The sequence below is a fragment of the Mugil cephalus genome, chromosome 3 (genome assembly GCF_022458985.1).
Source record: "Mugil cephalus isolate CIBA_MC_2020 chromosome 3, CIBA_Mcephalus_1.1, whole genome shotgun sequence".
Lineage (NCBI taxonomy): Eukaryota > Metazoa > Chordata > Actinopteri > Mugiliformes > Mugilidae > Mugil > Mugil cephalus.
Genome location: NC_061772.1, coordinates 24448913 through 24737270, shown reverse-complemented (window position 1 = coordinate 24737270; position 288358 = coordinate 24448913). Strand labels below are relative to the sequence as shown.

General features: G+C 40.7%; 1 protein-coding gene across 5 annotated transcripts; it reads right to left on the bottom strand.

Annotated features, from left to right (window-relative positions):
* Nucleotides 1-55618: 55618 nt before the first annotated feature.
* On the bottom strand, nucleotides 55619-260592 carry LOC125005035 (protocadherin-9). Of its 5 annotated transcripts, none has more exons than XM_047579959.1 (5): nucleotides 259002-260591; nucleotides 255368-258513; nucleotides 205384-205485; nucleotides 118780-118981; nucleotides 55619-57759 (listed from the first exon to the last, which is right to left on the bottom strand). In XM_047579959.1, the coding sequence occupies exons 2-5, from the start codon at nucleotides 258401-258403 to the stop codon at nucleotides 57389-57391; spliced, it is 3711 nt and encodes a 1236-aa protein (XP_047435915.1). In that variant the 5' UTR covers nucleotides 258404-258513; nucleotides 259002-260591; the 3' UTR covers nucleotides 55619-57388. The 5 variants fall into 5 exon arrangements, with proteins under 5 accessions (XP_047435915.1, XP_047435917.1, XP_047435916.1 ...); XM_047579961.1 differs by having other exon boundaries at nucleotides 118780-118855; XM_047579960.1 differs by lacking the exon at nucleotides 205384-205485 and having other exon boundaries at nucleotides 259002-260592.
* Between the last annotated feature and the right edge of the window lie 27766 nt (nucleotides 260593-288358).

Below are 288358 nucleotides of genomic sequence, written 5' to 3'. Positions count from 1 at the left end.
TTTGGTTGGTATTTCTGTGAATAATAGCTCCTGCATGCATGCTAGTACTTCACACCTAGGGGGTAAAAACATTATTTGCTGTGCTAAACACACACACGGTGGACATGGGTTCTTGATTCACTCCCAGCTGAGCATCAGCAGAGCGGCGACACTGCTGGGATTTAAAGAAGAAAAAATATGTCCCTAGGAATGCTAAATTAATGATGAAAATAATTAATCTATCCCCGTTTGCAAACAACGTGCACGTCTCTCTGTGGATTACAGCATACAGTGTGACAATAACAACCCTACTGGGCTGGCTGAGAAGTACAAATAGAAGGAAATTCACAGGGATTTCTACTTGAATGTGTTTAATGACTGTGAGATGAAACATCTGAGCAATACAATAGAGGGAATTCAAGACAAACAATTTATGGCTTTGTCTATTTTTGGGATCCTCACAACTCCATATTGAAAGAAGGGTCTCGAGACTTTGTATCTTTAGTGCATCAAAATAAATGTTTTAAATGATACGACAACACCATATTGGATGTTTATTCACAAAAATAAAATATTGTTTAGAGTAGATTAGAAAGAAATTGTCCGTACAGTTATGTTGTAATGGAAAAAATCATGAAGCAGTGCTAAACATTCAAGATTCCAAGAGTTTATTGTCATGTGAAAAGTATAGAAACATGTTTCCCTACAAAATGAAATTCTTCCATTACTGTTCAACCAAATGGCTAACCATGTAAAATCTTAGAATTAGACTAGAAAAATACATACATAAAACAAAATATAGAATAACTAGTGCAAATGTTCATGTGCAAATGAGAGTGTAAACAATGAACTGAAAAAGTGAACAATATATGACAAGAATGATATGATCATCTACTCCTGCCAGCTGTTTAAGAGTCTGCTGGCAATGTATCCACCTTTTTCCTGAATTCTGAACGTTACCCATGATTCATAGCGGAAGCCGGTTCTGCTCTTCCGGTAGCGCTACGCTTCCATGCTTTCAGCAGCTGTCAACATCGCGGTAAATGTTCGATTTTAGCTATACGTGTGCACAGAAATAGACAAACTCTGCGGTGGATACATTATACGGATGTTTTAAAATGTTGTAGAGATAGTTCTGCGACAGTGACTCATCCGTCATTTCTCACGGACAGGTAAGATGACTTGAAGCTACATTGACTTTATAGAGTAGGCTACACTATTTGCCTTTGAGAGGTAGTGGACCAGAAGTAGAAAGTATAAAAAAAAAAAAAAATAGTAAATACAGTAAAACTGTCATTTATGGTATTAATGTCCATCCATTTGGGTGAATTTTATACTTATTTATTTATTTATTTATTTATTTTATTTTAGTTTATTTCGAACATGTAAAGAAAAAACAAAAAACAAACACCATGAACAGGAATGGACACAATAAACAGAAATCACAGTAAATTAAATAAATAAATAATAAAGTAACATAAACTAAATAATCCATCCTCTACATTTCTGAAAAGGAGCTGGAGAAAGTGTAAACTTATTTAATCCCACCCCTTCTTAATAGATCAATAATATATGTATTTTTTCGCTTCCTGTCAGTGTAATTATAGTAATAATAATGACAACCTTTATATATACATATACACACACATACATATAACATACACACATTACCAAAGATAACACAAAATGCAAGAATAAACAACAACAAAAAAAAATAGTTTTAAAAGATTTATGTGAGATTAAGACCTGGAACAAATCATTTTGATGTGAATTCTCTGGATCAGGGTGCAGTTCTGTCAGATGTTTATTGATGAAGTGATACATGCACTTTCTTTGGAGGATATTTTAGTTTTAAAGCCACAAGCCACACTGGCATCTGTTCCTCGTTCCTCGGCATGGAGTGCAGGGCATTAAGCTGCAGGACATTCCCGTTGTAGTTGTTGGTGCTAAAAATAAACGGTACATGTATTTTATAGATTTGCAATGAGAAATGAAAAGCTTTGTCATCAACGGCCCTTAGCATTTTGCTTTTTGGACCCATTCATCCACCGACCCTCTCCCTACACAGACATCATGGACTCTCTAACAATGACTGACTATGTCCTTTCCTGTCATGACCACTCCATTGGCCCCTAGAGGACTTTGCCACTTCAATAAACATGTTGTTGTGGTGCATATGCTGAAACAACTTCTCTTTCAGACAACCACTAGAGCTTGCATAATAATCAGAGCGGCCATTGGTCATAATAATCTGCTGCTTGTACAAAAAACCTACAGGGTTCGTTTAATTGGAGAACAGTGTAGGGGTTGAAAACATTGTTGATTGAGAACAACTGTGCCTCTAAAAATTATTAATAGTGACGCCACGGTGTCTTAACAAGAGACATGTGGAAGTTATCCCTGCTAGTGTATGCATACCTGCTGCTGGTTTATTGCAAATCCCAGCGTGTTTTTTTTTTCACAGCTTTTATCTTTGTGTGGGTGGTTATGCATACTGTGAAGATAATAGAGCATTCTTATTCCACCCAGGACAAGCACACCTTTTGATTGCCCTTTCGGTAAAATTATGAAAACACCAACAGCTCTAAAGTCAGAGAAACTGATGTTGCTAATCATATTGCATGTAACTCTGGAATAAACTGAATTAGAGTGCGACAGCCACAACTCGATTAAGTTCGTAATAGATTTTAAGTAAAGAAAAGCATCGCATTAAATTTTTTGGATTCAAAGGCTGGCTTTTAATCTGTGCATAACTGGCAAAAAGTGTCAACCCCAAGCTATGTAAAATGCTATATATCATTTCCTTTTAAAAGTCCTCACCAATGGTAGACATCTTACTACTACTTTAATAAGGAGAGATCAAGAAGGTGAAGAATATACATTTATTAAGAAGATGTGAACATGAACATGCGAGGTAATAGTATGCCGGTTTGACTCCCAGAGTGACGGTGTCGTTGATCTGAATCTTTGATGACAGATAGGGACAGGACCCCGTGGAGTCGGGATGCTTTTGGTGGTGGAGAAGAAGAAGTTGAAGAAGGAGGATGAAAGGGAGCTCTGATGAAGAGTTCTCAGAGATCACGGAGAGGTGGAGACGGGGAGGAGGAGCAGCAAATAGCATTTGAACGGGGGGAAAGAATGACAGTGACTTTAAAGTAAAGAGACGAGAGAATTATTGGCTGGGAGAAGGTGGCCAAGTAGTTAATTGGATGGAAGGAGTGACGTGACGTTTGCGTATGGATTGATTTTGACAGCATGGGAAAATGGAATAGATGAGGAAATACAGTGACAGGCGGCCCACATATTGTAAGAGGATAGTTGTACCTTAGGGAACATTCGCCTAAGCTTTATTTAAAGTTAGCAGCTAGGTTTACATGGTAACGTTTTTCTCTTTCCTGATTCCAATTGGAGGTTTCAGGTTAACTGTTTACATGTGAGGTGATCAATTCCAATCTGATGTTTACATGGACCTCTAATTTTAATCGGAACAGCCATTTTATAGTGTGACACGCGCAGACTGATGAAAACATCACATGACTTATCAAAGATGGAGGTCACTCGTCTAATCAGCATAGTCGTGGCTATTGTTTTTACACTTTTATTATTAAAGCAATACCTTGATTGGGGAAAATGTGTGGGTTCAAATCCACTTTTTCCTGTTATGTTAGACTTATAGTAGCTGGTCTTTGAGGTTTTCCTGCAGTTGTTCCACACTTTGGTGCATACTGTAGGCCAGGTGCGCCTGCACTTTTTTATCAACATATTGGCACCCCTGCTGTAGGCTGTTTATCTCTACCCTGTGCAGTGGTCATAATAGATGGTTACCATGGTTACAATAATAAACAAGATATGGAACGACTGAAATTGTAGTTTGCTTGAGGAGGTGCTGTTTCCTGTTTCAAAGTGTGACGTTTTTGTCAACCCCTCCATCCACCTAGACCTCTCATGTCACTTCACTTTCTTGCGTGCTGGAGTCAAAATTACTATGAACACTAGAGGGCTTTGTCAATAAAACATCACGATGGGTCGCAATAAGCTGCCTGCACAGATAACCTACAGGGTCATTATTTTATGGCAGAACTGTTTCTACCAAGCTAACACAGCTGTCACTTCTTCGGTTTAATTCCTTCAAGGGACAGTAAAGCTGTCTTTGGTGATGTGTGATTATGTCTTTCATTGTCACAGTGGGTTAGTGTGCTGCGTCTATTGTTTTATTGCCCTTTTTTGAGCACCAGTTTTCGATGACCGTCGTTATTTGTCTTGCATATCGTTGCGTCATTTGTCTGTCTAGAGCCTAAGTGTTTTTGTTCTTTTAAAATTTTATTTATTTTAATTTGTCTCATCTTGCTTTGTTCCTTACTGATCTATGTTCTTTTATGCTTGTTGTTCTTCTTTCGTACTTGCTGTTCCCTAATCGTTTATATTTGGCTCTGTTTGACTAGGTATTAGTCTGTATATGTTGATACAGTTATGTATATGTTACCTATTTAAGAACTGGTCAGACATAACCTATAGTAATAACTCCATTTATTCTGTTCATCTTTTCTGCTGATGAATGACCACCGTCCCTGTCAGCTAAAATGGATGAATTAAATTAAATAAATAGAAGGGAGACGTTTGGGCGGACACATATTTTATTCAAGGGACAGTCCTCAGTAAAATTGTTGACTGACCCCAAATTGTCCCTGTGATGTGCTTTTTGCCTGATCTACATCTGCCAGGCTGTCACCATCCTTCTCTTCCTCCTCGTCTTCCTCCTCTCACATGGGCGCCGTTGCCTCGTCAGCAGTGATGCTGAGCATAGCCATCATAGTGATGAGTGCACAGAACTTTGATGGAAGGAAGTGAAGGTCTTAACTGGACTTTTATGTCAGTGTCATCCCGCCCTTTCGGCTTGTCCTTATTTGTCAGTGCGCCCTTGAGTCTAGTAAACAAGATATTTTTTTCCTTCTACTCTCTCTTATAAGCCTCTCTAATCTGGCAAAAGTATCATTTTCTTTGACTATTTGTTTTTAGTTTCCCAGAAATTCCTGTCAGATTTTAGGGATGCTAAGAAAATAAAATCTGCATCCTTTTTGAAATATGCAATATGTTAAGTGGTGTTTGTGGTGGTGGGGGGCTTGGTCAAGACTTAAGGCTTAACATATTAAACATTTAAACACAAACACAAAGCAAGAAAATATGGTGTTAAAAAAACTGACAACGGACAAAAGTATGTAGCTGCTGCTGCTAATCCTGAACAATGCTTTTGCATCTGAAGCTTCTGCAGCACAACTGGCGCCAATGTTTACCATGCACAAACAGTAGTACAACAGAAAAACTATCCAGCGACTAAACTTCACAACGAATTGATGAATAAGCTAAGAGTTCTCAGCTTGGGCCTGCAGGGACTACGCCTCCAGTCCTACGCATTGGCTGAATCGGGATGATGTCGCCAGGGGACGCCACGGGGCCCGTGCTCTGAGAACATATACGAGTACCTGCTGTCCCATTTATTCTACTCTCAAAGGCTCACTTGCCAAGAGTTTCAGCCATTGTTGCGTTTATTGTTTTGTTCGTAGACAGCCTGTCTTTTAGCATGATTGACGTCTGACTTGTGGATTATACATTATACTGTAACAGTATGACTTTGGACCTCAGGACATAGGCCATCTTGTGACAATTCAGTGTTCTGCTGGGAAACTTTTGGACCTGGCTTTCATGTTGACATTCTTTCATCTTAAATACACCAGGTGAAGACATAAGACAACTCCACTCAGTGGCCAGTGGGTTCTTAGTGCTTCAGCCATGGTCGTAGTTGGGTGTATTTGTTAATGTCTATGTTAGGCAGAGCTAATTTCTTTATTGTTGTTGTTATTGTTTTGTATCATTTGATCTACACTGCTCAGTTGCAATATTGTGACGACCGACAGGAGAAGTAAATAACATTGACTATCTTGTGATAATTCAGTGTTCTGCTGAGACAATTTTGGAGCTGGCATTCATGTGGATGCTACTTACACAGGCACCCCACCCCATAGTAATGACACTCTTTGATGGCAGCAGCCATCCTCAGCAGGATGCAGCACACACATTAAAAGTTTAGGACTAACTCAAAAAACATGAAGAACAGCACATGGTTTTGACCTGGCCTCCAAACTCTCTGGATCCCAAACTGATCAAGTGTCTGTGGGATGATCAACACTGGACCTTAGTGTATAATGTTATACCTGATATTGTTATTTTTACCATACATGCCATTTACAGGGTAGATAACAGAAAATATTGTAACAAAGGTGTTTTGTTTTGTGAAAAAAACACCAAATATGTTTGACTGTAATGTGTTGCTGGAAAAAAAAAACAAATTAAAACTGAACAAAGAGGGTACATTTTCAGTTGGATCAAGGTAGATCCAACGTGGCGTCTTCCACAAATGGACTTTTCGTGTCTCTTTAAGTGACCCCTCATTATTTTTCAGAGAGGCAGGCAAAAGCAAAATGTTCAAGGAAAAAGTGTTGAAAGATTTGTGGCATATTCATCTGTTGCCTTGGTGACAAGTTTATGGAATTTACCACAAAAATTTATACCATCAACTCACCCATTTGTGCCCTTGCAGTTATTTGATATGGGCCCACCGACTAGTAATTTCAAGTTACTGCAGCTGCAGCGGTAGGTGGAGGTTACTGAGTAACTCATTGTACAAGAGATAGTCAACCACACAGCATTTAGAAGTAATCACTGGAACATTTGGTGCTCCAAGATTTGATTGGATTGTTGTAATGTTTGCGGTTCTATTTTAACCATAGTCACCGTATGGCCAACACTGCTGATGAACAAAGCCAGTGACGACGTTGAGTTCTTCATTCACAGGGGGGTAGACCGATCAGCCACAACATTATGACCACTGACAGAAGAGGAAAGTAAGCATCAACATTGACCATCTCGTGATAATACAATGTTCTGCTAGGAAAATTTAAGATCTGTCATTTGTTGGGGTGTTACTTAGACATGTAGCACCCACCTAGACCAGATCAGGTACCCCCATCCCATAGCAATGACACTCCTTGATGGCAGCGGGCGTCCATGATAGGATGCAGCCTGACACAGACACACACACACAAAAGATTCAGGAACAAATTCAAAAAACATGAAGAACAGCGGGTGTTGACCTGGCATTCAAAGTCACAAGATCCCAAACTGATTATCTATGGAATGATCCACAGAGGCCCTTCCCTCAATTCAGAATTTCATTGGGCTTACCGGATATTCACTGAGGCACCCTAATTCATTAAATTTCCCTTTGAGTTACACTTCTTGCTACTGTTCAGTAAAATGTATTACTGCTTCTCTCTATGATTCTATGATTTTTGAAACTTACTCCAGGGACACAGTGATGGTTTTAAATACATCAGGTTGTGTTTGACATCTCTAAAGTGTCCACAGTTAGCATTTTTTTTTACAACACAGTGTTAACTTACAATAATGTGGCGTGTGTGTGAGCATTTTTCTTTTATCTTATAAGCCATTCATTAGCATGACTGTATGCGACTATTTGTGATCCACTCAGTGTGAATGATTAGACTATGAATGCAAAGCACCGTTTTGCATTAATACACTCTGAACTTCACTTGCGCAGTTACTTATTTTAACAGACTGAATTAAGAAAAATAAATAATGGTCGTGGCAGATTATGAGTAGATTACAAATGATTTCTTCCACTGCGCCGTGATCTTAAGTGGACAGAGAGGGATGGTCGACCTTATGAATCTGCTCAGTTTTAATTCTCTTCAGAAAACTTCTGGTCAACTCTCTTCAACCTTTAGGTTTGCAATTACACTGGTGCTCATGCCCACCATACACGAGATACCCTTGGAGCCTCAAGGAGAATAATATAGCTCTCTAATGATACTGATCTCTGTGTAACCATAAAATCGTAATCATCTTTCATGTATTCTTTCAAGGGTAAATTCTTTCATCACTGATCATTTCGGTAACATAAAAAAGCGTGTCCTTCCTGCGGTTTGTGATTGTATCGTTCTCCCAACCTGACACGCTTTCTTACACAGTGCGTCACTGTTTAAATCAGAGTCACTTGAGGGCAGAGGGTTCTTACATTACAGCAGGTGGAGTGGAGAAGCACAAATTAGGGTCTTCTTTTCAATAAACGCTCCTAGATCAATATGTTTCATGTCACCTTATAAATAGCGTTCACATTTTGCTCCAGACTTGCACATCTCATCCTCGAGTTGACAGCAGCTAATCTCAGAGCTTTGTTTTTCAGCGTGATCCAGTGCTTATTTGAAGCGTCTGTGTATTGAATCTATCAACCTTTAAAAGTTAACAAGTTGTCTGGGGAAATGCCATTTGTACCAGTTCAATAGGAAATGTCAGACTCCGATAAAATGGTGAAGTCTTATACACATGTCAGTTGTATTTGTGGTGTCAGTTGTACTTGAGGATTGAGTCGAAAGGGCTTTGTGCCTTTGTGGCTTAGATAGTTGTCTTCCAAATTTTCATTTCGATACTAAAAGAAATGGAGAAGGAAAGTAACATTTATAAAAAAACAACACAAAATTGTCTCATGTAGCTCCAAATATGTCATCCTACTGATAATTTAAAGCACTTCCTGATTGAAACTATCTCTCAGTGCTGTCTGTGCTAATGAGAAAGGGATTGTTGTGATCACAGTATTCAATGATTTAAAGCCCCAGATTCCATTTGTCATCTGTAGTTGAAGTGAGGAGCAGAAAGAGCAGCACAGCTTTCCTGCACAGAAGCTGATACAAACACTCACAGATCGACGAGTAGTGCGTTACAACGCCCTGTGCCGACGTTTTTGACCGTGATTATTCAATACGAAGGAACAGACAACAGTGTCTTATTGTATTCCACCAGAATTTGAAAATGCTTTCTACTTTTACAGTCACGGAAACAACAACTTATTTCAGCCTGTTCTTTGTATCACAGGATATAATACGCATATATGTAAAGTAAAGCTGAGTTCACTTGCTTTTTGAAACACAACAAAATTGGAACTGTTTAATGGTACACAGTGCCAAATCGGTAAAATGGTGTTAAGAGCTACAGCACAATGACACGTCATGTAAACAGAGTGACTCCAAGATATCTCAGGAGGAGTTCACTCAAGGTTCTGACACACCTTTCCTTTTTTGTGCCTGACACACTGTCTTATGTTATGTCACTTGTGAATGCTGCTATATTTATTTACAGTAGCTAATCACACACTAGCTACCTAAGTGACAGAAGCTCATTGTTTTCCTTTCCATTTGAGGCACTGCTGGGAAACACATATAAGCAGAATTATGGTAATGAGCACCTGTTGTGGCAAGATTACAAAAACAAGGAAAAATGTTCTGATAAATTACCCAGAACCATCGAATTCTGCTTGTTGCTCCCTTGAATACAACAGCTGTGAATGTTTCATTAATTCATTATCCATATTTCAATATGGCTATTCCATCCATGCACATATACATTTACAAGCAACAATTCCAGGAGGCCAGTGATAGACATGAACAGAGGCATTTTGACTCTAATTAGACTAAGGACGTCTGTTGAGATTCGCCTCGCTTCTTGTTTGTGCCTCCGCTGTAAGTTTAGTAACAGTGGTGGTGGTCTGTTCACTAGGTGCTATGCAACATTCATTACCCCGCTGTGTTGTGACCTTTTCTCTTGTGTTACGATATTAATGGACAACTGCAGACACATGATGCCTTTTCCCACAATGTGGCAAAATGAATGAGTGAATTAATGAATCAAGGATACATTACCTTGCTTTCCTGGAAATGCGGACCACCATGTTTCCCCTCCACGAGATCTAGAAATGTACTAGTCTAGTTAGTCTATGTGCAGAGGTTTATCCGCAACAATAGCAATTTTAATCTTCTGACAAAACAATGTAATACTTAAAAATATAATTATATTGGTACATTATTAATATTAGTATTAGTAATAGTAGTATATTCTGTAGCAATTAGAACAGTTAGAAAACCAAGCTGGCCTAATCATACTGATAGCACTGGAGTTATATAATACAGTATGTATAGAAAATTCAAAATTGTTAGGTTTAATTTTCTATGTAAACATTCTCTTTAATAACACATTGCTTTGGTTCTGTAGTTTGTAAAATAATTGAATCACCGTTGGAAGAGAGTAACTTAAAAAACAAATTTCAACAATTTGCACAACCAACCAGAGGGCTGCTACCCATATTGCTATGGTACTGTTGCTAGGTTAGACAAATAATGACAATGGGGGGGAGGAGGTAGTTGGCATTGAAACCGTTAATTCTTCAAAACCCTACTGTCAACAAATGTGCCAACGGTGGAGGAGAAGACAAGGATTTTTTCCAATGTCTGCCAACCATAGACTGTAAATGCAGACACAGGGAGAACATGCAAACTCCACCCAGAACTCCACTCAAACGTGGACTTTCTCACTGGGAGGCATCAGCGCTAACCACCAAGCCCTCAAAAATGAAGCCCAAAGCAGATGGAGCCTGCAGTCACCATGTGGCAAGAGCTTTTCTCCATCCGCACACTCTTTTGTTCATCTAACCCAACAATGGTAACATAGTAAATCAGGACTGACTTACTTAGCTCTCTGGCTGGTGGTCAGTAGATCAATCCAAAGGGACAGGGTCAGTCTCTTATAAGAGAGTTAATTACTGCAGACAATACCTGTATGTTGTACAACATGATACTCCTTAAAAAGGTTAGGATCAAAAATCTCATCCAACATTTATTGGTTTTTAACATAGTCTGCACACCTTTCCTCTCATCTCCCTGTTTAATTTCTAGTCTGTACAGATGGAGGGGGGAGGAGTGGATCCAGGAATTACCAAACTATATGTGTCACACACACTAACTTACGTCCTATTTCCTTTCCTCACACTCCTCGTCTTCTCTCCTGACCTTGATCCATTGGCTCTGCAGGTCACCTAGCCCACAGGTCACCATGACAGAATCCCAGATGAGAAGATTTGTTACCATTCTGTGGTCGGATCACTGTTTTCCAATGGGATCTGGTTTGGAAGTTGATATGCAACTGGGACTATTGAGGATCTCTGGCTCCATGCCATGTCCCTGACTGTCCTTTTCTCCTCTCACACATAAGACTTTAGTTTTTCTCTCTTCTTCAATAAAGTCCCTTAGTTCACTTCGTTGCCCCGCCAAAGACTTACAATTCACTGTTGTGCGTTTTATAAATAAGTAAATAAAAAATAATAGAACCAAACACAAAAGCTGATTTTCTTTTACTCCCCCAGCTAGAATCTTCTTAACAGAAACCCACAGAATTGTCAACACATTTCCAGTTCTTTTTTTTCTTTTTTTTTTAAGTTGCCATTCAACACAACAGATAAGCTCTACAACTTTAGAGAATATTTGAAAACTGAAAAAGTTACAAAGGTCTTTTATCCTATAATACGCCCATAAACCAAAAACGTCAAACACAAATGAAGAATGTCAGTCTATCCTCTGCAGGAGAGACATATTCATTTACATAAGTTCATAAGAGGCTTACTGTGTGAGCTCCGAAGTCTTTATTCTCTCCGTTAATTATGTCCCCTTGTTCACTTTTCATTGAGATATGCCTATCTTGATTATTTTTGTTAGTTTCAGTCGTTTCATAGTCTTACAATGGCAGTGTCTTGCTAATTTATGACATTTTCAAGCTGTTGCAAACAGCTGATATGAATGACTGTTGGTTTCACCATCTGCCTCTGACATCTGATATCAGCCTCCGACAGTCAGCGGAAAAGATTTTACTCTGCACGTGTCACTGTGAGGTTTCAAAAATAATATAAGGCACAGTGACGGTAAGCTTTGATGGGAAAGCTCTGCGTTGCCAAACTGATATGATGCCAATAATTTGGTTAAGCACTGCCATGTTATTATGCATGTGGGTAGCTGGGTATTTGGAAAAAACAAAAACAAAAAAAACGACAAATAATAATAATAATAAAATAAATAAAAATCCAAATTGGTGACTGTCTCCAAGAAGGCAGATGCATATAGGTCAAAAAGAAATTTAGGACTGTGTCATGCTGGCTTATATTGCATTTTTTTAAGGTGCCGCCTTAGACAACGACAGTGGCTCCTGCATAAAGGAGCGACTGCTCCACTAAGTCTCATTAATCAGTTATAGCGTAACTTAATTGTGTAACCATATTTGGTCACTGAGATGAATGTTTAAATGACAAATTTCTTGTCTTTTAAAATTTTCATGAGAGCATTAAATCTAGTGTTTAAACGCAAAGTACCATTTGATTGAATTTATCATAAAGAACTATATTTGAATCAGAGGAAGACAGCGCTGCCTCGGAAAATAAATTATCTCTAATTGACGAATTACATTGCCTCAATTAGTCTGCTCTGGAATTCGTCTTTGTAATGTGTAGCTTTCTACATATAAATGTTCCTTTCCCTGCTATTTTCAGCCCTATTTTAACTCTCTCACAGAACATGGACGTTTTAATATTCATGTATTAATGGGAGGCATTACAACTCACATGGCTCATAACAAGGCCGAATCACAGAGATCAAATTAGATCAGACACCGGGCTGCCAATGAACTTAAGTCTGGCTGATTTGCATTTCTCAGGTCCATTAAATGTAATTGTCATTTTGATGTGTTTGCTATAAATCCATTTAACATTTAAGAATGTTGTATTTTACTTGACTCCAGAGAAATAATATTCTGATTCTGATGTGGCAAGACTTAATCAGATGTATACGTTTGGTAACACGCCATTGGGATTCTATTATTGTGTGTGTGTGTGGAGTCAGACAGTGCTAGGATCCCTCAGAGCATTAACACCCGTCCAGACAATTTGATTGGCCAGGCAGATCTGCTGGGGGCATGAGTGCTTCCAGACTCCCCCCTTTAAACATTTTCTAGGGGAAGCTGGGCCTGGCTTCCAGGGTAAAGAAATATATAATTACTTGGAAAATCACCAAATGTTGCTCCGTGTGGCAACGTTTCTACCCATAAAACTTGATTCTAGGCTGTTTTTCTTCAGTTGCCTTATTACACAACATCAATAAAATGAATAGCTTATTGTCCACCTCTTTGTAGATAGTGGACATTACAGGCTCTGTTTGCTGTTTCCCATGGTTTCTCATGTTCTGCAACACATATGGGCCACTTTTACTGCCCAGAGGGCTGTGCTTGTCTGTTGGATTTTTGCATCAGTGCATGAGATTAACCTCCTGTCTATTTATGCCAATGGACCTATGCGACTTCCTGTTTTGGACTGACGCTCTCTGCTGGCTTCTTGGCTCCTCCCCTGATCACCCATGGGTCAGAACAGCCCCCTAAATACATCTGCTAAAGTGTCTTTTTATCATTTCTTAATTTTCTCTTTAACGCGCAATTAACATGCGCACATTCTGAGGTCTGACCCTTTGGGAAATCAGGAGGTGACGCAAAAGGAGCACAATGGACGGCAAGTAGAAACAAACCCAACCCCGAGCAGAAACAGACAAACAAACTGGTCCCCAGAATGGCAAGCTCACCCCCAAAGCCCCGCCAGATGGCCCTCCTGATAAAACCAAAACCACCTGCATTCACTGTTAACGTGAAGCCAGCCACCATCGGAGTAGGACAAGTCCCAAATAACACCATCTAGTGCACAGAGCATGCCGTGAGTCCACCACTCCCTCGCAAAGGTCGACCACCCGAGCATGCAGTACCTTTGAGGTTATTCTGGACAGGATCCTAATTGCTTGTTAACCATACAATTAATTGTGATTAATATTTAAACTGATTGTCAGCCCTAATTTCCAACAGAGATGTTTTCTTTTGCAACAAACCACAGAATCAAAATCGTTCTCTCCATAAGAGTAGTTTTCTGAATCGCCTTTATATTACTTTTTCTTATCAGTCTCTCTTATGCCTTTTTATCTGGAGTGAACCAGCTCACTTTGACTGAAGCGGAGTGTAATGACGTTCCAAACACGAGATCAAACACCTAACGTCGGTCACAACTCTGAGATCAGGTGAATCGGATGATCTGCAGGTCGACACACGCCTGAAGGCCTTGGACTTGACCTGAGGCTAGAATGGGAGCAGAAGAAATCTGAAATGTGCGAAACAGGCTTTTAACCTCACACATCCATTCACCTCTTAAACGTGGTTTATTGATTTTGCCAATAACTGCAAGTTCTCCTCTTACACGAGTGCGTCATTTATTACTATGAGAAATATAAAATAAAATTATTACTTAGAGCAACATCAACGCTCTGCTAACCATAAATACTAAAAAACAAATTGAGAACTGGTTCACTCATTGTTACACAATACCTGATTTATCCTAAAAAAAAAAAACTGTAGACTAATGCAAAACTATATACAGACACCACGTGAGTAACTCAATTCACAAAGAACGCTAACAATTAATGTGGCTACACATCATGCATGTGCCTGTGGAAGCTCGTATGTAGACCAGTGACTAAAAGATATTAAAATGTTCAGTTTGTTTTAGGTGAGGCCACATCCTAGCCTGACACTTTGACATCAGCTACGTTAGCTAGCCAATTCATTCACCATTCATCCGCCTGCTTAAGAGAGCAGCTGCGCGCACGCCGTTTGAATCAGGTTGTGGGGTTGATAGGTTGCAGTGACAGATGGGTTGACAATGTGTAGCGTGTGGATTGTGTGCATGTGTGTGTAGGTGGTGCTGCATAGACCTAAAGATTGCATTGCCTAACCTGACTATGAACACAAAATCCAATGTGTATTTGTAAGTTGTTAACAAGCACATTTTTGACACCAGCCTACGCTGGGTGACACGCATACCATGTAGCTTCCACCTGGTCAGCAGGGGTTATGCGGGGCACTTCAAGTTGTAGTCTTTAGCTCTGATTTGCACTCCGTGATTTGTTAGTTCCATCAGTTTTACTAACAAAAATCACTTTTTCTCGACACAGAAACACGTGGAAGAATTTTCTCTTTTCCGTGAACCCTGCCAGCCTTGGGTCCTGCAGTCGTTTCTCACAGTAATGCAGCTGTAACCCCTGAAACAAAAATGGAATACTGAAAAGAAAAGAAAAAAAAAATGTCTAAAAAATATTAGGTTATATTATGTTAAAAGAAAAGTTTCTTTCATGAATTCATTAATTTTTAACATGAATTACATTCACATGAATGAAAAAAATATGAATAATGAAATTTAAATGTAATCCAGGCGAGTTTCAATAAATTTCATAATGATACTGGGACGCAGCTCCATTGTTGTATTTGTTCACACATTGTTCACCACAAAACAGCCTATGAAAATCACAAAGCTCACATTGTACACATAGTACAATAGCTCTATTTATCTGACAAGCTATTGTTATTGGTATAGCATATGGGAACGATTTACCTTTCACTGCAAATGTTTCCATTCTTTTTTTTTCTTTTTTTTTTTTGGAAGGCAGCTGCTTGTTCTAATCAAACGTACATGTTTCGACTTGATTATGCAATTGTTTGCTGCGACGCTCAATTAAGGTGCGAGCTTTCAGTAAGTTAACCGGTGGTGCTTTTGTCTTTTCTGTCTTTGTTGGATTACGAGATTGACTGTATTTCCTATTCAGAGTAACAGCTGTTGCGCATTCATCGATCTTCATAATAAACTTCATGGATCTAATTACTGAAATGGAGTAATTTGATTTGACAACAGATTCTTTAACTAATATCCGTGAGGTTACAGTTACAGTGGAGCCTCTTTTTTTTAATTTATTTTTTTTTAACTTAAGCTCATTAATGGTAGATCAGTCGGTTGCAGATCGTTACAACAAAGCAGATAAAAAAAAGACGTGTTTTCCTGTGCCAAGCTCCAGATTGGTGTTTATTTAGGTTTTTTTATGATGCACATTAATGTAAATGTATGGTGCAGTTTACAAGCATTGTCTTGAGATTAAAATGAAACCTACACACTCAACAAAAACATATAGTAATTAATGTGATTTTCAAATTAGTAAAGGCTACTGACCATATACTTAAAGTAACCAGTGTATAATTTTTCTTTTTTTGAGTTTAGCTTCAACTGAATAATTAGAAGATCCTCTGGACAATGAAACAGCTTTAATCTCTTTTTTCTTTTCTTTCTTTTTTTAATCCAAAAGCTCCAAACGACACAATAAGACAGGCGTTCTTATCAGAATGGACAATATGTGTTTTAGACGTTGCTTTCTTTTTTTCTACAAAAACTTCCGTGGAGACTAAATGAATACTTTTGCATTGCAAACACTTCAGCGCTTGTTTATCAAGGGACCTCTCTGTCTCATATCAAAGGGCCCCCTGTGGGATCTTGATCCCAAGGTTAGGGGAGCTTGAGATAGGGGTTTAGAGGAGAAATAAAATGGTACTGCAGATTTCCAAAGGCGAACTAAGCAGTTCCCCTCCATGTGCACGCGCACCCTCTGTCCTCTGAATGTGAAAGGGGGCTGCAGAGCAGCTGAGATGCGAAGATGGTAGAATTGCCCACAGCAAGTAGCTGCATCAACTCTCCCTTCAAAACTTGAAAGGCCTGCTGGTCCTCTCTCATGTCTCCTGTCATCACAGTAGTCCACACTGGCAGGGGGTCCCCTCTACGTCCATGTCATTAGCTCAGCCCTCAGCACGATGCTTTTCAACTCTTGACTCTCCTTTTTCTTTTTTCCGTTTCTCTTTGACCAGCAGTACATACGGAAAGTAGGGAGGGGGTTGAAAGATAGTGGCGACTCCATTTTTATACTCCCGCGGCAGTGTTTAACTGTTAATAGGCCAACTTTAATTTGTTTTCAGTAAGCCTGATTTCCTTCAGACGAAGACAATAGGTCTGTTCTGAATATTGCTTCTTGTTGCAGACCTGGACATCTTTTAATTGCAACAACAAGTCATTTTGTTTTGATATGTGTTTTTTTTGTCGACCGTTTTACTGTACTGAACTTCATACCACACTTAAGCAGATGTGTGAAAATATTGGGATTTTATGCATGCGTTGGTTTTCGTCTCTTTAGGCTGCCACTGGTTCCTATTTTTAGTATTAATGTTGACCTGAAAAAAAAAAAAACCTCAGGTTTCTGCAGATACTCTAATGATAAGTCATTACAGTCAACACACTCACAGTAGCAAGGTCACAACGCTTCACATCACATGCCTATGCGGCACATGCCTAATTCAACAGTGGGAACAAGCGTAATGTTCACTGGAGTGGGTTTCTCATCAGTAATTCAAAGGGCTATATACCGATCAGCCACAACATTAAAACCACTCACAGGAGAAGTAAGTAACATTGAGCATCTTGTGATAATTCAATGTTCTTCTGGGAAACCTTTAGACCCGGATGCAGCCTGACACAGACACATGCACAAACAAAAACAATTTAGGGACAACTAAAAAAAACAAGAAAAGGAGATCGCGAACTGATGAAGTACCTTTGGGATGATCCACAGGGGCCCCTCCCTTCAACCCATGGGACCCAAAGGCCCCCACTAACAACATCCTGTTGCCAGACACCACAGGTCTTCCTCAGAAGGTCCATGTCCATTCTGTCATGAGTCACAACTGTTTTGGAGGCACAAGAGAGACCTACACAATATTAGGAAGAGTCATAGGTGGTCATAATGTTATGCTGGATCGGTGCAGTTAACTTTCTTTGTAAACTTTGATTAATCCATTCTATTAATCTATGTTCTATTCTATTCTATTAATCTGAAAGTTTTGCTATAACAATTACAGATCACACGGTGTACAAGCAGCATTTATTTTGCAAAGAAAGTGGAGCTTAAAGCTTAAACATTAGCACTAATCATTTAGTTATAAAAGAAGGAATTAAAAAAACAAAAAAAAGAGTTAGAATAGATGAAAATGATATCCGGACATTAATGACCTTTACTAAAATTACAGTTTTAATTAAGGCTGCACTCAAAATAGAGTGCAGTGTAGTGGCTAAAATATAAAATATTAATTGGTTCATCAGGAAGTAGAGAATTACTACAAGAAAACGTTGATTTAAAATAAGATTTGAGTGAACAACAAAAGTGTCATACTAATTAGGATAAGTAGTAGCCACCGGTGCCCAGTGCTCATTGTGTCCACTTCACCTTATGACTGGAATGAACTACAAAAATAACATCATTTAACTTGTTAATTTAAGTAGTTTCATCCGAAATGGCCTCCATTTTAGAACCAGGACTGTAAGGGTGAACCTTTCCTCACATCACACGTCAACAATCTCCTTTTCTCCAGCTCTCACCTCCATCATTGTCTCGTTCCTGTCAACACTCTTAAAAGACAACCGCGGAGCAAGTCAAAGAGGTAAGAATAGTTATCTAATGTGGCATCGTACAAGGATTTGTCGCAGCTGACTGAGGACAAGACTCTCTGTTCTTTCTTTCAACATTAGCATAATCTCCCGAGATCCATCTGACCCGGCGCGGTGCCCTCTCATCTATGGAACAGTTATGAGAAATGACTGTGCGCTTTGACGGTTCAGATTATTGAGCATGTCAATTGGTATTCTTCTCGCTCTAATGTATGGTAGATGTAGTGTTTTAAATTAGTTTTTTTTTTTTTTTTTAAAAACCCCGAGAATAATGGAGACATTCGCACGGAGCCCATTGATCCAACCTGCTATCCCCGCTCTCTCTCTGCTTCCCTGTGATTGTGAAGCAAAAAATGTCAAGATTTTGATAATATTTGACCTCATTTACATATGGTGTACCCTGATACCAGACACACGCTGCCTTTCCAGCATTTAAATTTCTTAAGTGTACTGGGTGGCACCAGACCTCTGCAAGCTGCTTTGTCTTCCCACCATATGGCATCTTGACAGTGTTTTCCTCACTAATTAGTCTTTAACACATATGCCAAGTCCAAATGACTGTAATGTCAGGCTGCACTGAAGATCCTTGTTGCATCAGAAATTAGTTTCCTCGTAGGGAAACATCACGCCCTAGTTGAGGTATTGCACAAATATAAGTAAGTTTAAGTTATTTTGGAAGCAATTCTTCAGTCCCATATCACAACATTGCCACGGTCTAAAATCTTATTAGATTCTTAATATTCCAAGAATAACACGTACGACATGTGTTAACGCAAAATTTTGCGAGAGCCGTCAGTGCACGCAAAGCAACAGCGGCGGCTAATGTGATGACCCTGCGGGAGCTGAGATCAGGAAGTCTGTGGTTTGATCATCTGCACCCCCTGCCCTCGTGTCAGGATGTCCAAGTGTAAGACGCTGATCCGCACATTGCTCCCAAAGGACGGACTGGTGTCTTGCATGCCAGCGCGTGTGTGTCTATGTGTGAACGAGAGGCAAATTCTAAATTACTTTGTCTGCGAAGGTGGAAGAGAACAATCCATTGTTCATTTATCATCCGCGCGCAGGGTGACACTTACCTCGTGAGCCATCTGGTTTCTCGTGAGATTTGTGACGTCATGTGATCACGGAACCATCCATCTTGCCAGGCTTCAAGCTATGTGCATGTAACTCAGTGTTGTCAGATGAGAAAATGAAGAAATATGGTAATGTCGCTTCAAAATGATCGTATTTTGACCAGAACTATCGTAGGGTTTAAAACAACTTGAAAAATCACAGGCTAGGAGAGTGCACTTAAAAACAAAGCTATTCTATGCGCATGGAACTGCAGTAACCTGAAGAATAAACACAGATGCTCAAACAACTTCTTTATTCATGGTCACACTTAAAACACGCCCGTCCATCCAGTCAACTACACACTGCGCATGCACACTTGCTGCAATTAAAGCTTAAGCGGCCATGCATTACTACATTTCCTCCTTTTTCCCGTGAGTTAATTTCTTCTGTATTCTCGAGATCTTGAGTTGTTTATCTCATTATATGTTATCTAGCAAACATTAACACTAACACACTAACACAAACATTAACACTGGACTAATCAACGGTGGAACATCTTCTCTAAAGTGAAGCCAAAGCAAGCAGAGCTCCCCCTGGTGAGTGGCTGCAGTATAGGTCATAAGCTCTGTGTTAGTGGATGGGACTTGGGCTAAACTAAAACATTTAAATAGGCTAAATGTCCAATACATTTTTTTAAAGGATGGTTTCTGTTATTTTAGGTAGTTAGTATAATATTAATGCATGTTCAATGGTCAATGTATTTTAGTTTCTTTTAGTTTGTTTTTTTTAGTTGATTATTTGATGCTATAGAAATAGGATGTGACATAATGGCGACCACCAGTTAAAAAAAAAATAAAAAAAAAATAAGTAGAGTGCATAACATCACACAACATTTCCTTGTCACTGGTATAAGTACAGCAGAGTGCGGTGTTAATCAAACGGAATTGGTTTCAAACTCTCAAGATGGCATATCCCCATGTCCCTGGGAAAATATCGTCAGTTTGGCCAATGCAAGGAAGTGGCGACACGTTGTGCATGTTTATACAGGCTATGATCCAGACCGCTGATGAATTAATGGCAGATGTGGGTCCGATTTAGTTGTAAAAGAGAGTTAAACAGTAAAATAATTGCAACAGAAACCAAAACCATTTTTTTGTACAAGGCTGAATCAGGTTTATTGAGTCGATTTCGGAGCAAGCGTCAACTGGCCGTTTGAGCAATGTCAGTTTTTGCCACGTCCATCTCTCACTGAGCTGAAACTTGTTTTATAAGCGCTGTATATCTGATGCTTTATTTGGCCTGGTTAGTCATCAACTACAACCTCCTCTGTACAGCTAATAATAACATCACCCCACCTTATACAGTTGATACACGTTGTACGAACATGCATTTTCCTTTGAGGAATGTTGTGTTAATAGGGACCACTGAGTCGTTCTCTGGTTCCAGTGGATTTATAACATTAATGAATGAATCTCAAATTTGTCATGTTTACACAGAATGCAAACTGTTCATTTTGTGCATCTCCTTTCAGTGTCTGGGATCAAGACAAGGTCTACGACAACCACACAGACATGGGAACATTCTGAAAGAGGTAAAAAAAAGACAGTTGAAGGCTATGCCCTTGAACAGAGTGTTAATACGAGTTAAATACAGGAGAATTTTGAGACAAATTCATCTTTCTTTGAAAAAAAAAAAAATCTTCACAAAACAGTGCTCGCTTCTCACTTCGAGTCTGGAGTCTTTTCTCTGCATCACACTGTGCAGCTTCATCTTATTGTTCTCTGTGTTGCACTTTCCGGTACTTGGAAATTGTCTGAGCACTCACATGCTCAGCAACAAATTGCTCAAATGGAGATCTTCTTCCTGTCAAAAGCAGTCTCTCACAGCAAACCCTTTAGAATAAAATTAACATAATGGTCATGTTAGGGGGGGCAGGGGAGGGGGGGTAGACCAGACTCGTGTCTCACTCGTGTCACAGTTACAGAACATCCAGTGTTAAGTTCGGTTGGAGTGAGATAAGAGGAAAAATGTTGCGGGCTGACTGACCTGGATTAGACGGCTTTCAATAAAGATGCCTCCTCTTGGCACTGGAAAAATCCCACATTTGAGATATTACTATCTGTTAAACCTCAGCAAATCTCACACTAAATTGAAGCGTATTATTTTGGTTTTCAGACCATATGTTATAGTCTGTTATGTGTTATGACTAAATACTAATTGCTGGTATTGCTAGCCTTGTCAGGGAAACCAAAGTAATAAGGTTGGGAAACTACAAAATTGGGAACACCTTTCTATTAATGTCTCTCGATCTGACATTATTAATTATTCTTCTGCTCTGGTGTTAAGTTATTCATAAATAATTTTAAGTGTGCATGCAATTTTAAATATTTCTATCAAAATAAAAAGTGAGAAAAGGAGGGTTAACAGGTTTTGATATGTTTTGATATTAGCTGGAAATGTCTGCTACACAGGAACCTGATATTTGCCAAAGAGTAAAGATGGGATCTTACAAAGACTGCCTCATTTTGACATCTATTTATTTTTTAAGATGCCAGCATGGGGGTAACTAATTAGTTTTAACTTTATTTCCCTTTCATTGAAGATGATACAAAATATACAATGTAGTGCTTATAGGGACATGATAACAAGTATGACACAACAAAGGCAATGGAGACAGAAACATAATGACAGAAAGAAACCATAAAACAGAATGAGATAATAGAATAAAAATAAATCAATAAACAAATAAATACCAGATTAACAACATAGATTAGATTCTTTCTGTATGGGTTCCTCACTATAACAGTGTACCCATGGTAGGGCTCCACCTTCCAGTGAGGTGTATCTAATTTTATCCAGAAAATAATCACTGAGAGGAGTGATTAGGTAAAATCTGGATCAGAATAATCCACCTGTATTGGTGGGCTCTATCTCTGTTTGAGTTATTGGGTCTAGATACTTACTTTACCCTGTGGGAAATTGGGTACAGATTTTTGCATTGACTGGGAATTGAACCCATGTCAACTGCTTGGAAGGCAGCTACGCTCAGGAGCAAATGAGGAGCTGTGTGTGCATCTACAGCAAAAAAAAAAACAAACAAACAGTCAAATGTTTGGACACTAGAGGCGGGCGATACTGGGACTTCTGGTATCAATCCGATATCAAATAAATTCAGGGCTAGTATAGCCAACCTTTTATTTGAAATGTCATGATTATTTAATAATGTTGTAATTTTTCCCTCTCTCTGCCTCCCTGTTTCCTGTCTTCTCTACATTTTACTGTCCACTAAAGGCTTAAAATGTCCTCCCAAAAAATATATTAAACTATATTACATGTGGATCCGAAGTGTCTCAGTGAGCGGTTATATAACGTGTCTTGTGTGCCGATGTGCAACAGACAGTGCAATCAGCCGAGCCATTAACCATTAGGCCGCTTACAGTTAGCGTTGTGTATTCTGATGGCCGTGGGGATGAATGACCTCCTGAAGCGCTCCGTACTGCAGCTCAGTGACAGGAGCCGTTGACTGTGGCTGCTTTCCTGTCCAGCCAGGGTGGGGTAAAGGGGGTGACTGTCACAGTCCAGGATGCTCTGTACCTTCCTCATGTAGCACCTTTCCGTGACAGTCCCCACAGGGTCCAGACTCCTCCCCAGAGCCGAGCCAGACCTGCGAATTAGCTTGTCCAGATGCCAACGACAGACTTGTAAAACATGTACAGCATTTCACTACACACATCAAACGATTTTTAACCTGCGCAGAAAGTGGAAGCGACTCCGTCCCTTGTTAAACAAGGCATCACAGTTCTTTGACCAGTCCAGTTTGTCATTGACGTGGACACCCAGGTCCAAACCACCTCCATCAAGGAAATGGTTCTTGATCTTGGTGGTGCTCAAATGCAGGTGTTTCCTGGAATCACTTGCATCCACCTGTACTGTACCTGTACTCGTTATCCCCCTCACTCCGAATACAAGCCACAATGGCGGTGTCAACTTGACTTCTTCTGGACATGGCATTTCCTGGAGTGGTACTGGAAGTCATACGTGCACAGGGTGAAGAGGAATGGTGCCAGCACGGCCCCTTGGGGGGCCCCTGTGCTGCTCATGACTGTCTCAGATACCGAGTTCTGCAACCTGACAAACTGCGGCCGTTCCTTTAGTCCATAATCCAGGCGGGAAGGAGGTGATCCACCCCCTTCCCATCCAATTTGGTCCCCAAGATATCAGGTCTAATTGTGTTAAAAGCACTAGAGAAGCCAAAGAACATCACTCTAACAAAACCCCCGGGCTCGTCCAGGTGAGAGTGGGCCCTGTGGAGCATGTAGAGCACTGCGTCTTCAAACCCAATGTGCTCCTGATAAGCAAACTGAAGAGGGTCCTGGGCATGTTCCACCTGAGGCCTCAGGTGGCAAAGAATCAGTCAACCAAAGCAATTTAACAGTATAAAAATTAAACGATTCCCCTTTTACTACACACAGTTGTTAAATGAAAAATAGTCATTAGTGCAAAATAAGAAATAAAAAAAGAAAAATCATCAATGTTATAATAAATATAAAAATTGCTCAGAGAGAGAAACGTTGGCTCATTCATTTTCCATCAGAGAAGTGGGTCTGTGTCCTGCGTAATTGTCTTCTCTTCTAAGTACCGAGGCATTTCATTAACAGCATCAGGGCCAGCTGTGTGATGCTGCTGTGATGCTAGGATTTGACTGTAAAACTCTGTCCACATCCTACCTTTTACTACAGGTGAGGATGGAGAAGCTCCTGACATGCACAGACTTGGAGCGACGGTGCGTTCACGTGATGAACACGATGATGAGTAATTTACTGTATAGAAGAGAAACTGTAACAAAAGTATCGATCTAGTAGTAGTCTCACACTGGTATGGGTTTGATGCCGATACTAGCCATGGTATCGATACTATCGATAATTAGATCGATACGCCCAGCCCTATTGGACACAATTGAATAGGAAGATTTGTCCAAATTTTAGACTGTTAGTGTATATGTCCCTTTATAATGTAAGTCAAGCATGAACAAGCGAATAAAGATTATTCTGAATGTTTTAGTTGAAGAACTGCTGCGTGGATCTGTGCAGTAATCTTAACGTGAACCATATTTAATGTATATATTTCTGTGATTAAATGCTGCCACTGGTCCTACAGTTACAGTATATTAATGAGTAATTGAATTTGGGTTAATTATTTACACCCGGGGCCATTTCACCTGTAATCCACTCTCTTCGTCTTTACATTTAATTCCTTGACTTTATGACCACGTTACCCTTGGTTCAGAAGGGAGGCGGAAGCGCAGTTATACGTCTGTTCTGGTGCGGGCTGTTCGCAGCGCCGTTCAACAAGCCACTCTGCTCCTCTGCTCTACGTAGAGCATGAATATAAATCATACACAGAGACAAAACAAGTCACCAGGAGTACAGCATGGAGGGAAGTCTAAAAGGATCTCACGAGAAAAAGGCATTTTGTATCATTTATTATATCAGATCATTTACATCAGGGGTCTTCAACGTTTTTCAGGCCAAGGACTCCTAAACTGATGGAGAGATTAAGTAGAGTATGGACCCCCTACCTACTATATGTGTTTTATATTAAACTCAGCGTAGTACAAATTATGATTATACATTATTATTATCATTCTGAATTCAATATTAAGCTATTCAAATAATACACAGGTTCAAATATTCATTTTTGTTTTTTATTTATATTCCCCGCCTCCATTTATCCCTTTACTAAAATATGTTGGGCTCATGTTAATGTGTATTTAGAGAAATTTAAATTTGTGGGGAAAAATTAAAAATTCATAGAAAAATGTCTAATCAACCAAACATTTTATTACCCCCTGTTGAAGACCTATGACTTACATAATTTATAATATTATCTTATATTGTAATATTTGCTTGCATTGCAGAAAAAAGAGACCACAGTTAGTCCCTAAAGACGAGAGATAGAGCTGCGGCATGTGTGGTTTAAGTGAAGCCTAATTGGTTACCATACCAAATACTCTTTTTGGCGTCTTGTTTGTGTGCCAGCTAAATCGGTATACAGTATTTACTCTCGCTTGTTGTTACTCATTTCCACCTCACCAACAGCAGTGACTTCAATTGGACTCCATTGTCTTTCTTACATAAATTACCCTCCACCTCAACTGCAAATAAATTATATTGCAAGTAATTTACTAAAAAGAAATTATGCCTGAGCTGTTGTTGAATGCTGTGTGCGTGCATGCGTGTGTGTGTATGATGCATTTGACGAAGAGTTTAAGATTTGTCTGGGAGTAGCCTCAAGGAAAAATTGGAAACAAACAGATCCGGTAAACGATTTGAAAATAATAACAAGCCCGTGTGAAGACTGTTTGGTAGATGTGGCCTTCCTGGCTGAACTTCAGCAATAAAATCCCATTATTGTTGGCCACTGAGCAGATAAATTAGAAATGCACACTGGGTACACATGCAACATATCACTTTGGAATAACAAATCTGTCTTTGGTGACTTGGCTAGATTAATCTATGTTCCTGACAACAACACAGTCTCGTGTGTGGCTTTTACTTTTCAATTCGTCTTGAGACCAGATAGCTGTAGGTACTCTGACCGAGCACAGAGAAGGAAAACAGTAACCTTCCGGTAATATTTTCAGCACATTTCAGGAATGCAGTAAATGAATAAATGTCTGCTTTCTTTGCATTTCAGCGAGCACGCTGTCACGTATAACTGAACAAGTGGTAGGAAAGTGCACAATTTAACCAATGGACCACACTGCTGCTGTTTTGACCGTTACTCATGCGGACAGTGATGCCCGGAAGGGGCTTACAGGCTTAAAGAAGAGACAATAGTCAGGAGAAAACAGAAGAAAAAGAAAAGATATTGAAGTAGCACGACCGTGTCTGCCAACGGTTCGGCTTTACTCACACGCCATGTTTAACAACACTGGTTTCCAGATTGTACTGTGCAGTCGTCAAAATCTCACTTTGAAGAGAAGAAGTTGAAAAGGTTGGATGACATTAAGTTAGCGTAAGGTTTAAATGTAATGAAGAGAAAAAGAGATGAAAAGAATTTTAAAGAAGGAGTCTCAATCATCTTTCATTGCCTTAAACACTAATCAGCCACAACATTACGACCACTGACAGGAGAAGTAAGAATAACATTGACCATCTTGTGGCAACACAATGTTCTGCCGGGAAACTTTTGGACCTGACATTCATGTGTTACTTAGACACGTACCAGACACCCCCACCCCATAGCAACGGCACTCGTTGGTGGTGTCCACGAGGTGTTGACCTGGCCTCCAAGTTTGCTAGATCCCAAACTGATCAAGTATCTGTGGGATGCACTGGAACAACCTGATCCCTGCCCTGAACCCATAGGACTCAAAGACCCCCCCTAACAGCATTCTGCTGCCACAGGACACCCTGAGAAGGCTCACGCCTTCAGTCACAACTGTTTTGGAGACCTACACAATATTAGGCAGGTGGTCATAATGTTATGCCTGATCAGTGTACAAACGAGAGGTCATGCCATTATGCTGTACATAGAACTAACATCAAATAATATGTATTCTGGAGCTGAGCTGTGTGACCTTTCTCCATACTGAAACGGCTTAACCAGCAAAAACATTAATTTGCTACTCAAAATTACTTTATGATATAAAAAGCCCCAAACAAGCAGAACTAATGGAAACAGTTTTCAAAAAAAAAAAAAAAAAGGTTACATAACATGGAGCTCTTCCAAGACAGCATGACCAGCAGGTCATCCAAAATGTGTAATAACAATAGCGAGGATTATGTGATTAAGTGGCATGTTATCATACAGTTAAGCCTGAAGTACACGGTTCCATTCAGGCTTCGTAAATCCCATTAGACTAGCATAACTACAATAACAAAACAGAAAAATAAACACTGATTGATTGGACCACGTTCAGTGATCTCATACTGAAGCCACGTGACCGCGACCGAGATAATAAAAAAAGTCAAACAATACAGGTTAATGTTGCAAATTTTAGATGCGTTTCCATGAGGGAGACATCTGACTGCTCCTGCGTTCACCCTGCAGCATGACAAAGTCCTCACACATGCAGCAAGAGCCGAAAAGAACAATCCTTAGCAACAAGAAGACGAACAGCGTGGAGCCGTGATCTTACCATTATCAAGTAAGTTTAAATGCGCCTTAATGTTCCGCTCCTCCAGTAGTGTGCAAGACTGGAGAATAGATGCATGACTCCAATAATTTTAGCTGCTATGGAGGAATACAACTACTTTCAAACATGAACAAGTTCTCCAGGACACTAGGAACAACCTCCCTGTCAAGTACCTGGAAACGGAGCAAGGGAGTGTAAATATTGATATGATTTATTTAATTTGTTTAGTACATGCTGCATTTAGTTATTAATTAATTGATAAATTAAAATAAAATCCAGGTTTTAAATTTGAAAGCAACCTAACTTTTCTTTTCCTATCTTAGATCATTGCATGCTGTGTGTGGAAACAACTCTTACGTGAATGTATCTCCCTTATACACTGTAAGTAACTGCATTAAAGCATGTGATCACATTAGGAAGTATAACTCTCCCGAGCAATTACAGTTTTAAAATCGAACAAACAAATAAAAACTGTTTCAGCTCAAGGAACAATATTGCACATATGGATCAGCCCGTAAATATGCTAGAGCGTAGTCTTTAGGATATTGCCATCCTGAATCTGTAATTTGTCCCCTAACACTTCTGCCAAGGTTGTGTCCATGTGGTCAGGTGTGCAGGGGCTTGACCGGTCGATGTTGAGCTTCCTTGCACACTAAGGAGTCTGGCACTCAGGTCAATGGTAATGGCCAGAGCCAGATGGTACCTATCCACTGGGGACGGAGGACACAGACATGCTGGTCACAGTTTAACTTTGGAGGCTGCATATTCTAGCATTATTTAATGCTTGATTACATGCATCATTTATCACAATTATGTCTTGATAAAAGTTTGATGCAAAACACAGCAGAGGCATGCTGAATATTCAAACTTTGCCCTCTCCTGTCTAATCAACCCCGAAGAGGGAAGCGAAGAAGAGGAAGCAGAAAGACAAAAAAAATAATAATAATAATAAAATTAGGAGCAAGCAAAGAAGACTTTGAAGAAATGATCACGGTGTCTTTTTTAACGAAGACCAAGGTTAAGTACACACTGAAAATAAAACAAGTCAAAAGGTGAAGATTACAAAGATTTTTCGAAAACAAAAAACATCTTAATAACCCTTAGTAAAGACGTGTCTTCCACAAATAAATCATTGCTGTTTATTTTTTGATTGCAAGGGAATGGCATTGCTCTGCTGTCAGACTAGGACAAGACTGGTCTGCATTAAAAATAAACTATATGAGTGATATTGTCATTTAAGCACGAACATGACCGTGGCTCAGGCAGTTGTTTTTTTATTTAAATTTTAAATAAAACGTACATCATTACTATAATGATGTTCATGTCTGAATCTAAAGTAAAATGTAATAAATAATGACCAGGCGTAACACTATGACTACCTTCCTATATATATGGGTGAACCTTGGGTGGAGGGGAGGGGCCTCTGTGGATCATTCCACAGATTCTTGATCAGTTTGATTGATGTTGGGTGTAACATGTGTCAAAGGTTTCCTTTTGAACACAAACAGAAAACATTAGGATTTAAATGGTATGCGTCTGAAACCTTTACCTGCTGAACCTGTACATCAGCCTGACTATAAATTAAACATCACGATACGAAAGTGACAACTCATGAAAGGATGGCACCGAGGATTCAGGGCTCCTAAGCCATCGGCGCCTCATTTGAGAATTAGACATCCGCGTTATTTTCAAACACGCGAGCCTGGGAGATCACTTTGCCTGTCCTCTGTAGTGTACTGTGTGCACAATCAGTAAAGTGCTCTTTAGATTTCCTCATGCCTGTTGGAGAGCAGGTGCAAATTAGCAGTGGTGCATTAAAAGCTGCTGGTCTGAAGAGTAATTTATCTGATTCCTAGAGACCCTGTGATAGCAGACAAAGAGACACTCAACAAAAAGGCACCAGGAATCTTCAGTGAATTATTTCCAAAGCAAACCATAAAAAAAGAGGAAGAGAAGAGAAACTGGCAACGTTGCCTAAAATATATTACAAAATTTGAAACAAACCAAAGGCGTAATGATTAAATGTTGATTTCATTCTCTTAATGAATCTTTTAAATCCATGCATCAGACTGTGCATCTCTTGAGATTTTATTCAGCTGCATTAATGACTAACCGCAGTGTGCTTGTCTATTCTAATATGAACCGGTGAATGTGAACTGTTGGGATAAAGCCTACAACCGGGCAAGTATTTCATGAGGCATTTCTCCACTCTCCCTCTCCACTGTCACTCTTTTTGAAATCCCTTTTGTCACGGTAAACAACAACAGCAACCTCCGAGATAGCTGCTAACACGCTGAAAGGTTTCTATTAAGATCTGGATCGCTCAGTGAGGGAAGCCTTATTGGGTCTTGTTGCTTACTGTTTTTTTTTTGTTTTTCTTTTTTCTCCATCAAGAGAAATTCCTTTTATGTGTCACGTACTGAGCAATAAAATAAATTCTGGATTGTAATGTTGATATTTCTGTGAATGGTTGTGAGGAAACCAGAGACCGGTTTGCAGCTAGCAATCATCCAGAGTCCAGTGAGCTAGAGACGGGATTTACAGCTCTCTCAAGGGAGCCTGATCTTATGGATCTGTTCTTTTCAAAGAGACGTTCAAAAGACTGGCTCATTTTGATATTTAAGCCAGCATTTTATCCCTGGGAGGAATGACAGGGTTAGATTTGGATCAGAATCATTCTAACTCAGACACCAGTTTATATATATTCTATTGTCGAGATAACCGAGTTCGAATTATTCTGAAATATTGACTCTATTGGGTGAAGACCTTTGTGTTGACTGGGAGTCAAATGCAGGTCAGCTGCTTGTAACGCTATAATGTTCTGGCAAATGTTGCACTTTTGTCACCACAAGAGATCTTATTTTCTACTCACAGTCAGATTAAACGTGTCTTCACCCTTCATGAGAGAAACACCACTCGGTTCCCATCATTTATTTTAAATTCGGTTTGTTCGCCAACGTCACAACTCTGCGGTGATATCCTCCTGAAAGTCATGTGATAGTAAGGAACTGAGTGTGTGCCCATGTGCACAATCTGTACAGTTTTCACCACTGGTTACAGAGCTTGGTATGTGAATGTTACCCCAGTTTAAGTCATTAATTTGTTTCATAGCTCCTAAATTATATATTTTCAGTCAGCTCGGTCTGCTTCATTAGTGTGTCTTTCCAAGCTGTCAGCGCGTGTTTACCTCATTAATTAGGAGAACAATTTCAGAATCTCGATGTTTAGATTTTACTTTAAGGCCTCAGCGTGTTTGGAACTCTGTAAAATTAAAGCTTCAGAAAGTGCACTTTTGTAGCGTGATTAGTAAGCAGCACCTGACACTGGCACGTAAATTAGCCTAGCATTAGCATAGAATGTTAATTTGAATGCATATTTAAACACCGAATGCATGAAACATGCAGTGCAAGCTGCACAGCGCCTTTCATGTACTGTAAGGAAAATGTGGCTCGGTGTTATTGCGCCGCGACTTCAGTATAACAGCGGTGGTTAAGCTTCACATTAACGCTGCATATTTGACAGTCACCTTTTTTTTTTTTGTGTGTGGGGGGGTGTAAATTATAAACGAAAGTCATGGTGATATCCCCTATTAAACATGTCCAGAGTGAACCTCTCCGCATCACTTTAATGCAGAACGCTGAATATAGACCCAATAGATGTCAAACTTTAAGAATACCAGATTTAACTTTGCGAGCACCAGGGGATTGATGTGTTTGAGGATGCATTCACATTTTTGATTGGATTATGTAAAAATAAAAATTGAATTCTAAATCCATTTGACTGAGACTCTGTGGAAGGCTATCCAGGGACGGAGACATCATTATGAATATTAATTGTTAATAATTATCCTTCTCCTCAGGGTAACTCATTTTTCAGGACAGTGGAAGTTAATTTAGAGAGAGGGGGAAAAAAAAGAATGATGGAGGTGGAGAGACAGAGAGGGAGAGAGAGCTGAGAAAATAAGCGAGGGGGAAGAAGTGCATCAGTATCTGTCGGCTGCAGATTTTCTTTAACTTGTCATGAAAACTCTCTGTTGTGTGCATTGCTTAGTTACTTGAGGCATTAACATGGAATCCAGATTAGCGTCAGACCATCTGCTTTTGAATATTTGTAACCCCTCAGAGGATTTCATTTAATACCGACGCTGTAAAGAGATGTGCCACATTTTGTAGTCAATGCTGTCTGTTCTGAAATTCTACAGACGCATAAGTTCTTCACATCATTGATTTCATTTTCTGAAAGGTTGGTGCCTTAGTTACCTCAGTTAGAGACTGTTGTGTTATTGTGCAGTAGGGATGTGCAATACCACTACTTTTCCTTTTGATCTGATACTCAGTAGCACCAAGGCTAATATCCTGACACTGATATTGATACTTTTCAGGCATTTGTATATGGAAATGATGACTTTTGCAGTGAACATTTGTGAATGTAATTATGAATTTGTATTTTATACCTCTGTATAAGAATGAAACATGAAACATACTGACTTCTCATTAATCAGGGCAGTTAAATACAATCTGTGCAAAGCAACAAGTCAACTGAAAATCTGAGCAAATCACATTTAAAAAGAAAAAAAAAATGAAAATAAGATCAGTGGCTCTGACTTCAATATGATTCTTTTTGGACCAGACAGAGTGGTCTTCAGGTTACAACTTGACAGAACTTGAACTTTGACAACAAAAGTCTCATTCAAATTCTCTATCATTTCCCATTTATATATTTCTGTTAAGAAAGAATGGGATGTTGACAGGTCTACGTGTATGTGCCTGTGATGGGCACTGTGATGTATTTTCACTACATACCTGGATGTTGAAGGGCTTCCATCATAGAGGTCCGTCTGATGTGTGGGGACATTTCCCTGCACTCCTTCTTTACATTTTTAGAATCTATTACAGATTTGGTGTCATGAACGTATTACTTTTTCTAGTGAAAGCAGACTTGGCATCGATATTTTGATCTGAAGTATTGATATATCTGGATTGATACTCACATACCTATTGTTCAGCTGTGTCTTATAGAATTTAACTGTATACATAAATTACTTTCCTTCATCTAAACATCTAAACCTTAAACTGAAAATGGAAAAAAGAAAAGAAAAAAGAACAAAAACTGGGGCTGCACCTGCCAGTGTACGCTCATCAACTCAGAGTGGTGTTCTTTCAGTTTCACAATATTCCAGTAGTGAGGAAACTTGAACAATCAACCTCATTTCCGGCTGAACATCACTGTAATGGAGTCAATAATTGCAAGCAGGCGATGCCTAACAAGGCGCCACGGCATTCTGCAAATCAGAGGATTTTCACTTGACTGTTTCCAGGAAATTGTTCCCTGCATCGTCTTCAATCATCAGTGCTGATGACCACTATCAAGGAATGCGCTGACAGGCATCCACAGTGGATGGCAGCTCTCCGAGATCTCATTGTGGACTACAAAACAGGCTCAATAACTTAATCTGAACAGCACTTTGGCATTAATGGGCAGAGTTTCTGACGTCAATCACTTTTTGATTTCCTGATTCTGACAACTTTGGAATTTTTTTTTTCTTTGCATACTTTCCTGCCTCTTATTTTTCACTTATCCCTTCATGCATATTACTGTGTGTACATCAGTGAACCTGGGATTTCTGTCACACTAAAGGAGGAAAAGGCCACATTTCACGAATATATTACCCGTGAGGGCGGTTGGGGCCCGACCCGCTCAACCATAAATATATGAAACAGCCTCAATTATGATCAAAGATTAAGTTCTCCACACTACCATAATGACTTGATATGACTCCTATAGGTTAGCGGTGCCTGCTTAATCTTGCTTTTGAATAGCTGAGGGTAGACTAAAAATATTGACCTTGAAGGTGTTTCTTTTTATATTTTGCAAATATTGCCCTGAGAATTTTCATATAAATTTTGTGTGAAAGTGAAAGAGCCTAAGGAGCAAGTTGAAAAGGTCGAAATTAAATGCTAAAAAGTAAGAATTAGTCCCTGAATTTAATTTACTTACAGTTATATGTGATGGCATGAATCCAGGAAGCAGTCTCATTGACTGGAAAATAATACATTTCTAAAAATAATTATAATAATCTGGAAATATTTTTGCTGAGTTGTGTGAATTACAGGTTAGGGAAGTTAAAAAACCAAATGAACACCACGAGACCATGTCCTTCTTCAGAGTAAAAGAGCATTTTAACCTTTTGCCGTTGCTTAATTATTCATAAAAGCTATATATTAGGAGAACTCTTACAAGCTGTCAGCCAAGAAACACCACATACATAATGTAAAGCCCCTTGCTTATCTCGTCTGTTGCCAAACAGCAGAACTGCAAAACATATCAGCCGCGAACATCTTGCTGTCATAGTGCGCAGGCAATGAAGAGGTTAGCTGGTCCAGTGGGTATTTTACACTTCACCCAGTTTTAAATGAAAATGGCCTACTGCTACACTGATGCGCCAATGCAGAAGCGTTACGTATTTTCAGTGGCTTTCCGCAGAATTCAAGAACGGAGGAACTGATCGCAGCATGTGCAGGAAAAGTCAGCGTTCAAAGCGAAAGCAGAAAAAAGAAGTTGATTCATGTGTTTCATCGGTTTTGGTTACATCCGAGAGCTGACGCGATCCAACGTCTCGAAAGCTTAGTTGCTCAACAAGCATGATTGCTTATTGTTCAAATGAATTTTCTGATATATGGCTGTTCTACATTGTCGCTTTTATGCATTTAAACATTAAACATGCACTGCTGAGCAGAAGTATTACAGGGTGGAGAGTTCTTGTTGGGTGGAGTGTGCTAGTCTGCATTTGTTCCTCAGGCCGAGGAGGGAGGAGAGGGGAAGAGCAATAGAGGCTAAACCTCTGTTTCTTTCCGGGGTGTTTTTTATTCTATTTTATAGACCAACTTATCTATCTATCTATCCAAAGCAGAAATTTGGCACTAATGATTTTTTTCTGATCTTAACTGACAGGAGTTTAATTTGTCTTAACAAAATTCTCTTTGGAAAGAGATCAGAAAACACTCATATCGATCTTTTATGGAACATTTATGTGGGATTAGACAGCAGATGCTAAACAGTATGTAATATACGGACTTATTAACCTTTTCACCGCATCAAATGCATTTTCATTTCGGTATCTGCGCTCCACCTAAAGCTCCAGAAATTGAAACTGAGAGAAAATAATTTTGCTCTTGAGGTTTGAAAATATTAAGGAAGACACAGGTGAAAAAGGTGTCAATTCTAAACATACCATTCAAAGGTAAGAGTCATCCCCGCTGTGCAAGTGTGAATTGGACTGCCTCTAACATCACAGCCACATAAGACTCACCCGTAATGGGCCACTAGTCATTTCACCATATTCCCCACTGCCTTTCTGACAGCCCTTTTTCAACGCCTTCCAGGGACTCCCTCCAGTGCCGAGAGATTTCATTCACCCCCACAGGGGACGGGATGTTCTCCCCAATAGCAAATTATTAGACCACAACCTCCATCATGGTGTGTGAAGAGCAGAATGGAGAATGGAGGGAAAGTGACTATTTTTGATCAAAGAGGATCTTACTGAAACCAGCTCTTGATGTGCTCTTGTCTTGGTCCCTTTTCTCTCTCAGTAATTTGTTTGTTTGTTGTTTCTTGGTGTGTTCCTAAGTACTGATTTTGTGATTAATCCAGAGTGGCATGAGAACCTCTCTGGTGTATGAATTATTCATATTATCATCAGCTTATTAATTTCATGATATTTGGACCTTGTCTTTCATAAAAATTGGAGTGGAAATTTGGTTCTGGCTCCCAAAAGGTTTGCGAAATAGCAAGATGAGCCTGGAGCAGGTTGTAGGTGCGGAGAAATGGAGGCTTAAGTGCTGCATTCATTTAGAGAACTGTCCCCTGGTGTTAAGAAAAAAGGCGTATTTAATATGCCTATAGTCCACACTCAAAGCATCGTCTAGTAAGAGACTGAAGATTCCTCACAGCAGCAGCAACCTCAATTAAAATAAAGCTGCATCACAATCCTCTGAATATGTCGCGTATTTAATGGGCCGCTCTCCATTCAAAAGGTTTGCCCAACAAGATACTAATGTGGGAAAAAAAACAAACAGTAAGGATTTGTTTTTTTCCTCCCACTGGTGTGACATTTTAGCACCAAATTACAAGTCAGAGTTTCACAAACTTACACAAAGAGTTTTGTACTTCCTTCTCCGTATCTGTGTCAAATGAGTGGGGGCATACCAAAAAAAAAAAAAAAAAAAAAGACCTTGGGAAAATTACAGACTACAGTAATTAGACCATGTTTTTTTTTCCTTTGGAGGATCTTCCACCACCCATGCACCTCACCTCCACAGTATTTCAGTTTTGACCTTGAACTAAAAACTGTCTGTAGAAGAGACACTTCCCCAGAAATTGGGTGTTAAATCAATACATGTAAACTTGTAACCTCTTTACCTAATTATCTCTTACGCCATCTCTCCGAGGCTGTGCATCACATGTTGAATGGTTTTAATTACAGAGGCCATACTTTACGAGTTAATGTGCGTACAATTATGAAGAGGGAGGTTTAATATAAACTGCTTTGTTACAAACTCAGAGAGATCGCTTGTCATCAAGTGTCACATAATCGGCGCTTTAACTGTGTCACAGCTCATTCCTTTCACCTGCTCTGGCTTGTATGTCAAAATGCTTTTAAACTGCCAGTGCATAGCATGTGTATATATGGACCATTAATATTTTATTATAAACCACTTATTATTTTATTCATGTTACATCACCTGTAGCCGTGACTGTTAACTCAGTCTCTATGCAGATGATACCTAGCTCTCTGTTACAGTGCACCTCCCTCTTCTCTAATCAACTGCTCCATAAGCCGCATGTCTATCATGTTTTACTGTACATTTACAGTATATTTAAATAAATGCATTAGAGAAGAACATGGTTTGTGGGTTTGTATGGTTGCTTCATGGGTGGGTAAACGCATTTGCCTGAGTAACTTTTCACCAAATACTTAACTGCTTAACTCATTTTTGTCTTACTTGAGTACTAATTGGCCCTGTGATAGGCTGGATTGAAGTGCTGACTGAAAGAGAACGTCTTTTGCCTCCATTTATCCCATTACTAGGTTTAATACGTTGTATTAATGTTAATGTGTATTTAAAGAAATTTAAATTTGTGGGGGAAAATTTAAAAAATATCTATGAAAATGTCTAATCAACCAAAGATTTTGTGACCCCCTGCAGTACATCCACGGACACACATACTAAAACAACTTGGGGAAAAAAAAAAAACACACAGTATTCTATCCAGCTGTATAACAGGTCATATTTTTGTGACAATTAAGCTACTATGATCACTTAATTTCCCTTGTGGATCATTAAAGTCATCTAAATCTAAAAAGTCTAAAATCAAATGTATTCTATGTGCATGAAACTGCAATAACCCAGGAATAAACAACTGAAATGAAGAAACTGTTTCATTCATTGTCAGCCTAATGGCAAACTATTGGATATTTTCCCTTTTATATCATATTGGCCCAAAAACGATCATATAAATACGATACGATATCGTATATCTGGCAAAACTGATTACAATCATTGTATTTCTTTCTCTTTGTCTCCAGACAACAAATATGACCAATACAAGCAGACATGATAGAATTACAACATGGCCAACTAAAGAACAGCACTAAAGCGCTCTCCCTTTTTCTCTTTCTTAGTAGAAGTTGAGGAGTAGCAGAGTTATTGTTCACCTAATTCAGATTTTTACCTTTGAAAAGTAAGCTCCATCTACATTTCCATTTTTCAGTTCTATTAAAACCCAACTATTCAGCAAACACACTGCATTTGCTTTGGAACTGAACCTTGACATCTGATATTGTGTCACTGAAACAAAATACCTCGCTTAAGGCTCCCAATCCTTGCCGCTCGTAACTTCTCTGTGCTGTCCCACATGCTTTGAATCACTTATTCAGAGCTTCTTGTTTAAACACGTCGTTCGTTTAGTCCCTTCGCAAAGACACACATCCACCCACCCACTTGGGACTGCGCTGTGTTCATTTGGCCCAATTTCTTTTCGCTTATTTCTTTGGTGGTGGATTTTCTCACCTTATGATATTTTTATTTGCTTTATTTGTTGGTCATTGATAGGCTTGCCTCTTGTCTCTCTTTGTCTAGGTGTCGTTAATCTTTTAAAAAACTGACAAATCTCGAGATGCACAAACGAACGCTGGTCCTTTTGAAGAGTAACAGTAGAAATCTTCAAACGCATGCAAAACGGCAAAATTCAATCACTCGAGCACAGAGAAGCAGGAGGATGTGAAAGCTTTTATTAGTCTGGTGGCCTGTTGAAGACCATTACACACAATTTTCCCAAAGAATAGACACAGATAGGAAATATTTAACCTGCACAATAAAAACTTAATGTTTAGCTGTGAATTTAGGAAGTAGAATGCTACAATAGTGGACTGCTGGTTAGCTGTGACACATCACAGCAAGAACCTTCTGGGTTTCAATCCAGTAGCTGACTGGTATTTTTCTGTGTGGAGTTTGCATGTTCTCCCTGCGTCTGCATGGGTTCACTCCTCCCACCATCCAAAGACATGCTCGTTAGGTTAATTGGTGATTCTAAATTGGCCATAGGTGTGAGTGTGTGTCTGTCTCTATGTGTTAACCCTCTGACAGACTGGCAACCTGTCCAGGGCGCACCTTGCATCTCACCCCGTGACAGGTGGGATAGGCTCCAGCACCCCAGCGGTTACAGAAAATGAATGAATGCTGCAAAGCATCCGTATGCGCTGCAAACTGCTTGCATGCACAACAGGTTTCAAGAGAAAATAAGTCATCTCCAATCTCCCACCTGTTCATCCAATTGTGAATCTGCTCTGAAATGAACGTGTGACTTATTTGAAACCCTCACTGACGCAAAGTTCAAACTTTTTCCGGATACAACAAACAACGCACGTAACCAATAAAGACTTATCGAAACTCCCCACACTTATTCTCCTTTGTGTGAGTGCCTAAAACTTTGCTCTCTTTTTCCACTTGTTTGAATAATTAATAGCTTGCTATTTGCAGAATTACAAATATCCCCACAGTCATTGGGATTCTTGCAGAGCAAACACGACGTTATTCATCCAGTCGCTGATCTGTCTGGAATGTAACTCTGTCTCAGAGATGTATGCAAAAGCTGACACCCTTGGGTTGCGAAGCTAATAGAAGTGTTTGAACCTGCTACTCGTTAGCATTCTCGAGAGAAGTGTAAACAGCAAATTAAATAGCATTTTAAAATACTAATTTCGCGGATCTATCTAGCAACGAGCTGATAAGTTCCTTGGTCCTTTACCAGTGTAAATAGCACCATAGGCTAGACAGTTTGCACATTTTTTATCAGCACTACCAGAGAGATGTAAGAGACTGACTTTTAATTATTTAACTTTCAATGCCTCAAGTTGCCACGCGATACTATAATAAATCAATAGCATTTCCATGAATACTAATTGTGGTTGCAGGGATAGCTGGTGCAGCTGGTAGGTGGGAATTTGATCAGGTTTCGCAAAAACCAGCCGGCCGAGGCCTCTTTGCCTCGGCTGCCATGCCCCACAGAGGCTGACTGCTGCTTCTCCCTTTGAAGTTGAGGTGCAAAATCAATTGAACACGTCTGGGAGTAAATGAACTTGTTTGGAGCTTAATTTCCAGCAGCTGAAGGCGTTCCACCAAGATTTTTTATGAGAACAGGTGGGCTTTTCTCTTTCCTCCTCATGTGTGTTTCCACGCCCGCGCCTCGGATAAATCCCTCGACCTCTGTAAAATCATGAAATCTTAAAAAATTAAGAAGTAAATGTATTATTCAGGGGAGAAATGCCGTGCTTTGACAGGGAATCAAACAATACGGTCAAAATAGAAGTACTATTCTAAGGAGCAGCCATTTTAGAAGCAAAACAAGTCTCCTTTCTTCCTTCCATTTGTTTGTGCTCCAGGAAAGACTCTACTCACCTCCTTTGGCTTCCCTTGTATTTGTATTTACACTGAGTACCTTAAACATTTAATCAGTTATTACATACAAGAATCCTCAGTTATTTTTCTTTTTGGAATAGTGTATTGTGTATTATTTCGCACAATTGTGTTCCTGTGGGCCACAAAGTTAAAAAAATATCCTAGCAGGTAGACTGTATGTTTTCCTCTTAATTCACTAAAATGTATTCCTATGGTGTCAGTATGTTTATTTTTCTAATTTCGATACAGATGTGATACTCACTGTAAATACGACATTGGTTCTTGTCGTATTGTGCCGTACCTCCTACTAAAAATCTTAAAGAAAAAAGATTTTACCCACCTTAACCGATGTCCTAATTGGACGCCGCGTTTATGCTAATGCATTTTTTCCCTTTGCATCACCTCAGGTTTAATCCCATCATTATTTTTTTGCAGCTGTGTCTTGTGGAATGTCAATTTACAGTATGAGATAAAAAAAAAAAAACTTTCAGGGTTGCATGTCAATTAAGCAAAGTACTCTGGACATATTCTAAAGTAAGTACAGACTCAACAGCAAGCACATCCAAAATTGCGTTGAATACTCTCCGCTCTCAACAAGCCAGTATCGAGGTTTGTTCTGTCATCGGTGCTTGTTTCAACCCCGATATGGTTTTTGATCAAAGCCAAATGTCTACTGGACTGCTGCCCTTCAGCGCCCACAGAGAATTCTCTTTTTAAATGTTAATACTGGGATATCAAGTACTTTAAAAAAAAAAAAAATGAAAATTGAGTGTAGTTCTCAGAGAAGATTAAAAAAGCCCACGGTGTTTTTATTAAAATTAAAATACATGCCATGCAATACAATTTAATGAGAATAAGTCAAAGTACTGGTTATCCGTTTAGAGCAAATAACAATATTTAAAATGATTACACTTTGCAGTACATTGCCATGTTTTTTTTTGTTTTACAACAAGAAGTCTATTAACCATGTTTAACTCAGCAGGTATCATTAAGATTTCTTAAAAAACTGCAAATAAATAAAAATTACAAACCTGCAATTGCTTCCATTCCTCCAGCCTTCTCTCTGTAATATTAGACCTTGTACATTTCCCTCATACAAAGCCAAAAGAAATGATAACGGGCTGCTCCTCTGTTGCCAAAAAAAAATAAAAAGAGGGCAAAGGAAACAGCACCAAGGCAAAAGAGAAATAAAAAAAAGTAACTTGATTAAGGGAAAAAGGAATCAGTAAGACGGAAGAAAGTCTAAGCTCTTTAACCGGTGCTCCTTTGCATATAAATGAGAGATTAGGCAGAAACTATATCTTACTGCCTGTTAGAATACATATGCTTAATTACAATATATTCATAAAGTGAGAGTGTAATTTCCACAAAGGAGATTACAAACGAAGCACAAGGTCAGGAAAAGCCCTTTCTGTTCCACGCATACCATTAGGATCATGATGCTGATGCCGCACGGAAAATGACTCATGCTCATTGGTTCTCCTCGGAGATTATGTTTTTAAGACTAAGTATAAAGATGGGATAAACGGAGGAAGAGTAAGTACTAATGAGTTGTGCGTTAATAATGTTAATGAAAACACGAAAGTAAGGCCGGGGTTCGTGTGAACTTTGTGAACCTATTCCTGTTTGAGCAGCAGCTGCTGGCTAACCTTGACACGTGTGAATTATAATGATCTACCCATAAAAATCAACATTCTTTGACTCTTCGAGTACTTTAAAAACACTCCTACATGAAACCTTGAAAACTGTATACAGAAAAAAGAAAATCTCGTCAAGGTTGTCTGTATGTTTAATAAAAACATACAGAGGTGGGAAATGCTGTTGCACGGTTTAATTTTCTGGCCTGTGTCTCACCCACATAATATATTTCTGGTGAGCGCATTCTTTCAAGCTAAGCGCCTGCATCTTCCACCTTCCTACTGTCTGTGCACGAACGGCTAAAAGCAGGAGATCCACCAGAGATTTACGGTCCAAAGCACTGGCTTTAAGGCGTGGGTTGTGACCCATCAGTGAGTTTAGGGAGACTTCGAATGGGTCACTTAATGGTCACCAATAAAATCACGGCCGGCTATAGAACATCCGCGAGGAAAATAGTTCCCCGCGATCTCCCCTTGTTGCCCTTAGATGCGGGGGTTGTTCGGATTCCTCGTAACTCATCAAGCTCTACCGATCTACAAATCTATAGGATCTACTGCTGCCCTATAGTGTGGGGAAGCATCTACAGATGCTGCTTCTTATGGAAAGATGTGAAATCTAAAAATTAAACGCAAAACGTGTTCTTTTAACACCGTTCACTAAGACAAAGTACCTCTGTGTGCGCGATGAGAAATGAAGAAACAACATGCTGTAGCCATCATATTTTGACCCATACTATGTTCTAAAACAACCTGGAAAAAAAACATTCATTCATTCAGTATATTGCAGGGCTAACACAAAGAGAAAAACAGCCATTCATGCTCACATGTGCACCTACGGCCAATTTAGAATCACCAATTAACCTAACGAGCACATCTTTGGATGGTGGGAGGAATGCCGGAGAGAGCCCACGCGGACACAGGGAGAACATGCACACAGTAGGACAGTGCATTTCAAATCAAAGCTATTCTATGTGAGAATGCAGTAATCTAAGGAATAAACCCGGAGGCTTGGCCATTTGAATGAAACAACTGCTTTATTCATTCCTAGTCAATGAATGGCAAACTATATATCCCATAATTCTCTTAAACTCTTCTTGTCACGTGAGACTTCACTTTCCAGTCAAGATGGACTTCAAACAAACTGGTCACATGACCCCCTGCCTCATCTCTGGTGGCTGGAAATTGTGAAAAAAGCATTTCCATTGAACTTTTGTGATCTATTTTTCTATCAATACATTTGAAAAGGGGTGGCACAGCAGCTCGAGCCTTTCTGGGTGGAGTTTGCATGTTCTCCCTGTGTCTGGGTGGGCTTTCTCCCACCGTGCAAAGACATGCCCGTTAGGTTAACTGGTGACCCTAAACTGACCCTAGGTGTTAGTGTGAGTGCTTGTCTCTGTGTTAGCCCTGCCATAGACTGGCGACCTGTCCAGGGTGTACCCCGCCTCTCACCCGATGACAGCTGGGACAGGCTCCAGCAACCCCCGCAACCCTACTGAGGATAAGCGTTAGTAGAATATGAGATGAAGATGAGACATCTGAAAAACCACCTCATGAGAACGTATTCGAGAGGTTTTTCAAAATGTAGGTATTTCCATTACCAGTTTTTTTATTGCGATATTTAGTTTTACGCATTTCTAGGGGTGTTGGAAACGTAGCAACTGACGGTCAGTGAGGTTCAGGGTGCTTCTCTTTTTACTGCTGATATTTTAACCGTTAACTGAACTGAATACCTTCTTCTGAATGTTTTGTGGTGAGCTATAAGGGTGACGTATAAGACATGTGTGCGAGATGAAATTCTGGTGTCGTGGCTTTGAATTTTAAATATTTTCCGTGACCCTGTTTGGTTTTTCCTTGTGTTTCCAGCTTGATTGCTGGATTGACTTCTCCTTGTGTGCTCCCACTCTTAGCGTCACCTGTGACTCGTTAACCCCTCTGCCCAGGTGTATATATATGGTCCTGCCTTTCTCTTTGTTCTGTTTATATGTTCTGCTACCTCTGTCAAGTTATTTCATACACTTTTGTGTCCTTCTGTTTGATTCCTACCTCAAAACTGAGATTGTGACATCTTGTACAAGTTTTCCAGCTTTGCACGCATGAAAGTCTGATTGTCCTTAATGTTAGAGGACACATTCAAATTGAGGACAAACATGTGCAGTTGAGGGAAAATTCTGGGATGTGGCTCTGCAATGAAGGCAATAATTACATGCAGAACAAACTACTCAGGGAAGATTGTGTTTCACATGTAGTTTCATCTGATAAAAGAAGAACATTTGCTTTATTTAGCTTATCGGGGGGTTAATGAATATTTTATTTACATTAGGTTAATACTGAAGAGCCTAAAACAGCATGGCAAGACTATATTTGTATTTGACGCAAACGTACACTTGCACACGCTATCAGTGCAACAGTGTGCACATACAGTTAACACTGAATGAATATTTTACAGTAATCCATCCCGTGGTTTGAGGTCGTGGCTTCCACATGTCTTGCATCTTAATTTATCAATCTCCTCCAAATCAAATGTCACAGAGGAAGTCGCCAAAAATTCCTTGTCCAATTATTAGCAAGTGAATGACTAAAAGCTCTTATTTCTGGTAATGCTCATCCGCAGTCTTTTCATTTGAATTTTAATGGAAATCGCTTATCTTGGTCCTGTCTTTCAGGTGTTCAAAAGACCTTACATTAAGGTAAAATAATCCCCAAAGCCGACACAATTACAGCTAATTCCATTTTAATTCAGCCAAAAGGTGACAGGACAGGCGGCATTTCAAATGTCGGGTAGGTGGTTTAAAAAAAAAAAAAAAAAAAAAAAAAAATGAAATTTAGCTTTCAATTACGAGGCCTGAGTGAGGAAATCTTTAATCTTGTAACTGTACATCCTCAGACTTTGTAAGCTAATGAAATATCAGATACTTCTTAAAGTCAGAGAACACAAATTGTAGGTTGCTCTCTGTACGTGCTGTACGGTATGGGATTGCTGTTATTCTTATCTCAATTTATTTCTGCTAACCACAACAATACATGCAAAAGTTATGCATGTTTTATTTATTTCATTGATCTTTCTTCACACACGGGTCACTTTTAAATCGATTGATTACAATTTCATGAATGTCGTGACCCAAGACCAAGTTAAGAAGATACTTCATTGTCCTATTCTACACACGATATCTGTTCTCTGCATTTGACTCATCTATTTGCATTATAGACTGTAAACAAAGATGAACAAGGATCAGCTCCTCTAAATTGAAGCCAAAGCAAGCAGAGCTCCCCCTGGTGACTGGCTGCAGTATAGGCCACAAGCTCCACCTCCTCCATATTAGTGGATGGAGTGGATGGGACATGTTTTTTTTATTTTTGTTTGTTTGTTTTCCCAAGGATGGTTTTGTCATTTTAGTAAAATGTATAATCCAATACCTCTTTGTTACTGGTGGGAGTAGAGTAGACGGAGTATTAATTAACAAAATGCAACTGAGTCTGGCGGGACATCAATTATAGTGTCAGTTTGGCTAATGCTGGGAAGTGGGGATGCACTGTCCACATTTATATAAAGTCTATCATTTGTACACACAAAAACACACAATATAGGGGGCACAGTTGAAGCAGTTCTTCACTCCAACCTCCCACATTTCTTCCTATCATTTTGATAAATATAGAAATTAAACAAAAAGTAAGGGTTTTTTTTCTTTAAAAAGAAAAAGAAGCGGAGAAGATGTTATCTGTACAATTGCTATTGCACGTTTCTAAATCTGTATTATATTGTATGATTCTCTTTAAGCTCTGAGCTAGCAAGTGGTCCCTTTCAACTGGAAATAACTCCATCAGTGTGATTATTATTCATTAAAAATTGATGGAAATTAGTTGGGGACAATTAAAACTGCTAATAAACAAATTGAATCCTTATACTACTACTTGGTTAGAACTTTGTTGGCTGCAGCCATCACGATATATTTTGCAGATTAAACGCTGTCAATGGTATATTTCCAGATGTGTCACACCTCCACAACGCATGCTGTATCCATAGGTTTTAAAGTGACATATGTTGAAACAAACTGGCAGCAGAAATTAAGTTATCACCTCATAAGTATGCGCATAGGTTGAATAAAACCAGTGTTTAAAATTGGTAGATAACATATTGTTATTGGCACACTTTCACATGCAAAAGTTTGATTACTAAAATACCTTCACTGGGCCTCACGTTGAAATGACACATAGTAGACATACATGACAGGTGAATTTATTTTTTGTTATTATAAAAGCTATCTAGTATCAACAAAACCAAAATAATCAAATTTGAAATTGGGCAATTAAAAATTCTTCAAAAACGTATCAATCCGTAGCTTTTTTTTTTTTTTTTTTTGACTGATTAACTCAACCCGATTCTTCGTCACTGTTTCAAAGTGCTGAGAGCAAGGTCTTGGTCATTATCCCAGAGAAGGCAATAACAGCTGAGAAACAAAGTGGTCGACAGCCTATTCCAACACATTGTATGACAGCTGGTGTTGACATGAATCCTTTTGAAAATTGCCGTGGTGGACATGTATGAGTCTCCTTTCTTGTGTACAGATTTACTACGGAGTACAGAGGTTAATAACAATCCCTCACTGCTTTCTCTTTCATCTCAGCCCTCTGTTGAGAGCTCAGGCCTCATCTGGAGGGAATATTGGCAGAGTGTTTGCTCCTTGATTGGCTTTGCGGGAGCAATCCATACAGATGTGTCTGTTGGGCCCATGTGGATCAGATTTCTGGAAGGGCCAAGACAGACTGAAGCCATCAGATCTCTCTGTAAATGGCCTTTGGGGCGAGGGAATGGCTCACCCACAATGTGGAGCGCACATTGATCCCCACTAAGGCATTAACTCTTGATAAAACAGTCAGGGCTTTCTATCAACGATTTGTCCAGTTTTAATATTTTTCTTTCTACAGGCGTAGCAATGGAAGCAATAATCTTAACAACAATTTCCGTTTGAAAGTCTAAGTATAAATCACCAACTGTGTACTGTGTATAGGCTACTGTGAACAGTGTGCCATAAAACAATTTACTACGTCTGAAAGTAGACAAAGAGAACCAGGTAAAAAAAAAAAAAAAGAAAATTCTGTATTTCGTGGCCGTTTATTCAAGGAAATGAATCATTCGTACATATCTGGTTGGTGCAAAAATAAGTGAACCTTTGTTTTCAGTATCTGCTGTGACCCCCTTGTGCAGCAATAACGGCAACTAAACGTTACCGGTAACTGCTGATCCCTCATTCATCTGCAAAAACTTGCAGGAAATTTAGCCATGGATTCCATGGGTTCTCTCACATGAACCTGTTTGCTTCAGATCCTGAAATAACATATCTGTTGGACTAGGACTTTGACTTAGCCATTCCAAAACAACAATTCTTCTTGTATCATTTATCACTTTCATAATACGACACGTGTTCTTGCTGTATGATGCAGCCTCTCTTAAGATTCAGCTCACAGGCAGAAACCCTGGCATTTTCCTTTAGAATTTGATATAATACAGAATTTATTGGTCCATCAGTAGCTGTGTTTCCATGACACCTAGATGTGCACAGTACCCAAATATCGCAATAAAAAAAAACACCTGTATTTCACAATATTGCTCAAACACTTTTACACTCTCATGAGGTGTTTTTTTAGACAAATTGATATAAAAGTTTATCGCAAAATGAAAAATGGAAACGCAGTTACTGAGAGCAAACCATTTTCCCCCAATTGGCTTGTGGCTTGTCTTGTGGCCCACATGATGTTACTGCCTACTGGCAGGAATGTTCTTTTTGGAGAGCACTGCCATAACCAGCATGGTTGTTTGGTGTTCTCCTGATGGTGGATTCATGCTCATTAATATGAGCCTATGTGAGAGGGGCCTTTAATTGGTTAGAAGTTTCCATGTGTCCCTTTGTGATCTCTTGGTCTATGCGTCTTGCTTTTGGAGTGATTTTAGTTGGACAGCCACTCTTCTGGAGGGTAATAGTCATCCTCCATTTGTTCACAGACTTTCTGACTGTGGGCTTAAAACTCTTAAGGGATGGTTGTGCAACATTTTCCAGCCTGATGAGCAACCATTTAAAGCTCAATTTTCATGCCATCATGTGCTAGCACAAATATGTTGTGAAGATCAGACTGTTACACATCCCAGATTTTTTATTTTTATTTTTTTAAACAAAACAGGGCACTGAACAACACTACGCTGATTGGAAACACTTATGAACAGATGGATTTGAATTTGGCCTTGAAATTAATCCTAGTGGTGCACTTACTTTTGCACCTCACAGATATGTTCTATTGTCTCTTTTTTTCTGAATAAACAGACACAAAGGCACAATATTTCAGGAGACATACTTATATCTCCTTTTATGACAAATTGGAAATGAGCCATAGAAACGTGGCTGATGGAAGAAAACAAAGCATTGCAGTAATCAAGGCGTGACAACACAAGAGCATGAATAATGTCGTCTTTGCCTTGAAATGACAAAACAGGCTTCATTTTGTTTCTCAACTGGGTGCAAATCATTACATCCGTAAGTAAACTAATGGCCTAATCAATCATTTGGCCAAATTAATTTCCCGGTCACGGTACAGGTGGACTGATGATGATGATGATGATGATGATGATGACGATTATGAAATTTAAATAAAAACATATTAAGTTTTGTGAATCTCCAATCAGGGACAGGTGCCTGGGCCGCATGGATCCCAGTGGTGTTGGTCAGTTAAAGTTAAAACGTTCCTAAAAATACATTAAGTAATTAAAGCCTGCAAATGCAGAAGAAGCTAGTGTAAATTCTGATTGCCAAATACTGAAACATAGTTTTTCTGTTTTGCCCCTTTCATGTGTCACATGGCAGAAACAGATCAGTGAATTTCTAACACATATAACGCAAGAGCCGATGCAATATATTTTCAGAAAGCATTAATTGGAGCCAACATCTAATGTAAACATAATAATGATCATTGTAGAGTCACTAATTAGTCTTATATGTATGTTTGAAATGTGGGAGGGCGGCATGTGGAGAAAACCCCAGGACTCCAGTCTTGGAAGCAGATGCTCGAGACGATTTTATGAGAAGGAATCGGTCTTTCAGAGGAAAAATTAAAAATCAGGACTCTGTCAGAGGCTCAGCTTCAGGAATCCATGGACTGGTGTCGGCAAAGTAACATCGCCAATCAAAGAGCCGACAATGACAAAGCAACTAATGGGATTTAAGCTGCAGCTATTAAAGCTATGGCTTATTAAGTTGTCTAGTTTAATATGACACACAAATTCTGTCAATAGTAACGAACTATAACTTCACTAATTGGGAAGTACTGGATTGAAGACATTGGGAATTCATCATTTGTAATTCTGCTTTTGCACAGCCATGTTCAGACATGAAAATTAATGGTTTTATATTGTTACATATTGGTAACTTTATCATAATATTGACTGAAATAATCCCCAGGTCCACACATGAGGACATTTCTTTCCAAAAACTACTTCCTGTTCAAAGATGATGTTTAGTTTTTATAGTTCCTAGATCCTATTAATGCCATATACTTTTCAGGACATCTTGTTCTTGTAGTGGTACTGGGAGCAACTGGGGGTTCTACATGGTGTAGCTATCAGTGACACTGGGTTAAATTCCATTGACATTGTCCATCAAACATGGTTTTATTGACTGCGTAAGCTCCATAGATATTTCAGCCCTTCTCTCCTACAACCTGTGTACAGTCTGAGATCCTCTGACAAGAGCCTGCCAGTCGTTCCTGTGTCTAGACTTAAGACCTGAGGGAATTGTGCCTTTTTGCTCCGAGGGCACCTAAGCCCTGCAATCATCTCAGTGAGGAGCTCAGGCTAACCACATCATTATGTTCTTTTGAACCCTGTCTTAAAACTCCTTTTTTTTATCAGTTGAATAGATTTATCATTATCGTATTTTTTTTGTGTGTGTGTGTGCCCACAGCACTAGGCAGAGGTAGGCCAGTGCCGCTGAAGATAAAAGACAAAAGCACAAGAGTATTTTTATTTATTTGTTACAGATCTGTTAGTCATAAAGAATAATTTTACCTATTTGATTCACATGTATAGTTTAATTGGTACACTGAAATGTGAAAGTGTGTGCAATCTGAGCACACAAAAATCCAAGGATTTTTTTTCTTTGTTTTGTTTTTAACGTTAACCATAGTTGGCATAACCTAAAACTAAACCATAATCTTTTTGTAATGGTGCCAGTTTGGCAAGGTATAAATGGAAAACCCAGAGAGCAAATACAAACGGCATATTTTGCCATATAATATGAACGAATATAGTTTGTGCACTGCATTTTATCTGTGAACTTATACTGAATTTCTATGGAAAGTTTTTAGCAATGGAAACGGTAGGGCTCTGGGGCAGTTGTTATATCCACCACTTTAGACCCAGCTAAAATATATCTCAATTATTAGACTGTACACTTACTTGCCACTTTATTAGGTACAATTCAATGACTTGTCAACACAAATAGCTAATCAGCCAATCACATGGCTGCAATTCAATGCATGTATTCATGTAGAGGTGATCAAGACAACTTGCTGAAGTCCAAACCAAGCATCAGAATGGGGAAAAGGGGTGACTTTGATAGTGGTTGGTGCCAGACTGGCTGGTCTGAGTATTTCAGAAACTGTTGATCTACTGGGATTTTCCCACAAAACCATCTCTAGGCTTTACAGAGAATGGTTCGAAAAAGAGAAAATACCTGGTGAGCGGCAGTTGTGTGGATGAAAATGCCTTGTTGATGTGAGACGTCAGAAGAGAATGGGCAGACTGGTTAGAGATGATAGAAAGGCAACAGTAACTCAAATAACCACTCGTTACAACCAAGGAATGCAGAATGCCATCTCTGAACACACAACACGTCACACCTTGAAGAAGATGGGCAGCCACCAGATCTCAATCCAATAGAGCACCTTTGGGATGTGGTGGAACAGGAGATTTGCATTGTAGATGTGCAGCTGACAAATCTGCAGCAACTGCGTGATGCTGTCATGTCAATATGGACCAAAATCTCTGAGGAATGTTTCTTTACGTGTACCTAATGAAATGGCCAGAAATTGTATATTATATTTATATTGTCAAGTCTCCACTGACCTTTTGAAACCATTGATTTGGCATTATTGACTTTTAATCAAATGCCTCAACAACTATTGGATGGACAAGCATGAATCTACCACAGATGTGTTTGGTGCAGAGTAGGAAATGTTAGCACTCATAATGCATGTAATCTGGTGCATGATAAGACAACATAATGACATTTGTAGTTGCAGAAATTAGTGAAGTGAAGTTTCTCAGCTGAAAAGTATTTAAGAGCAGATGAGATGTTTTGATGCTCCTCCATTATGTTGGGCTCATATTGGCCGTTGTCCCTCAGTTTTTCTATTTCTTCATCTTTCTTGTTCATGGTCCTCTTGTTTGTTCATCAGGGCGTGGCGTGCATTCTCTTCTTACTCATATATCTGCCTCATCTGTTCACCTGCAATAGATACAGTATGTTGTCCAGCGCATTGTGTTCTCTGCCCAATTGTTCAACTCATCAGCATGGTACTTAGGTCCGAGCTTGTGTTTACTCTGCGAATCCTCATGTTCCCTTTCTCTTTCAGTTACCTTTTTGTCCCTCTGTGCCTCCAGGCTCTGTTACCATGTGCAAGAGTCTTCTGCTAGCCCAGGCAGCCACGCTTCTCACCCCAAGTCTGCATAAAATCTGAAAGCTGCCTGACTTGCTTTCAGCTTTAACCCCCAGGCCTCATCTCCAGGTTTGCCAGCATTACACAATACTGAATAAAACTTGTTACTTTTCACAAGTCAGCCCCTGAGTGCTGCTTTTTGGTTCACTGGGAAGCTACTACAACTACACATGTTCGTGCCAAAGGACCACATCATTTCAATATATCTATAAACGCTGTCAGTACATTTCTTGTTGCATATTAAATCAACCCAAAGTAATGTGCGATTTTTTTAAAAACTTTTTTTGCATAATATTTGAAATACTTTATGTGATCCTTTTCTAACGATTTAACTATTAACAAAAGCCTCACAGAGCTGCTTCCATGGCCGTATTTACTCGTTTGCATTCTTCGAAACAGACAGTAGACGCTGAAGCGTTTCTTGAGAAGCTTTGGTATTCAGCTCCAACCTACAGTATTTCACAGTGACCTCTGTAAATGTAATGATTCACATTTGTGGTATAAGGTCAAAGTAAGTGGCACCGTACAAGGCACAATTTCTCCTGACGCACTCTTAATCTGTCACAGTTATTGCAGTGGCTGTTGCATGACAGTTCGTGTTCTATCATCGTCTTCCCCGCTGACCTTCATGTTTCATTTGGTCAGTCTCCTCTTCTTCTTGGGCATATAAAATTAATTTACTGTCTTGCTGTTTATTTAAATGGAGACCGTTAAGGTTAGAGTTCTGGACTAGATGCATGGGACACAGTCTTTGCGGAGGCACTCACGGACATTTCTAAAGGTTGTGCTGTCAGGTTCATACAAGAAAACGTATCTAAAGAACATTACTGCAACTCTCACTTTCTATTTATGAACTGCTTTCTGTGGTGCTGTGTATTCATTTGGTGATAAAGGCCAGAACAAATCAGTCCTGTTTTCTGACCTTCTGAAACGGCTATGAATGTTTTATCCAGATCTGTAACTCCATCTGCAACACAAATCATCCTAAACATTGTCATAAAACTACACTCACCAGGGACAGCCAGATATTAAAAGTGTTGTTCATACACTTTTGCCACTTTTACATTTTCTGTATAATTTTGTTTTCACGTCTTTAATTTCATTTTTTCTTTTATTGCTGAGTTGACCCATTTTTTCATTGTACTGTTGCCGTCGCTGTGTAGCTATGAAGAACAAAACTGAACTTGTATCTAATTATATAAGGTAATTTAAAGCAAGGTGTACTATGTATCAGTACATATAAAATGTGACTGAATCTAGAGTAGAGTTTGGCTGGTAACATGGGCATAGATAGTCTTGTGAAAAGCAGATAAGATCCTGTTTTGTACCGTTGGCTAAATCTTGTGCGTTTACCTTGGATGACTTCAAACGATGGCAGTGAGTGAAAAGAGGAACTACCTGGTCAGAGTATAGAGCTCGGGTTACACAGCTTGAGGGCCGTTCAGCTCTTGCCTTCATTTGACTGCGATCTACAGAGAAACTCTGTGCTTTTAAAGCTCCACTGTAACTGGTTTTAGATCTTGGCTTCCCACAGAGCTCCTCGTCCAGTGAGCCAAAGAGGAATCCCTCCTGGCTCAAGATATACAGGCTCACCAGGCCACAGGGTCTGTTAGTCTGGTTTGGATCCAGACTGAATTCTCCCACATTCATTAGATGAAATGAAACTAACCAAAGTGTCAGAGCAGACCAACATTAATTTGGGCTCCTTATTATCTTCAAATAAGGTCTTCAAAATATGTAGATGGTGCTGCTGCTGCCTAGTGTATCTTTGTGGAGAGTTCTCTTCTTCTGTCTGATGTGCATGCCTTCTGTGTAACCGATTCCTCCCGCTGAACATTCACCCTGTTCCACTTTGTGCACAGAGGCTTCCCTGTCTGGAAGAAAAAAAAAAATTCTCAAAGCTTTATAAAAAGCAAAAGTGATTGGGAACCTTTTTTTTTTTCCTTGGTTGTGGTGTGACACTAATTTACTTTCCCTCACACTTCCAAGGCAATTAGCTCTGAAGCTTCTCTGAAACTATTCTTGCACAAGTCAATAGCTAGCATGACAAGTAAAAATTTAAACAGGTCCATTGGGCGACGGTTGATAAATATATCAAACGAGGTTACAGTGGGAAAGGAAAACCTAAGAGAATGAAGGCAAATATAATTACTTCACTTGTTAAACTGGGTGCTAGGACCTTCATTACTGGCCAGTGGTAGCATGCAAATGTATATGTAGTTGCCTGTGGCTGGATAATGCTGCAGTAGTATCCAAGCAGTTATGGGAAATGATGCAGAGAACCTTAGAGAACTTTTCAGAGGAAAACATGTGATCGTATATTCACTTTGCTATATAAAGAACATTTTTGGCATGTGGGAATGGCCCCAAAAGACGATGCAGGGTGCCAGAACAAATAAAAAATACATCAATTTAAAGGCTGTGGAAGTGTGTGTACTTAATCAACTCCTCATTTGTGGGATTTCTAAATGAGTACGCCATTTAGAGGATTTAGAAATTTGAGATATGCGTGGCTTTTTGTTTGATCAGTTTTCCATGACAATAACCCAGCAACACCCAAAGCGCCTCCACTCGGCCCTGACAAAAGTGACTTTTGAGTTTAATGGTGGTAAGTGGTGCACACACGAGAAGAATATAGCACTGATGTGGCGACCATGGAATTTTAATGAAGTTCAGCAAGTTGTAGCGGTGGTGAAAGGTGGCCACAAGGTTTTTACAAATCTCAACTTTGAAGCCACGCAAATGGTGACAAATGACAAGGTGACAACCAAGCAACCAGCGACCGATACAGTGGGTTGACATATGACACAAACACAGAGTTCTTCAAACATTTAAGCTTCTACCTGAGGTCCTACCACAGTAGACAGCGTGCATGGAGCATTGGGTGAACCCAGATGGAGCAGTGGCGTCTTTAATGATATTTTCGTTTAATATAAAGAGACTACTGACTGCAAAAACATATAGTTATTGTTAATGTTATAATTATTAATTTATGTGTTGCTTGTTTCACTATGATACAGCTACGTTAAGGTTAGGGTGGGCAAATACACAAGAGGGTTACCTTGGCAACTGGAGGCCAATGGTGACCAACTGTCAGCTACAAAGTGATATGAGAAGAGTAAATTGTTTTGTGCACCAATCAGGCATAACATTATTTGTGTGTAGGTCTCCCTTGTGCCTCCAAAACAGTTGTGACTCTTCAGAAAATAGACATGGGTCTTCTGAGGGTGTCCTGTGATGTCTGTCAACACAATGTTGTTAGCGGAGCCCTTTGGGTCCTATGGGTTGTGGGGAGGGCCAGGAAGTTGAGGTTTAAATAGAAAAACTCAGTGGGTACAGCTCATCAGAAACTTGCTTGGCTTGTTTCTGGTGCCACTAATTTCCATAAAGGCTGGATACTTGCCTGTTATTAACAAGGAGGACCATGTGCCTCGGCTACTTACCCTATGAATGGTGCTCTAACGAAGTCATTGTCAGTAGGAGGCTCCAGTTTGAAAGTAGGAATGGCGTTGAAGCTTCCACCCTCCACTGTTAAGAGAAGGTTTCTCCAATTTGACATAGATGGCTTCAACACCATGTGCACCTTGAGACTGGAGGCTCCCACTGACAATGGCTTCGTTAGAGTCTCTCAGAACTGAAGAAGCTAGTCGGACAAGGCAAAATGTCTTCAAGGGAAGCAGGAAGTAGAAACTGAAATTAATTTGGCCTGACTGGCCAAAAAAAACAAAAGATACAGCACACAAGTATAAATGGCTCGCACCTTCGTATGCTATGTGCTTAAATTGCCGTGTCTGTATCCCGCAGAGGTATAAACTGCGCTTAACAGCAACATAGTCATGCACATAATTCAAATTTGCATACAACAAAATGCAAATGATTGAAGATGACCCTTAAAAATGGAATATGTTGCTGGTGGCACATATGGGTAAGCGCAATTTGGATGACCCAATTTGGTTTCTGAAAGCTGACATCTTATAATTACGGAAATTTCACTTGTGCCTCTATTACACCCTTTAAAATTTGGTATTTTTTTTCCCACATTTACTGCATATTTTAAAAGTTCCAGGTATTCTGGAAAGAATTGGCAAAAGCACTTACTCACAGGATATTTTATGATCTTTTAATCATCATCAAAGCCAAAAAGAAGTAAAATCCAGGCGGTCATTTTGAAGTATAGCGAACTTGTTTTATCTCTTGACTTTGTCACAGTTTTACAACTAATGAGAGAAATGTGAACGCGCCTAATTAATCAGCTTAAATTCAGTTGTCTGTCATTTCTTCAGTCCAAACCAATACAATAAGTGGTGTATTTAATGTCGACAGTATACTGTGAAAGAAAGAAAACTCAACAGTTTACTGTGAGGTTTTGTTTGGCTCTAAAGAGGTTGGATTTTCATGGCAGCCTCCTTCCAGAAATGTCCCCTTCTTTGTACGCCACAGTGACCCGCGAGTAATGTTTTTAGTGAGCGTTTATGATGAGGATACAAGATGCAAAGTAGAACAACGGCCAGAGATCTATTTATCATGAGGACACGGTCTAATGGAGGGAGTTTTAACACATCAGTGTCTTCTTGGTTCTTGTAGTCACGCTGTCATCCTTTTCAAGGTTAATTATGTTAAGTACAGTAAATGCTATCAGATAATGGGAGGGATTTTGCTGTCCTACAAGAAGGAAAATTACTCTGAAAATTATGAAAAAGTCAATTGTGCCTGATGAATGTGCTGTGCTCTCAAAATAAATTACGGGCTTATTTAAGTTTTTGTACCAAATTATTATGGGAAATGGGCTCATGTGGGCAGACACAACACAGACACGGATCCCCTGAGGCGATCACCCTGCACACAGAGAAAGCATACACATAATCAAAACATTTATTGCAGTAGCTGTATACCTGTAGAGTAGTAACAAGGATTAATTGTTTCAGTATCTGTGATGCCAAACACCCTCACAACTGACAAACATACTGCGATAAGCGAATCACTCCATCCCACTTAACTTCTTTATACTGTGACATAAATATGAAAGTGCTTTACAAACCGAACGTCGCCTTAATGCACAAATCAGCCATATCCCAACAAAGTAAAATGACACGAAAAAAAAAAAAAATTATCAAGTTAATTTCAAAAGCTATATCTTTTTTTAGCATGCTATTCCATTGTGTAATTTGCCTTCCATGCTGTGGAGTGAAACAAACCTTTTCAGACAGTGGAAAGACAGATGAGCTTTAATGGTTGACCCATTATCTGCACATGCCTTTGTGTTTTTCTTTAGGATCAACATCTGGATTTTTGTACGTTTACATCTGTGTGATTATGTCTCTAAATTTGGCAAACATTCAATGCGTAAAGGCATCCGATTATAAGACTGGATATTCTTTGTAGCCAACATGGTCTCGTCGTTTAAATAAGCACAATTTAGTGGTTGGAGAAACATCATGAAGGCACAGTGATTAAAGTATTATCCTAACCTGTGTTTTCTTATGTATGGAAAATAACTGTGGAAATAATATTTTTTTTATATATTTATATATATATATATACACACATATGACAATAAATTGCAGGTACTACTGAGGGATTGTACTCAGTTAAATCACAATTTTGAGTAAAATCTATACAGTAATAAGATCAACGTTAGATAAAACATTTAGCCATTTACAAATATATTGCTATTTAATTGTACTGAACACTTTCAAAATCAGTAGAGGAGAGCTTTCAGAGCTTTTCATTTTTATAATGCACATATTGAGCACTGACATCCTTCATACAAAATGTTTTGTCTTTTTTTAAAAAATGTTTGCCTGTGGTTTTGCATTACTCTGAGGGAAAGAAAATGACTGTGAAAGAATATGGGTAACACTGAGTATATTACGAGATGGACATTTGAAAGGAAACTGTTGGGTTTTTATCTGGTACATTTTGCCGTATTGTAAATCTCCTGTCCAGCTGAAATTTCCAATGCCAATGACAAGCCGTTATTATGACAAGAACTGTCCTACTCACTGTGGATATTACAGATACATGATAGTGGTTAATAAGTCTTATATACAAACACACAGACAATGACAGAATAAACAAGTGTCCACGAACAGTGTTATCAGAACAACACTTTCTGAAATGTAATTCCATTTTCTTTGATTGTGTCGATTAATATAGTCCTGAACAACTCAATAACAACCACACCACAAATATTTGTATATATTGGTCAGCCATGGTAGTCTTTTTTTTTTTTTTTTCCTTTTCTTGTAATTTGTTTTCATTTTCTCCACCATTCGTCCTTCCTCCACTTGTCCAGTTCGCGCATGAAGCGGACAGAGGTGTAACTGAATGTCGAAGAAATCCATAAAGAGGAAGAAAAAGGAAAAAGTTTTTTTTGTTTTTTTTCCTAGAGCCATAATAAAGTTGGATTGTAGAGAACACAGCATAAGCACTATTTTGTGGCCTACATACAGTAGCAAGTGTGGCAATCAAACTGCAGAAGCGTCAACTTAAGTGGGAAGAAATGGGGGAGGTGGGGGGGAGAGAGAAAGGAAACAACAAAACAGGAGGACGAGCTCTGGTTAGATGCTCCGCTCGTTCGCTGTGTCCAGATGCAAGGACGCTCCACAGCACAGAAGCAAAGTCCCTCTTATAGCTGCTGGTCCTTTGGGCTGTCTGGACAGGAGGCAGGCTGGCAGGACTTCAAACTCACCAGTGGAATATCAGCCATTCCACTGCTGGTGAAGTGTCCCTCTCCGCTCCCAAACTGCTTCCTGTCACCAAAATGCTCTGACCGCCCACTCTCATTTTTCCAGGTTCTCGTCAGAGTATGTCCATTGAGGAGTTTTTCCTTGGGACCCCACTCCCTCTGAGACCCAAAGCTGGACACGGGTGACTTGGGCTGCTGGTACGTTCCCAACGTTGGGGGCATCCAACAGTTGTCTGAATGTCCCAAGACAAGGCACTCTTGTGTGCACATCTCTGTAGCTTCTACTAGGCCACGTGGTCCCAGAGGACCGTCTGAAAAGAGAAGAAGGGAGAAAGTAACAGATTAGACTTTATTGAGAGCATCTGTCTACGTAACCTGTTCACTCCAGCTCTATATAAGATTACACAGTGCTAGGCCAGAAACCCTCAAGTGAATTTTGACAGAGTAAAATGGTCTTATATTTATGATCTTGCATTTATGCAGCACTTTTCTACCTACTATTACTCAAAGTGCTTCAGAGTCACAAGGACACGTCCACCGGTTCGTTCATGTTCAAGTACTCGCACATTCGCGGACCAATGCCAAGGGAACTGGGAGCAACAATGTTTTGCTTAAGGACACGGCTTTGGCATGTCGTCTATGTACCAGGGATCAAACCAATAACCCTCTGGTTCATGAGCAACCCTTTTTATCTGTTGAGCCACTGGCACTACAAGTACATTTGAATGACATAGAAAATTACATTTTTACAGTGATACAATGAAAAAGGCCACTGCAGATAAAAACATGAATATATTCTCACATTTCCTAAGGATGCCATGTCTTGGTACTCTTGGCATGAATTGACAAGGAAAGATCCTGGGTTTTGGTAGCACCAAACAGTTACACAGCAGAACGTACAATCTCTCCCCAACCTTAACCGAAGTAGTGTTGTTGCCGAAAGCAAATCACAAGTAGATTTCACTATGCAAACCCATGTCTCTGGTGCACTGAGCAGATTGGATGATGACCACCAGTCTTCAATGATAATCTTGTGCAGCAAAAAGAAAGCAGTGAACAACAGGCATCAGGGGCATTTCTTCAACAAACTATGGGATGTTTGAGTAAGATCCAACCGGGTCTAAAATGTAAAATAAAATCTGTTTGAACTCCTTTTGCCGACTTGAGACACTCTGGCACACATAAAGTTTAGTGGAACAACCAGCAGTGTGTCTGAAAACATGAATGAGCTGGAAAGCAGAGGGAGCTACAGATATGAATAAGGGCTAATGAGTTATTTTTGTGCACTGCGATGTGGGTTCATGGGCAGATTAACACAGAAAATTAGCAAAACAGCAAACACCGTAAGAGATGGTGCGACAGTGCAGTGATACTGCCTTAAAATCCGGAATCCCAAACAAACAGAACTTTTGTCCATGTCCAAGTGCAAATTATGTTTGGAGGAAAAACGTGAAGGTCGGGTTGCATCAAAGCAAACCATCTTTCTTTTCTTGCTCAGTGCTGCTCTGGCTACTCCTCTCATGAACCATGCATTACCATTCAGATGTTAAAAATGAAACAGTCCACATTTTGGGTGGTGCATTTGAAGAAATATTCTTTTTGCAAATGTATTTATTTTATTTTTACTTTTGGAATAAAGGAGAAACCAGTTCTGTCTGTGTTTGTGTATGATGCTTTTCAAGCCTTGGAAGGTAACAAATTGGTCTGTTTCTTTGTCCTGAAAGAGAAAACCATAACTATTCGTCCTAATCTGTGCCGTTGCTTCACAAAGAGCTAATTGGTCGGTGGTTAGGCTCTGTAATATTTTAAAAGTGTTTTTTTTTTTCTTTTCTCCAAAATCCTACATGGAGCTATTTTTCCTCATCATCACTTTGGCTTAGAAAATTTTCAAGAAGAGAGCTCATTAGAGTAGCAGACAGTAGTGGTGAAATTATCTTCTGATTCATACTTTTCTTTTCAATGAACATAATGCTGTCGGTAATTTGAGAAAATACTTGGGCAAAATACACAAATCAAAATATCTGCGTATTATTATCCTGTATTATATTGAAAAGTGATGTTTGGACGAATACAAAATGATGACATCAGTAAAAACAATGTCAAGTAAAATTCCTGCGTAACCTCCATTTAATTATATTTTCACACTGAATCAAAAGATTCACTGTGACGTTAAAGGCTTGTTAGCGGCGATCCCGCTGAGAATCAATAACCAACTCTACAGCTTTCAACTGCATCAGCTGATTGTTTTGCTTGCTGACCTTTTACTGTTGACTCCAAAAGGTTCACCCTGCTCCCTTGTGGTCAAAAATTGGTTGATAAAGATTTGAAGCTCAGCTCAAGGCCTTGCTTTGAATGCAAATGTGGTGTTTTATTTACTGTTGAGGTTGCTGTTGGGTAAAGATGGGATTTACAGCTCTTTGAAGGGAGCTGGGTCTTGTGGATCCGTTCCTTTCAAACAGCCATTCAAAAGACCGGTCATTTTGAAGATGTCGGCCTGGGGATAATTTATTTTACCCGAGAAATAATCACTGGGAGGAATGATGGAATCAGAATCATTCAAATTTAGATATTCCACCAATATATACTGAATTGCTGGGATATCTGAGGTCACTTTCACACCTTGTGGAAAAAAGCAGTTGTTCTAACGATAATGTTACTTATCAGTTATTGGTCGATGTGTATTCAATAAATAAAGAAAAGAAACGCAATCCGCAAAGCAGCTAACTTCATATGCTGCTCTGTGTTTACTGTTTGTATTTAACGTCACTGACTGTCGAAGAACAAATAATAATTTAAAAGCCCCCAAATTGAACCGAGTCCTCTTGGTCAGGCGTGAAAACGACCTGCGTTTGAATTATAGATTGTAGGTCAACTTTATTTACCTAAAGTCAGTAAAAACCTTCTCCTTCTTGAGACAGATGCGTACTGAGCGTAAAGGCAGAAAGGAAAACTCAGCTGGCATCATGTAATGTCTGTATTTCGGATAATCAATTGATTATCAATTGATTATCCGAAATTGTCAATTGAAAGAGGAGCTTGTGTGTCCATTTGTACGGAAAAAACAAACACACGCACTAAAACCCAAAAACCAAACCAAAAAAAACTTTTGTTTTCAAAGAGCTGGTCAATAGATTCGGTTCATTCGCGAACGTCACAACTCTAATGTTGAAGCACTGTCATTCTAAGAAAGGAAATCAACTACATTTGTATGTTAACAGACATAACAAATGCTCACACTGAATCTTTTTATCTGCTGAAGTGTAAACTCACCATAAAGTCTTTAGTCTCATGTGGTAGACAGCCCTTCCATGTAAATTGGCAACAAAAATCACGGTTTTTGACACATCAAATTCAGCCTTTCTGTAACTGTGATCTGCTATGATATTCTTGAATTACTCTGCACATAGTTATATTTATGCATTTTGTTTGCGTCTTAGTCTCAAAACTTGAAACCTCAGCCTGACAAAGCTGACATTTGGCATCTATTTTCATACTGTTGTGTACTGCACTGCTTTATACTGAGCTGTTTTTTTTCCCCCTCCCTATTCCCACTAGACGTCTTCTTATTCAAATGTAAACACAAATTTGAATAGAAAGAAAAGGAGAGAAAATGGTATTACCTATTGGCTCATTTCCGCTGCTTTTTTTTTTTTTTTTTATTACGGGCTCTTTGAGGGTCAGTCATGTGTAAGACAATATGAATTCATGTAGATGTAGTTTAATAAGAGCGTGTCCTTATCCTCCACTAAGCCTTGCTGCCAGAATACTGGCTTCTGGCTTTCAAAGCTCATTCTGATATACGACGTGAGAGAGTCAGTCACTCTTCTGCATGGAAGTAGAGTCCATCACAATAACAGGCGCAGATAATTGGCATGTGAGGAGTCTAACCAAGACACACATTATCATAGTTGCATGAGGAACCACGGAGAGAAATAATACATGGTACCCGGGAGAGGGCAAGATGAATTCCTCAAATGAGATTGCAGGCGAGAGAGTAGACATCTGGGGAGCTGTTAAGGAAGAGAGATGGCAGAAATGGAAAGGACTGTGCACGTGTACGTGGCGTGCAGCAGAGAGCCGAGGCACTAGTTACAGGCCTGCCATTTATGTGACATTTTGCTTTTTTTTTTTTGTATCATTAGATAAATGATTATAATGAAGGGGTGATAATCATGATGTCACTGATGGCATTTCCTCCAACGTCTTAATCATAGGATGCCTGTGAAGTAATATGAAAAGAAGAGAGTGCATATATGTGGCATTAGCAAATTCTGTATCATTTACAGCAGCATTAGATGAACGTAATGTCTGTGTTTTTTTTTTCCTTCTTCTTCTCTTACAAAAGCAGAGCGTGTCATTAATCAAGGACACTTTGTGCTTTGCTATTCCCCTGATGTAATAAACATGACCATTTGCATGTAGATTGGTACAATCAGTGGCCCCAGTGGGCAGCGGAGGATAATTTGAATCAGCCATTTTCCCTAATAATCCCTGCATACCTGCTGTTTGAGAAAATGCAGAGGCAAAGCTTGATTGAAATATCACTTAAGGTACAGAGCTGATAGGTTGAAACTCCATGCATATATAGGAGTGATATAACCCCTGCCAGTAATTCACAACCGGGGGTAGCCAACATGAAAGTTGAAACGCACGCGATGGCTAAATTAGCCTGGTGAAGCCAGACTCAGTTCTTATATGAATATGGATTTAATTACGGGGCGTGTTTCAACTGACACAGAGAGAGAGAGAAAAAAAAAAACACTGCATTTTTATTTGATGTTCCTGCATTTAATGTATGGCTACATCTGTGTTGCTCTTCTGTTCATTACAGCATAAGGTCCGCCCAGATCTGATGGTCCTGGAAGATCTTTGCTGGAGCATAATCAAACCAACTTCCCACACAAAGACTGAGGGTTGACTTAAAGGCCTGTGGCTAAATATAAAGCATAGGTCTTCAACAGGGGGTCTGCACATGTCTGAAATAAAAATTGAATATTTGGACCCGTGTATTATTTGAATAGCTTAATACGGAATGGAAAAAGATAATAATAATGTTTATTTATAAACAGCATTAGGTTGAGTTTAATATAGAGCACACATAGTAGGTGGGGGGTCCCTATTTAATCTCTCTAATCAGTTTGGAGGTCCTTGGCTTGAAAAATGTTGAAGACCCCTGATATAAAGGATATGAGAAATGTGGCTGCTCCCTGCCATCCTAAGTGGCAGCAATGAAGGCCCAAACCTTGCAAACTAAATGATTATCAGTCATCCAGGGCATGGTGTGAGAAAAACAGAGCTAAAACAAACACCACCGGACTTTGCAGAGTTTTGCTAGAGAGTGTTCACCACTCCAAAATTATTATTGAAAATTATTATTATTATTACTATTATTATTAGGAGAATATGAGCACACCTTTAACTCATGAGCCATGAGTCATCACAGTACCACCGATTTTGGAAAAATGAAGACAACATCAGTTCAATCTGAACAATATCCTTTACTGTAGACGAACGTTATGTTGTAAACAAACACTACTCATGTCAGTTTCAGGCTGGACTTGCAGCCTAAAGGTTATATTAAAGGGATACAAACAGTCCTAATTCAGACCCACATTTGTGTTAATGAAATGTGTCATGGGTGCATTTTACAATATTAATAATAATAATAATAATAATAAGTTTGAGAACTTTAGAAACAACTAAATACCTGATTTAAATCTCTGATTTACCAGCTGTGGGGGAAAAAAATAAATCTGACAATTATTTTCTTCCCATAATGATAAACTTTTAGGTATCACTCTCCATGAGCCCAGCTCTGCAATAAAAATTAAAATATACAAAAAAAAAAACAGCACACCGGACCCTGTGTGTGTGTGTGTGTGTGTGTGTGTGTCTGTGTGTGTGTGTGTGTGTGTGCGTGCATGTGTGTACAATTACACTCTTAAGGGTGCAGAAATACGCTAGTGCTATTAATTGAAAGGACACAGTAAGAGGTAGGATATTTTCCCATTAGTCCTCTTCTTCCCTCTGGAGCAGACTTTTTGACACTGTAAGAGAATGAGTTCAAATTCGGAGCCCATTTATTAAGCACAGTGGGCAATCTACCTAAACTCCTCATTATGTGCCGTACAAATTTCGCAGTTTGTCATTTATTCATCCTCTCCCAGCTTCACCTGCTATTGTGGGGTGTTTGCATATCAAGCGTTAATGCACACGCACAGACTGTTTTTCTGTACGGCTCGGGCTGCACTTAACTGTTAGCGCAATTAAATGAAGAGACTCCTGACCACGTACGTTAACAGCTGCTTTCTTCAGATTTTCTTGTGCTCATGAACCCGCTCGTTAGCCTCATTACCTTCCGACTTCCCACTCTGCAAATCAGAATGACATCGCGTGTCATACGTCACCACTGTGTAGCACACAGTGATGGAGCGCATTGTCACTAATGCCCCTGATTTTCACATTTTGATTATATACTCCGTTCATTCTCTGTATCGCGCACGACTGACATAGCCGCGCGGCTAAATGGCGCAATCAAGGATCTGTCACTGTTGAAAGCCGCGTGACTTGAACAAAAGCCCACAGGCGTCGAGTGACATCCTGCCAGTCCTGGAGGAACCTTGAGGAGCTGTGGACAGATGATAAGCACCAACACACCATGACACTATAACTGCAGATAAGAGACCGCTGGGTATTTACTACATTGTACTCCAGCTTGACAAACAAACCCGTAAATTTGAAATGGACGTGAAGTGCACCAGACCTGTAGCTCTACTGTACTTTAGCTTGATTTAAATTCAAATTTTAATGTTGAACATATACGCAGAGGTTCTGCTGTTATTTGAGTTGTAACGTACGGAAGCCCTAAGCGGCCATATCATTTTTTTCCCCATTTTTCCAGTGATATCGAGTTAATTTCCTTTGTATCCTCGATCTTGAGTTATTAAAACGCGCTCCGTTCTCTCAGGATAATAAGTTATTTATCTCGTTAGTTTTGTTTTTTTTGAGATCTCGATATATTTAATTCGATGCTGACTGATGGATGCCCTTAGCACTATAATGTAGTAAAGTAATAGCCGAATGTAACAGGTCTACGGTAAGGTGAGCCGTTTGTTTTGTGCTTTAATGTTTGCTAGAAAACGATTACGTTTCTGGAGATCTCGAGAAAGGTGTGAGTGCCCATGGCTGTTTGAAGGTGGGCACTGATACAAAAAGTAATACAAAAAATGTTCCAGCCTATCACAGGGCCAACGCATAGACAGAGTCGTTGCACCTACACGTAATGGCATCAACATCAAAATCACAGGTCTTCTTCATACTTAAAGAGTATGTATATGTAAGATGATGTTCTTTTCATGCACATGAAATGGCTTCCACAAGGTTCTGTGCTACTTTTTCTTTGCGTAGCTCGTTGCTCATGGTTACTATGTTCCAAAAGTCACACACGTGCACTAGCGCACACACACCACATACACACACACACACACACACACACACACACACACACAAAAGCAAATAGCCGGTGGCTGGTGTTTGGTGCAGAGCCCCTGAGTGCTTTAAATAACATTGAGGCACAGGTGTTGAGGAATGCAAGGGATTCAGAACTGTGTCAGATGGTGCTGACTTTTGCTTACAGCGCTGTGCAAATGTTGCAGATGTCCACAAAGACAGATACCTTAAAGACAAAGAAACCATTAGATTGCCTCCTGATAGGGTGTCATTAGGACGCGCTGGAGGCTGCTCTATTTAATTCTGCAGAAGCCGCGGAACGAATGCGAGCCACAAGGAATACGCTCTGACCAAACAGCATTTACATGCCTCTCTTTCTGTCCTCCTACTCAGCATCAACAGATCACTGAGGTTACGGAGGAGGAGAGAATCGCCCTTATTTTGGACCAGAGGTTGTTTGCAACTAGAAGGGAGTGTTCTTGTTTTAGTCTTCTGGCTAGAACTAATGAGATAACGTTTGGCTAATTAATTGGATGCACACTATCAGCGCTGATGTGCCAGTCCCACACCAACAACATACAGCCTTCAGAATGGCAAGGGGGAACGAGCGTTGAGGGAGTGAGAGTGATTGAATGCGGGGGTTTCAGTGTCCACGGGGCTTGTTTATTTATCCATGCTGTTAAGCATGCCCAGATGTTGTTATTTGGGGATGAATGAGGTTTTGTTTTGGTCCAGCATGGAGGCTTAAAATTCCATAGCGCGGTCTCCAGCTGCTGCTCAAAAACCCTCAAGATATGTCTGGCAGATTCGTTCTGTATGCTTTAAATCTGCTGTAGGTTTTCTTTGTGACCCTTTCATTCTCCTCTGCAGAACATACATACATATATCGACAATCCATCACTACATAGACCAAGGCATGTAATGATATACGGTATTATAAACACAACCTATATTCAAAAAGATCTGCCTCACACCAAGAACAAATATATTGTAAATAGCTTGAGGAAATGTGTGAGCAGCATGGCGGTTGGTGTCCAACAAGGCATAGAATTACAGCTCCATACAGCTTTGCAGCAAATTTGAAAACAGCCCCTGTGATCTACTGTAAAGGCTATCTGGGGTTGGAAAGATATAATAGTGAGCGGAGCAGAACAGAGCAACACGCTGGATGCATTCTCCTGAGAATACCAGTCTGGCTGATGGATCCTTTCTAGTGCTCCCTTTGAGGCCAGGCAGCAGCTCCTCATGAGAGGAGATGAAGGGCAGGAGGTAGTCAAAATAGAAAAAAAAAAAAAAAAAAAAAAAGACAAAGCCGGAGCATGGAAGAGAAGGGCGGTTAGGGAGAACGAAATCAGGAGCAAGCGAGACGGAGGAGAAGAAAAGAGAAGTTAAGGTGAGAAAAGGCAAACAGCACGAAGCCTGTCATAAGAAATGACAGCGATTTACATAATTCCCCTGATCACTGATAAATATTATTGGCTCAGACCTCACTAATACTATTCTCACATCAATTTGTAATTCAGATACTCCACTAAAGATGCACTCTAATGGGCCTGCAGATTTTCAAAGTTAAAAGCACTGTGTGGGGTTGAGGAAATGTGTGTGCAATTGATGTTTGAACGTTTCTTGGGAATGAAGTTAAAAAAAAATGGGATTAGCATTTCCCAGCATTTTCATTTATCAAGTCAGTTTTTTACATACCGGATAATGTCCATATGTTGTTATCTACTCCCCTAATGTTTACCTAATACTAATTGGTTGTCAGATCAGCACCACTGTGAATTCGTTATTAAAGTATTTTGAACTGGGTAATTGTACAGTGAGGTCCGTTTAGGATACCAGACCTAACGTGCTTTAAACCGGCATTCAGCAGTTTTTAATCTTTTCACCAAACTGTATTGATTATTTGATAAATGCTATTCACACGAGGCGCAATTCATGTTTTATTCCTACTCACTTATGTCACTTATCTTGGGTCACATTTAGGAACTGAGATTTGTAGCCACTCTGTCTTGGTGCTGATCACTTTTGATAGTTATTTTTCACTTGAGAGCACCCACTGATGTTATATCCAGTGTTTTCTTCTACTCAGTGTTTCCATCACTGTAGCACTCTGGGGGTTTGCTTCCCTTCCACTGAAAAGTGGAATATTCAATCAAAGTCGCAGAGTTTTAGCGACATTAAAAATTAATCGGTTCTTTTAAGATTCAATATATCACTTTCAAACATTAAAAGCTAACTTGATGTTTCCTGTATATGCATTAGCATGGACTCCGGTTATGCTGCAACCAAAACATCAATTCAGTCAGTGATAACAAGCCTGTTTTCCCTGAATATTGCTTCATAAAACATCATAGAAGCTCTAAACTTGCACTATATTAGGCCTTGTACCGCTCCTCTGCAATCTCCCACCAGTGGTACCTGGGCCTCTGTTAGCAAATGGCTGACATAGGTAATCGACAATGGACGGTTGTTGCATCGCTGAGATTCCAAAGCCATTGCACAAAAAGCTCAAGGTTTTCAAGCTGGAGGTTGTCAATTCACTTATCTGTGGAGGATAGAAGAAGGGAAGGTCCTCCAACAGAAGGGAAGTGGATGTGCAAAGTCGTCACCAGATGCATCCAAAGACCAACAACCCCAAGACCAGTGGCTGATGTCTGCTATGATCAAGGGGATCACTTCCCAGTCTTTACCGACAAGGATCTAGACGGACAGACAACAACCTCCTGGAGTAAATGTGGTGTTCGTCCATGCATCGTCACTGGAACAAGCTCATTAAACTGCTTTGAACTGTTCAAGAACAAGTGAGTATAGACAGAAGTGGGAAAGAGACAGAACAAGGCATTGTGGTTAAGTTGTATGTACCATGTTTTGATCAGTTGTGCAGTTCTTTGGATGCCCAAAAGGTCATAGGTTGCTGTCTGGGCGTAAGGTGAACTTTCAATAAACTCTTCCTGCACAAAAAGTGCAATGAGCTACCAACAATGTATCATTTGTCTCCTTCAAATTAAATGTTAATATGTTTACCATGTGGGCGGTTTATTGTATCCTTGTAGATGCAACCCATAAAATACAAAATATACAATATCATTTACTATTTAATATAGTAAATGAAAGAAAATGTGTTACTTAGGTCTTAAATAGAAGGAAAATTTTACATTACATTATTTTCTGCAATTTGTCTCCCACTTGTGCCTATTTAAGGGTTAATAAAGATGGATAGGTGCCTTGAAAGCCTAATGATAAAGTAGCAAACCACCTTTTAATGCATGTCTTACCCCATATTTCCTGTCTGTGTTGCTAATAGCCAGAAAACAAAAATGCTACTCAATATCATCTTGTTTCTCCTGCTTGGGAAGAAACAGCATAGGGATGCTCCAAAAGACTCAGACCTTTCCTGGTCATGTACACCTCAAATTTCATTTGCATTTCTGGGTCGTGCCACCTCCACACCTTCCCAGGAAACTCTGGTGTTTTAGTTTGAGAAGTGCGTGACACACACACAAAAAGGTGACTTAAATGGCTGAAAAACAAAGCTGACAAACTAGAGATACAACTCTGATGTTCCAAATAAGTTATAACACTATAAGCCTGCTGCACTTGAGAAAAACGGCTAAAACAGAGCAGTGACCCACAGCAACATATTATAAAATCGTCACAAGTTTCAATTGAATTCAACAGGAATACTTTTGTTTAGTTTAAGATCAAACAAATGGAAACTCCATAATAAATCCCAGTTTACTCAACCCATATCCATCCATCCATCCATCCATCCATCCATCCATCCATCCATCAAAAAGATAGAAACTACTGGCATACCTCCTACTTACATAAAACTTTTCCTATGGGAAAGCAAGTGACTTTAACCGTTGGTATAAGTGAAGTGAAAGAATAAGTGAAAACGCAGTGAAGCTGCAGTTGGGAGACGTGGAAGGATTTCCTTATCAAAAACAAACTGTACCGAGCTGATAACATGGAGGGATGGGGCGAAGAAGGTCAGATTAGACTGTTGTCATGGGCTTCTGGTCCTTTAGTGCATGCAGCAGAGCACATATTGAATCGGTTAAGGCAAACAAGAACACTGCTCTATGTGTCGCTGCACTGGACAAAAAGAGGTGCAAAAAGTGAGGTCCGTTAACAAACCAGTGAAAAACGACTATCTGGCCTGGAGGCATCCGTAAATGGGGTGACGACGATGAAGCGGAGCTAAAAAACATATTCGCTTTTCACTTCACATCCACAATACTTTATGACCAAGCAGCAACCCTAATAAGGGGGAGGTGATGCCGGATGTCTGTGGTGCCCGGCAGGAGCTAAACAAGCCACCGCGGACCACTGCCTACGTTTGTATGTATCACACTCGAAAGCATTTTTAGTCTCGCTGGAATATTGTCTCCCAGACATGTCTCTGCATATTCCTGCAGACTCTGTGCATGACTCAGCACATACTATAATTGCTACTGTAGCCTGTGTTACTCTGTACGCATTTGCATATTACATGTAAACTAAAAATAACTCGCACATTTATTTTTTTGCATATACTGGTATTTATTGCTACAGTTGGTAACTGTCCTGGAGTGTTTGTAAAGACAACATCTAGGAACACAAATCACCAAGGTTCATCTCAAGTACTCCATTTCTCTTAGAAGTATACGAGTAAGCACAATATATCAATCATGACCTTACCTGGGCTTACTATCCAATTAAGCTTGTATTTATTTAACAAAATGCTACATTTTCTTGTTTAGATATAAGGTTGATATAGACGGATTCGTCTGAAAGAGTTTTGATTGCACTGCCATCTCCAATACAAGTAACACATCTGACATCCTGACAGTCAGTTTGATAGTTATCTGTGCTGCCATTTTCGTGTTATCATCATCCCTCTATCTATCTATCTATCTATCTATCTATCTATCTATCTATCTATCTATCTATCTATCTATCTATCTATCTATCGATCTATCTATCGATCTATCTATCGATCTATCTATCTATCTATCTATCTATCTATCTATCTATCTATCTATCTATCTATCTATCGATCGATCGATCGATCGAAGCCCATCAATTTAACCGTCCAAATGCGGCACGAATGAGGCCACTCCAGCTGATCTGGACTTTTAGAAATATTGAGCAAGAGGCAAGAGTAAATTTGAAAATTCATTCATCTGTGTGTGAATAAAAGTAATTGTTACGTGTTGTCCATCTGCAAGGCTCTACATGATTTTAAGCTTCACACAGATATAAGAATATATTTATATACAGCAGGAGTCTTTTTCATTTTTCAGGCCAACGACCCCAAACTGATGGCGAGTTTAAATACGGACCCCCTACCTACTATATGTGTTATATATATAAATTATATATATAACATAAACATACACATGCTATAATTTATAAATATACATTATTGTTATCATTTTGCATTCAATATTAAGCTATCCCCTATCCATTTACTAATATATGTTTGGATTCATGTTAATGTGTATTTAAAGACATTTAAATTTGTGGGCGAAAATTAAAAAAAAAAAAAAAACATAAAAAATGTCTAATCAACCAAAGATTTTGTGACCCCCCCCCCCCTGCAGCTCCTCCTGCTGACGACCTATGATATACAGTACCTGTTAGTGACACTATCAGTGAAACTACTTTATTATTAGTCATATATATGTGCACAGTGTATCACATTATGTAATTATGTAATCTAAATGCATATTTTACCATTTACTTTCTGTTTTCTTTTTGTTGGGGGGGTGGAAGACAGGACAGATTATCAGACACATCTTAAGCACGTGTTCAATGCTCATCCTCTCTCTAATATTCAGAGGACATTACTACTTTCAATGAGACAAACATGTGATAACACATTCATTTTTATTTTTTTTTTGTCCCTTTTTATCGTCCATTGGATATGTGGAACGCTGGACAAGTGGAAATTTTAATCAGCAGCTGGCTCTGATTCGTCCTCTCGGGACGACAAATACCCGCGCCAGCTTTCATGATAAGGCCTGGCCAAAGCGCTGCCCTGACAGACCTTGTCACTAATGTGGCTAAAAATACATAAATGGCCTACAAGCCCTTTGCTTAGAACACGCTCAACACGTAGTCCGACACCCGGTCAGCCGTCTTGAAATGGTCGTGTAAAGTAAGATATACAGTCGGTGCTCATGTGGACCTTATAAAACAGTACCGCTGCGTTGCATAATTATTATTTTTTTCACTATGTACGATATCAGGAAGATTAAACTGTCCAAATAAGAGAAAATAAACAATGCATCTAATGTTGCTCAGTGGTTCAGTCCAGTTACACTGTCTCTTCATGTTTGGATTTGCCTGTTTGTGTTATGAAGTATTGATCTCAATCTGAACGCAGTGAGGAGAAGAAGAAATTGTCACTGTTGCTGCATTATTAAGGCGGCCAACACGAGTTTGATTACAGTTTCAGCTGAAATAATTGTCAGTAATCGTGTTTATAGTTGTAATCACTATCTTCAGTTGTGTGTAGTTAAACAGTTTTCACTGGGTAGATTTTGACACAATAGAGCGTGACGCTGGGCTCTATTCAGCGATCTTTACATCAAGTGATTGTACAGCTGAGCTGCATGATGCCTCTTAATTTAGCGTGATGATGAAATTTCCATGAAATTTGACGAAAACTGTTGTAATACCATTCATGAATGATACAGTGTATTGCGTGGGAACAGTTTTTTTTTTCCGCTTACACATGTTTGTTAACTATATGTTGACTATATTATAATATTAAAAAAAAATGTTTTATATGTTGTATTGTTGAAATATTTTCCACTGGAATACTGCTACACCATTAGGTTAAGGGTCTGATTATAGAGCTTGATAGTTACACTAGTATGTCAAGGCGTAGTCAGCTGAACCTACAAATCTAAAGGTCATGGATAAACTTAAAATAAAAACTCCCAGTTTAAGATGTGACAGAGATCTGATTCCTCGATGCTACAGTGAAACACTGTCCATCTCCTTTGTTTCATCATGAACACATCTTATCTCATCTCATCTTCTACTACCGCTTAATCCTCACTAGGGTCGCGGGGGTTTCTGGAGCCTATCCCAGCTGTCATCGGGCGAGAGACGGGGTACAGCCTGGACAGGTCACCAGGGCTAACACAGAGACAGACAATCCTAACGAGCATGTCTTTGGAGGTACGAAGGAGCCGGAGTACCTGGAGAAAACCCACGCAGACACAGGGAGAACATGCAAACTCCACCCAGAAAGGCCCGAGCTGGACTCGAACCCGGACCTTCTCACTGGGAGGCATGGGAGGATGGAGAGATCAAGTAGTGACCCCTTACCTACTATATGTGTTCTATAATAAACTCGGCCTAGTGCTTGTAAATACACATTATTATTATCATTCTGCATTCAGTATTAAGCTATTTAAATAATGCACAGGTTGAAATATTCCTTTTTTTTATTTCAAACATGTGCAACAGCCATAAACATTTTAACAACCTATATACACCATGCACTGTTTGCAGGAACCTGACAGAGTCAGCGTGTAACATGCGGCCTTGTGATTGGCTCAGCAGCAATAGGGGCGGGGCCTGCTGTGCACAGGAGGCTTAGAATGACAGGTCTACTGTGGTGCTCAGTGTGAAGTGGTGACCTGTTGAGACAGCTCCTGTATCACTGAATGAGTGAAGTGCTGACTGAAAGACGTCTTCTGCCTCCATTTATCCCTTTACTAAAACATGTTAGATTCATATTAATGTGCACTTAAAGATATTTAAATCTGTGCGACCCCTTAGAGTTGACCTAAGCTTTAAGGGGTTGTGGTTTACATCAGAAGGTGCTCTTGGTTATATTATAGATGATTTATTTATTTTTTAGGGCTCTGCACAACAAGTGCACCATAATAACACCAATGCACTTACATGCTATGAAATAATGTTCTGCAAATGTAATGATGAAGAAGGCGTACACCTTTATTTGTGGCACATTAACTCTAATATAATCAATGATAATCATTGGTTTCTCTTGTATTGTAAGTCCATCTTACCCCATTTTATTTATTGTTTCCCCTGGGAAACTAATTTAGTTTGAATGGCAACCGAGCTTAATTTTGGATAGCTGCTATACACACATCTATAGTTTCACCTACAGTCACTACAATATGGAACCACGACCCAATTTAAGATGTGTTTGGATGGAGATACTCACTGCACAGACAGGCCAGGGGACTCCTGAATGAATTAGCTTCTTAACCAGCTTTTACAATATCAGGGCAGAACACACCTTTCAATTTTCGTTAAAGAGTGTAATTTTGATATGTAGATCAGGTACTGATAATAAATACTGTTTTGTGAAAGAAAACTTATGTCAAGGATGGTTGAAATCTGATTAATTTGACCAAGTTCACTCTAAATGGCCCACTTTGTCAAAACGTGTTACCACTTTATCACCATTGTAACACATTTAATTAGCTGTTAATACTAAAGAAAAAAAGGCCCCGTGCATGACATTGACGGGATTTCATAAATCTTTCCTTTTTAGTATATTTAAAGTATTTTCACACCCTTCATCTGGCGTCTCCACCCAGCAAAGACTGCGCCGATTCATAATGAACGTCGGGATGGAGTAAAAAGCAGGAAAGAAAAAGAAAACTGTGCTCGATGCCGGGTCTGAATTATTTTGTAGTACTTTCCAGGCATGTGCTCTTCTGGCAGAGCCCACACATTCAGTCGGCATTAGCATAAAAAAGAAGAGGGACACGGTTAGTACAGTAACTGCTCCCTACAGTGGTGCTTAAAAAAGCTACAAACGTGGCCGAGTGACAGGTACGAGAGGAGAAGAGTGGGGGAAAACTGAGACATGTAATTCTGTGTTGATCATCCAGAAGCCTGAAGGAATTCGATAATAAAACTGAACCTTGTTAATCCCCCGAGAGCTCTGTAATTGCAATATTGAGGTACATCTCCTCTCTGTTAATAATTGTAATTTCAGACGACGCTCTGCCTACATATACATTTATTCATAATTACCTCAGGGAAAGGATAGTGTCATACTGTCTATTAAAAGTGGGCCGGAATGAAATGGATATAAGGTATCCTTGAGAAATTAAGGCCGGTAAGCTGTTGATTTGGTACAAATCTAAAGAGTGGGGAATTTCATTTATTTATTTTACTTTTTCAAGGTCATTTATAAAGCTTGAACATGCTAGATGATATACACTTCATGTTCAGATTGTTTGCGTCTGATTAAGATAGACTGCATTAATGCACTAAACTGTTTATTGGTGTCTCACCCCGTAACGTAAGATAGACAACGTGTGCCCGTCAAAGCAATAAGCCAACGTATCAAACTTGCCAGAACGACTTGAAAATAAAATGACAAAAGTTAACGCCTCCTCTGCTGTGCAAACCGCCAGCCTCTGGTGAGGTTGCGTTGAGGTGTTACACGGTAATTGGCAACTTTACATTTAAAGCTGCCTCGCTCACATGTACAGATGTGAAATAATGCACCCGCTGCAGGACATTTACAGATGAGAGTTGCACCAAACAAGCAAAGCGCTATGAAATTGATGCCTTTCTCATCGCGCAATCCGCACGTCATGTAATTTTACATCTATAAATATTTCTCTGGTGGATCACATGTGCACGGATTCATCCCACTGAAAGACATGCAAGTCACATACTCAACTTTCAGTGGTGACTCTGACGAAAATAGGAACCCGGTAATGATAACGTGAAATGTGAGTGATAGCCATATGCATAAATCTGCTGTGTGAGTTGATGGGTGCACTGGGAGGAAGTGGAGGTCAGGGCCTGGCAGAGACCCCTGTTGGGTGCAGGTGGCGAATGACTACTGTCAGCCAAGTAATTAAGTGTCCATCACATCTTTGCAGGAGGGCTGCGAAACCCAGAAGCTTCTTCCAATCTCCATCTGTGAGAGGGAGCTACAATATGTCCCTACATATGATCAGCACATCTATACCCACACATGCAAAAAAAAAAAAAGAAGAAGAAAAAAAAAAGCGTTGGTAAAAACACATGGCAACTAATCAGTCCTACGGATGATTTAGCTCAGCTAAAAGGGAGAACAAAAACAAAAGTCGTGTTTTAATGAATCGGGAGGCAGGAATGCTGCTTGGAATAGTTTGGATATAGTTTATTGAGCAAAGAAATTAATCAGAAGTAATGATTGAACATGGATTTATTGATATGTTTTCTGACCTTTGACGGAGTTCCTGAAGGCAAAATGTTGAAAAAGAAAAGGAAAACATATTACTATGTGTAGGTAGATGATTACAGCTGAAACAGCAGTCCACCAGCTCTGCAGGTTGTGAAATATGCATTCTGTTGCATGGAGAAAAAAATAGAGAGAGAGATCTCATATTTGCCTCTTTTGCTGCGATTGCTCTGTAACGCTGACAAACTCGCGTGACATCCAGCCGCAGTGTAGTACAACATTCTTTCTGACAGGGTAGACGTTTTTCTTTTTCTTTTTTTGTGGCTCGTGGTCACTCCGTCTTAATGTCGGAACGCGCGAAACTAATTTGTTGTTTTTGAAGATGGCGGCAATTAATCTCTCAAATGACCTGGCTAGATTAAATCAGAAGAAGGAGAGGATGCTAGGAAAATAAATGCCAGCATTAGGGAAGAAATTACAAGATGACCTTACTGAACAATGATTTATGGATTCCGTCGTCAAGCAATTACAGCAGGTGATACCTTTGAAATTTCAAACCATGGAAATTAAATTTGCTCCTTTGCAAACCGTGCACTTGTCAAGGACATTTAAACTGTTACCTACATTGGAAGGCTCCTCTCCTCTGCATCCCCCTTCCCTTAGCAGAGATCACTCCGTTTTCGGAGCGACGAAGCGAATATGATAAAAAAAAAAAAAAAAAAACATCTGACAGTACATGAATATCAAACACCTGAAAAGCAGTGCAGCTCAAACATGTGGATTTTTGGAAGCCCTGGGATATGTGGAATGGAAAAGTGCAATTGTAGGTGGTTAATACACCACCCTCTAAAATATTATGTGGACAAGTGGCAGTGCTTTGCCTTTAGCAACGGCAGTGAGCGCAGCTTAACAGGTAGTGTGTTCCCTGATGATTACTAGAAAAGTAACAGATATGGTGGGTTGCAGTCATTGTTTAGATAAAATAAAACCCACTGGGATTCAAAAAAAAAAAAAAAAAAAAAAAAACGAAAAGGACGAGATATTCATCAGAACTCCCACTTATCAAAATGTTTTTTTTTCTGTAATTTTATGCATTTTATACCAGGTTCTTCAGCATCCTTTGGCTAATGAAATGGCTGTCCCAGATATTATCTTTCATGGCTATTTTTAATGCTCTTTTGTAGTGGTAAGCAGTGGACCTTGTATATGCACAGCAGTCTTTTTCACTGGAGCTTTGTCATTCAACTGTGCTAAAGTGCATTACGTTCCATACTTATTTGTCACTGACAAATGTGATGCAAATGATAAATGTGGACACTGGAAAGCCGAGTCACCTGTTATTAAAACACTAAAGCAATAGCAGAATACAGTACCATTGTGTTCTTTCAGTGTATCCTCTTTTATTTCACTCATTTTGATAAAGAAGAGAGATCACTCCAGAAACCAATCAATCAAACTAATCTCGAGGAATATATTCCCTCATTGGCTCACTGAGAACGCGTTGATAAGGGAATACTTTTATTATGCTGCCTTGTGTAAATGCGAAGCATCGAGGCGCTCGTAAATCCTTACATCTGCGCCTACCATCATGACTCTCCCCTGCCACTCCTGTTGTAATAGCCCCCTTATCCAGCATGCAACTGGAGAACATGAGGCATGGGGATGAAAGCAGAGTCGCACGCCACTCAGGTGCTTTCGGAGCACATGTCTCTACCCCGCCATATGCCGCCGAAACATGAAATTATAAGGAAGATGAAGATAATGAGCTTTCATTCCAAATGAAGATCATGAGATATGCAACGATCAGGCACAACATTATGACCAATGAATGGAGAAGTAAATAACATTGACCATCTTGTGATAACACAATGTTCTGTTGGGAAACCTTTGGACCTGGCATATGCATGGATGTTACTTAGACATGTACCACACACCTAGACCAGATAGCAATGACACTCCATGATGGCAGCAGTCATCCCCAACAGCCTGACACAGACACACAACAACTCATGAAAATGTGAAGAACCTTGCCTCCAAATTCACTAGATCTCAAACTGATCAAGTATGGAATGATCCATGGAGGCCCCTCCCACCAACCCATAGGACCCAAAGGCTTATCTATTGCCGGACAACACAGGACACCCTGAGAAGGCCCATGTCCATTCTCTGATGGTCACAACTGTTTTGGAGACACAAGGGAAACCTACACAGTATTTAGGAAAGTGGACATAATGTTATGACTGATCGGTGTCTAGCTTAACACAGTTAATTTGTCATCCATCAAAGTGTTGTGATTCATCAGCCATTGAAACTTGTTGACCTCAAATAAGAAAATAGCAATATGTGTCATGCATGCACGATGCTAAGGAAACTGCTAACGTCTTCACACAGTGTTGCTGATGTAAGCGACAAGTGGAGATAATGTTATGCTGGATCGGTGTATACAGTATAGACTTTGTAAATATAGTTTTTTATAATGGCAGAAATGCATTCCACCTATCCACCTAAATAAACTGCAAAATAGATCACTACTAGCTAGGCAATGCTAGCTTGCAATGCAAACAGTTCCTATTATGTGTTACTCAGTACTGACCTAGATCATGTGGCCCAGCTGTAACTGCATCAGTCTCATTTGCCCAAAACACATTACGAAATTAGTTACGATACAAACTAAGGCTGCAACCTGGCTGGCTATCCAAGACCACTGGTACTCAGGCTGTGGGGCCATGGTTATGGTTCTTAGGGGCTCAGACACAAAACTCACAACTGTTTAGATTTGCAACTGCAGGTACAAACAGATAGAAATGTAAATTCTTTTCCATTGTTCCATTGTTTTTTTAAACCACGCAAACATGGTCATCTGCTGTTTAGTAAAACTCTGTGATATGAATGTGATTGTAGAACACGCTCAAGCTGCATTTCCGCTCCTCCAATCCACAAATGAATGTGAAAACGAGAAACCTGCACGTTACATACGACTGTGGTTATCCATCTCGCGCGCCACTAATTTATCACATGAGCAGACCTGCCGTTACACAATCTAAAAACCCATAGGTGGCTCTGCGTAATTTTATTATATTTCTAGCTTTTGATTGAAGGGGAAACTGACTGTATGCGCTACGCCGTCTGAAACTCTTCAAAAAGAAATGTTGGCATCACTGTTATTTTGGCAAAACAAACGATAGCAAGATAGCCTTTAGCAGTCGAGGTAGAAAGGAATAGCTAGTAAATTGTAAATGGCATTCTGTCAAAACCCATTCCTCCCACAGTCCTCTCAGTCATTGGACATTTGATGAGTAGCTTTGTCTGTTCCTCTCTCAATGTCAAAAAATCAGCAGGCACTCTGACTCTCTGATGGGGTCACAGACCTCTGCCGCAGTGAGAGGGTGACCATGTTGAGTCGAGGACACGCTCTGTCATCACACAGGGACAGACACACATTTCCTGAGACACAATTGAAACAGTATACGGGCGAGTGACGAGCGGATTTAAAACAACAATAAATAAATAAATAAATAAATGAAATGAAATGTACACAAGATAGTAATATTAGGCTAGCTGCCAGACTTGCGGATGTCATCGCCGTGAACGTCTGCAGTTGTTATTTTTATCCCGCATTTGAATCCTGTGACACATTAAATAATGCAAATCTGAATTCACTGACAAAGAAGTGGATATGAAAGGAGAGACGTTGCAGGGGGCATGAGCAGAAATGGTGCCAGCGGCCTCATCATTTCATTTATTTTAGCCCATCTATAAATGGCATGCATTTTAATCCTTTTAATTATGGATCCTCGATACAATTACCTCAAATTAAATTACTTTGCAAACCTCAGAAGGATACATAGCTAACTGAGAAGAAGAGGATCATTCTGTCAGGGATTTAACCTCAGTTTCTCTGTGACACATTGAGCTATCAACCCCACCTCCTAAATCCAACTCCGTATGGAACTGAAATATTGAGAATGCCTAAAAGCCCATACCGTACCCATTCTCGAACCCAATCAGCCCTCGAACTGCTCCAAATCCCCTCTTTCCCAGTCCCACTCTATTCATGGGGCTACAGAGATTACAGAGAAGAACCCTGCCTGGCAGGCATGCCACACTTAAATAATCTCTGGGTGAAATCCCAGTGTTAATGTGGGGATTCTGGATCATGGCACTGCAGTGTGTTGTGGCACTCTGTGGCACGCTGGTCGCAGATGACGGCATGCACCAGGAGGCAGGGGATGTACGGGGAGAGGAGTGAGGCAATTAAAATGAAAGGAGGAGGAGGAAGAGTGATGCAAAGAAAGAGAGAGGGAAACGGAGAATAGGAACAGATTGAGGAAAGAATATAACAATGTGGCATGCAGCACTGGAGTAGATTAAAAGAAGAGGCAGAGGAGACATAGAAGGGAACAGAGAGAATGAGAGAGATAGCACTGTGGAGACGAGATAGTCCCCCGAGTGGGACACAAGAAGCTTGCCAAGGTCTAAATGACATTACTCTGCATGTTATATACTTCATGGCCTCGGGTGGGTGTCCTGTGTGCCAAGAGATGCATAAAATCCTGACTGCTATTCTTACCCTTCTCTACAGCTGACCCATAAACACACTCATCTCACACTTGAAGTGTGGCATCAAACCAAGCGTGCTCAACACACAAAATGAATTAATTACTTGATGTTTCAATTGCGCCGCAGTAATTGCTTTAGTCCACAGGATAACCAAGAAAGTGAGAAGATAACATATGCCAGCGAAGACGACAGCATAATGACAGGATTAGTGTAGGTCTTAAAGACTTCATCTTACGGAGATACACACAGAAGCGGAGAGGGAAGGACGGGGGGGCGAGTGGGGGGGGACTGAAAGGCGGCGGCAAGGACAGCGAGGAATCCATCTTCTTTAACTGGAAGGATGCTGTAGATGTAGGAATACTCTTTTTGCTAAATAGTGCAATAGTGATAATGGGATAGGCACAATAGTGCTAAAGTTACATTTATAGTTTAATGTGTATGTGTAATGAAGGCACGGATATGTGCAACAGTGATTAAGAGAGACGTGCGATGTCATCATGTGCAACAGTGACCATGGGAAATGTGTGACACAAACATGTGTGATACTGTGGAATTAGTATAATAGTGGCAAAGGGGTCTGGGTAGTATAACAATGTGCAATAGCAACAAAGGGATATTTAATTAAAGCTTAGTGCAACAGTGGGGACCAAGGCATGCTACCATTTGTTATTGCATATTGCGTGCTTGTTTTTCTTTTTTGTATGTTTTTGTTATAGTATTATGTTAATTGTATTTTTTTTTAACCTGCAAATGGGACTTGAGGTGGCTAAAATCTCTAAAATAGATAAATACGTCAAATCAAATCCACACAGGCTCTTGAATGCTTCACATAAATACAATAATCGGAAGAACAACCCACAAAAGCCTTTAAACTTGGTGTCATTACTTCATCACCTGGCCTTGACCTTTTCCCTCTCCTTGCTCTCCAGTGGAATAAACTTCCCACTCGAGTCAGGGCAGCAGACTTACTCATCAAGAGCAAAAAAAAACTCGCCTGTGTAAAACATTACTTACACTTATACATATACTCCCACTCAACCTGCCTACAGGTGCTCTCAATAGCTTAAAGCAGAAAGAAAAAGCTCTTCTTGATACATGCGCTTTGTAGTGGCACATTAATATTTCTGACTCTGAAATGCGCTCTGCTTGGTGGTGTTTGAAATGTATAGGATAAGAAAAAAAATGGCGGTTTGCTTTCTGCTTAAAATGAAAAGGCTAAAAACAAAAATATAGGCGCAAATGTTCTTTTAAGGTGCAAAACTGAATATTAATCCGATCCTAAATGCTTTTAACTATTGTGTATGCTGTCAGGGTGAAAAGGCAGGATGTCCTTACCAGCTGAATGCAGAGTAATTAAGAGTAAATAGTATAACATCCTGTTGTGTCGAGGCCTTTGACACTTCTAATTGTATTTATTTCAAGACTTGACCTTGCTGTCCCAGGGAAATTCATTAGAAAGTGAAGCAGTCCCACAATGAGTGTCAAGAGTTTGCAAAGCACAACACAAGGTTGGTTGTTTTTTTGTGTGTGTGTGTGTGGTTGCAAAGGGGTGGAGGGGCTGGCATGGACTGCTGTGTGTGCGAGGAGGCGTGGAGGGGGGTGAAGGGGACAATCTGTACCGGTTAATTAGCACACATGAGGGGCCATCAGAAGAGCCCTGTCTAAATCCTCCCCTTCATCTCGTGCCACAACAACAAGGCCCGCTAGATTAACCTGCGCGTATCGTCATCTCAGCCAATGGGGCCGTCAATACACAACACTACCGCCCGACGGATTCTACTGAAGCGGGAGAATACACATCTAAAGCGGGATTATTGGCCTCAAACAACAGCGCGGAAGCTGGATATGTTGTATATCCATATGCAATTCTTGTTGCATTAGGAGACATACATGGCACGGACTTGACCTGGAGTTGTGACGTACGCGGAAGAACTGAATCTACTGAACTGCTCTTTAAAGCGAATAACGGGAACTGGGTCGCAAGCTGTTACTTCGCTGCTTTGCTTTGAGACGGTGTTGGTTGACCACGTTTGATTCGGGGTCAGTGCAAAGGTATGTACAGACTTTGTCACGGGGTAAATAAAGGGTCTGTCTAGATAGACTCGGACATCCCACCAAGAGAATATGTGTTGGTGGGAAGTTTAAGCTTGAACGATTCTGATCCAGATCTTATCCTATCACAGTGCTAATTTTGAAGGTTTGATATAACTAAACATCAAAATGAGCCAGTTTTCTGAACGGCTCCTTGAAAGGAACGGATCCACGTCTTGGGGCACTGGCTCCCTAAGACGAAAGAACAGGGCTTTGTTGCTTGTTTTTGTTTTGCTGTTTTTTGAATGTGGTCTAATGACTGAATAAAACATGCAAAAATATGAAAATTCAGTGAAGGAAATGTTAACTAGGATTAAGAACAGACATCAGATCAAGAACGATTATGTAGATCACGAAGTTAAAATAATTGGCGAAGTTATTAAGCCTCGCATTAATTCACGTGGAGTTATAACCCAGTAACCATGCAGTAAGTCAACACCCAAGTCACATGATGTATGAACTCACAGCAAAGTGTTTGTCTCAGTGTTTTACTGTTAAGACGCTGGGTAGCATCATTCGAAAATGCATTTATTCAATGATTTCACTAATTACTGTTCTGTGCCCAGTTACGTTCCCATGACTTTAAATCTTTAAAGGAAGCCACAGCGTTTTTTGTTTTTTTTCTTGCATGTGTTCAAAGCCCTCTGAAGAGGATGGAGAACACATACTATAAGATGCATGCATGGGCAGGATTTTTTCCTCACTTCATCTGTTTTTCCTTTCTTCTTTTGTGACCCAAGGTTCTTTGTGCTGTTCTTCATGTAAATGCATCCAAACAGCGCTGCCACAGCATCCCTTTAATTTCAGCTCCAACACATTGGACATGGTTTGTCTCAACCAAGCGATAACCTGCTTTCATATCTCTACTGCTTTGTCAATTTCACAATCGAGCCAGAGTTGTAGGGGGGGAAAAAAAGTAATTGTCTAAAGCCTTTTTCCTTTCTGAAATGGGGATACATAAAAATTCAGGGATGAGACTAAAAGAAAGATTTGTTACAGAAAACAATCGAGGCTTTGTGCTGTTTTCTTATCTGCACAATATTTATAGCACCCCCTGTGCGTCTCAAAACTTTTTACGTCTTCTGTAGGTTGAAGACTTTTAGTTAATGATGGTAGGTTGATGGATTAAATGGAAGCTGGAGACTAAATGGGTTTTAAAATCCCACCAAACACGTTTGATATCAGTCGGGGCGGCGCAGATCAGTCTGGGGGTGGTTCGGGGGAAGGTTTAAGAATTGATCTGTAATCCCTCACACTACAGAAAAATCTCGACCGAAACTTAGTGCAAAAATTCCCACAGTTATCGAGAGTGGGAGTAAGAGAATATACACAGATCAGGCATAACATTATGACCACGACAATAGATGTCAATAACACTGATAATCTTGTGACAATTCAGTGTTTTACTGGGAAACTATTGGACTTGTCATTCGTGTGGATGTTATTTAGACATGTAGCACCCACCTAGACCAGACAAGGCACCCACGCCCCATAGCAATGACACTGCTTGCTTAATGGCAGCAGCCATCCACAGCAGGACGCAGCCTCGCACAGGTACACGTACAAAAAAGGTTTATAAAGAAACTCAAAAAAACATGAGGAACAGCACAAGGTGTTGACTTGGACTACACCAGAAGGTCCATGTCTCTTTCGAATCAGACCTATTTTGGAGGACACAATACTAGGCAGGTGGCCACAATGTTATGCCTGAAACTGTGTATTTTCTGAAATTATAGATATATCAGATAAAAAAATAAATGAAAAAAAAAGACAGTTTACTGTCCTCAGGTGAAATATTCCAGGACATGCTGAAAAAATGTCATCAGCTTCCATAACGTGTCTAAACTGTGAGATACATTAATTAACTTCTCATTTTTCATCATTTTGGCAGCATGTCAAGTTATTTTAACGTGATAATTATATAAAAAAAAAATACGTTTCAATTAGAATGTGCCATTCAACTAAATTAGCTCTGGGGGACAATGTGTATCTGAGCTGTTTTCACCTTTTATTTTTGGCTTCAGTAGCAACGTTTAGTTTGTGAGAATGAACTTTTCACTACACCTCTTTATTTATTTATTTTTTTTAGTTTTGATGCTGAACCTGCTCAAATTTATGTTTCTTATATAACTGTAAGTTATATTCCTTCTTACTTTTTTTAATGCTGGAGGTAACCACAGCTTGAGATCTGACATACATCATGCATGAAACGAACGATCAAACGTCTCCTCCTCTCAGGACTACCCGTGCACCCGCCCTCCTTTTCTCAAAGTACTCCTCTTTAAAAGCATACATCATCACGCTGGGAAGCGGCTGCACTTTTTTCAATGAAAGATAAAGACCGTCTTATTACCTTCCCATTAAGAACGTAACATTTTGTTAAATGGACTCCTATTTAAAACACTCCTTCGAGCTCTGAGCCAGATTCAATGAATCTCTGCTACACTTTAATCAACTCTGGCTGTGCTGTTTCCACACAGCCTATTCATGATTAAGAAGAATAAAAATTCATAGTATTTGATTATACCAAGTCCTAATTCAAAGGAAAGTAGAAGTCCCCAAAGGGTAATCTTACATATATCTACATCCACAGTATGAAATATCAATATAATTTCTATTGCTGGGGCAAGTGGAAGTGACACAGGTATCTGATTTAAAATAGTTCTTTTTTTATCCTTCTCAAACACACACTCTTATAAAACTGGATGCACAGAAGCGGTCGAATGCGTTAAGAAACGCAGCATGCCGAGTGGCGTGGAAAAAATTCATGGAGCAATCACACAGAGTATAATAGCAGTGTAAGACGCTGCATCAATATGGTGCCATGTAAAAATACGAAAGTATCAGTGCTCCCGACGTGCAGCGTGCGACACTGTACACAATGCTCACAAGCACCAAAACAATTTCATTTCTTGAATCATTTCCACCATTTAAACCACCCTGTTGAAAACTAAAATCTTTGGTTTATTACTTCTATCTGGTTCCTTATTCTGTATTCCATGTATTTTTTTAATGTTTACCCACAAATTTCCACCCACAATTTAAAATTTCTTCAAATACACATTAACATGAATCCAACATATTTTGATAAAGGGATAAATGGGATAAATACAGGAGCTGTCTCAACAACCACCGTTTCCCAGAGCGCCACACTAACCAAGACCTGTCAATCAAGGCCCCCTGTACACAATAGACCCCGCCCAATCGCTGCTGAGCCAATCACAAGGCCACTGAGAGCCTATTCAGTCCCCAAGTGGAGTTCCAAACACTAACAGAAGAGAAGCTAAAAGTGCATGATATATATATGTTTATGTTTAAGGCAGTTGCACAGCCACCCTACTGTTGCACATGTTTGAAATAAAAAAATGTGAATCCTTAAAGTCTAAGTCTAATTTGAATAGCTTAATATTGACTGCAAAATGATAATAATAATGTATATTTATAAATAGTACTAGGCAACAAGGAATATATTAATATTGAAGATCCCTGATTTAAATGGCAAATAAACCTGCACATTAAATTCCTCAAGGCAGATTGCAGAGTGTTTACCTGAGCAGTCACAAACATCTCAGTGACGCTGGTCTATCTTGGCCTTTTTTAACACAACTCTTAGAGCATCGCTGTATGCCACTTGCAGTCTCTGAAGGCTCAATTTTTTTTTTTATAGTTGAACCACAGATGTGCAGTGTACAAAGGAGAACGAAACGCTTTAAACGGAGTCAGTTTCACTCCATCAGTGCAATAACTGAATTCGCGTGACAATACATTTGCCTGCACGCACAACATACGACACTGTGTCCAAGACATTTTACTGCACTGCAGGTATTCAGAACATTACCGGAGAGTTTAAAGTCAAGAGAAGACATGTGTTTATCTTCCTGCTGCAGATCATAATAGCACTTTTTGCGCCATTGTACTTTACATCATATCATTCCCCTATACATGGAGTGCACATTAAGGAGCTGCTGAAGACCAGCTGAGCTCGGGCTAAGAATCACACAGCCTTCCACGTACATAAGATGCCAACCATACATCACATGTAAAAAATTAAACAGCATGGAAGATAAGATACTCCCCTATCTGACTCCATTACTGACCTGAAAAGGAGCAGGTGTACATACATACATTTACCTTTTTTATATTCGGGACAAAAACCAAAATTTCATGAGCGCAATCTAACTGGGGCCAAGTGGAAACGCTGATACTGGAGGTTATTTGGAACTAAATGTCTTGCGCGCTTAGCCCATCAGCCCAGATCATGAAGACTGTGAATAACAGAGCTTGTGGCAGAAAAGGTTATGAACGCTGAAGACGTTGTGCAAATAGCAAAAGTGCCATAGTGCAAACAGCTGCATCAGCTGTTTCTCTCCCAGACAGCTCTTGTACCCAAGGGAAAGGTCACAGTGGCCCATTTTTAAGAGCCTTAGCTCCGAGTGAGTCAGATCAGGGCCCATCAAAACTGATCATGTGACACCCCAGGCAAGTAACTGGCAGTTGTCAGCGTTAGTGAGTGCCTGTCATTTACTCAATTTCAAACCCTGTCCTGTGTTTCTCCTCTTAGCCCGAATCAACAAAATGCTTTTGCGGGATGGCCAAAGCCTCTAACGCTCAAACGACTTCAATTAGAACGTAGTAATCTCGGAACAGTAAAAAGAGCAGTCACATTAATGAATCTAAGGTAATAAAAGATACATCTTAAGTACTAATTCGGTGTGTTTCTACCCCGAAACCTCCCCATATAAATATATAGTCCCACTTTAAAACTGATTTGCAGATAACACGAGATGACATATTTTTCTTCCAATCATTCAGCAATATTCCTATCTTTTTTACGACGCGAAATTAGTCCTAAAAACCCGTTTTACGACACAATATGCTGCCCGCTTCGCACCGTGCCGCATTACTTCTTCCACTTTAAAACAGCAGCGACAGAAACTATAAAGTGTGGCAATCTTAAAGGAAACATCTGCCACATTTACGCACCAAGAGTCGGGATGCTATCCAAGGCACATATGGCCCCCCTGATAGGGTAGGTTTACTCTTTGTCTCTTCTGTAAACCCATCTGCTGCTGTTGTCGTTACATCATGCCTTTCTTTACACTTAGACTTCACTTCGTCTTCTAAGCAGCCATTTTGTAAGACAACGGGGCAAAGATTCAGTAGTCTTTTGTTTGTTTGTTTGTTTTTAGTAAAGATTGTTCTGCACAATCACTCTAAAACTTTAACTGGTGTCTTTGGGTTCTGTGAATTTTAGATTAACTAAAACTTATGGGTTAAGGGGAGGGGCCTCTGTGCATCATCCGACAGGTACTTAATCAGTTTGTGATCTAATGAATTTGGACACCAGGTGGTTTTTGAGTTGGTGGAGGTGGGTGTGTCTAAGTGGGCATATTGTTCTTTACACATGCGCATGTAAATAAAATATCAATATCAGTTTGTGATCTAATGAGCAATATGAGCACGTGACGATGTATACATCGTATATATCGTGTACAGGACGAACATCAGACCAATTTTTTTTTCTTTTTTTGTTAGACAAGAAATTCCACAGAGAAAATTAATTACTTTAATAATTACTTTTATACCAAGAGTCTTTAAATCTGCCCCATGTACGTCTTAGCATGTGCTGCACACAGCATCCACCGCAGCAAATAATAGCAGGCATCAGAAAGGGATAGGGCTTCATGCGCCTCCATTCATTACATGACATTTGCATACTGCGTGACACTACATTACTTCCAAATTAGTTTCAAAATTAAAATATGCAAATTAGCAACAGCATCATGTCTGACGCCATCACAACCAAGTGGCGGTCATTAGTGCTCGCCTGCGACGTTGCACATTAGTGGAGCTTTGCGGCTGCTGTGATGTGTTTCTTTTCCACAGGATGGGCTGCTTGTTCAACATTTAGCCACGTTTAGCATATTTATTACAAGTGCAATTGATGCAATGGTGCTATTTTAGATTTGCTGTAATGTTATGGCGATTGTGGCGTACTGCTGTGGTGATAACCATTCAAACCAATCATTCTGTGGATGCTCTGCTGCTATTTCTGCTACTCTCCTATATATATATTTTATACAGCATTACATATTTAACTTCTTATATATCTAACTGCATATGTTATATATCTCACTATATATTTAATATCCATCTTATTGCACTTTATACATATTTTAGTATGTGTATGTTACTTATATGTTTCTATACATACCTTTGTATATTCTTATTTTATATACATATACTGGTCACACTATCTAATATTACGCTGGACCGTCTTTAGTTTTGATTACAGTGCCCAGTTGGTGTCGTAGTGTTTCCGTGAGCTTTTGCATTGTCACAAGATTTATTTCCATCCAGTGTTGCATTAATCTTTCACCAGGATCTTGCATTGATGATGGGAGAGTCTGAACACTGCGCAAAGCCTTCTCCAGCACATCCCAAAGATTCTCAGTGGGGTTGAGGTCTGGAGTCTGTGGGGGCCAATCCATGTGTGAAAATGATCTGGTCTCATGCTCCCTGAACCACTCTTTCACAATTTGAGCCCCATGAATCCTGGCATTGTCCTCTCGGAATATGCCCGTGCCATCGGGGAAGAAAAAATTACCTTGATGGAATAACCTGGTCATTCAGTGTATTCAGGTGGTCAGCTGACCTCATTCTTTGGTCATAATGTTGCTGAACCGCACTTTTATTTTATTTTTGACTCTCTCAGCTGACTGTATATCCCCTGTCTATGTGTAATGATGCTACCAGATAATTCACTTCCCACAGGATGAATAAAATGTCTATCTATCTATTTTATAGTTTGTCACTCAGACTTTTACATCAATTACTGCAACATACACTGTATATTTAACCTTGAAAATAATGTATTTTGTTTTTCATGTGGGTTGTTTTATTTTAAATTCCTGGCATTAATGTCTCAGGCACTTTACTAATATGTTTTTTTTTTTTTTTTAACAATTTATTTCTATATAACGAAACTTTATCTGGTCCACATTATAACTACATCCCAAAAGTACTGAAACAACGGTGCTAGCAAGAACTGCTAACAAAAACACACTCTGCATCAGGCCTTTTCTCTAAAGAAAGACTCCTGTTGTGTATATACTATCCCAAAGTGCATATATAATATATGGAGAGAGATGAGTAGTGTCAGTGTGGATGTGTTTTGGCAAGACTGATGCAGACTTTCTTCACACTAACGAAATACAAAAGTTCAAATGCGGCTGGGCACCAACAGCAGCACTTTGGAGGCATGGAATGCAGGCAAACTAACCGTATTTTTACTTTTCTTGCGCTCCTCACAGACATACCATTAACTCAAACTGCTGGATACCGTGTGCTCTGTGGTTCACCCGCTCTCAATCCGGCGCATTAGGAGACACTCCAGTGTTTTAACTGAGCTCAATCGAAGTTTTTTTTGACAGCTGCAGGACCCCGGAGCAAGCGAACAAAAGGCTGGAAATGGATCAGGATTTATACAGGTGATTGCACGGACGGAAAACATCAGTTACCAAACGGCAATTGGAGGAAAATATTTTTTTGCTTGCACGTCTGTAATCCAAAAGGTGTTGAATAAAGGCAACTGGACTTGTAGAGTTTCTTGAATTTCCTTTTGGACTACCATGACCTGGATGACTGAGAACCTTCACGGGCATGTTGCACGTCTGTAACTGACACGTTAATTAGTGTGCAGTGAATGTCCAGGGCGCAATGTGAGAGGAAACCATTAGCTCAACCTTTATTGCACAAGAATAGACTTAATTTTGGGCTCTATGACCCTACGGTTGGTTAGGGCTAGTGTCGTGTTTTGACTCCTTTTGCTCATTAACATATGGACCATTTATTTAAAAGAAGAAAAAAAAATAGAGGCAGATGTGAACACCCTTGTGCACGATGATGATAATGACCAAGTTGGCCTTGATGGCCTGCGCCTGGTTTCCGTGAATCCTCCGAGGGCTTCCATTCTGTTTATTTTGAAATTAATATTTCATTTTTTTAATGCTGCACTGCATTAATTGTTGTTATAATGGAGCCACTGAGAAGCCCTTTGAGCTCAGTGTGTTTGTGTAGCCCTCAGCTGTGATTAAGGACTATCCAAATAAATCCTTTACTTTGGATGGATATGTGTGTGTTTGTGTTTACTCGGAACAACTTCCTATGCCACTCACTGGCACACACAGTGTTTGGCTGATGTTTTATTGGCTTTACTGTTGTGTACTCTCTCTGCATCCCACAGTTGCTTTATTTGTGCATTATAAGGTTATGAAGTAGCAATATATATATATATATATATATATATATATATATAGATAGAGAGAGAGAGAGAGAGAGAGAGAGAGAGAGAGAGAGAAGGACTTACTTAAAGGTCATACTCTTTTTCTCTTCTCTTTCTTTCCTTCCCTTCTGCATGTACTTAGCTTATCAGGGACATGATTTAACCAATGATAACTCATCATTATTATTTTTATTATTGTGATGGCAGCAGCACTGATAGCAATAGAGATGTGGCCGTTCCCACTGTGGCAATAACAAGAATAATATGAGTGATTGATAAATAATGAATAATGTCTTAAAATGTCATGAGATGAGTGCATGCCCTTTCCCCAGCAACCAACAGGGATTGGGAGCACAGGGTAACGGAGGCTGGCTTCCTCTGGACCTGTGCTCCCGTTGCTCTCCGCTTCCCTGCCCGATTTGCTGACCAGGGTCCCATCCTTTACCTCCAGCAAAGGCGCAATCAAACAGAAATTCACCCGTTCATTTCCGAGAGGAAGGCCGCGGAACTTTCCTGTCTTTGCTCGTATGGTCACATGCTAATTGGAATTGAATTCGATTGCAGTGAACTGCAACCTGAGAGGTCTTAGGGCACTCAGATGTCCGGCTAATTTAAGAGAGAGTCGGTACACTGAGTCTTCCCAAACTAATAACGATCTGATTGCACCATTGAACCAGCTACAGTCAGTATTTTCCTTTTTTTATGTTCTGGTCTCAGTGTTTGCCTGGCCGGGTTAGCTTTTCTTTTTGCTGCTGTGTCATACAGTCATACATCACAGAGCACAGTGAAGATGCTTTAGGGTTTATCTTGCCTGCCTGTCCTTCCTTTGTGTTGCAACAACAGGGATGCTGCCCTTATGCAGTTAAGAACGGCTATTTATAACTCTATAACTAAAATTCAGGTGAAAATTGCTACCATTGCTTTTATTTTACCCGTACAGCATTGATTATTATTGTATTATGTATTTTAATGACCACTTACCCGTGACAAGGGACTCATCTATATACAGTATACGTGCTTCTCCAGTTGTCAGTGTTTCTATACATGTCCCTTATGTTGATGTTTACATTAAAACCACTGACGGAGGAAGTAAAAACCATTTTGTGAAAATTCCATGTTTTGATGGGAAACTTTTGGACCTGGCATTCGTGTAGATGTTACTTAGACATGTATCGCCACCCTCATAACCCCCCCATATCAACGGCACTCCATGAGGGTAGCAGCCTGACACAGGAACACACAAAAATGGTTTAGAAACAACTCAAAAAAACATTGTAAATATGTAAACATGAATAACAGCGCACAGTGTTGATCTGGCCTCCAAATTCACTAAATCCCAAATGGATCAAGTATCTGTGGGATGCCTCTCCTCAACCCATAGCAGCCAAAGGTAACAATATTGTGTTACCAGACACCACAGGACTCCCTCAGAAGGCCCCTGTCCATTCTCTGATGAGTCGTAACTGTTTTGGGGGCACCCTGAAGACAATATTAAAATGGTGATCATAATGTTATGCTTGATCATACGTTCAAGTCTTTTGAAGATAGGTTTTCAGTAACTGTAACATATAAATATGCACAAACTGCCCCTCCAGGATCTCTAGTTGTGTGTGGATCTCTGTGCTAATCACGCCCACGGCCTACATGAACATGAAATGTAACTGTAACATAATTTCAAGGCAATTTTGCCGCATGGCTGGAGACAAGTCAGGATGTCTTCTCCACTCAATAATAATACAAAGCTGCATACGATTCAGCAATTAATACAATGCAGCAGGTCATGCCCTTTTACTTGAGGGATAACATCGGTGTAATCCTTTTTCAGTGCAGACCACCTCGTATCTAAAAACGCCAGCGGCAGATACTTCTGACGCAGCGCATTGTGGGCATTAAAACTCGCAAATGCGTGCACGTTTAGAAACACAAATTCACACATTTGTCTGGAATGTGGGCTCGAGGGAATGAATACATTGCGATGTGTGATTTCTTTAATCTCATATGGAGGATGAGTCTGTAATAATCTGACATCTCAAGCAAGATGCGGGAATTTTTGCGTGAAGGGAGATATTCTTAAGGAGATTGCATTTCTTCGTCTCGTAAGTGGATGCATTTCACATACGGTGTTTGTCGTCATCTTTAAGTCCTTGCTTTACCATTCCTTCCTTTTTACATTTTAATCAGACTATTCCCATTCGTGAAGAGGAAACGATGAAAATCACAATATAAAAGGAGTATGTTCTCAGTATTGAATAATTATTGACCTACTAACAAATTCTATTAACAATTCTACTAACAAAAGCTATTTTCACACTAAAATGAATCTGTTACTATGAGGTGTGTTCTGTTGCATGTGCGTAAAAGTATTTCTTTATTTAGAAGGTATGCGTTTGCTGTTTTGTCACTTGAGAGGAACCTGAAGCCCTCATTCGTAAAAAAAAACAAAAAAAAAACACACAATTTGCATTTCACCATATTGCCCTTTGTGCCAGAGTGAGAACAAACACTGTGCAAACAAATATCATTATGCAGCTAAGCACACATTCGGCGCAGGCACTGCTGCGAGCTTCAGTCAGGCACCAAACCTGCTGAACGTTATCCCCTTTCTGTTACTTTTCCTGACATACTTCGATCTCGAAAATCCATACACATAAGTGCAAACAAAAAAAAAAAGCATCCAGCAAAAAAAAAAAAAAAAGTGACATCCAGGTCGCGTTAAAAGAAAAAAATACACACACGCAGCTAAATAAAAAATAAAAAAAAGATGCTATAGACGAATAATTTCTGCCAGATTCAGCAGTGCATTTGAGCGTATGAGGACTCTGAAACATACTAACCGGCAACACTGTCATTTCCTCTTTTGTGGATTTGTTCCCTCCCTCTCAGCAGGTTAACTGTCCCCAGACAATGAGCCTCAGCTCTGCTTCAGGGTCTACAGAGTAGGGACACCAGACAGACAGGCCTTGTATTCAGGCAGAGCCGATGGGCCTGGCAAGTGTGTCCTGTTTGGCATTTAAAACACCTCCGCTCACTCCTATGTCGTGGGAGAAGTGACGGACCTGACAGGCTCGGTCTCTCGGGAGCCACTGGGCCTCTTTCCAATCTCCCTGGGTCAGTGCGGGGGTGAGACGCCAGCGAGGAGCTCCTGGCTAGAAACACTAATTATCATGGCTGCCTCGCATTTAGTAGTACTGTGTTCAGCACTAGGTAGCGTGCCCCTTCTGGTCACGCTGTCAGATACCTCACAGGACTGGCTCTAATTGTGGAGATTGTAAAGCTATGGGTGTTTAGGTTCAGGCTGCCAAAGGCAACTCTCCGCATCACTGACTTATGTAAATAAATGGGTAAACAAACAAGTGTTTAATGCCCCTCCCTCAAATTCGCCGCCGCTGTTGATATTGTTTGTATGTGGTGTCATTAACGGTCCCCTTTTTAATTTGTGCGGGATTCCTTTGATTGGTGGATCACGAAGCGGCCGCGTGACAGATCGCGCACGCACCGACACAGCACCGCTGCGCTCTCACCGGAGCACAGCGATGCCTCTGCCCAAACTCATGATAATTTAATAAATGCCTGAAGGCAGAGTTTGAGGCAGTGGACAAATATAAATATTAATTAACACACCAGGGACCCAAGTAATATGTGAAAACTTCTCTGCCTATTGGCTGCTGCCGTATTAAAGGAAACTCGGGTCAGATTTTTAATGTGCTGTAGAATATGCATCAGAACTTCAAACATTCACTTCTAAAGTTAACAACATTTCATGATAGCGAGGGTTTAAGTTGGAAATGAGTGTAACTGGCTGTGAAAACTCACTGGAAACTTTACAAAAAAAAAAAATTAATATCTGAACAGGGGGTTACTCAAACCTCTCATTTTTAACACGTGACTGAAGCGTCGTCTGAAACGTCGTCGAGGACGCAACTGAGAGCCGATCGCTCGATTCTCCGGTCGTTCCCACTGCCACGCGGCGCTCTTCTCTTTACTACAGATACTCTCGGCGTTGGGATACTGAGCATCAATAATGTGGCCGTGTGACAGTTTTCGAGGAGCCCTCGGATCTCAGCACTCCCACACTGTCTGACTTCATAATAAAGCTGCGAGTGGGCAAGTGGGCAGCTTGTGACAGCTAGTGGTGAAAGAGGTGGGCTGAGCCTTGACACTGCCCATTTCCTTCAGCCTGGACAGCAGCCTATACCAACCCACTAAACAACTGTCACTCCCTCGGCGTGGTTGTTGTTCGAGTTACCACTGTAAACGGCCCAGAACGCTTAAACTTCAATATCTCTGAATGCACGTGTATGCGTTAACACCTGGATATGCACTTGACATGACATAGTAATTTCAAGCTTTATACTCTAAAGAATGTGTCTCTGGCACACACACACACACACACACAGACTATGCACTCTATGTAGCCTCACCGTGCTCTAAGCTCTGACTAAACTACTCACAGGGATCAAATTTTGATCCCATATTACAACATGATGTATGTCAGTGGAGAGGCTGAGACATACATTACAGGAATTTCTCCAGCAACTGAGCCAGAACTGAACAGGTGTACTGGCATACATGTTCAGCTTAGCTCCTCCATGTGAGAATTACAAAGTCAGACACACACAATAAGCCCTCTGATCTCTGGTAAGGAGAGGCTGAAGTGCCAGGTAGAGGGAAGACAGATGGGTATGAGTTTTCCTGCCAGATGCTTATACCGCCTCGCTCCGTACCATCTCAGCTTGGCACGGGGAGCGGAGAGGGTTCATGTTTTTTAAAGAATGTCTCGTACAATGAAATTTATGGCTACGGGTTGGCACAGGGCTCCTGTGGTGTAAATCGTCCGGTCGTCTCCTCAACCCTGGCAAATCGACTGTGTAGTAGTAGTGTGCTGACTGACTGATGGGTCCGTGAGATGAAAATATTTTGGAGGAGGATGCATTCAAGAACCAAGATCATGGTTATGCAAGAAGGTAAATGCTGGGAGTGAAGGACTAAATAAATGAGAGTCTAATGGCAAATATACACTTTATTAGGTACACCCGTTCAATTGCTTGTTAACGCAAACAGCTAATCAGCCAATCACATGGCCGCAATTCAATGCATTTAGGCATGTGGGGTGATCGAGTTCAAACCGAGCATCAGATGGGGAAGAAAGGGGATTTAAGTGACTGTGATGGTGCCAGACGGGCTGGTCTGAGTATTTCAGAAACTGCTGATCTACTGGGATTTTCACACACAACAACAAAGGCAACAGTAACTCAAATAACCACTCATTACTACAGAGGAATGCAGAATACCATCTCTGAACGCGCAACATGTCCAACCTTGAAGAAGATGGGCTGCAGCAGCAGAAGACCACACCGGGTGCCACTCCTGTTAGCTAAGAACAGGAAACAGAGACTACAGTTCACACAGGTGCCTGGTCTGACGAGTCTCGATTTCAGCTGCGACATTCAGATGTCAGGGTCAGAATTTGACATAAACAACACCATCACCAACATCCATCCTGCCTTGTATCAACGGTTCAGGCTGCTGGTGGTGGTGTAATGGTGTGGGGGATACTTCCAGCAGGATAATGCACCATGTCACAAAGCTCATATCATCTCAAACTGGTTTCTGGAACACGACAATGAGTTCACTGTACTCAAATGGCCTCCACAGTCACCAGATCTCAATCCAATAGAGCACCTCTGGGATGCTGTGGAACGGGAGATTCTCATCATAGATGTGCAGCCAACAAATCTGCAGCAACCGCGTGATGCTATCATGTCGATATGGACCAAAATCTCTGAGGAATGTTTCTTGTTGAAAGTATGACACGAAGAATTAAGGGAGTTCTGAAGGCAAACCTTCAACCTTTTACTAGCAAGGCGTGCCTAATAAAGTGGCTGGTGAGTGTATGTTAGTATACACAATGATCAGCCATAACATTATGGCCACCGTAAGGTGAAGTAAAAAAAAAAGGTGTTAATTAGACATGTACCACCCACTCAGACCAGGCCAGACCAGACCAGACACCCAGCAATGACACTTATTGATCCCAACAGGATGCAGCCTGACACAGGCACACACAGGCACACACACACACACACACACACACACACACACACACACACACACACACACACACACACAAACTGCTTAGCTCAAACAAAAAATAACATGAATAACAGCACAAGGTGTTGACCTGGCCTACAAAGTCCCTAGGTCCCAAACTAATCAAGTATCTGTGGGATGCACAGGAACAAGCCTGATCCACAGAGGCCCCTTCCCTCAACCCGTAAGGCCCAAAGACCCCCACTAACCATGTTCTGCCGCCAGAACCCACAGGACACCCTCAGAAGGCCCATGTCCATTCTCTGATGGGTTTTTGGACGCACAAGGGAGACCTGCACAATATTAGGAAGGTGATCAGTGTCAGTTATAGCCTTTAATACGGGCTTGGAAATATTTGTACAGAGCATTAGGATGCCACATTCAGGTTGACTAATAACTTTAATAACAGTTTTCTTACTGAGCCCAAAGTGAATGTCTGTAGCAAACATTTAAGATGTTAAAGAGGTATCACATTCAGACGAACAGGGTGGATAGAAAAACAAGAGCAAAAACTTAAGAGGCACTGCAAATCACCGAGCTGGATGTTTATGAAGTCATTAAATCAATTTCTTCACCCCGTAAGAGTTCAAGACTTCAAGAGCAATTTCTAGACACGGTATCAAATACAATATAAACACTGTGGGACCAAGCAGCCGTCACAGCGTTCCTGAAGGAGACGTTAGCTGTCTCCTGGAAACGAAAGGGCTTTGTTGAGAAAAGCGCACATCGCAGAACGCTAGAGGAAGAAAGTATAAAAGTTCCCACATCTACAATGAAATGATATATATACGACCCACCCTAAATACAGTATGCCACAGATGTGTTGCTTCTCCTTGGAGAATGTTTCTCCCTCTTCTCTTACTGCCTCCTTCATTCAAGATTATTCAGTCAGAAGACACAGGTTGCATTATTTATTTCGTAGTGGACTTTGAATCTACTGTAGCTCCTGTTGTTTGACAGGAAATCCGAATGAACGCTTGAGTTTCATATCATTCTAAGGAATTATTTTAAATAACTTATACAGTTGCCGTGTCCGAAGCTCATTACCATTTTTTCTTTTTCAAGTGAAATACTGACTTTTAAAGTAAAGCTGAGTTTGAGTTCGGCTTCATAAGGATCGCCCGCTGCTGTAAATCGCAGCGCAAACTCTGTTAGACACTTTATCTTTATACTGTCTACCATGCAAAATTGCAGCTTGTAGTGGTGGGTAGATTAAATGGAATCACTCTCACCTCCTGGTAAATTCCACACCAGTAAGCAACGAATGGCTTGCCAAGCTCTGGGTGACATTTCTAGGGATTAGCTCATGAAGTTGGGGTTGAGGTATGACCCAGTAGGGGACAGCAGCTCAGAATCATAACACCCACCCCCCCCTCCATACGCTCTCCCCGGGGCGCACACACACACACACGTGCACACGTATACTTTATTTATTTATATATATATAATCCCCTTATATTTCTGTCAACAGAAAGCTAATACAGACTCTGCAAAAATAAGACATTTAACCGATCAATCCAAGACACAGAGGACAAGCTGGTTTACTACGCGCCCGAACCTGGTATACAATCAGCCTATAAGACTATAAAACCACATCCAGACGGCGAAATGAATGCTTGTGAATGTCAAAACATCATGCAACCTAAAATTACCTAGAGGGGATGTCTACTGTATATCCCGACTGATTGCACGCGTCTCTCAATACGAGTGCGCCCGCATATCAACACATGCCTCTTGTTTTGCTCGGTCTTGTGAGTGCACTACCTTTAGATGTGAGATTTGATTTGTTTCTTTGTTTGTTTTTTTTTTGCATTTTAGTTTCATTTCTTCCTGCTTCGGACAAGATGCGTCCTGCATTTGATTGGAATCTGACTGGTTTTCATTTCAATCTCTCGCAAGTTGAATCGCGTGAGAGGAGGGAAGAAAACAAAATGGAAACGATAAAAAGCCACAGCTTAGGGTATAGTACAAGATCAAAAATATAAAAAACAAATGGTCCGAGGAGATGTATGGATGGAGCAAGGTGTTGGGGGGAGGGGGGATGAAAGGAAACAGCACACACGTGGATGGGGCATAGAGAAAGGAAGGCCTACAGGAAGGATGTTCAGCTCAGGAGCGTAGGCGTGACGACCGCGGCGTCTGCCGACTCAGAGCTCTGTCAATCAAACGTCCGTCCACGGGAACCGAGTGACGATGAATGACATCGAATGTTCCGCTCGGGGACTACCAAATCCTTTTCTAACACTTCTAACGTGTAAGGGCGCTTACGTGTCTCTGTAATTAAAGGTTGTCATAATTGGATCCGTGACGAGAAAACCTTGATCTGACGTTTATTCAGTTCTTTGACAGTGTGTTTCGCTCAAGTGCCGTTGACCTCGCTGCAGTTTGACCCGTGTAATCCATTAAGTTGCTAAACAGCCTCCATGCCCACGAGTTGCTGCAATCCCCCACATGCGATGCTACAGAAACACATCAATAAAACTACTTGCAGTGAAGAGTGGTTGAGTTTTCACCTGTTACCTTGAATGTATTACTTGTACTACTTGTACTGTATTACTTGTACTTGATTTTAACAAAATTTGTTAATGATTTCTTCACAACTGATTTCGTTTTTGATATATCCTTCAGTCAAGGGCACGGATAGAAATTTCGCACCATAAAATAACGTCATATTTTGGTGCAGAGGAGCCAGCAATGCCAGCAATCTTTGTGGAAAAACCATGGGCTCACATTTAGCCTGAATGTACGCTTAAGCTCTCTATTTACCACCGGATTCAGGGAAAGGTAAAGAAAAGCAATTAATCAATAATCCGCCACGAGCCATGTTTTATCAAAACGTCAGACTTTCCCTCACGCGCCCCCAAAAAACCAGCCTTCGGTTTTCTCTGCACAGCTGTCCTCGCGCGAGCGTTCGTCCTACACCTCAGCCTCGCTTTATTTTGCCTATGACCTTTCTCTCCCCCCCCCCGCCCCCTTCTATCTCTGGCAGGATCGGTATTCATTGTACTTCCAGGGTGATTACTTCTCGCCCTGTCAGCTCACCTTGACTTCAGCTGTCATCCTTCCATCTATTTTCAATGTGGTATTTTCTTTCCCAACACTCATTAGTTGTGTCCGTCTGAAGCCCCTGTCGAGTTTTTTGTGTCACATGTACACTGTGATGGATCACACGGCGTCAACACAATTCCCATGAGATTAAACCCTGTACTATGAAATTTATAGTATAGTGATTTATAGTATTTTTTGTACATTTAGTAACTGTATAATTTATTTCAGATGTCCTACCTATTTAATTCAGTTTATTCTGTTTCAATAGCACACTCTTTATCCTACTGCTGTACTTTTTAATCTTTTCTTTTATTTACAAGCAAAAAAAAAAAGAAAAACATGACGAAGCTGATGTAGAGCTGCAGTCAACAGGCTGCACACCGTCACGCCCTCAGTTAAGATTATGATCAGACTGCATAATCTAAATCAGTTTTTTTGCCATATCCAGAACCAATTGGTAGCAAAAGGGGAAAAAAATCAAATAAATAAAAGAAAAACACATAATAAAAGATTTTTGCAAACCAGATACACACCACATTTGGTGGCGGTGCCTTGAAATCCAATTCCAGTCGGATTTCCACAGAAGCATCTCAGTCCAGTCAACTTTTGAATTATAAAATTGTCTTTTGTGTCCCTCGCAATGCAACACACACATCTGACGACATCTGATCCAGAGTGACTAAGAGCTGAGCGCTCAGCGGAAGCAGCGCTGTGTCTAAGGGGAGCGTTATGGGGAACACAGCAGTCCGTGGTCGGACGCTGCTGGCACTGGAGTGGAGGCTACACAATTACTGACGCCCACACCGTTACCACGGCGACCGATGCCAAGCCCGTTTTCGATCATGCAAATGGCGTGAGCGGTACGGATCTGATGTCAACAAATTGGACTGCATCCCTTTGTTGTGTGTGGAGCACGACTTGGTCATGTGACATGAAATCACATCACGGCTGATGGTTGCATCAAGCAGCTGCTTGAATGTTGTTCCTGTATTAAGTTAAACCCGTGAATGCTGACATGGAATAATAGAATATACTTAAAAACCTTTTTAATTACAGAGTGTTTTTGTATTTTAAACAAACAATGTTTATCTTACTTGACACATCTGTTATTTAAGGCAATTTACTGACCACACACCAATCAGGCATAACATTATGACCACCTTCCTAATATTGTGTAGGTCTCTCTTGTGCCTCCAAAACAGTTGTGACTCATCAGAGAATGGACATGGACCTTCGGAAGGTGTCCTGTGGTGTCTGGAAACAGGATGTTGTTAGTGGGGGGTCTTTGGGTCCTATTGGTTGAGGGGAGGGGCCTCTGTGGATCATCCCACAGATACTTGACTAGTTTGGGATCAAGTGAATTTGGAGACCAGATCAACACCTTGTGATGTTTTTCATTTACCACACCATTTTTTGAGTTGTTACTATTCTGTTTTTGTGTGTGTGTCTGTGTCAGGCCGAATCCTGCTGGGGATGACTGCTGGTCTAGGTGGGTGGTACACGTCTAAGTAACATCTACAGTGTTAATTACTTTTCCTGTCTGTGGCTTTAATGTTGTGGCTGATGTGGCATTATATGACCTTTTAAATATGTCTTTATTATTCAAACAAATTAGCATTATGCAGATAACACGTATTAAACTGATGATTATGTGTGTGGCATTATGTGGTTAAATAGAAATTCATCTAAGTAGTAGTTAATGTTCAGGCAGTGTCCAAACATCCTTGTCTTGGTGCAGTGGGACGGAGCTAACTAAGTGGCACGTACCATTTATTGACAGTTATAATTAACACCAGTTAACGGTAAGTAACAGTTTGTTGTAAGAACATATCACCCATCATCGGAGGTTTGACAGTAGCACAAAATGTTAAGGCAGCACCGCGCTCTGAATAACAACAGCACACATGTTGTCCTCCACGACTGGTGACGTCTCCGGCAGCCTGTCAGTTGCAAACATGTCACCTTTGTTGACCCTTAATTGTTGATCTGCCTTCAGCTATTTGGTGTCATTTTAAATAGTTGAACGCAGCGGGGAGATGCGTCACTCCACCAAGCGGTGTCCAAATCGGATCAACAGCCCCTGAGATATTTTGCGTGACACAAGGATGAGCAAACAAATAATTTAGTGCCTCTTCTGCGTTTTCTTGTGTTGGCGAACACACGAGCAGGCGTGTTTAACGTATGGTAATTGCCTCAGTGTGTAGAACGACGCTGAGGTTTTTAGCATGAGCACGTCCACAGCAACATATTTGTAAGTGGAAATTACATGTAGTCGCTATACGTTCATTTTATTGCTGCATTACATCTTTAATTTTATATTTAGCAAAATATGTTGACTTAGACAATTGAAATTGCATGGTCACATATTGGTCACAAATTAAAATTACAATTAAAAAATATTAAAAATTAAATAGTAATGATAACAGTAAAATAAATACAATAAAACATAGGTCTTAAACAGGGGAGGTGCGACCCTTAGGGAGTCTGTGGAGGTACTGCAGGGGGGTCGCAACACCTTTGGTTGATTAGAGATTTTACATTTTTTTTTTATTATTTTTTTTTAACTTCGTCCTCCCACAAATTTAAATTTCATATTTAAGTAAAGGGATAAGGGATAGCTTAATATTGAATACAAAATCATAATAATGTATATTTATAAATAGCACTAGGCTGAGTTTAATATAGAATGTAATATATAGAATAAAATACAATATAGAATCTAATAGTATAAGCAAAAAACAAAACAAAAGACTCATGTATGACTACACTGGTGTTACTCTACTGTCAATTTGTCGCATAAAGCCCGCCCAAATGATTTGATTGGCCGAACTGTTCTTCGCCAGGGCTTAATAAGCCGAGGCAGTATGGGCTGGCTCCCAGGGAGGGATTGTATGTAGCGCTTATAAGACGAAATATGTCATAATATCTTTCCTAGGAATCACTAAATAAGATTGTCTCACCAGATGGCTATGGGTATGAGGTGCCATGTGGGCCAATTAAAAGAGTTTCATCCAAAAGTTTACAGCACAAATACCTGAACAGATCAGTCTATAAGAATAAATCCTCTGTCTATTTGTTTAATTGAATCTCTGTTTGATTCACATGCCAACATTTTAGTCTCATGTGTACCTGGGAAGTGCTTTTTTTTTTTTTTTTTTTTTTTTTTTTTTTTAATTTAACTGAGATCTTGTAAACATCTGCTGGAGTTCTTGGTGTCGCACTCTGAATTCTAAATTGGTAAATTCCTGCAATTAACCAGGAGGCATCAGCTCAGTTCCTGGTGGATTTTTTTCCACAAGCTACACGCCATATGCTTCAGTCAGAAATTCACTGTACGCACACATCCACCCACATGCTACCACGCTACCACTCGCATCCGTGCAGTCTCTCGTGCACACACGCGCATTAAGATTCCATCCCGTTTTGAGGCGACGTCTGAAAGGATTCATCACGGTGACAGCACCACTTCAACACATTTTTCAGTTTGTCAGAAGTCTCCTTTTTTTTTTTTTTTTTTTTGCTGCTTGTTCCTCACTTCTCCTTGGTTTCCTCTGGTGTATTGCTCTGCGTCCTGCTCAAAGCACACAGCGGGGGGATTAGTCCCTATCACAGCACTCACTACCCCCCAGATCAGTTCACGAGGGTTAAGGTGCAGCTTTCTCTGAAGATACCGCTTTCTTTTGTGAGAACTCTCACGGTGACATGTTAAAGGAGCCCAGTCAGAGTGGAACTTTAATGCTATGATAACCCATTTAAGTTTCTGTCTCAGTGTAAATACTCCCGTTCCTGCACTCTCTTTGTCTCCCTCCCTTTCTACCCGTGAGTGTCAGGGCCTCATAGGTTTATATTACGGCTCGACGGCACAACAAATAACAGCAGTGTTTTTTATTTTTTACACTTGCCAAAACGCTGCGAAAATAGAAGAATTTACAACACAAGAATTTTAGGTGTCAGGTCACGGTTAGCCAAGCTTGGCAAAGAGCAGAACCAGGACTTGGGCTCAAAATGCCTTTACAGACATGGGTAAATCTTACTATAACAACATTATTCTAATTCTAAGACACATATATTTTTTTTTATCTTGTGCTCACAAAATCATAACAATGTTCTTTTAAACCTAGAATTTACACTTGTAAAGAAACTATATGATGATATCAGTTCTTAGATTTGAGATGTTATTAGTCAGAGCGTTTAATGGAACTATGCTCGAAATTCGACTGTCTGAATGCGATCCTTGTCCCAGTTTACATGCAACGGAGAAAATCGAATAACTGACGGGAACATGTCCTCCTCCTCCACACTAGGTGGTGATATGTGTCTTTTAACACAGCCCCCTTTCCGGGTTGACCCATTACATCATATAATAAAGAAGAGTCGTTCATGTGGCAGACTGCCATTTCACAAGATGGACAACAACAAGATGGATAATAGTTCAGCTTTTTTAATTTCGTACGTAATGTGCGCGCTTCTTTTGGTGCAGATAAGATGGCGCTATCCCTCAGGCGGTTGCTCTTCTGGCTCTGTTTACCTTCTTCTTCTTCTGCAGCCAGCTTTCTTAGATGTTTTTGTTATGGGGTCACACCCCAGCGCAGCGGTTGTGGAGGATGGACACATGCGTTGTCCAGTTAAAGTCCTATTAAGTGTATATGGCTGTCTTAATCAGATAAGGACAACTCAGATTTTTGTCGGAGTAACGTGTTTACATGCAGTAAAGTTGTCCAGTTAAAGTCGGATTCAGGCAATAATTAGTTGTTTTTTTCCCAGGTGCATGCAAATGTGTTTCAGTATATTTAAACACTTGTTTTCTGCGACCATGTTTTGCTTTTCCTTGGTATTTTCCCCACTTTGATTGATGGATTGGTTTCTCCTCGTGTACTCGCTGGTCTCACCTCTCTCTTGTTATTCCATCAGCCCTCGTGTGTGAGTTTCCCTCTTTCTCTTTGTCCACTGTCAAGTTGTCTGTTCGTCCTGTCATTCTTTTCTTCCTGGTTCTTGTGTTCTTTGGTTTCTGGTCTTCAGTTAAATTATGTTAAATTATGTTGCCTGCTCCTGCCTCCACTTGATGTCATCTGGGTCCTTCCTCCGTTGCTACTATTCGCGACACAGATAATGTAGATTGAATGGGTCATAGATAAAAAAAAGCAAAAAAACAAAACAAAACAAAGACAAATGTAAATGCAGCAATTGCTAAAATTGAGGATGACATGCCCTTTGTAAATCTGTGGGGGAAGATAAATCATACTTGAAATGTAAGGTTAAAGTTTAGCCTATTGCTACGAATGTTTTTTTTTTCTTTTAAAATATATTCTTTTTTTATGTACTCTGTGGAGAGAGAAAGAAAATTAATCACCACATCCTGTTTGATGCCTATTGGAGATAAGCTCCATACCGCATGATCCAAAATGGGGATAAAAAAATGAACACATCCTTTATCCCCAATGGTAATAGTTAAGTAATTGTCTAGCATCGTTCATTTTTAAATTATTCAGCATTTGACAAGGGCCAAAACCTTCCTAGAACAAGTTTTAAAGAACCATTGTTGTTGCTGCACTCAGTGTGTATTGTCCATAAAGGTGATTCGTGTAAACCTAGTGTCTTCTGGGATAAGACACAATTACTTTGATGGCTGGTTGACTTATTTTATTTTTAATTTGATTCCAAAGTTCTGTCGCAAGAAAGTGAGAGGGACACAAGTGTAAGTTACTGCAATTAGCCACTTTACTTACAGCACAAATAATTGTCATCCCCAGCAGTGTAATTCAACACCTCAGATTTTTCTCCTCCCTATTGTGACTAATCATCAGCATAGAAGATGTTCTTCATCAGCCCACCCGTCTGCTCACCCTGGCTGTTGGCAGCGACTGCCACGATAATGACTGAGGCTACTTTGAGACGATGTTTACTAGCTGACAGCAGCACCCTGCTCCCTCTGTATGCTCCAGCAAGCATTTCCATTTAGCTCACTTCTGAAGCTCCTGCCTAATTTCTCTTTGGAGACAGAAATCCTTTAAACCCCATTGTATCCTGGGGCAACATATTTACTGAGGGCTGGCTTTCCAATACCTGAGAGAGATTAACACTGCTCCCTGATTTATGAATCCGTGCCACCCACCCACAGGCTTGGTCAGGGGCCCCAGCTACTCTACCCTGCTACTTCCTCTCCACACAATGGGATCAGAACAAACACACAAACACACACTTCCGCGCAGAACTGGGTTTAAGGAGAGTTTAAACTGCAAATATGCATAGATCATCCCTAAGAACATCCCTGAAGAAAAGAGAACACAGAATTGGCAAGGGCGCGACTGCATGTTGCACGACATACCGTTGGCGAGGGAATCTCACTCAAAGCTAAACTTCATGAGATGTCACCCACGCGGAATCAAACGGTGTATTTAAGAAACTCCATGCTGATTTATCTCAGCGATATACACTTAAAAGAGATGCAAACAGGCGCTATATTTCTGTTACTGCAGCGTGGAGCTGTCGTCAGAAAGAACTGTGACAGGCCTTCTACTGTTTTGGCATCCCACCAATGGCATCAGTGGCTGTCTGTGACTGAGGTGGTCGGAAGGCTGCCAGACTGACTGACAGCCTGGTATTTGTTTATCCTGGATAGTCAATTGCTGGGCATCTGTACGACAGAAACAACAAAGCTGCTGGCACAGACTGCAGTGTTTCAGTAGACTTGTCTGTTATTCTTATTCGATCGAGGGAATGCTTTTAAATCGTCCTCATTTCCGTAGTGAAGCATTCACCGAAACCATCATGTTGTGCATTTATGCGGCTAAGTGGGTGACAGTAAAATCAGACAGTTATAAACCGGCAGTATCTTTCACGTAAATATGATATGATAGGTGTTTTTGTGGTTGTATCTTGTTTTTGTATTGTGTTTTCGTCATTTTATGACATCCGCTGTTTAATACGGTACTCAGTCGAGCTGTACAACAACCTACCTTTCGGTAACTCCATCTTATTCATGTCAGTGCTTTTCCATGGCACCTTATCATTTATCCTATGTATATAGTGTATACTTCTATTTTTTTGTAGATTTGTACATATGCACAGCTTATACTATCTTACACCTATTACGCCATAGCCTGACATGCACCTTCCCAGAAATGTAACGTCACGTCTGCACAGACTGCAAGAGTTGTGATTGGTCCGCTTGGTAGTAGGACTCATCTTTGGTGAAATTTCGGCGGAAGCTGCATCCGCCATTGTTGAAAGTGAATCGCTAACAAAAATTAACCCGAGTGGAAAAAAAGACACAACGCTGACTGCCGTTTTTACGGAGTGACCCTGACTGTCGAGCGTACAAGTACAAATGGCTCGCACCTCCGTAGGCAACATGCGTAGGCTTCATATTTGCATATATTATTCTAATTTTGTCTGCTTTTGGTGTCGATTTTAGCCCAGGTATCTTTTTGTATCTTTTTTGGAAATATACAATGTAGATATGAAGATACACACAATCCAGTATGCATCACATTGTGGTTATAGCCTCTTGTCTAGATTACTGGACCTGTGACACGCCTGCAGCAAACTGCAGAGAGTTCTGCCAAAGTCGACGGTGTCTTAAGTCACTGCTTACATTCCTACCACATATCATATGCTACATGGAAACCTGTATTAAACACATGACTCAAGTAATTCTGCTCAGAAGTAATCTTCCATAATAATCCCAGCAAATCACCGCCAGGGTTCTTTATTCTCTTTTCTCAGTGACTTCATTCACCCATCTCGATTACTTCATTCTCTCTTCTATTTGGCTATCAGACCCAAAGAGGAGGAGAGGGAAAAAAAAACAGAATAAAATCTTTTTTCCCTGTGAAAGCTATGTGAGAGTCGACTAGAGATGTTCCTCTGGATGTGTTTTATTCCAACCACAAGAGCTTGGACAGTGGAATCCACAGAATTTCACATGGACCCAAGCACTCACTATCCTTCTACCCATTTTTAGTATTTGACACTTCAAACATGCCACATGGCGGAGTTATTGGGTAAACAGCAGAAAATGTGGTGGACTTCTGCGCCTGTCAAGACAACACCATGATGCTCTAACTACCTTCCTGTTATTCCACAAATGATTTGGAAAGTAATCCACTAAACCCATTCATTCATCCGTTTGCAACAAACTGAACCTGCAGCGGTATGTTTTGCCTTCGGTAAATCAATCCTCCAACTGTGAGGGTTTGAAAAATTGTCTATGATGTTACATTTGCACAAATCAAATAACTTCCCGAAAACAAGTCGCGTACGTGCCGTAAATTGCGCGCCAAGAATTTGACAAACGAAACAATTAAAGTGACACTCTAATCTTTTAGAAAGTTGAATAAAACTGCAGAGTACACAGATTATCCAGTAAGTTGTGAAGTAAATCAGTTCTGGCTTCGTGCGGTGCAATGATCCAACAATCCCCATGACAACAAGCCTGGTGGCACAAAGGTAAAATGCAGTAAAGAGGCTGCCAATCTTCTCTTCCACCGAGAGACAATTGGGGCGCCTGGGAAATATAGTACCAGAAATTTGGCACTAACAATCATAAAAACATGGCACTGTGACTTTTTTTTTTTTTTTTTTTTTTTACTTTTTGCCTGCAGCATATTCCAACAATACTGTGATAAAGTAAATAACCAGAATGCTCATAAAAATTGGCAACAGGAAAAAAAAAATATATATATGTTGTAGTTCTAATAACCAGACATATGTTGGTGATTAACAGCAGTGTAATAAAATCAGTTGAATTTGGGGGTATTTTGCTTTTTGTTGCTGACATTTGGCAGAGTTAGGACATCAGAATATTCCTTGAAGTCGAGACAAAGGAGTATAGAGTGAAATAGAGGATAATACCACAACAAGGGAGTTACCTATCACCTCCTGTCCATCAATGATTTATGGATAAAGCGGTTCCATTTTCATGGCAGAGGACATAACAATCTTGCATTTGAGCATTTAGTCCCTCTCCACCAAGCCCCTTAATAGCTGCCCCCCTCCCAGTCACAGTGAGCCTGTCGCTTCCTGTCAATCGCTCGTGTTCCTGTGCATAAATTGTGCCACCAAGTATGTTGGAAAAGCACGTTCCCGTTAATATTACGCACTCTCAAACTGCTATGCAGCTCAACTAGTGGCGGAACTGATGTAAATTTCTTGAGATGAAATAACTAAAAGGCGAAAACAGCCATTTCCGTCTTGTTATGTCTATAGAAAACGAGGTGTAGAGTTGCGGCGCGTTGACTCACCTCTGGCTTCACCTTAAATGTGATTTAATTATAAATGAGTAGGTGGATTATTTGCTGCACTAGATAAAACAGCATTCGCTCGCTGTAATCCCCGGCATAGTAACAAACATAATAATAATTGCTGCTTCTCAGCGTCCTACACTTTATTATCTAAGTAATGCTACCACAATGAGACCACAACATGTGTTCTCAATGATACCTGACCACACACTAGACGCTGACACTTATCTGGGTATAAATACTTTTGTTTACTGGTTGGTGATAATTTGCCTTTTAAAATCCAACTACATAAAAGTTTTCTAAACAGAACTTCATACAACCCTGCATATAAAGTGCCTTGTGTTATTGTATCCTTACTATTCATGCTCATAACCAAGGATGATTTTAAGATGGTTGCTTTCCTATACCTATACCTATACCTATACTTAACGCTGAAAGTGGTTGGTTTTTGTTAAAATTATTACTCTTTTTATTCGTATTAGTTTTCTTCTTCCATTTCTAAAAGTAGGACTCGGGAGCACGTTGCAGAAAACTTATATTTTAATAGAAGATTTTGTCCTCCACGGCTCTGGAATGATCTGCCTGAGGAAATCAAGTCAGCAGAATCTGTGAACTCTTTTCTTTCGCTTCTTAAAACACACTTTTATCGGAAAGCCTTTCTTGGTCTGACTTGAGTTTTGAGTGAGTTTTAATTATGTTCCTAACTGTATGGTGTTGTGTTTCATTGTTTTTCTTTTAACTGTTTAACTTTGTTACCTTTTTGACGCTTTTTGGTTAAAAACTTTCACGTAAAACAGATTTTTTCACCACTCATCCATGCAGCTTCTTTGGGTTTGAGGTTTAAATGTTGAACTCTATGGGTATGACCCATCAGAAACTTAAACACAGTTTAATTTCGACAGATAAACCTACAAATTAATTACAATATAAAATGGTATAAAACAGTATAAAAATTAATCAATTCCCATTTTACTACACACAAGTGTTTTAAGGAAAAAAGTCATTAATGCAAAACAAGAAATAAGACAAAGAAGGCAAGGATGCAGAGACGTCACATATAAACATCACATATAAGCACTTCTAGGGTGCATTTGTTTAATTTTCTTGTCCTGGGACTGAAAGTTAATGGCATTAGTAAATACTACTACTACTAGTAAAGGTTGAATTTGATCCAAAGTTTCAAAAATGATCCAAGTTTTTAAAAAAATTGCCGGAGAGTGAGCGAGGGTTACCGCACAGCCAGCCATGCCGGTTAATGTATGGCCAGTCACTCCTTTCACAACTTATCTTTTCTTCTTCTGTTTTCTCACTTGCACAAAGGTCAGTCTTGGGATTGCAGCCAGAAGCAGCGCAGAATTCAGTTTTGCAAGCACTTCACCACACATACAGTATGAAATGTCAAAAACATTTGTATAGCTGTTTTTTTTAATATAAAAAATAAAATCCGATTTAGTAGTTTTGCATCATGGAAAATGAGAGCTCTCTTCCCCCCTTCATTTATATCATCACTGATGGTGATAATTGCTCCATCACAGCTCATGAATTTTCAACACTGGCTGCTGAGATGATAGGCAGAGGCTATGTTTGGAGTATATAACTGATACAAAAAGAAAAAAGGCTGTTCATAAAACACCACCACTTTGCTCTAAAAAACAATTTCATTATAGGGCATTAGTTTAATATCAGTCCCAGGAAAAGATGATTGAAAAAAACTCAAACATATGATCATAGAAAAGCAAACATCTTACAAATGTGCAATTTACCAAATGGATTGAAATTAATTTAAAGTTTTGAGAACTGACAGCAGAGTTAGCAAAACAGGGAAGTTAAAAGGCAAGTCACTGCAAACATTAATTAAACCACTTGAATTTTCATTCTTTCAGATTCGACACCCAGAACCTTACGCCAAAGATTTGTCACCTATAGATGAAATACTTTGAAAATGGCCACACACTCCACACGTTTTCCAATTTTAAGAGAGTTTCAAAATACCCAGAAAGTGCCTGCTTTGGGTTTATTTCTCACTTCCATCCGGTGCCAAAGCCTGGTGCATGGATTACTGCTCATTTTTAGTTAGTCATGACAACACCAAACAGAAAATCTGGTCAAAACCCAGTTAGACCAGAAATCTATGATGCACAAATGCACACAGGGACATTTTGCATTATCTAACATCACATATATGTGATTTTCAAATGCACACATTGGATTTAATTTGAACTGACTGTGGATTTCTTTGCATACTTTTGTAACTTTAAATGTATTTGAGAAAAAAATGCATCCAAAAATGTTACTAAAGGAGAACACTCAGAACTGAATATCATGTAAAAGTAGTTCATTTGGCTCCACATTGTCTCATTGCTCCTTCCTTTGGCTCTTATCAGCATCTCAGATTGACCCGGGACAGTTCTGAACTCTAAGCTGCCGTTGTTGTTGTTGTTGCTGTAATATAAGGCTGACGTATTATATTTCTGTTTATTTTGACTCCATTTGACCTGAGGAGCTCTTAGTTCATCAGACGGCGGGTGGCTTCGCTCGTCTCATAGTCTGCATTAGAATCTAAAACGTTGTTAGCAGACAAGAAGAACGGCCCCCTCTCTTTGTACCACTTCCACACACTCCAGTGACTCATCCAGATTTCATCTCACAGTCATTTTCTATTGGCCTTTGACTTTGACCGTGTGTGCGCGTGATTGTGCAAGTGATCTTTTTGTCTTACTGCACTGCGTTTCTTGTCCTCTGTGTTTTTAAATAATTCATATCGCACTTTAGTCAATAATGGTTGTTTAAAATCTAGCTCACCCCCCTCTCTCCTCTCTGTTTATTCTAGGCACTCTCCTATCATGTATTATTTCAGCATCTTTGTAGTCTAGGGAGTCTCATCCATGCGCAGTAATCTATTGTAATATATTTTTCAGAAATGTATCTGATTGACAGAATTACGTTTCGTTCCCAGTATGCATCCTTTGGTGGATATGTGAAGCGCTCATTTATTTGTTTCATTACGATTTTTGTTCTGCAGCAGCTGTAGAGAATGACTTCATTCTGCAATTGCGGTCCTGTGATATTCAGTGTGAGACTTCTCTCCTTATGGTTTATTTCATTTGCTTTTTATTAGTGTGGCCTAATAAAGGCAGAAACTTCTATCTCGAGTCAATACTTTGCAGTCTGTAAAAGTCCAAAATGAACTAAAAGTAAACTATGATGAAACATGAACATGTTGCGTAAGAGCACTTTATTCTCTTTCAAAAGTATATACACGATCAGGCATAACATTATGACCACTGAGAGGTGAAGACATTGACCATATTGCGAGAACTCAACGTCTTGCTGGGAAACGTTTAGGCCTGGCTTTCAAGAAATGTAACACCCACCTGGACCAGACCAGACACCCCCACCCCAGAGCAATGATGATGATGATGGAGTATCTGTGGGATGATCCACAGAGGCCCTTATCCTTAACCTATAGGACCCAAAGAACCACCACTACACCACTGGACACCCACAGTGGGCCCATGTCCAGGATATAGGTCATGTTCAATGTTATGTTATGTCTGATCAGTGTATATTAGTCTGTGTCCAGAAAGAGATTTTTTGTGCATGTAAAACATATCGTTAGCCAAATAGCATAATAGGCATATGTGAATGTTTTTGGAAAACATGAAAAAACACCAAGCACATTGGTATTTTTATTGATATTGTAACAATTAGTCAAAAATGACTCAGGTAATTATGCTATCAGGCTAATGACACGCAAGTCCAGGTCAAAGAAATTTCTTCTCTTTGTCATATTGCACAATACTCGACCACCTAAATCGTCCTGTGTGTGGTGCAGTCTCTGTAGTCGCTTCTTATTTACGCAACCACGTAAAACACTATAACGTCCACTTGGTGTGCTAATTTCACACAACCTCCAGCACAGTAAGCACAGGAACACAGGAAAAATACGTTATCTTCCTTTTTTCCCTCCATCTGTGTCTGTGTTCTGTATTGTAACATAGACTCTTTGCTGAACCAGGTGGAGTTTAATGCTGGATTTCTCAATTTTTTTGCCATGAAGAAGCTGATTCACAACCTGCGACGGAAGCTTCATTTCTTATGTTTAAAGCAAACAAGGTACGTTAGCCACTATCGAGCAGTCAGTTGTGGAGCTGTTGTTTGTAATGGTGCGCCTCAGGATTTCCTACATGCGCCGGGATCATTCACAGTGCTGCAAAAGCAACATAATAAAAACGGAAAAATGTATTCCTCTGTGTTTCTTTCGGATTTTCATTATTAGACGTGTGCGAGAGCTGACAGGATCAATGCTTTACTGTGGATGTATTCACATCTGACTATGGAACCAATGAAATTGAAATCTGATTATGGTAAGACATGATTCTCTGTTGTTGACCAATCTCAACAGAGTGGGCCAGCTTAGCTCAAGTAGACTTTTTTGAATACGAAAATACAGTATGTAAGCCTATTCTAGTATTATTATGAGCCTGTGTAAATGGCCAAAAATCATGTCTCCACGAGTAAATACCCAATGACTGCAATGCTACAACTTGGATTTGAAGTCTGTAGACTTTGCAGCACAGGGTACGGAACACATTGTCACCCTAGCTAACTAGTATTTCCCTGGGGTGTGGTGAGATTATTTCCTCAACTGCAACAGATTGGTATCTTGGTGAGACTCCATGCAGCACAGTTGGCCACAGTGGGAGGAATGGCACAGTAAAGGGTGTGGCGATGCCAATCCAGTGGTGCGCTGCACTCTCTGAGCCAAAAATGACAGCAGCCCACCCCCGTCCGCCTGCTTAGAGCTGTGCTCGTCACACTTGTGCTCCATAATATTTTGGTCACGGTTTTCGGTGAAGGAGCACCAACGCAGACCTCTCTGAAGTCACACAGACCTTTTCGAATATGTTTTGCCGATTTCATTCAAGCATTTTTTAACAAGCCATCACGTGATCACACAGAGGGAAAACATGGTATGAAGATTAATGAGTGATTCTCCACAATCCACAAAAAAAAAGAAAAACTTTCCTTTACTCTTTGGAGGCATCTGAAGGCAGCAGGTAGCCATTCATTCAGCAGTAATTGGAGTGATAATGCATCAAGCCACAATTAAACATTACAAATCTACCAGACGTGCCGTCATAATGAATTATTCCATTGTTTCTTTCCTGCTTCCATTGCAGCAGGAATTACCAGGTTTATTGGAGACAGATGCACCAAATAATGTTCACACTGCTCAACAATTAAAAAGTACTTATTTGTTAAAGACTCACTTGGGCCTACAGTTCCTAGCTTCCTCCAAATCACTGCTTAACTGCGAGAATGGATTTTTAAAAAAAAACAAAAAACAAAACCTAAAATATTCCTAGCATCGCATTTACATTACTAGTCAATATTTTTAACTAAATTAAAAATGCTATAAATAAAATTGTATTTTCTATAAGCTGCACATTAAGTGGCTGTTGAATTGTCACTTCTATTCTTACAATGAACAGATAATAAGCTTCCATTGAGCAAAAGTCTTGAAGGATTCCTGAGACGTGACAGCAGAGTTAGCAATGAAGGATTCATTCTCTCAGCACAGAATGACGCCAGTTTGTGTAAACATTACATGTACTTGTAAAGGCAGCATCGATCATATTTCTACGGACTTATTGAAAGCCAACTCATTGCTTGAGCAGACCATTTCATTTGCCATCATCAAGATAATGAAATGATGCAAAGCACTTTGGTGAAAGCTTCTAATTTTTGGCAACATCACACCCAATATATTTTTGGTTTGTAAGTGTCCCTTTGGCTTATAGACATATAGACTATATATAAATATGGACTACACGTCTCCACTTCCTGAACTCGATGACCCGCCCACACATCCGTTTACTTTTAATTAATATTGCGTTCTACTCCACCAGTCACAAAAAAATGTTGGATTATACACTGTACTTATTCTGTCATGGTTCTGTCTTTTATTTTGTTATCATGGCTTACTGTTTTATTTTGTTTAGTTTCTTAACTTCCTGTCTGTCGTGCCTCGTGTTTCTGTCTTGATGTCTGTCTGTGACTTGTTTTGTGTTTCCTGTTTTATTTTGTTAAGTAGTTGATTTCCTGTCTGTTGTGTTTCCCTGTGTGTGATTGCTTATTGGCCTCACCTGTGTTGATTTTCCTCATGTGTCTCACCTGTGTCTTGTCAGCCCTCTTGTGTATATATAGCCCTGTCTTTTCCTTTGTTTTCTGTCGTGTTGTTAATGTTTTCTCTTGTTACTTCCCAGCATGTTGTCTTTATGTTCTGTCTGTGAGTTTTTGCTGTATTGAGTTCTGGATTGCTTGCCTTGCCTGTAGCGCCTTTTGTTGAATTTTTGTTCATTTTCATTTAAAGGTTTTTGTTTGAAAACCCAGCCTCATCTTTAGTCCCGCACTTGGGTCCTCACTTCAACACCTCCCCCAACCGTAAAATATTCATTTATTTTTTTGGTTTGGTTCTGTGGGACAGCTTCACAGAGTGGTTGGCATGGCAATTGGAAGTCATCATGAGGTCACGTCCCATTTCTATAGCGTAAAATTAAACTAATTAGAAAAATTGACACTTGTCATGTGTTTACAAATACCTTCTTTGGAAAAAAAAATGGATATGTACTGTAGTGTTTTCATTTGGTCCACGTGCAGGAGATGGAGCTTATGATCTATACTGCAACCAGTCACCAGGGGGAGCTGTTCTTGCTTTGGACTCAGTCTATGCTTTGCATTGGGAAGTTGTTTCTCAAATATGGTGCCAATATATCTCTTTTTATTATGTGTTTTCTTTTTATGCGTTGTTGACAGAGAGTTTCTATTTACCAAGTGGAGTCGAATCCAAAAATGTTGACCTGATGACATTATGTGTGCTTCAGGGTAGCTGAGCAGCAGCTAAATCGATTAATAATCTTCAGAGTTCACTCCAAAGCATACTTCCACCCACTAAAATACATGTCAAATGCCAAAAGGTTTGTCAGTGCTAACTGTAAAGCAAGACACTTGTTTATTCCAAGCTCATTATCTCTGTCTATTCACTGTCATTGTTTAAGATGGTTTATGAAAAATTAAAGGTACAAAATAAACATCTGAATAAGTCTTCCTTCAACTGTGTTAACAATGCATTTCCTTGAAAGTGCTGCTTTTAGAAAATTTGTACATTAATGAAAACAGTCAATTACTACTGTGAACCCAGGCCCTATAAAGGCTCACCATTCCCAAACGTTATTAATATTCCTCTCTCTTCACAAAAAAACATAATGTTGACCAAAATCACCGTGCCCATGATAACCGTCAATCTTTTTTAGCTTACAAACTTCTTTTCTCATTGTCATAAAGCTACAGATCAAGCCACAATGTAATTTAAAACACCTCTTTATGCTCCCTCTCCCATTACAAAGTAGACACACATCAGACTTTCACAGCTCCCACACTGTTTGTGTTTCCTCAATTCAGATGAAAGCCGCAACCTACGCATGAGTCTCACCACTTATCTGCATTACATAAAGATAATTGGTAAGTTCATCTGTTACGAACAAAACAGAGACATGTCATTTGGCCAATTTTACCACCGTACATTTTGAAAATCATAACAATCGCAAGGGGAGTGCGGTCTTCATTTGTCACTTAATTTACGTTAACGAGCAATTCGTTTATCACCAGATTCTTGTGCAGAGATCCCAGAATCAAATGTCTATGTGTGAGCCTTATAACTTAAATATGAGTTGTTTTATTAAGACCACATAGTGATGACTCCCTTCTGAAGGTACCTTTCATCTGTCATTTATATAACCAACATGAATACACTTAAACTTCTTTTTTTTTCTTAATATCCTTCACAAAAATGAGGACGGCAGACGAGTAATAATTTAATAAATCGTGTCATTTTGATTCTTTAAGGTCTTTTGAACAGTCTTAATATTTCAGAGAGAAAGGCAACAATGATGTGATTGTCAAACCCCGAACAAAGCGTCATAGAACGACCACCCACCGTCAAGGTCCGCATTTAGAATGTTGCGGTGATCGGGGTTATTTTCAATAGATACGTTACAACTCAACTTAGAATAAAAGTGTCAAATATCTTTCAGATGCTGTTTGCCTTTGTCGGCGGACCGACTCCTAGCATACTGTTAGCAGGGGGAAACAGTGTGGCGCTTTTTATGTCTGACAGAGACTTACTCAAAACTAGTTAACCTGGGACCACTGAGTTCACGTATTTGAGAGTAACACAGCAGGTAACGCATCCTTCATAGACAGGACATAAAATCATTATCCTGCCAAGCAGCAGGTCAACGATCAAAGAGCACCGCTGTCACTGTTAATAGTTCGCTGACAGGCAAACAACACTTACAAAACAGAATGCCATTAAGGAGAAAAACGATGTCTTATGTTGGAAAACTGCAGCCAGTTATAGCAACCAATATCTCTGCATGAGTAAGGGGCTTCCTTTACTATGGCCATAGATTTAAATTATGCATTTTGCAGTTTAAATAGTCTGTTTTGGATTTTTGCTAAACATTTCACGCAGCTTTTGAGAGGCAACCAAGGCCGATGTTTACTTGCACAAGTCAGACCGCTCAGAAAATTCATGCTTCTCATATTTCATTCACTCTTAAGTAGATGTCAGTTTGACATATAGCATAAATGTCTGTGCGTGCAGATATTTTAATTACAGCTTTACGCTTTCAATTCTACTTGGCTATTTTCTTTACACTTTTACAAAGGTCATCAGTATCAGGAGACTGATGAATCCAGCCTCGTTCCTACTGTATGCTGATACGATTTAGAAGGCGTCTGACCCTGTCGGACATTTATATTTAATGTATCATTCACTGCCAGTTCAAAGGGATCATGGTCTCACCTGTATGTGCCACATTCACAACAGTGTACGATATCTGCTTTTGGCCACTGGCTTTCTAATTAGCTGCTTAAGGTTATGGACAGATCATGGTCTTGTGGAATATTTATGAATTTACTCACATGGTGCAAACCTACCACGTTATACTGAGATGAATTCCTTACTTACTGCTGTAGAAGAAAAAGGCCTAGGTGTCCAGTTGAACTGTCTTAATGTGAAACATTAAAATACTCAACCCCGATCAGGCATAACATTATGACCACCATATTGTTTAGGTTTCCCTTGTGCCTCCAAACTTAGTGGAGGCCTCTGGATCATCCCATTAATACTCAGTCGGTTTAGAATCTAGTTAATGTTTTTCAGTGGAGATGGCTGCTGCCATCAAGGAGTGTCATTGCTATGGCGTGGGGGTGCCTGGTCTAGTGTAGGTGGGTGCTACATGTCAAAGTAACATCCATATAAATGCCAGGTCCAAAGGTTTCCCAGCAGAACGCTGAATTGTCACAAGAACTTCATTCACTACTCCTATCAGTGGTTTTAATGTTGTGGCTGATCGGTGTCTATATGTCATTGGCCACCGTTCGAGGAGGGATGGGACGTTCTTGTAAAACCTCTTCTGAACCAAATCTAAAACAAACATTCCCTGTAAAAACACGAGCCGCTAAGTTGTACAACCACGGCACATGCGAATACACCTGCCACCGTGGGTACATCTGTTAAGTCAGCGTCGGTGAGCAATCGTAGACACGCACAGTTTACTCACAGCACTTGCATTTATGTGGTGATGGCTGCTCCGACCTCAGTGGGGAAGCTGGCATCAACCTTGCGGCGATGCGCTTGATCTTTGCGCACGCCTCACCTCTTAATGATAAAACGAGAAAACTGGGTCGGAGATGTACATTCCCACCAGAAATAGTGGGAAGTTAACATCTTAGGCTGAGCACCAAGACTTCCAACTGGGAAATCATCTCTAAATAAATCAAATGAGTTTCACAAATAGGTGAGGAGCCTATGGGAGGCCCAGGTTTGCTCCTGGGAAGAATGAACAAGTCTGGATGATTAACTGAGAAATGAATGACCTGCTCACGTATCCACTAGAAACCTACTTGAGCAATCAAATGACTCTAAATTAAATGATATTCGGTGTGTCGAGTCCTTTACAGAGACGTGTTGTTTTTCATGACTATTTGTTGTCTTTTTATTTTTCCAAGAAGCTTTTGTCATCCCTCAGCGTAACACGAGAAACATCTTCATTTCCTTCAACCTGTACTTCAAGACAATGTATGCAGCAAAATCTGTGGCAGAAAACTGAAAAAAAAGATCACATTGTCGCTGGAAGAAAAGACTCTATCAGGATGCACACAATGTCCACCTAATTGAGCATTTTGAAGCTGTTCAAATACGTCCAAAATGGTGCTTTAAACTCACAGAGTGAAGGGGGGAGAAGAGAGGTAGATCCAAAGAAAAAGAGACATGCATATGTAATGAAAACAAAATGAATCAATAAAATGGCAGGCGCGGGATGTTACAACTCACCAGAGTTGGGATCGGAGTTGCCATCAGCTTCAGTCCTCTTATCGGGGGAAGCCTGCTCGTAGAAGTCGTCCTGCGCCTGCACCAGAGGAAGAGGTTGTGTGAGGAGGGAGCCACTGCCTACAGGCTCATGGTCCCCCAGACCGCTGTCACTGCAGCTCTCCTGAGAGCCATCCGGCAGGTGAAACGTGACGCGCCGCTGTGACTAGAACCAAGAGCACAAAACAGAGCCTCTGATGTTAGTGCTCTGCTCTGCCCCCTTCTTCTTTTTTTTTTTTTTCAATCATTATTTTCACAGTATAATTTTACACTGAGCTGAACAAGCTCATGCATGCTGCGTTACACACTGAGCACTGATCAGGACTGCAGTGTTAAATAATAATTTTTTTTTTTGGATGTAATATACAACATCGCAACTTAATAATTCTTGAATGCAGGGGGTCTAGTTTGACTTGAGCCGAGGTATCGATGGGACAGATTCACACATCGTGAATACAGTCACGTTTCACTGCACAATGACAACCAACAACAGCATGCAAATCAACACCGTGACAAAAAAAAAAGGAAAACTCATCAAGGTGAAAAGTGCAAAATTTGTGACTCTTTCATAAATACACAATTCTAATTAATGCGTGACATATTAAATGAAGGCCATGAAATATCTAAATGGTGGCAGCAGAATGTTATCATGTTTGTCAGGGCTGCCGCGGGGAAATTTACAGCCTGATTGTTTGGTTTGGGATGTAAATTTATTTGCATGCTGGCAAAGTCAAAGTGGCCCGCGGAGTTGGCAGAAGTCACCCTCGGGGCGTCCTTCCTCCTTCCCTTATTCTCCTCTCCTCTCCTCTCTCGGAGGCGAGAAATTTTCCGAACACGTACCTGGGACGGGGCCTCGCGGTGCCTCGGCTGGAGCCGTGCACATAAACGCGCACGCTCGCAGACAGAAAAGTAAAACCCGTGCGCGCACAGTTCCTAAAGCCCTCCTGATTGAATTTCCAATTGTTAATTCCGAGTGTCTTTTTCCCTTGCTCTAATGACATTTTCCTCAGGCTTTTTCATAAGTCCAGACACAAGCCTCCAAGCTAACCTTTCGTGAGCACGGAGAGGTCCCTGCCACATCCTTGGTGATGACAGACAGAGACGGGTTTTACAGTAATTATTGGCAAAAGCAAAGGTCACCCAATCTGCAGTCTAATGCAAATGACCTCATTATATATTTTAGAACTGCTCCAAAAGCATGCAACATTCAATTAAACAAAAAGGGAGAATAAAGGAAGAAAAAAGCGGGGAGGGTGGGGTGGGGGGTGTTGGAGGATTTGCAAGCCCACATAGAACACTGCATTAAAAATATGCAGTCTTCATAGATAGAAAGATAGATAGATGAAAGTGCAGCATCAAACACAACTAAATGTAGAGGTCCTTGTGAAGCAGTAGGCATCTGCATAAATGTCACTGTTAGCAATTATAAAGAGGCAGATGATCAGAGGTGGCATTTTGGATTAAGATAACCTAACAGAGTGGAAAAAAAGCTCCCTCTAAAGGACTTCTCTCTTACTTTATTTGTTTGTTGGTGACAGCTAATGTATACTGATTAGGTAATGCGGCTCAAGTGAAGCCGCCGGAAACAGAAGGGGTGAACGGGGGGTAAAAGCCTCAAAGATGACATGTTTTAGTGCATCTGCACTTAATTAACAGTGGCTTGCATGTGTTTTTCTCCTCGCTGGTGTCAAACACTCAGCCGGCGTAGCCATCTATTTGCTGGCTGCCCCGAAGGTGTGAACTCAGCGATACTGATACTGGCACACCGGCGCGTCCTGCCGCCTCTTGTCAGAGGCGAGAGCGTATATTTTACAGCAGACTTTGTATGCATTTCCCACTGTTATGATCATTAAATACATGTTGAGTGTGTCGCTGGGAACGTGACTGCAGTCGCTCGAGGCCTACGGCAGAGAACAACAACCTTAATCCTCAATTAATCACAGTGTGACGTGAAATGTCACATTATAAAATCGTCTCCTCGCATACGTATTTGATAAATGCGAGAAACAGTTTAATGGAATGGCTCTTTGTGTGTGTGTGTGTGTGTGTGTGTGTGTGTGTGTGTGTGTGTGTGTGTGTGTGTGTGTGTGTGTGTGTGTGTGTGTGTGTGTGTGTGTGTAATTTCCTTTGAATTTGACTTCTAACAGAAAAGAAAATGGCATATTATTGATTGGGTTAATGGTTTTAGCGTGCGCTGTCAAACAGTGCTGCACTGGTAGATCTTAAAAGGAAATCAAAAGGAAATTGTGCTCAGTATGCTGAGGCATAATCTGGCTATACAGGCTAAAATGATGAATTAATTGAGGGTGTCTTGTGGTGTCTGGAAGCAGGATGTTGTCAGTGCTGTCCTTTAGACCAGGGGTCTTCAACGATTTTCGGGCTAAAGGACCCCCAAACTGATGGAGAGATTAAGTAGGGACCCCCTACCTATTATAGTTCTAAACTGAAATCAGCTAGTGCTATTTATAAATATGCATTATTATTATCATTTTGCATTCAATATTAAGCCATTCCAGTATTAATTTTGTTACTTCAAACATGTGCAACAGTTGTGAGGCCATGCAACTGTTGTAAACATAAACAGCCAATTGCAGGGAACCTGACAAGGTCAGCGGCCTTGTGATTGGCTCTGCGGCATTAGGGGCGGCGCCTACTGTGCACAGGAGGCTTTGATTGACAGGTCTCGTCTCTACTGTATGCTGATACGATTTAGAAGGCGTCTGACCCTGTCGGACATTTATATTTAATGTATCATTCACTGCCAGTTCAAAGGGATCATGGTCTCACCTGTATGTGCCACATTCACAACAGTGTACGATATCTGCTTTTGGCCACTGGCTTTCTAATTAGCTGCTTAAGGTTATGGACAGATCATGGTCTTGTGGAATATTTATGAATTTACTCACATGGTGCAAACCTACCACGTTATACTGAGATGAATTCCTTACTTACTGCTTTAGAAGAAAAAGGCCTAGGTGTCCAGTTGAACTGTCTTAATGTGAAACATTAAGACAGTTCGTGCGTTGCACTCAGCTAGTGCTATTTATAAATATGCATTATTATTATCATTTTGCATTCAATATTAAGTCATTCCAGTATTAATTTTGTTACTTCAAACATGTGCAACAGTTGTGAGGCCATGCAACTGTTGTAAACATAAACAGCCAATTGCAGGGAACCTGACAAGGTCAGCGGCCTTGTGATTGGCTCTGCGGCATTAGGGGCGGCGCCTACTGTGCACAGGAGGCTTTGATTGACAGGTCTCGGCTAGCGCGGCGCTCCGTGCGAAGCGGTGCGCTGTTGAGGCTGCTCCTGCATCACTGAATGAGCGCAGTGCTGACTGAAAGATAACATCTCCTGCCTCCATTCATCCCTTTACTAAAATATGTTGGATACATGCTAATGTGTACTTAAAGAAATTTTGATTTGCAGGGGAAATTTGTGGGTAAAAATTTAAAAATATATAGAAAATGTCTAATCAACCAAAGATTTTGTGACCCATCCTGCAGTACCTCTGCAGATCCCCTAGGGGTTGCGGACTCCCTGTTGAAGACCTATGCTTTGGACCCTGTGGGTTGAGAGGAGGAGTCTTTTTGGATCAACCCATAGATACTTGACCTGGCCTCCAAATTCACTAGATCCTAAATTGGTCAACTCTGTGTGCTGCTTTTCATATTTTTTTTAGTTGTTCCTGAACTGTTTTTGTGTAGGTGCAACCACACTGATCAGTGTATATGAACTGTGTACATGTGTGTGTGTGTATATATATATATACATATATATATATATATATATATATGCACACACGCACATATATATCACTATAATCTGGATAGCTGGAAGCTAAATGATCTCTCGTTCACCGTTTAGTATTTCATTTCAGTCTGTACAGATCTAAAGTGACATCACGAGCCTCGAATGTTTCTACGGGTGTCGCTTGTTTGTGTTTGTGTTTATTACTGGGTTTAGGCATGTTTGCAGATATTTGTATTTCCCCGCTGCTGACAGTCACTCGTAGTAATATTAGCATAAGACCGGCTTAAACTATCCCTGCTGCCAGTTTACAAGATATTACAGCTTATCACGCCTGCTAACCCTTATTATCCGCTTGTTTTTATAATTCGCCTGACCAAACACGCTCCCCTTAACAAACACAAAGCAGCGCTTCGCTGTAGGAAGTTTTTAAATTCCGGCGAGCCTGCAAATGATCAGGAATAGCGTTCGCCTTTGGGTCTTCATAGAAAGTGCAAAATCAAATAACGAGAAAATAAAGTCTGACAGGAGAGAGTAAATGTCACGCCTGACATCAGTTGCAGCTTTATACCGTTCAACTTCTAGAAAATATGAAAGTGGAGAGTTTTGCGTTCCAGCAGATAAATCTATCTACACACAACGTCTTCACTGAAGTTCACAATACTTGTCTGAGAGTATTAAAGTCAGGGTTTGCTCTGTTAGTTGCTGGAAAGAGAGATGGGAGCAGCATTATAAATGACTTCTACTTTAATCAATGTCATTTATATAAAAGCGATTTTTTTTTAAGAACAAACCATAAATACTTAGATTGGTCTTTTAAGACTGACTGATCCAAAGTAAGATTATGAGGATGCTGAGCTTTTTAAAGTCTGCAACACAGACGGATATTTTTAACCTAAGGCAAAAGTTGCAGATAAAGGCATCTGTTCTATAAAATGAGGCACATAGCACCTGATACTCCTGTTTCAACATGTATCATGTTTTACCCTTTGTGCTACAATCACAGCCAGAATCACTGCAGAGTGCAGAGCGAATCCCACTGAACACAAAACTGATACAACTTTGGTTTTATGTGACAGAAAACAAATAGAGACGGGGCTTATGGCTCGGAGCTCGAGCTTTCTCTCTGCCTCCCCGTCTTCCTCCTCCTGAGTACGACCATATGGAGCACAGTGTGCAAGTCAAAAACAACTTCTGCGTTGCACTCGGATCCAAATGAACACAATATAGGCGTACAGTTCTAACAGTTTAATGAGAAGAAGCACACACCGAGGAGCGGTGCACGCACACACACACGCACACATATACACACTGACATGGGTACGCAAAAATAATGCAACCTCCTCACCGCCACAAATAATCTTATCTAACAGCAGCCTGACACCTGCGGTGAGAGAACACTTCCCACGAGTCCGTTCTCACAATCAGACCACTGAGGAGGATCAGTCAACCAGGAAAACAAGACTCTCGAGAAGATCTCTTTCTCTGCCTTTGCTCCTAGAGGCCTAAGGTGCTCTGCCATCTGCTGGTCACCTTGGAAAATACACATAATTCATACATAAGTAAATGACCACAGTCGGGACTGTCTTCAGTTCCTTTCGTAATGCTCACTGATTTTTTTTTTTTCCAGTTCCTTTTAAACTGTTATTGCTGACTTCATCACATTCTTGCACAACAGAATGACAAAGCCAGACACAGAACTCTGAATCTGAATAATGTATGTCATTTTATGTGTGTGTGTGTTTTTATTTTTATTTATTTATTTATTTTCGAAGGTACCTTTGGGTAGCCCACTCTACTCCCCACCTCCTTCACAAACATCCCCTGACAAGCCGTAACATCCCATAAAACATCAAATCAAGTGACACATTAGCAGCTGATAGACACTGCCTCCTGTCAACACAACATCGGGATTTCCTTTGGGGCTCATCCATAAAATGCGATCGCAATCTCAGCCAGGCGAGGCTCCGTTCCGATGACATAAACACAGTCAAAAAACAAGATTTTCAAACTGCTTAAAAGGGATGAAAGACGCCGAGATAAAAAGTGTTCCCAAACGTGCTTTTCTGTAAGTAACACTCAAATAAAAAGTGACAAATAAATCACCCCCCCACCCCCCCTTCGTCGTTCCACCCCTCCTGTCTTTGATTCTGACTCTAATATTGACGTAGTCTGCTCCCGCTGCCTCTCCAGAGTCTGAGTCTGCTGCCTTCTGCTTTTCATCATTAAATCATAGCGAGGCAGTTCTGAGAAACATCTGCATTCTGCCACATTCACAATGACACCTGATCAGTCACTCCTTCACTCTCTGGCTCGCCACAAATGCACACGCAGGCGCACAAAGGCAAACACAAAGATACATAAATATGACCCATTTCCCAGTTAAGTCCCACACTGGTGTGCTTTGTGTTGTTCGTCTACAGAGCCCAGGCCTGGCATGTGATTATTAGCGCGGTCCATCATTTCCTCTCCTTCTGGGTTAGGCTATGTTATGCAGATTCATGGATACGTTACGGATCGCATGTTTATTTATCCCTTTACTGTCTAAGCTACACAAGAGACTTTTTCTTTTTTATCAAAAAGCATAAATCCATGTGTAGCCACACTGCATTTCTCACCAGTCTTACACTCTCACCTGTCATCTGTGAAAGATGACAGGTGCCGTGACAAGCTCCTTCTTGCCGTCGCCCTCAAAGTCCAATTTATTTTCTTCTCATCCGTCTACTCTTCCCTAATAAACTTCATCTCGTCTCACTTCCCCCACATTAGAGCGAACACCCCCTGCCTCCTCTATGCTATGTGCCTGTTAAAACAATGCGTGTGGTGTAGCCTAATTTGTTGTTGTGGGCAAAGTTATCACATTTAAATGACAGACGATGTGAAACGGCGTAGTAGCAGCAAAAGGAAAAAAAGCAAAAAAACAAATGGGTGTTTCATTTTAAAACGTGTTGATTGAACTGTAGTGGCGCTGTACCGTCTGACCAGAATTCTGTCACACATAAAGTGGTTGTGTGAAGCGAATGAAAAATATAAATTGCCTCATAGCAAGTGATGACCTTCGGGGCTAAAAGGTGAACCTGTTGCAGAAGAGCCTCAAACTGCAGTTCATCAAATGACCACTAGGCTCGTAAAAGCGAGTCAGTCCTCATAGACGTACATTTAAAAATGGCTAACTTTGCAAAAGTATACATAATTAAAGTATATCTATAAAATAAAACAGTTATCTTGTGACAGTTCCATCATTTATAACAACTGTTGGGGTAACAACAGCCACAAATACCTATTTTTTAGGTACCAGGTTTTCTGGTCTCCACCATCTCCTGAGGACTCCACGTTCTTGTTTAGTCTCTAAATGTCCCACTGTGCTCACCAGCTAATAACCAACAATCAGCCATACCAAAATGACCACTGACAGGTGAAGTGAATGCCACCAACCATCTTGTTGCAGTACAATGTTTTGCCCCCACTAACAACATCCTGTTTCCAGACACCACGGGACACCCTCAGAAAGCCCATGTCCATTCTCTAATGAGTCACAACTGTTTTCGAGGCACAAGGGAGACCTACCATTTGATGTATATCATTTATTTGCCATTTATCACCGGACGGCCAGTCCACAGAGGCTTCTTTTTATGTTAATGTAAAATTATTGATTACTGTCCTGGTTGATTCGTCAGCGTGAGCTATAACTGGTGGTAACAGTGCATTTTCAAAGCGCTCCTTTGGAAAAGTTGGCATTATACTTCAGTAAAGTTGAGACAGGGGCATGTTTACCACTTTGTTTCATCATCTTTTCCTTTAACAATGGGGTTCGACATCGTCTTGCTGGAAAAACAAAAAAAAGCCCTTCCCCGAAAAAGACATCGTTCAGACATCACGGCAGTTTATGCAGCTCCCAGACCAGTTTTGTTCCCCCCGCGGATGTGCGAGTTACCCATGCCACGGGCATTAATGCAGCCCCATGCCACGCATTGCTTTTGAACTGTGCGCCGATAACAAGCCAAACGGTCCCTCTCCTCTTTGGTGGAAGATGCAATGTCCGATTGTTTTGCTGCTATATGTCATAAGTCGAAGTGGACACGCTTTCTCATTGAGTTGAGTGACAATGTGTGTATGCGTCATTTTTCGTTGTAAATAATACTGAGAAAATAAACTGCATCAACACTGGATGTCAGATAAATATTTTATTAGGATCATTTCTTTTATCTGCAATCTAGATTCTGCCATGAGTTAAAAAACGACAATCAAAATCTATTGGCCTCAAACTATTGTATTAAAGCACAGTACTTAGTACAAAGAAAAAAATATTTAAAAAAATTATTATCTTTTGTTCACAATACTTTTAGTATTTGATGTAAAGCTTAGACGCTTGCAGAGGTGGGTGAGCTAACTATGTTTGACGCTACAAGCTGCCTACGCCTCAAAACATCAAATAAATGCGTTGCTTAAGCATGCATGTCTAACATTTACATACACTATTCCATCAGGCTATTCCTGCAGATGGGCAAATCTTACCAGCTCCCCGTGGTCCCTCTGCATCAGTGGTGGCATATGGGGTTTTACATTTTACATATCTCTGACTCTATGAAAACCGAACAGAAAATTACCAAACTGAGAGTTTACCTGAGGGGGAATCTCATTCCTAATTAATGGATATCTTAAATTTATCTTTTTTTTTTTTCTACACCTCACGTTAACTTCCCACCTAATGCAAGTTTCACCGTCATCTCCCTCTCCATCTTCGACTTCGGTGAGCAGTTAAATAACCTGACTTGGCTGAGTGAGAACTGTGAAACAGTTGTAGTTGTACCAGCCTCCCTCTGTGCCTTAAGCACAGCTGAAGAAACCTGAGCAACTGCCACAGAGAATTAGCCACAAAGTTAACCACTACTGACTCACTCATCGGTTCCACCCTCTGCCGACATCCACAGCCATAAAATGAGAGACACAGCAATTCTTCTCTATGTGTGTCGCCTGCATCAGGATGAAGGATTTGACACTCAGAGACAGTTAACTACAGAGCAGAGCAGGCTAGGCCCTGAGCGCTGAATGGGGGCGCTTGATGTGTTTATGAGTTACAGTCCATGTGATCTTTGTGCTGCACTGCGCTGCAGAAAGTGTGCACAAGAGTCACTATTCTGTGGCACTGTGGAGGGTGTTTATTTGCACACTGCGAAAGCTTCCCAGACATAAATTTGTGTCATTGCGCTGCAATATAATAAATATGAAACGGTAATCACAAATGAATAAAAACAAAAACATTCGTGTTGCATTAAAAGCTACGCGTTCGCGCGCACGCGAGAGCAAGGCTTAATCACAGTGTGCTCTGTGATTCATAATAACCTACAACCCTATTAGCCATCATAAAATCCTATTTGCGATTCCATTACATCAAATAGGTACAGAAGCACACATTTGTTTAGTTGGATCTGTGTTTATCCTGTGGAAATAATGGCTATTTGCACAGTCATGATTATCCAGCTTTGAGAGATCAAATGTAAATCAATGCAGCCGGGAGGTGTGGCTGACTTTGGCAACTACTAATCTAAATTTCTAAAAATCTAGATTTTTTTTATTTATTTTTTTAAATTAATTAATTTATTTTATTTTATCTGACTATTTGTGTTTATTTATCTTCATCATAGTAATTACAGCTATGGGAGGGTATTTCTTAATATATAATATAATCTTTGTACAGACTCAGATCAGCTTGTGGATTTACAGAATATGATGTCCATGACGCAGTTTAATTTATTCACTAGAGATGGGATTTTTGGCACTTTGAAAGGAGTTATGTTTCTTTCAAAGAGCTGTTCAAACACCAGGCTCATTTTGATAGTTATTTATTTTTAAGATTCAAGCCCAGGGTTAACTCATATTATCCTGGAAATCACCGCGCGGAATGATTAGGTAAAATTTGGATGAAAGTCATTCAGACTTTACTAGTGGGACTGAGTTTGAATTATTCAATTTAGTTCATTTCCTTTATTTGTCACGATTGGAAATTTCACACCTTTGCGTTGAGTTTGCGTTGGGGCTCGAACCCGTGTCAGCTGCTTGGAAGGCAACTACGCTCGGGAGCAAACGAGAAAAAATGTCTCAACGACTCAGTTCCTATCATTCATTTTAAAGAGCTAGTTAATAGATTCAATTCATTTAAGAATGTCACATCTGTGATACTCGCTTTTCTAGCACTCGAGCACAAACTACAAATACATACATGGAACACAAAGAGCCATGTCAGTCAGCCAGTCAGCTGTAGACTTTACATTTCTTCTTCTATTATCTAATAATGCTTTCCTTTGTCTAGTATTCCTTATGTTTGTGACAAACTGGATTGTATCTATGCGTCTGTTAATGGAAACTAGGCATCATGACTGTTAATCTAATACGTTTCAGCTAAAAATATGGAGCTAATCCACACGCGCTAAAATCCCACACCTCTACATTAGCACAAGCCCGTTTAACAGCTGAATCCAACCGACTGAAAAATTAGTGAAGCACGGCAAAGTGCTGAAACCTAATGACACGGGCAACAGCTGATCAGTCTGATACCTCAACCTGGTAGTAGAACATCACAATAACTGTCTACGATGCAAAAAAAAAAAAAAAAAGTTGAATTTTATATTGCGCTAATGAGACCTTTTCAAGAGGCGAGAGCATTTTGTAATTCATGTTTGTGTTAAAACACTTGAAGGCAACTTGTAGCCGCTCTCTCGCAGCAGATGTTCACGTCACTTGATGATCGGATGAAAGTGATAACAGAAGTGATGTTTGATGCTGAAGCGCCATGGCAAGGTGTTGACAATGCCACATAATATCCCTATCGACACTTTGCGCTTGCAGAGTGCAGCGTGTGCCAGTCATTCTGGTGTCACGTGGCCTATTCCACAAGGTATCCGTGTGCTTTTGGTGTCTTTAATGCTTTTTACAGTACAGTCTACTGTAAGCTTTGGAATTGGTTAAATTCTCCCCAAAATATGAGCTGTCCATCCATTTCACATCCATTATGTCCTTATTTAAAAAAGGGCATGTGTGTACTTGTGCATGCTGTATGCATACATGCATACACTTAATCTAATCAGCTGTTCTTTATGTTGGTAATTCTCATAGCACAATACTTAAAAAACATCCACCTGTCAGGAAATCCAAAACTAACTTTTTTCTGTGAGGACAGTCACGGCAAGGGAAATACAATTAGGCTTTTTTATGGTCAATGATCTTCCCAACAATAATTCTGATGCAACTAATCGTCTGGAAAATAAGAATCATCCAGTCCTTTTTCTTTTTCATTTTTTCAGCCCCCCCCTTCCATTTGTTTTGTTGCCAAGCAGCCTGCAATTTCCCTCCAACCGTTCCCTCCTCGTGAAAAGCAAGGCGCCCGGCATAATGCATAGTGGTGGATGGTGTGTCGCAGTGCATAATTTGTTTTTGTTTGCGTGTGAGTGCCTGCCCCTTTGCATTTTGGGAGACTGTGACAGAAAAGGAACAGTTCTCTTTTCTTCCTCTGACGCGATCGGCCAAAACGTAGACCAAAGTGGCATTTTACGTATGGGTATAAATCTTATTTACGTGAATATGCAGTAGGAAGTAAGGCTTGATCAGCAAACAAGGCAGCAGGCAGATGTGCAGGTTAACGGAATAACAACTGATCAGAAGACGCCTTAATGGCTCCCATCAAGTTAAACACTGTATTCGTTGCTGATCCTTCACAATTAGAGTTACAACAACAAATATGTTACCAATTTAACAGCCTCCCATTTACATTGTTTTGTTAATAAGACATGTCCGCCACGTAGAATGCAAAGAAAGCCCACTTCCTTTATGATTTCCTCTACAATTAGGAGTATGTGGGGAGGGAAGATAAAAAGAAAAGATTCTCGCATCAAAACATGGAAGAGAGCATTCTCACAATGTCATCTTTTCAGCGGTAATGTATGCGCGTCTGTTGTCTGTATGACGTATAAAAGCCCAGTGGGTAAACACTGCATGTGCGATGTAATATAAATGTAGAATTGTATGAACAATAGCCGAGTGCACACTGGATGCAGCTGCAGACCAATAAAGACCGGGCAGGTAGCCCACAAGGCAAGACATTACCCTGCGTACTGTACGCAAATGACTTTTTTTTTTTTTTTTTTTCAACGAGAAACAAACATATTTGCTGAAACACATTGTGTGCTCATTCATTTTTAACAAATGGCTGTCTGACCTCACCTATAAGCAGAAAGTTATTTACACAGTCCAAGTCCACCTCGGGGTCTGGATAAAAACAGAAGGAACATACAGGCAGAACTCACCAACGATATTGAACAGGTTTCTCACGGTTCATCCTGCGAGTGCAAAACGTTGCTAAACTTAAAACCAACACGTGCATGAATACTCACATTGTGTATGATGATTATGCACGTGTGTTTCTTTGTAAATGTTAGGGGGTTAGAGACAGCCACGGCACAATACAAATCGAGCAAAAACTACCCCATCCTTCAGTGTTCTTTCCATCGCTTCACTTTGGGAGTATTAGTTCAATGTCACTGCAGCCTCTGGTCACATATGACCTACCAAAACTCTTTTTTTTAAAAAAAAAAAAAAAACTGCAGAAGCACATAATTCCCAGTTCCCTGAACCACTAAAAGATTCAATTCGCATCCCAGTAAAAACCAAACCACTGACACTGTCCTTTAATAGTGACACGCTTTCCTCTTGTGCTTCTTTCTCGTGCAGCTGGAGAGACCCCTCGGTTTGGAATTACTAATGTGATCAGTAAACTGTGTTGTTGTCTGCTGGATTGACAGCTGGCTTAAAATAGACAACATTTTCCATGCCGCTAAGTTCTCTGCTGAACAATTGCCACGCTTCCCGTAGAGAACCACGGCTTCTATTGTCAGTTCGACTGAGTCTCCCCACCAGATCTGGCCCAGCCGCACAGGAGGTTCCCATTGAATAATGTACAGCGGGAGCAATGTTGACTTCCTCTTTTGTTCCGGTAAAATATGAGAGGGCTCTTAACACAAAGCCTCAATGAGACAGGTTTGTAACTTCCGTGTCTCAAGAACACAACTAAAAGTGTTGCCAGAGCTACTTTGCCTTTTGCGCGACGTAGCCCTTGATACTCAGTAGTCAGTGTCGGTCACGGCTGCGTGAAATGGATAAAACATGCTGTTCGTTCTATCAGCATCAAGCTCACTTTGTTCTTCCTGTTCATGTTCCATCGCTTCACTTTGTTTTCTTCTCAGGTCACCTTTCCTTTTCTCTGTGAACATTGTGTGACCTGCTCAGTTGCATCCTCTGTAGTCTAAGTACTTACACCAACAGCCTGAGGCAGGATGCCCTGATTTCCCACAGCAGGAGCGAGGCTCGCCTGTGACGGCCATGCCTTTCATACGGGGGGCTGAGGTTGTGCAGGTAGACTGTTATATTTAACAGTTGATATTCTCCATCCATCATCCCCCTCTGACTAATCCCTCTGACCTGTTTCAATGTTACCTTACCATCAATTAATAATTTCGCATTGCCGACTATATAGGAAGTTGTCACAGGAGCTAAAGCGCGTATCCCTGTCTTCGGACCTTCAGGGAGGCGGCTTGCTTGATCACGGCTTTGCGGGTGAAGTCATATCTGACAGTTACATCATACAGCAACGGTGACACGAGTCAGCGGGGACAAACGCAGAATCGCAGTAATTCACGGTGTCAGCGAGGCTTTGTAAATGAGGACGACAGATCATCCGCGTGCAGCCTCGCTCCCTCTCCGTGGCCATTAACAAGACTACAAGCCGCGCTCGCCCAGTGGTCAACATATCATCTAGATGGGCGCAGATTGCTCACCTGTCTCCCTGGAAGGTTGCAAATTATGAAGAATAAATAAATAATTTAACACGTGACAAAAAACAAACAGCATGCATGTGTATATATATATGAGAACAGATCTCAACAAACTGCTGTACGATTTAACTTCACCTTTCAGCCAAACATAGTGAACGGTTTTGATTCCTGTATCATAGTTACAATACATTGGAACTGAAAGGAATTTTAAATGATAAGACATTGTGAAAAATAGAGGAAAATGCATGACAGGCTGTAATATTTTTTTTTTTATAGAGAGTATAAACAATGGTTTTGTTTGCAGGTAATATGATATCTGGGCATTTTCTCTGTTAGGTCAGGGGTTGACAGGTTGAAGTGTAGACCCTTTAAACACAGTGGGAAACGGTGATGTGTCTAAACTGTGGGCCTTCCCAGAGCCAGAAACTTAACTTACCATAAATTCCCCCAATTGCAAATGAAACAGCGGGCTGTGACAATTTATGCAACACGGCTTTGGAAGGTGTGCAGGACTAAAAGCTTGTTTAAGTAAAGGCTGTTTCCGACTCTTAACCTACAGAAAGACTGTAACATGAGCGACTGAAGGTTTCTGGTCAGCTGTTTACATGTGAGGTGATCTATTCTGATTGGGTGTTTACATGTACCACTACTTTTAAGCGGTTCTGAATTCCTTCTGGACCTTTCTATTTTTTTCTGCCATCTAAGTGTGTGATAATGTCTATTTTTTTCAGAGTCGTTTTTTAAAAAACGAGTTCTCCACGGCGCTGTGGACCAGTTGAGGAAACGTCAATCGAACGTCACCGCGCATTTAAGTCAAGACGGAGCATGCACAGAGAGAAGGAGCCTGACTTCATTCTTTATATGAAGCATTTTTGTTTGGTTTGGGCTTCTAAACCGATTGTAATCGGAATGTTTGGCTACTGTAAATGAAGGAATATTGGAGACCTTTTTCTTCCCTGGCATGCTAGCAAGGTAGTATCACCTCTTTCACTTAATGTTAGGACCACAACCGACTCGACTAAACTTTATTTTTAAAGCACTTTAAAAACAACACCGTTGGCCAAATTGCTGTACACAGACACAACAAATAAAACAGTTGGTCTGCCTGGTGTGCGAAGGCAAGTCATTACACAGCGTGGTCACCTCTCAGCTTCCTCTTTGTCTTTGGGACGACTCACAATGACTGATCTGACAACCCGAGAGGGTACGGCTGGAGCAGGTCGGACTGATACTGTGGGGCAAGGACGTGAAGACATTCAAAAACAAATAAAAGAATCTTAAATTAAATACGAAAACGAACTGATGAATTGATGCCAAGATTAAAATAACGTGCTCTTGTGTTTTTTTGGCACCGGTTAAAAGTCGAGCAGCGGCGTCCTGAACCTGCTGTCAAGTCTGGCTAAGCCCAATAAAAATGCACTGCAGTAGTGTACACATGGGTTAAAATGTCAAAGTGATGCAGAGAAATGAAAGTTTTAACTCTGACCAGTTGTCTCAATTGACAAAAAACAAACAAACAAATCAATCAGAGGAAGACAGATGCTGGATTCACGGGTTGTGGCTGCAGGCTCGTCACACACCCCCATAATATAAAGGTGACACTCCTTCCTTGGTAATATTTTTAGTTTGACACCATGACATGTTTTCCAAAGCATGGATGTGCACTGAAAGAAGAAGAAAGAAGAATATCCCGAAGCAACAACTTATTACACATCGAGTAATAAAATCCCTAGAGAGAAAAAAACAAGGACGTCTGTAAGTTACATAAGCCGTGATACATAAGCTCAGCTGTTTCCGTAAAGATGGGTACCACCATTCACTCTTCGTATGAAAGGAAACTAAATGGCACAGACTCAGAACAACTAGTATATAAGCGTTTGTAGATTTGCATGCGCTCACTTGGGACTCTCTTACAACCTGCCAAATAATATTCCAACTGGGACATGGCTCCGCTGTCATATAAAAAGACAACGTATATTGGTTTTTCCTCTCACCATCCCTTGTTACCAATTTATGACAGAACAGCGAGGGGAGAAAGACAATATTTGTGTGAGGAAAATGGGGATGACAGACAGGAGCAAGGGGTGAAAAAAAAAAATTATTTATATACACACATAGATATATATACTGTATATGGGGGTGAAAGTCACAATATTAGTTTAAAGAGACAGCTGCAATATTCAGGCAATCATTCATGAGAGCTGATTCCAGTGGCTCAGTGGCAGCATGTAAACAAACTTAATGTCTACAGCCTGTATCGCCATGAATCTCATAACCCGTCTTGGCCTGAAGCCTTTTTCTCAGCCTCCCCCACACGTCCAGTGGCTTATCACATAAACGATTATTGACTGCTTTGTAAGCCATCAATACCATCAGCGCAGTTTTACATATTGTAAGCCTAGCAACTTCATCATAGTAAGCCTGTAGAGGAAGCTGGGAGGCTACGCAGCTACACCGGCTTCTGCAGCGAGAATGGAAGTCTCAGGAGTGCTTTCCTTTAAATTGAATATAGGAGACTCTGGATTACTGTAAATGAGGACATTAGGTTGAAACCGTCGGGATGGAAGTCATTATGCATTCCTGGATCTGCTAAGACACTTTGAAGGTAAAAGAGAGGGCAGCACTAACGGTGAATTTCCACAAAACAAAAGCTCATGTAACATGGCTGTGTGATGGTGCAACACATTGGTATATAAAATGGTGCCTCAGGTCTTGCAGCTGAGCCAAAACAACTTAATGGATTAATTGGGAACCAACAGAGATAATTAGGCCTTTGGGGTTGTATGATTCCACCCCTCGTCGACTGTTGCCTCAGAACTGTGATGTAGTGCGTTCCTGCTGTGTAATCGAGATAATTAGCACGAATGTTGTGTCACTGTCCAAAGATTAGCAAAAGGGAAAGGCCAAACAAGGCTCATTAAAATGTGGTTCCAACCTTTCAGACTTGATAGGAATTATTTACAGACGTAGGTGTCGTCTTGTTTGCTTTCACCTTTTTTTGTGTCCCTAGGAGAAATAGAGATGAAATGTTTTTTTTAGTTTTTTTTTTTTTTTTTTTAAATCTCTTGACAAGCATTGCTCTCTTCATCACCGCTAGAGGTAGTGGTCCAGGATTCAACTTTACAACATTTAACAAGTGTCCACAAAAAATGCATCTGCTTCTTTAGCTCTTATGAGAACGGCACTCACTAGTGTCATATATGTGTTTCCCCCGAGGAGAAATTACTATGGATAGCTAGCTGTTAGCTGAGACTAACTGAGCCAGGGTTTCAGTTGTTTACTGTGCTCCTATTATTGGATGCCAAGGTGTCCTTCTGTGAGGCTGACAGGCACTGAGTAGTAGGCCAAATTGATTGGTCTGCTCTTGCCCACCAAAAGGACCTGAACTCAATTTGCTTGTGATGGCTTCAATTTCCTGGCTGGACAAAACCCTCCCCCACCACCCCACCACTCCTCTCTCCCTTCCTCCCTCCGTCCCCCTCTCTCTCTGTGTCTCTCAGTATCCCTTCTTCGCTCAAGAGCTGTCATTTAATTTCATTACTCAACAGGGGAGGTTCTTGCCCCGTCACAGTTCCTGTTTTCCGTCGCTCATCCTGTTCATGTCAACCAAGCATTACAGGGGGAAAAAAGGCTTTTTTTTGTTGTATTTAAAAAAAAAAAAACAAAAAAAACAAAAAAAAACAAAATGGGTTGTTTTAGTGTTTCCTGGAATAGCATCTTTTTCAGCTCTTGCCTGGCAACATCCAAGCCCAAACTTTATAAGCCATTAAAAAGAGTTGAGTTGGAGGAGTGATTATTCCTTTGCCCTGTAGACAAGCGTGTTTCTTCTTCTCATTTTTTGTTAAAAGATGAAAGCAAATACGTAAGAAAGAATGTGCGGTCCACAACAAACACGTTGCCTGACTCGAGTTGCCAGACTGTTGTCGACAGATATTTTACACTTCGGTTTTTGTGTCTTTGTTTACAGGGCTCTCAGAGTCACACGCATTTCAATAAGTTCACACGCTCTCACGCCACACATGAGATTTCTCACAATGAATAATTATAAAACTCGCTGCGCACAGACTTTAAAACAGATTAGTAATCTATGAACAGATGAGGCGAAGGCAGGCTGCTCTGCTTCAATCAGCGACCAATCAGCCAATCAGAAAATAGTATTTGTCGTTGCCGGGCAGAATAGGAGCCCCCTAACTACGCCTTGCTCAAAATTCAAAACTTGAAAGCCCTGATTATTTATGTCAGTGTTGAAGAGGAAGTCATCAAAGCCCGAACTAATTTAGGTCTTGCCTGAGAAAGCTTGTTTCCTTCTAGAAAATTTCTCAGTAGCAAAAAAAAACAAAAACAAAACAATTTGCTTCACCCCTATAAATATACCGTAAACTAATTTCGGATGCATGTAATGCCCACGCGGTCAAGGGCTGATTAGAAAGAGAACAGGATCTAACGCTGGAGTCAAGCTCGGCGGTCTTTGAAGTGATTACCTTACATTTTTGGCCCCGCTTTTGTTGCTTTAAGATAAACACGAGGAGCCACTCAGCATATGCCAGCTTATGTCAAGATGAAAGATTTCACAAGCCATTATCAGAGACCTGCAGATTGTTCTCGGGGTATTAGCTGGCCTCACAAATGTGCTATAGCTGCAAAGATCTTGCTCTGATTTTTTTAGACACTTGTGAATGGGGGGGTTAAGGGGGAGGGGGGGGTCATCCTCTCAGCAGTTTTAGATGATCTAGATGACTGGCAGGGGATTAAGGGCTGGCAAAGTGTGAGGTCCCAAAGATAGCAAACCATGTAGAGTAATATATGATATGAAAAAAATAAAAATAATAAAAAAAATAAGTCATAAAATCCTCATGTAGTATACACACAGAGAATATTTTATCAGGAATCAAAAATGCTCTAAGGAGTGTGCAACATTTTCATACCCCATCTTCTCTTGCTTTTACTCGGCTTTATCTCAGAAGAAATGCTCTCTTCTGGGTGTATTTACCAGCGGTCTTACAAGCTTTTACCTCCAGGAAACAAGCGGCTGATCTGGCTCATATTTTACAATGATTCATCTTGCTCAGTATCAACCACGAGGCATAAATGTGATACAACCAAATTAAGGCCGCTCAGCCAGACAAACAAGCTGGGGAATTTCAAACCTATGCTTAGTTTTTTTTTTTTTTGTTTGTTTGTTTTTGTTTTTTTCATTTAGCTTCGAGAGCCACTGCAATTTATTGCTATATTAAGACTGATTTCTTGGAGCCGTTTTTCATGCCGTAGCTTCTGCCTACCTTCTTTTATTTATTATTTCAAAGGTAACAGTAATATATATATATAACTACACTTATATACAGTGTAGTTATATATATATATGCACACTTGTTGTTAATGACAGGCTCCAAATTCAGGAAGATCCAAAGTCTTCTTACACAACTAAATGGAGTGCACGCATCATTCCATTTTTTCTTTTTTTTATTGTTTTTTTTTAGACTCTTCACTAGTCTCCTGTTTATTGTAAAATTCATTTTTGCCTTTTGGCTTCCTAAATGTTTCCCAAAGTAGAACAAAAACATGAGGAGACGCCGCCTTCTGTGTCATCACCCCCTCGCCTCTGGAAGAGTCTCTCCGAAGAGGTCAGAGCATGTGATTCACTAGATGACTTCAAACGCAACCTCAAGACTCGTGTTAGTCCGAGTGAAGCACAATAAAATGCCCCCCCAAAAAAAAAAAAAAAATGCCAGAAATCCTCTTACACATGTTAACGAATGTCAAAAAAAATGCCTTTAAAACATCCATCATCGTATTCTTCACTTGAATGCAGAGAAGGATTGATTTATTGAACTCATATCCTATTCATAAGCAGCATTACATCCTCTGAGCTGTTTGATCAGTTAAAGCAAATACGACTTCTGCAGAGGCTGTGTTTAGTTTGCGTCGACATGCTACGCCCCACCATCGCTGGAGGTGTCTGTTCTGGCTCTCTTCAAGTGAATCGAAAAGCCCCAGAGGGACAAAGCTAGAAGCTTATGCATTGTGTATGGGGAACAAAGGAGGAAGCACCTCGTGAGTGCAGTGAAGGGGGAAAGCAAGCTGGACACTGATGGGTCTACTTAGCCCCAAGGAAATTACACAGACACATTGAAGAAATTGCACTGAAACATTGAAAAATCTGTTCCCTTTCTTCTCCAAATCCATCTGTTCCACACAGTGAAATTATTATTTCTATTATCTTATCGATCCCATCATCAGCCTGAGACAAAAGATATCTAGGGGATAATTTCCCTGTGCACTAATAATGTTTCATTATTATCTTTAATGAAATAATTTGGTAAATCCAATTGTTAACGTCTGAGGCTAATAGTGCTGCAGTTCGATGACAAAGATTGTTAAATGACAAAGAGAGTATAATGGGAGTAAAATGTCCCTACAATAGCATTGGAAAATCATACTTTGAATAATTTCATGTATCATAAATGCATATGACTGTTAAAGTGAATGTTATTAAATATATACGGTATGTATATGTGCATATTGATGCGTGTACATGCATGGGAATTAACTGCCTGTATAACATATACCAATCTATATATTAGCATTCGTGTCAAAATTGCTCCGTATGTTATTACTATTGCATTTTCTTAATATGCTATTTGCGATTCATTTTGTCTGTACAATATGGAATGGTTCAATCTATTGTAATGTAATCTAAAATAAAACATATGTTTCATTATTAGCAGGTAACATAGTTATTTATATAGATATATCATTTCATTATTATGCTGCTTTGGTTATGCCACTATGTTAAATTGTCTACAATTCACCCCCAGCTTCACTTTCCATAGATTTTTATTCATTCATCTAGTATATTTTGAAGTAGTCCTTTGGTAACAAATACATTTTATAGAGTTTAAAATACCCATACTAATTTAGATTATGTCTCAAATGTGGATTTGGAAGGAAAATTGCACGAAAATGTTACAGCGGTTGTCCGTATGTAAAATAAAACATGTAGCACTTCAATCACTTCACTTCAAATCACCAATCACAAGGACGGCAGAACTTCATGTTCCACTCTCCCAAATTGGAACATCTCAGTGGTATTAATGTTTCATACTATGAAACCGCACACGCCGATTTCTAAAAACCACCTTGAAATATTATAAATCATTCATCGCAAAACAGGCACAGCTCATGCAAAGCTGGCAACTGGCCTGTGTTCGTTCCTGGGTATTCCAACAGACACACTAGAAGCAAATCAGGGAAGATTAGAACAGTGTGAAGCGCTGCCATTTTGTTCAGCAACAAGCTAGTTCCCCAGCTCTTGTATTTGAAGGGTAGTGATGTGTATAATACTTCCCCGCCCTCGAAAGGTCCGGGGAAGGATGACAGAGGTAGAGCGAAACACAAAGTAAAGCTGGTAAAGCTGCAACGTAGCAGAGGGGTGGTTTACTCAAGGAAGATGGTTTGACCTTGAGAAGCAGTGGGAAAAAGGGTTCAGCTGCTGGAGGTCAGGCAGTAAAACGAAAGAGCCCTCCGCAAAGACTGGTCACACCATCACAAACTCTATCTATCTATCTATCTATCTATCTATCTATCTATCTATCTATCTATCTATCTAGTGTATGTATATATACCAACTATAATATATATATATATATATATATATATATATATATATATATATATATATATATATATATACATAGTATTGACTTTCTGTCATGGAGCTGTTGTGATGCAGCCAGTTAAATTGCATTCTAAAACAAGATAGATTGTGGTGTGCACACAGCTGTGCCAAGCAGATAAATCAATTAAAGTGACCTGATCTGACAAGAAGCCTCGTCCTCAGACAGCCTTAATATGAGAACAAGCATCCACGAGACTTATGCCTATCTCTGTCTCACCATGGAACCTTTCTACCCAGAAACTCTGATTAATAGACAGGGTGACAATGGTTCAAGAAGACAAGCCAACCTTTAATTACGCCTGGGCAAACACATGATAAAAATCTCTTTCTTTGTCTTTTTTTTCTTTTTTTTTTTGTCTTGAGCAGTTGAAGATTTTTTTTAATCAGAATTTCAATCAAGGGGAAGACAGGTTCCTGACCTGCAATTCATTCTAATATGCTAAACTAACAAAATAACAAGAGAAACGATTATATTAAGAGTTTAAAACCGAATGACAGCTTATCTGTCTACATGCACATGGATGTCCGTCAGCCTTGGAGAAGTAAAACCGTCTTTCTTTTCATGCTAATTCATTTGTATTTTGTCAGCATACAATTATATTCTTGTTGTAACAACAGTGAAATCCTTGTACTCAATACGGATTTTTCATGATCAGAGTAATTCATTAACAGCTAAAACGCTGGTTTGTTAATGTGACATGTCAACGTGAGAAAACACTTCCTTTGTCATGTAACCGCACTCACAAAGAGGGAATCCTGGTCAGCAGATGTACAGAATAATGACAACTCTACATGTCTGTCATATGCATGTAATTTCCCTCTATGTTGTGGTTCAACATGTAAAGGCCTGGGGTAATGATGGAAAGCCAGGCTCTTTTCAAAGAGCTGGCTCTTTTGGCTCAACTCTCTTAGAAGAGCCTTAAGGCTCCACAACAGGTCCCAAACAGCTCTTCTTTTGATTTCACTTGAAGTCATGTGTTTTATCCCAAATGACCAAGTATGAATGGTTTGTGTATTTTCCATTTGCTGTTTCCATAAAAGTCTTATTTTCCATTTTGTTCATTACAAAACATACAGTTTTTATTGTTAAACATGCATAAGTGTAAAAAACTGGAGTTCATCCAGTGGTCACTTTAGGCTGGCTCCAAAATGGAGCAAGTCCCTATAGAACCCCATGTTAAAAAGCCCAATTTTACACCATTATTAAACATGTTTACAGCCTGGTACAAAAAACGATTTTGGTCTTAACAGTTTATTTCACTATTCATGACAACTGTACCTTATTTTTTTTTATAAAGGTTTAAAATTCTGCATAATTAAGCAGAGAATTGGGTGGGCGGGTCTCAACAACCCCTTATTCAGCTTCATTTTTGAGGTTCAGAATCAATGCGTGATGTCCCGATGTGTTTGTCCATACTACATATTATCAATGGTAATACAATCCTCGCCCCAACCTACATCAAACATCAAAGCTTCGACCGGAATCGTCTCTTCTCATTCACTACAATTTCCCTCCAAAAAATTGTTTCTTAGTTCATTCACGAACAACAATTCCAAAATGATTTCAAAATCTACTTAGTTTTGCGCTGCACGTGGATTTGCTCCAATTAAAGAGCTGGAAGCTAATTCTGATACTGAAACTAATAATGAAAGCTCTTGGATTTAGCCTCCAAACCAAACCTCTTTTGTGGAAGAGTGGGAGCAAGTCGTTCCATTTCTGTGTGGAGGACAACTCTGATGATTTTTATCCTTATAACTCATCAGAGGCTTTCATCTTAAGGGCCAGTTTCTAAGTATCAGCCATCACAGTGTCTCATAAAGCCCCAAAAAGTCTTGCAAAAAAAAGATAAATAAAAAAAAACTACTGCCAACACATCAAAGAGATTTTTAGAAAGGCTGTCTTAAAGCTATGGCTGTTCTGAACTCTATTACCAGTGAAAATACAATTGGATTTACATTGCACCTTAACATGACAAGAGCACGCTGAAGATTTCACCCAAGGTGATCACAAATTGTTTCGGCTAATTAATGCCCATCCAGAGAGGTCCCGGTCTTTAATCATCTCAAGTATACACTCTCTTTTATCAAACCACAGATGGTCCAGTGCAATTGGAAGCGCCCAAAATACCATTTGTTTCCGATACATCAAAAAAAAAAGCAAAATAAATTTTTAATCATTTGTCTTGGGAAATAATGTTGTACTTAAGTCAAAGAGTGCAGCTGTGAGCTTTCTCTCTCTGTCTCTCTCAAACATTAGCTTGATGGTCTGTTTCAGAACACACATTGGCATAATCACTTAGAGAATTAAGCAAACAAAGACAGAGATGCATGAAAAAAATAAGGGAAGAAAAAAGGAAAGGAGTAAGAGAGACAGAGAAAGGGAGAAAGAGAAGGAAGGGAAACCATGGGATTCCGTATGTCCTTGGAGAACGTGTGCTAAGCCGGTCCTATAAGAATAACATTGTTTGCTTTCCAAGTGCTGGCTGTTTGGCTATCATGATCACCTCTCACTGCAGCTGTCAGCTGATGAAGTTCAACGTGCAGAGGGAAAGAGAGCGCGAGCAAAAGATGCAACACACTTACTCTATCAGTCTATCAATATCTCCCTGTCTCTCTGTCTCTGTCTCGTTCCATCTCTGTCTCTCTCGGCTCAGTTCAGTTCGAATCTGCTTCACCGGCCTGACAGGGAAACAATCCACTGTATACACTGGACAGCATACAAAAGGATCCGGACAAATAACGAAGCAGAGACGTTTGTGAATGATGGATGCCGAAATAATTAAACGTAGCCTGTCGATATCAATGATGGTGATAGAAAGTGTGGCACCGTATAAATCAATGCAATATATTCAATATGGTTTCAGACGGAGAGAAGCAGTGGAGGACGACTGCAGGGATGGATGGTGCTGCAACACATGATTTACAAAATAACTCTTAAAAGATATGACATTGCATTACTTTTTTTTTCTTTTTTTTTGGGGGGGGGGGGGGGGGGGGGGGGTAGGAAAATAAAAGCTTTCCACCTGTAACACCTTAGTAACACCTTAAGCCTTTGTAACACTCGGAGTTCTCAGTTAGCGGATGAAACGTTGAGATGTTAGCCATAATGACACACAGGCAAACACCTCTAACTTACAGCATGTACTTTTAACGAGATGGCAAGAGGAGAGTGTTTCTTTCCGTGTCATCTCAGTGGCTTTAGTGTCTGTGTCTTTCTCTTCTGTTACCTCGCAAGTCAATGGCAAGTCCATCTCTCTTTTTCTTTCCCACTTTGTCTATCTCTCGCACGCACCCTCTCAACAGGCCTTGTGGCCCTTTATAACAAATTAGGATCCTTGTTAGCGGTGATTGATGTGAACTTGACTGGTTCCGTTCAGTCAGAGAACGGAGGAGGACAGCAAAGTTAACACTGAGCTCCATTGGACTTGATTAATATGGGAAAGGTGTTGCGCTAACAGTTATCCGCTTGCACAAGATTAAAAACTCACCATGCAGTCTGATATTCTATTGTCTATAAAACAAAATCTGTTGCGTGTCTGTTTAGCGTAAAGAGGAAATATAATTGCTGCATGGTTATAATTGTCATAATTAGGGCTTTCGTTTGGTATCTTAAATGTTTATTAAACCTCCACTACTCAGCAGCAGTAGCATTTTCGTCACACTTAGTACACGTACGTTTGGGGACAAGTCGTTACAGCATGCTACTAACATGTAGTGCATCGTTTTCGAGCGGTTTTACACGTCTTGCTTGGGTCTTTACCACTTGAGCTACACCTGAATGTCTTCCAAAAGGGAATATACTCGAACTTCAACTATTTTACATCGGACTGCCTCTGCCTCTGCAACACCTCTCTTGGCTAAAAGACCCTTGTCAACAGAACCAGAATGAGTACCTATTGCTGCTTAGCTGCACAGCCTACATTGGTTACATATTGTAACCCCGGTTTCCATGAGCATACAGTTAGTACGTCAACGTTAAGAAGTACTGTGTGCAGTTTTAAGAGTATATGAGCAATGGTGAAAGCCAGTATCAGGTTTTGTGTCATGTGTCCCTATACTAGATACTGTGCACTGTCTGTATACACTAACCGCATGTTAAATGACAACAGGAAAAACAAGGCTTGAATCCATGGCTGCACTTTTCCACGGTGGATTCTTTAGCTGTCTGGACCACAATGTTACTTTCACTACTCTCAAAGCTTTGATGCTGGCCACAGCAGCTGAAGAGCCAGATCCTTAAAGAGAGTGAATGTATCAATGCTGAAGAACTCAGATCTGGCCCAGGCGGTCACCACAAGACTAACGATGAGTAGATTTCCTGTTCAGCGTCAAATCTTTTTCTCAGTACTTTCCACAAGCAGAGAAATCCTAAAAGCTTTGATGTTTACCTGGAGGATTCTCCTCACACCTTGTAATTCTATGGTTAATTCAGAGTTATATGCCTGCAAAACATACAGTTTTCCTTCTGTTTACAGTCGCTCCATTTTCCACTTTAATGTTTCCTCTCTTTTTTTTGATCAACTGCCAAACACTCCGAGAATAAATTTCATGTTACCCACTTGGAAATCCACAAACCAATTTTACTACATCAGAGCTGAATGGAAATTAAAATAAATAGCGTGGTTGACTATATCGGCTTTTGAAGTTAAAATATATATATATCCAACACACACTCCTACCTTCGTGTCTTATTGGCACAAAACCTGTCCTTTTTGAAACTCTGGGCAATTTTACAGGATGCATTTGAGCATATGTGCCATCTCTCACTGAAGAATTGATCTGCTTGTTAGAGGACAAAAAATGGATATGGACACACAACACAAACATCTCCATTCATCTCTGGGAGCTATGATGGAATAAGCGGTCTGAATGACACTCACAGACTGAGCATTTAGCTAGCTCTTAACCCCAGACACATCTCAAGAGCTTTCGTCCCCTCTCGCTCTCAGCAGCTGTAAAACATTGGTTTTAGGTCGTGTTACTACCTTTGCCTGAATCTCCCCAGGTATCCCACCAACCTTTAGGACTATCTGTCTGTGTCTCTGGCTCCATCTTCATCTGTCTGTCTCTTGATTGTCTCAGTTCTTGCCTTTTCTCTCTCTGTCCACACACACACACACACACACAACCGCACACAAACTCTCAAGCACTTACCCTCGTGATCCGGTAATGCGAGTCTAGCACTTGTACTCCAATTATTCTCCTGTACTTGTTCTTGAAAGGGTTCTTGCCTCTCTCTTAGCTAAAGAATGTCGTGCCCCTTGTGATTTCTGCTGGACCCTTCCAGCATTCACCTCTTCAAGCTGATCCATTTTCAAATGCACATTTTGATACTATTTGACCTGATACTGATTCAACACATACAGTTTAGAAGACATTTCAGTATAAATAGTCCCAGTTGCAGTCTCCCATTAGAGATTCAGACTCAGTGTCTTTATTTTATGGGACTGAATGTCACAATTCCCTGAATTTTTTAATAGTAATTATTTGTCACTGTCAATCCCCAGTGGAAACTAAAATTTTGAAAGATAAGTAATAATGAGGTCATAATGTGTTGCATAAATGTGTGAAGCTGAGAGTTTAGATGTTTTATCTCTCATCTTTACTGCCCGTCCTCCTCAGACGAGTGTCCTCCTCTCTACCTGCACTATAAACAGACATCAGACAACAACGCTCTGTCAGTGGTCAGCCTCCGCTTGATCTTACTGTAGGTTTTCCCTGAAGGAATGATATTTTCAGGCCATCTATGACAGACTTCCTCTGACCTAAAGCGAAGTTAATCCTCATCTGAGGTCACCGAAGAGTATGCATTCGCAAGACTGTTGCCTCTCTGTGGCTTCATTGTCAGCTAAATACAGTTTGTGTTGATGTTAGCAGCATTAGCATCTCAGCTGTTTGTATTATGTAAGTCCTTTCAGAAAGCTTGCAGAAAACTGCCACGTCCCGATATCATGAATAAACTAAAGCTTTCAGCTGCTTGCAGTCGAACATTAGGGCTGCCAGTGAAAACTGAGAGCGTCAGTGCTAAGTTACGGCGGTGCAGAGATATGTGCGCGGAGATAATCTGCCCCATCTCTCTTGCACATTTGAGGAATTATCTCTATCTTTCATGGTAAAGTGTCATCAAGAGCTTAAAACCAGTGGCGTAATGGTCGGGACGCGCGCGGCCGTCAGCACGACGCAGAATGACAGCCTCATACAGTATAAGCTCTCAGGGCGGTGCAGCATTAATGGCAGCTATACAGCCACGGGGGTGGCCATATGCTCGGGCATTTGGTGAAGATACATGCACACATACACGCTTTAGACCAGCAACTGTTCACAGTCAAGTGACACAGGCTCAGCTGTAATATTTTCCATCTTAGTCCAACCATAAATTTATTATGATTTATTAGCAGTGTATATAGTGTATAGTTACTTACATTTAGATTCTACATATACAAATTTTGAATATTTTTTAGGGTTATTATATGTGATCTGTGTTTTTCTAAATCTAAATCCTACTGACTTTTATCCATTTTAATGTCCAACATCATCTACTCAACTCTGTGTATACTTTTAATGGCATTGTGCAGCGATAAGTGCAGAGATTCGTCTGTTCAGTACTCAGAGAGGTGAAGAGAAACAGGCAAACACGAGAGATAGCATGAGGCACTGTCTGTCTGTCTTCTCTTTCACTTGTGACCTCTAAAAAGCAGTGGTCAGCATTAGTGGCCTGACCTCCATCGTTCTGCAGAAGCAAGAAGATCCAGAGGACGCAGAAAGGAAATCTGTCCGGATATGACAGAGATGTGGTCTTTTCAATGGTCACTTAAGCTAACGAATAATCTCATTACTCATTGGAGATGGCACACTGCACCACAAGAAAGCATGGACTGGAAGAGAAAGTCTTCTAAAGTGAAGTTCAGAATGCCATTTGCTCTTTTTCTGTAAAACGTCTCCCGGTGATGGCTGATAAGATTTGTCCATTTGCTCCAATGACGGATGAGGAAAAATTAAATATCCGGGAAATCCAGTGCAAGACTTTCTTGTTTTGTAACATGAGAGGGAAGGTTCGTATAATTGTGAATTTTAAGTTGCGCTTCTGCATTTTATTCGAGACGAGCGGCGATCCGTTAAACGCCGTTCGAATAAATCAAATGGGAAGCAACTAGCGTGGATACTGGCCTTGAGTAACCTGTAAAATGGTTCAGTCGAGGGGGGTGAGGCTCAGCCTGGGATAACGCATACCCCAGCGGAAAGCTCCCAGCTGCGGGAAATCACACCTGTTTGCCGTTTCTTTTCATTCTAATTAGAGATGTTTGTATTTTTGTACAACAAAGAATTGGGTGAGGGAAAGAGAGAGTAGGTTAGCCGGGAAGACGAACAGACAGAGCGCTCAAAATTGAACACTGGGCTTAATTTCCATGTCCTTTTTATTCCCCAGGCAGAACACAGTCTCTGCACTCAGCAGACTCCAACCCCCATTTCCTCAGATGCTCTGCTTGGGTTTTAAAGAAAGACTACAAAGACATCCTACCTGCTTGCCAGCACCACAAGGGGGAAACATTGTCCATCAACTACACACTCTACAGAAGCCTCTCTGTTTTTTTTTTGTTTCCCTTTCTTTTTTCATTGTAATTTGTGTGATTGTATGTTTGTCTTTCAGTCCGACTGCCCATTTCTCTCTCTCTCTGTCTCTCTCAGTAACACAATCAATACGCCCCATCCTTGTCAATCTAAAACTTAAAACTCACTTACACGAAAGACCTGCATCCATCACGCATCTCAAGGTCACGGGTGGAACCGAGGATGAAGGGACGAGATAAATGCGTGTGTGTTTTCCTGTAAGTGTGTGTGCACACGGAGAAAGAGACGGGGACAGGAGATTGACTGTGTGTGTGTGTGTGTGTGTGTGTGTGTGTGTTGGCGAGAAAGAGAGAGACAGTCAGACGTAGAAACAGTGACAGAGACAAAGGCAGAGACAGTGGTGGGGGGGCGGCTAATGGAGGAGTTGTAGAGAGCTCAGCACCACCCTAAGAGCCTCTGTAAGCCAGACTGAGTCGTGGTCTGAAATTAGCTGATTTTTCACTGTGAGCACTGCACATTATCTGGGTGGGAACGGGGGAGAGGAGAGAGGAGAGAGGAGAAGAGCGGAGGAGCACGGAGAGAGGAGGTGGGGGACGGCGTTTAACTTAACAAGATTAATATGTTTGCCTCATCTCTCTGGGTTTTATTTCCTTCTCCTTGCAGGGCCCTTGTCAAATCTCTTTGGACAGGCTCTCACACATGACGCCGGAAGGAGACCTGAAGGACACGCCGCACGGTGGCAAGAAAAAAGAAAAGAGTCTCCATTTTGCGACTTTGTGATTAACACGGGTGTAAGTGTGCGTCAAACCATGACAGACGCTCTTAATGCTCGATTTCCGTCGACTTCTCTGCACCCGTCACTCGCTCCAGAAACCATCATTTCTGCAAAATGAATGAAACTTTTATGCGGAATGGACAGCCAGCGCCATGTATCCCATGCAGTTTGTGTGTTTGTGCGTGTGTGTGCTTCTATGGGTACCCGCACAGATGTTGGGTGGTTAGCCAGATTAGCGAGCAATAATGAAATCAAATCTCAGGGCCCAAAAGAAAAATGAAGCGTGCTCATTTAGACTATATATCCATAATGATTATGTTAAGAATAACCATGTATGCAGACAGGGTATTTCTCTGAGGAGATTAAAGAATAGGTATGATGAGATTAAAGAACGGGATGAAGCGATTAAGACTGACTACTTTAAAATGATTATGAAAGGCTTAGATGGGTCGGTCGCATACGGCATATTAGAAAGACGGAGAGGGATGCAGGACAAAGAGCAATCTAGAGTTTTTGATCCATGGAAACAACAAAGAGGAGCCAGCTGCTGTAGTCCTATGTCGACGGCGTTTTTAACAGCGTTGCTTGATATTACTGGATAGAAAGGAAGAACAGTAAAGGAGAAAAAAAAACCTAAGGCGTATGCACTCCCACATGACCTAGGAGAAACAATGACAATCAAATGGCCTGCAGCAGACTTTTCTCTCCCTCCCTCGCTGTCTCTCTCTGTCTCTCTCTCCTTTTCTGTGTACTTTGATGTACAAAATAGCCCCAATCCATAAACAGCGCCATTACTTTCACTGCCTACCTACAGTGCTCTCTCTTTCTTTTCCTATCACTCCTTCCTCTCCCCCTCTCTCTCACGCATGCTTTCCATTCTCTCTAAAGCTACTTTCAAGGTATATTTTGCCAGAGGCTTTCTTTCTTTCTTTCTTTCTTTATTATTTTTTTTATTATTATTTTGTGGTCATGGGTAATATGGACAGTGGTAGAAAATTGTTGGTCGCCCGCTGGATCGCTTCTCGCGATCAGACAGTACAGCCCAAGAAATTGTGTATGACTGACAGTGACATATAGCCGTTTTTCACACCTCCTCCATTGCATCGTGCTACCTCTCCTCATTGTTCTATCATTCTGTCAAACCGTTCACACCTCAGTAGAAAAACATATGAAGCAGATATGAAGCTCTGGCCAAACCACCCAAAACAGAGGTACCATCACTATACCGCATCCTTCTGTGAATGGAATTGGTTGCCCAGCAGAAAGAAATGCGGTTGATATTTACCGACCTCCGTTATCATTTGCTCTTTCACCGTCACTGTGCCGCAACAATGCATGGGTAGTTGACGACTGTAAAAGCGAATGACTCATGTTCACAACAAAAGCAGAAAGTTCAAAGCAGTAAGCAGACAACATTGCTGTATAACAATTCCACCATTCATGGCGACTGGACAAGGGGAACAGCAGCCACAAATACCTGGTTTTAGATCAGCTTCTTCATATACAGTCATGTTTTCTCGTCTCCACCATCTCCTGAGGACACGACGTTCTTGCCTAATCTATAAATGCTCCACTGTGCAGGACAGGAGAAGTAAATGTCATTGACCACCTTCTGTCAATTTAATGCTGTACTGGGAAACAACCTGGCATTCATGTGGATGTTACTAAGACATGAACCACCCACCTAGGCCAGTCCAGACCAGACAAGACCCCACCCCAACACTCTTTTGGGCCTCAGAAGGCCCATGTCCATTCTCAGAGGAGTCACAATTGTTGTGGAGACACAAGTGAGACCTAATAATTGTTAGTCAGGTGGTCATAGTGTTATGTCTATATAGTACATAGCCTTTAACCTTTCAAAACCGAAATCCGTTAAAGCATGCTGTATTTGAATTACATAACTCACCATGCTTTGTGCTACTGACAAAATTCAAAGTGTGTCTGAACACTGGGAAGTCGTGCTTTTGTCTGGAAGACCTTTGTGACATGTCAACAATAAAGCTAACTTCGTTTGTACCAACAAATTCCTCTAAACAACTCTCTATTCCCCGGTCTTGCATCACTCCCCAACCTGCAGCCGACAGCAACGTTGCGTCATCATTACCATAATGGCATTTGCGATAATTCAAATACCACAAGCTTTGCTTTTTTTTTTTAATGCGCAGGCAGATGTTTCGGTCTTGAAGGGTTGAAGAAATAGCCCCACAGCTGCAAATGAAACCCTCTTCCACTGTTTCTGTCGACGTACCATGTGGTGTGGCATTATCTGGGGCAAAATGCCACGCAAATGTAAAAGGTTTTACTTTAACAACCATCGCATTTATAATCTGTAAATACTTAAATGTAATATTCTTTTGATTAGCGTACCTGTCGAACCCGGTATGCTATACAGTCAGATTAAGTGGACAGATGAAAAATTACCATCCTATATTCAGTCCCTCCTCCCTGTTTTCCTCAGCGCTCTCTGACAAGCAGAGGCAACAGCAGCTGTTTTGCATGTTTGCCCTCACCGCCGGTACTTCTTTTTGTCTGGAGCATCTGTATTAGTTTTATAACCTGATTTATTGGATCCTTCTAAAGTCCTATTTCAATCTTCCTGACCACGACACAGTGAACTCACAGAACCAAAGTTACATTCATAACTCTCGTCCTTCTGCCATACCCTTTGCTCTTGCTACTCCATCTCCTGTCAGGACTTGGCAAATTAATCATTGCTGGTTGACCTAAAACACATTAGCATACCGGAGCACCAGTGCCGGAATGTTCCCACAGACTGCAGATTTTAATATGCTGGTATCCTGCAAAATAAAGAAAGATTTACTGGCGCCGGTTAGCTAAATAAGCAGTTTGTGAACTTGTTTTGCAGTGCAACCAATGTTCATTTACGCTATAGCTTTAAAAAAAAAAAACAGGTAATCTATTTTCCTTAAAAAAAAAAAAACTCGTGCCAGATTGAAACCAGGCAAAATGATGACATTGTAAATCAAGGGTAAATGTCTTTTTGATCTCGAGACGGAATATAACGGCCAAACCAAACACTCAACGCTTCAAGAGAGTCCAATTTAAAATGCCACCTTGGCAGAAACCGCAGTACATGTATAAACCACACAATAAGAAAGTCCATTGTGCAGCTATGCTCAGGTCAAGATGTGCTCTCAGAAGTCTGAATTGTGCCCCTTTGTACTGCCTTTTTTTTATAAGAATTTCCCCTAGCAACCAGCTATTTTCACATCTCACAAATAGGCATTAAATGGCAAATTCAGGTCAGGCAGTCGGGTATTTAGGCAGCCATCTGACATCTCATTTGTGGCAATTGTCAGCGAATGGAGGTTTTGCGTTGAGTGGCATGTTTGGAGGATCTGTTATACATTCTTAAGTAGTGTTACTTGAGCTTGCCGTGTGTATCTGTTCCTGAAAAGCTTTCTGAGAATCCCAGCAGTTATTATTACTTTCAGTAAATTCACAGTGGAAACGACATCCGGTAGCAAGGCTTTTTTGCATGGCATGAGGCATCATTTGTTAGCGGTGCCATTATTAATCATGTTCCATTATTCAGTCAAGGTTTTCTTAGTCAACAGTCAGTATTTTAAATTATAATCATTATAATCAAGTACAGATTCCGGTTTTCTTGCGATACTGAAAACTGGCCGCTGCATCTTTACCGTTCAGTGGACTAATCGTCCTTGGTGCACTCTGAAGACAACATTATCTGTAATCCATAAGCTCTATTTACAGTTTCCATTATCCTTTATGACATGTATGCACAATGCATGCAGACATACTGTGCAGTCTCGAAGCACTAACCATGGCAACGTTGTCACCGTGATTTGTCGCTATGTTGAAAACATGAAATATTTGTTGTCATGATGAAGGCAACGGCGAAATTATAGACACTGGGGAAATCTGAACAGCATGATCATGAGCAGACTGAACGAAGTCAAATACAGATTTTTTTTTGACAGCAAAAGCAGAGCACAGCAAATGCACAAGGAAGGAGTCACCTGTGGGTTTCATTTAGCCGATTGGCCTTCATGTCACATATCTAAGGACACTGGTGCTGGCTTGGCAAAATGATATGGATGAGTAATGGGATGCCGCCCACATCCGGACACTGTGGGAAGGTGAGGGGCTGCTGCCAAAACCCAGTCCCTGTTGACCTCTCCTTCTTGTGCACTCAGCAGATTTGCAAATGACACCCCACGGGCCACTCTAAGCAGCAGTGACATATGTCAGCCATTTTTGTTCTTTTGTAATTCTGTTATGTGACTGCATGCGTTGAATAGGATGCGAGGCTGCATCAAATGATGGCCAAGGCTGTATACAGAAAAAAAAAAAAAGAAAAAAAAACATTTTCAAGGTTGCCAATCATTCAGCAACACGGACAAATGCATGAAGAAACATAAACCGAGAGTGTGTCACCTCACACTGCCCACATGCCATGCTTATGTACCTTTGCCTTTTCTCTCCCTCGCTTTTTTCTTTTTTGATGAGCGGAATTTGGATCCCACTCCGGGGCAGGCACACACAAAAAAGGGCCTCCTAGCACACTGCTGATTCAAGGTTTTAGCCGAGCAAATCTAAGGCAGGGAGCTTGAGAGCAAAGAGCTGGCCATTTTGCAGTTTGCTCTCATCTGCCAATTTCTTCCTGGGGCTTTCAGAGTCAATCAAAGAGCTACCAGAATGCTCACACCAGTCTTTTAATTATTCATGGTAATTCTATGCCACTACACACACTCTCTGCAGCCCCTGTCACCTCCCCCAAGCGAGGTGTGCTCTGATGTGTTTATGTGTACTGAATATATAAAGAAAAAAAAAAATCCCCCATCCATTACAAAACAGACTCTTTGCTTTGCCCTGTGCTACACTGGCAGTTTTTTTTTCAGGGTCATCTGGCATCCACTTCTGTGGGAAGCTGAACTGATAAACGTCGGGTCCCATGAAACCCAGTTTTCTTTTTCTTTTTTTTTTGCCCTTTTAATCTTTTCATTGGGACATGTTACACACTTAAACCAAGATTTTGCAAGGTTGAACATTTGTAATTTTTTTTTTTTTTTTTTTTTTTTTCAAATATCTAGCATTTCATTACAATCTCCTACATCTCACAGGGCAAGTAGCCCTCATTGTGCCCATTCAACTGACTCCAAGCCCTGATAATAGTTCTGCCTAGAAGGCCAGGCTGGTATAAAAAGGCCTGTCTATCATCATGTCTGCAGGGGGATTGGAATTTTTTTGATAAGCGCAAGCCTCGCTGAGAATGCATTCATTTCCTCCTATGAGCTAATTAGCCAGAGAGGGGGCAACTCTGCCATTCTTGGCTGTCCATCAACCTGCCAACAACCGCTGACATCACTAGGTAGATGTCAAGTTCAGCCTTTTGTGTCTGAGACGAGCCTATTACCAGGAAGTGTGAGCAGAAGGTTTTAAGTGAGTAGAAAGCAGCTGCTTGATGTTATCAAAACCTCTTTGCGGGAGGAAAAAAAAAAAAAGCTAAATTACAATACATTTTAACTCATATCCCAGTGTCCTTGTAAAAAAGTAATAACCATCAAAGAGAAAAGGGGAATAGGAACATTTCGTACATTAGACAATAAAGTAAGATGCTGACTGCAGGCCAGCAGCTTGAGTATGCAGTACAGTATACAGTGTGCTCTTGATGTCCCTTCACAACTTCCATTTTCGGAATCCTCAAAGACGTGCTGCTGCTTTTTGGGCCTTTGAGGGAAAGGTGATCTCTCCGGTGCGGAGGAGCCGTTATATTTTGTTGGTTGGCGGTTGGAGAAAAATGGCACACCTCCTCTCCCTGACTTGTCTTCACAAGTCTTGTCAAAAAAATAAAAAAAATAAATAAATAAATAAATAAATAAAGGGGGAAATGTTTCATGTCTCCTGTCTTTTCCTGCCAAGAGCAAAAAGGGAGAGGGGAGGGGGCAAAAGAAAGCTGGGATAGATACAGTGACATACCAAGGGAGGATGTGGCTGGGATGAAAGCACGTCATTTTGTAAGGGATGATCATGGAACTGCCCTCCTTTTTTTTTTTTTTTGTCTTTTTGAAAGAAAGACTTTGTCTGAATATGAAGGATATGTTGTTTCTGTTTTGCCATAGTTGAAACAGGAAGGAGACTTTGAAATGGGGGTGTTTACAAGCCAGTCAGATATGTTCTCCTGATGTAATTGACAGAAAACAGGATTGTGAGTGATCGTTTGAGAAGTTAAGATCAGTCATCATTATTCAACTCTATACAGAAAACATATAGAAGAAATAATAAAAAAAAAAACTTCATCTGAATATGAAGGATGTGTTGTTTCTGTTTTGCCGTACTCGAAACAGGAAGGAGACTTTGAAATGAGGTCTACAAGCCAGCTAGATATGTTCCTCTGATATAATTGACAAGGAACAAGACTCGTTTGAGAACTTAAGATCGGTCATCATCATTCAATTATATAGATATATATAGATATGTTAATTAGTCTATTTTTATGCATGCTTGCTATACATTGGAATTCATAATGAGTCTTGACAGACATAGCTTGGGACATCAACAGATGACAGAATGTGGATTCTATTCTCTGGAGGGGACACATTTGCCATAACAGCTCTCATTCACTGCAGCACCCTCTCCATCTTCCCGAACACAGCAACAGATGCTCTGTTAAACTCGTTATCTGCAACGGCGCACATGTGAACAGTTTGTACCTCTTTGTTTTGGCCTCATCTTTCTGCAATAGTTCCACGTCCTAATGCGTCTATTTTGGTCAAACGCAAACACAAAATGCTCAGATAATGCCGCTCCAAATGGTACGTCGACAGAAACTGTGAAAAAGAGGGCTTCATTTGCAACTGTGGGGCTATTCTTTAAAGGCTAGGGCACCACATCCACATACACCGATCAAGCATATCATTATGACCACCTGCCTGATATTGTCAAGGTCTCTGTTGTGCCTCCGAAGCTGTTGTGACTCATCAGAGAATGGACATGTGGTGTCTATAATGGTGTTAGGGGAGGCTTTGGGTTGAGAGGAGGGGCCTTTTTGGATCCCTCGTGCTGTTCTTCAAGTTTTTGTTGAGTTGTTCCTAAAACATTTTGGTGTGTGCCTGTGTCGGGCTGCATCCTGCTTGGGATGGCTGCTGCCATCAAGGAGTGTCATTCCTGTAGGTTTGGGGTTGTCTTGTCTGGTCTAGGTGTTCGCTGCATGTCTAAGTAACATCCACACGAATATCAGGTCCAAAAGTTTCCCAGCAGAGCATGAATTGTCACAAGACGGTCTCAATGTTTTTTACTTCTCCTGCCAGCGGTCATAATGTTGTGGATGATTGTTATGTATATGCATGTGCACTGTTTCGTTTCGAGAAAAGAGACTGATGTTGTAAATACGCAGGGAAAAGATAAAAAATAAAATAATTCAGTGTATCTAGAGAAGTAACAAGAAGGAACAAATATTGATTACCAGACGCATCGACAGAAACAAAATAGTGAGCTTCAGATGTTTCTCATAAATAAATGTTTTTTGCGGGAAAACATCCCTTCAAATAGACAAATGCTATAGTTAGATAAGGAATGTAAAGGAAACTGCATTCATAATAACCTTTATCTGTCCCATGTAAAAAAAAAAAAAGCCAAATGCTCGTCTGTAAACATCCCATTTACTAAGTAATCCTGGTCAGCCTACGGGGGAGGAATTCCAATTCAGTCCTCTAAATAATGGCGGAAGACACACTTAGCCTGAAGCATAATGTTTATCACGGGAAACATCAAGAGACCGGCATCCCATAATACCGCTCTGCATTCACAGCGTGTATCCTCCAACCCCACTGCGGTGGTGATAAATGGCTAACACTGGGAGCAGTGCTCACCTCTGAGAACCCTGGCCTTACCCTTGCGAGTGTCCTGTAAAGCATTCTGTCTGATTACAAACAGCGGCGCTGGTTCACACAGGTGCCACAAAACACACAACAGAGGAGGAGGATGAGGAGGAGATTATGTTTCATGGCTTTTTCTTTTTTCTTTTTTTCCACGTGGGCACGAATTGTGTCGGAAGATTTCACTCATTCATTACGATCACAGGTGATAAGACGGGAATTTTATGTGGAGATTATGCAAATGTGTGCGCGTGTTTGTATATGGAGGGGGGTGTAATTTGGGGTGGGGTTTTACTGCCTCCATTGGGCAAGCAAATGAGACATGTGGGAAGACGGGCGAGCATGACCAGAGCTTTGTGGGTGAGCCTGCAGGACGAGATCGATGATGCATAATACAACATAGAAGCATGTAGCTGCATCTCATAGACTAGCGGGGCACACGTGGACATCACTCTTGCATTTTGAGTCTCTCCTTTTTGTCTTCTCCCTTGTCAGACTTTTTGATTGAGTGGTTAATAGCCACAAGGACAAGGGTTACTGCTCTTCATAAAATGTGCCCTAAACTAATCACAACGGCCATACACGCACGCTAAATTAACACGTTTTAACACGGGGCACGGCGCTGACAAACGTCTCTACTCGAGTGCCAGTTCAGAAAAATGCTCAATTTGTCTTGCATTTAGCGAGAAACCGTGTAGGCGGAGAGGAGAATAAACACTGAGAAGCATCAAGTAATCCCTGAATGGATATTTTATATTGAAAATAACAACAAAGTGCTGTGTTTGGGGGTCATACTGAGCCTTCAGAGGATAACAACAGAGGAAGCACAGGCAGCAAGGGAAATAAAGTGAATTCTGTGATGTCTGTAGGATCCCTGATTTCCGCTGCTCAGTGAGGAAAAAAAAAACAAAAAAAAGAGAGAGAAAACGCTGCGCTGCCAAGTATTGGCTTCAAAATTTTGACTTGCTGTGATGTAGCTGTCATCCTTTCAAAGCAAGTGGATAGCAAGGGGGAATGGGTGCATGTACCATGTCTTTCACTGAGTTTTTCTGAAGTCTGGAGGAAGATGCAGGACTTCTATTTCAATCTGCATGGAAGGAATGCTGAGCTGGGTGTTAATTCAACATGTCACTTCACGGGCTTTTCTTCTTGAGCTGTTTGACTGGCGATGGCAGATATTCGCAACTTAAAAAAGGAAAGTCAAACTCAGATGGTCAAATGTTCCAGTCGTAGGTCAAAAGAAATCTGACTTTGCCTTAAACCTTGGCCGAAATTCGTCATCTTGAAGAAAAGTGAAAGATGAAATGTCAGATGGCATTTCCAGTGTCCTGTCTTTTCACACATTTCATGCTTCAATCCTTCCACCAAATTGCTAATGGTAATTTCAATTGCCTCAGTGCAAAGCTGCAACTATCTGAGTACTGTCTGTCGGTACGACGAGCCATGCAGGTGGATGTGTTATTTATGAATAGTACTCCTCCACAAGTCAAAAAAATAAACTTTAAAAAAGGCCTCCGTGCAGCCATGTACGGTACAGCATGTGGGGAATATGGGCACTGCAGTTTCGAGCTAACTGTTAGAGTCAGGTCTTTTTTTGGACATTCTTCGACGCATCCATCATACACCCATCACAGTCTTCAAGAATCCGGAACGAGCACCAATTGCACCATCAGTAACTGAGCGTGTGCTGACAACCTGTCCGCCTGAAAGGCTTTTTATTGCCACAGTTTGCCTCCGGGCAGAACATCGCCCATATTCCGTGCACTCTGCTCAGGCTCGGGGTAGGGTACTTCCGGGGGCTTCTAGACTTCTACATTATCTATTTAGTATTGAAAACACACATCTCGGAGAAAAGAAAAAAAAAAAAAAGACACTACAAAGACGTACAATACTTCCCAAAGCTCAAGACGCTGTCTGTGTAGCACATCCCTGTGCTTTTGGAAGATAAATAACAGAGCTTTGCTTTCAAACGCCTTGATTTCCATTTGTGAGGAATGTGAGTATGAAGTGACCTAGAGAGCTCTAAGTCATTGTTGTAGGTTTTATAGAATCTGCTATTATATAACGCCAGTTGTGATTTCCGCCGCCTTTCATTCATCTCGATTCTTGGGTTTATTCACTAACCAGGGAGACTCCTTGTGGAATGTATTGTTGCAAATTCCTGCAAATTAAAGAACTCCTTGGAGTATATGTTTTTCATCGTCTATTATTAAGCTTAGCAAATTAGAAAATAGAGCAATGAACCATTTTAATGACTTTGAATTCAGGTTTTCTTTGTGCGTGTGACATGACTGGAGCCACAGCCCACTTCCCGTCATTTACAGAGGCTCTGAGGGTTTAACGCTCATGAAGACGTGCCGTTATCCACTGTTAAACACTGATAGCGTACTTCATTCTCCTATCGACTGTATCTTGTTTGTTGCAAAGTCACATTCATTTCTGTAAATTACATATTTCTTCTCCCAAATTAATTCCATAAAGACAGCCTCTTTGCCACAACCCCGCTCATGGGGTATTTGTGCAAATGTACATTGATTTCAACAGTTCCACGATGAAAAGACAAACTAGAACAGCCAAGCCGACAATATTGGTCAACTTAAACTGCACAAACGGCTGACTGCTCATTCCCTCCAAAAGTCTCGGCAATGCGATCTACACAAACAAAAGTGAGAAAGAAAGAAAATGATCTAATCCGCCAGCTGCACTCCATCTTCTTCCATCTCCTGGACTAATGTGTGTCTCGGGTGCAAAATGCAATAACAGATTTTGAGCTCAGACACCATAAAAGGTACACGAGAAGGTTATGTAGAAGCCATTACAATTGAATGTACTTCTTTTAATACACACAAAGCATCGGTATATCAAATAAACTTACAGTGCCATCTTGAAAACTTGATTTGTGCAAATCAATGGGATGTTTTTAAATGTACTACGTGGCCGCGCACGCACACACACACCTTTCCACTATCTCTTGCTCTTTCGGACTGCTTTTCCAATCCAATATACTGTCTCCACAGTCTCATCTATATCTGGAGATCAGAAGTACAGATCTCCTCTATATGACTGAAAGCCTTTGAACTGCTCTCCATACAACTGCATTTTTCACTCTCATTCCTTTTCTCAAGTCCTTGGTTATTTATTTCTTTATTTCTCCAGCAGTGAGCGGGATTAGTCAGTAGCTGCAGCCCCGCTATCAGCCCAAGATGTGCTCTTCCATCCTGCTGCTCTGCTCTGATAAAGGAACCGCTCGGCGAGTGACTCAGGTGCACAGAGAGCCTTGTAGAAAACAACATTTCTCTCACAGAAGCACAGTCCTGCATGTCAATGACTACCAATAAGCCACGGCAATCATGCTACACGCAACATACTACCCGGCACACATGAAAACACAAAAGAAATATTTTTGCATGCCACAGAAGCAGGTCACAAGAAATGCATTCTAGAAACTGATACCTGAGGCTGCCACTTCTTACATCTGTTTAACTCTTAGATGCATAAGTGGAGTTAAAAATGATCCCAGCGGTTGTTCTTTTTTTGTAATTTAAAATTTTTATTGTTTAATCTTCCATGTATTTCTCAAATGAGTTCTCTTTGACATGAGGCCAAGCTGTTTTGTGATAAAATGTGAATAAAAAGTGATGAATGTCAAACATGAAATAATTCTTTTGTTAACCAAAATACAAGGTTGTGCATCTAAGGGTTAGAACAATGTTTAAACAGCCAACCGGGAGACATGTCATACCTTGCTGTAGTCCAGATTTACTATATAGTGCAAAATTGTAAGCTTCAAATAGAAGAACCCAATGTTCTATGAAGGTACAAAACCCCAAGAGACCCAATAACTTTTGAACATTTGAAACGGTAACTAGTTTGTGAATACGGACTTTTGGCTTCCCGGTGCATTTTGTGTGGTTCCTGAACATCACTTTCCGCACTTCTAAAAGCAGCTCCCATTCACCTCAGCTGTTCTGGAGACGGCCGGAGCTGTGCCAGTTCTATTGCCGTGTGGAACAGTATGCAGTCATATAAACGCCAGCTTTCAGCTGACTGAATAGAAGGTGACAGAGCGGACTGCTGACCCGACTTTGCTCCTGATGAATACATATTGTGATGTGGAAAAAAATAACCCCCACGTTTTTCCCCCAAGTTCATCCAACGGGCTGTATCAATACTGTTTGTGTTATTGCAGTTTCCCATTTTGTTCCTCTCCGGATGAGCTGAATGGGAAACGGCTTCTCGTCCTCTTTATGCGGCTCAGTCATTCATGTGGCGGTAAAATTAAAGTATACCAGACCACAGACATCAGCAAGTTTCAAATTTTTACTTTACTTTGCTTCATCTTTTGCCCACTTTGGTGTTATTTAAAATAACATCTGTCACTGCCTATAATACATTAAAGCAACAAAGCAGAGCTGGAATTTACACATGATATAAAGATAAGCGTGGTAAGCAACCTTGGCACGGTTTAGCAACAGGGAACATTAGGGGAACAAACCAGACAGGTGAGTTAAGTCAGCAGATATGCACTTGGACGCAGAGAAGCTTGGCTAAATGGTGCAGAAATAATGTGTGTAAAGTACTCTTACTTTTCAGGGAGGCTGAATTCCCCATCCTCCTGTCTTACTGAGTCTAATTTCTGATAAGTTCAGGCGCTGGCTATAGTCCTGGGCATCTGGGGTGCTCTGAATTACAAATGAGTCGAAAGAACTTCAGCACAAAAAATAGACAGATGATACACTTTTAACTAAAAAAAAAAAGAAAGAAACACAAATAGGTAAGAGGTGCGTCGTAGCACGTTTGATTATACACACCGCATCTTCCCTCTGTTTGAAATGTGCACAAAATGCACCGTGGAGGCCCGTTCCTCTATCATCCCCCCCCCTCTCCCGACGCTTCCTCTTTCCATATGTCTCTCTGTGTTTCCTTTAAACTCCAGAAGCTGGTAGCAAAATGCACTCACACACAGTAAGCACACAAAAGACTCCTCACGCCCTGAGAGACGCAAAGCCACACAGATAAGACCGGTATAGCAAAGATGCACTCAAACAAAAAAACGCTGTCATAACGCGCACACCCAAACACACTTACTGGTACAACGCTTGTGACTGAACCGTGCGCCTGAGGGAACATCCCATAAATATGTATTCCATCAAAGTCGTGATTCTGTGTACTTATAATAAACTTTGATATAGTGCTGAACATCTACTTTTGCTGCATACTTATGGCGGCCATTAAGCAAGCGGGCGGAGACGCGCGCTTGTCTTCTGTCCTTAATTTAATCATCCTTACGTTCAAACTAATACGCAATAAGCAAATTAAGCCACATGATGATCTTATGTTATCAGCACCTTAAGTTTGGGGCGGGGGGGTGGGTTTTATTGGAACATCAGAACTAAAAATACTACACACCATGTCAAATTATTCAGCTGAATAAAAGCTTTTAGAGAACTGTCAACGTTTCATGCGAAGCCTTGACGTGCCCCCCCACCACCAGCCCCTCTCCCTCCCCCCTCCCTTCTCCGTCTCTCTGTCTCTCTCTTAGTCAGTATGTGCCCGAAAATGTCACATGCCGCATGTCTGAGGTGAATCATTTTTAAATAATGAAAAAAGCAAAAGGGGGAAGAGATGTCCGACCGAGACGATTCCAGAACTAAACATGCGAAATGAGGAAAATAAGAAATGACACGAGGACGGTAAACAGTCCATCCGCGTTTTCCCAAAGGATGTCTGCCATACTTTGAAATGCACTTAAAGAGGAAGTAAGGCAATTCAATATCAATCTAAGAGCATTCTAATGGCATTGCTGCTTTGCTGATTATGTCCTGGAAGAAAAAGAAAAGATAAAAGAGAGGCAAAATGACAAAAGGACTAATGGATTATTGATACATTCGGAGTCCTTCCGATGATTTTTTCATGAAAAGAACAAAGGTGAAATATTTTCAATTATTTAACCGTTTAACAATGGAGCTGAGTGGGAGAGATTATTTTCTCTGTTATTTTATTCATGCGTTTTATGACTATACATATTCACGTGGAACATTGGCTGTCGTTCAGCTTAATATGACATTTTAATATTATCAGAATAAATTAGTACTTTTACTCTGACTCAAAACCCAATGAAAGACAGTGCTTATCTAGTCCATTTATCATTTTCGAATTTCGGCGCAGAATGACCTGCGATTTCACTCTAATTGTTTAAAGGTTACCTGGCTGAAATCCTCGCAGCGCATCCGACACCAGGAAGCAAACGCGCCAAATCTTCTGTCTCTCTGTCTCTCTCTCTGTCTTTGGTTGAGCTTCCATCTACACTGATCCACATGCTGTTGGACATTTTTGGATGCTAAATGTGTGTCAGTAGTGGAGCCAGGGTTTTGGAATTGGATGGGAACTCAAAGGGCAAGCATTCAGGCCATAGGCATTATTCCGTAGATACTGGATCAGTCTGGGATGTAGTGAACTTGGAGGCCAGGTCAACGCCTTGTGCTGTTCTTCATGTTTTTTGAGTTGTTCCTATAAAACATTTTTGTGTAGGGGGGTCTGGTCTGGTCTAGGTGGGTGCTACGTGTCTAAGTAACATCAACATGAAGTTTCCCAGTAGAACATCGAATTGTCACAAGATGACCGTGTTTATTTACTTCTCCTGCCTGTGGTTTTAATGTCGTGGCTGATCAGCGTTTGAAACATTTACACACAAGTCCGTTTTTACCACCCAGCTCACCATGCTGACAGAGGGGCCCGAAGCCTCGGGTGAACCCAGACGACCCCAGCATTGATGCCGTTTTCCTTCCAAACAGAGAGCAGCTAGCTCGGTCCATATGCAATATTTTTTTACCTTCTGCTTTTTCCACTCTGAAACATTTTAGGATGAGAAATAAACAAGACCGTTGCCTAGGCAACTGGAGCCTGGGCCACTGACTAGGGATCAACTTTCTGCTACAAAGTGATGGAGTGCCAAGCTAATCACTTTATTTGCGGGTGGGACTTGAGATAAACGGCATATTTATCTGTAAACATGGCATCAGTACTATTTCGGCCACATTTTCCACTGCACAAAACCGCCTCAGTCGGCGCTGCAAACAGAGTCTCTGAATATCTTTCCTCCTTAAAGTTACAATTAAGAAAAATTACCTGAGTACATATAGGTCCTTTTTTACCCCCATTTTTCTATCTAGACTTAGAGTAAGGGATAGGGTTAGACACCTGTTTTTATTCAAATTAAACTTGACCCTTCTTTATTAGTTGTATCTCAAATGCTGTTTGATGGATAGAAAATAATATAAGCACCAAAATGATAAAAAGTGAATCCTTTTATGTGTTGTTGGTGGTGCTGCAGAAGCAAAGTCGGACTTCTAAAGACTTCAGACTTGATTTGAGCTCGATCCAACTTGGTTCAACGTTACAATTTACGCGTATGTACACAGTTTATATTTTTAATGAGGATTTTACTGATCAGTATCATTCATTTCCTGGTTAGTCTGACAAAGCGACATTAAAAAACACCAACCAGTTTTCTTTTATAACACTCAAAGGAAGTTGTGTGACAAAAAAAAAGAAAAAAGAAGTGAAATCTGACTTGATTTGCAGAAAAAAATAAATAAATAAAAGGCGCCAAAGACAAAAACAGCCTGCTGTGAAATGTCACATTTCAGACTATGACAGCGATTTTGATGTGGTGGCTTTTCATCCTATCAGATTCATTTATTGCGTCAATATCAGGGAAAATGTTTCGACGCTTGATGTACAACAATGTGCCTCTGTGTGACAAGGGATGAGCGGCGGGGGGTATATCAGAGAGGGAACCAATCATTACTTATCGAGAGACACTCAAAGTAATTAATGACTTGCACAAACTGTTGCAAGTGGAAAACATTAATGAATAATTTTCGATACATAATCAAGTAATTAGGAAATGAACTCAAGAGTAAATCCAGGAACCACGATAATGAATACTGGTGATTATCAATTTGAAACCATCTCCCTTATGGCCTCGAGGGACCTGTGCTAGTTTTAGAGGGAGAGAAGGAAGGAAGGGAGGTGGGTGGGTGGGGTAGGGGGGTTTCTGTTCTGACACCACGATAATGTGCCAGTGCCACTCAAAGATCCAGAGTGACACACAGCTGTGGAGAGAATGAATTTCTTCAGTATTCCGCGGTTTTTCTGTCTCAAGCACTGTCATGTCTGCTCCAGTTCAGTCCATTATATCAAGTGGAATCATCTCTGTGTCTACTAATCTGCAGCCTTGTATGCCAAGCTTTCTCCATTTCTAATGACAAACACGCAGGAAAACTGCGCTAATTATTTATACCGGGTCCTCATTCTGTCAGCGATTCAAGGATGGTTTCAAGTGTCTCCTGAAGACGTCTGATTTTTATGACGTGCCAGGGATGGGTTGAGCCATGCCTGCCTGAACTACCAATTTCTTTCCGCCCCCCCCCCCTCTGAATAGCCTCTTTTCTTGTTTGTTAGTGACTTAATAGATCCTTTCTGACTTCAAATGCAGTCTGTATCATTACCGCATTTATGACTTTTTGCTTTAAAACGGGTGCTGTAATTCAAATGCACGCTTTATCTTCGCCCGAGACTCAAGTCGTGTTGAAACGGCAATGTCTTTTATATAAAAGTCAGGAGTTCGCCTCGGTAAGAAATACCGTGTCCTGATCACCCTCTAGCTATATTTCCTGTCAGGTAGGCCAAAGGAAAAAGGTGAAAATGAGCATGCAGCAATGGAGTGGTCCGTATCCATAGTTCCCTTCCAGATGGAGAAGATGTAAATCTTATCTGGCTCAGCATGTTAATTAAGGGTCTGATCTTGTGGTTATTCTTGGGAGTTATCTTGAACACGCTGGACTTGCTGGCATTCAAACCGCATTTACAAAACACATTTCCGAAGAAGGAATCAAGTCCGACAAATTGATTGCAGTGTTTAGCTCTTCAGATTAATCCTCCAAATTAGAAATAACACCCAAAATCAAAAATCTAATATTCTTTCATGAATTCATAAATTACCGTTCATAACACATTTTCCTGAAATTATACTTAAATTGAATATGAAATGAATATGAATTCTCGAAATTCCTTACAGGTCTGCACTAGTTTAACTGTCAATATACAAATTTTTATACAGTATATATTAACAACAGATTGGTATTCAGCCCTGCTCTAAGTAAACCTCTAGTGACAAATCAGGAAAACACATACACGAGTTGTCTCTGAACTGCTCATATGGGTCATTTCAAAATGCAGCAATAATGACCTATTTTGCTGCTTAAATATGAGGAGTTGTTGGATAAACGGTACCTTGAGGCAAAATCATTTTTCACACCGGCTACAGATATTAATAAAGGATGATAAGTGGTAGAATAAAAATAGGCGCAAATAGCTCTTGCCTCAAGTGGGACGTAACGTATTTGATAAATAAACTGTAAATCTGCTACTCCCTGGAGAATAAGTTGTTTCCTTGACCTTAAAACCTTCACCTAACATGTCAGAATCTTATCAGACTTGCATTGACTTGTAACGGTTAGAGCAGTAAACACTTAATGAAGATATCCGTAAAAAAAATCTATGACCATAGATTGGCAATGCTCATCAAAGCTTGGCTGGCATGTTGTTTAAAGCCTTCATCTGAAACACAGGGGCAAAATGAAATGGGTTGTAGCGGTGAGCTCAGCAAGACTGCCTACAGTAAAAATGTGTTATGGAGCCCGTTGCGCTCTGAGAGTGACATACTGTAAGTAAGTAATTATTGCTCCTGTTGCTTTGTCATATTGTTACCGTGGCCTACTAGCACCTTTGAGAAATAACAAATGGGTTGGTGGACAGAAAACAGACACAGCGACAATGTTAACATGCCCTTCTTGTGAACTCACTCCGGCCTTTGGTCAGGAACAGGGACCGGACGAAGAGGCAGAAAAAGCATTTATCGCTCTCTGTCTTATACACCAAATAAAATGGCTTAACCCTCATAACCTCCTTTGTAATAGTAACATGGTTACCATTAAGGGACAGAAGTGTCCTGTTGTAAAAAAGAAAAATGACATAAAGATAGCATATGTGAATTTTTTTTTTTACAGAAATCTTTTAATGAACTTTAGTCTTAATCACAAATACCAAATATTTAATTAATTTCTATATTTTAACACTTTAAATGCCAAAGTTTGTCATGACCTCTCAATTTCTTTTTGCAAAAACAACAACAACAACGAAAAAAAAAGATATTTTCAAAGATATATTTTCACTTGGATTTTTGTTGTCAGGATTATTACAGACCTGGGTATATAAATGATTAGCAACAACAAAGATTCTGATGATTTTTTTGGTAATGTCAAATTTTATATGTTGTTACCATTTACATGTTGTTACCAAGGACAAAAGTGAAAATTCCATTACAATATATAACAATGTATTGTGTTAATATCGTTTTCTACCTTTTTTTTTACACAAATCTTTTCAAGTACTGAATACTTAATTCATTTCAGAATTTTAACCCTTTACATGTCAGCGTTTGTGATGACATCACAAATTTTCCCCAAAATACAAACCAGTAGCTTGATATAAAGACACTAAAAATATGCTGAACTAAAAACGCCGTGCAAATTCCTATGACTTCAGTACACAAGTTGTGCTTGCTTTGGTTTATTTTACCTTTATTGTTTCACTGGTCAAGATTATAGCCACAAATCATAATTACGTCTGTCTATAATCATTGAGCTGACCTCTGTGATTGAATTCTTCGATGGCCATTACGATGTTTGTGCCATCATATGTCCGGCTGTATATATTACTAGAATCAATCCCCTCATTTCATTGTTTTTGTTTTCCTCTGTTTTACATCTCTATGGATTTTCCATTTAATTTGGGTCAGCATTGTGAAGAAGACAGGGTATTGATTTCTGTCCACGGGGGCTTACAAGAACTATGTTAAGCTTGTCTTCTTGAGGCTTCACAGCAGGTTGTGACAATACAGAGACTATACCCCTAAAGCTCAGAGCAAAGCTGGAGCCAAACTGGGCTAAACTGAAAGGCACCTGACGTCTCCCAACTAAACTCAGGTAGGAAGTTCACGTATACGCTTCTCTCAAGCAAAAAAAGACGGCGATGGAAAATCTCTCACATCCATCCAGAAGCCGTAGGAGGATCTCATCTAGTAATGTTCGGGCGCCGCATCCCAGACACAGCATAGGTCATGATGCTGACAAGCTGAAGTTGTTTGTTGATTCAAAAGTGGTGCTAATTGTCCACTGTTGCTGATCTCGAAAATGGCCCCTGCAGTCAACCTAGCTCTTCAAATTCAAATCCCTAACTCAGGAATACATATTCATCTACACAAGTGAAGAACAAGAGGGACAGAAACACAAGTGGAAGCCGAATTTATGGCAAAGATGAGAACTTTGACATATTATGCAAACCAGCTCTACTTTTAACAAGTTCTCCAAATGGAGATGCACAACAGTGCTGTAGCAGTCTGTGACTTTTGTTAGGAAACAGCAAATTACGTCATGTTTTACACACATTGCTCTTAACAAATCCTACACTTAATATAGCATACAGTATCTTGCTATACATTAATAACTGACAAGGCTATTCAACCTAACTTGCCTTCTCTGTGATACAGTTTTTGATTTGTATTTGTTTTAGCTTTCAGCTAGCCTTGGCAATTTTTACAACTTTGATTTTTGTTGTTCTTACAACATATTACCAAAAGGACTACAGTTGACAATTAGCCAGTTGGCTAACACTGGCACATTTACTATGAAGTTGATTAATGTGCAATGGATGTTTTAAATAAATAAAGTAAATAAATTATATTAAATAAAGGTGTAAATGCTGTCATGTTAGTGTTAGATAGATAAATCCATGAGACACAAATGAGAATTTAAGTATGACAAACCTGTGGCTGGGTCACATGAACTGTTTTTAGCATAATTTGCTAGTAGAAAGCCATGGTTTATAACTGTGGGTTAAATCCAAAAAAGTACTATATATATACAGTATATTAAAGACAAACCTATATTAAAAAATATGAAAGACTAAACACTAGTAGACTTAGTAGGCCACAACAACATACTACAGAAAACCAGTTTATCAGGTAACCTAGCAACTAGCTGGCAGGTTCATCACAGTTTATCAGTGTTTTCCCAACATTCACAGCATCACTATTTGATGTATGAAAATATGTCTCAGAAACATAAAGCTGCAAAAGACTCATAAGTCTCAAAAGACTATTTCTAAAATGTTCCCTTAAATTGGGTTTTGTTGAAGGACAGGGTCACGCTTGGCCATGATGTGTCACTTGTGTGGAGTAGCTAGCTAATGACAGTTAAAAAAACTATCGACAAGAAACATATGTTTTTGATTGGTGGATATTCACCTATAGTTATAAATCGTCGTTTTGTTTTCCGAGAACTATTCTTTCACATCTTGATAATCTGGAGGGCACGGGTCTTATTCCATATCTGTGTAACCATGTTTCTACAATAGAAAAGACAAACCAACAATTGGCCCAACCACTAGGTGTGAGGAATGGTTGTTAAGTTTGTTGCAATCTACAACCTTACAGCTAGATGTCACTAAGTCTTACAGAGTGGTCCTTTAAAAATAGAGAAAAGGCTGTGAGATAATAGTAAAAGCAATTTAATAATGCACCCATATTGAAGTTTATATTTGCAGAGCCAAAGCGCAAGTGCGCCGTCGTTGTAATTTTAGATTCACATCAACAGTGTGAAATGTGTCAATGTTTGTACTAATATGCAAAACAGGCAAACAGAAACACCACGCGGGAAATGGCAGATAAAAATATTACCATAAGTGGTTTGCTGGTGTTAGAAAATACCAGGAGGGTCTCGATGGTGTTCTTTGCCTGGCTAATTGGGTCAACTATCACTGCATGGCAGAAAAGAATTGAAAAGGGCAAGAGTTTATGAATGAAAGGCGGTATGGGCTCGCGGTCATTTGGATGGCTGAAAAGAGGATAAAATGGAAGCAAAATTGTGAAACAAGCATGCATATGCAGCCACGGTGCCTAATCCGGTGATGTGAAGTAGAAACAGAAAATACTGGGAAAAGAGGACTCTTCATTTTTTAGATGCTATAAGTAACGGGATAATTGTAAGTGGATGCTGGTTGGGTGATCCCAATTCCATTCCTTCTGATAAAAACCATTACTGTACAAACACATTACACGAAACAACAAAGATCCACAAGGATAATGGAAAAGACAGGCTCTGCATCAAAATAATAGCCAAAGGGTCGGTATTTTCCCCCTTTTTAGTTCACTTTCAGCTCATATGCATCATTTCTATGTGTTCCTATAGATCACAGTAGAGGTACAAGCTAACATAATAGCTGTATTATTTATTTCAGAATAATCAATAAGCCATGGCACCCTCTGTAGACATACAGTATTTTTTCTTCTGGAAAACTGACTGCCAGGATTTATTTTTCTGAAGATACTGTGAAGCAAATATTCCTCTGTCCAGTGATAAACACTCCTGACACATCACTCTGTGAGCTTGGCAATCGAAAATGATTTGTTTGTGTATAACCCAAGAATTACAGCGCAGAATTAAGCCAGCCTCTCTGACGTTGCCAAAAAAAAAGGCAAAAAAACGGGTGTCAGCGTGGCTCCAATTGACTCGGCGCTTCACTTTCGTAGCATGCCGTGTTTGAGCGCTCACCCTTGATGAACAACATGTGATGTTTGTGTGTGATTTATAGTTTTTTCTTTTTTTTTTGGTCATGTGTGTGCATTAGAGGAATATTTCACTACACGTGGTAAAAATAATCTCCATAACCCTCAAGGTGCCGGAATCGGGGCACTTTGTCATTCCCTGAGACTGATATTGTGCTACCGCTCCACTGACATGTGCCATTAATTTTTCAAGCAAGGTCAAACTCTGTCTCCGGTGCTTTGCGCGTGTCCTGGATCCGCAGCACCTTTGATACAAATAGCATTTAACAATCCGGCTGTGTAAGAAATGGATTTCTTGTAATTTTGGCCTTTCATAGCTGTTTTTAACTTAATGTCCTCTGTTGCTCTTCAGATATTGCTCTCTGCTTGCCTTTCGCTCAACACTTTGGGCTATTGATCCACGCTGTGGCACCCCTCTCTTAGTGTCAGCTCTGAGCTTGGGATCATCGCCCTCTCGGGTTTCTCTCTTGTGTTTACCAACACGCCTCGGCTGGAAGTGAACACACATGCACAATAAACACACGCGTGCAGACAAATGTGCACACACGCACACAAAAATGTCCATCTTTTTCTTCTCTGTCCTGTAAGAGGTTTAACTTTTTATTGGCTTCTTCTTGCCTTTTCTGCTCAGGGGAACAAGGTCAAGCCTCGTCAAATTTAACCTCAACATCCGCCTCGGATTAAAGGTCACGACTTCATTCTTCACATCTTTCTTGACCTCTGATATTACCATGTCATAATACATCAGGATTAATGCCTTGGCTTACCTCTGGACTTTCTTATCTTATACCACACAAGCCCTATTTCATTTATAGGATCCCCATTGCCTGTTCTACTCTTTAATGTGTGTGTGTGCCCTGTCCTGTGTCCTGTATTCCTCATATCAACCCTGCACTTGGCGGGCAGCTCAATCTCAATATCATGTTATCGGACTCAGGGGCCAAGGATATAAATACCACGCACCATAACTCTCTCCTGTTCAATAACCATTATATGCTCTACTTTATACATTAGAAGCACCTGATGGGGTAGTAAATTCACAGCTGCAGCTCGACCATCTCGGACTGCATCCAGAGGAAAAATGGAACCGAGGAAAAAGTAAAATGGAAAGTGAAAAAAAAATAAATATATAAAAGATGGAAAAACAATGCAAAACAGGTAAAGGAATACTGAGCAATGCGTGAGAAATTGCGAGAAACTGAACAGAGTGCGGCAGAACAAACAGGTTTTTTTTTTTTATTATTGGTTCAGCTTCTCCACTGTTACAAATTATCTTTTGTATTTCTGAAATAAGCTTTGTACATGCAGCGAATCATGCATTCTGGTGCTTCAAGCCATTCACAGTCCTGCCTAGTCCTCTACTATGAGATCTGTCTTCTCGCACAAAAGGTTCATGTTCCCCGTGCCGAGACTATTTCAACACCATTGCCGGCATCGGTTCACTTTCCAGGGACAGCAATCAATAGAAACATATTTCCATCCAACTCTGCAGACGTAGTAAAGAGCCACGCCGAGCAGAGCATGGAAATGGCAATAAATGTCCATCCTCAAAACTCAAAACACGTCGCGTACAAGTGCACACATAAATACACACACGCGCGCGTGCGCGCACACCATTGTTTACCACATAAGCGTGACTGGATGCAGCAAAGTGTTCACGCTTCAGTGCACTTTTTCATTTGGAAAGCTGGGGTGGTTACCCACCGAGCGAGAGCTGATTAAGAAAACAGTCCCATTTAATTCCTTTCTCCTCAACGGCCGGCAAGAGAAATGTAATTAAAGCCACTAAATCTCCCATGGGCCCTGCTACCTGCTACACGACCAACATGACACGTCGTGTAATTCGCCCGACCTACAAAGGAGACAGCAGGGTTTTTGTTTTTTCTTTTTGGGCTATGATTGCAGGGTGAGTGCAGGCCTTTTGAAAGAGACAGCCTGAGAGGCACGGGGCGAGGAGGTGGCTTGGGGCACCCGCGGTAGCCCTGGACGCCCAAGTGGACTAGAGAGACTTCATGTGAATAAAGAAATAATGAACATAAATCAACCGCAAACACACTGGAGTTCACCGTCTCAGCAGTCTGTGCAAGCATTTCAATGATTATTTTAGGGGAAAACAGAAACAATGTTACAAACATCTACCGTATGATGATCAGCTGTTTGCTGCTCCGGCCTTTTTTAAACATCTCCAGATGTAGATGGGCATCTTGGAAGTGATTTTGTAGCACTTTTTAAATTAGTAAACAGCAAACCGAGCTGCACAACGTCTCCAACGACTTCTTACATTATAATCAGATTGAATAGGATGTTGTGTGTCAGCATATTCTCGCCAACCTATGCAAGGCATATTAATTGTCTTATTGACTATGTGGAATGTATGGCACAGTGTAGGCTACTGGTCTCATGACCTTAGATAGCAATCAGCATTGGTCTACGTTTTAACCGTGATCGCAGTCTTCCCCGTCTTTAACCGAGTGTTCTTTAGCAGCTTAACGTCAACCACACTTTAGTTATAGTAATGCAATATTGTTGTAGACGAATCCACATGTTCCATTAGCAGAAAGTTTCTCTCAAAGCAGGAAATAGTAAACATTTTAATAACGTGAACATAATTCACTGAGTAGCTGTTTAACTGATAATCAACAGGCGGTAAGGTGCAATGCTACTCTGCAGGAAATCATGCATTTACACAAATCAACCCACACTTTAAATTACACAACATTAAAAAGTATTAATCGCTGGCGTATTTTCATTAGCTAAGTTGTTTCGTAAGTGATTTTCTCTTTCCTTTTTTTTTTCTTTTTTAATTGTTAATGAAAGATGTGAGGAGTTAAATTATTTATCTCCTCCAGGCATATAAACATACAAATGCTTTTAATGGTGATGTTGTTTTTCCTGAGCCAAACAACAGGAGGCATCATGCAATATGCAAAAACGAAATAAAGTCACAACTATGTAGAATAAAAGCTTCAATAATGCCATAAGGACTTCAACCAAAAAAACAGAAGACGTTCTCTGGCAGCTGGTAACGTGAACACTTGCCCAAAACCCAATTTCTTCTTCAAAGTTTTGTCACAGTGTGTCTTGGAGGTAGCTGCTGTGCTCCATGGGACATACTTACTAGCTACTCCGAGAAGACACACTTTATTTCTTTGAGGAACACGCCATGTTTTCTTTACAAGTATAAAATGAACAAGACCTTGCTGAACTCTCATGCAGTATATTCCGCGGGGGTACCAGCTAAATTTTGCCAGGCCAAGACTTTACACACTGTGAAGATGAGAACATAAAAAAACACAGTAGAGAGTGCATCCTACAGTATCTAATCCCATTCCAAAAAGTACTAAATGTACAAGTGCCATAAGCTTGTACCTTGTGCATCCCAAACTGACCTAGTATCTGTGGGATGATCCACTCCCCTCAACCCATAAGACCCAAATACACAACAACATCCTGTTACCAGACACCTTTGGACACCCTCAGAAGGCCCATGTCCATTCTCTGGTAATGTTTTGGAGACACAAGTGAGCGCTACACAAAATTAGGCCATAATTCTATGCCTGGTGTAAAGACCTATGTCAGTTTTTATAAAAAAAGAAAGAAAAAAAAGAGGTGATGTCATTTGCTGATGTTCAGACCTACAGATCTCATCTGTGGTTAGGCAAACTGTTGCCCTGTGAAAATTATCCCATTTGTTGATGGGATAGAGTACAAAGTAATCTTCTTAGCACCGTCACGTAACAAAACAGTAACAAAGACAATGTATTTGTGCTTCCTCAGCCATTTAGAAGAAACAGCAGAACGCGGGCCTGCTATGTGACAATCTCTCGCTGCACAGTGGCAAATTTGTGAAGGCAGCATGAAATATCTGTGGCGAGCGCTGCTTTGTTTGCTGGTTTCATTAATTCTTCAGGAGGGTATATCTCAAAAGTGCCAACAAATACAGTGGAGAAACATGTGCTCTGGCACCAATCCATGCTTCTAATTGGGAACCTTGGGCTTCAGGAGTGCAGGATGCACCTTCGCTCTGAAAGTCTCCTCCATTATTCATAGAAAATGTAAGAATTATAGAACAAGAACTAGCAGCCCTTCTGCCTAAGCTGGTAGAAAAGAATGAAGGCTGCACGTAGATAAAATGCTTAATAATCTATTTTGCTTCAATGGCATAGACTTAAAATTTTCATAACTACTTACCTGCATACCTTTTGTAAAATAGGCTACTTTGGAAACAATGCAAGGATTTTTTTTGTCAGATTCTCCAGCAGTTATTAAAAGCTGCGTTGAGCTATATAACAGTAAATGGCTCCACACACACATATATCTATATATCTATATGTGCATGACAAGCAGATCCACCCAGTGACACATTCTTATCTTTTGCCGATCCATGTGTAATTTACTCAAGACGTGTCATTAATGGGACTTCAACACAGCTAAAGACTCACTGTGATGCAACTGAAACTTGCCATATGCTTGGCTTCTCCCACTCAGAGCTATTTTCATGGTTGACCTACAGATCAGCACACACTGAAAAAAAACAAAGATTATCTATAAATGCTGCAGTTCTACACCCAACCCAATGTGTTAAGCTTTTATACCCACAAGCAGCGTTGGCCCCGTTGATACTGTTTTAAAAACTCAAAACACTTTGAGACACTTTACTAAAATCCCACTGACTTGGAAATGATCACATGAAACTGCAGATCAGAAGGAGGGTGGTGAGTAAATTTTACAGGATTTCATCCTGTGTTCAAACAACAATCCGCTGTATACCAGTGCCCCTCAGTTAACTGTTACCTCATCATTTAAAAGCTTCTTTCAGATCCACGCGTACAGCTGTTTCGCGGTGAAACACAAACTCCGAAAACCCCTTAAAGTCTTCCGACCTCCTCAAGCAATACAAGAGCAATTCTAAGTGACTTTTATCCCTACACACCTGCTCATCTCCTGTGAGAACGTTGGAGCATACAGAATCTGAGGATGCTTTATTGCGTTTGATCCTCCGTTTATCTCTCACGTGGTAGACCTAACTGGCTCCCAGAGGTAGACGTGAGTTAATGCGAAAAGTGGAAAATGTGACCATCCTTCAATAGTCATTAGAGATGCAGGCATCGGTGTGAATGAGTTAAGCAGACGGCACAAGAAAGAAACAATAAGTGGGGGAGGAACAAAGGAAAGAGGCCGAAGGAAATGGAGGTTAGGGACTGGAAGGAAATATGAGAGAGATGAAAACTATAAACAGTAAAAAAAAGGGGTGAGACTTTGAAATAATACAGAGGGAAAATAAATGGTTTGAGATGCACTGGGTTTTGGAAAGTTAAAGGAAACAGTTTGGACTCAGGTACATTTCTGCATTAAATTACAGTTTGATAACAAATAACTAATTTACAAAAGTAGCATTCAGTTTTCATTAAATAAAGTGGAAAAAAAATCCTCTGAGGAAACTTAATGATTTTAGTTGTAATTAAGCGTAAAGGCAGTTTTTTTATTGGATTAATTTGACGGATGATATAGCAGTTTATGTTATTCAGTAAACAACGCAACCAAATGTTTAGCAGTCAAGCTCCTAATTAAGAGCTAAAGCAATCTATCGCTAACAATATAAACAACTGCATGCACATCATCAACAATGGAAAAACAAGTATCTTAAATAAATACCTTGTAAGAAGGAACACATTATAAAAAAAAAAGATACTATGGTTAAAAAATATACTCAAGATAAAATCCTTTGTCGAGTCCTCGCCGGTGACATGATTATCAAATTAATTAGTGTGGAATTCTTCCATGACTTGAACATGATCCTAACGACACAGTGATGCATACAGAATACAGGGCCTAAGGGAACACAGCTTGTGAATAACAAACTGCAATTATGCAATTAAGTAACCTGATTCTTGAAAATATAAATATAACTGTCAAATGTATAAACGGATTAATAAGCGAATTACCAGACAACACTATCTGTGGGGCCATGTTATCAATATCTTATCATTTTCGGGTAATGACTGTAAGTCCCCTTGAAAAGAATCACATTTGAGATAAAGAGAATAAAATATGATGTAGGGTTATAAAGAAGGCCTTTAGCTCATAGACTGTATAAAGATGGACGACGGAATGCCTCTTCAAAAGTGAAGCGAAAGCAAGTAGAGCTCCCCCTGGTGTCTGGCTGCAGCATAGGCCACAAGCTCCACCTCCTCCATGTCAGTGAATGAGACATTTTAGGTAGTTAATATACTACTGATGCATATTCAAGTGTCCATTTTCAAGTTGTTAAAGTTTCGTTTTAGTTAGTTATTTAAGACTATAGAAACAAGATGTGACATCATTATCCCCACAAGTTGCCATGCCAACTGCTGTTAATTAAACACAAACGTGAGTGAATCTGGCGGACGCGTGGTCGTCGATATCGCGGCTGAATGTGGCTCCAAAACTGCAAGATCGTGCTGCTATATCCCTGGGAAAGTAGCATCAGCTTGATCAATGGAAGGAAATGGGGACGCATTGCCCATATTTATATACACTCTATGCTTTAGCTATAGATCTCAGACTAAGTCTTATTTACTGTCACCATTTACACCAATACAAAAAGTTTTGGTTGGATTACAGAAACCTAATCCATGTAACCAGACACCACACTGTAGAGTCAATGTTGTGTGTTTGATGTAAAAATATCTATTACTATTAAAACTTCATCTGACTGTTGGTAGATAGTAGAAGTGTGATTGTGCAGGACTTAGGTGTTGATCGTTTTACTAGATCAGCGATGCTGATGGGAGTAGTGAGTGATCGCCTCTGTCATCTCTTTGTAGCTACTGGAGTTTGACAGCTACATGATACACTGTATAAGGTTCCAGTTATTGATGTCCATGTGGTCGGGTGGAAAGGAGTTTTTGCTGATGCTTTCTTGGCGTCTACAGCCAAGTTTGCAGCCTGTGGTGATGTTTAAGCCGATTACAGACGTAAATTTGTGGTGTCACACTGCGGTGGTGCTACTGTGTCAAAACACCGAATGCAAACCTTCATGCAGTAGTGTTGATTAGACATCTTGTTTTCAAAATACACCAGCAGGCTCTCCTTTCTAAAGGCTTTCCTCTCACGCTGTCGTCCACCGCTCTCACAGGGTTTATTTTCCTTACTGTCAGTTTCTGCTGTTCCACGTCGCATGGTGTAACTCTACGTGGTCGTGTGTTGTGGAGGGAGAAATCACTGCTAGTTTTGTTAAACCTGATGTCTCTAATGAGAATGTATCCAAATTGTTGTTATTTAAAAATGAGAAGACATTGAGGTATGAACAGAGATTGGCAATTTGAAAAGTAGTTTTATTAAGCAATGATGTCCTATTTTGAGTTTTGTTACAAAATAATGGGCTGTGTTTACGCTTCTTGTAGCCTTCTTAGGTAGGTTTTTCTCAATATGGAAGTGGTCTCTCTGCATTTAAATAACTTTTGCAAATCCTTATTTGCATCAGCCAATAATAATTACCTTTCTTGCTAAGCCTAAGTCATTTACAGTTTATTTATCCTACGAATAAATATTCCATTATTGCCTATAGCGATGGCTTTTCATGGATGACTCTGAAACTTCAACACAACAATAGTGATTTTTTTCACACTACACCTCTGCTCCAGTGCTTACTGACAAACCCCAGCCATGCTCTGCTGCATAATTGCAACAAGATTCAAGATTCATTCTACTGACTCGTGAATCAAGTTTCCTCATGTATTTACTCATTCACTGACTCATCCCTGCTACCGCTAGCTAGCGAATTGCAAATAAGAATCCAGGCAACATGTTACAGCTATTCAAACTGCATTGTTTATAAATATGGCAATATGTGGATTCTTGCTTCCCTTGCTTCTATGAAAAGCACTCAGTTGCTCACACCCATCCCAGCAGCAGCGCACTTTCATTCACTTAACACTAGGAGAGCCACTGCCATACCTGAGGTAAAAGTCTGCAGGTCAGAAACTAGTTCAAGGACGGGAAGAAATAGTGTTATGCCACCATTTGTGGCTAGTATGTTTTTCCGTTTGAAATCAGTGGTTTTGACAGTCTCAATCAGTGGGGACTGGGAGTGGATGGAGCTAGCATGTAGTGTGCATGTATGTATGTATCTCTGAATTCTCTGAAAATACTGAAAATGTCTTTGGTGGGTTACTCATATAAACTCATGTCAGTAAAAGATTTAAGTTTCCCATCACTACTCTGCAGCCCCTCTACTCTTTTGCAAGCTACCTATTTCACAGTCTGAAAAACAGCACAGAGAGCAGACCATGGTGCCACGTTTACCATTCCAGTTTGTGTGTGTGCGTGTGTGTGTGCATGCACTTGTACAACTATCTTTCTGAGGACTAGTTGTATACTATCAAAGTGAGGACATTTTCTTTACGAGACTGTTTGAAAGTTAAGACTTGGTTTTTGGGTAATGGTCTCGATTTGGTTATAATTACGATTAAGGAAAGGATTAAGTTTAGGCACTTAACCGGTTGAGATTGTTATTGTTAGGGTAATGGCCTAGGGAAATCATTGTCAGTGGATGTCCTTACAAAGATAGCTGTACAACAATACACACACAAAAATGTTTGTATGACTCACTTTCCGAGGACCAATTTGAGTTTTACACCTTTGGAGTGAGGACATTTTTTACAAGACTGTTTGAGGGTTGTGACTTGGTTTAAAGGTAATGGTTACAATTAGGTTATGCTTAGGATTATAGTAAGGGTTGAGATGGTTAGGGTGAGGAGCTAGGGAATTCATTATAGAGAAAGAAAGCGAAACCTTCAACACAGGAACGGAAAGTGCATCTGTTACTGACTGGTTCAAGAGTCTTGGTATCATTTCAAATTTTAGTGTGACACTTGACGTGATGGCCATTTTTTGTTTGAGGCCTTTTTTTTCCGTGTATTTAAATTTATTCCAAAAAAATATTAATTTAACAATGGTAACAATGCATCTTCCTAACTATAAATCCATTAAATACTCAGTAATGACTGAAGACAAACAACAGCAGATTGATTTGCTGTCCGCATGACACATACAGTGATTTATATCACATTCATAGTATATTTATTTTTTTATTTATTAGTGACCGCAAAAAAAAAAAAAAGGTGCTTGTGTTCAAACTTCATAAATTGATTTCTCACCCCCTGGGTGGTTTGTAATGAGAGTTACAAGGCATGAAAGAAAAGCAATCTTTCAACACTTAAAAAAGTTACATGAGGTAAGTGCTTCAATTTGTTTTTCTGTTTTTCTTTTTTTTCTTTTTTTTTTTAAACCAATACCTTAATCCACCTGAATCCACCTCCCTCAAGGTTCAAAAGATGAATGAGTCAATATCAGTGGGGATGGTTTCGATTTTAGCATCACACTGAAATAGAGGCCTCATTGACAGAATGCTTGATAACTTACGTGATAAAAACAAAAAAAAACCCAAAGCAATTCACAAGATTCTCATTTTGTGCTTTTTTTTAATAATTAGAACTTGTATTAAGTCTTGAATACAAAATAAATAATAAAATATATTTGTGTTGACCTGTTGGAACAGGTTATGGTGACTTTTTTTTATTGGCACAACAGACTGACAGCAGTAGTTTATTAAAAAAAAAACTTTATGACTAATTTCTTTACAACTTCTTTTATTATTTTTTTGCTGTTGTTTTTATATGCAAGAGCCAAAATTATTTTTAGAGGCTTTACAGAATGGAAAGCCTGACAGCCCCAGAGCAAGCACTTATACAGCACTCACAAAATAAAAAAACTTGAATGGAAAGAAACCCAGGGCAGGACACTGCTCATGGGGGAGCATCTAGATGAGGTTTGTTAGTTTGTCTGATGTCTATCATAATTCTATAATGGCCACTTTATGAAACATCTAAAGAGACTATATTTGTTTGAAGTTTGTATTGCTACAGTCAAGCTTTAGGAACTTACCGCTAGTAGGCAAATGACATTTTATGGTTATTGGATTGGGTAAAAGTGGGTTGATTATGTATCAAAATGAACATCTTGTTTGTAGAAGCAGAATAGGGCAGATCCAAAGAAGAAAAAAATCTAATAAACCTAATATCAAAGGCACCATAGTGATAGTAGGGCTGCAATCACAGACCAAGGTAATCAATGATATACCTCCATTTGCAGGAAATGTGTCAACACAATTCACTCCTTAGCTCCTGTTGCCAGACATGTTGAAAGCTCCTAATAAAATAACAATCTGAATACTTTATAAAACCACAGCTGCACAACCACTATGCATGAGCATGTCAGCCTTGCTGACCGTGTCTTTATCTTTTGCCTTTCAGACACGTAACTCTGCAAAGAGTCATTATATCAAGTGCTAATGATTAGTTTGGCAATGTAATTTTGCATTTAAAGTTGTGAGCAGATGGAGTAGTAGTTTTCTATTGGATTTTTCAGAAATAATACAAGTGTGTCTTTTTTATTACAATTTATAGAAAATATTAATTTAGACCTATGGTAATTAATGTTTTTTTGTTTGTTTTTTTCAAGTGAATATTAAATAAATAAATCGACCATTAGCTGGCGGCAACCAACATGAAAATGAAACATGTAAGCTAGATATTAATAAATATAGTGGTATTGCATAAGAAAGCTGATTTGGTGTCCATAACAGAAAATGAATGGTAAGTGAGAAAACTATGTCTTTTAAAATATAAGAAGTAGTTGCTATGAAGGTTCAATGGCTGGTCTTTGAGCTCTGCCTGAGGGTCTAAAGCCATAGGCTGGGGCACTCTGGGCTAAAAAGGGTGTAATTTTCTTTAGCTTGAGGCCATGTCTGACTATGTTTGAGTTTTATCCTGTACATGCAAGCAGCATTTGAAGTGCCCAGTGATGCAACATGAAGTTATACTGGATGGATGGATGAAATGAGAATTAAGATAAACAATTGTTTGAAAAAGTTTTTATTCGGATAACTGTGTGTCCGTCGACAAACGTGCAATTATATATATTTTCCCCCCTCTCACAATAAAGTTTGTGCATTGTTTAAAATAAGTTTCAGCCATCTTCTTTACTTTCTGCAGAAATGCACCACCATACATCACTGCCACCAAACCACTCCCAATTGTAAATGTGTATCTTTGTGCCTGTTCTGGTGGAAAAGTGAGATGCTGCATGGGGACCTACTCTTTAAAACGCAGCAACTTGCGGAAGGGAAATGTCCCTTAGAGCTACGCTGTTTAATGTTTTCATATTAATGATTGATCATGTAACTGTGTGAAAGGGCTTGCCTGTAGTGACAAACCCCCCTGAGAGCCAACTCTGCACTTCCCCTCGGTTCTTCAGAGAATTCGGTGCCTTTTAATGCGTTGTTTGTATTTCTCCAGCAACCATCTACCTTTAAAAAGTATTATTTCTAACGCGTTGGGTCATTGTGAGGACAACATCCATTTCAGTGAGGTAATGTGCATAAAGGTAGAGATTTTGCGCCCTCAGATACGCTCTGCCTCGTATTTTTTTTTTTTTTGTCTTATTATCCGTTTGTGTTGGACAGCCACAAGAAATCAGTTTGTGCATGGTCTGTATGTGTGATCAAATATACCCTGCTTTACTAAAAGACTGAAAAATTGTCAATTATTAATGCCCACATAGAAAGAGATGCAGTCACGTGTATTACATATACCCCACAAACAATATGCTTTAATGAATGAAATATAATTCTGATCTCATCAGATTATCAGAATCAGATTAATTAATTATGTTGAATCATATTAATGTGGGATTTAAGTAGCTGTATGGCATCATAATGTTGCAATGAGTGATGCAGCTTGTCTGAAAAGAGCGATAGCTGGACCGTGTGGACTGTTTAGGCTTGAGTTGTAGATAGGCGCTTTATTAAACATGCACATGTAGTGTAAAGCCTAACTTAACTGCACTCAACATATAAAATTCATGACCGAGATTAAGGAAACACTTCCACTTTTATGAGAAATGTGATAGTGCTAAATGGATATCTGACACTTTTCATTTCATTTTATGCGCCTTGTTATAGTCTTTTATACTTCGGTGATGCACAATGAAATTTCAAGCGTAAGAGTCTTTTTTAATGAACGTATAAAACGTGCCCCGGAAGACCGAATCCACTTCGGGAAGTTGAGATGTTAACCCGCTTACATTTTATTTATTTATTTTTATTGTATTTGTAAATTCTAAATTGCATGGTTGGTTGGCCTTCAAATAAGTTTAATTGATCACTAGCATGAAAGCAGAATATGCTGCACCTCCAGCTATCTCACATTACAGATAGTAGGACCACAGACAGGATAGAAAAAATAAAATCTTGCAGTTGACTCACGTTCTTTCACTAAAGTTTTGGTCAACACAGACTTCACACAGACTATGGAAGGATGTCCTGCCTGTGTGGACCAGAATATCACTGAATAACTCTAACTTGGAGGATGCAAGACATTATTAACTGTTAATTTCAGCATCATAGTATTGCACGCACACCAATCAGCCACAACATTAAAACCACTGACAGAAGAAATCAATAACATTGATCGTCTTCTGAGAATTCAATGTCCTTTTGGACCTGGCATTCATTCATGTGGATGTTACTCAGACATGTACCACCCACCTAGACCTGACCAGGCACCCACATCCCATAGCAAGGACACAGACACACACACAAAAACAGTTTAGTAACATTCATTCAGTCATTTTCTGCAACTGTTCGTCCTCTGGAGGGTTGCGGGGTTGCTGGAGCCTGTCTCAGCTGTCATTGGGCGAGAGGCGGGGAACATCCTGGACAGGCCACCAGTCTATCCCAGGGCTAACACAGAGAGACAAACAACCTATTCACACCTACGGCCAATTCAGAATCACCAATTAACCTAACAAGCATGTCTGGATGGAGGGAGGAGAAGCCACGCAGACACAGGGAGAACATGCAAACCTCTCACAGGTACCAGTCAGCCTTGCTGAGAGGCATCAGAGCTAAGCACTACACTACTGTGCTGCCCCGGTTGAGGAACAGCTTAAAAAAAACATCAAAAAAGGAAGTGATTGCAAAGCCACTCTGTGGTTGAAAAGGTAGAAAAAGCCTTTATTTAGGCATGGCAAAAACTGGTGCATATTGGTCTTCATCAGGGCATGCCCATGAAACTTTTTTTTTTTTTTTTTTTGCCATGCTTAAAATTTTGCCAGGCTTTTTATACTTCTTCAACCACAGAGTGCCTTTGCAATCATTTCTTTTTTGATCGCTCTATTCACCTGACACAAATAGAGCATCCGTGCAAAGAGCACCCTAAGTCCTTTGTGACTTAAAAAAAACATGTAAGACAGCACAAAGTGGCCTCCAAATTCACTATATCCCAAACTGATCAAGTACTGTGGGATGACAGACACACAGAGGCCCCTCCCCTCAACTCATAGGACCCAAAGCCCCCCCCCCCAACAACATTCTGTTACCAGACACCACAGGACAGAACTGTGTCTGAGGCACAATGGAAACCTACACAATATTAGGCCGGTGGTCATAATGTTATGCCTGATCATTGTATTAGTGTTGTGACGAGGCAGATGCTTGAGTGACTGTGATGGCTAATTAACTGTACTAACATCAGTCATATCTGTAGAAGACAGACACCAAAACATCAGCTGCTGTTGGATTCAGTGATTAAATGTTGAATGGTGCACCTTCTTAGAGTTCCCCAACAGCTGTAAACTCTTCTGCCGACTTGGCTTTCACTTTAAAAATAGAAGACATTCAAAACCGGTGCTGGGGAATGCATGAAATCACTCATGAGGTAAAATGACAAACGTCATAATTAGCGTTAGATGTGTATAGCTACTCAGTGAGCTGAAAGCAGAATCAGTATTTCCATGATGTTCACTTTCCCCCCTTTCCTGTTTTCCCTATAGTCTACTTGTCAGGAAAAGTTAATAAACTTGGTTAAACTAAGAGCAGAATGGTTCAAGATGATTTATTGCCACAAAACTGGACAACACCGCAGTACATAAAATAGCTGCCAAATAGAGACACGCTGTGTATTTAACCAGGCTCCTCCACTATCAAGCCCTCTGTAGATCACGCAAAGGAGAATTAAGCTCCATATGCAACAAGCCAGCTATACTGCGCGCATCGATTGCTTTCTTCTGTTCTTTCATCTATAAACTGCAGATTTCAATCACGAACAAGGTCAAATGAGCCAGATTTTACAGTGTGTTCTGGTACATGGCGTCAGAACAAATTAAACTTTATACAACATCGTTCCAGATTCCACATTGAACACGGGAAGGTCTTGTAATTCGTGTGCTGTTGTATCCATCATATCACTGCTGGTAACTGCAGGACGCCAGAACATTTCAGGGATGCATCTGATGTTTGAGTAGCATGAAGATTATTCTTTTATTCGGATAAGCGAGAAGCCCTTTTCACCAGTATTGGCAGTATGATGACACAACCCTTTTATGATACACTTCCTTACACTGTTTATATTAAAAGCACTTTCCCACATATAATACTTTTAGTCGTCTTTAGAAATGTTTCCCAACTCGTTTGGCTTCAAAGGGTTAAATGGTATTCTGCTCGATATTCAGTTTTAATAGAGAATGTGCTTTTCATTCAAACATTTACATTAGATAAGTATTCGGCATCAAGCACTTTGCTTATGTTGCTGCATTAAAGGTAATTTCTCCACTGTAGGTATTGAAAACAGGAAGGAAAAAACAAATATATATATACTTTACTGCTGCAACGTTTGCTTCATCCTTTCTCTTTTGGGATCAGTAGATTTAATGTTGTAACTTCATATATTGATATTGAATGATATTGCTGATTCAACAATCATTTTAATCAAGCAATGTATAGAGATTAATAACATTCAGAAAAAAAAGGCTGAATATATTTTTTTGACTATTTTTGACTCAAACCAGGGCCACATCTATACAAGTTATTCAAATCTACCAAATGGTATCTGGACAGGACTGTGCTAATGGCAAATGAAATGCTGAAATGTTAATGGATTTTTAGTACACTGTGAAGTGTTTTATTTTTTTATTACAATGGTGGTCTCTCAAGCCTTTCAGAGTTGTCTCTTGGGTCTTTCCGCTGATGCTCCATGGTAATGATGGAAAATCTGTGAAATATGTGTGAATGGATTTACTGTAATGAGTCTGTTGTGACATTTCAGATTTGAGTCCTGTTTTTGTTTGCCTTTTTTTTTTTTTTCCACCTTTCCGCCCACCAGAGGTCTTCATTCTGTCTGCCACACCCACTTCACCTGCAGCCAATTCCCCAATCAGCTCCCAGTCAGCTCCTTGGTATATATACACGCGATCTGCACTTCCACAGACACTGCGTACTGTGTTTTTTTGTGATAGTTTTGTGTTGTTCTTGATAACCTGTGACGATATAATGTTCTAGTGACAAGCTTTTGGACCTGGCATTCATGTGGAAGTTACTTAGACACCTAGACCTAGACCAGACACCCCCACCCAAAAACCATGACTCATAAAACATGCAAAACGACACAAGATGTTGACCTGGCTTCCAAATTTACCAGATCCCAAACTGTTCAAGTATCTGTGGGATGATCCACAGAGGCCCCTCTCATCAATACATAGGACCCAAAGGCCCCCACTAACAACATCCTGTTACTGACACTTACTCCATCTTCCACTGTGTCCACTCAGGGTAACATGCTTCAGTTTCGTATCTTTATGCTAAGCTAACTGGCTGCTGAACCTTTTTGGCTGCCTCACTGCATTTTTGGCAGCTGTTAATAAAACCCTTGAAGTTTTCCTGCCGAACCACTTTGTCTGAATTTGTCTTCCTCTAACAGCCGCTGTAACAAAAGGAGCTGCAGGAGATTTAAATACTTTAACACCAGTGGCTATTTAAATTGGGGCACTTTCAAAGAATCCAGTAGAGACACAGAGCGACTTAATGGTCAGTCGAGGCCTCATCGGAGTGCAGAAGACGCTCTGTCTTTGCAGAGGGCTTTGACAAATGGACCATCTCCACATAGTCGGATTGATGACGGTCAGCGGTTTAGACGACTCCAACAGAATTGGCATCCTATATATTTTGATGAAAACTCCATGCCCAACTAAAGTACTCCACTAATCGACAGAAAGAAAATGTCAGTTCAGTTGTTATATCCTCAACTTTGCCTTGAATGAAAGAATAAGCTCCAGTTTTTTACACCATGTGGCAGTCTGGAGAAAACTGGAACCACCCCAATATTGTATAAATATGAGTTCAAGGGCTCTGTTCAAAGAACGGAAGCCGTAATTCACGAACTTAAGTGGATTCACACAGTCCTGACATGTTCCACTTTCTGCCATCAAAGTTTAATAGCGGCAACAAAACTGCACATTTCCTTCAAAAGTCTTCTCAAAAAGTGATTCCAGCCATGTAGTGTCATGTTTTTTTTTTTTTTCCCTCCTTCGGCTGCCAGGAGTGGACGATAAAATGAAATGGCATTGTAATTGGATTTCAGTGTTTTGAATAACATTGACTGGCCAATCTTTACAAGATTTTTGAAGTTACATTGATCTTACTAAAATCCACTTGAACCAGATTAAAATTGACTGCTATCTTTAAAATAAATCGACCTCCATTAAACTCATCAAACGTATATATCTGTTTCCTTTACCCTGCATTCTTTCGGCTTCCAAAATGTGTTTTCAAACACTGGCATTTTGCAGTAAAATAATGAGAATGGAGCGTGGGTTCTTTGCTGTTGCATTTATAAAGACGGTCTAAATATAACAAATCAAGCCTTTTTCATTATTTCAAATCAATCAAAAGGAAAAAGCCGTGAATTACTCCCAGAGACAGGGATTTCAAGCTCTAATAGCTGCCATAACTAAGATCAAAACACTTATTTTAGTGAACTTTTCACAGTCGAGAGGTGCACAACAGCGGCAGGTGTCAAAATTATACGGCAGAGAACCTTAATCAAAGCCTAAAAGCATGGATTGTCTCCTGGAGCCTCCGCAACGTTAAGGATCACATCCATCAGTCATCAACAAAGCACCCTCAAACATGACATCTCCCAAGATGCAAAGACGCAGACGAACGTACACACAGACAATATGTACCCACAGACTGTGGCGGTGTGTGTGTGCGTGCAGAATGACTACACTTCTAATGAAGGAAGTATTAGGTCGGCCCTAATGAATATCAGTTTTGAAAATCCCACTAGTAAATGTTGGTAGTAGTCAGACAGTACTCACTGATCCTGTTGAGCCATCGATTTTACTCACATCATTATAACCGAGCCTTTTTCAGGCTTTTCAACAACACAGAGGAATTTGAAGTAAATTCTGAAACTCAAAGTCTTTTACTGTTTGAGAAAATACTGTTTTATTTCTTTCTTTTTTTTTTTTTTTCCTTTCACACGGTGGAACAACACAAATGATTTTCTTCGTACTTAGCTATTGTACAAGTGTGATGTTTGAATTGTTACAAGGAGACGTGCATATTTAGGAACTGGCTGAGAACAATGGCTCACTTTCTGCTGCTTTCTTGGCTTTGAATAAATGACTATTAGTACCCAATGAGGCAAGAAAATGGTGATTAAGCATATCAACCACTCTCTCGTTGACAGTAGCTAGTGACAACGTGGATCTCGTGGGGGAAGTGAAGGGGCGTTCATCAGTGCCATGTACGCAAACGTTGGACTTGCACGCTTGGTCGTTCGAACTTGACTAGTTTGAGACTAGTACTCTGAAGTGAAGACAGAGATACGCAGTACAATCAGTTTGAAATTGGGACAGCAAATCTCAGTGCTTTCTGGGATATGTGGCTGTTCCAAGCCTGCACCACTTTCCTCCCGATGCAGTAGATCAGTAGCTAGAGCAGGGACTTCCCGGGATTCACAAGAACACCTGAACAATGGTTAGGGATTTACAAATTATACAGCTACCCACACAACTCAAGGTGTTGTGGCTCTACCAAAAACTTCCTAAATGTCTAAAACTATTTCATGAAAGGCCATACTGAAAAGGGATACGGCTGCTCGAGAGGTGAGCTTACGTTTTTTGTATCATGTTTCGCTGTTGGACCAGTGCGCCATTAATATCGTTTTCCCAGAGTATCCCTTTCTGCCAGCCGGTATTAGCATCCAGCTGTTATTGCATTTCCTGTGCCGTGCGAGCAGCATTCCTGTAGTTCCATGCATGTGTTTAGATTAAGCAGATAATCTAATCAGAATACAATGTGCAAGGATTTATCTGTTTTGACGGTTCAAGGTTAGAACTGCCTTAGTAAGGCTACTCAAGGGTGGCAAGAGGAAAATTACATTTTAAAAGTTCAACCGCCTCCCCTTTCCCCTCGCCTCCCAGGAGAATGATACTTGAACCAAACACTCAAAGAGATTACTTCAAAGACACTATTCCTTTAGGAAAAACACCATTAACATATTGGAAACAATAACCCCTTCACTATTTGGGTAAACGAAAACAACGCGCAACTGTACAAAGGCACCATTGTCATGGAAATTATTCGGGGGAAATTAAGGTGTTGCCTCCGTGGCACAGAAAATCCATCTCTCGCCTCAAGCACGGGGGCTACCGTTCACACAAACTGTCAATATATTTGATCCAGCTTTTTTCTTCTTCTCCTTCTTCTACTTGACATTGAGGGAGTGTGTGTGTCTTTTCTCCGCAATTTCTGTTTCATATTGAGACTTTAAAAGTTGCAGTGGGTTCCTCTTTAGCATACCTCATAGCCCTGATGGCATGGCTTAGAGGACTGTTTCAAAACAAAACAATTTTCCCTTAAAATAGGTCATTGAAGCTGAGAGGGTGCCTGTATTATATTCAAGGATTACCAAGTAAAGGATATTCACAAAAATCTCAACGCTAAACTGGGTCATGACAACATACACTGGGATTAGGAAAATCCATATGAAATACAAATGATTGTGTAGTGAGATTTTCATCTGTATTGAAATAATCATCTTCACTGTAAGGTATTTATACTTCCATTTTATTGCACAATCAAAAAAAAAAAAGGTGGGGAGGGAGTAAAGGCAATTGTTTTGGTGTACAGCCCTTGGAGATCACGATACAATGCACATTTCTCAGTGCTCTGGGCATCCTTGTTGTCACCCTTCTTGTGACTTGAAGTCTTTGGTTTACATGTGTGAAAAATCGTCAATATTATGAAGGTGGAGATTCAGTCCATCACCAGGGCAGCGGTTATGCCATCTAGTGTATTTTTTATTTTTATTTTTTTCTGTTTTCAATCCAGAAACACTTCAATAACACCAATTCAAATTAGCCATATCTTTTTGGGAGTTTTTCACTTATTAACTTAAAAAAAAAAAAAAAAAACATTGTTGCAGTTGGAGAAGAAATAAATACACTAAAAGTATCGTGAGCGCTAACTCTTTTCACCCCCATACAAGCACATAGCCTCAAGGACAAAAAATGTGCATGAATCAAAATCCCTGATGTATAATCCTTCAAATAGAAAATCCACTTCAAAGTCTTATTTCATCCATCCAAGACTCACATGCTCATGTCTGCACCACTACAGTCAGGCCCCTCAGGTACTAGTTTTAGGGTCAATGTGCTGATAAAACCAGCTAATGATGCCTTCAAAGACCACTAGGTCTATGGAGGCTGACCACAGGAGATTCAACTTTTTTTTTTTTTAATTTCAATATTTATAAATATATATGAGACGATTTATTTATTAATTTAACCACCTTCTCACCTTAGCTTAATTCTTTACCCGCTTCATTTAATATTCATTGCTGAACTCTGGATTGTGGGCTGATTTTGTTTGGCAGGCCTCGGGAGCCCCACATCGACCAGGGAACGCTGACAGTTGTGAGCTTGCCTGTGAAGCCATGTATTAATGTAAACATGTAGACAGGAAGGGACCCTGAATAAATAGTTGTCTTTAGTTGTTGGAATGGCATTCTGTGCTAGGAGAAAAAAAACAACAACAACAACAACAACACCACTAATCTAATTCTTTTTTATAGCCTCAAATTTATTCCTTCCCCTCAGGTAAAGCGCTGATCAGAATCACCACTGATCTTTGACTCGATTTGTTGAGAACCGCCTATGTTGAACATGCTGTCTATTCTATAATTCCTGAGCTAGAAACCAACAACAACACTCTGGGAATTCCTGACACTTTCTATCAGCTCATACCATAATCACTGCAGTGTAGGGGAAAATAATGAACTCCCGTTGCTCTGTGGCATAGTCTAAATAACTGCTTTCATAAACTCACTATTCCTAGTGATGATTGGGGAAGAAGAAGAAGAAAAAAAAAATAAGATTTTCAACATATTGCCTGGAAAGAAGAAGGCAAAGGTAAACATGCAATTAATTGACAGAATAGGAATGGGATACAAAAACACCTGTCTCTGGTAGCACGAAAGGTTTCCTTTTCTTTCTTTTTTTTTTTTACCTTTTTGTGAATATCATGACACAGCAAATTTTCACCGATCAGCAACAACATTATGACCACAGACAGGAGAAGTAAATGACATTGACCCTCTTGTGACAATGCAATGTTCTGCTGGGAAACCTTTGGACATGGTATTCATGTGGATGTTACTTGTATCACCCATCTAGAACAGACCAGACCAGACCACACCAGACCACACCAGACACCCCCACTCTACAGCTAAGACACTCGTTGATGGCAGCAGGATGCAGCCTGACACATGCAAATTTGAAATTTGAATCTGAATTTCCCCAGTGGGGATCAATAAAGTATTATCTTATCTTAAACCAACAAAAATGGTTTAGGAACAACTAAAAAAAATATGAAAAACAGCACAAGGTGTTGAACTGGCCTCCAAATCTATTAGATCTCAAACTGCTCAAGTATCTGTGGGATGCACTGGAACAAGCCTAATTAACAGAGGCCCCTGCCTCTCTGCCCATAGGACTCAGAGGACCCCCCACTAACGACATTGTGTTGCCAGACACCACCTCAGAAGGACCATGTCCATTCTCTGATGAGTCACAGAACTGCAGACACAAGGGAGACCCAGACAATATCAGGATATTAGGTCATAATGTTATGGTTGATCTGTGAAAGGAAAGCAGCACTTCGGGGAATGTGATCTGACAATTCTGTCATCGAAAGCAGGAAAGTCACGAATCTTTACCACAGAAAGTGATATAATTTGCTTGTTTTTAAACACACTGTAACAGTCTGACTCAGAGTAGCAAGTAATTCAGAATCACAGTAGTAAGGCGATATTGACAACAAGGGATTCCACAGATGCGCGGAAAGAGGTAAATGAGTCTCATGAGTGTTGCAATAGTAACCTGCTCATTTGTCGACCATCCCAAATGAACACGGCTTAGAAGATGCTGAAATGATCAACTTCATTACCACAGTTTGCTAAAATTATGTAACGATAATTAAGGTGAGGGAACAACAGGAAAAAACAAGGTTGGATTAAGTACTAAATGATGTGGGGAGATCCATTAACCGTGTATACGTAACAGAATTCAATGCTGCTGCCTTGAAGATGCATTTACTTTAATTTATTAGTCGTGTTAACTATATAATACCCACGGCTCCTTCCATTTTCTTAAAAACACAAAAGCAATTCTGCAGTTAACTAATAATGAACCATCATTCCTGTGGTCACGCTTCAAATGGATAAAATATACACTTAGCAAAATAGAACCATAATTGTGGGTAAGCGTTAGTTGCATATTCCTTCCTGAGTGAGCTGCTTAATAGCTAATGGCTGCAATACAATGCTAAATTTTTATTACCAATCATCTCACTGACAGCATTCCTTTGAGTGTGGTTTATCAGAAGCTAAGGATTGCACCACAATGACAGGGCATCCTTTTTGTGGGCAGAGCTTTATAACTCAGCAGCTTTACAAAAGTATTTGCCACAGTGTGCTGAAATATGGTGCACTAAGCTAAAGTGCAGCTATACTTTGTCAACTTGTACCAACACTGTGCAATAAAAACTTATCCAACACATTTTAGCAGTCATCTTGGTTACAATGACTATTGTTATGGGATATACTGAGTGTGGAGGCTCGTCATAACCTCATGAGTGTCAGGGCCAGACGACTTTGATGTCTCTTATTCGTATTGCTTCATAAATGAGCCACGAACACGACCATTGTCTACTGTAACTGCTCCATGAACCCAATGAAAAACTCTATCTATATACCGATCAGACATAACATTATGACCATTGACAGGAGAAGTAAATAACACCGACTAACATTTGGATCTGGCAATCTTGTGGCTGTTACTTAGACACGTATCACCCACATAGGCCAGACCAGGCAACCCTGGCCACCTACACAAGATTAGGAAGATGGTCATAATGCATTGCCAGGCTGGTGTGTTTGAATTGTGAGTGAACCATCTATTTAAATCCACTTTAAATCCTCTAACAATATCCTAAAATGCTTTCTGATTGAAAGCCCAGCAGCTGATGTTGTTGGACGGCCCCGGTCCAGTTTCATGGGTCAAGCATCTGAAATCCCTCCAACACACTCTGGACACGTTCCAGCACTTCAACCACACATGCTGGCTTCATGCGGTTACATTGTACATATCACAGAATTTTTGCTGGTATCTGGACTTGAACTGCATGAGTTCTCAGTACTGGGCAACACATCAAAAGCTGCCACACTCTCTCCTGCCTACGAGGCCGATTTTTGTCACACCAACATTTATAGAAAAAAGGTGAGCTAACGTAACTATCTGGATGCGGATGAAACCACAGCGTTGCATTCAGTCAGATATCTTTTGTGTTGTTATCAGAAGGAGAGAGTGAGTTCCAAGTTCCAGTGATTGCGATCTTTATAAATCTTCCTCCTGATGTTCACTAAAGAAATGTTATCAAACAATTTAGCTTTGCCTTTCAAGCTAAACCCAGATAGTGAACAGTATTTTAGTGCGCGAACGAGCGAATCCAGCTTCTGTATTACTCACAGCTCTGCGGTAACACTCGGAGAGCTGTAATGAGAGGCTGCTTCAGTTGAATAGCCGGGGTTTGAAAAATCTAGGTGGATGTCTGAGGAGAGATGGTCTGAAATATTACGTTTGAAATGAAGTAAACACTGCCTCCTCCCCTAACGTGATAGATGAGACCAGCATCTGTAACCGTGGTAACTGCGCACATCAAAGACGGAAATGCAAAAGCTCATCTGACTGAATCCAAGAAGAAACAATAACCAAATTAACCACCAAACAATGTTCATCAGGAGCTATTATGTGAAAATTTAAAGAACAAAAGTAAGTAAAAACTGTTTGGTTGTTACAACATACTGGCTTTGAATAAATAAAAATAAGAATCACAGCAGTTGCAACAATGTTCCTCCAATCCTATTACTTCATAGTTTATGCTTTTTTATGCTTAGTCTGTTTTGTTTTTGATCATGATTTCCCAGGATAAATTACATGCACCGTATTTCCCAAGGTGCACAGCATGTGACTGTTGTGGAGTGACAGCGAGTTTAAACTGCTAATGTGACTGACAATGGAGAATCATTTGAGCGTTTGAGAGGAACGGCTGGCCCCAAAGAATAAGTAACGCGGCTGTAAGAGATTAACCGATCACAGCTGGAAAGGAAAGGGAAACTTTCACGAGAAGAGATTAAAGACTGTTCTGTTATTCTGTAAAGTGGATATCTACCTCCTGTGAGCTCTCTGCCTGTCCTTTCTATCTCGTTGGCATGGTTTCTTATAGGGATATAAACTAAAATTCCAATAGCAGAAGAGCTCAACAGCATAATTTAATGTGCAGAAATGTAATAATTCGTGAGGGTGAAAACATCTGCGCGGGGAAAAAAAAGAGGCATCGTTGTGCTGGACACTGATTTCTGAGTGCTCTCTGGGAAGTGCAGTTCCCCAGCACCACAGCAAGGACAATTACAGCAACTTTACACTGAAACGCTATTAATTACCCAGAGATGAAGCGATCTGAGGCATTCAGTTTAGATCAGCTTTTAGCCGAGATACTGACCTCATTAAGCGGCATCAGCGTCGCCAATCCATATTTATACAGTTCTCTCTTACGCTTAGTTTATTTGCAGTGGTAAGTTTTAAGTGCCACCAGCATTTGTTTCACAATAGCTGCACTTTAAAGTCAAACTGGAAGTGCTGACTTTACCCTGACTTTATGAAGCCTGTAGAGCGAGATTTTAATGGGGGTTGAACGACTTTGTATTTTTTGTAAAGTTGGCTAATATGTGGTGAAAGACGTCACACATAAAAACACAGCGTAAAGTAATGCTTTGCAACAATCTATATTCTTGACCTGAATACTCATTGTAGTGTCTCACACTAGGGAAACTACGGAGGCTTTTCTGCAAGGTAACTGAAGCTTGAACACGGCCACTGTTGGCTGCAGCCAACACCAACACCATAAACACCATCAGCCTGACACTTGTAATATGCAGTTCTTGCTCGGCAAACTCTCGGCTCTGCCATGACTTCCGTCTCTCGCGTGGTGCATTAACTGACATCAAGGACAAAAAAAACACAGCTACACTTGAGCGTATCAATACTGTTGCTGCAGATATGTATTGTCTATATAAATCAGCAGCGTAAGTGGCATTTAATAGTATTTCACAGCAACTTGTAATGTAAGATAGAATAATGTAACTGAGATATAAAAAAGAGGTATTTCTTTGAAGCCTTTTCTGTTTTCTGTGTATAGCAGCTAAAGGTCTAATAACTTTGACAATGAGATTCCCCATCAAATTGTTGTTGTGGATCCTCTTTCTACTTGTTACCCCAGGACATTTGGTGAAGCTGTTAACTGACTGCTTGAGAGAATTTGGATGGTTCCTCTGTTAGTGTTAGCAGATGCCCTTTCAGATGCATTGCAGTAGTACTTGAGTTGTATTTCAGGACTGACTTACATATTCCGTAGAATGTGCTTCATCTTTAGTGAAGTATTTCCACAAACACACTTGATAAACCAATGCTAGTTTTCTGCAACATCCCAATGGGCTCCTCACCTGTCTTCTCTGTGTTGTTTTTGTCAAGTGATCGGCGACGAGTTGACTTCTGCTTAGAGCATCCGGCAGTCGGCTAGTCGGTACAATCCCTAGTAGTTAGAACTACACAATATCACTTAGTAGATTTTATATTTTGCAAAAATGAGCACAGATATCAGATGGAGCTAGGGGGGAAAGATTATATTCCACCAGTACTGTAAAATGTAGACAGCATTACAGAAGAAAGAGTGTGCCACATGAGCTTTTTTTTTTCACAGCCATATATGTAAATATTTTCTTTTTCATATTGCACTCCTCTGCTCTGCATTTTGTTGTGACAACAGTCGGATGTCCTCGGTGCAGTTAGATAGCTAAACAAACAATAAGTATAGGTGGAAAATGAGGTTGAACACACATATTTCCCACGAGGGTGCCCACCGATTCTCTATTTCTTGTTTCCACAACTCCAATTAACAGCTTTGGTACCAATTAGTAAAATCAAGCCTTCCCTGACAGAAAACCCATGGGGTTATATGTGTCAGGAACCAGTGCTTGAGCTAAAAGAAAAAAAAAGTTAGCAAAATAAGCATAGGTCTCAGTCAGAAATAATTGGGGCAATGAGGTTAAATGTCTTTGTTCAGTGTGTTTTCATTGCCTTTGGCTTATATTTTGTACATCCAATTATATATAACTAGTGGGGCAACTAAATGATTCCCAGGTGCAGTTCAGTTACTTAGTCTTACTGATCCTACATGCACATACATGGTTTGAAATGCATTCCTAACTACAACCTATAAAAGAACAAAAAAAACCATATGCAGCAGTTTTCCTTCTCCTGTCTCCCAGATTCATCTCTTCGTAAGCGTCCGCTTAGGATAATGAGGTGCGTAGCCGTGGATGTGGCAGGAGTATCAATCTGAACTGCACAGACAACCTACAGGACTTGCCCAAAGCCAACATGTTTATTAGCGTGCCAAGGATAACAAATGACTTAACACGCTTCCCTCTTTAATAACCTTGTACACCTACAAGACAACAATAACAGAGATGCCACACTGAGTGCTCCTTAATACAATTAAAAAAGCATGGACGATGAGCATGCCGTGTAGAAAGGAGACCTCTAGGCAGTGATAAACTTCACAGCTCCACATTTCCATGCAAGACGCCAGGAGCACATGTGAAGTTAATCCTGTGCTATAGGTGAGTCTGACTGAGGGCAAGAGAAGTATTGTTCTAGTAAAGTCCTATTGTAGTAAATTACACCAACCAGCCACAACATTAAAACCACTGACAGGAGAAGTAAATGATGTTGACCGATGTTCTGCTATTCTGCTGTTCAGAACTGACGTGTCTTGGCACAAGGGAGACGATATTAGGAAGGTAGTCATAATGTTATGCCTGATCGTTACATATTATGCATTGATATATTTTGTAATTGTGTGTAAAATGTGCTGTCAAATGAGCCTTCAGTGCCTATAAAGGGAGTTATAACCACTCCGTCCTTTAAAATATTTCTTTGCCCTGGATAGGTTAAATTATTTGATTAAAAGAGAACACATATTATATCTGTAGACCAAGAGGTTACCGATTAAAATGACTTATAAAGGATATCCTTGGTCACCATTGCGATGGCCTCGGAAATACAAACTGAAACTGTGTAGGTTGGTATGTTCTCACATAGATAATGAGCCATTTCTATGTGTAGACGGATCAAATGTGATGTGAATATTGCATACAAGTTTACTGAGTTTGCTTCAGTCTGGTTTTATAAAGCAGAGTATGAATGTAAACATTTCCAGCAACTCTTAGTGTGAGCTCCCCTTGTTATTACTTATGTAAATCAAAATTTTTAAGGTGAAAACAGTGGTTGAGAAAATATACCCATGTGTCACAGTATTCTCATTCGTGAGGACACCGTAGATACACCAAGCTGCTTTACTGGGCTATTCAGCCTCTGCTTCAGAACCGAAGCCAACATGGCTGCCCTTTTTGCCTTTTCGGAAGTGATGTGGTTTACAAAGAACTCATCCAACTGTGCTCTGCACCCGAGCAACCAAGCACCCTGCAAATCACACCAGGAGAGCCTTCTGGCAAAGAGCTGCACAGTGCCGTCGACGAGGAGCCTGGCTTTTCAATAATGAGAAAGTGTGGGTAATGTAAATACTGGAAACTATGGGATAAACATAGAAATACGGCTTTCTGCAGAACTGTCAGCTGCTTAAAGCTCCTTATTATGCAGTAAAAGCTAACATGTAATAGGCGGTATGTCCACCGCGTCCAAAGCCCTGTCCACATATGAAGCTATTCACTGGTTGCCCATTTCTTTGTAGATGACAGTTGGTCACTAGTGGACATTCCAGGCTGTGGGTGCCCAGGCAACCATCTTGTATGTTTCCCACCAAAAAATGTTACTAATTTCAAAAATGAAATGAGCAGAACATAAAAACATTGCTAGTTTATGGACAGAGCCGGCCTACGCTTCAACAGGGGCCAGTTAACAGACCAGCCCAGTTCAGGTTTTCAGATCAGTGCTGTACATTATGTGTCGTGAGGAACTGGCTGTTCTTTCCATCAGCGCTCGCTATGTGAAAAGCAAAAAACGGCAATGGTGCGGCTGCTCCATCTGGGTTCACCTGAAGCTCCAAGCCAAATATCAGAGTGGTGAATGTGAATGTAGGAAGTAAAATCTATATATTATCACGTAGCTTCATATCCGTATTGCTGAATTTTACATAAATCTACCTTTCTATATCCTTTTTTTATATATACTTTGTATTTTGTATATAGTTTATATATAATTATTTTATGCACGTTGTTTATTTTATGTATACTAGTATATCTTATACATACAATAATGCTTTTAATACATTGTACCTCACTTTTATTTTATTATTTACCCTTTTTCTGACTATAATTCCTCCTGTCTCCGTGTAACGATGCTACCGGATACCGAATTTCTCAATAGATAAATAAAACATCTGCCTATCAATCAATCAGACGGTGTTTTATTGTGGTAAATGTTTTGAGAACCTTGTGTCCGCATCGTGTATGTGTATGTCAATCAACCGTATCAGTTGCTCCCACTTCTCATGGATATCCGCATGCAACGCAAAATTAGAGACAGCACAGTTTTACTACACTAAGTGCAATGGGTAACTGTGCCAGATTATTTGTCTGGCACATGTGCACTACATTGCTAAAATTACTCGCTCGCCTGCCTGTACATGCATATGAAGTTAAGTGATACACCATTCTTAATCCATAGAGGTCAGATACTGATGTTGGATGAGAAAGTCTGGCTGGCAGTCTTCACTCTCATTCATCGGGTTGAGGTCAGAACTCTGTGCAGGCCAGTCAAGTTCCTCCGCGCCAAACTCGCTCATCCACGTCTTTACAGATCCTGCTTTGTGCGCTGATGCACAGTCATGTTGGAACAGGAAGGGGCCCTCCCCAAATTGTCCCCATAAAGTTGGGAGTTTGGAATTGTCCAACTCTTGGTATGCTGAAGCATTCAGAGTTCCCTTCACTGGAACAAAGGGCTCAAGCCCAGCTCCTGAAAAACAACCCCACACCACAATACCCCCTCCACCAAACTTCACACTTGGCACAATGCAGTCAGACAAGTACCGCTCTCCTGGCAGATGGAGAAATATACATTCATCACTCCGGAGAACGTCTCCATTGCTCTGGAGTTCAGTGGCAGAGTACTTTACACCACTGCATCTGAGGCGTTGCATTGCACTTGGTGATGTATAGCTTGGATGCAGCTGCTCACCCATGGAAACCCATTCCACAGAGCTCCCTACGCACTGGTCTTGAGCTAATCTGAAGGCCAAATGAAGTTTCGAGGTCTGTGGCGACTGCAGAAAGTTGTTGATCTCTGTGCACTATGCACCTCCACTGACCCAGCTTTGTCATTTTACCTGCCACTGCGCTTCCACTCTGTTATAATACCACTGACAGTTTACTATAGAATATTTACTACTAGACAGGTGACATCCTATAACTATGGTAAGAAGAGTAAGTAGTGTGTCATACAAAGACACTGCAATTTAACCAAGGCTACTTCCATTATGCCCGACTCCACAACAGTACCACACTGGATTTCAGTGAGGACTGAATCTCTTGAGAGTGACCCATTCTTTCACCAATGTTTGTAGTAGCAGTCTACATGCCTTGGTGCTTGATTTTAAATACCTGTGGACATGGAAGTGATTGGAACGTCTGAATTTAATTAGATGGCAATATAGTGTATATGTGCATTGCATGTGTACGTATGTTGCATATTTTCCAGCCTTAATCTGATTCTTGGTAAGCCTTTGGGTTCTTTTAGACATTTTCATGTTTAATAATTTTCCTAAGGGCACGGCTAACCCTACTGTCCTACATTTTGAGATGAACTACTGACACTTGCTAGTTGCAAGTGTGGAACGGATGATGAGGTAAAGGTCGCTGATAATTAGGGCACTAATTGATATGTAACTGTGTTGTCTGGCTGGCCCACCATCTACCACGTTAATACAGCTTAATATATACAAACTATCCCCTCTTTTTCTCCCTCTCTCTGCCGCATGCTACAGCAAAAGGCGATAGCAGGGAGGACTGATGGAGTTACACAACAGCTCTTCACAGCAAGGGACATTAGTACATATTTCTTGTAATGAGTACAAACGAAGCCATTTTTCAATTTCTGGATTTCTCAACCTTTCCACACATATGCACTATGTCGATCTTACATGTTTTATTCAGAGTAGTGAGTCTGTACCAAAGAACCTGGCCCTCTCACTAATGTTTCTCCTTGTCAGAGACAAAGGGGTTTTAAGACTGGAGGATTTGGCAGGCTCTACCACTTGCAGGCAATATTTCAACCCATCCATCTCGCTGGGATAATAGAGTGTCCTTGCCTTTCAACGCCTAGAGGAGTGACCAGTTATCACAAGCCACCAGCTCAGTTGTTAATAAAACAGGAGATGGGAGGATCAAGTTGAGGAGGAGGATAAAAAGGGGGATGGAGAAAAGCGTGAAGAGAGAAATGGGTGCGTGCTATTTTGTGGGGCGCCCCGCAAAGGTGAAGCTGATCACGATCAGCAGTCGGTTACCAGGCTGGCAGGAGTTCTCTTTTAGAATCTTAGCTTTGGTTTCTGTGAAGATAAATTTAGCCCCATCACACTGCACTTCAGACCTCGTGGAGGGGCGGAGAAGTGAGGAGAGGGAAGATGAGAAGAATTGGAGTGGAGAGGTGGGGCAGGCAGTGTTAGGCTGATCTAGCTAATGGTCAAACTGACCTTCACGGAAAGTCAAATGGTAAGAAGAGTAAGTAGTGTGTCATCCAAAGACACTGCAGTTTAATCAAGGCTACTTCCATTATGCCCGACTCCACAACTGCCTTATGATTTCAGGCGAGTAGTTAAAATTTCATTGATTGCCTCAGTATGTGTTGCACAACTGGAATCATTCCTCCGATCGAGGGAAAAAGCGCAGGCGAGAGTGGGCACAAGAGAAGTATTAAAAACAATGAAAAGGAGCGGCGTGTGCGTTTTGTGTTGCTTTGCATTGCTGTGGAAAAAACGAAAAAATAACCACAGCCTACTTTTGAGACAGCTTGTATTATTTAGTAATTGCAGAGTGTAAACAAATTAAGCTTTCCCAGGGCAAAACTTCCTGGCACAACTTCAACTCTTTTAGCAAATGTGTGCCTTACCTTAACATTTAAATTATTATAGTGCTCCTCGTCATGAATAGGGCAGTGGCGCTCAAGCAGCAGAAAGGCTGACAAAGCATAATAATGTATAGAGGCAATATCATTTGGAATTTTAGAACAGAGCAGACCTGGTTTCATATAAAGCACAATCGCCCAGGGCATTTTCTCCTCTATCTGGTTTTTATCACATCTTCCCACTTTGCAGTCTACGGAGCATTTCCCGGCTGTACCTGATTGAGACATAGTCTCAGGCAGCGCTCGCAATGACAACTGCACCTCTCTTAGGATCACTGTTGGATCTCACCTTAAAGTTCTCCTGTCACCAGAGCCTGTAAAACATGCGGCGTTTTTTTTTTTTTTTTTTTTTTTTTTTTTGAAATCTGAATAGAAACACTTCCACTGTTGTGGAAAATAACATTTCTGTGCAAAGGCTACCGCAGTCCAGAGTGGCAATTTACAGAGGGCGATGCATCATGTTAACAGAGGTTTGTTGCATTCATTGCCGCAAAGCTTCTATTCAGTGCGTGGACTCAGGAAGGGTCCTTGGGAGGAAACGTTTTCTGAATACAGAAAAGGTCGTTTTATTAACGTGCATTAAAAATATACTAAGTTTTCTGTCAAGTAACAGTTACTGGGAAAGCTTTAGAAAAAAGAAGTCCGTTGGAAGTTTAATGAAAATAAAATGGACAAAGGTGGACTACTTCTACAACATGTGAAACTCCATGACTGACACAGGCATCTGTCTGACCAATCAGCAGAGAGATGCGTCATGCGTCTTGTGGCACCAGCCAAAACTAATGTAGCAGATATGGCATTTCAAAATGTAAAACTTTTGGCCTGTAATTATCTTAAACAGCGCAAAACTGGTTCATTAGCCATTGTGCTTTCAGACTGACACCATCATACCGGTGTCTGAGGATTTTAGCTTGAAATGGTGTAGCTTTAAAATCATGCTGGATATTTAACTTTATCTTAAAATGTTTGTACAAAAATTAAATAATAAATAAATAAAGCATCAGTGAATATCGCGACCTTTCACAGTCAGACTGTGGATGAAGATTACAAGTCATAGCTTAGGCACTGCTGTGTAATTGCAGGAAACCATTTAATGGCATTAATGTAGGATCATCGGCTATTGTATTTCCAAACTGCCTCAAGTCTCCTCTCTCAGCTCGTACAGAAATAGGATTTAGCGCTCGATCGCGGTCTCTTTCAAAAGTCTAAATGTTGTCAGAATTAATAGCAGTAAGTGTCAGTCGTATACTTCTTCTTTTTTTTCTTTTTTTTGCTAATGTGATTTTCCAGCCTGGTCAATAGGTTCATTTCAGAGAGTAATACATTTACACTTGGTGTAAACCTTTTAACTGTGACAGCTATAACAATTGTTTTTGACAACACGCTGAATGTGACCTTGGTGACGAGGAAGCTTGAAAAACTCTTACTTTAAATGAATATGTCACACTTTTACCAATCCTGAAGTTTATCACATTTAATTCCCGCAAAGAAATACGAAACAATGGAAAACAAGCTGAATAAACATATCTATTGTAATGTATTTGACAGTGTGAATTAAAAGGTGGATGTTTTGATTTGGTTGATATCATCCTTGTATGCATATGTATTTATTGTTTTGGATTTCTTCCAGTACAGTAATTTAATATCTTTGGAGAATATTCCAGACACTGGCAATAGATATATATAAGGCAGTGGGTGTATTGATCCTTATAAGTCCGGGGACAACGGAGCGAAAAAATCCCAATAAATCAATGAGACGTATGCTGTCCATGAGGGGGGTTTCCTAATACATTTAGCCTGTCACAAAAACAGTAGGTCCAGATACAGAGTGTTGCTGTTTACATTATAAATCCGAGTCCCTATTCCTATGCACATGATTTTTTCCCCCCAATGTTAATGAATAAAGGTATCTGTATAGCCACAGACTACTCAACACCTAGCCCCAAGACTTGCTGACAGTGGGAGGGAATAATTTCAGCCAGCTGTGCCTTTTTACGTTAGCTTTTGCCACTCTCCAAACCTCTGCCTCCCCATGCAACAACTCCCTGATGCACTCCGAATGACAGAGGAAAGGAAATTATCGAACATCAATACAATAAAGCTGTCTGGTAACTTAATAGGGCTGCTGAGTAGGGGCACTGTGGCCATCTTGCTTTGAGGCGATAATGAGAGTCATCATTCCCTCTTGGGCTGCAGAAAAAGGGGCCTCCTCTGTGGTGATGGCGTGTGTGTGTGTGTGTGTGTGTGTAATTGTGTGTGTGTGAGTAAGTGTGTGTGTGTGTGTGTGTGTGCGTACATGCATTCATGTGTGCACACATGCACATGCTAGTCTTTGAGCTTCTTTAGTCCAGGGAGGCCCAATAGGCAAACAGCACAGTGCTTTAACAAAGCCAGAGAAAGCTCCCACTGAAAACAGCTTGGAAGAGCTGTCTGAGAAATTCTGTTCATTAAATCAGGCTAAAGTCCAAATATTGACTTTGTAAGCTTTAGAGACACAAAACATAGATTGTCCCATATATCATATAACAGGTTCCCCAACTAGTTGTACGTTCGGGGAATACATCCCAGGTTCACAAAGGAAAGCTGTCCCCGCGCAAAGATAAAATTGACATTCGTTAATCGAATCCGACAGGACTTCCAATTTAATACACCAACTGCAGTGGTGCATTCGTACAAGCGACAAGGTGCTGCGTAACAAGCACACTGGTGCTCATGAGAAGGATTTAAATAAAGGGCTGTCTTCCTATTTTTTAGATCACCAGTGGGGGGCTGTGTTTAATAGAAACATGCAAATTCAAAAACACCATCTACAAGCATTTTCTGTGGACATTAAACTGGATCCTAGGGGAAGCTGTCTGAGATATTTACAAGTTGAGCCGCTGCATCATTAGTTCTTAATAAGCATTATGATATATTTGAAAGGACACCAGTTTCTCCAGTGTAGATTGGGCTGCTTGTGGTAATTTTAAAATAAGACAGTACAGAGCTCACAAGCTTCAGACTGGACAAGTCTGACTCAGAAGCACAGACAGAAGGATGTTTATTCCATAATCCTGGGATACCTAGGCGAAAACACGTCCATGCATTTAGACAGTACTCGGTTAAATACGTACAATGAATTGGAAAAGGATTTGGGCAACAAGGGATGACGCTTCACAAGTCCACAACAACACAGACAAAAGTGCTTATTAAGAAGAAGATGATGGTAAGCGAAGGTGAAAAGGCGTCTTGTGCTTGCAGTCGCGAATTCATTTAACAAGAAGACCAAGCGGCAAACGCAGCAGTGTATGTGTTTCAAGGAAAGCCGGTTGCCAATTTGCATACACAGAAGGCTGTTACTGGTCACATAATGTAGGCACACTGGTGCCCATCTCTCACTCTGCATCCACTACCCACACACAAATAACTCCCAGTGACTCTGAAGACCGTCTAAAGATTTCAGTATCACGTTCAAGGAATGTTTGACCAGTGGACTGTGCTGACAATGGCTGATCCAGTAAAATCATAGCACAACACAACAGTGTACCTAAGGACTTGATCCACACCCTAGGGAATTTTGGTAAGAGGGGAGTATGTATTGTTTATGCCTCCGCCTAGTTAGAAGTTCCCATTTGCCGATGGTGGACCCAAGAGGGCTCAACAAGCAATAAATATTTAATAAGCAACTGGGTTGTGGTACCTATTGTGGTATAAGAGCAGATTAGATCGGTATATATTTAAAAAGGAGATACATCCACTAAGATCTCACAAACATTCACCGATCAGTACTTTGACCAGCAAGAGACATGAGCTTTTCAAGGATTATACGAATGTTCCCACACACGCCATCTGTAAAATGTGTCTTTTCTCTCTCTTATATTGTTTGCAAGTGTATAATGATATTAGCTCAAAAGAAGTTGTATGATTTTTCAGTGGAATAACTAATAATGGAGTCACTAATGTCAAAACATAACTCTGACAAAGAAACCTCAAGGTTCAAGTTGGTAAGTGGAATATTCAATGCTTACAACAATGAATAGGAGAGAGAGAGAGAGAGAGAGATGGATAGATGGAATATAGCTACAGTAGAGAGAGCAGCTTCTCTAACCATCACCGTGTCTAATATGCAGCTATGAGTAAGGAATTTAAAGATGGAAAATTATTCCTGAATCATGAAACGGCAAAAAAATAAATAAAATGGGTACTGCAGTTTGCAGTGGAGCTAGAATATGGTGAGTGTCCAAGTATACCTCTCCCCCTCCCCTATGCCCCATGCTGATATACCGTACTTGATAACAGAGAGAAAGAAAAACTGACATCATTAAGATTCACCAGTGTGCAAGCAAAGCAACACAAGCAAACTTCCTCCAACCCCCAGATGACTATCAAGTGTGGTGTTTTCCAAGGATGGAGGTAATGAGACAAATACTTATTAGTCAAGTAAAAAAAAAAAAAAAATGGCATGAATATTAGCATCGCATTACGCCTCGAATTTAATGATGTTGTAAGCACAATATGTCAGCGTTACTCAGAGGCAAAACATATTTAAACATTGTTCAGAGAAGTGGCAGAAAAATTTGAAGACGGAGCCGTGCAGTTTCTCGCAGAGAGGCATGTATGGACGCATGGGCTGGGAAGATGACTCTTAACAAATCATAACCGCACTAAGCATGGGATTGCATGGAATGCTTCGGGTAAAAATGGTGTAAAAAAAAAACAATCACTTAAATTTATTGAAAGTAATGACTCATATTAGGTGAATCTATGGTGATTGTTTAGTTAGAAATCGGACCATCGGTACTCACTAAAGGGGTGCAAGGGGTCCAATATTCAGGGTTCAGCTCGGCTCGCGGACGAAGGTCCAGATATTCAGGGTTCAGTTCAGTTCGGGCACGAGTTAATGTTCCCTTCATGGAAGATTGGAAAGAAAGTCTGTTAGAATGGCTTTTTTTTTCTTCTTTAAACTTCGGTTTGCCTGTCATTTATACAAGGAGACGTAACATTTACAATAGCCGACAAACTCCAATATGGAATAAGTTAACACAATAGCATATACATATATATATATAATATCCCACACTAATCCTTTTTTTAAACCTGTTTTACCGCCTTCAACTGTTTCTGCAATGTCTGACGAACCCAATGAGAAAGGATCGCTATTTATAGTACAGCAATTAAAAAATGTCAGTAAAACATGACGCAATTAATACTCAACAGAAATTTCTGTGAAATAAGGAGCAAATGAGGTTAGAATCCAGTTTTCCATTCCTCAGGCCCTGTGCCCTAAATGACAGGCCAGTGGAATGGACTGAATCTGCTGGGCCCCATGAGGTCTATGATGTATACTGTAATTATCTGCTGATTCTCAAAATGGCTGTGTGTAATGAGGCTATGCTGCATGAAGCCCCAGGCATAAATCACTGTCTTTAACTGACTTCCAGATGACCAACAACAACACAGAGCAGAAGCGGAGAGAAAGCAGAAAATGGGTTATCTGGGCGGCAGCAGTACATAACATGCAACTTGTGCTTCTTATCAGCAAAGGCCATATTGGTAGCCGAAGTTGCTCACTTTTTGGTCCTAAAAATAGTCAACTCACTCGCACTTATTTCATTAGTTATTAATGTTTGTTCTTTATCCACCAGCGTATTAACAGTTTTATTTAGCCATGCAACACAGGTGGAGACTTCGTATTGATGCTGCATTAGGCTCAGCTATGTTGAATGGCAAAACGCCAGTCAGCTTGTCAGACTGTCTGCTGTCATTGGCATGGAACTGTCTCCACAGCCTGACTCACACTCACACACACACACACACACACACACACACACACACACAGACACACACACAAACATACACAATCACAGACCACCCCCACCACAACACACATGCACGCACATTTTGAGAGTAAACCCAAATAATTTCTCTATGCACACACAGTTACTTATAGAAAATATAGTGAATCATATATATCTGCAATTTAGCCATACACAGCATTAGCCCTTCTCTCGCTTTCCCCCCCTCTGTCTTTCTATTTCTGTGGAGACAGAGAGGGCTGTCTGCACGGAAAATTAACATAATACACAACAAGATACACAACGTTCTCCATCCCGGATCAGCAAACATCAATGAGAAGTCCAAATGTCACCACTAAAGCCCGTCTTTTGGAGGGTTCGGATTTCATTGTGCATGTGCTGCCCATTTATTCTGATTACTGCCATACATGCAGTCTCGGGAAAATATACCGAAAACATGTTAACAATGCACAGTAAGTTGGGTTTATTCCAAATGTGAAGTGAAAGCTACTTTGGTTCAGCCTCATACATAATCACAGCACATACATAATTAGAATATCTGAAAATGAGCCAGAAAAACAAAGATTAGTGGAGTCAAAGTATAAAATATTGAGCGGAAACAAATGGGACCTGTGGATGAATAAATGGTATCTTTGTCAAAGATTGGGATTTTTTCTAATTAGCGTTGCTTTCTTTTCTGACTTCACCCTCCTGCAAGCCAATTTACTTGTCGCTTTGACTGGGTTAAGAACAAATGAGAAAGACGATTTAATTAGCAGTGCGGTTGTTACAGTAACGTTTGAACATGATCAACTGCACAACAACCGTGGATGCAATATGTCATCAGAAAACATGTTAAATGCAGTTCGTTCATTAATTTTTTTTTAACTACTTGTCCTCTGGGGGATGGGTGTGGAGAAGGAGGCATAGACCCTGGACAGGTCTCCAGTCTATCTCAGGGCTAACACAGTGAGACAGACAACTATTCACACTCACACCCACTCTGGAGAGAACCCACACAGACACAGGGAGAACATGCAAACTCCAATTCCTATTCCTATTCGTTGCTCACATGTTGCAACATTGTACATTTTAGTTAACAACTGATTTGAACTATAGACTGTAAATATGGACGATGTGAAATGGAGCAACATAAAGAAAAATAAGGTAACAGTAGTGTCCATGTATGTTTTGGTCATTGGATTTTCTGTTCAGAAAAGACAATTAAAAAAAAGAGCGGTTATTTGATTTTCATTTTAAAATTAAAACGAGAATGAATGAACAAAACTTTAAAAACTGGGCCATTTTTTGATTTTCTGCTTCTAAAAACAAAAAATAAAATTGTTAGTAAGTAAGTTGTCTTTTTCAAAGTAAGAGCACGTATAAGGAAAGTGCTGCATAATAGAATTTGTACGTTGTTTTTCAAAACAATAAAAGAGTGTCTCAGGGAAGACAACATGACTACAGAAAACTTCCGGTTGCACGGGCGCTTTTTTTTCCTGTCCTCTAACGTTTTTATTTTTTTATTTTTGGAAACAGTAAATGAAAATCAGCTGTTTTTTAAAGTTTAGTTATTTACGGAAATGTAATTTACAGCATTTCACTTTTTTGTGTATGTGGTGGAAAAAATATGTCGCATACCAAAGGTGGGCCATTGCCATTCTAATAATGAACGCTGAACATGGCAAAAAATTACCCCTCCAAGTAATTGAGGGGTAACTTTTGAAAACATGGCAACTACCACCACCAGCGGTGCATTATCCTATACAATGGTTATTTTTATGAGCACATTAAAATCTAAACTGCCTGCCTGTCATTGTTACTGCTCAGACCAGTGTTATTGTTGCGGTAAAATTTATTGTATCCCTAAAGTGCCCTAAAAAAAGACCATTTTAACAGGAAACTTTTATCACAACAGTCAGAGATTCTTCCAATTATTGGAGACAGACGAGGGAAATGGGTGAAAAGGGACAGAGCTGCACTCAGAACCTCTATCTCATATGCATCTTTTTAATATATTCTGCTTGTCTGTCACTCTAATTAATGGCAGTCTTTCTACATAAGCCGCCTGGAATGTGAGATTATTTATTAGTACCTAGCCATTTATCACCAGCGTGGTAAGTGACAGAGAGAGGGGAAGTGAGACTTGGCAACATTTATAATTGATCATTTTTCACTCCACGTAGTCAAAGTGATTGTGGTAAATCCTCGGCCGCAGTGTGCGATACTGTCAGGACTGACAACAAAAATAAGGTACATGAATAAAACAGGTTATTGAGATTGACTGAGTGCCAGAGTGGCATGGAGTCTCGACACACAGTCCCATTACCTGAAATGAAAAAAAAAGAGTTTAGATCTAAAAGTTTAGATCTCAAATGTTGCAGCAAACGATAAACGGATCATTAAAGTTATAAGGGGCCGGAGAAGTAAGGAGTCTGTGTGCATGGTTAGTGGGGATTTCATTATTTACCAGGAACTGACATTTAATAGTTTGTCTGCATAATTCTCCCAGTTTACCATTTAGCAGTTCATGATGTACAAAAACATGTTTTAACGTATGTATATAAGGATCCTGTCAGCAAATAATGTTCTTTTGAGGTAAACCTGATTTGCTTTCCAATTTATTTTTCCCTTGGTGTGGGTGGGAGCGGTATCCGCCATGGCCACTTAAAAGCTAACTCATCTCCTTGTGTGGGAGATGCAGCAATTATCACAAGGAAATGCATGGTGCCCTGTTTTCCATGGGAGGGTGCACAGTATCCTGTTTGCTTTCGGTGTTGTTCCCGGAGAAACCACTGCTACATTCGACAACGAGTTAAAGGATAGATTTGAAAAACAGCCGTTTTTACTCTTCGGTGCACACTTGACGCAGATTAAAAACAGATAATCGGCCGTTGACTCACATCTTTAGTGGGTCTTTGCACTTCCATGGTGCAAAAATCTTTACCGGATGGCAGTCCTTTAAACCACAAACACATTTAGATGGATTTTTCTTTCTAACTGAGGAATTAATAGTATGTTTAATGAGGATTTACGATGAAGGCAACAAAAGGCGCTGCAAAGTGTGGCAGGTTAGTCCAACCAAAAAATCCAACCAAAAAGAAGACAGGAAACAATGAACCATGGGGAGCTTAACCAGAACACGAGGGTATGTGAACAGGAAAATCCAGAACAAGACAAAACGGTGAGTGGACAGGCAAAGTGACAAAGGGAAAGGCTATAGACACACACTGAGGCTAATGAGTGACCCTAACCCCGACCCTAACAGCTGAGACTACTGAGTGAGGTGAACACGAGGAGAAACCAATCATGTAATCAACGGTGGGCGTTACGCGCCTCTGCACCTCCACTGGCCCTGCAGTGGCAGTGCCTTGTGCTTAATTACCTTAACCAGCCACACCTGAGAAGATGTGGATAAAGGGAGTTGTTGAAGAGGCCAGACACGTTTTCAGCTTCAGAGGCTTACCATGTCTGTTTTCTTGTTAATGAAATAAACCCTTGTTTTTTGAAACTCCGTCATGTGTCTCACACTTTATGTTGCGGACCCTCGAGTCGGGTCGTAACAAGGGAAAACAGAACAGAACAATCCTTTCAGAACAGAAATGGGGAACGCAAGAAAAAACAAAAAGGATTGCAGGGAATGCTCAAAGCTCAAGCTCATGAATGAAAATGTGCTAATATGAGCTAGAACCCAAAAAATGGAGGACTGTAAGTCTTATTTATAGCGTTGACCTTAGGCAACCTAGATCCTCCTGAGATTCTTGACATCACAAGATCACGCAAGAGTACATCTTGTCAGGCTTCAGGTTATGACACTTGTGACTAATCTACAAAGATATGAACTAAAATGTGTTTGGTGAGGAACTCCTGTTTGATACAGGAGTGCTTTAGGTGTTGCAATGGTCACGCCATTTTCGCCAAATGTCCTCACAAAGATGCCAAGAATTATCATGCAAACTGCATAAAGTAGTATATGGCTAGTTCTACTGACTGCCCTGATTGATTGAAATTAGCTTGTGATGGATGGTGAAGGACAGATCATTTGTCCAATCGCCAGCAGCGTATCTTAATAAGTGTTTGCCCTTTCTGTTTCAAGGAATGACTTCCTGAGGGTGCTTGCGTTAGAAATCTTATTGTGTGCGAGGTTAACTTAGAGTTTCCTGAACTGCAAGTCTAAGTGAGCTCTGAGAGAGAGAGAGGATCCGAGTGTCCACTGTGGTTCACGCAGTAAAATGGTAGTCTTGCCACACTGGGAAACCCGAAGAAAATGAACTTAATGACCGACATGTAAAGGTAAAGGTACAACATATTGCGGAGGTCTCACTGGACCTGTAAAAGCTACTCTGGTGAACTTGTCTCTATACCGTGGGCTGAGAAGATGAGTTTCATTAGAGGGATAAAACACGCTTTAATTAGCTTTACCATTAGTCTAGTAGTGCCAAGCCTTCCCAGTCACAGCAGACCTTTAATTCTGTTTAATTACCTTAGAGATACCACTGTATGCACTCTTCCTTGACATCACAAGACAACATTCATTTCTCAAGCGCTGTGTGTGTGTGTGTGTGTGTGTGTGTGCGCACACTGTTAAGAGAAGAACATGATGTTTATCTTGTGACTAGTGGAAAGACTCATGAGGGAGAAACTATACTTTACAAATGACTGTGTGGATGACTTATTCGAGCAGTTTGTCAGTCGTGGATCTGCTTAGACAATTACTCCTTTATTGATTAACTAATCATGTCAATGCATCAACACAGTTACTGTGTTACGTAGATAAGAAGATTAGCTATAAAATGTTAATTTAAAAAAAATGCATGTTTGAAGAGACAGATTCAAGGACTGTTGCAAATGTGAGAGCGACTGGTCTGAAATAATGACACGCAACAATTAACACATCACACTCTCAGCTGTATAAACATCAACACTTACTGTATGGTAAAATCAATCACAGAATAATCTGACTTATTTCAGGAATCTGCCTACTACCGGTTAATATATTGGGGCCATAATCATCCTTGTCTCCTTTTTAGATGACTTACAGTTAGAGCTCTGGTAATGTAAATGAGCCCATAAAGTGGCCCTGTGTGAGGAATTTCCCACCGGACATAAGACTGACATCAGCTAAATATATATAATATATATATCTTTCCTCTGGACTTGGTCGCTGAGCAAAAATGAAAATAAGTGTTGAAAGGAAAAAACACAAGTGTGGGTGGAAAAGGCAGAGTGTGCAGTGCAAACTAAAGCGGAGTGGATGGAAGGAAAGCGATGATTAGAAAATGTGAGCGCAAAACAGGGCGCTACTAACTTATTTATATTAAGCTGTTGAGATGGCTAGGCGAGAAAATCTGTGATTATTATTCTTTGATTTGCAAAGCTACGCTGTGATTGGCCCTGCCTTTGGTGGCGGCATTAAACTTTATGTTTATGGGTCCCAGTGTTAAGCCCATTTCCACGCTCCCCATTCCACACACTAAGTATTGACATTCCATTTAAGTTGACGACAGTGAGGAGGGTATTTTATGACAAGAATGTAATGGAACGCACGCGGCGAGTATTGCGGTAAAGAAATGAATAAAAAAAAATCACCCAATTACGAGGACATCTTTGCATAGATGCAGCGTAAAAAGAAGATATGCACCTCTGCTTTGTTCAGAAAGAACAAAGGGAAACGGATTCATCTCAGCCCCCCGCCCTTCTCCTCCCTCCACTCTATTAAAACACATACAAAGAGAATATTCTTTAATGAAAAGACGACAATGTCTGTGTGTGTGTGTATGTGTGTGTGCGGGCACAAATTAATATAGAGATTATGTTTGATATGGTAATTAATAACACAACTTTTAAAGTGCCCCTGCTGCATGCAAATTAACACAGGCACGAAGTGTGTTCAGAGCAGAGGATATATATATATATATATATATATATATATATATATATTTAACACTCAGGATTGTTAACATGGCTATTCAATGAAGGTGCTTTGTGAGCGAATGGAAAACAAATTAGGCTAAGGTCTTGTGACAAGATAAATAAAACCTTGATCAATTAAGTGGTTGAAAAAGACGGCAGGCCGACGCTGAATGGGAGCAGTCTTGCTGCTGCTACAGTTTAATTCTTGAGCCACAGCATTGATTCTCCCTGGCACCCTGTCCTTGTCATTACAGTCAATGCTGAGGCCAGCCCAAAGCGTTCTCAACAACCGCTAATGGCTTCAAGGAATTCAGTCGGACTTGTGGCAGAATTCTAATAAGCAGATTTTATGAATCTGGAGTAGAAGGCTGAAGGATGCAGGTCGCCCAGAGAACACAGTAAATGCATTAACAAAACAATTTTCTCCCATTACTGCACAGTTGGAATTACCTCTGTTCTAAGAAGCTGAAATGAGATGAGGTGACGGGGAGGTCAGTGTTTTCTGATGAAATAAGTTGTAACAACTGGAACCTGATTGAACATTCAGCGGCCTACCTGAAAAGCCATCTCCTTAACCATCTAACTAACCAAACGACGAAACAGTGCGACAGTCAAGAACTTTGTTCATTTTTTTTAATTCAGTTTTCTCCTCGGCCCTTCATCTCTTCTGTAAGAGCGGCTTTCATCTCCTAAGTGTAGGACTTATTCACACTGGGGGTCTGTCTTGGACTCTGGCCTCAGAACAGTGTTATACGGGGAGTTCTCCCGTAGGAGCTATGTACAGAAGAAGAAAGTTGTTGCGGGGCAGCACTTTTCTCTGAGATCAGATGAGTTTCTAGCGGCCACTCTGTCGTGTAACTCTCTGACCTTCATTTTCTCTGCAGACAGTGGTTTTAGCTCACTCCTCTTGAGAGAATACTACACCACAGTTTAAACCGTGCTGAAGCTCAGACAACCACGTTTTATCACTAAGGCCCTGAATCCACCACTTTCTTTAGATGTGTGTTTAATGAATAGGCAGATTGTTTTTTTGTATAGCTGTGTTTAATTAATAAGCAGATTGTTTTGAAGGCAATTGAAGATATTTATTTCTCTTTGGAAAGTTCCGAATGAAAGAGCAGATTTATGCATTACTGTCAAATAAATTGCTCTTTGAGTTATGGGTATTCATTATTTCACAGGATGAGATGTTACAATCCCTTGTGCCAAGATCTGAGGAAAAATGCATTTAGAAGCCCAGTCCAACTGAAAAATCGACCAGCAGGCTAGCAGTCAACTACCAGCTAGCAACCAACAAGAACACACCAGCTAACTAGCCTAGCCAACAGCAGTAGGTAAGAAGTGATGGGATATGTGACATGTGATACATGTCAACCAATGCTTCCCCACTCTGCAACACACGAGGCAAACAGATTCAGAAACCCAGTCCAACTGGGAAAAGTTGACCAGCAGGCTAGCCATCAGCTACCACTAGCAACCAACAAGGAAACACCAGCTAACTAGCCATCTAACAGCAGTAGGCACTATATGACACATCATTGGGGTTTTCAAATGGGCACCTCCCTTCACCGATGTTTCGCTAAGTTAGGCCCACAACTGGGAGATTAGCTTAGCCCTACTAGCTTCTAAAACTACTCAGCTAGCCTTATTTTTACCACGCTCCTCAGCTCAGATGTTTCCTCCTCAGCCACAGCCACTCAGTTGCTTGAACATGTTAATCTATTATAAACCAGACCTTAAATATGACTTAAAATGCAACTGTTAACGTTTGACATAAAGTAAACATGTCAAATATTTCATTTTAGGGAATAAAAAGAGAGGACTGATAGATGCGTAGCCTTCTGTTTTGATGTTAGACCAGCAAGAGACAGTTGTTTTATACAGACACTCTCACACGGTGCAGGCATTTTCAATCCGTCTCCTGTACGTCTCTATCCATCCACTGCTGTCTTTGTTTCTCCATCTAGTCCAAAGTTCTTTGTTCAATTTGAAACTGCTGCTCTGCTTCAAAAGAACTCAGCGTATTGAAGAAGCCGTTGCGGGGAAAGTGCTGCATTTAAGTCAACTGAGCATTCCCCTTTGACGCCAATCAATGTTTTCACACTCCAATATACCCGCCTTCAGACCCGCTCTACCCCACCCTATTAAATCTAACTCTGGACAATGAAGGGTAGAATAGCTGTAAGAATTTAAAATAGCCTAAATCCATGGTATCCAATCTGTGTGTATGGCTTACAGAGAAAAGGGCTATTGCCTGCCATACAGTATGAGCCATACAGAATGAGAAATTATTCTGTAACCTACATGCACTGCATCGCCTCCTTCCTGATGGGAATTGTTACTTTAGCTCACAAGATTGAATCCTGTACAGCCTTCAGGTAGGACACATATAAACTGAATGGTAACTTCTCTTTTTCGGTGCCAACTCTTGGACATTTTTAGCGGCACTCGCAGGGGTGCAAAGCTCCAAGGAGGACATATAAGAAAGAAAAGATAGTAACAGATCAGACAGATAAAGTTCAGAATAAAAATCTGTTTTAGAAGAAACAATTGAACAATGCAACGATAAAAGAGTAAATTGAATAAATGGTTAAACAGCAGTTCCAACCACAAAAGGATATAAATGAATGAACTGAGTAATAGAAACACCAAACTGTTATAAGACCATTGCAAAAATTTACAAGATATTACATGAAACATGAAAGCCATGCCAAACGGAAAGATTTGTAATCTACACTTAAAAATAACAATGTTTTAAACTTTTTAAACTCAGACCCCCCAGGAAGGCTGTTCCAGCAGTTTAGAGGTCAATGGCGAACAGCAGCACTATCGAAGCGAACAGCGGCACTATCGAAGGCTTTTTGGATCAGCTCATGGAGATCAAGAGGAAGGGGCCTTCATGGTTCAACAATTAAATGCATTTATCATCAACGGTCTAATGCAAGCCACTGCCATTGTGTTGCTGAAATAAAATAAAGAATTCAAAAATCAATGAGAAAGCAAACAGGCAACAAAGTAGAAAGTGTTAGTTAGCACTTGTGAAGAGGAGTTGTGGATTTATTAGTACCAATTTTTCCTTTGTATTCTTCAGTAGACCAGGGGGGAAAAAACGAATACAATAGGTTCTTGTTTATCCTTTATTTTGGAAATGTTCTTGAAAGGATAAAAAGCAATTTTTTGTGACGGACTTCATATGAGCCTTGAAATTAAAAGCTGAAAATCAATCTGCTTTTTAGTTTGAGCTAGGTCCCGGTGTATTTGGTTGGGAGTTTTAGTCTTTGTGAACCTTTGATTCAATGATTAGTATCTATCTTTTTTTCAAATCCCACTCAAGCTCCATTTATATCTACAATACTTAAAGAAAATAGTCACTGAGCATCTGAAGCCAGCTGTGCTTACATTTCCTCTTATGACACACTACATTATTTTGACTACTATTTTGCATGCTACAAAAAATGGTGGAAAATCTCTTTGGCTGAATATCCAGTCAAATTTATTTACATATTCAACAGGATATAATTGAATGTATTTATATTATTTATTATTTTATAAATAAATAAATGTGTCACTTGTCTGTCTCCTCGAAAAATTGCTGTATCAAATCATAAAATGTTAATGATATTACTGTGAAATTTGCTATTGGAAGCAGTTGTTTTACTCTGTGGTTTTCCTTATCAGACACTCGTTGTCACAGCAGGATACCAAATGTAAGGCGGATACCCACACAGCCCAGACAAAGGCTCACCATCAGACACTGATAGTCAATTAAATTTTCATCACCCGGTTGAAAAGATTCATGGATTTGTGTCTGTCAGCATGCTGAATGCTGTTTGAGAATGTGTACGTTTGACGGCATTACAGCTGACACTGGGAGAAAAAATACCCATGTTAGTCAGCGCTTTTTTTTTTCTTTCTTTTTTTTAACAACGGTGGGACTTGGGCTGCATGTCTGGGTAGTCGAGACATGAGCCTTTGTCATTTTACTGCTGTAGTCATAAAAAATCTTTTTGAAAAAAAAGCCGGGCAGACCTGAAATCCTGATGCTCACATTTAAGGTACGTTCGTATGCATGGGATTCTCAATTGATGTCATTGTGGTGCGTCTATACCATTACGTTAAAATGGAAAGGAATACTGGTGACGCAAGCCAAAAGTTTGCATTTCAGCTTTGTGCAAAGGTGGCAGCAAGTGTGTGAATGCATGAGAGGAAGTACCTAGTCTGTGAAATGGGAAAAACTACTGTAAGCTGTGAGGCTAGGAGACGAACTACCTGTTATATGGAGCTTGTTGTTCTGATTTATGCTAATAAGTTGTTCTACAGTTTATTCAACATTTGTCCAGCTAGTTGCAACCGTGCAAAACAACTAGAGCCATTGATGGTCACCGACGACACAGGAAAAAGACTGACTGTTAGCTTGCTGCAAAGACTATAGCCAATGCCTGCATGCATGAAAGGAAGTAACTAGGAAGACTTAGTCCAGGGAAATGGGAAGAATTACTATAAAATGTGGAGGATCAGACCAGAGGATCTAATCTGACCTGCGGCACGAAAGTGCAAAATGCAAAAATTGCATAAATGACTACTGGTATTTGGAAGGTTCATAAATATATGGGATGTCCTATGTTCAGCATGGTTCCTGAAAGCACTGTAGTCTTGTTATAAATGTTATGGACAGATGTTTGTCTGTCTGATTAACCAGTTATCGATGTTCAAGTTAACCTAACTGGTTTCCAGGTGGGCAGGGCTGAGAGGAGATGGAGCGAGAAAGAACGTCACCACTGAAACTTAGTTCAATAAGCTATTGTGTTTTATGTTGGTGGGATTTAGAGCATGGGAGGCTGAGCTCTCTAACTGCTCCCGTGCAAAGAGTGATTACTTTTTGCATAGCTTTGAGGTGGGTTACCCACCCTACTGTAAAATAAGTGAACAGTATGCTACAAAAGTAACTGCTTTTCATAATTTGTCTACTGTTCTAGTACAAGTAACAGACAGAACATAACATCCAGAAGTAAACAGCAGATGGCAATAAAATTAAACTTTATTTTTTTTAAATAAATTCCAGGTTTTTAATAAATATTTTATAAAAGGGCAGCTAATTAAATATTTTCATAATGTACTTTTGCACTATTTGTTGAACTGAAACATTTGGAGTTGTAATTATTACACTACAATGTTACCGGTTCGACCTGCTTGAAATCAAACTGGTTTGTATGTGGCCCCTGAACTAAAATGAGTTTGACTTCCGTTTAGTCATTCAACGTGCCGCATGGCTAAAAAGGTGGCGACAGGGGTCTGGCTAGTCGCAACCGTGCAGAATCCATCGAAAAAAAACAAAAACAAGACATAGATGCTCACTGACAGTTCGATACTGGAAAAAGGTTGACACGCTTAGTTGTGTCACGGCCCTCGTGGGTTCCCCTGATATACAGTTGTTCACTTACGAAGGTGGGTGCGTGAGTTTGAGTGGATCTAACTGGGAGCAGAGTGGAGGCGTTTTGTGTCATAGTTGCCAAATCAATAGTTTTCTGGCATTATTTGTTTATCCAGTTTGTAGTAGGACAGTTTTGTGCTCCAAGGTATTAAATATTTCATGGCACAATTCTTGTGTTTGTAATAAGACTAAAATCGGGTAGTTTGTAATGTGTAGCTTTCTTTTATGGCTTTATATTGTACCTATAAGTTGACTTGTTACTGTTGTTAAGGCACGTCATGTTCACCAGTGAGAGGCAAAATTAGATGTCTCCCGAATGTTTAGCAACAGACATTTTCTGTCACTTTGGGTTTGCAATATGTTTTCCATGTCGACATCGAGGTAAAGTGAGAAGCAGATGCTCTTCCATGTTTGAACTGCTGACGGAACTGATTTGCGTCACTCTCAATATGTTTTTTTTTTTTTTTTCTATCCGTTATGCTTCGGATGCATAAAATTTATTAAACACATTTTTATAGGTTGAGATGGATGACGTGCTCGCTGTCTGCTTATTCAAACACTCAAGGGTACATCATCCTGGCCGCTATAACTCCGTCTCTAAAAGCTGCAGCTGTATCTGAAAACCAGGAATTGCAGTTGTTGTGAATCATTTGAGAAGAAAATCTTCCCTTTTGTGTCTTCTTAGGTTTGTTTTTTTTTTCTTCAAAACACACTCTGCACCTCAAGTTGGTGGGTTAATATCTAACAAATAATTCTTACATAGTGATGATACATGATTTTCAATTACTTGAGGAAGAGGCGTTGTTTAGTTTTTTTTGTGCGTGAGCTAAATGTAAAGTGGAAAAAGGCATGTTTAACCTGCTGTGACTTGGCTTCCTCATATGAGGACACTACGTTTTAGGTTTGTTGCAGCTTATTCTGCTTCATTTACATCTCTGGTCTTCATATGAAGACACTTTTGTTAGCGAAGGGTCCATACACTTCTTTATTTATTCTCATTAACTTTTCTAGTTTGATATGCCATGTGAATTTAAGAAATTTGCAAGTACTCGTTTGAGGCATTGGGATTTCATCGTTTCCAATTCTGCTTTTGTATTAAAATAAATAGTTTTATATTTTAGTTCACATTGGTGACTTCAATTGTAATATACTGTGAATTTATCCCTGTGTCCACATCATTTCTTTCAAAAACTACTTCCAGTTAAAAGATGATGCTTATTTTTTTATTTTTATTTTTTTATATATTCCTACTAATCCCAAATACCTAAAGATCTTAATCTTATCTTAAAGAAATTACTACGTATTCAACAATTGCTTGGGTCTCAGGAGGTTAACAAGAAAAGTTTACATACACATACAGTGTTTTAACTCAAACACACGGCTGTATTGCTTTTAATCGTGTTACATGGGTTTTAATCCAGGTGTCTAACTCTACAACATATTGTGCTACTGGGCCTGATTATAGCATGAATTTAATTCTATAACTGGAATTTCTCATTTTCATGTACAATACATCATTTGAACTTACCCGGCGAGTAGGCAGAGGATGATATGAAGTGGAACTAACATATGATGCAAAGTCATTTTCTACACTTTGAAGCTACTTTAAGATATTGAAGGTTGAAATGGAAAGCTTGTTATTTTTATATATCACAGATAAGTGCCTTGTTAACCATCCTCCAAGGTTTGAATGTCAAAAATACCTAATTTACCGTAATTAAAACACTTTCTTGTATCAAAGGGCCATCTGCCAGCTTCATCTGTGGGTTGCAGTGAACCTTCTCCTCATGAATATGTAAATCAACGGTGAACCTGAAAGAATCAACCTAAAGCCGCGGGCCAAACCCAGCCGGTGATAAATCTGAAAGCGATAAGGAATAACGCTAGAGCGGATTCAGATGAGTCAACAGTGGGGCCACGTAAGGTAATCCACAATTAATAACACAAAGACATCAGATGTTATCTGCGCTGGTCAATCCCTAATGTCAGGGAATTAGATGAAGTCAAGTGTGTCAGCAAAGTTAATGGTCCAGATAGATTATCTCCTGGCTGATGCAGCTCGTCGACAAGATAAAGTCAGCTAACTCACTGGTTCCTGTTGGTATCGCTGTGCTTTACAGCTTGTGTAACCGGCTGCATTCTGAGGACCTGGGGCTGGAGAGAGAAGATCTCATAGGCCCGCAGCAGGTCTGATTCAGGGACAATGACACAAAGCTTCCTATCATCTTGGTGATACAGCTGAGGAAAAACTTAATGTACATACATAGTGTGTTTTATTCACTCTATGTATCACTCATTTTGGACTAAACTGCAGCATCTTCAAAAAGTCCCAGATCCTCCAGAGTTGCTGGTCAGGGGGAAAATACAGCTGGATGTTTAACAGAGGTTCACTTGATATTGCAGTATTGATTCTGCTTCAAACTTCAGACAAATTTCTTATGCCCTAAAGGTAACAAGAGAAAATAAAAGTGAAAGAAATCACAGATCCAAGTTTTCAAGGCCTCTGGGAAGAGATTAAGTTCGCTTGGACTTTAAAGGGGCTGTTAGTTGGAATGTTGGATGTGATTTTTGCTATCAACCTTTCACTTGTTCCTCCGTCTGCTATTACAATAAACTCTAAAAGCTCCAGGTTTCCTGCTCTCCTTCTGTTCTGTGCTATAAAGCAGTTTTCTTTGTGAGATCTGCCATATTACCCATGAAATCCAAGCCTGGAGCGCAAGAATGTGGAAAGTAGCGTAGAAAGCTGTAGAGGCTGCCAATCTTGTAACGGTGCTACCAGCTCGTATTATTTTGTAACATATCACTACGTGCAGAACCTCTGTCAATTAAATGTGATCATTTTATGGCGCAGTGCACAGAAAAGCGATGAAATCGAACATCTTTTAGGACATATAAAATCATAAAAACTTACCGTAAAATAAGAGCTGTGAAGAGCTGAAATGACAGCACTAAAGACGATGCGCATGCGCCTGGAAAAATGGTTCACACTGACGGTTCTCCAAAGTGCTTCCTTTGATTTGCTTTAATTCTTCATGGAGCACTTGGATCTGCTATCTTATCTTGCTCTGAACCAGTTAGGAAAATGTCTGATTAAAAATGGATTGGCTTTTAGCGTGTAAAAATTCCATTGTGACATTCACTCCGGGAGAAAAATCAAGTTTGTCTCTTGTAGTGTGTTGTTACTGCGAGAGGCAGCAATGTGCACAAAGGGGAGGACAAGACTCTATAGTGAAATTCACCAGGGCTGGCTAATACGGGACATGTTTGCCTCTTGGCCAAAGTTTTGTAGAACATCATGTAGTAAGTATTCCACTTTTACTATGAGAGATTTAAACAATCAAAACAGGCACAACGTTAAAACCACAGAGAGAAGTAAAGAACACTGGAAATCATGTGACAATTGAATGTTCTGCTGGGAAACTTTTGGAGCTGGCATTGATGTGGATGTTGCTTAAACATGTACCACCACAAAACAGCACAAGGTGTTGAGCTGGCCTCCAAATTTCCAAATTCACTAGATCCCAAACTGATTAATTATCAGTGGAATCCACTGGAACAAGCCCCCTCACCTCACCCCACAGCACCCAAAGACCCCCCGCTAACAACATTAGTGGAGGCCTTTCACTGAGGGGAAAGCGGATTACGCCTTTTATTAGTGAATGCTTAGTGAACACCCAAGCTTGTGGCAAAGTCTTTTTTTGCCTGTAAAATCTGGAGGAGAAGACATTAGTGCTCTTCTTAACAAAGTAAAATGATCCTCTTTTTTTAAAACTGGTGCAGTTCCTTCAAGGCACACCATGTGTTCTGCACATTAGACTATCCTTAAGGCCCGAAACCTCCAACAGTTTCACTTGGACTTAACGAGGATATCAGTCCTAGTCAGGTTACGGCTGCACCGGGTTCTTACTTTCTCTGAATCTGCCCACAGGCCCCTGATTTAGTCCTTCGCCAGCCTTATCATATTGAAGAATCAAACGCTGCAAATGGAAAGCATTTTCAGTGGGGATATTACTTTGGAGCAACCCAAACAGAAAACCACTTGCAGCCTCAAATAACATTTAAATTTTTTAAGACAGCTTGTCAGATGTAATCAGTGTTTGTGTAACAACTCAATCCTTAAGACTTACCGTTAGAAAGCTCCCTACCTATGTGTTAACTCTCCGAGAACTTTGCGTCTCCATTTCCTTTAGAGCCACACAGCAGAACGTTTGTATTCCCATTCTGACAATTAAAATAACTACACAAAAAGTATCAACACGTGCATATGAAGAATGCCTCCAGTCTCTTCTCTTCTTTTTTTATTTTTTTTTTGGCTCCCCCAAAGAGGAAAGACCACACCAACCATAATCCATGCTTGTCCTTGCCTTTGATTGCTTTATTTTTTTAGACTGTGATCCTTCCTCTAAACAGAAATGCTTTTTAATATAGAGCATCCTTCCAGACTGTAATCCTTGTTCTGAAGCTTCTTCTGTATATAGAGTATTAATAATAGTAGTAGTAGGCTCATTTTTTCCCCCTGGCTGCTAGAGATTAAATTAAATTGATTTCACCTTAGTTATATTTGATATACTTGAGCGTAAGCCTCATCGTACCCTGTATTGCAGTAAGGTACTCGTTTGCAGCACCTACAGTTGCTTCTCTTTTCAACTCTTGCAAACCAGTCATTGCTGGTTGCCGGGAATGTCGCTATCGACAAAAGGTTTAAAACTGTCTGAAACTTCAAAAATAAAGAGAGATTAACCTCGCTCTGATCAGATTAATCAGCATCGTGTGAGCTCCTTTTTGAGAGGGATTTCTTTTCAAGAAAGGCGGTTTTTGATGTCTGCCCGAGTCCTTTCTAAGCGAGCACATTTTCACCACGTATGTGGCGCGCACTCGCACTTGCGGACGAACTTCCGAAGCCCGCGGTGACGCGTAGATCTGCTGTAGTGATCGCTGTCTCCCTCCTCAGAGATACTTAATGCCTAAATCTCTTTCTAACTGGCAGGGAACCACATAATTGGCTGTGGTCCATTTGCTCACCCGCGTGTGTGTCCTCTCACTAACAGCAGATTTTAATGAATCAGTTTTACAGTGATTAGAGCTCCTGGCTACGTGCAGGTCAGAGACGGAGTGAACGACTGACCGCTGAGAGACGTCCAAGCCTGGGCGTTCTGAAATGTGATGGGCGCAATAAAAACGCTGCAGTTTTCATTCTCCTTCGCTAACTCTTTGTCAGCTGCGGCGCTGCATCTCGCTATCTCTTTCTGAGAATGTGCGTAATCTTTTTTTTCTGAGTGTTAGCTCTCTATCACCATGAACATTTTCTCTCAGTGTCCTTTCTGCAGTTAATCTCTATTTCCTTCCCCTAATGCTTTTGGTATCTACATACACTATACTCCATATATTACCCAGAACATGTCTCCGGGAGGGTAATTGCAGGTGAATGCAGCTCTTGGAAACTGTCCGTTTCCTGACATAGTTTATACTGTGGCCAAATACATATACGTGCCGTTTTAATCATGTTTTCTTTTCTATTTTCAATGATCTACATTGGCCACCTCTGCATGAATTGTTAGTGGGGCAACGTTGGTTTGGAGTGACTGTTGAGAACTGATTATGCAAATATCAAATTGTTTTGGGCTTTATGTGGTAATGGACAGAGGAGAAAATATTCTACGCCATACCAGAAACTTTACCTTCACATGGTGTGACACTATACCCAACACCACAACACTAAAACCACTGACAGGAGAAGTGAATAACACTGAACATCTTGTCACAATTCAATATTCTGCTTGCAAACTTTTGGACCTGACATTCATGTGGATTTTACTTAGACAGGAGCAGACATCCCCCTCCAATACCCAGCAGGACTCGGTCTGACACAGACACACACACAAAATTGGTTTAAGAACAACTCAAAAAAAAACTGATGAAGAACAGCACAACCTGGCCTCCAAATTCACCAGATCCCAAATTGATCAAGTATCTGTGCCATGATCCACAGAGGTCCCTTCCCTCATCACACCTCTCTTCTCCTTTACATGCTCATTACAGGAACCCAGGGGACAAGGAGGCCGACGCCTCCAAAGATGGTCCCCCTCATGCTGAATCTCACACATAGGGTTCCTGCATCCAGACTTCACCGGATCACAATCGTCTCCATATCATTCATCGTCCCATCTCCACGACCCCTTCACCCCTTCCTCTCGAACCATTCATTCCATTCCATCTCCTACCTTTCCCTCCCCCTTTAACCCGGTCAAATAAAGCTCTTTGTACAACTGAGGTGTGGTCTTGTCAGTGAACATTGTGTTGCCAGACACCACAGGACATACTCAGAAGGTTTTGCACATTATACTATCCTTAAGGCCCGAAACCTCCAACAGCTTCACTTAACGAGGATATCAGTCCTAGTCAGGTGGCTTCTTACTTCCTCCGAATCTGCCCACAGGCACCTGATTTAGTCCTTTGCCAGCCTTATCATATTGAAGAATCAAATGCTGCAAATGGAAAGCGTTTTCAGTGGGTATATTACTTTGGAGCAACACAAACAGAAAACCACTTGCAGGCTCAAACAACATTTACATTTTTTAAGACAGCTTGTCAGATGTAATCAGTGTTTGTGTAACAACTCAATCCTTAAGAGTTACCGTTAGAAAGCTCCCTACCTATGTGTTAACTCTCCGTGAACAGGAACACACACACACACACAAAAAAAAAAAAAAAAGAACAGGAACAACTCAGAAAACAACTCAGAAACGGCACAAGGTGTTGAAATTCACTAGATCCCAAATTGATTGAGTATCTGTGGGATGATCCACAGAGGCCCCTCTCCCCTCAACCATAGGACCCAAAGGTCGCCCTCTGCCTCTGCTAACAACATCCTGTTACCAGACACCACAGGACACCCTCCATTCTCTGATGAATCACAACTGTTTTGGAGGTGGTAATAAATTACAAATAAAAACTATTATTATTTTTCCACCATTGTATGTGTTGCATGTGCTGAAATCTTATACACAAATGCAGTTGACAATCTCCAAAATCTTATAAGCTCCAGTAGAAATGTTGAACTTCGATCGTTCTAAAATTCTAAAAAAAAAAACATAAATATGCATGGACACAAATACCTTCAGTGGCATCTGCTGGTTGATAAGCACGCCTCATAGCCCGAAGCTCAGCCTCTGCACTGATACAAAGCGTGGCTCACAGCAGTGCACTGCAGAGCCAACTCCACTGATTTACCATGTCAACTTCTCTAATTCACCATGTTCTCCATGTTGGCTAGACAATCCATGTAGACAGCCTCAAACCAACTACACTGACAAGAAAGGCAACGGCAGTTGGGGGGCTGCCCAGTACGTCTCTGGCTATGACACACCTGTCAATCAAATGGAGATGCCACAATGTGCGAGCCAGAGAGCTGCTGCTCTGCTGCTCCTGCCAAGAGGAGCCACAGATGTAATTTCTTTGTCACTATTTGCAACCTACATCACAAATTACTGATACTACCAGTTTGTCCGTTCTTCTGTCATTTGATATTTTGTTATAATTATCAGCTGGAGATGAATTTTCAACGTTAGAGTATTTTCCATGCACTGTCATATATTTGGAAAATGAATTCTGTTTGATGTTGACATTTGGTCTTTTTATGCGTTACTAAGAAGTCCATTTCCTTGTATGCGTGCACACACTTGGCCAGTGAAGCTGATAAAGATTCCTGTCACTCTCACTGTATGTACAGGGAGCAAATGTAAGCAAACATCACGACGATGTTCCCTGGTCCGCGTCATTTTTACAGCGGTGAAACACATGTCTGCAAAACTTCTGCTTCCATACACACTCAGTCATGCGCATCATTGTTTCTGCATGCTTAATCTCAGTTATTTTCTCCATCTTTATTCATTTAGGACGGTATCGTTTTATTATGTGGGTCTCTGCGTCACGCCCTTTAAGAAATTAGTCACTAGCGGAGGTTTAAATGCAGAACGTTTCACCGCTTTCCACTCGCAAATGTATTATTTCCTGGCTCGTGAACTCATTACGTTTGTCCGGCCGCCACTCATTTTATCTACAGAATATTTGCAAGCACGTAGAGGTGGAAAATGGCCTTGAATTTATACGCTCCATTGTTCAAAAAATAATCTCCTTAACATTGGGTGAAAATCAATTTACCTTCTTTGTAGCTAAATCAAAGGACCCAAACCCTCTTGGATATGAATGATAAAGTCTCTTTGAGATGTAAAAGATTATTTTAATTTGCCCGGGTGGTCCTTTATTTCATACGGTGCTATGTAAAGGTATTAGTATCACAAAGTCGACGTCTTCAAAGGCATTTGATGACACATATAATGCCAGGCACTCATCCAGATGTGGAGTAATTGGTGCATAAAAATACACTCCGTATCGCATGGGAATTGAAAAAAATATGTCAAAATAATCATTAATAGGTTTCAAACGTCTTCCGGTTTCCATCCCAACGCAGCTAATTGCAAACACATTCAGTCAGTCTCCGTGAGACGTCTAATATACTTATATTAAAATGTGACTTACAAACACTGACGGCCTATCACCACCACATAATATGTTGTACTACTAAACCGTTCCTATTTTCTTTAAGACTGTCAAGCTGTCAAAAGCTACTGGTCTTGCAATAAAAGATGTGGTAATGAGATGGAAACCAAGTCATGTCCTTATTTAAGATCAGCGGTTGTCTGCATTCTGTCTAAGATATATGCAAATGATACAAACAGCAGAAATGCGTAAACAAGCTGAAAACTTGTGAAGCGCTCTCCGGTGTCAGTGGATCGTGTGATATATTAAACCGGATCCGTTCATTCACGCATTCCCCATGAATCATTGTTACACATGTATGTAAGGTATCCAATCCCCGAAGTACAACTCTATTTATTCCCCATTGACTGTATTTGTAGGAGACTACATGCACATGCATCACACTTGTCACCAATTTAAGGCAAAGGCACACAACAGTGGACATAATATTGACATGGACATGGTGAGTCTGAGGCTTAAGCTCAATTGCTACTCTCATTATTATTTATTATCAACTCAGAACTTTTTGAGCTTCTCCCATAAACACTTCTCATTTGTGAGGGTGTGCCAGTAAAGGATAAAAGGCTTTGTTAAATCGACTACACAGACTTTCTGAGAGATTAGCTTGTTGGTCAACCTACCGTTACATGATGACAAAACAAAAATTATCCCTGAGTCCCTGGCATATATGTTTTGCTCCAGTGCCCGTGCTCACACTGGGCCGGGGCCGCGTACCTGAACGAGGAGCAGAATTGACCGTGACTATTTACGCCTACTATAAAAGTGTAATGTGCATCTGGAAATGCTGCGCGGGGCAATGAGCAAACTGATCGTGTCCTTGCGTTTACACATAGCGCTTGATGTCTGCATCTGTCGGCTTTGTGCGTAATTGGATCTTGTCTTTTATGAGCGCTTTGCAAAATAAGGACGTGCAGGAGAGGCGAGCGGCTGCCAAGTGTTGTCAGACACAGTGTACAGGTGTAGAGGCGCGGGTGCTGCAGATGCTGCACAGCTCAGACTTTTGTTTTTTTTTTGTTTTGTTTTTGCGGCAGGACGTGTCCTCGGAGATTCCTCAGTAAATGACATGGTTAGAAGATGTGGTAATAATGTTTCTGTCCTGTCACTTGATACTTTCTCACTAAAGCAAACACATGGTGCAGATTGAATTTCAACTTGGCTGACTCCCTGGCTGGGATCCAATGAATATGTCATCTGAGGTCTCCTGTTTTCATGTGGGCCTCTAATGAAAGAGAATTTGCTAATTTGATTTCGCATGGACTGCATATTATTAGCGCTCACGCCACAAAATAAGCGTCCTTTTGTTAAAACAAAAATCAAACGCACCACCATAACTCAGTGCCGCGGCTGTTTCTAAATTGTTGGGGTCAGCCAGTCATCATCCATCTTTCACGGAGTTGTTCTTTTATTTGAAGAAGATTTATACTTTGAGGACCGCTCTGTTTCCTACTCCTTCATCTTCTTCTACCACAATGCACTGTAAGTGGAGCTAGTGAGTGGCTCGTATCGATCTCGAAGGTTGACAGTTTACCGAAATACAAGCTGCTTCTTAAATCATAGGAATGGCCAGTTTCCCGTCGTGTGCTACATTTACAAGACTCTAAGGCTCTCTCGGGGAGAGCACATTATCAATAAATTGTGTTTTAGAAACTACATAAAGAGGTATTTCTCTAAAAATACATATAAAAATGAACATACCGTGCATCCTGGTTCATGCTTTAGATACACAATGACGTTATTCCATAAGAAAGTAATCAGTGTAATTTGGTCAGACATCATTAATCCTATCTTTGGCCCATTCCGCGGTGATCTATCAGGGAGAGGGTTTGACATTAATATCGTTAAAGATAATGCAAGAGCATTACTCTGTGCAAGAAAATAACCACCATGACAGTTTAGCAGGAAAAGGTCAGAATGGAAATGACTGTTCACTTATTACGGAGCTCCTCAGGCAACTTTTTACCGTCACTTGGTTATAATTGTCAGGGCAGTTACTGCCGGTTACTGTCACTTCGACTGGTGAGAGTGCACTTCTCTCAACTGCTTTTTCTGCACAGTGTGAAATAATAAAAAAAAACGAAAAATAAATGTGCACTTAACTGCCTTTCTATACTGATCAGGCATAACATTATGACCTACATATTGTGTAGGTCTCTCTTGTGCATTCAAAACAGTTGTGACTCATCAGAGAATGGACATGGGCCTTGTGAGGGTGTCCTGTGGTGTAACAGAAGGTTGTCGGCGGGGGGGCCTTTGGCTCCTTTAGATTGGGGGGAGGAGCCTCTGTGCAGGCTGTCAGGCCTGTTCTGGTGCATCCCACAGATGCTTGATCACTTCGAGATCTAGTGATTCTGGAGGCAAGCTCAACACCTTGTGCTGATTTTCCTGTTTTCTGAGTTGCTCCTAAACTGTGTCATCCTTCATCCTGCATCTTGCTGGATGTAGCTGCTGCTTTCAAGGAGTGTCATTGCTATAGGGTTGGGGGTACCTGGTCAGGTCTAGGTGGGTTGTTCACGTCCACATAAATGCCAGGTCAGTGTTACTCTCTTCTCCCGTGCGTGGTTTTGATGTTGTGGATGATCTGTGTGTATATTTGGGCCAAATATACCTGTATGCAATACAAAGGTTTTATGGGACTTTAGGTGTTTAGTTTCTCATTCGTTGTGCAATCACATTATAGTCAAACGCTTTACGGTTCAAAGATTCCAGAGTTAAGAAGAACTACTGTATGTTCGATGACTAGCAGACCAAGGAGCCCTGCAACAGATGGCGTGTCTTCCACAGAGCCCAGATCCAAACACCACGGAGTCAATCTGGGATTACATAAAGAGACAGAAGCATTTGTGACAAGTTCTCCAAGATGCTTGAAGCAACCTACCTGCCAAGTACCGTGCACTGAAAGTCGGTTATGTGTGCGGGAGAAAACCGAGGTAGTTTCATAAAAATACGGTGGCTGCTGCAAATACCATATTTGATTTATGTTGTTTCTGTTTGCCTGAAAACATCCTCTGTTGCTGTCCCTTGTACTGCCTTAAAGCAAATGCACAGTGTTTTATATTCATACGAAAAAAGAAACATTTTTCAGTTTTATGCAAATATATATACTGATAAATATACACCATTTTGATACTAATGAGAAGAAAATTATGGGCTCCTGAAAGCACAGAAATTGTAACTGGCCTTCTTTTCACCTTCCAACCGAACTTGCAAATGTAGAACAGTAGCAATGATTTGCACTAGATAGCACGTAATTCAGTTGTTGTTTGATAAAATGAGGTGTTAATTAAACTCTTAACAAGATTATTTGGGAAGCGACTTGGGCACGTACTTTAATGAAGAAGTAATGTAGCCAACTGAAATACAATAACATGTTATAAAGTACATTTTGTGGTCTGACACTGACTAACACCATGGATAAGATTGCACCTTTAAATTAGATCATTGCTGAAGTTGACTGCAAGATATGCAATGCAGAATCTGAGCGTGGAAGAATGAAAGCATCACATTTTAAAGATGTTTTTGGAAACAACAGAGCTGTCATTATTACTGAATCCTTAGTCAAAATAGTATAAGATGTATAATAATTGCTTGTATCATGTGTATAGAACGACAAACCAAACTGTGACTGGCTGCTCTGATGAGCACATGTTAACATCTGATCCACACAAGTGTCCCTCTGCGCCGTGCACCACGTTAAAAGTTAACATTTAAAGATATCAAAGAGAAAATCCTGAAGCTCGACTCCGAATCTGCGGCATCTGTTGTATCACAAGCCGGATAACAGATTTTTTTTTTTCCTGTCACCCCTGCCTCTCGCCACCTCTCTTTTTCCCTGTGAACACACTCAATCCTCCATGTTGACTGGCCGAGATAAGACATCAGCTGCGAGTCATCAGGCACAAAAATGGCCCGCGGCACGCAGCTTTGCCTCGTCTTGACTCGCCTCGCAGCGAGGGACACCATCACTCCGTCCCTGTAGCAATCGATGACACCTTGGTCACCTTTTGCCCCGGCTCATCCCCCCCACCCCCTCCACCCCTTCTCACAGATCTCATCCGCTAACGTGTTTCCTTTGTGCACATGTTTTCCAGCTCTCTCATGTCTGTACTTGGCCGTGCATGCACTGAGACAAAATGAATTAGCACACACTCGGCCACACATACTTAACAAAGCCAATTAAATGTTTTATTGGGAATCTAATACATTTTAAAGCCTCCTGGGTTTTAATGTTTACATTAGGCATATTGCTCGATCAAGTGAACATTTCCACCGAGAAATGTGGGAATCTATGACCACCACTAGGCCTTATAATTTCATTACTAAGATAGGCATTGATATGGAAATGCTAAGCATTCCAAATACATTGCCACTGGAATTCTTTATATACAGCAAAATAATAAAACCACTTTCAAACATTTAAAGGAATGGTTTGATATTACTCCTTTATGAATTATACAAAATCTCTTTCTTGAAAGCCAGCAGTTCGATGGGAAGCTACGTGTGACGCCAGGGTTGTAAATGTGAATCTACCACCCGCGTCGCGTGGAAACGAGGAAAATGTAACCCGATCCCGTCTAAATGTTAATTAATAAGCCACCTGCTACCACCACTAAAGCCTGGTAAGGACCATGTTATGTGTCATTTGCTTAATCGATCCGAAAACTGAATTGAACAAGTTGTGCTTCTATGCCGCCGTCATGCGCTCGACTACTTGTGGGTTCGCCACATTTACTTTCCTCTGTTGGCGCCATCGATCCTCTCATCAGCTTCTCAGCAAGAAAGAGACAAGGACATCAGTAATTTTTCCGAAAATGATGAATTATGCTTTTATGACATTTGTTATGACACAACCAATTGAAAGAGAAGAAAAGAATTACTAGAAGACACAGAAAGCTGCAGAATTAACCAGAGTTAAATATTTTAAGATTAATTTGAACTTTTTCTTAACAAGCCGCAGTTCGGTGATACCTAACTCTTTTTTTTTTTTTCGTGAAGTCATGTTCCGTAAAATCACGGCAGACGTGGCTCGCTCGTTAAACGGCTAGCTACCTTAACGCGCTGCAAGTAAAATGCGCGCGATGAGTAGCGGGAAAAGGTTGCTTTGAAAAGCGGAACCTCAGAGGAAGAGCAGCTGTGTGAATAATAGGACTTGTCAAACTCTTACAATGCACAAGAAGGATCACAGGCACTCTGAGCTAAAAATAAGAACCACAGTGGTAATGAAATTAAAAAAAAAAAGGACTGTGCCTCTACCCTCTGATTAGAACCGAACAGACTGTTACAAATAGCAATTTAAAACTTCCTACGTGTGAGACCGTTTTAGTTCAAGCTGCATGTGGAGAAGGTGCCAGTGTGCGTATTTGTGTGTGTTTGCTTGAGTTAGGCAAACCGATAAGGAACGACTGCGCACCAAACACAAGTTCTGCATTTAGTAGTTCAGTTAGGGAATGTCTGTGGATTTGTTCCTGGCATCTTATCCTGGAAGTCATATGTTCAATATTTAATGAACTGTAACCAAGTGCTGCGAGTGCCAAATGTAGCCATTAAAAAGTTTTATTGTGGTTTAGTTGCAGCAAGCAGATATTGCAGTTGCGGATATTGCAATAAGGAATGAAATATGTTGTCAGGGAAGTTTTTTTTTTTGATATTAATACCATGGGAGATGAATTATACAATGAGCATCATTATGTCGTTAAACGCTCTTACGCTACCTGAAGCACAGAGGTTGCAAAAATCCCCTGACCCCTGAGCCAACTTTATTGATCGCAGATGTAAGCATAAAATAATATTCAATCTTTTTGCTTAAAATATTGACTCGGAGATACGTTCCGAATCCTGAAATGCATGATTTAATGTTTCTTTCATTTTTAAGCTGGCAGTAAGGCTGCTTGCACTAAATGATGTAATTTAAGAGTGTCTCAGAATTTTGATTCCTTACCATGAAATTGTTCCTAACACCGTGAGCACATTTTACTCCATCACTGTTTTTTTTTTTTTTTTGTGAAGCTTAGTCACACTTGTTAGTGCGACTTCCAACTCTATAAACACCCTGCACATGCACTGACTTACCGCCGTAATAACCTGCGATGTCAGCTGAAGCGGAGTGGGTCAGAACTTTGCTTTGAGAAGCTGAAAACTCAAACGGAAATTCATTTGGAAAGCGGCTGTAACCGTTCTCTAACGGAGCCACAGAGTTCCGAGGCCGACGTGCTGCACAAAAACAACACTGGGGTGCAAAAGTCTGCGACACGGTGCAAAGCCAATCAGACTGATCCAACAGAGGTGGCTCACGGACAGGATATGAGTGAACGCTCGGGCTTGAGTAAAGGAGAATAACAAATCCTGAATGTCAGCCTGACTGTCAGTGCTGTGATTGGACTAATACTCTGTGGTGTTCTGAAGCCGCTTCTCTCCGCGCACGTCGGCTGCAGCACGTCAAACCCTATCAGAAACTCCGGGCTATACGGCGGCGCACAGCTCAGCACAATGCAACACAAACAACAAAGATCAAGAGCCACACTATCACGGGGTGACACTCCTAAAGACTGCCGAAACGCCCATCCTCTGTCTCCCTCTCTCTCTGTCTTGTGCACGCAGCTCACGCGTGAATAGATGCGCACTCAAAAACACCCACTCACACGCATGTGTACACATGTATGGATGTATTCAGGTCTTGTTATAATCACAATCTCTAAGGATCCAACTTGCAGATGAGCAAAAGCGTTTGTATTTTTTATTTTTTCCCCCCTTCCGTCAACTCACGCCGAAAGCGTCGGCCGCGTTTCTGAGGGTGTTCAGGAACAAACAGCTCTACCTCCAACACGACCGGAGAACACTCCCTATTGTTAACATGGCTGCACACACCTGCTTTTGTTTGGAGCAACCGGGTAGTCAGATCATTTCCTTTGTTTTTTTTTTTTATCATCTAATGGCACAATTGCGTGCCACAGTGCACGGCTCCCCAGAGTCTAGGTAATGGTGGGGAGATGCCACCCTCTTTCCGAAGCGAGCCGTGTTTACTCTTATGCACGACGACAAGCACATGCAGGGAAACTGACAATGTGCAAGTGTAAATTAGGTCCCCAGTCTGCTCCGCATTAATTATGAATTAAGTATAATTGCGATGGGATTTTCTGAAGTCAATTCATTTGGACTGACTGTAATATGAGTATATTCCTAGCAAGCAAACTGTACGTTTTAAAAAAGGGCTTATGAAGCCGAGCTGAGACGGTGAAAAACACCAAAACTAGGTGAACAATATTTTAAAGAGGAGGCTGTAAAAGTAAGGAATGAATGCGGCTCTCGAGGAGCACTTTCGATCATTCAGCTTCCGTTCCTTCTTTATCTACTTGCATATGTATTTATTATAAGTGCGAAATCCCTGTCTGTTTGAAAGCAGCGTGTGCCTGTGAGCAGCAAACAACCGAAACCAAAATGATTCTCCCCGTCTGCACAGTGCAAACGTCCCGTATTCCTCTCTGCCACCGCGGCTGCCTCAGCCATGCCCCTGACCAGACTAATAGAGGTTCTCAGTATCTGTGCGACACAAAAAGAGGAGTCCTAATTGCAACTTTCTGTCAACAACTGTCTAATAAGCAAACTCTGGCCCGCACTCGTGTGCCTCCGATAAAAGGCGCGCGGCAAAACAAACAACTGTCTCTGCTAAGTGCGAGTTATTTACAGATACAGAAATGTCACGTGCAGGAAATTGCAAACTTGCAAAGGCGAAGCCAGCCCAAGTGTATGGCTCCGTGTTTTGGCAGCGCTCGTGTAGTATAGTATATGGGTTCTATTTTTGCAGCGATGGAAATGAAGGCTCAATAATAAAATAATAATAAAAAAAAAAACAGTAGCAGTACCGTACGTATTGGTGTGCTCCTGACCTAGGAATACATGCGGTTGTTTGACTATTTGGTGGCACTTTTGGCTCCCCGCGGTGCAGATGTTAGCATGTGGATGAAAAGGGGGCTCCTTGACACTAAAAGCAATGTGAAACAAATATATCCGAACCGCCGACAGTCATGAAAAAGAATGAAGGCGCAGCGTTATTAATCACAAAGCAATACTCAGATTTCAGCCCCTCAGTGTTGTGAGGGCAGATAATCGAGTATTTTGCAACGGGTCTTTGTCCTGTTAAGGTATAAATAATGCCATTAAACTAGAGATGTGGTTCACATCCAGTGAGATGCAAAATGTACTTGAGTAGAATTCGAGCCCTAGCATGTTTGTTTATTTTCAATCCCTCCTACCGTGGGGAAAGATTTATGTAAGTGCATTTTTTCCCATGATGATCTTGTTCAAGAGCAATAAATTTTATTAAAAAGATTTTTTTTTTTTTTTTACTGAAATTCCAAATTCATCTTCAGTCCGGTCTGCGGCGCCTGCACGTACTATGTTTTCCAAACACCTGTTTCTTAAAAAGAATTCTTCTTGCCCATTCATATGTAAATTCACTGTACTCTGAGTGTGTAGACTTTTCACCAGATAATTTGTGTTTCTGCTATTTTGCAACATTTTAGGCACTGGCCGCAGACTAATAATGCATAAATTACAGGCGGGTCTGCCTCGGTAATGTTCAGCTACATTTGAGGAAAAAGGTTGTTTACAACAACAGCAACAAAAAGAAAAAGAAAAAAAAAGAGGTCCTGGAGGCCGACTTCATAATGCACTCCTGATGGAGTTCCAGATGGCTACAATTCACCGCGCTATTGTTGGAAGCTGCAGCGTGATTACATATGAAGCAAATAGTACAGGTGCTATAGTTGGCTACAGATTTTTGACTGAAAGAATGTACAGGAAACAATGGGGGGGAGAAAAAAAAACACTTAACATGTCAGGGTAACAGAATGAAAAGAAACGAGCAGTGAACTGAAATGTTATGTTTGTCTTTTAAAGCAGACTTTCCCAGAAAATGCCGGCAATCAAGAATGTGATGTAGACAGAATTGTACAAAGTGTATAATGTTTGCTCTTAGCGAGACAAAACTAAACTGCCAGATCTCTGAAAGGAGCTCTGTGGCTCTTTCTTTGTATAAAGGAACACATCCTGCCTCCAGTCAGACTGAAAATGAACTTCCATTCCTTCCTTCCATTAGAAAGCCCTGACCAATGCATGACTGTCGGACACAAACAGGTCTCAGTGCTTACACAATGACATTTATGAAACCAGAAATCGTTTATTTTTTAATATCGGTTCCTAGGATTTGCATTATTTTGCAGGAGTCTGTTTAGAGAAACAATTAAACATGCAGCACTGAGCAAAAGTCTGTTCTTCTGTAGCATTTTGGACAGAAGATTCTTGATAATAATGAGTTGGAGTGAACATTGCAATGAAATAAACATATGCGTGTGGTATATTCCATACCTACAGAATGAAACGGGCACATTTTCACATGAGCACTGAATAGCACCGGCTGTAAATGACCCATAGAGCTTAAATCAGCCTCCCCACTCACAGAGAATAGGTCTATTATCATGACAACAGATGTGTAGGACTGTCCAGTGAAGAAGAGGCTAGTGCACTATTGAGAGTGAGGGGCTAATTTTCACTCAGTGGGGTTATAATGAGCCTTTCATCCTCTTATCCTGCCCGGTTACCATTAGAAACCATACGAGCTCTCTGACATGAGCAGCGGAGCAGAACAGAAATACCACAGCATTTGCAAAAAAGGTAAACACATAGAATTCCGAGATCCAGATATCATTCTGTATGCTCACCAGAATGGTAATAATGTCTGATGGTAATGTAAAAACCAAGCATGACAAATTACCCGCCGACCCTTTTAAACGTGGTCTTTTTTTTTTAATTTTAGGAAAAAATAATAACGACAGATTAGATACATTTGAAGAACAAGATGTTTTTTTTTGTGCAGAGTGTTTTTCAAGGAAGATGTTTTCGAAGTGTCCATGAAACTTAGAGTTGCAACACCGGGAAGGCTACACCACGGCATTAGTTCAGAGTCTCTGGATGTTTTGTAACATGGAAACATTTCAAGGTCCACACATTAGAAAGGAGAGTGTATATAGATAAATTCACATGGCAGGGTCTTATTAAAATCTGCGCTATGTTAATAAGCGCGACAGAATTATAGAGTATGGCTGCATGTGCTCGGTGTACAATAAAGAGGTTTCCTGCTGGGTCACGCGCAATCAAAATAGCAGGGATAAATCATGCCTTTAATCAGCGCAAAGGTGCAAGAGGTTGCCCAGCTAAATCTCTCCATTGAGCGGGAATACAGGAAATCAGGGCAGAAGTAGACACATTTACCTCCTCCCTCCGAGGAAACGCAAAGAAAGCGGCCGCGCAATTGTGAGACTTCTCCGGAGGCTTCGTTTTTCACCCGCCTCAAACGGCCGCGCGGCCGTGCGTCTCGGGAAGCCGCGAGAGCCTTGAGCTCGTGAATGGGTCCGGCAGCGTTTCTGATAAAGCAGTCAATCGCCAAGGCAGCGGAGATAATACAAAAGAAAGTACGCTCCGTGACACACGGACATGAAGTAGAAGGGGCTGCGATGGACTCAATACGAGGAGGTTAGCCAAACAAACAGATTGCACATGAATGACAATGAGGCAGAAAATTGGTGAGAGCGCGCAACAGACAAACGGCACAAGACCGAGAAGCAATATTGCATGAGGGCTTTAAAATATGCAGGTAGGCTGCTGCTGCTGCTGCCACCCTGCAAGCACACCCACATATATGCTCCATACTCCTCTGTTTCTCGCTGCTCCTTGCTCTCATTCAATCATAAAACCCGCAGAAATAAAGAGAGACGGTGGACAGAGTGACCGAGTGAGCATTAGAGGTTAAGGGATGAATTTCCCAGCATCTTTTGCCTCCGCCTCTGACCATCTGCCTCCCTGGCAATAGCCTTCCTCTCCTGAGGTTAAACTCTAAATTGGCAGTCAGCTAAGCAGCCACTTAGAGAGGAAGGTTCAGGTGGGTAAAATCAAATAGTTATATAGTGTGTTATACACTTTGGGTGAGTGCATATTGAAAAGGAGAAGAAAACGTGGAATACGGCTAAATTGGGCCGCTGAAACGCTGCCTACCAACAAACAGGGGTGGTGAGGGGGGAAAGAGGGAGAAGAGGGCGAGGTGAAAGGAAATTGACAGGCAGATGGTGAATGATGAAAATTGAGAAATAAATTAGAGGACCAAATGAGAAATGCATAGGAAGGAATGAAACGCAGGAGCAAAAAGACAGAAGATTGAGGAACACAGATGGAGAATGGACTGAGCGGAGCAGCGGGGGGAAGAAGAAATGGAGAAAAAGGAAGAAAATAAAACAATAATACGGGGACAAAAATTAGAAATGGAAAGATGAAGAGACGTGCACAATACGAGGTCAAGAAGAAAAATCTGAAATGGCGTAAATGGCACATGGCTTATTCTTTGTTATCGCGAGGGGCAAAATAATACATATTGTATATGTAAAGAAAGGCCTGTGTCTGAGGTAGCCTGTGGTCTCGTCTCTGCACTCAAGCAGAGACAGAAAATGAATACTGACAGAGAGAGAAGAACAAGGGAGGAAGGAGGGGGAAGAAAACGAACGCCGGGCTACTATTAAGTCCAAATCTTAAACCAACCGTCTCATCTTGCACCGCAGTGACAGGCGCTCTCCAGAAAGCAAATGGGCCCACAATAGGACCTCCTACCTTAGTTAATTAGATTTCTCAGGGCAAATTTTTCATATGCTAAACAGCGAGGTAACACTAAAAAGCAGTTACACGTCCGGCGTGGTGTTTAGTTTCATTAGTTTCAATGTGTGGCGACAACGGGCAGATTTACAACTGGACTCCCACCCAAGAACTTGGCACTGGTCCCACAATCTCATGGTTACCCCACATTCAGCCTGGCATCCCAAACTGCACCCCCCTCTCATTTTCTGTCTCTTTCTGACTGGCTCTCAAAATAACAAGCGCTACCGCCAATCTCGTGTTAGCGTTAGCGGAAACCCAAACCTCATAACGAAGCAAATTGTTAAAAATATTTCTGTTGAGTGTAAACGGATTGATTTTAATGCTAACTGAAGCCTGTGAAGTGTTTCTGTGTTTAGGTGGGAGCACATATTTGCATGTGCATGCGTGTGCTCGTTGGCCTGGCAGCGGCTCCTCAGAAAGTAGGACTGAGAGCCTGTTACAGCAGTCCCAGTGTGTGGCCTCCCTTGGCACACAAACACAAATTAGCTGAGGGACGACTGCTGTGGCAGAAAGCTTCTCTGCAGACAAAACCTCTTAATATTCCTTCCAAGTCCATTAAGGCCTCAAGAGATTGGCCGGGATTGATTGTTTGTACTTGATATTACCAGGGGCTTCAAGGCCAGATCCTCGTCGAAAATTAGAGATGGCATTTGGTAAAGCCCAAGGAATTGAAAAACTAAATACAAACCTGTGCGTTTCTTATCATCCCCGCAATGAGAAATGATGGGAGAAGCCTCGTTCTAATTAGCAAACGCTTGTTGCCATTTGTTTTTAGCTTCAGGGTTCATCGACAAATTGGACCGTTTTCCTCCAAGTCAGTAACTTTCAATTTTTTTTTTATATGTCGCTGAGTTTTTCCAGTCAAATATTCAATTAAGGCAATGACCTGTCCACACACCCTCCACACATACACGCACACACTTGTGCACGCGCAAGGAGGTGAAAGGATTCCTTCTTGTGATGATCCAGGTGCAGGATAGAAAGCTCTTGCATCGAATCGAGTCTTGTATTCCTTTAAAAACCACTACATAGAAAGGATTCAAATATCAGAAATTAATAATTAGAATTGTGTTTTAAAAGGGTTAATAGGAAACATAGAATCTAAATGATTATCTTTACAGTCTTTAGTTTATGGGGAAGCATAATAGTCTAAAGCAAAGGTCTTTAAAAGGGCGAAGATACTGCAGGGGGGTCGCAAAATCTTTGGTTGATTAGATATATTTTATATATATATATATATATATTTTATTTATTTTTTTCCCCACAAATTTAAATTTCTTTAATTACATGTTAGTATGAATCCAACATATTTTAGTGAAGGGATAAATGGAGACATCAGACGTTTTCTTTCAGTCAGCGACACAGGAGTTGTCTCAATAGCGCAGTTTCACACACTTAGCCAAGACCTGTCAATCAAAGCCTCCTGTACACAGTAGGCCCCGCCCCCATCACTGCTGAGCCAATCACGAGGCTGCATATTACACACTGACTCTGTTAGGTTTCCTGCAATTGACTGTGAACTAATTGTTTATGGCAGTTGCACATCCGGACTATTGTCGCACATGTTGGAAATAAAATAAATATTATTTGAATAGCTTAATATTGAAAACAAAACGGTGATTATAATGATGTTTATTTATAAACACCACAGTAGGCCGAGTTTCATATAGACCACATACAGTTGGTCAGGGGTACCTACTTGACCCTGGGTCTGAAAAATGTTGAAGACCCCTGGTCTAAAGCCATGATAGCAGCTGGGTGAGGCTGCACTGTACCTGTACAGACACATACTCACAATGGAAATGCTTACATGCTGATGTTTAGTAGGCATAACACTTACCTTGTTAACCGTCTTACCTTGTGCTAATTGCAAGATTTTAACATTCAAATTCCACGTGAGGCTGCACTTTTGTGCGGATGCTTCTCATGAACCAAAGGGCAAATTATAATTTTGACCTAATGATAATTTTGACCCCAACGAATGCGGTGCTAGATGAAATATCAAGAGATTGTGAAAGTGATTACAAGTCATCCTGAGGGGGAGCATAAATTTCAACTCAAAATTTCGCAGCATTCTTTCTGAAACCTTTTGAGACGTTTTACTTCAAATTGCAACAAATTCCAACCTCGCGGCGGCGCTCGTAGCATGGAGAGGTCATTGGTTCATTTAAGTCATGAGGATGTGTTGCCTCGTCACCACAGATATCTATAGCACTATAGGCCTAATAATGTTTAAGATTTTCAGCATCCATCTAATAGTTCTTGAGATGTTACTGTATTAAACTAAAACCAAATATGTAAAATAGAAAAGTCAAGGGGTTATCAAAGATTTATATTTTTCAAGGGCTTAGCTGTATATTTTATAAAGTTCTAATAGTCTGAGCCAAGGTGGGGGACTGACAGAGCCGTCATGGGTAGAAAGCATATGTGAAATGTAACACTGCAGAATCATATCTTAAACATGAAAAGTTTTTTTTTTTTTTTTTTGCACGTCCAAGTGGCTGCAAGAGGCGGCCAAGTTAAGATATTAATATCCTCATCCAAAAACAGCAGGTGACAAACTGACCCTGGGCCGTACTTGACAACTCGTTTTGCCTCACACTGAGCTACCAACGCTACCTACAGCTTTATTACCTGTAGCTGATTTCACAGAACATAAATAAAGTCCTGCCGGGATGTTGAGTTCATAACTGGCCTTTTTGATTCAAGGACAGATGTTTGGAACTGAGGAGAATGACAGAAGAGTGGAATAGCATCAAAATGATGTTGATTTATGCGTAAAGTATTAAAGTATGGACAAGTGACATTTAATCACACCCAGTATGTGCATATATATATATATGTATGTATGTGTGTTAATAATAATATTGTATAGGTCTCCATTGTGCCGCCACAACAGTTGTTGCTCAGTCAAGAACGTTGTTAGTTGGGGGGCTTTGGGTCTTATGGGTTGAGGGGAGGGGCCTCTTCTATTCTATGTCTAAGTAACGTATATATATGTGTATATATATATATATATGGCAGGTCCAAAGGTTTCCCAAGCAGAACATTGAATTGTCACAAGATGGTCAACAATATTCACGTCAACTGTCAGTGGTTTTAATGTTACGGCTGATTGGTGTATATCTGAATATATTTGTGTGTTTAGGGTGTTAGGGTGTTAAGTGTTAACTACCATCATGAAAAAATAACAGATGTTCTACATAGCACATGACCCTCAGTAATCAATAACGGCCTTCTTTGTCTGTGGGAAAGACGTGACTCCGAAGTCTTGTGTTCCTCATCACAAAGTAAACATCAAGATCAAGGCACATGTTCCTCCTCCGAGGTATTAATCAGTCCAATCTGCCCAGTGTGTGTTGCATTAAATCCCCTCCGCCCCGCTCTGGTTATGAATATCATCCCAGAGGCTGTGCTATTAATAAGTGGACACACACACTTCCTGCTGTGAAGATATGGTCCAGAACAAGGCAGCCATTGATCTCTACGGGTGAACTGCTTAGAGGCTGAGTTGAATAAGCGTTCGGGGAATAAGGTCTCATCATCACCACGACAAAACACACACACACACACACATGTACAGCATTCACGGGAGATTCCATGTGATGTATGTCCTGGGGGCATCTACAGCCCAGAGTCTGTGGCCGATGAAGGAACCTCATTGTCTGAGGCCGGACTGGTTTCTGGGACGCTGAAACGCCATACCAAGCGTGTAGAGAGGTCGCATGTCACATGACAGACGGCGCTATGGGTTTTAAAAGGTTAGAGGGGTAAGGGGTAATGGCGACAAAGGAGAGGGTTGCGGCGTGACATCCTGTCAAGTATGAGTCACCATCTGTACTGTCTCACATACTGTAACAAGGGGATGTCTGAAATTGAATTTCAAGTTTTGATTTAGAAATAAATGACACAACTTCCTCCTTCAAAAAAAAAAAGTCTACTCCAGCAACAGGGAGACTATAATGAAATATTATTTGGTTATTTAATAATAGTTCCCTTCAATGCAGCGGATGTAAACTCTAAGGCAGACAAATCAACACAGGGATATAGTTTCTGTATAAGAACTTGCATTAGAGCCTTCTTATATAATTTACAGTCTAGCCGCGGTCCTCGAAAGAGTATCCTGCTCTATATGTGGCCTGGCAAATGTTCCTCGTTGTCGGGCACTGGAACTCTGCCCACTGAATGTCACAGCTGAAAGCAGTCATAAAGCTCATACATTTAAAAAAAAAAAAAGAAAAAGTTTCTTGGAAAAGCAGTTGTGGCAGGAAATAGAAAATAAATCTGGGTGCATATATCCATTATCAGGGCACGTTATCGTCAGAGGGGAGTCTGCGGAGGGAGAGGAAAACCAGGCAGGGTCTCTATGTGCGCCGACAGATAGGGGGAAACCAATTTTCACCTCATCCCAGACACACTACTTGATTCAGGCCTCGCTAACTCTGCACGACCAGGACTAAATCATTTCATCTAAATAAGCTAGCCAAATGTTTTACACCTCTGCATATTACTGAGTGGCGATATGACGCTGGTTCACCATTCTGCGTAAAGCATCTCTTCTTTGCCTTTTTTTTTTTTTTTTTTTTGTCCGCTCCACGGGCCTGAAAAAAGATGAGCGGGACTTTCCTGAGCTGCTGCTGCTGCTGCTGCGCGAGCGAGGGCTGCGGAGATAGAAAAGTGCAAAAAAATAGGGAGGTGAGAGTATTTTAAAACCCTGCCATCTCGTATACCCTCGACGATAAAACAAAAGACAAGCCATATTTTATGTTTGTGTTAAATATTCCCATGCGCGCCACCCCTATGACAGCTTATTCTCAGGCAGATTTATCACAACCCTTATCTGCTCAACTCAACAGACAAAAGGCGAGGTGCGCGGCTAACCCTGTAGCGTGCTGATGCCTGAGGCACAAGACAAAGCATACAATCAATACAAATCTGGAGTCTATACATTGAACAGGGGCGGGTTGACACACATCCTTCCAACAGCCATACATCACAACTTCTTATCTAATTAGGTCCCTGAAGAGAGCTACATGTAATTCACTCATTGTAGTCGCTGCCAGAAAAGATGTAACGTGCTCTCCACGCTAAGTGTTGTTGCTCTTTGTTGTCGCGATGAAGGGAATCTATTAATCGTATCGTAAAGATTTAAGGAAATATATAATTAGCCTTAACACTGGCTTATCAATGTTCTTCATCCAAGTCGCTGCGGGAAATAATGTACGCTCGCTACTGTGATACACTACACAATTGTATCACTTCTAATGCTAATACCAGAGCAGCTAGAGCTTTAACCTCCTGAGCTTTTGATATGCATTTGTTAGTTTCTCCAAGGTATTTGGGATCACTAGGACCCAAGAAGCATAAAAACGAAGCATCATCTTCCAACAGGAAGTAGCAGCTTTTGATTAAAAATATGTCCTCACATGTGGACAATGGGATTATTTCCTTATTCATGTTATAAAAAAGTCACCCAAAGTGTGACCATATATAAAACTGTTTAACACCTGAGCAAAACCAGAATTACGAACGTCCTCAAACGAGTACTTGCTAATTAGCGACGTTGTAGCTCGTTGCTGGTAAAATTTGCGGGTCGTATCAAATGAAAAATGTTAATAAGCAAAAATAAATACGTTTTAGCCAAAGAAATTGATTCTTTCTTCGTCCACCGACTAGTGTATTGACCCTTTGCTACCACTAAATGACTAAAGTGTCCACTAACGAGGACAACAGGTTTAAATGAAGTAGAATAAGCTGCAATAAAACCTAAAACTTAATGTCCCCATATGAGGACGCGGGGTCTCGGGAGGTTAAAGATTTTAACCCATATTTGGTGGCTCCTGCACACATTTTAAACCGCGTCCCCGTCTCAGTTTATGACTCCTTTCACAGAGCCTTTTGATATTTATTTATCTTTAAGATGGCAGCCTGAGGGTAACTCATTTTAATAATCATGATAGGGTATGATTTCCATCAAAATCATTCAAACATCCCACCAATATATATACATATTCTATTAGTGTGATATCTATACTGTATTTGGTAAAAATCTTCCCCTTCTCCTTCTTGAGACTGATGCTTATGAGGCACTAAAGGTAGAAAACTATATCACATGTGATATTTGTACATCAAATAAGCACAAAAAAACGCAACATGCAACTTTTTCGTTTTGAAGAGCCTGTCAATAGATTCCAGTGGTCTGAAAAGGAAGTGATGTGCATGTTGACAAGTGCCTGAATCAGCACTTATGTTCTAATGGTCTAAATACATGTTTATATTTGTTTGCCACTCAAAAACAAGGCACCATATAAGGTAACTTTAGTCACAATAACACTCTAGGGTTGGATGTGAACTCACAAATATTTCACTGAGTGCTCTATAAAGGGTTAAGAGTATTTTAGAATCAATTTTTGGAAGGAAGGCTATCGCGCTCACAAAGACAATCCACAAAATCCCCACAACGTCGCATTTGTGCATTTATTTTTACATTTAATTTGCATCCTCTGAGGACCCATGTGTAGTCCTCAGAGAGCTGTATCTAAATATCATATTGATCTGCTTTAAAGGTTCAGCCGTTAAATTCCGATCCTTGGCCAAAAGATTAAAGAGAACAGAAGCATTAAGATAAATGAATTTCCCTTTTTGTGGATTTTTATAGCCTGTGACGATTCAATACCATTTTTTTTTTTTTTCAGTAATATCCTGCTCCACATTCGCACAGGTTCTCAAGTCTACACATGTACCCACAGTCTCATCCCCTGAGCAACCTCACAAGTGGAATTAAGTGCCTTCCTTAAGGGCCTGTCCAGGAATTGACCCAGTAACCTTCCAGGTCATAAGCTCACCTCCGTAACCTTTAAGCCACTCTCTGTCTTTACTTTTTGTGCGTGCAGCAGTACGCATATGTCACTCTGTCTCTGGAAACAAAAAAAACAAAAAAAACATACGCCACGGGCTCCCAGCGGTGCGACCGCTGTGCCTTCTTTCAATGAAGAGCTCACACATACATTACAGTGTACTGCCCCCGCCCCCTCGCTCCTTCCCTCCCATTCCTGCATCATCACTGCATAGCTCACTGCTGTCCTGGTGGATTCTGGGCTGTTAAGGGTGAAAATGAAAATAGTTTTTCTCTTTGTCTGCAGTCAAATACATATGGGGATTCAATCCAAGAAATGCACTCACCTTTCTTTATTTTCCCCCCAAAAGGGAAAATGTGACTGACTGGATACTGGTGAAGCAAAGATTACCCTTGAGGAAAATGTCAGTGGGACTAGACCGTACTGTCACCAGAGGGAAATATGACAGCGTGCGCATCAGCAGAAGATATACTAATAAAAATAATAATAAGAAAAAAAAGAAAAGAAAAGAAAAGAAAAAAAAGAGCCAGTCTCTTGAGCCTCCTTCAAGCGTCTGACTGATCCTGATTTTAATTCGGGGCAATGGTGTCGGGCAGATGACTAATTTAGTGAAACTTCCAGCCAACACACCGTGATCAGAAAGCATCTGTCAATACATGCAGAGATGTGAGAATGTAGCATAATGCAAGAACATTCAGGGAAGTCAGTGTGTTAGCAAACCACTAATCATTGCTCTGTATTCAGTTTTTTTAAGGGTTGATGAGTGCTTTCTTATGATTTGTCCTTGTTTTTCATTTTACCCACTTGACTCTGACTCAATAAGCCGCATGTCCCAAAAATTCCATAGGTTTTGAAACCTTTAAAGCTAAAAAAATTCAATAGTGGCGTCTCAACACCGTAAAGAGAATTCTTGACTTTAAGTTAACTTTGGCCCTGCTTGCCCACTTCACACCACGTCTTTATGTGAAGCCTTATTCTTTTTAGCGCATTAGCATTACTTTCAGTTCAATATTATTTATAAAAGTGCAGTTACAGATTTTATTCTACCATGACTTAATATTTATAGTCTGTGTAACCGTCCCAGAATTACACAGTGTAACACATAAGGTAAACTCCCAGCTGAATGTAGCACTCACTTAGCTGCTCTAAGGATCAAATATAATGAGTAAACACTCTCAAGGGGCTTTTTATGTTTGGCAAACCTTAATTATACTGTATATTTTGAATGCAGAACTTGTACCTGTGGTGGAGTTTTTTTTTTCCCCCCACTTTGTTGTCGCCGCTTCTTTTATGAAAGGATCTGATCCTCGAAGTGACTCATACGTCCGACCGCCTGCGGCTCATCAAACAATCACCTTTATTGGTTAATGCGTCGCGGTTGATCACAACGAAACAGGAGTGCTGCTTTAAAAGAGAGACGCTGCCGGGTGGAAGACCAGGAAACAGAATTAGTCTGGTTCCCATCCAAACGAGGTTAAAAAGCCACGTGACATCATCTCCGCGTGGGAAATTGTTCGAGTGGATGTTACGCCCTGTCATGTGCACTCAATTTCATGATGACAAAGTTGTATAACAGAACAAAGCGGACGCGGAGGGCCATAAATCTGCTGTGTCTGCCCATCGCGGTGGGACACACGAGCTTTCTGCGAAACATCCGCACGCATTTTAATGCATCTGGTTTGCCAGAGTGGTTCCGTTTCATTCTTTTGCAAGACTTGTTTTTTGTGAGGTTTGTTAATTGCTTTCCCTCGCTGATAAATTTACTTGTTGCCGCTGGCATATTAATTGGAGAAATGATTTGTGGAGGAAAATAGATTGAACTATTTACATTCATGTAAATACTACACATATGGAGGTCAAATCTGATGCTGTCAATAACATTGTCTGCATCTATCTATCTATCTATCTATCTATCTATATATATGTAATAGCGGAAGAAAGTGTGTCACCATTCTGCACTGAGCTCGCTTGACATTTTTAAAGGTCCATGTAATGTACAATCTTGGGCTAAATTTGGAAATCTGGCAAGAGTGTGCTGCTGGAGTGACAGAACATTTTGATAAAATGTTCAAGGATGCAACACTGTTTTTTTTTTTTTTGAAAGGACAGGCAATATGCTTATACTTTAGGTCAAAAGTCAGGTTTCAAATTCCAGTCAGTAAGTGCACACAGCTTTTTGAAAGTGACCGTATGGATGAGGTCAAACTTTAAAGCCTATATTTATTTATTTATCCTCCTTTTTTTTTTTTTTGCCCCCCCCTCCTCTCGTCCTCACTCAGATGCAGACTAAGCTCTGCTTCTGGCTTTCAAATGGAGTGGACAGATTAAGCTGAGTTAGGCCTACTTTCCATAGATGTGTTGGCGTGGCACTTTGAAATCCACACTCTCACCCGCATGCCGCCCCCCTCCCTGCCTCTTTCTACAAAACCCGAGCTAAGAGGTGACATATCTGTGCCTCTTAAACTGGAAGGTAGCCGGAGATTAGCGGATGAAAGGACAAAAAGTCAACTGTTGCAAAAAAAAAAAAAAAAAAAAACAGTGTTAAAACAGCATTTCTGTTCCTTATATTACAATAATTCACAGACACGCACAACTTGGAGCGTGTTGCTGTTAGTTCTGGTGATGCTGGCGGTGATGGTGACGATGAAGATGGAGATGAAATGGGTTGAGACGGTCCAGTTGCTAGCTTTACTTCCACGATTACTGTGGACTCAACATTGATATTCTATGTTATGATTGTTTTTGCTGTTCATTTGCGATTCTAGCCCTGCATTTATTCCTGCAAACCTGTTGTAATTAACACACACAACAATACATGCTGCTTGTAAAGGTGATAAATAATGCTGCAGGTGTTAACAGAGTATTTTCAGACTCGTTTCAACGCACAATACAAAGCTTTACAAACAGACGCGTTATAAACGCGGTAATATAAATATATGTTACTGCAAAAGTCACTTCTTCTAAGAGGTGGAGGACAAAAAGGGGAGTTTCATATTTAAAAAAAGTCTATCGTTGGGAGACGCTCACGTGAACGTCTGACCAGCGCTTTGGAGGAATTTGTGCATGGACATAAAACCCAAAACTTTTGAAACTTGTCTCGTGTGTCTTGGCTAAATACTGATCACTTCGTGACCATTTCTAATATTAGGCCAACCAGCAATGAGTCTCGGCATCAGATGTTCGACAGCAGCTGCTAACTTGATTACTCTGACACGCACACGTATTTAAGTCAGTTAGGCTAAACTCAATATATTCAGGGGGGCCGTCAAACCGCATGCACAGCATTAAGACGGGCACTGTTCGACTTTGTGCGAGAGAAAACTAAACTAGGTCTTTAAATTAACTCCTGAACGGTCGCGTTGGCTATTTATCACTGTGTGCTTTATACAAAAAAAATAAATTAATAAAATAAATAACATCACTTGAACCACAAAATCTGTTTGCTTCTTAAAATACACAGCTTGGCAATACAATCAGCTGGAGCACTTGTTCGCGAGCGAATGCTGATTAGGACTGGTGCACACATGGCGGCTGCGGCGGCGGCGGCGGCTTCGACTGAAACACATCCCAGTTTTGTGCATGACCGTCTCATCAGAGCATCACAAACAGAGAACAAACGGACGAATTGAGGACCAGGAAATGATCTCTTTCAAACATTTATTATGAAATTATAAAGGTAGTATAATAGCACTGTTCAAATGAAGCAGATATATGGAGTTGCAGCGCACTGAGGGATTTAAAGAGTTTATTTCAGATGTAATTAACGCATTACCCAGCAACTGGGAGAGAGAAAAAAAATAAAAAAAGGAAAAGGAGGAAGCAGGGTAAATAAATAAAAAAAGAAAACAGGTCCATTATTGTTTAACACAGCACATTAGGCAAGATTACCAGGAGTTCAATTTACATGAAACATCTCATATATACAAGAAAGATTTACATCGATGAGGGTTACAGAGTCTTTGTGAGCTATGGGGCCCAGTGGCACAGCTGTCAATGGCAGTCACATTTCAAGTCAAGTGAGGCTCTTTGCTTAAGGGCTTTTTTTTTTTTTTTTTTTTGGCTGGCAATGCCATTATCACGACTATTAGTCTCGACACTGGCACACGCTAGTGACAGAGCGGCGGCCTGCGTGTTTCCTGACACAACAACCCAGCGACAAGGACGCGTCTCCCTCTGGGTTTGTCACGTCAGGGATGTACAGCAGCGCCGGCGCTCTGCCCCTTGTCTCTTAACCCGCACACCCTCTTCTCTCGAATGAAAAACTGAGAGAGGGTGATAACGGGGGGAAAGTTGGGCATCATTTGCAGCCCCCCCTCCCTCCCTCCATCTGTCACAAATGATCTGAACACAAACGTGAACACACCCCCTGTGATTTAACATCACACGTAACGGCACTGACCCCCGGTTAAACATGGGTGAAAGGTTAGGGCTGGAGACGGGGAAGATAAGGAGTGGAGGGGCCAAAGTGAGGAGTGGAAAGGAAAGATGGGTCGTCGGGGTGGGAGGGGGCATTCAAACAATGAAGCAGCATCATAACTTCATCTTTTTATATATAGTTTTTTTTTTTCTTTTTTTCTCGTAGACAAGCAAGCAGTCAAGAAACATTTTCTTCCACCCTCTACTCTTTGTTTTTCAGTCCAGATGAGGTGTTGATATCTTAAGTGGTTTGAGCTGCAGTTTGTCTTTCTCTCATCGCGCGGCGGTGAAAAAGCATGAAGCTAGTACGTCAACTTGATTGATTGCCTTGGGGAGAAAAAATAAAAAGTAAAAAAAATGGGAAATGCGTTTTGAGGATTAGTGAAAACATGGACATGAATTAAGTAATGTCAGTAGCACAAAAAAAAAAAAAAAAGCCACAACGGCTTCTGTGCGCTAATTTTCGCAAAGCAAACCCCCTTCAAGATGGATCATCAATCAACTCGCTTCGAGACTTTGCTTTGAGATAGAAATGGATGGTAAATTTGAGATGAATGGGGTTGCCAGCCAAAAGTGAAGGGCAAACAACAGACCAGAAAAGAACAAAAAAAAACAAAACAACACATACATCACACACACATACTGTACAGACCTTCTGATATGAGACTGTATTCTCTCATTGCCATGTATGTATATGTTTCACAGAATTAAAAAAAAAAACAAAAAAAAAGGAAGGAGGTTTATGAAAATGTTGAAATGAAAAATTAATTAAATGTGTCCACACAAAAGAAAAATGTAATTCCTGGTAATTTGCCATCATCTGTGTTTTAGAAAGTCTGCCCTTGGCAGTTATCGACAACAAAGACAATAATAATAAGAAGAAAAATGAGCTATAAATAAATAAATATAGAAATATATTAAAAAAAAAACAAATCAGAAGCACTTCATTTTTCTTAACAGAAGAAAAATAAAAACATATAAATTAACTCCACAGTTCAGCCAGTGTACCAACAGGGAGCTTTGATTTATTTTGTTGTTTTGTAGAGACAAAACTGCATCCCCCTTGGGGCAATAATCTACTGTGATAGTACTCACACCCACTACCTTAGTATAGCCTGCAATCCATTTCATTTCCTCTTACCCACCTAGACGTAGAGGACATGACAAGTTTTTTAAAGAAATACAATGTTCTCTGTGGTAAAAAAGCCTTGCAAATCCTCCACTGATGATTTAAAGCTTTGATAGAAACTTCACTCGCAGACTTATTGGCTTACTATCCCTGGATCGCTACATTTGTTTGGAGGATCTGTTTTACTCAATAGGAAAATGCAGTAGTCGGGGTTATTCTTCTTGCATCTATGTGTAGCGTGCTTAATCTAAGGTTTGTATTTATTAACACAACCAACACACCGCGTTTGTTAAGGTCTCTTTTTTTCTTCAACCGTTAACTCGTATCCGCGGACGCACAAAGAGATTTTTACACCTTTCGAAAAAATTCCAAAACCCGCCAGCACATCACCGGTTAAAAGTATGAAGGACACGTGCAGCGTGAGAGATCACAAACTCCGTATCTTGATTAAGTGACAGCGTGGCTGGGGAGAAGGATGTATGATCACAGTAGGCAACAATCACTGGGCTCTCTCCATCTTCCTCGTACGTACCGCCAAACTTCGTGTCAGCACAACCCAGAAGATATTGCAACAGACTTTTCCCCTCAGGTGCAACATTGTCATAGTTCATTAATCTTCTCAAACTTCTCCTGCTGCCATCAGCCCCCGTACATACTACTAATCCCCTTATTAATGTGGCAAATGAACCTGCGCAAGAAGGACGACTCCCCCAAGGCTCCATAATTACAATGGTCTGTACAAACTCCTGTTTGCATAGAATGTCCATTCATTAAAAGCACTGACAAGACAACTCCAGGAATACTCTGTACGCTCTTTTTTTTTTTCTCTCCTCTCCTTCCCCTCACTGGTCTTCCTCATATCCTAGACTTTAAACGGAATACTCCATCTACTTAATAGCCTGCACGTTGTTTGTGACTGATACTGTAACATAAATCTATATCCAACGCAGTGGTCAAAACAAGACGGAAAATGATCCATGATTCAGATCTAAACAGAATGGATTGGTTTGATTAAGCCAGCCCATATACATGTGTTGCCATTTGTTTTTTATGTGCTAAACCTACGTAGAAATTGCACAAAGGGGAGCTGTTACGTGTCCCCAGAGCGAAGGCTTGATTTATACCGCTGAAGAGCTCCAGAGTTAACTGTAGGTACACACTTTCTTTCGGCATCTAGGCTCTAATAGGCCACACGTAATAATTGTGTAATTGCGCAGCTTTCCCGTGTAATGTATGTAACCATAACAATGAGACGAGAATGGGGGGAACTACCTGCAGCGTGCTCGCTAGGTCAACATGTTTGAAGAAACACAATGTTTTATGTTTTCGCACCATCACCATGAGGTTTGTTTAAGGTTAACGGTCAAGAGAGGCAGAGAAAAACCCGCAATATGTCTCACACTGTGACGACTTTCAAAGGCCCCGTCTGTAAAACTAGCATGTTCACAACACGAGCCCTGGGATGTGGTGTACAGTACGCAGTTAATGCGTAGCCAACAGGCTCCTACTATGTTAGTGGGTCCACGTCTAAGACTGCTGACAGGATCAGAATAAGACTGACGGTAATGATTATACTCGCTTTCTTAGATGCTTCTGTTGCCTTGTGAAACTAGGACAGCGTTTTCATGCCCCCCCCCCTCTTCTCCTTAGTGTTGTTTACACTAATGTAGGTCCCTTGAGGGTAAATAATAAGTGAGAAAAAAGGAACGAAAAGGAAGGAATGGATTGCTCTTACTGCTGATAGTAAAGTTTGAGGTCTCTATAAAGCCGATTCAGTTCTGCGTTGCTGCTGTAGATGTGTGCTATTTCCACCCTCTGTTCTCTGAGACTCTGCCTACTTGATTATCGGTTTCCGTATTCATTGATGATGCACAGAAGTGACTCTCGAAAATAAAATAAAAAAAAAAATTAAAAAAAGGAGGAAAGCGTCTTCTCGACTCGCCGAGAGAAGGTCAGCTTTAAAAGCCATTTCCCCCCCAGCTTAGCATGCACGCTCTCTTCTCATTTCGCTTGAACATTCTCTTTCACTTAATTACTTACTTCAGGTCAACTTCAGGCAACAGCGGGTGATTGGTTTGTTACTCATAAGGCCTCACAGTAAATGCTACGTTTCGTCATTCTGCCACGTACCTTTGGGATGCTTCACATAATGCAACAATTCAGCACCCTGCCGTCTCCGATATTGTACATCAAATCACATTTTACCACCCAAAACTGGTAATAACTTTAAATGATATTGACTTTATTATCTGTGTGTGTATATATATATATATATGGATAATAAATCTTTTAATAATGCTTTTCTTAGCTTTTTTTCCGAAGCTCTTCAACTCTGCAGGGAATGTGATATGATAATAATCCGATGATATTACCTTTTGGAAATACTGTCTCTTTAAAGATTCACTTGAAGGTAATTGGTTCGGTTTTTTGTCTTTTGCTTTTAAATAACAGTTAATCTCGACCTGTTTTTTTATTAAAGTTCAACGTGCAGCCAGAAATCCAAAGGGAATAAAACAGCATCTGCTTATCAATGCTTGTGAGATGGAGATGGCGTGCGCGTGTCAATACAAATGGCCGCACTGTGCAAAACAATCAAAGTATGGATGGAGCGGTGACAGTGATAACATACCCTGCTTTATCCGGTAAGGCATGTCAGTGCAGTCTAATCATTTTACCACAATCAATAACTGCCGTTTAAGCTTGAGTCTGAGCTGGAATCTGTTTTATTTTGGAGTAATTATGACTGAGAACTGAGTGGATGGGCCTTAAGAGTCCTCATTACAAATCTCCTAAGACGGATATTAGCTAATAGTGGAAAGGTAGAGAGTTACTTTTGATTTTAATAATAAAGAAATGCAGGTAAATCAGTGTCGCATTCATGTCAGGAGGCAGGAGGTGTTGCTGATGAAAAGAACATCTTAGTTAGTTTTTTGTTTTTTTTTACACACTTTGTAATATTGTTTTATCATTAGCATAATTAGCACGCACGCGAATGCTTTGGCACAATAATAAGACGTGACAGTCATGAGCCGGGTTTCATGTTTCGGCGTTAAATATAGGAGACGGTGGCTAGATTAGCAACAGGAGTTAAGTGTAAAAACGGGAAGCGGAACCGCAACCCCTGCAAGGGTTTAGACGGTCTAGACGGGAGAAATATTAATCAAACTGCACGGAAACACTTCAGAGGAACATACGCGTCTGCAACGGCGCGTTATTTACACTATCAGTGGCTCCGTATAGAACACACCGGCTCTGTTTGTGCGCTTCTTTGAGTCATTTGTCAGAATTATTGATTCCAATAAATCTTGTGTGGAATTGTGGGATGACTGAGCAAATCAATGGAGTTGTGCTTACAGTACAGTGTCATATCTCATGTGTCCTCCTCTGGGGTCGAATGCCCCCCCCCCATCCCTCCCATTTTTTCTTCCCCCACCCCTCCCTGCCACCACCCCACCCGACAACACCCGCCACCGTCACCCATTTCATCGCCTCGCCTGGTCTCTCTCTCACACGTCTCCACACACACACACACGAGCACACACACACACACACACACCAGAGGCGCCTGGCAAATGACGCCACGCTGAATGCCTCTTTTGACTGCTACCTCTCACACAGAAACACATTAAATGCAACCCCAGATGCAGTGACCCGGAGGTATGCATCGACAGGAGTCGCACAGTGTCACCCCTGTAATTCCACTCTCTCTTCCGGATAGATCTTATCACTCACATCTCTAACTGCCATTATCAATCTTCCCCGTGCAGCCTCTGCATCATTAGGCGAGAGTATTTCATTAAGAACACTAACATAGGTTTCGCTCCTTTCTTCTCCTCCCTTGCATTTATAAGTCCACTGCAGGTTGGCGTAGCGCCAGGCTGTGCCAGGCAGCGCAACACTGCCACCTAAAGGTTCAGTACCACCACCCGTCAAGAAGCCTGACCCACTGACAACAGTCTCCCTTTCTCCCTCCGCACTCCATCCCTCCCCTCCTGTTCCGCCGCTGCCTGTATTTGTCCACGTGTGTTCTATTAGATTAGAACTGTGTGTTGTGTAGTGGTGCTTTATTAGCAGAAAAATTAATAAGGCTTTGATAAAAAGCAGCATGGATTACGTTGAAATTTGAGGCTCATTATTGGCTAATCCTTTTTGAATTGGATGTGTATCAAGTTCCAGACAAGCTTCACTCCGTTCGCGACTGTGCTTCGAGAGGAGGCATTTAATTCGAGCTTAGATGATGTGGCAAAGCCCACAGTGACATTCACAATATCACCGCGGCGGACTAATTGTTGACTGAGGTTATTGCTGCAGGTGTTGAAAAAGGTTGCACAAGTCTTTTGTGATATCACAATACACACCAAAAAAAACAAAGAAAACAAACGGAAAAAATAAATTAAACATGAATAGACTCGAGAGTTTTATGAGGGGAGAGGTGAAAAGTCAGCTATTTTTCCTTTCTTTCTTTTTTTTTTCGGGGGGAGAAATGTGTGCAGCTATGATGGAGACGGTTAATCTGAGTAGATAGGCAAGAAAAAAATGTTTCTTTCACAAAGAACATTGAGTCACAGTTAATGTTATGTTGGTACATTTGTCTTTTTTGTCTTTTTCTTTTTTTTTTTTTTTTTTTTACCAGTGACCTAACCTGGGTGCTGAAGAAACAAAATAAGGCAAGGCAATCACTCACCCACTTGCATTTTGTTAAATATGGATTAAATATAGAGTAATGACAAAACATTGGTCTATAATTATTACCCCCAAATTAGGCATTTAATCAACTCCATTTTAATTAGCTGTTGTTCAAGTTACTTTTTCCTCTTTTCTTCTCAGTTTAAAGTTGAGAAACAGTGGAAGTTGCTGAAGCAGTATGTCTCCTGCACTGTTTTCTGTTACTTCACAGTACCTTAGAGTGAGTCCCTAATCTAGACTGGCACTTTAGCACTGTGGAACAGGGCAGTTATAGGCAGTACTTATAGACCAGTAAAAGTGCTCTTTTACCTGCTGTCTGGTGTGCATGGGCCCCTTCGTCTTGAACCCTCCTTGGGAGCTGCACTCTGAGGCACTGAAGTGGTCAGAGCTCGTTGAGGATCTCTTGGAAAGGGTGTCACAGCCCCCAACAAATGTGTTATCCAAAGGGAGCTCCTGAATCACGTGATGCTTCTTCACCGAGACCGGCGTGTCGGCCTTGAGGTGGAAGGCTGACTGCGGCGAGGCGGACTTGTAGTGCCGGGCCAGGTCTGGGCTGCTCGGTTTGAAGGTTGTGGTAGGTGTGGCATTCCAATCAAAGCGTCCAATCCCTTGCTCGTCCAGCTCGGTGGGCAGACTGATGGTTCCGTTGATTGGCTCGTGGGCAGGGTCGTCAGATTTGTTCCCCTCGATGGTGACAAAGTTGAGCAAGGAGCTTTTGGGGGACTTCCTTTTCTTGCGCTTTTTCTTCTTGTTCTGCTTGTTTTCCGTGTTGGGCGACATCCACTCGGCCCCCTGTTTTTTCCTCTGTGCCGCCTTGAACCTGGATGCATGGCGGCAGCGCAGCAGCACAGTGACAAAGATGACAATAATCACCACTAAGGCGCCAGTGACGAAGGCTATCATTATGGTTAAATAGTCCCCACTCTGATAAGTTTCGCTGCTTTCACCAATGTTTCGGTCAATTGGGGTCTCCATGGTGCGTCGGATGAGATCATAGATGAGCGTCGAGTTCCCCACGGTGTCATTGACGTAAAGGAATACCAGCACCAGAGTATGGAGAGATTTGGGATAGCCCAGATCACTGATATTGACCACTAATCTATGTAAGCCTATGTCAGTCACTACAGGCTTTTCCTCCAGGGTAATATTCCCCGTGACGGGATCAATCCTGAACAGACCCTTGTTGTTCCCACTCACTATGGTGTATTTGAGTTCTGCATTCATCCCCGTATCCCCATCAACAGCGAACACTTCTGCCACCACAGATCCTGGGATGGAGGAGAGGGGGACGAGCTTGAAGGACGTGTTGGAGGGGGGGTAGATGACGATGGGGGTGTTGTCGTTCACGTCGATGACATTGATGGTCACCTTGGCGGCTGAGGAGCACGGAGGCCTGCCGCTGTCCACAGCCCTAACGTCAAACGTGTAGGAGCTCTGCTGCTCCCTGTCGAATGACACGTTAGATTTGATCACACCGGAGTAAGGATCCAGTATAAAGTTCTCATTGTCATTCAGTATAGAAAGAGAAACAGCGGCATTCTCTCCAGCATCAGAATCTGTCACAGTTATCACTCCCACGGTGCTGTATTTAGGAAGATTCTCAGACACAAAGAACTGGAAGTGATTATGTGTGAACTTGGGGTTGTTGTCATTTTCGTCCAGCACCGTTACAATAACGGCTGCCTGTGTTTGCAGAGGAGGCGTGCCGTTATCTCTCGCCGTTACCGTGAACAGGAATCTGTCTTGATCCTCCCGGTCAAACACCCTGGATGCAGTCAGGACCCCCGTTTTGCGGTCCAGATCGAAAAAGGATGCATTAGGTCCCAGCTGATACACTATCTCCGCATTTTTCCCGCTGTCCTCGTCTGTGGCGCTGAGAGTAGTGAGGAACAGGTCGCGTTTGTTGTTCTCCATAACAGCCAGCTCAATGACCGGCTGTGTAAAAATAGGAGGGTTGTCGTTTTCGTCCTCCAGCCTCACTCGTACCAAGGCGGTCTGATTCAAGCTCGGCTTTCCAGAGTCAGAAGCGACAATCTTAAAGTTGTACTCCTTTGTCCCCTCGTAGTCAAGCAGGGCAGATGTCTCTAGCAGATACTGGTTGTCGTACACGGCTTTGAGATGGAAGGGCACATCCTTCTCTATGAAACAAATGACCTTGCCATTGATGTCAGTGTCTTTGTCTGACACCGTGATGAGAGCTATCTTGGTATTGATGGGATCCTTCTCTGAGAGGAAAACAGTCCCATTAATGGGGCTGATTATGTATCTCAGGTCTATATTAGGTGGATTGTCATTAACATCAGTCACATTTATGGTAACAGTAGCTCTGGCTGAACTCGAGCTGCCATCACTGGCTAAAACAGAGAGCTTATGAATGGCAGTCTCCTCCCGGTCCAGAGGTCTCTGCACAGTAATTAGGCCAGATGTTGTATTTAATGCAAACAGCCTTTTTGTAGCAGGAGGCACCTGAGTCCCAAATACATAATGTATCTCTGCGTTGGCCCCTATGTCTGCGTCTGTGGCCTGGAGCTGCACAACAGACGTGCCAATAGGGGAATTCTCCGGTATGTGCACTTCTATCTGACTCTCTTTAAACACTGGTTTGTTATCATTGACGTCTGTTACAGTAACCTGGAGAATGGCAGTGCTGGATTTCTGCGGACTGCCACCGTCCTCCACTTTAATCTTCATCACATACGTATCCTTCTGCTCTCTGTCCAGATTCTGCTGCACAATGAGCTGAGGCCACTTCTCCCCCTCAGGCGTTTCTACGATGTCTAAGCCGAACGCACTCTGCCCGTTGATCAGCTCGTATTTGTGGACACTGTTGGGGCCAGTGTCCGGGTCAGTGGCGGACGGAATAGCAAAACGGCTGTTAATGAGCGTGTTCTCCGGGATGGAGATGTTGATCACAGGGGACGGAAACATGGGGGCATTATCATTCGTGTCCCTGACGATTATTTTGATCTTAATCAGCCTGAAATAATCATTAGGCAGGATGACCACCTCGATTTCAAAGGAGCACTCGCTGTCCTCAAACGAGGGGCCGGGGCACAACTTCTCCCTGTCGATTCGGTTTGATGTCGTGAATATCTCCCCAGTGCTGCTCAGAACGCGGACCAGTGGGTTATCTCCTGCTTTAGATACGAGCCGGTACACAAGATTAGCACTTGCTCCAGTGGCAGCATTAGTGTGGGAAATGTTTAGGTCCTTTGGTATGTTTCCAATAAGCATATTTTCCTGCAGCTCCTCTCTGATGGGGTAGATGAGCTCCTGGGCTATCGAAGGGTCTAGCCATATGCAGGCAAGTAGGGCGCCCAACAGGTAATAGTCTTTTAGATCCATGACAGTGTTAGTTTGTTTCCAGCCTTCGAGAACTCAAAAGGTTTCTGTCTACGCAAACCTTGTTAGAGGCAGTGGCTCCTTGCATGTGGCGAATCTTCCACGAGCAAAACCTAGGAATACAGGACAAGAGTTTCCCTTCAGTGAAGTAACATGCACATTGATTGAATTTAGTTAACAAGCACCCCCTCCCCTCCCCCACCTCACCACCACCACTTCACAGTCAGCTCTCCTTTAAATTACTTAGATGATTCAATATTATGCCTCTCCATCCACAGCTAATTCAGACATTCAAGGAAAATCAACAAATGCACTGCTGCAACCATTTAGGCAGCCATCCATGTCCGTTGCCTCTCACCCCCCCTCCTTTTCTAAATCCTCCACATTTTCTGGTCGGTAAGAATTTCCACCCCCGTGGCCACAAAACTTCACAACACATTACTTGTTAATTTTACACTTAAATTGCCTAAAAATCAAAGGGCTTACGATGTGCGTGGGCTCCCTGAACGAATGAATGCGCATGAATGGATCCTATAAAGTGAGCTCGGTTCAGATTTTGAATTGTTAGTGAGCAGCTGAGACCTATTCTGATGTTACATACCCAAATCCGTTGCAGCGCAGGAGGGGAAAAAAAACTGGAGTGTGTCAGCTCATAGTCTTCTCATCCAGTGTGCCGTGCGAGTTTATTCGCGTAAAGATATCCTTTCCTCCGTCTGATCTGCCTTTGGGTCCGGAAAAGAGGTGGCGGTGGTGGTAGAGGTGGTGGAATGGGGGGTAAAAAAATAATCGCCCCGCGGGAGGTATCGGACTCAAAAACAGGTTTTGGGTGAAAATCAGCTGATCGCGAACAAACTGGGGTAAATTAGAAGCTGCAAATGTCGCAGGTCCTTTCCACCCATTTAACTTCGGGAGCGGACGGGATCTTGTTGTGCGACCTGGCGGTGATTTGCGGTGATCAGCGTCACTCTCCGGCAGACGCAGCAAGGTGGTCAGTGGCTTGTGGTGTCTTCCATTTAGAACGCGTCCCAAAATCAGTGCTCATCTCCCCGTACACATCCCGACAAAAACCGGCATCTTTTCTTTTCCCTCTCTGTCTCTCCTCCTCTCTTTTCCCCCCTCTCTTCTACCTGTGAAGGTGAAGGCGAGGTGAACGAAAGAAGAGACTCGCGTGTCCCGTCATGTTTCAAGTTCACGGAGCTCCATCAATAATCAGCAGGCACAAGGTTAAAAAAAAAAAAAAAAAAAAAAAAAAAAGATCATGAAGACGTTTATGTGGTGGCGGTGCAGGGGTGGGGGGGAAGAGGTGTGCAATCTCAAGAGTCGATCCCCACTAAGAGATGCCAACCCAGATACACGGGCTGTTGAGTGTGACAGCGATGCGCAGCGTGCATGTGCCGTTTATCCTTGCACTCTCACTCCCAGAGCAGAATATCTTGCACTAACTCTGTGTAAACCCATAGGAGGGGTTGGTGAAGTACACCACACCGACGCCTCGCCGCCACCCACCCGCCCCGCCGACCCTCGTCATTGGACGCCGCCCCTCTCTCTCAGTGGCGTCGGCAGCCCGAGCGGCGACTGGATTGGCCCGAAGTCACGTCACTTAGCGCGAACCGGAGGGCTGTCCGCGGAGAGATGCTGCCGCCGCCGCTGCTGCTGCTCCGCGAAGATGCTGCAGGCTGCAGAGACGCTTAACCAAAAACCCCGAGGCTGGAGGGGGGCGATGATGATGACGATGATGATGATGATGAAGCTGGCAGTGCCGCTGATGATTATGTAGAGAAGGGGTTGGAGAAAAAAAAAAGAGAGAGAGTGGATGTCCTCTAGCTTTTTGCACTGTGTGACACTATATAGGCAGGCAGATAACACTCATTGGCTCTAAAGGGACGCATCAAAACGAGCCAACCTGTTAGGTTGTTGTCAGGTAGGGTACAATCACCGGGGTGGACATACATTTAAAAAAAAAAAAAAAAGCCACAACATATATTATTATTGCTCTATAACTCGTTGATATTGGGACCCGCGTACACAATACAACCCTTGTGTGGGAGTCACTCATAATTGCACTCCAGACAGAGAATCCGTTGTCTAAGCGTGTTTTGCACGGGGTGCATATTCACGCTCTGTCCACCACACTTTGCACCCTGCAGCCAGTCGTCAGCATTTGTCCGGAAGAAATAACCTTGACAGTTATCCCTAGTCATCAGCTATACGGCAGCGTGTGGCTCGAGCTCCGTGCGCAATAGGGGTGAATCGAGCTACTGTTTAAGTTTACTGCCACGTGTTGGACCCGTGGTGATCTGAGGAGAGTGTGCAGCGACTCTGGAATCGCAATCACAAAAGCAAATGATCTGACTTGACAAGTTTCAGAGCAACAAGAGGAGGCTGATCTGTGCCGAGTTAGCTCCAGAGTGACGCGTCCGAAGTGACACGAGGTAGACGGAAAAGAGTAGGTTTGGTGATATTTAAATATCAGAGCCAGGCGTAAAGATCCAGCTATAGCCTAATACCTACTGCCATCCAATCATTACTTAATTTCAATGCAGCAGATAACCCCCAATTTTGAGCCACGGCTCTCTGCCTGTGCTGCAGCTGAGAGGCAAGCTGTTGAGCTCAAAGGCAGAGGAGCCTGTCACGGTGAACACTGCCATCTTGAGGTGGACCATCACAAATGCCCGAGCCTCGCTCTGAGCTTCACATCTTCACAAAACCAATCTCACGTTTCTGAACCGAGGCTTCGATTTCTGCTCTTCAGCCACCGCCGCGCAATAGATGACACGGGTGACTCAGTGAGAGCCGACGTGTGAGTGAAGAGACAACAGAAAGCGAGAAAAAAAAAAAAAGAAAAAAGCCCAGGTGTTGGCAAACGATGATGGAACTGATGCAAAGGACACCGAAGCCACACTGTTGAGGTGAGAACTAGGCTGCAAATGTCTCCTGAGAGGCTGGCTTATTGCCTGGTCAGCAGTCCATGAGCACAACCAACCTGGTGGCCTGACCTTTCTGCCTCTGGAACCAGCCATTAGTGTCCTTAGCTGGGCGAGAGTAGCTAAAGCAGTGATCTGTCACTTCAGTTTAAAGTCTGACACCCTGATGTAGAGGAAAAAGTGACAACATAACTGTCTGCAGTGCTGAAACACTTTCTTTGCTCTGCTGGCCGGCTGGAGTCATTAGGAACTCATCGCCTGCTTCTACTCTCTCACTGGGAGTGTGCGTACGTGTGTCTTGGGTTTTTCTGGAGATCAAGAAATATGCTTTGATTCAGTAGAAATTTCCCAAATTGCCATGCCTCTAAGGAGTTTGTGTTTGTTAGCACGGAGACGATTGCACGGTAATTGGAAGTGCTGGACAGAAAATATACAGTCAAAGCCAGAAATGCCCACATTTTGTTGTTTTGTGATAGTTGGTATTGATCACGCGACTCAATCAGTAATCCTCGCAAATAATGGTTCGGTAAAGTTTTATTTATTTGGCCTCTACAGATGAGTTGAGCGTCACATGACGGGGCTGAAATCAACAGCTCGCCAATCCTAAATTTACCCCGAATCTTGTGCTTGTTATCTTCTCATTTAGTCTGTTTTGAACTCACTGCAGCTAATGTTTCTGCCAGTCAAGTTACAGACAAGCGATGAATAATGTAGTATGCTAATATTTTCTCTAAGTCTTGCGCTGTACCTCCTACAATCTCACGCCGAGGAGGAGGGGGAGGGAGCCTAAGGGAAGTGTCCAACCTAAGGCCTTGCGGTTCCCTGTGCACCAGGTGCAGTCAATCACGCCGCTCACCTTGGTTTGATTCTCACGCTGACTTATTGACATGTTTGTGCTGTTGAATTGGCTTCATGAGTAATACAGGGGACAAATATGTTTATCTTTCATGTCCATTAAAGTACAAGGTCAAACAGGTAATTTCGGTATTTTCTCCCCAAAACAAGGTCTGAGGAGCTCAAGTTGCGAAATGTAAACAGTCGCTGTTGTGAGTTGTGTGTTGGTGGAGAGAAGCGGGACGCAGAAGACATGGATGATGCCTAAAATCACAGCGGAAGGACCCTATTAATTCATTTGAAACTTTTATGCTAAATATGCATTTTTGTCCATGCAAACATTGGAATTTGGGGTGAACTTTACATATCATTATGGGTTTATAAAAACACTCCCAATAAGAAAAAAACAAACAAAGAATTAGTGGTAGGGTCAGATAATTTCATAGAAAATCTGGAGAGAGAATTTCAGAAATTCAATTGGACAAAATTTGCATCTCACAATGCAGAAGTTACGCAACGTAACTTTCTATTTTTGCCCAAACTGGAATAGAATAGGTAAAAAAAAAAAGGGTCTTAGAAACATTAAAGCCGCTATGTGAGAGTGTGAGGCTGCTTTAACCCTTTGACTGGCATTGTAACCACACGGTTGAGTTTTTTTGTAGTAGTAGTAGTAGACAATAAAATGCATAATTTCTCATTTTTTACCCATATTATAACCATTGCTGGTCGCTCAATTTGTGAGATACAGAAGTTTGCCCATGTGTGAACACATTATATATACAAATATCTAAGAATGATGAATGAATGATGTATGAATCTGAACAATCGTGTGAACATTTTATATGTCAAAATACTCAGGTTGCAGTGCACACTATAAATATAGATTGAAAATGAATGATATTTAATCGTGACTTTTCGTATTTCTTAGTGTGGAATTCAAAGGGTCAATAGATCAGTCTAATTCTAGTAAGCATTACCAAAAATAATACGGTACGTATGGATTTAGCCAGAAGAACTCAACTTACCCAAATCCCATGACGCATCTAAAATGTCTGAACAACATATTAGGTATGTCCTGTTACAAAATAAGAATGAACCTCAGTCCTTGTAATCAGCTGATTATGGCTGTTGTCACGTGAGCTGCATCCTGTCAGCCTGCCAGCTAAGCAAATGGGCACTTAAAACTGGGACTCAATAATCAAATCTTTTGAGCGGCTGCGGAAATTCTCCAAGTCTTGTGTTACTTGGGCTAAAACGCTAGCAGCGAGACTCTTTCGAAGCCCTGGCTACTTAAGATTTTCTACATTTGTGTAGCTTTTTTTTTTTTTTTATTGTATCCCATCGAGGACAGTGGTTTCATTTGTTCCGTGTCAATACCGCTGAAGGGCCAAAGCATCCGCAGATGAAAATTTCTTCCTTTTCCCTTAAAAGCCCCTTTGCATGTGCGACTCCTCTCAAGAGTGGTAATGACCCAGTGGATAATTGGCATCACACATGCTGCAGACCATGAATACTAATCAGAGCTTCTAATCAGGCAACTCCGACTTAAAAGTTTAGATACACGTGAATAAAAAAAAATTTAAAAAAAGATTCAAAAAAGAAATTGGATAGGAAATGTTTATCACCTTCTTTGAACGGATTTTCAGTAAAAGCAAACCTTTGAATTCACCCGAGGAATGTGTGTTATATCGCTTAACAAGGTAGTAACAAGGTACTCTGATATGACTTTACAGCTGTGGGCTTCCGAGTTAAAATGCAAATGCTTGCTCAAGGTAATTTTTTTTTTGATTCACCATATGGCAACCCCAAAGACATCACATGGTTGCATCTGAACTTTCCTAATTTTTCCAGAACCATTTTAAAAGACATTTCTCACGCACCCAGCACATCCTTCACCGCCTGACATTTGGCATTTGAGCGGTATAACGCCATCCCTAATAATCCTTTGAACGCTGATTGACACGTGGTTTGATCAAAGAAGATAACCTGGGTAGATTAGAGTTTTGCCGAAAGAAGGTGCAAGATATTCCTTATGAGAAATACCTCTTCTTCTGTCTTTTATACTCGGAGAGTAATTTGCTCTCTCCTTTCGCTTTCCGACTCCCCCCCCCCCCTCTCCCTGACACATTTGAATCACATATCACTTTCCAGACGGTACACAGAAAAAGGTCAAACGTTCCCTCCCATTCTCTTTTCTTACTGATGTGAATGCCAGAAGTCTGCCTGTAGTGGCTGAAATGGAACCCAGTCAAAGGCTGCTGCGAGCCGGGGTAAGAAAGTCGAGCAAGATCTTTCTCTGTTCAGTGCACAGGCTAATTTGACCTTGCGCGGTATGAATGAAGCAATACAGAGTTATAGGATCCTTGACATGCACTCCAACAACGGTACTTTTTCACATCTTGTCAAATGGAGTTATATGTTTTTGACAGGATACAATGTACTCAAACTTCATCTTTCTAACAGTGGAGGAGGTTTGCAAGCGTACAGTGGGTTCAAGTCGTTCTAATTTACTGTATCCCACTGTTTTAATAACTGGCATGCAACAAGATCCCATTTCCTCAGAGGTTTGTTGTCATCTATTTTTGATCAGGCTGTGAAATCCAGCCAAGGGTGAGATATCTATAATGATTCCATACAGGGCCTGGATACACAGCTACAGACCGCACTTCTTAGAAATGTCTGGATCTAAACTCTGCATGTAACGTGCACTAAACTAATTTATTTCTAGTGGCAATTATGACTGTGGCAGTGAAGACAGCTAGGCCAAGTAAAATGCCTACATATATACTGAGACCGTAATGTGTCATTCTAAAGGTCAGGCCTCTATATGTCAGATTTTGTCAAGGCATTAGCCAAGCAGCTTCGCATATACTATCCGGATGTGACTAATTAGTCATTTGCACTGGGGCTGGACTATTTCTTTGAGTCTGAAAGGCACACAGATACGGTGCGGTAAATGTGACTGCTATTAGTCCTGTTATTCCACAGTTTTTGTGTGTTCTCTCTTTCAGAATAACACAAACCGTTTTAAGACTCGTCTTAATGTTTTAAATCATGTGTCTCAGATTCAGAAATCTTTATTTGACCAGGGCATAGGTCTTCAAAAGGGGGTCCATGACCCCTAGGGGGTCCGCGGAGGTACTGCATGGGGGTCGCAAAATCTTTGGTTGATTAGACTTCTTTTTATTTTTTTTTTTTAAATTTCCCCCACAAATTTAAATTTCTTTAAAACACATTAACATGAACACATTTTAATAAAAGGATAAATGGATATTTGTACAGTTATATCACTGTATGTCTGTATATTTATATTTATTTTCTGGATATTTGAACCTGTGCATTATTTGAATAGCTTAATATTGGATGCATAATAACGTGTTTTTATAAATAACACCAGGCATAGCCAGTTTAATATTTAATTAGAATAATGGTATATGCACGTGTCATACAGTATATAACACATGTAGTAGCTAGGGGGTCCCTACTTAATCTCTCATCAGTTTGGCCTAAAAAATGTTGAAGACCCCTGCCCTAGGGGCAATTAATGGCACACAGAGCAGGCAACAACAACATAAGAGTGAGTGGAAAATCTCAGTTAAATAAATAAGTAATGTAGAATAAAATATTGGAATAAATATATACTTTAAAAATTTAAAAAACACAAACCTGGTGATGAGTAGTGCAAAAATGAGTAACGCAATGACTGTATAAAATACGGTTTACATGTGTGTCTGCGAACGGGAGACATGTAATACAAGTTGTTATCTACTGAATACATGTGAATCCGTGTTAATGAGGCCATGATGGGGAGGGGGAGGGTGGGTGTGGGGTTGTGGGCTGCCATAAAAAGCTCAAGTCTCTTGTGCAAAATACTAAGATCACCCTGTAGGTGTGCAGTCATTGTTGTGCAGCAACACTTCTATTTGAAATACACCTACTTATCAGTGTTAATCATTGGTCCACAAAACACGATGACTCACTCCCTCAGAAAGAGGGACTATAGCTTTGTCCTGTAATTACACAAATGAATTCTTGATTCTGAGTGCGGACGCTCAGAAAAGCCTCGGCTAAACTTTACCGAAAGAGTCACCACCACCGCCACCTTCGGTCACCTCGTGTTTATATATAATACTGCATTAACGCCGCGTTGGAAGTTTTTTAGAAAATTCTAGCTTCAAAACACCCTTCAAATGCTAATTAAAACGGGGACGTTTTGTATTCTCTGAAAGCTTTGAGATGTCAGAGTTGCCGATAAGCGTGGGTCTGAAGAGATGACAGACGTCTTTGCCTCGTGTCGAAGCCACGGCAATTTTAATTTAACGCTACTTTATTAAATGCACATTGAATGCGACCCTATATGACGAATTCCTTCAGCTATACAATCGCGTGGTGTCCGCGCTCATTATCTCCAGAAGGTAAAGCTGATTATTTTATTTGTTTACACGTGAAATGTTGCCAACTGTAGCCTTGAGTTAGACAAAATAATTGATATAACTGTCATATTGCCTTCGACAAACATTGTTACAAAAATATACACAAGCAAAAGTAAGTCACCTTGTTGGATAGTTCAGCCGCAGAAAAGGCTACGCCTCCCTGCATGCTTAACGCACACCAGTAACACTTTACTTGCGCTGAACAAAATCCAGGGCGATTCCACAACATAAGCTTTCAGCATTCAAATCACTGCCCCAAAGTGATGAGGTACTATCAGATGACAACGTGCAATTTATGTTTAGCAAATGAGACGGAGAATAGGAAATGTCACTCTCCCCCATGGCCATGTTTTCAAAAGCACAGACTCAGCTGAAGGAAAATAGTGTCATGTGTTGTTGTCGTTCGTTCCGTGTGGTGTGATGTCTGATGCGGCGGCGTGCCAACATTCATGTGTGCTTGAAATCGGCAAATGAGACCGCGTGACTGACAACTTCGATAGCGCTTAAAGGCTCATTCTTGGCTTTCTCATATGTTCGTCTTCACACTGTTGATTCTTTGCTCCGAGAGTTTTTTGAGCATCGGGGATGTTTCTCACGTCTGAGGTCTCATTGTGCCAGAAATAGTCGTCAATTCGAAAGACGATTGATTTTTATTAAACCTCAGTGCGTCTATCAGGTGCCGCGTTTCCATTACACCTTGAAAAGCGCAAAATCTAAATATCACGATGGAAAACTGGCAATGGATGCACCTACATTTTGAAAAACCTCTCAGATATCTCTAAAATACTTTTACGCTCTCATGAGAGATGTGTCGATATTTAAGTTTATCGCAAAAGTGCAAAGGAAACACCTTTTCCCGTCACTGGAGACGAGGCATGGGGTCATGTAACCAGTTAATTTGAAGTCCATCTTCCTCAAAGTGAAGTCCTGCGACAATAATTTAAGAGAATTGCTAGAATTACAGCTCATTCGCAAAACACCTTTCAATGCAAACACGTATTGAAATTTCAGAAATATTTTTATTTTGCGAAAAGCTGTAATGGAAACACAGCTACCGTTGTACTTGTACGCCGCTGCGTTTGAATAGAGTTGAGATAGAAAATGATGTAAGAACATGTAAGATTTAAGAACCGACGCATTTCAGACTTGGTGAACCCGTCAGGTCTGACCATGGCGCTGAAAGAGCACCGCATGTATGTGCCATCCGTCCATCGATCCATTTTCCGCCTCTCATCCTCGTACAGGTCGCGGTGGCAGCAAACTAAACAAGGTACCTTTCACTGAAAGCTATTTTCTGTGTTATCCATAATTAAATTTCACCTTCGCCTCCAGCTTAAGGGGCTGCAGCTGCTGGAGATCTGAAAGAGGAAAATACGGGTGCAGAGCGATGCATTTCACTTTCTGCCTATCCAGAATTTTTTACTTTGCAGCCTGGGACAACCTGTGAGACTGCTCTGTGGGGATTCACAGGAACGTGCGACTGTAATTGTTTCCTAATGAGTTTCCTCTCCTCCGTAATTGAAGATCACATCCTATTACGTCTATTAGCATCTACAGTTTATGCACACCAACATCAGCAAAGTGCACACCACAAATCTTGACTAATGAGTCGTGTCTTTCCCATAAAACATTCACAATAAACTCATAAGCAGAATTACGTGACCCCCTTCTTTCAGACGGATGCCAGTCCTTTTTGATTTTCTTCCAGTCAGCAGTGTTTCTCCAACCGACGCATATCTTCATGAAGCGTGTCGGCTTCTAGGGTAAATAAAATAAGTGCAATTCATCACAGAAACTTGAATATTGTCTGACATCCTGATCTTTTTTTTTTTTTAAATCCCATAACTACTGTTGCTCTGCAGCACCGAGAGAGATCCGAGTGATTAATTTCTGTCTTGATTGTTCTCTTATCGTGGCACTTTACAGAGATGAAATCAAGACAAATGTTAAGAGGGACATCTTGAAAAAACAAGTGCATCTTGAATTGTGATACAAGCCCAAATTAGCTCATGTTATCAGAAGAAAATGGGATTATTTCTCTTGTGGGTTTTTATGATCTTCAAGGGTTGTAACCTGTTGCTGTCACTGGTGTGTTTGTTTGGTCTACAAAACTCTACCTGTCTATTTATGACCTTCACAAGGAATCTCTATTAGAACGTGGGCTATTTCTTGTTGTTGATTTATAATTGTCAGCCTCCAGCCTCTGGGTATTGATTCTTTGTTTCAATGTGGTAGAGGGTAGGCTGTTACATTATGATGGAAATTTTAGTTTTGGGGTGTTTTCTTTCATGAGGTTTCTTGTACTGTATTTGTGTTTTGCAGACTTCCAGCTTTGAACATATTGCTTTATAATGCTATTTTTCACAAGTGCGACATCTGAATAGCTTCTAATTGTCGTTTTAAACCATATACCAAATATGGACGCCGGAACTGTTCCTCTAAAGTGAAGCTAAGGCAAGCAGAGCGCCCCATGGTGACTGGCTGCAGTATAGGTCATATAAGCTCCACCCCCTCCGTGTTAGTAGATGGGATTCAGGGCTAAATTAAAACTGTAAAAAGTACAGTTTCAGTCATTTTAGGTAGTTAATATAATACTGGTGCATATTCAAGTCACCAATTTTCTGAGAGGTTTCATTTCATGTTATTTGACGCTACAGAAACAGGATGTGACATCGTGAAGACTACACGCTGCCATGCCAACTGCTTTGCAGAGCTGGAAAATAAGTACAGCGTATAATCCAATATTTCCTTTCCTACGGCAGAGTGCAATAAAACAAAAATGACAAGTGAGTCTACAGCAGCCATGTGCAAACAAAATACTTTTTTCACTGAAGCCTGATGCCAAAAAAAGGTTTTCATAGAATACACTATCAGCCGTCACTTTGCTACGAAGCATACGCTAGCAAACAGTAAACGCAAGAATGGGCGGCTACTGCTCGACTACAGACTCTGCAGGTTTTTTGTTGGCATTCAAATCAGCAAAGGCTAGCAAGCCTTTCTCCAAGATCCAAGTTAATGGACCAACACCTCAGATCTATCCTGAGAATTGCGATAACAATACTAACTCCAGACTTTGATCCACAGGAGGGAGAACAAGAACACTGTTCCTACTGAAATTTAAAATGAGTGTTGAGGGAAAAAAATGCATTTCAAAAATAATTTGTACAAGAAGCCTTGCATATCCATGCTTTACTAGGTATTAAAGGTCAAAACATTTTTTGTTATGTTTTTTACACGTCATTTTTATTAGTTCACATAAACACTACATCCATCTGCTCCTGGCCCGGCCCATCTGACAAATTTTAAAACCCATTGTGATCCACAAGTTTGCCCAACCCTGGTCTAGAGCAAGTGTGGGCAGGTCATCGAAATCGTGGACCATTTTGTGCAGACCCTGGCTCCAAAGTCACAACACAGTGTCGCCCGTATCACCTGAAACCTAGTGTCAGTTTGGTTATTGCAAGGAAGCAGGGCAGGCAATGTCCATCTTTATATACAGTCTATGCTTTAGACACATATGCCATTTAGTTAGTGCCTCTTTTATACGGTACGTCTGTACAGTCTAATGCAAACCAATATAGCAGCTCTACCATCGAACATCAATACTGATGAAGTTCACACTGTTCAGTTTTGGTGACATTCTCACACATGAAGATTCAATTGAGACTAGCCAGTGTGGTCCACTATAACACCACCACTAAAAAACAAAACACAGAATTTAACTAACACCCCCACGACAGTGTCAACACGAACTGAAAGCGTTATGGGTCTCGCATCTGTCATTCTGTTACTATTCAACATCTTTTGTTTTAACATTAGATTAAAACAGATATTTCCTCGTGACTCCGGCAGAAGGAATCAATATTTTCTCGTGTCATTTTTCTCATGAAAATGTACAGTGTCAATTAGAAGTGATGAAATGAGGCCGAAACAGAGGCAAGAGCTGGGTGGGTATGCGTTTCTCTTTCGACTGTTGTTGTAGCTCCGAGCGAATAAATGTGTCTCAGAGGGCATTTGTTTCCATCCCACTTCTGTAAGGTTGCTTTACATAACTGTATTGTTAATTACTGTGTTCTGAAAGTTTAAGCGGTATGAGTTCCATTTCCAGCCTGAGTGCAATAATCACACAAAGTAGTGGTGAAGTTGTGCAGCACTGCCATGCTAGCAGCTCTGAGTTAAATGTCAGCAATAAAATCGTCTCAGTAACTGTGTCAACATGTTGCTGTGTAGCAGGGATAACGTTGACCATGTTCACTGTGTTATTTTAACCCTTTAAGACCTAAACATCTGTCTGCACATAAAAAAAGCTTGCAGTATTTGAATTACTGTCACTCAATAATGGACAAAGTTCAAAGTGTGGCTGAACACTGGAAAGTTGCATCTTCTGGGGAAACAAAGCTGCCATTAAGGTAATTATGACACACCACCACTGTCGGCTGCAGGTTGGAGAGTGACGCAAGACTGGTGGGCCTCAGGAAGAGAGAGTTATTTGTAGGAATTTGTTGGTAAAAAACAAAGTTAGTTATACCCTTGAGATGTTACGAAGGTCTTTCAGACAAAAGCACAACTTCCCAGTGTTCAGCCACACTTTGAATTTTGTCAATAGATCAAACCACTGTGAGTTACGGTACTTGAAATACCGCATGCTTTAACGTATCACCAGCGATACGTTCAGGCTTTAAAGGGTGAACTTCATTACTGGTACAAGTGAAAAAGAGCCATTTGGAATCACTGAATTCATAGACCTCTTCACAGTTTATAAACAGTATGAGGTTTTTTGATGGGCGGGGCTTAGCTGGAGGCAAAAGTTAGCATATTTCAATGGATTGTTTTGGCAAGAATGGACAAGAAAAACGCATATTTTTGAGAATATACTAATACAATTTTTGAGAATATACCCCTGAGACCATGAGTGTTATTTTGAAAGGTTGACTCTGACTGATGGGACTACATCCACCTACTCCTACACTCTCACTCAGTGGAAGGACAATTTAACCAAAGGAGGACACAGAGGAGGACGAAGCCTGGTCTGTCTTTATCAAGTGAAGCCTCTCCTACAAAGATATTACAAGAAGTAAGTGGAACTGCTGTGAAGGGTAACATAGTAAATGCAGTTTGTGCTTGGAAACCGCTGAAACACACAGCTAACGTTGCGTTAGCATTAACATGTATCAAGAATCCTCCAAATAATGATTAACTTAATGTAATTTCAGTCACAATTCAGTCTAACCCATATTATCTAGGCTGAAAATGATTATGTATTAGATAACAATCAAACAACAGAGAGTTATTGATGATTGTCTCACTCCAATCCTTTCTTGTGATCGCGTTCAACCAAAGTCGTCTACGACTGGCAGTGCCTGGTATGCAATAAAACTTCAAGTTAGTGTTTCTGCTTTTTCAGTTTTGGCCAGAAAAATGAGCCAGATGACATTGACAGTGAGAGTGTTCATCTCAAGCTTCCCTCTGTTTTGCCTCCAGCTAAGACCATGACATACAATGACGTAGGTCATGAAGGGGTTTGTTCTGACCAAAACTGTGAAACCAAAAGACTGACTGCACTGATAAAGACATGTCCAGAACCACACCTCCACTAAACCCATGAGCCAGGGTCAGACATTACTCCTACACTACTTACTACTACATCACTCCTGGGTGAATTTATCCCTAGATTCACACATCCAACCAGTCAGTAGAAGCTTAAACCTCTACTGCTTGCAGATTCTCTGGTGATGTGAGGTGTTTACAGATACGCTCCTTAACCTCTCAAACTTCAGGACAGCACTGAATCATGTCAAAAATATGGATAATTACGTCAGGACTTTCACAATAGCCAAAGAGAGAGATGAGTCAACAAAGGATGTGGAGCAGGCAGTTGGTCTCTAGTTTACGTTCCAGGCTCTGGTTGCCGAGGTAACCCTTTTGTATATTCCTCGCTCCAATTATAAAAGTATTGCTAGATTATGGACAGAGCTGAGTCTCCTTGTCATACCACCTCTCCATTTAATAAGAAAGTACCAACGCTCCATCTAAGTTTCTGAGACCCTCCTAGCCCGACATCGCTACGGGGGATTTAGTGGTACGAACCAAAGCTGTGCATGATGTTTCCTTATGGTACACCTTTGAGGAGCTCTGCTTCCATCGCATGTTAATCATTCATTCATTCATTCATTATGTGTAACCGTTTTAACCAGCCTGTCGCAGAGAGACAGACCACCGTTCACACTCAAATTCACACCTACGGCCAATTTAGAATCACCAATTAACCTAACGAGCATGTCTTTGGGTGGTGGGAGGAAGTACCCGGAGACAGCCCATGCAGACACAAGGAGAAAAAGCAAACTCCACACAGATTTGTACTGACAGTTAATATTTTACATGTGGTTGTTGCTAAAGAATAGGCACCATGTGTTGACTGCGTCTCCCCAAACATTAACTCATTTACAGAGTTCATCCCTCTGCATAGTCACCGACCGCGTTCCAAAACAGTTGTGATTCATAAGAGGATGGACATCGGTCTTGTGAGGGTTTCCTGTGTCAGGTTGCATCCTGCTGGGGATGGTTGTTGCCATCAAGGGGTGTCATTGCTATGGGGTAGGGGTGCCTGGTCTGGTCTAAGTGGGTGGCATTACATGAAGTAACATCCACACTAATGCCAGGTCCTAAAGTTTCCAAGTAGAACATTGTATTGTCACCAGATGGTCAGTGTTATTCAGTTCTCCTGTCAGTAGTTTTAATGTTATTGCCACATATTGCCACATTCAGAGCTATCAGATCTGGCACAGTCATCTCAATAATATCCCGGAGTGAGGGCCATCCCATTATTTCCAATCTTGTAGAGAACCATATCTGTTAAGTTTCTCCTTAAGTACATGATCAACCCGATTTCAAAATCCATGAGGATGAGCTCCAGGCAAGCAATCATCTTCTAATTGATCTGGAACTCATCTCACACTGCTTTTTTATTTATTTATTTTTATTTATTTTTTTAACAAGCAACACCTATTTTGTCATTTATATCCCCCAACCTTGTCCACTTTATCCAAAATACACATGAATTGTTGAGGACCGCTTATTCGACTTTGGCTCCTTTAGTTTGCTTCCAGTCTGTTAGATTGATTAAACAGGAGGTATTGATGCAACAGCAGTTGCACAGGCCACGCAGAAGCCCACCGAGCAGGTGCAAACAGGTACAATGAAGACCTGTCTGTTTGTCTGTGTGATAACGATTCAAACGTTGCGGCACTCATATTGCCCACTTCCTGTTTGTGTCGTAGGCAAATGGTTCGCAATAAATGCCCAAAGTGATCCTGACAGAACATCTAATACCGTTCACTCACGCTGATAAAGAACTTGTTACTGTAGCCGGTGCAACTGACTTGCATTATGACTCATCGGATAGTCAATTATTTTAAATAATGCATGCATCCTTTATTCAGAATAGCCTTGAAGAGTTCCTGATCCTTATCTACCACACTTTATGACACTGACACTGTGTGACAGTAATCCCTAAGCCCTGTGCTCCACATATCACACCTCAAGCTCCAGCATGTGTGTAATAATACAGTAATGTGCCCGGTAAAAATAGTGGGTAATTGGTTGATATAATTTACATTTTTGTCAGTCCCATTTAGCCGGAGTATATCCAGCCATTTCCAACTCAAGATCAGAAGGCAGATATGACAGCTGAAGATATGCTCAAGGGGCGCCTCATGAAATATGTTGTTCCAGGGAAGCTTTATTTTCGGTGCAGTGGTTTTGAAAGTGGTATTACAGAGTGACAGTGTAAAGAGGGAACAGGCCATGTTCTGCTGGATAAAGCAGAATGAGAGTTCAAGAGATGTGCTTTAATTGCGGTGAAATGTTGGTGCTCAGCTTAGAGGTAAGTTAGAGTAAACTTGACACATGGCACTGCCTTCCACCGTAGTGTATTTGACTCAGTTTAGGTGCAGTTTTCTAAGTGTTCCTCCCACATGTTTTCCCACTCATAGAATGCAAGCAACAACTGGGGAAAAAGGGAAAGTAAAAGAGATGTCCGGTTTGGACACCCAGTGAAGATAGGTGAAAAATAACTTTGGTGGTGCAAAGTTGAACTATCTTCAGCTCAGCTCAAGATGCAACTCAAGATGTGCAGAAAGAACATTTACCTGCAAGGAAACACCATCCCCAACTGGTTCCTACCACCAAATTCACCACATTGATAGTGGCCCTGGACTGTTGAGTGAACCCAGAATGACAAAGAGGTGTTTGATGATACTTTTTTTCCCAAATAGTGAGTGGTGTTGGCAAGAAGACCTTGTTCTGTCTATGCACTAACAATATTTGTGCGTTCTTGTTTCACTCTGAAACATTTCGGGTATTTGGGGCTACAAAGACAAGGCCTTTAAATATGGACAGGGTCACTGCCTATGCCGTAGGGCTGCTACTAACAGTTATTTTATCATCATTTTTTAAGTTGTCTATAAAATTAAGATGATGTGAGAAAAATCATGTTTTCTGTCGCTCCAGAACCCAGAAATATTTTCTTTCTTTAATAGGTGGTTGACATACACTGATCGGCCACATCATTAAAACCACTGACAGGAGAAATGAATAACATTTTGTGCAACATCTTGTGCAATCTTCTGCTGGGAAACGTTTCGCCTTGGCATTCATGCTGATGTGGCACCCACTTGAGACCAGACCAGACTAAGCCAGGCAGCCCCACCCCATAGCAATGGCACCCATCCACAGCAGGAAGCAGCCTGACACAGATACGCACACGAAAAGCTTTAGGAACAACTAAAATAAAACCTCAAAAAATGGAAAAAATGTCTTGACTTGGCCTCCAAATTCACTAGATCCCAAAGTGATCAAGTATCTGTGGGATGCACCGGAACAAGTCTGACCCACGGAGGCCCCTCCCTTAAACCCATAGGACCCAAAGGCCCCCACTGTTACCAGACAGTTTAGGAGGCACAAGGGAGACCTACACAATATTAGGAAGGTGGTCATAATGTTATGCCTGATCAGTTTACTTCTTTACATTGTGAAACACCAAATCCTTACATCTGAGAACGGAACCCAGTGTTTTTTGCCATTAAAAATTGTTTCAGATTGATTTTATGTTAATTGTTAAATCTACATTTTACAAATACAATTTGTTGAGAAAACAGTGTCTCCCATTGTGCGTGGCCTTTAACACAACCCACTGTCAAAGTCTTGTGGTGAAAAATACCTTCGTGCGGCTGATGATGTTGCGTGGGACAAATGATGATTCAACTCTACGGCCATTTTTGAGATTGCTTTCGGCGCTGCACTGTATTGTAATGAACTTTCACAGGTTGGTAATCGGGTTTTTAATGCCCCCTGGATTTTATGTGTTTTTGCACTATCCAATTACAAAGTAATTGCCTAGGACACGTTAATGACAGCTGCTACACAAAATAAAGAGGTCAGAGAGATAACCCGCCTTGCCTTCAATATTCCGCCACCCTCATTTCCCCCTCTCATGTGCCATGGGTGTAAAGACAGAACAGTACTTTCACAAAGATGTTTTCGTGCACACTGTTGATTTATTTAATTTTTTCAGACCTTGTGTTGGTTTTTAAAAATATAGAGGAAATTGTCTCTAAACTGTAACTCGGTGTGATGGATCGTATGGTGCCACTGAGCCTTGGTGTTATCAAGATTACGGTGAGAAGCCCAAGGGTCATTGAACTGTTTGTGAGTTCATGATCCATGTAGAGTTTTATGTCTTGGGCATCACTCATCCCTTTTATGAAACATACAGACACACCAGTCAGTGCCTCCCACCCCCGAGTCTGAACTGTCGGCATTACTGCGTTTTTGTTTTTTTTTTGTGTTTTTTTTTTTTAAACTCATTCTGGAACCAGCACAAATGGAAAATGCGATAATCAAAACATCACACGTGTTTTGTGGAGCCGAGCTGCTGTTTTATATCTCCATTAAACATCGTATATGACCAGGGGACCAAATACAGTAATTAAAAACATATTATTGTACTAAGGTTTGTGATAGGATAATAGCCTCGCCATTGCTTTGTGTTTATGTGCAGATCAGCACAAATCCCCTTTTAAATAAACTGCTTTTCCAACAAACCAGGCCCCTGTGCCCCCTCAGTGATTTTCCATGTATTGGAGGCTTAACTGTGTGGCTCTGCGTCTGTGGTGCTTTGGATCTTTCTGCCACAAATTAAATTTGAATTGTTCCATAAAGGGTCAAACATCTTGAGAGAATAAACACGACACACCATGAAATTAGGCTGTTGTTGGGAAAGGCAGAGGTATACTTAGATACAAATTTCTTATTACAGAAGTGTTTGCACACAGATCCGTGTTGTGGCTGACTGGTCTGCTGCAATATTGAGCCGACAAACACCACCCCCCTCTCCTCCCTTTTCATCTCCCTGGTACACAACAGGTTTAGGGCTGCAGAGATATCCAGCCTTACACAGGTAGGTTTGGATTTATTTGTAGTGATCCGATGCAGAAGGAAATTAGAAGAAATTTGAGGTTATATACATACTTCTTAGGGGACTTGATTTATTGTACTCATATCTAGCACATTCCTACTGGGGATAGAACCGACTTAAACACTATATCTTCTCTATAGTTAGGGGCTGTTTTTTTGTGGCGCCACCGCAACCGTGACTCTACACGTCCAGCTGGTTGTGTGCGGCGTACATTTTAGATGTGGCTTTCACAGCAGCAGAAGGAAGGTGTGAAGACCGGGTTTGTGTGACTCAAGGTGCCTTGGAAACTGACCAAACGGCTAGTGTGCTAGTGTAGCGTACGCCAGATCAGTGTTTCCACTATGTAGGCCTTATCTGGGCAACCTGCCCAGGTGAACCCACACAGGGAAATTCTTTTAAACCCAAATTCAAATTTGCACGTTGCAAAAATACCAACGGGACTTCCCGTTCAACACGAGTGTAATGCACATGGTACATATAGTCTGTGCTCACCGCCGGACTTAAATCGCTCAGCAAGTCATTACATCATAATTCGTGATAGATTTAAGTATTCTCTATTTACTCATTGCTGCATGTTTGAGAACTTTAATACTCTATGCAATTGCCCTGAAATGTCTGCAAATGCATCTGTTGTCCAGACAAGTAAAAAAAAAAATCACTGCACAACAATAATCATTGCTTTTTTTTTTAAATGACACCCAGAGATTTGTTGGAATAGCGCTCCAATGTGCAGCCGCATAAGCAAACAACATTGTGCAGTGAGGCTGTTTTCTTTGCTCCCATGTGATATCACATGAGATGTGGAATGCCCTTCGCTTGAGGCTTAATAGCAAAACCCCCCGTCAGCTGATGGTGGTAGAGATCCTGATTGATTATATGTTGTGGTAATACTAGCCTGCCGTCTCGACCAAGATTTTGTCATTTTGTTTGCTAACGCGACGTTATTGACCCAGGTCACGTGCGTGTGGTTCAGCTGATTTGTGTTCCACTCAAGTCATCATGGAAGGGCTTGATGTCACACACTTAATGACTGTCAACCCTATAAATAAATGTCTAATGCGCGGCTCCTGCAGCGCTCGGCCGTCATCTGTGCCTTAGCATTTCGAGGAAACTCTTGGATGACACGACGAAAACATTATAGCAATAACAAAAATAATTTTGGCCGAGGAACATGAGCAAAAGAACAGCGTGCACATCACTTCTGTCTGGCTGCGTGAAGGCCTAGAGTTGGCAGTCTTCCACTCAGGCAACAAAAGTCCTTTTTACTTTGCACACTTTAGGATTTGTTTCCAGTGTTCGTTGTGGGTGCCTCCGCAGTGACAGCAAATATATAACACCTATTTCTTTTATAAAGGCCTTTTTTTTCTTTCTTTTAACACGAACATTTTCACAAGTTTTCCCAAATTGATTTCACACAAAGCTGAGCAGGGTTCAGCTAAAAGTTTTCACATTGTCTTGTCTTTGTTCTCCTCTCGGTGATTCATAGGTCGTTAAGTTAAGCCCCTCCCCCGCAGCTGCAGCCCCACTCACCTCTGATCGGCCCCCAGATTCAACAAGGGAGCAGCTGCATGGCAACGCCGAACTGGAAAAAGTAAATATAATGATGGCCTGAGCATTAATAATTGACTATCCTCGTAAGACACCGCTGTGTGTGCGTTTGTGTGCTTGTGCGTGTGTGCGCGGGGGTAATCACTATACCAAGTTCTGTTGTTATTCAGCGCATGTAGCTTGCCATAGTTGTGCTGATTACTTGTCACTGCTGCATTACAAAACACATTAATGTCTCATGAATATCAAAGTAAAACTCACAAAGCATCGCTTTTTACTTTGAAACGAATACGTTCTCACCATGAGCTCATAGCTCAGCTACTTATGAGGCAGAGATAAACATATAGATACATATAAATACTGTACATACATATATACACTGATCTGCCAGAACATTATGACTGGGAGAGTAAATAACACTGACCATCTTGTGACAATTCCTTGTTCTCATGTTCCTTGTTCACATTTTCATGTGGATGTTACTTAGACACGTAGCACCCACCTAGACCAGACCAGGGTACTCCCACCCCATAGCAATGACACTCCTCGATGGGAACAGCAGCCATCCCCAAAACGGTTTAGGAACAACTCAAAGAAACTGGCCTCCAAATTCACAACATCCTAAAACTGATCAAGTATCTGTGGCCCCTCCCCTCAACCTATAAGGCCCAAAGACCCCCACTAACAACATGCTGTTACCAGACACCACAGAGGGGCCGTGTCTATTCTCTGATGATCTATTTCGGAGGCACAGGGGAGACCTACTCAATATCTGGAAGGTCGTCATAATGTCACGCCTGATTTGTGTACATGTCACATGAATATTTTTGGTTGTACATTACCAGGGTTCAGTGCATCCACGTCACCGGAGCAACATTCCACAATTGTCGGGACTAACAAAGCATTCATGGGATGTTTGCATAATCCGAAAAATTGATTCCTCACAGGGAAAATGATCTTAAATGCCAACACGCTCCTGGCTGAATATAAACACCGACAAACCCTCCGTGGTGACATCATCTGCAAGACTCCCAAAGAGCCGTTCTGAAGCTCAGCGCAGTGACTCCAGCTGTTGCTATTTTGGTGGCGCCAGATTCCCCCAAACTACCAAAAAAAATTGGGCAAGACGGGGAAGTGATGCCTAGGCAGACAGCTAGTGATCTGTGACAGCGTGCACCCATCTGTCAGACAAAGAGAGCACACACTTAATTGTGCATAACTATTCGCGTAATTGAAATAGCCGAGTTTTGTCAAACACGAAATAATAAATAAATAATAAAAGTATAATCATCCCCACACAGTTGTAAGTTGCAAGGGGAAATTAGCCACAGAGACCGAAACCTGTGCTTTGTTCCAGGCTGTAAACATTTTTTATATCTGCAGTAAAGCTGGACGTTTTAAGCTCTGTCCCTGAAAGTTGGCACCACTTGCACCAATTTGGAACGATGGGAAATGCTGGCAACATTTTGGTACATGGGCTGTTGAGGGGTTGATATCGTACACATGGAACCATGCAGGACATGCTCCACGTAAACAGCTCATAAACACCTAACAGCACATTTCTGAGCAAATACAGTCATTCTTTCTTTCTTTCTTTTTTTCTTTTTTGGGGGGTGAACATGCGTGTGTACGTTTTGACATTTTTGACATCGTGTGAATTAAACATAATTTGTCAACCTTAATAAATAAAGATTATTGCTGCTGGTTTATGGATGTGTCACCTTTGAACAGAGCTGTTACTCTTGCTGCTTCTGTGGCTTTATATTTATCATATGTCACATTGATATGCATCATCTCTGCTAATACTCAGCGGCGAAGTAAACACATCTTTCACGCGTGGCTCTCTTTCCCACTTATGTGGGAGACATTAAAACTGGTTGATGTTGTAGATATGAAGTATAATATAAGTCAATCTGCTCCTAATGTTGTAGTCTGTGTGTGACTAAAAATAATTCCAGGACTACCCAAGGCGACTTTCTACACAAGCCTTTATTCATTTGCCCTACAAATCATGTGAGAATATTAGAGCAGGGTGTTTTGTTCCAGGCTGTAAACACTTTTTGTTTCTACTGTAAAGTTGGACATTTTAACACGGAGTTGTGTCTCTGAAAGTTGGCACTAAGCGTCCCAGTTTGGAAAGATGGTGGTTGATGCCACGCGCGTGGAACCATGTTTTACTTTATCTAAAATTTAGTCACTCACCATATTCCACAGAGTTGAATAAGTGAGAAAAAGCATTTTTATATCGGTCCAGGCATTGTCCTGATCTGGCAGCACAGCTGTTAGCTTTAACTTAGCATAGCCGCTGTAATGTAGTGTTGCCAATTAGCCAGTCATGTATGATACACCTTTTACATTATTATTATTTTTTTGTGCTAACTTTTATATTTTTATCTAAGTTCTATCTAAGTTTAAAATGTCATTTTTAAATATGCACGAGTCCATTCCTTAGCAGTGTTATTTTCACATATTTATACATGTTTTTTTTTTAACGCGACCTGTTGTTCCCTGTAATTATCGTCTTTTGTCGTTCTCAGTAAATTTCCATAAATGCCAGAGTGTCAGAAATATGAGGATATCAGTTATTTATTTAGCTATAGTTTAGACGTCCAAAAATCAAATTTTACGTCGGGCTTTACAGGGTTAAACTTGGCTCCACGTGCGCGACTCATCAACACCTAACAGCACATCTCTGAGCAAACACAGCCTTTTTCTTTGTGGTGAACATGCGTGTGTGTGAAGCAATCATATGTCATGGCTCTGCAGTGTGTTACCTCGGCTTATATGTACTGCACAAATACCAGAACCAGCTATCCAAGTTTTGTTTGAACACTTAAAGCTGTAACACATCTTGGTTTGAAAGTGAGAAAAACGACTTCCCAACTCAGGGATGGATCCGAGGCGTACGTGCACGCCACATAATTTGAAATTGGATTATCGTGCGACATTTTTCCAACTTTCCTCTTGAGTTGTCATTTAGCAAAATGAATTCTGTGGCTTCGCCGGTTACAAGATGTTCATCTAAACATGTCACCAAAGGAGCGTTGCCCGCTTTACCTGCAGACTCACTGCAGATGGGAATGGACGGTTATTGTGTGCAAATGAGAAGCAGAAGACATAAACAACAACATGCCCATTTCACGGCAGATATCTCCACTCGTCTAAGCGGTACAACTGTTACTAATAACATTAAAAGTGGCTCCGCCGCACTCAGAATCGACAACGAACCGGCGTGCTCAGCAGCAGGGACCCTGAAACTGCAGCAACTAAAAAGATTTCAACCGTTGTTAAATTTCATCACTTGCACCGAACTGACCTATGGCGGCCGTGGACCAGCAAAAAGTCCGTTAATCTGCGACTCAAACGTGTGAATGCATTTGGATCACGGAGAGAAACACTTTGCACGACACAGAACCACTGGCTCGTTTAAAAGATGATGTTTGCACCTTCAAGAGCAAATAAATAATCACTGCCTTCATTCAGTCATGTAGGATGGTGGCAGCGCGGTATGAAGGCATATGATGAAAGTCATCTGCGATCTATTAATAGCAGAAATGTGAAAAAAAAAAACGGGACGGCTTCACATACTGGAACATCTTTGTTCTCGCTTGTGATTATGATGTTGTCGAATGACTGCGGCTTTTTATTTTGGCTAAAAATAAATTCATTTAAAAAGATTTCAAGGGACATAATTTACATGTGTTTTTCTTTTTTTTTTTATTACAGCACTTTGTAATTTAATTAAACCTCAGCTGGCTTTAAAATCGAGCTGAAGGAAAGGCAGATCGACTAAATTCTGAAGTAATGACGAGGGAAGGAGCGGTGAAAATGGAAATCATCTCTGTCTCATAGCCTGTGTGTGCGCGCACGCGTGTGTTTGCCAAACCGAGACATGACCTCTACATCTGTAGGCCCGTTAAGCTCTTAAAGCTGATATCACCTGTCGCTCTGCTGTTTGCCTAAGCGTTGTGTACATAAACACACCTGGCTGAAGATCCCGCCGAATTCTTGATTATAGCCCCCCTCTCATTTCGCTGGGACTTATTTACCACATCACCCGACGCCGTGGCAACAGTCTGTGGGGGAAAATAAAATCTCCCTCCACTTCGTACTTTTTAATAGCGCCGCAATCTCCTGTGTCTCCCGGCTGTTGTCACGTTTGTGTTGACCAATTTAGATAGCCTCCTTTCCCTTCTTCTTCTTCTTTTTTTATTTATTTATTTATTATTTTTTTTTATTTCTCGTACTCATTCTCTTTTGTCTCTCTCAAAGCTGGCAGAAGGATGCCATCGATCTTCATGAGGTTTTGATACACATCGTTTCACCTCCTGCAGTACCTGCTTTATCAGGAGATTGGAGGAGGACGGATGACTGATCAGACTGATATAGCTTCTCTCGCATTTCAGTGACAACCCCCCCACCACCACCGCCGCCGCCACCGCCGGCGCCCGTCTCCCCTCCACCCCCCCCTTCTTTTTTCTCATTCCACTTCATCCTTCTTTCCTCTCCTCCTCTTACCTCCTACAGGGTAATTGAAATTTGAACAGCTTTAGCCTCGTGTTTGGCTCGTTTTTAACATCATGGAACCGTTGTTTTTTTTTGTGTGTGTATCTCTGCTTAGCCCGGTAAAGCCACTCGCAGCACATAATTTGAAATCAATTTCCCAAAGTTGTGGTATTACTTTTTTCCAAGATTTACACGCCTCCCCCCACCCCCCCACCCATGCATGTTTAAGTAGTTCAAAAGCTGCAGTGAAATTAAATTCTGCTCCTCGCGTAAATGCTGAATAAACTAACCAACCAAATAAGCAAATTTGTTAAACCTTCAGAAAAAAAAAGGGGAACCAGCTAAGCCGTCTCTGAGTGGGGAATCGTAAGGCCCATCGCTTTACAGTTATATTTAATCTGGAGACAGGTCAAGTAGATAAAGGAATTCATATGAGGATGATTGATTTCCTGAAATGACTAATTTCCTTTTTTGCAGGCAGTATCAGGGACTTGATATTACATCCACACTTGAGGAGAATAAGATGCAGGGAAAGGTCACATGGCGGGTTTCGCTTGTCATGAATCCCAAGCAGGGGGTGACCTTGAATGATCATAAAACATAAGGATATATGTTGACAAACAGGCAGCACCTGATGCAAGGCGCCAGTCCGACCAGCGAGAAAACAATGAACTCTGTCACGCATGCCGATCTGATCTATATGGCTGAATAACCATTACGCCGCTGACGGCACGGAGATGAAATTATGTTCTGCCACTAATAAACCTCCACGAAGGCCGGGCAATGAGGGCTTAAACTAGCTACACGTGCTCTTCTTCTGTCTCTTCTCTCCGGAGGAAAAATAGTTTAATGTTGCTTTTCGCACATTATTTGCATCGCCGCAAATTGCTCCTGCGTTTCACAGGAACGCACCATAATAGGTTTTCAGGTCATTTAAAATAATGTAGCCACAGTAGCATTATAATGGAGACAGCGACAGGGAACGCACACACACACACACACACAAACGGAAAAGAAACCAGAAATATTTCCAAGATACTGAAATTCTGATGTTATTTCCATTATTATTTGTAATTAAACAGGATTTAGACGACCTCAGTTAATACACATTAATGCTGTTGGTTTAGGGATTTGTCACTTTTGAACAGAGCTGTTTCTCTTGCTGCTTCTGTGGCTTTATATTTATCAGATGTCACATTGGTATGCATCATCTCTTCTAATTCTCAGCTGCGTAGTAAACACATTTTTCAGACACTGATTATTATTTTTTTTCCCACCCGCTAATGTAGGAGACATTAAAACTGGTTGCCGTTGAAGATGTGAGATATAATGAAACTGCTCCTAATGTTGTAGCTTGTGTGACTAGAAAGCATCCAAAGACTACCCAAGGTGACTTCATATCTATACGTTCCTTTATTAATTTGCCCCTAAAAATAATATGAGAACATCAGAGCAGGTTGCTAAAGCCTGGCAGCCTTCTTTGTGACTCCTTCGCTGTACCACTCGCTCGTGGTTTTCAAGATAAAGCCGCATTTGTTTGCTTTCTTTACACCTGTTGCTTTATTTGTCGGCACAGTTGCTCGGGGTTTTCCGCCTCCAGCTCACAGTTGCTGTCGCAGAGCAGGCTTAAGTTTCAGCCTGGCTTCTTACCGCCGTGCATTTGCGCCGTCGCCCTGTGCGCGGTTCCCTCCGAGTGCTTTCGCTTTTCACGCAAACAGGCACAGGTTAAATGGAAAACGAGCCGGGGCGGGAGTCAGAACGCACATGTTGACTCTTGGTAATGAGCATTCAGACCTGAGTGCTCGGAGAAATTCATTTGTAAAGTAATAAAATCACTGTTCCCATAAATCAAAAGAGCTGCCTTTTTTTTTTTTTTTTTTGACACTGACCTCAAAAGTACTGCATAGCTTCCAACTGTCCAATCTCAGCCCTGATAGGAAATGAAAATATCCCCTTATCTGAGAAAGAGATTCACTTCCCATCAGCCCCTCACCAGCAGAATCCTCCTCCTCCTCTTCCTCCTACTCTTCTTCCTTCTACCCCACAAATGTGGAATGCCTGAAGATGTTTTAATATTACATGCCATCCTTTTGGTTTTAATAATTAAAGACTGAACCGTTGATGTTGATTAGGAGCTTTCAGCTGGTTTACAAGGAAACAGCGGCAACATTTTTTTCTTCTTCTTCTATTAGTTTAAATGTGGTTTCATCATAGGCACATTCTTCATGCACTCCGGGAGTGAGCGTCCTTTCGACATGCCACAAAGAACCGAAGCAAACAGTTCATGAACGTTTTCAAAGAGAGCGAAAATAACGTATCTTGCGGACCAACAGCTCCAAACTTCAATAAATCTTCTTGTGGTAGCCGTGGTAACTGGGTAAAGCCTTTATTTTTTTTTATTTTTTTAAACTTTGTTTTGGTCCAATCAGAGCTCAAGCTGCAGCTACTCTAAATGTCCAGGGCTGAAATTACAGTTAATGGTAATTTTGCCGTCTTAGGTTTCTTGCTGAGTTAAGGTCAGGGCTGAGTTTGTATGTTTCAGAGCTAAAACTGTAACAAAACTGCATTTATGTACGGGGACAGTTAAGTATTAAACTGTGAGACAGATTGTCTTGATCAGGAACAGTGACCACCCAGATGGCCTGCACATTAACACAACACAAACGCTGTTCCCTGCTTGAATTAAATAAAGGATGCAGAAGGAAAAAAAACAAGTGACAATAATTGGCGACAAATATATTAGGGGAGAGGGATTTCTCTGGCTAAATTACCTGACATTAATTTTAGGCGGTTAGAGCAGCGGGGTCTGGTAAATCTGTGCGAACACAATGGGAGCGACTGTGTTAAATGAGGAGGACGCTAAATGAAAGATAAGGTCAAGAACAGTGGAAACCGAAGTGTTGGGAATAGATAAAGAGCTCGAGAAGGAAAGCGAGCACGGAGAGGTGGGGAAGCCAAGTCTTTGCAGGTGGCCCCATCACCACCCAAACGTGCTGGTAATGGCTGCCATTCATTATCGAATACGCGACTGCCTGGTGCAGGACCAAGTACCCCATCCATCCCTGTCAGCCGGTGCCATGTCAATGACAAAACCTTAATTACACCATTAATTAATAGAACGATTTTTCCAGCATGTGCTCCGTGCCTGATGTTCGTTAAGCCTCCTCGTGAGCGACTGCTCATGCCACAATACCATTTAGCTGACACAAGTACACCGAGGGGAAGAAAAAAAAAAAAAAACAAGTCAATAAAATGGCATCCTGAGGAAGGAAGGCTCTGAAAAGCACTGCGGAGTTCTATTGATTGACAAGATAAGAAAGAGAAATTGCTTGATCTTGTTAGATACATCATCAGTTGAAGTAATTCACATCCCTTCACAACCCTCCATTGTTTATTTGACTTGCAATTAGAATGTCAAACAGCACCAGAAGACAAAGAGTTTCTGAAAGGGCTTCGGATGGCCCGCAAAATAACAGACTTCACAGAGGAAATGATTCAGATATATAACTAATGTGAAGCCAAATCAAGGAAGGACGCACAATAGATTAGAAAACAATGAAAGGTTATATGTGAAGAAGGAAATCAAGAAGCACTCCAAGCTCCTCGCCAGGTCCTGTTCAGAAACCAACCCGGTCCAAAATCATTTCTTATAAGAGCTTGCAGAGTGTTTAGCCTCATCATTCAGCTAAACTGTAACATCGCATTTCTGCTGTCTCCGTCCCGGGTATATTTTCACGATGGCTTTTACCTGTGGCTTCAACAACAAGTGGATAGTCGTGGAAAATCCATTAAAATCTTTTCCATTTTAATTCGTGTTCAATTCAGCTGTGTTTTTTTTTCTCTCTCTCCCCCTTGAATCTAGAAAAGTACATGGGCTGCATTTCATCCACTCATCTCAATAAATCTTTCCAGTGCTGTGATGAAAACTGAGTGAACAGATAATCACACACTATTAATCACCGCTCACATTACACACCACACCATCAAAGAGATATTATTAAGGTCACAATAACAATGATGATAAATGTGAGGCAACCCAGTGTGACTGCACGGCACTTTGTCTGTCTCGCACAATCACTGGGAAAACTGTGGAAAAAAAACGTTGTTAATCTCTTCACAATGTTCATCAAGACATCTCCGCCGTTAGTAAAACTATAGGGGGAAAAAGGAGTTTGGTAGAATAAGCTCTGCTACAGGAGCGGAGAGGAAAAAGGCAAAAAAATAAATAAATAAATAAAATGAAAAGGTCAAAATGCTTGAAATTGACAGTGGATTGCAGACAGGCTGGATACATAGCTGTGACCAGTGTTGAGGCCTCATCGGTAGCAAACTAATAGAAGGCTAAAACAAACCGAGTAAAGCATCAAACCATATAACTGTGGCGGAAAGCATGAGACAATGGACGTGGCAGTGGAGGAAGCACAAGTGGGTATGAAAAAAAAAAAGGCTGGTTTTACAAATCCTGGTTCAAAGGGTTAAATAGGCAATTTCTGAACAAATTATGCAAAGACTCATTGTTGAGCCACAGGCATATTTGATACAAAAGCTGTTATGTATTTAAGGGCAGAATGCTCCCCATGCTTTTGTGTGCGCCACATTTCAATAGTCATTAATGCAACTTTCGGATACGAAACCTACACATAATGGAAGAGAACAGTCCAAGTTTAGATGGCGTTGTCATGAATGGGGGAAGATCATGATAACTGACAGTAAAATAAAATAATAGCTTGGCTGAAGGCTCATTTCGATCGATTTCCTGTTAATGTGGTTATTGTAACTAGTATGAGTCACACATACCATGCTTTGCACTCTCTACCTCCACAGTACAAAATCGCAGATACAAACCTTGGATATCACCCTGAAGCTTTCCAGGAAACATATGAGCAAAGCACAGAAATTATCCACCTGGAACGGCCACTTTGCTAACTGCATTAGGGACCTCCATCTGGGGATGCTTGCACTCTGACCTAGCCACCCTACATATTCATCCATGCATGCAATAGCCGCATTAATCGGAAATAAGGCAGATTGAAATAAACCAGATTCACCCTTTAATGTTACAGGGCTAAAAGGAAATGTTCTTACTCTTTCGTCCGGACCTTCTGGCTAAGAGGATTTGTGCTTCATTGTAACACAGTAATACAACTGCCTTTGTGCACATGTAATGCAAAATGCACTGTACATATTCTGTCACCTTTTTTTAAAACATTTTTTTTTTATTTATGACTGTCTGTCTTAA

What these genes read in the sequence shown, in the direction of transcription:
- LOC125005035 (XM_047579959.1), bottom strand. Translation starts at nt 258,403, where the DNA reads ATGGATCTAAAAGACTATTACCTGTTGGGCGCCCTACTTGCCTGCATA. An exon ending in CCATGCACACCAGACAGCAG is followed by an intron (nt 205,486 to 255,367) that starts GTAAAAGAGCAC and finishes TCTTCCATGAAG; the next exon opens with GGAACATTAACTCGTGCCCG. An exon ending in GGACCCCTTGCACCCCTTTA is followed by an intron (nt 118,982 to 205,383) that starts GTGAGTACCGAT and finishes TCTTGGTTCTAG; the next exon opens with TCACAGCGGCGCGTCACGTT.